The 288,358-nt window shown below is 40.8% G+C and overlaps 1 protein-coding gene and 3 long non-coding RNA genes across 12 annotated transcripts; 3 read left to right on the top strand and 1 right to left on the bottom strand.

Annotated features, from left to right (window-relative positions):
* The first annotated feature begins 18,662 nt into the window (after positions 1 to 18,662).
* LOC307030038 lies at positions 18,663 to 24,466 on the top strand. Of its 3 annotated transcripts, none has more exons than XR_013805494.1 (3): positions 18,663 to 19,747; positions 23,632 to 23,738; positions 24,205 to 24,466. It is a non-coding gene; the product is annotated as an uncharacterized lncRNA (long non-coding RNA). The 3 variants fall into 3 exon arrangements; XR_013805495.1 differs by having other exon boundaries at positions 18,663 to 20,290; XR_013805496.1 differs by having other exon boundaries at positions 18,663 to 20,883.
* A 14,143-nt stretch (positions 24,467 to 38,609) lies between these two features.
* On the bottom strand, positions 38,610 to 43,850 carry LOC307030323. Its single transcript, XR_013805617.1, has 3 exons — positions 43,669 to 43,850; positions 43,098 to 43,575; positions 38,610 to 38,732 (listed from the first exon to the last, which is right to left on the bottom strand). It is a non-coding gene; the product is annotated as an uncharacterized lncRNA (long non-coding RNA).
* A 102,246-nt stretch (positions 43,851 to 146,096) lies between these two features.
* gulp1a (GULP PTB domain containing engulfment adaptor 1a) lies at positions 146,097 to 284,340 on the top strand. Of its 7 annotated transcripts, XM_079666527.1 has the most exons (14): positions 146,097 to 146,280; positions 214,452 to 214,537; positions 246,849 to 246,929; positions 264,102 to 264,163; positions 272,671 to 272,742; positions 276,359 to 276,457; positions 276,594 to 276,731; positions 276,906 to 277,022; positions 277,609 to 277,695; positions 278,653 to 278,874; positions 279,712 to 279,853; positions 281,382 to 281,476; positions 282,950 to 282,960; positions 283,576 to 284,340. In XM_079666527.1, exons 3-14 carry the CDS (start codon positions 246,902 to 246,904, stop codon positions 283,595 to 283,597), a joined length of 1,095 nt encoding a protein of 364 aa, XP_079522653.1. In that variant the 5' UTR covers positions 146,097 to 146,280; positions 214,452 to 214,537; positions 246,849 to 246,901; the 3' UTR covers positions 283,598 to 284,340. The 7 variants fall into 7 exon arrangements, with proteins under 7 accessions (XP_079522653.1, XP_079522649.1, XP_079522650.1 ...); XM_079666523.1 differs by lacking the exon at positions 282,950 to 282,960 and having other exon boundaries at positions 146,100 to 146,280; XM_079666528.1 differs by lacking the exon at positions 282,950 to 282,960 and having other exon boundaries at positions 146,102 to 146,280; positions 278,653 to 278,748.
* LOC307029855 lies at positions 185,811 to 187,844 on the top strand. The gene is made up of 3 exons (XR_013805428.1): positions 185,811 to 185,922; positions 186,649 to 186,728; positions 187,279 to 187,844. It is a non-coding gene; the product is annotated as an uncharacterized lncRNA (long non-coding RNA).
* Positions 284,341 to 288,358: the final 4,018 nt, after the last annotated feature.

Here is a 288,358-nt window from a genome sequence, read left to right as displayed (position 1 = left end):
ACGTAATCAAAACGCGGCGACAAACACGGCGCGCGACCATGCTCGCGGCTGGCTCACAGCCAACATGTCTGGCGCTTGGAGATATTTAAAAATATCAGAGAAAGAGGCGCGGATTGCGATTTGTAAAACGTGTTCAGCTGACATTTCTCGAGGGGGTGTAACTGCAAAGACTTTCACCACTTCGGGATTACTCCACCACTTGAAATCAAAACACCCGGACAAATATGCGGAGTAAGATCAAATCACAAGCACTGACAGCGGGAGACTGTTCAGCGCTGCCTCTCATGTGCTTGATGAGAAGAGGAACAGACTTATGGCTGATAAAGCAGAGAAGCTACTGTTCATTAAAAATAACCTCCCACTTTTCCTTAATAAGTAGACAAGGCTGGCTTATCATAAGCTTATCTAGTTCTACATGTCTACTCTATATACCCACTTTCCTGAACAATTTTCATTGTGAGTTATAATTCACCATCTCAGATTATCATTAGGGGGAAATGACAGCAGCACAGTGTTCAATATATTGTACTTTTGGTATCTAAATGATACAATGTTGTTTACATTGCTCATGAGGACAGACCACCTTATTTGAAGATTCTTGAAATTGTAATTTAATTTATAATTGATTGTGGATTTTGTATCCAGTTTTCACTTTATGTATCTTTATACAATGTTTACTACTTTGCTTATGAGGACAGCCAGCCTTATTTACAGATTCTTGAAATTCAATTGTAATTTCATTTGTAAATAGTTAAATTCATGTGGATTTATCCAGTTTGCACATTTGTATGCATGCACTTATAGGTGCATTTGTTGTTGTTGAAGGCCTGGCTGTTACAGTCTTTATTTACACTATTTTGTTGTAGGCCTACTTGCATAGATGTTTATGCTGTTTTAGAGCACCTTGGCTTTGTTCTGAATGCTCTCTGTTGTAGTTATCCTACAGAGAAAAGAAAATGCACTTGACTTGGAATTAATGTACTGTATGCATTCAAAAGTGCTGAATAAATGTTTCATGGACCCATAATAGTGATGATTATTTCTCCTATTTTCGGTATCGGTTTCGGCCAAGAATTTCCCATTCGGTGCACCCCTAGTATGAAGCCCTCTGTATCGCGAATGTTAACGGGGGGGGGGTGCTAGTGGAGTGCACGCGTCTCAAACAAGCCTAGTTTGTTTACAAAATTGCGGCGCAACTTGGTGGGTGGTACCCTGGAAAGAAATCTCTGCGTGAAAAATACAAGGTGTGGCGTGTGAGCGTGTGAGACTTGAGAGCTCTGTTTCCATTGAAAATGCTAACTGCTAGCCGCAAAGCTAGCATCGCAGCCACTGCTCCGTTTTCGGAGACTTTGCACATGTTATTCACAAACATTTTCACATGCTAGGAGTATGGGAGTAGTAGTGGAAACATAATTATGTAAATAACCCAATTTGTGTTCTGTGAAACGGAAAAGGATTCTATGGAAACAACATCACGGAGAAAAAAGTAATATCTTCTACATAATAACGGAAAAAGTAAAGAATGAAGTGTAGGCTATGTTTAAATGTTCGGAATTTGACCGTGTATGATGGTCCTCTTGAGTTGCCGTACAGCCAATGGCGTACAGCCATTGCTCCGTTTTTCACAAACATTTTCACACGCTAGGAGTAAAGGAATACTTCAATTCGGTTCGTCATGATCTGTAGATGTGATTTTCCCCCGAGCACCTCTGGGTAAACTACAGTACAGCCAATCACAATGCGTACAATGCGTGACGTCATTGGTAAGAGACGGCCCCCGAACACATCTGGTACCCCGAACACATCTGGTACCGACACCGGCTCTTCCCCAGAGTTTGCCGCTTGGTAAGGAAGCAGGAATTGCAGGACCCAGAGCGCACGGAGCACAGAGCGGACAGCAGTTAACGGAATTGCAGTTTTATTGCTTATGGATTATCAGAACATTTCAAAGGGGACACAGCCACATTGGATATTAACCTATGGATTAACTACATCATCGTTGTTATCGTTTTAATGCCATTGAAGACCAGTTTAGACCAGACAAATACAAAGGTAAGCCATGTTAGCATTGTGTAGCTACCTAGCGCCACTTGTTGTGATGTACGTTTTTGTTGATAACCTTGTGAGTTTATATCTTTCAGTGTTGAGGTGGGCACCGTTAGATTCTGTGTCTTTACGATCATAAACGATGTGTTGGATGTGCACCTAGGATAAGTAATAAGGGAGCTAGGAGTGATTTTAGCATTTTTCGCTCAGGGCTAATCCAGAGGCTCACTGTTAGCATTGTGGGGAGGATAACAGAGTATGTTTATTTTTTTTTATTTTTTTTTACAACAGTTGTATTTGGATGGAATGAATACCTATAGTGATAATTCCAAGTAATAAAATGATTTTTACAGTGAAAAAGGTCAAATGGAACTGATGGTTCCCAAATTACCCAGAGGTGAGTCCGCCTGGACTTTACTTTCTAAACCTATTTCTAAACCTCTCTAAAAAGGTCAAATTCAGTGGCGAGACGTCAGGGCCCTCTAGGCCCTCTGTGAGTACCTAAGATATTATAAAAAATAATATTTGAAAACATAAAAAAAACCAATTTTTAAAAAAATATTATTTTTTATATTTTTTTGTTGTTACATTTTTCATTAGTTTTACCAAAATAACTTGATTTAATTGTATTTAGAATATCCTTCAAATCTGCCTGTTCAGTTTATGTTGGAATGTGAAGGGTTAAATGCAGTCTCTGCGAGTTACTGTGAAGACGGGAGGGCTTGTTGGTCCCTCTCTACATTCACAGAGGGCCCGCTATAGTAACTCAATGAGAGAGTAATGTCAAATGACAGTACAATTGACCAATCATATCTTCCCTCTAAATGGGCGGGCTTTATTTTCGCGGACTTTATGACAAGTTCCGCCCGCTATGAGGTCTATGCATAGGGCCTATGCAAGTGGTGCAGTGACGCGTCCTTAAACCCGGAAGTAAGCTGCGCTCGGATTCCCTCGACAGAAAGCAACGGGATTTCTCCATAGGATTTTGGAAAATAGCTCGAAATAAGCTCTGTGGAAAACAAAACTGTTAGATAAATGCACGTTTTGTTCAGCCGGATAATATCCACATGTCTACCCTACTTTTATTATTTTCAAATCATAAATCTAATCGATAGATTTATGATCGATAGATTTATGATTAGCATAAGTTCGTTCATGATGGATCACTTCAGTGATAGTGATGACATCGTTGCGAAATTATTAACCGAGTCATTTTCAAGATTGAGTTACAATGATAAACTGGAGTGGCAAAGGATCAGCTGAATGACCAGCAGCTTCATCCAAAAGGACAGGAGGATGGACTTTGTGTTTAAGTGATTTGATCATCAAAGGTAGGCCTAAGTCATTTTCAATGTCGGCCGCCTTGCCGACTTAATTCATTTGTAATTGTTACTTGGCTGTGGGTGCCCTGTCATGATCCTCGGAGGTACATCATCGGACATCATCGTCATTCCCAAGATGGCCGCGTCGTGAGTGACACGTCTGAAGCTTGAGTCTGCCAAACTGCTTCCATAGTAGCTTACTGATTGCTGATCGCCTCTCTAACTCATCCAAACTATCCTACAAGTTAGCCGTCGCCTAACAGGACATTTATTTACTTTATTTGATACAATGGCTGGAGCTGGAGGCGAAATGTCGCTACAAACATTGCTGACCGCCATTCATCAGGTGAGAGCTGATATGCTGTCTCACCTGGACACAAAGATCGACCCTATACAAACCTCTCTGGATACAATTCAGAGCTCACTATCCATCCTGTCTGAGCAAGTCGATCTGCTTGAGCAACGTGTTTCAGCTAACGAGGACAACATAACTGATCTCACGACCCGCATTGAACGAATGGAGTCGGTCAATACTACACTTAAAAACAAAGTTGAGGATCTAGAAAGCCGCAGCCGACGTAACAACCTTCGCTTTGTTGGAGTACCTGAGTCTGCAGAATCAGGAGACATGGTCCGCTTTATGACCCAGCTGATCCACCAAGTCCTGGGGCAGGAGAACTTCCCATCGCCGCTGAAGATTGAGAGGGCTCACCGGACTCCCACCACTCTCCCGAGGCGGCCAGATCCCCGCGATAAACCAAGGAGCATCCTGATTAAACTTCTGGATTTTCAGGACAAGAAGACGATCCTCCGTGTCGCCAGGGAGAAAGGGACACTTAAATTCCATGACTCGATCATTTCCATCTACCCTGATTTCAGTGTCGAGGTGATGAACAAGCGCCGTCTCTTTGACCCAGTCAAACGCAACCTCCGTGGCCGGATGAAATACTTCATGAAGTATCCTGCTACACTGTGTGTCACCGTGGATGGCAAAATGCAGAGTTTCACCTGTCATAAGCGCGCTGAAGCGGCTTTCATGTCCGAACCGAACTCACCAGCTGCTGGTATGTCATATTAGTCCATGCTTGTCTTTGTTTACTTCCTTGTTTCTATCTGACGTCAGAATAATGTGGTCTTGCCGTTGGCTAAACTGCCTCACGTGACTTGTGCTGTCAGTAGTGGCAGGTGATACTCCTCTCTAAGCTACACATTTATTTAACTGAATGCAGACTCGAGTTTCGAGTTTCTCCTAAGTTTGTTTGTTTATTTACTTTATCTGTTTTTATTGTATTTCTTTTGTAAACTTTATCTCTGGCTAGTTTGTTCACTCATGGGACTGCCTGGGGATCAGCCCCTGGGCCTGATGGGCCTCTTGTGGGGAATGTTTGTTTGTTTTTGTTGTTGTTGTTGTTTTTGTTGCGGCTGTGTGTGCTTGTATGATCGGGATTTTGATTTCTGCCTATTAATTAATTCGAAAATAGACTTCAGCCTTGCATCTAGTTTGACCTTAGCCTACAAATGCTGTACTCACAAAACACTGCTATTTCCTATGTTACTGAAACCTTATGAATGAGGCAAAAGGATTAAAAATTATTCATCTTAATATCAGGAGTTTGGTGTCAAAAATTAACCAGCTTCGTGTATGGGTCATTATGCATAAGCCACACATTATCACACTTTCGGAGACCTGGCTAGGTAGTCATATATCAAATAATGAAATTAATTTGACAAATTACAATTTATACAGATCTGACAGAGTCTCATTGGGTGGAGGTGTGGCCATTTTTGTGTTAGCAGAGCTCGCTTCTGAATTGATTACTCCCCCTGTTGAAGCTTATCTTTTTGAATGTATTTTTGTTAAAATCACACTGCATGAAAACAAGCGACTGATCATTGGAAGTGTATATAGACCACCATCATCCCCTGCTGATTCCTTTAATAATATAATCTCCACCATCAATTCCATCAATTCTATTTCTCAGAAAGGCGAACTAATAATACTTGGTGACTTTAACAAAAATTGGCTTGATAAATCATGCTCTAAAGAAAAAAATCTACTAAATAATCTAAACCTAACTCAACTTATTAAAGAGCCTACTCGTATTACACCCCGGTCTCAAACTCTTCTTGACTGGATACTGGCTTCTCATCCTGACAGATTTTCCAAGTCTGGTATCATGTCAGACTGTTTTAGTGACCATTGTGTTGTTTACTGTGTGTGGAAAATTAAAATTCCGAAAGTGCCCCCTAAGTTGATTAGTATCAGACAATATAAAAAACTGAATCTTGACTTATTTTTGAATGATTTACTTGCTATTAACTGGGACAGATTTCAGTTAATACCTTATGTTCAAGATGCATGGGATTTTTTTCTCTCCGAGTTCACAAAAGTAGTAGATAAACATGCACCATGGAAAACTATTAAGGTAAAGGGTAGACATCTCCCCTGGATCAGTCCTGAACTTATTGACCTCTTTAGGAAAAGGGACAAAGCATGGACAACATACCATCTGACAAGAGACAATGCTGACTGGGAAATATATAGAAAACTGAGAAATCTAAGCAAAACTAAAACTTCTAATGCCAAAGCTATTTACTACAGAGAATGCCTGACTGGTGACTTTAAAAATCCCAAAGAATTCTGGAGAAAAATTAAAACAATTACTAACATCTCAAAACATTCAATTAATCAAATTAATCAAATTAAGCTTGATGGCAATATTCTACATGATCCACTATCTATTTCCCAGGTCTTCAACAATCATTTCTCGTCTGTCTGCTCCTCGCTTCTCCCTGACAGTCAACCGACTACCAGTTCTCCTGGTAATATGCCACCTTGTACCAGTTCTTTTTCCTTTCGGAAAATACGACCAACTGAAGTGCAGAAAGTAATTTGTGAATTAAAGGTAAGCAGTGGTGCTGGACTTGATGGGGTTGAAAATCGTTTTCTCAAGCTAGCCGCCAATATTATTATGTACCCTCTTACTGATTTATTCAACCTGTCACTTGTCTCCAGCGAACTACCACTTATCTGGAAATATGCACGTATTATTCCTCTTCATAAAAGTGGTGATCAGCTTGATTGCAATAATTACAGGCCTATCTCCATCCTATGCTCTGTTGCCAAAATATTTGAAAAAATCATCTTTAACCAACTTTCACTATACCTTAGTATTAACAACATTCTCACACCCCTTCAATCTGGTTTTAGATCAAATCATTCTACAGCTACTGCCCTACTTAAATTCACAAATGATGTGTTCTCTGCAGCTGATAGAGGGGAGTTAACTGGTGCCATCTTTATTGATCTTACCAAAGCTTTTGATGTTGTTGATCGCTATTTACTACTTGATAAATTATATGCTATTGGACTTTCTAGAAGTGCATTACTTTGGTTTAGCTCATATTTACATAATCGAAAACAGTGTGTTATTTTGAATGGGAAAAGTTCTGATCTCCTTATACAGCATAGTGGAGTACCTCAGGGCTCTACACTTGGACCACTACTTTTCACCATTTATATAAACAATTTGCCCTCCATTTTTCAAAACTGTAATGTTCATCTATATGCAGATGATACCGTTATTTACACATCAAAACCAAATCTCTCTCAAATTCAAGTTTCACTCCAGTCAGATTTCACCCTCCTGCAAGACTGGCTATTCCAGAACAAGTTACTTTTGAACAAAACTAAATCCTTCTCTATGATCTTTGGTACCCGACACAAACTCAAATCTTTGACTGGCTCATGTGATATTTCTTGCAATGATGGTACAATTCTGCATAGAGTTGACAGTTTTAAATATTTAGGGGTATGGCTTGACTCTAACCTTTCATTCAAACCTCATATTGATCATATACTGCATAAAGTAAACTTTGGTCTCGGTACTCTTTACCGCTCTCGGCACTGTTTTACCTTAAAAGTTAGGAAAAAACTTGCTACCCAACTGCTATTTCCCTTATTAGACTATTGTGACGTTGTTTATCTCAATGCTCCGAAATCTGTTCTAGCCCCGCTAAACATTGCTTACAATAGAATGTGTAGATTTATTCTCGGTTGTGATTTCCATACACACCACTGTGCACTGTACCTAAACCTCAATCTCCCTTCTCCTGATTTGAGAAGACATTTGCACTGGCTTGAGTTCATTTATAAAAGTTTCAACTTTAATTATCCCCCATATTTGAAACAGTATCTCTTTCGTTTTACATCAACCCACCAAGTTAGACATACCTCTCAGCTCTTCTTCACCGTTCCTCTAGTTAAAAAGGAAGTTGGCAAAAGAGCCTTCAAATTTAAAGCTCCTGCTGATTGGAATAACTTACCTGCTACCATCAGATCTCTCCCTACTCTGACTTTGTTCAAGCGTGCATTGTCGTCTCACCTCAAGGTTGAATGTTTTTGTATGACCTGAAGTACTTTATTTATTGTTTAAGGGTTGTTGAGGCTCCATCTTATTTCACCATCTCCTCATGAGATGACCCACCTATTGCCCATTTCTAAGTCTTTATTTCTAAGTCTTTATTGTTATGATTTTGTATATATAGTAAAGCTACTCTACTTTACTCTACCCAATGATATGCATTCAATGTAACCGCCTATAATGTATTACCATGTGCTGTATGCTTAGGCTGAATGTTTGTAATTTCTTGGTTATTTCTTCCGATGTATGTGTGTGAATGTTGTTTGTATGTTGTACTTGTTTGTTATTTGTTTTCTTGGGACCCCCTTGAAAACGAGGTGATTCACCTCAAGGGGTTTATCCTAATAAAGAAATTTGAATATATGATAGGTGTTTATATAAATGGTGTTGTTTTGTGTGGTAGAGCAGGGGTTCCCAAAGTGGGGGTCGCGACGGGTCGCGAGACCCCGAGTGGGGGTCGCGAGTTGATTACAAAATGAAAATGGAAAATAAAAAAAATAAAAATTATAAAAAAAAATAGATGTGTGTGATTGCAGCAATCTTTGATTCAAGTTTACTTTTCAATACTAAACAAAAATTAAATTATACCTCCTTTGAAAGCCTCATTTTCAGTCTTACGCATCCGACCTGGAAAACTTTGCAGCCAATCTTATTTGTTACAGTGTACCGTGCACCAGGTCCTTATTCAGAATTCTTATCAGAATTCTCTGAGTTTTTATCAGCTTTGGTACTTAAAACAGATAAAGTAATTATCGTAGGTGACTTTAATATTCATGTTGACGATGATAAAAATAGCCTTACTGTTGCATTTAACTCTATATTAGATTCTGTTGGTTTCTGTCAGAGTGTAAATAAACCAACCCACTGCTATAATCACACTCTTGACCTTGTTCTGACTTATGGTATTGAAATTGAGCAACTATTAGTCGAACCGCATAATCCTGCTTTATCTTAGTAACTTTTGAAGTACTGTTACTAGACTACAAAGCATTAGCCAAAAGCTCCTGCAGCAGAAACCTATCTGTTAGTGCTATAGCCAAATTTAAGGAAGAGATTCCACCAATACTTAACTCGATAGCATATCTGCATGTAGGGGAGGAAACTTATACAAAATGTACACCACCCCAAATTGATCATGTTGTTGATAGTGCTACAGATGCGCTGCGAATAAAATTAGACTCTGTTGCTCCTTTGAAAAAGAAGAAAATAAAACAACATAGATTAGCTCCATGGCATAATGCCGAAACCCGCAAAATAAAGCAAAAGTCGAGACAACTTCAAAGGATATGGCGTTCCACTAAACTTGAAGAATCTCGTTTAATTTGGCATATTACACTCAATGAATATAAGAAAGCACTGCGTAAAGCGAGAGCAGCATACTACTCTTCATTAATAGATGAGAATAAGAATAATGCAAGATTTCTTTTCAGCACTGTAGCCAGGCTGACAGAGAGCCACAGCTCGACTGAGCCTTCTATTCCCATAGCACTCAGTAGTAATGATTTTATGTGCTTTTTTAACGATAAAATTGTTACTCTTAGAAACAAAATCAATGACCTCTTGCCTTTAACCAGTATAGTGTTATCAACAGCTCCCGGAAACGTAAGTTCTAATATTACACTAGATAGTAAACTAGAATGCTTTTCAGCCATAAACCTTGAACAATTAAATTCAATGATTCTCTCTTCTAAACCATCAACGTGTATCTTAGACCCGATTCCAACTAAGCTGTTAAAAGAAGTTTTTCCATTAATTAGCACTTCTTTATTAAATATTATGAATATGTCTTTATTATCAGGCTATGTTCCACAATCTTTCAAAGTAGCAGTGATAAAACCGCTTCTTAAAAAGCACAACCTCGATCCAGAGGTTTTAGCCAACTATAGACCTATTTCTAATCTTCCGTTCCTCTCAAAGATTCTTGAGAAAGCAGTCGCAAAACAGCTGTGTGATTACTTAAAAAACTATGATTTATTTGAAGATTTTCAGTCTGGCTTTAGAACACAACATAACACAGAGACAGCTCTGGTTAAAGTCACAAATGACATTCTAATAGCCTCTGACAAGGGACTTGTCTCTATTCTTGTCTTGCTCGATCTTAGTGCTGCATTTGATACTATCGACCATGATATCCTATTGCAAAGACTAGAGCACTTAGTTGGCATACAGGGAACTGCATTAGGCTGGTTTATCTATCTGAACGCTCTCAGTTTGTACGTGTCAACGATGAATCTTCCATGCAAACCAAAGTTAGCCATGGAGTGCCACAGGGCTCAGTGCTTGGACCTATTTTGTTCACCCTATATATGCTTCCGTTAGGCAATATTATAAGGAATCATTCTGTAAACTTTCATTGTTATGCGGATGATACTCAACTATATTTATCAATCAAGCCTGATGAAATTAATCATCTAAATAAAATTCAAGACTGCCTCAAGGACTTAAAAACGTGGATGACCTTAAATTTTTTGATGTTAAACACGACCAAAACTGAAGTTATTGTACTTGGCCCGAAGAATCTACGAAACAAATTCTCTAAAGATATATTAACTATGGATGGCATTAATTTGGCCTCCAGTGAGACTGTAAGGAATCTTGGTGTTATATTTGATCAGGATTTATCCTTTAACGCCCACATAAAATCAATTTCAAGGACCGCCTACTTCCATCTACGTAACATTGCAAAAATCAGGCATATCTTGCCTCAAAACGATGCAGAGAAACTAGTCCATGCATTTGTTACTTCAAGGCTGGATTATTGTAACTCCTTATTATCAGGGTGTACCAAGAAGTCAGTCAAGTCGCTTCAGCTGATTCAAAATGCTGCAGCTCGTGTACTAACCAGAGTTAGGAAAAGGGACCACATTACTCCTGTTCTGGCTGCCTTACACTGGCTCCCTATAGAACACAGGATATAATTTAAAATTCTTCTTCTCGCCTACAAAGCCCTTAATGGGCAGGCGCCATCTTACCTTAAAGAACTCATTATACCCTATTGTCCTACTAGGGCATTGCGTTCCAAGAATGCAGGGTTGTTGGTTGTTCCTAGAGTCTCTAAAAGTACAATGGGAGCCAGAGCCTTTTCTTATCAAGCTCCACTTTTGTGGAATCAGCTTCCAGTTTGTGTTCGGACGGCAGACACCCTATCCGTTTTTAAGAGTGCGCTTAAGACCTTCCTTTTTGATAAAGCTTATAGTTAGGGCTGATTAGATTCAGCCCCTAGTTTTGCTGATATAGGCTTAGTTTGTATAATATCTTACTTCTTCCTTCTCTCTGTCTATACCTGTGTACTCTCATGTTCCGATTAACCCAGCTTCCCCAAATTTCTTTCTTTTTGGTGTCTATATACGCCGGGATCCGGAGTCATGGATGATCCTGCGGTCCTGTGTCATGGATTGCGAGTCCTGGATCTTGAGTCGTGGCTGTGGTCCTGGATCATAAGTCCTGGATGGATATACTCATGGATTCATCTTCCTATTATACACACATGCATTTCCAAACATTTGGACTACCTATGTTGCAAATGTATTATCTTTTCAATTTACACACGGCATCTATTGCACGTCTGTCCGTCCTGGGAGAGGGATCCCTCCTCTGTTGCTTTCCCTGAGGTTTCTCCCATTTTTCCCTTTAAACTGTGGGTTTTCTCTGGAAGTTTTTCCTTGTACGATGTGAGGGTCTAAGGACAGAGGGTGTCGTATTGTCATACTGATATTCTGTACAAACTGTGAAGTCCACTGAGACAAATGTAACATTTGTGATATTGGGCTATATAAATAAACATTGATTGATTGATTGATTGATGTTTGAACGGAGTTTCTGCAATGTTCAATGCGGGAGGAGAAGACTGGCAAAATAACGAGGAATAAAATTAAAGAATTTCATGCATAGAAGAACAGATAGTTGGAATGCTGTTAACAGCATTCCCACTAAACAATTGTTGTTTCTTTCAACAACATCACCAAGAATAAGGGGAGCATTTCGCAAGAGACACCATGACTGAATTGCATTAAATACAAGATTTTAGCTACTGTCATCCATGTATAAACCACTTGGCCTGTTCCGTCTCTCAGTACTGTATATCCGTAGTTGAAACTTTGGATCCTCATTGACAGTGTTTCCAGAGATAGACACTTCTTATTGACAAGGTACTGAAATACAAGTTTCAGTTCGTACTGCACTACACCTTCAAGCAAATTGTGCATGATGTCCACCGAGCCAGTGTATTGAGCAAGCATGTCTTCTTGACACCAAATGTTGACCCTAAAATTGGATTTTCTGTAGAGCTGCACAATGTTCAGCGAAGACAGACTGTACATCTTCTTTAGTAGTTAAACAAAATCTACAACAATATGTTGCACTCAACAAAACCAAACAGCCCGTGTAAACCCAGATTATCACCCGTTACTTGAATAACAGATCCTAGAAATGGTGAGTCAGAGAAAGGCACCTCTATCCCTTGCATTTCCAATATTTTAAGATCATCAGTGAGAGGCTTTAGTATTACATCAAATCCATATGTTTCCAGGTCTTGTGCATGAAAAAGTGCCACGACATGAATATTCATCAGCGCAGAATTACATTTTGGGGGTAGGTTCCTCATAAAGTAAATACAACCAAGCGTGTGAGTAGTAATATTCATCCCGCTTTCGTCTCATTAGTATGCATAAAAACGTGACAGGTCACACCTCCCCCAATTATGCAAATGAGCTAAGTCCCGCCTCCCCTTTGATCGAGGTGTGAGATCTCAAGTAGGTGTGATATCCCAAGTAGGTGTGAGATCCGTCAGGCCATTAAAAAGAAACCGAATTGCTGCTAAGAAATAAGTTCAGAAAGCTATGACTCCAGTGGAACACTGTTAGAGTCAAAAGTAACTCTCAATGTATTCAGACATAGTATGCAGATTGGGGCTGATCAGAACAAAGAAAGCACCTTTTGCCTTCCTAGTGAAAAGTGTTGATTAAGTTAGTCTGCACACAATCCCTTACTGTCACCCTTACCTCTTCCTATGGCTGTCAGGCCTCTTGGTGTTTGTGTGTGTGTGTGTGTGTGTGTGTGTGTGTGTGTGTGTGTGTGTGTGTGTGTGTGTGTGTGTGTGTGTGTGTGTGTGTGTGTGTGTTTGTGTGTGCCTGGCCCTGCCCCCTCCTCCCCCCTTCCTGCCATCTTTTCACTAGACAGAGGGGGGAGGGATTTTAAAAACACTTACCTGACACTTGTATTTGTTCTCTCTAAAACACAGTGTCTGTAAAGGTGGGGGAGACTGTCTCCCCCCTTCCTGCCATCTTTCTCTGTTTCTGCTGATGTGTAAAATATACAAAATAACGTTTTATATACTTACTCTCTTGTTAAAAGGTGATGAAGTTTGCAGCGTAAGCCATCCATCAGGGTTCTAGTTTTAAGGTTTTGCATACCTCAAAGTGTGTCTAAAAGTATCCTGGTAAGAGAAAAAAGCCAAAATCCGCCTAGGCCATTAAAAAGAAACCGAATTCCACGTTTTACAAATGAACAGACACAAATGCAGACTTGACTACTTGGCAGTTGATTAAAGCAGATTTGTCCGTTTTCATCTCTCAAAGGTTTGGGTCCTGTTCAACACTGGGTACAGAAATATATTCAATATACAGTCATTTGTACGTAAAGATTTTTTAAGTTGTAAGCACTTAGAAATATACATTTGATTGCATTTAAAGTGGCTGTAGACAACTTATCATAATGAAGTAGTTGATTGCACAAATTTGTAATGGATGTAGAATAAAGATGACATTAGCATTTAATTTGGCTCCCTATAAGACTCGTTTTCTCTATGAAATTATGTCTGGCTCTGAGTAGTGTTCTCCCTTTCACAATAAAAGCCCAAACACAATACTTTCTGAATCACTGCAGGAAGTAATGTGCTAAAATGCAAATAAAAATAGCTTACAGTAGCTCCCATTTAGTTGAACAATTGGAAAACCGCAAGGACTATGGAAACACCTACTGGCAAAGGATTATGGATGCAAATTATGCAAAGAGGAAGAAAAAACATTATATCTAAAGCTATATAACACAATCTGCATATTGACAGTATGAGTACAACAAAAACAGTATGCATGTTGATGCAAACGACGATGTTCAGTAAACGATCAATCAAAATCGAAGGATCCAATGTATTTTTAAATGGAGCAGAAATAGAACTAGTCTCCCAGTTCAAGTATCTTGAACAGGGAGTGTCATATTGGACTCGCACTTGACTTTTAAGAAACATATCCAGAAAGTATCCAATACCATTAAATTCAACTTGCAACATTTTAAACAAATTAGACCTTTTCTTAACTGTCAATGCTGCAAAGTCATATCTCCACTGTATGATTCTATCCCACATTGAATACTGTTTTACAAACTGGTCGTTTGCTTGTGCCACACACCTGAAACCCATAGAACAGCTGTTCAAGAGAGCTATCCAGGTGTTTGACAGAAAGCCACAGTCATACCACCACTGTACCATCCTTAAAAATCACAATTTCTTGAGTTTTTGACAATTTTAAGTCTTTTAAAAGTATGTGTTTTTTTAAATAATATTTACATGGGCTGGCCCCCCTCCCCTTGGGGGAATTCATCCACAGAAAACACACTGGACGCAGCACTAGGTCAGAAACCAGAGGAGACTGTGAAGTCCACCACAGACGGACCATCTTTGGACAAAATGTCCTCTCCATTAAAGGCAGCTCATTGTGGAATAGCCCCCCAACTGAGATACGGGATTGTCCCACTCTCAATAGTTTTAAAGGTCAACTTAAAGAATGGTTGAGAAACAAACAGACGTGTAATCACCGCTAAATAAATGCACTTTAACACAGGGGCATCTCCTCTTGCACTTTTATGTAGCGCTTTTTATCTTATCTTGCACTTTATATATCATAGCTGCTACATTGTACTGCCATGTGGTAAATGCTTGTATGCTGCTCATGCTCTTTCTGCATATCATGTATTTATTTTTGCTGTATATGTATAAATGTCATGTTCTTATATGCTGTATGTGACGGGACTACAGATGGAAATTAGCTCAAAGCTAAAATCCGGCTCATTTACACTTGTAAGCATTATTTTTGTTTTAAAGTGTTCATCAATGTGCACTACGGTGGTCCTGAAGAAAATTAAACATTAAAATATGTTATCGATGTCCCCATTCCCAGTTTGTTTTGGGAATAATTACGATGTTTACTATGTTTTGGTAGCTCTTAACAAAATAGAACTTTTGTAAAAGACTGCGACTCTAAAAGGCAAGTTTGTGATTTTAACAGTGTTTCGATGAAACAATACATTATACAATATTACGACTTTTTGCCATATTTTTAACACAATATAGTTGTACCTTTTTTTTTTTTGTGGTTGTAGGGCTTCAAGATATTTTGCATGACATGCATAAACACGGTGTCATCTTTTCTTGAAACTGACGTGCTGTCCGTTTTACAAACAAGTTCAAGCTGTCTTTAAGATGTGACATCGCGCTCTGACTATTCCCCGTAAAATTGTGACAAACTATTACTTATTCTTAAATTTGACCTCTTGCTGCTTGGTTGAAAATGATAGATGAAAAATAACTTTTTAAAAAGAGTCAAACAGAGAGGGACCTTATACTGGTGAAAAAAACTCTCAATTCCACAGATGACTCCCCCCACTCAACGCAATAAGTCCCACCCCACTCAGCAAATCATCTAAAACGAAGGACCCCACAAAGACGACCGTTGAAAACTAGCCACGGATCTGAGAAAAACCAAGTCTGATGTAGCCTACCCTTATTATCACCAGGATAAGGGATATGGGCTTAATGAATGGATGTTACAAAGTAGGGGAGAGGATGTCTCCTCTATATCATATCCATGTAAGGTCTTGAGGACAAAAGAGGACTATGATAACATGACATATGAAGAATATCTTTCTTTAAAAGATGGTATTATAGATAAACTCTATAGAAACAATATATCTCATACCACTCGCGAAGATCGCAAACGACATTTAGCAGATAAGAAAAGAAAAAGTAAAGAAAACCGAAGAAAAAGAAAAAGAAAAATGAAAAGGAGAAGAAAAATGAAAAGCAAATGCAGAATGTGAATGAAAAGAAAAGGGACCATAGGACGGAAAACAAAAAAGACAAAAAGAAGGAAGGTGAAAAGAAAAAGGAACAAAGTGAAGAAATGTCAACTAACAATAGAGGAAGGTGTTGTAGACCCATTACCGGATCATAATAATCTTATAGATCAGCTACCGCTAACTGACTGCTGCGAATGTGTTGAACAAATACCAAAAGCAATGTATATATATTAACCACAAGTGCATTAAACACAAGGTCAAAATAAAATGAATTTTCCTTTTGATTCCAGGTTGCCAACACTGCTACAGAGACACAACATCCTTCATCAAATTGTGTTTCCCCATTAGGAACAAAACACAGTTATGTGTACACCTGTGTCAGCTTTAGAGGTTTATTTAAAGACACAAATTGTGTTGGATAAAAGAAAACAGCCGGCACAGCAAAATCAAAAGTGTTATATTTTCAGTTTTGGAGTTGGGAATTTAAATATAGAGTTGTTTCAACTAATTTTAAGTGTAATTTAACTCCAAGATAGTTATTATTCAAAACGAGTTGGTGTTGAACAGTGTTGCTGTTATATTTGTCAGTAACTAGTACTCTAACGCGTTATTTTTTAAATTCAGTAACTCAGTTACCGTTACTACATGGTGCGTTACTCCGTTATTTTTTTTATATAGTCTCGGCTCCCAGACGTTGGTGAGCGGCGCCAACAGCAAGGCGGACAGAGATGAGAACTGTACTTAAGTACAGTACTTGAGTAAATGTACTTAGATACTTCCTGTGTCACATGCCCACAGACGCGCTGTGGGCGTGGTTGTGTGTTTACTAACAAGACTATCATGGCGGCTGCGGAGCTCAAGTCGAGTTTCTCCGCCTGGAGATATTCTCACTATTTCACTTTTGTCGAGCACAAAGAAAAGAACGTTTTAGTTAAATGTAAGTTGTGTCTTGGCGGGTCAAAGATCCTATCTACTGCCCAAAACAGCAATTCAAATATGTTGAAACATCTGCAGAAACAACATGCTGGGACGAAGCTAGTAGCCTAGCTAAGACCACAGACCCTGACTCATCCGACGCCACTCCACCTCCACCTAAGCAACAGCGGCTGGATTTTAACCGAGGGACTGCTAGCCAGGAAAAAGTTGATAAAGCCATTGCACGGTATGTTGTAGAACACATGCAGGCTATTTCTATTGCTATTTCTTGATCAACAGATTTTATTATTCTCCATTCCAATAACAGTACTGAAATGAAGGCTATAAGGGCATTAATGGGAGCCCTTTTTTTAAGTAACTAATGCGTTACTGTTCACAGTAACGCGTTACCTTTGGGTGTAAGTAATCGGTAAAGTAACTGAGTTACTTTTCAAATGAAGTAACTAGTAATGGTAACTAGTTACTGGTTTTCAGTAACTAGCACAACACTGGTGTTGAAACAGGAGGTCAATTATTGAATTCTCCAAACAACTCTAGAGTGTTGCCAGTGTTACAATCTCTCTTTCTGTGGATCACTCACTGGCTGTTGCTCAGTTGGATGTGGCTTTGACTGCGCGCAATCGAGGCGGGAGACCAAGTCGGAGGAGCATACCACCACATTCTATTTGGATACTACTTCTACTTCAGCTACATACATACTAATGCTTTTACGGCTGCTGTATTCGCTCCACGTGCTGGGTAATATTTGCTGCTATTATTAGCCAGGGTTGTTTAACCTAACCTCTTTGTAATATCATTACAAAGTCTGTCATTGGGGCGTTTAGCTCCATGTGTTAGTAATATTAGCTGCTATTGTTAGCCGCGGGTGTTAAGCTTCAAGTGTTAGTACGTTTCAGTGCTTCCCACATAATTTGATTCTATTTGTGGGGGCACCGCACGCCCCTCAATCACATGCGTGTTCATGGCTACTGTAGATAACGTTCTTGTTGCTCTGTGTTGCGTTGTTAATGAGTGAGATACACCGGAGTTGAGGATCTGTGGGGTTTATTCTCCCAAAAATATAATTTAGGCATTTAGCAGACACCTTATTCCAAAGCGACTTACAATGAGCAATTATAGGGACATTCTCCATGGAGTAACTGAGGGCTAAGTGCCTTACTGAAGGGCACACTAGTAGTGGTGTTCCAGGCGGGATTTGATCTCGCAACCTTACGATCATCAGCGCACCTCACTATCCATTAGACCAGCAGTATTCAAAGTGTGAAGCGCGCCTCCCCTGGCTGGAGCCACAGAGCTTCAGGGGAGGCGCAGCGTGAGAAAAAACAGAAAGAGAAAAAGATGAGTAAAGTGACACTTGCACACGTTTTGGCCGTCTGTAGAGACCGAGTTCCCTCACCTCGCCAAAAAGGCTGTACAAGTTTTCATTCCCTTCATCTCCACCTACCTGTGTGAGTGCGGGTTTTTCGCATTGACTTTTATCAAAAGCAAGTGCCGGTGTTGTGTCAAATTATGCACCCCCGTCGTGAAATGCACCCCTTGACACGGGAGCGCGCATTTTAACCTATAGTCCGCGATTCTATGTTGTCTTTTTGATGGTTGGGTCGTCGAATCCTGGATTTTGCATTCATTCGTCACATATTTTTGTGAGGATCTGCAGTACTTCCTCCTTCTTTTTCCCCCTGTCTGTGTTTGTTTTGTCTGTTTGTCTGTGTGTCTGTATCCCTGACTGGGCGTGGCTACCTACATTCCGATTCCCGCCAACTCACCTCCTCAGCTGCTGCTCATCTCACTGATTGCCACTACTCACCTGCACCTGCTTAAAACCCTGTTTCCTATCCTCAGACTTCGCCAGTTCTTCGTTTAATCTTCAGTGGTAAACTATCGTCCAGGCCTACTAGTGCTTTTTCCTAGTGACTTTTTGATGCTCCTTGTAAAAGGAAATTATTTCCTAATCCTGCTTGTTTTTCCTGTTCCAGATCCACATACTCCAATCTCTCTGCCTGCCACGTCCAGCCTCCCCTCCTGATCAGCCCAGCTCCACGTCTTCCCTCTACGTGTGCTTCGTCAACTCCTTGTCAGTGTCGTGGACAAAATAAAGCCTTTTTTGACACTTCACCACTGTCTCTGAAGAACTGGCCAAGAAAGAACCCCGCAGGAACTGGAGCGGATCCCGCCACAGTGGATCATGCCCTGTCTAGTCAGGGCTCCCTCCTGGGTCAACACTACCAGCTCATTCGGGCATTAGTAGAGAGCAATCAGTCCATGGCTCATCATGTCTCTGAGTTAGCATGCCAGATCTCAGCTCTAACTACCTCGGCTGCAGCTTCTCATGCCACTCCCAATCCAGCTATTTTTCCTACTCCACGCCAGGATTTCCCCATCACCGACCCTGAGCCATTCCACAGAGAGGTAGAGAAATGCAGAGGATTTCGCTTTCAGTGCAACAAGGTTTTTCACCAGCGTCCTGTTTCGTTTGCCGCTGATGTTACCAGGATTAATTACGTCCTGAGTTTGCTCCATGGCAAGGCTTTAACCTGGGCAGAGGCTTTGAGCTCTTCAGTGGATTATGACTCTCTGCGTTTTGAAAGCTTCTCACATCGTTTTTCTGCTGTTTTTGATCATCCCAATTATCTGGCTCCGCCGAGAGTCAGCTGCTCAGTTTACAACAAGGAGACCGGACTGTAGCTGAGTATTCCATCGAGTTTTACACACTCGCTGCAGAGGCTCGATGGGACGAGGCGGCTCGATGGGACGAAGCGGCTCGATGGGACGAGGCGGCTCTCAAGGCGGTGTTTTTGAGAGGATTAAAGGATCAGCTCCGGGATGAATTGGCAGCACGAGACGTTCCAGCGGATCTCCCAGATCTGATTTCCTTGGTGTCCCGTCTGGACTGTCGTTTGTGGGAGCGCCGAGCTGAGCGGACACAGCGGAATCCACCATTCTCACAAAGTAAGCCCAGTTTTTCCACCTACCCTGTCCCCTCAGAGTTTAAGTCTCCCTCCGTTTTCTCGCCGCACAGCGTGCGCACCTCTTCTCACGAGGAGGCTATGCAGCTGGGGCGTGCTAGACTCTCTCTCCGGAGGAGCGTCAGCGCCGGGTGTGTGCTGGCCAATGCATGTATTGTCGCAACGCCTGGCATGTCATTGCCAACTGTCCAGTACGCCCAAACGTGGGAGCTCGTCGGTGAGATTGGGGGTCCTGACGAGTCCACAGCCATCATCTTTACCCCCTTCCTTGAGTCGTTTTCTAATAACCGCCAAGATCTATGTTAACACTATGACTTTGCCTCTCCAAGCCCTCATTGATTCTGGTGCTGAGGATAGTTTTTTGGACTGTGACTTAGCTGAACAGCTGGGACTCTGTCTGGAGCCTTTAGATGAACCTCTAACAGCCTATGCACTTAATGGGCAAATAATTTCCTCAGCAACAGCACAGTCAGCTCCTTTGACATTAATCACCTCCGGCAATCACAGAGAGCTCATCCAGTTAAAGGTAATCTCTGCACCTTCTACACCTCTGGTATTGGGTTATCCATGGCTTCGCACCCACAACCCACACATTGATTGGGCTAAGGCAAGGGTCGGCAACCCGCGGCCCTTTAAGCCCTCTGCTCTGGCTCCCTTGAGCTTAGACAAAAAATAAGAAGGAAATAAAATAAAAGTATTTGTAGGACTATTTATATTTTGTTGCATGGTTGAAAATGTTTCGTATCTTGTATTTTGAGGTGATACTGTGACACAAAAATAAAAAACAAAACGGTTTTAATTAGGTCAACTAAAATATGCGTCACATCCTGCTACGGTCCCGCGCGAGCGCCTTTTCCTACGGGTGAATAACCTGACCTCCGGCTCGATGAGCGAACTATGGATAAATCAAAGAAAAGTACCGAAGGAACACAGGATTTAATTCTGTCTGGATAGAGTTATATGCTTTCACAGCAAACAATGCTGGTTTACCGTTATGTTTGATATGTAGAGAGAAGTTGTCAAAGGTGCTGCACTGCAGCCTTTACGTATCGAGAAACAACGGGAACAACACGGAGAGGAAGACAGACAGCTGGCGATCTTCAGTCATAATTCAATGGGGTATGTAATTTATTTCAGAAAACACTTTTTGTTATATTCCATGGAATGCTCTTAACATCCCGATAGCAATGAATATATTAAATGCTTTGACAATAAATACATACAAAAATTAATCTCTGGAAGCCGTAGCGCTGTAAAAAGCACGACCAATCATCTGAGCCGGCCCGGCTAAAATAACTGGATGGCCTACCTGCCTGTCAGCCTGTCAGCCTTCCATCTGTGCACACATTTATCTCGTGCCCTCATTGGTCATGTGCGCGTTCGTGTGTGTTGGAGGAGGGGCTCTGTGAGGAAGTCTGAAGGAAGAGGCATATTTTTTCCGGTTGTGTATTTTCAAATTCTAGCGCACTCGAGCTGGTTTCTCCATTCTTACCTACTCTACCTTTAACTATTTTTAGGGTGCAGCTATATGTTTTATTTATTTCAAAGTGGGCCCATTTTAATATTTTTTTCCCTTCAAATGTGCAGAGGAATCCCCAAGTGCTGTGTTTAATTTATTTTAAAGTAGGCCTGTGTATTATTTTTTTATTCTCCTTATAGGAGTTCTTTGTTTCTTATTAGAGGTTAACAGTTTTATATAATGTAATAAATAGCCTAATAAATGCAAAAAAACTGTAGTTTTTGTCTGATATAACAATAAATACAACTTTATTAGCTATCAAGCTATGAAATATGTTTTGCGGCTCCAGACAAAAAAACTGTTTGGGAAAAAGGAACAAAATGGCTCTTTTGGTCAAAAAGGTTGCAGACCCCTGGCTTAAGGTAATGAAAGGCCCAAATGATTTGAATAGGCTAGTAGTACAAATACCTAAATGTTAAAATTGAGAACTTAAAGTAATGGATAAACTTCAACATCTCTGATAAACAGCTAGCTAGCTAAAGATAATGGATAGACGTTAACAACCTGAAAGTAATTGGTAAACATACAGTAGCTGGCCAAAAGTAATAGGTAGGCTAAACATGGCTAGCTTGGATGAAAAGTTGAAATATAAATATTCTGGATTAATAATACTTCAGGTATTGCATGTCTAGTAGCATGACTGTAAACGTAATCAGACCAGCTCAAACATTGACAAATTCAAGAGACATATATATCACTGTTGTAGCATTACTTGGACTTTATTTCACTATAGCTCAATACAGTTTCACTTGTGTTGTCTATTGAAGGTGCAAGTGATATGGAAGTATAACCGACAAAGTTTTTTTGGAGAACATTTAGAGTTGTAGCTTTTTGTTTTCAAGCACAAATTGATAACCTTGATACTACAGATTATCTTTTGTTTCTGGGTTTTGAATTACTTATATCAATAAGCCTTAGCAAACAATTTTTCATTAATTGTCTTTCACATCATTTTAGTGGCATAACTGTGATACTTGATGTTAGTAGGGATGTTCAACTAAAGATATTGGATTTTCCTTGTTTTCCCATGCATAATCTAAATGCTAACTGCATGGAGGGAAGATTATACAATTTAAATGAACTAATCAATCAATGTAGTTGAATCTGTTTCGGTCTTAACTTGTGACATTAACATTTCCTGTATACACGCAGGACTGTAAAGTATAGTATTAGACTGTCTTTCTCCTAATGTTAAATGACTCATCAGAGAGATGCAATGAAATCGCAACTACTTAATGCAACCTGGGTTCAGACAGTGCCAAGGGAACGACTGTAAAAAGTAATGTATGGTGTAGTGTTATTTCCTCTTGATAACTAGGCAACAATCGCTTGCATTTTAGCCTTAGGTGAGAGAGCTTTTGCACACCCCCTTCTGTTGTTCACAACCAATTCTAAGTTTCAAACATATCAGTGGGGCTGCCTGCAGTAAAATAATGGACTGTTTGGACTTTTTGTTTTTTTCTGGAAGATATATATATATTGTTTAGACGGTAACCGCGGCACCATTTACAATCAAACAGGCTGCTTGTTCATCGACCCCTGAGGAGTTACAATAATTATATTTTGACAGACAATGATGTGCACCAGGTGGTTAAAGAGTCCTGCAGGTGTTGTGGCTGTGAATCATGCTCTGTACCTTGTTAATGTTAAAGTGTGTCCACACATTTCAACCCACACTGCGAGCCTTTACTAAATCTCTGGCCTCGTCCTTTGTCCATTTCTACTGAGTCATTAAATTAATTATTGATCTGAAGGTCAGCTCACTATGGAGTGTTATGTAAATTGTTGGCTGCTTTGTCTAACTTTATAAAGAAGAACCAGTTTGAAGTTAATAAATGGGATGTGTTATTTGGAAAATAGTAACACAATAAAAGGCCATAGGCTCAAAACAAAAAACGTAATTACCTACATTGCTAACTAAATCATTCATATTTGAGTTTTTCTACCTACTTTTAAACTTATTTTAGCTGAAGACATGTTTGGCTACAGCATTGGGTTTTTAATGGAGCTGAGGCACCGCCAGTGTTATCTGAGCCAAGTACCGTTTGACAGAGCGAAGAGGTCTTCAGCAGGGCTTAATCTGAGTCTTTCGGGGAGAGCTGTAAGAGGACAGAGAATGATGGCTTTGAAGACATTCACCCTTCAAAACATACAGACACTCAGTAACTGGGTGTCCTTGTGTTCGTAGAGTTACGTGTACTGTATGGGATGAGACAATAAGCTGTACTTATTTTTTACGTCAAACAACTTTTCAAAAGGCTTCTCACCCTTTCACAAGCTCATACCAGCGCCGTATAGACTGAGAGTTATGTCATCTCCGTTCACTCCAATGGACCACTTTTTTACAGCAATGGCGGATCGTGGAGCCTCTCAATCGATCCCCGGAAGTTAGCGCCAAGGCTAGCAGAGCTGTAGAGTTGCAGCATAATAGACCGTTCGTGACGGACTTTTAAAGGTAAGAAGAAGTTTAAAGATTTATATTGCAGATATTATCAGTACATCTGATTCAAATTAACATGTGTATTAAAGGATGTCAGTGGATTTTCCCAAAATTAGTAGATTTAGTGAACGTTTACAGATAACAGATTAAGCTAGGATACCATACCATAGTACCATACACTATACCATAGTGGTTGAATACACAGTATTAGGAAACACTTTATACTTACTGGACATGTTATACTCATTATATACTGTATATAAAATATGACCAAGAATGTGAGACAACTTTATAGAAATTCATATCACATCTGTTACTGATGCCATTTGTCATACTTTGTTAAACTCACAAATAATAAAGTTCCATAACTTCAGTTGGGAACAAAGACCACACCTTATCGCCCCAAGGCAATTTCCCATCCAATAGGTGTGCTATATAGGTGTGTATAACCCTTTCTCCTGTCTGTTACTCCCTCTTTCAGCACAAGAACCAGAGGGGGATTCAATGGAGCCTGAATACCTGCACTGAGACCCTCACCCTGAGCCCTGAGTCTCAACTCTCAGTGTTTTTCAAGCCTTTCCCTGTTTTTTTGTATTAAACAAAACATTAAGCTTTCCCAATGGTGTGGTTTTCGTTTTGTGAAAAAGTGCAAATGCAGTGTTTGTATACAATAACCTAACCTCACATATTTTTTTTGCTGTTGGTCATGAAATTGCTCCTGCTGACTTGTGCCAGCCATTTTTTCCTCCGCTCTGTGTCAGTGGGGAAGCCGTACATTCGTACTCCTTCCTCAGAGTGATTTGAGCATCCCCAGGCAGCACAGCAAACCATGGTGGCGACTAGGAGGCAGCACAGCAAACCAGGACAACACGGAGGAAAAGGCACAGACAAACTGCATGATATGCTATTCAATGTTTATTGAATTCCATGTATTTGCAATGGATGTTCCTAAAACAACACATTTAACATCATCATGCTGCTGCTGCTGCTGCTGCTGCTGCTGCTGCTGCTGCTGCTAGTCCTTTGATAGTCACCTGTCGGTCTCCTGTCCTTTCTGAAAGCCATAAAGATGACATTAGTCATTTAGATAACTTGTGTCCTCAATTACCATGGGATTACTGAAATTACCATGAATTTAAGAAAATGGTAGAAATTAATCTAATCTGAATTTTGAAGCATTCCTTTAGATCCCCTCCCTCTAAATATATCAATAAACATTAGAAAGTGATGCTCCTGACTACTATACAAGTTTAAGAAGATAATATTGGTTTGAAAGAATTCAAAGCTATAAATAAACAGCAACAGGCTCTTTAACCAAGGCACTGTTAGCCTAACATGTAAAGTAGTTGTTCACACTAATCCTAATATTATCACTTAATATTAGCAAATTCTATTTTATTTTTTAAAACATATTGATGTAAATACATACACATATCGATTTGTTGTATAAATATTGCAAATCAAAACCTTTATTCACTAATAATTACCAAAAGTCGAAGTTCTATCTCCTGTTATCAATGCATTCACATTGCCCGCCATGAACTTCCGGGGAACGATCCTCGTCTGCATGAACCACGTGACGATAACCGTTTTTGGACTTCCGCTGTCGTAACTCTTCTATCTATACGGCGCTGGCTCATACTAAGTTTCAGCAGCCTCCTGAATCTCCACAAGAGGGAGAATTTTTTGGTTCTAAATGAATCAGAAATGTATGTTAAGAAATTCCAGTAGGAAAATGTTTGACAGCAGACAAAATGAATTGAGATTGAAGAATCCCCCTAAACTCCTGATTTCCCAAAGGATTCTCTTAATGTTTAAATATCACCTCTCTGGACATCTCTAAAGTTCAAACCAGTGATGTTTGGGGAAATACAATTGATACATTGTTAACCCCGTGACGTTTCACTCAGAGGTGAAGATGTCACGATTTCGTCCATTCAAACGTGAGAGTTACACGGTATTGTTAACCCACGTTAACCAGTGGAGAAATAACCGGAAATGCCAATCAAATGCTACCCCGACGTAATTATTTATTTTTTAATAGTCACACTCGATTACGCCAATTTTCTTGTTTCCCCAACTGGTCGACACCTCTTTTAGCAGAAACAAAGGCTACATTAATGTATTAAATAGATGTTAATCCATGCGTGTGGATCATAGGTGTGGATGTGGAATTAACGGACGTGACGTTGTTTGATTGAGATGCCAGCATTGGTTTCCAGGCAACAGCTTCGGTTCATGTTAATTTACAAACTCTTCAACTACAACCGTAGTTATATTTAAAAACATGTTAGAAGGCCTCACAAAATACTTTAATGCAAATTAAAATGTAAATGTGAAGGAATGTGTGTATAACAAAATACATTGGTGATAAACGAAACCGGAAACAGACGTAGGCAAGATCCTCAGCTCGATGATTGGATGGTTTAGCCGCAATGCATGCTGGGATTTGGTGTTTATGTGATGTGAAATCTGAAAACGTTTTTTTTTAAATAAAATAATACTTTATTCTGAGTGTGCTTGCTTTTCTCTTTGAAAGTCATCACATAACGGCATTGTAATACACGGTTCGGCTGCATTAAGTATTGCATATCTGCCGTAATTCTCTATTTATAGAGCCCTGCTGAGAAGACTTCTAGACAAACAGGACGCCAAAACTGAAAACGTGACGTGGATCATAAATATATAAGCAATTAAAGAAGATCTTACATTTCTTTTCCCACAATACGTCTCCTTGCAGTATCAACACTAATTCAGCTGACTTTTATATTTGATCCAACTGGTAGATAGGCTGTATTTACACCATAACGGTGCAGAGCTGATAGAAAGGGACACCTGGTTGTTGAAGAACGTTATTGCATTTTATTGTTTTAGAACCAGCTGGAGAATTAGCCCCAACAGCTGTTCATCTTAACACACTCCTAATATTCACAAAGTAGTTTGCATTTTCTTTTGCTGATTTTCTTGAAATGTTGTTCAATCTTTCAACTTGTTTTCCATCACCACCACCTCCTGTTTCAAATCTTCATGCTGTTAAGATCTCAGACACTTAGGGTGTAGGACCCATGCAAGACCCGGGAGACAGAGGTAAAGTATTTGTTGGATACTTTATTTTCCAAAACAGCATTGAATAACAAAAAAGGTAACTATCAAATCTCTAGCCGAGATGACAAAAATAGAGAACGAAAAATGAAAGTGCTCACGTAGTGAGGAATCACACTTTTCAAAAGCACAAGGAGCATAGACCATAGCAAGAGACAATAGCACACAGACCTGGGGCCTCATTTATAAAGGGATATACGCACCAAAAATGGCGTACTGCAGTTTCTACGCAATGTTTGCGATTTATAAAATACTAACTTGACGGGAAAACGTGCGGTCCTCCACGCAAACTCTAACCCATGCGTACGCACTAAGCACAAAAACGGGAGAGACGAGAAACTGCGACACCGTTGGCAGAAGGAAGAATGGAGAGAAATATGTGGAAATAATACCATAAATAAAATGTTACCTCTCATTTATCATATATGAAGGATTCATTTTCAAACATTCATTAAAGCCAATCTTAAAATGATTTAACAAACGCCTGTTTGAGACTTCTCAGTGCACACAAAAACATAACTGGGAGAAATAAATAAATACGGATATGTTATTTAAAACCACCTCGAATATGTTGTGTTAATGTTATGAAATATTTTCTCATAAATGATGCGGTAAGCAGGAGGACAGAATTACGTCTAAACTGACGCCGTTTTGCATTTCTATAGGTTGTAGATACCCTACCATCATGTTTAATCGTGTTTTATGCCGTTTTGCGTGTTTTAAGTCGCTCGTAAAACAGAGGAGGTATGGAAACTAAGAGCGCCATATGTGGTAAATTGTACAGCTAATACAACACAACACATTAGTTGTATTTCCTTTAACTGGTGGATATAGAGTTGCTGCGGGGGGGGGGGGGTTGAGATGCACAGGGTGCAGTGGAGACGCTGCGCTCAGCTGATCGACAGCTGGGACACAAACCACCAAATACGAAAACATAATTCAGATCCAGTCGTCATGACTCCACTCCGGAGGGATTCCCCGATCATTTCTTACAGTTTCTCATCAAGGGGGGTCTCCTGTCCCTGGTACAAACACAATGCCTGAGGAAGGCTATGTGTATTTTTTTTGTCATTAACCTTTTTCGGACCACTTATTTATTTATTTTGGTGACGATCCGACCTCCATGCTGCTACTCTGGTTCAAACTGCATCCACCAAACAATATGATTTATCTCGACCTCCCCAAAATAACAAAAATCTGACACGGTGTGAGATGTTTTTTTTAGCTGTTCTGTCGTCATTTCCTGCGATCTTCTGCATGCAGTCAGTCAAAATGAATGAATGAAAGGGAGTTTCTTTGACTATTTATGGGCAAATATGGGCGTTACGTGAAGCCCGCAAAAGCTGTACCGCATATCGAGTCGGTTGTGATTTATAAAAGGGAAACCGGCGTAGGAAGTGCCATACGCACTTTCCTCGCCGGTACGCAATGTTTGGTGAATCGGAAAGTGGCGGAAAATGTAGGGATCTATTTTTCGGATTTCTACGACGTAAGCCACATAAATCATACGCACGCCGTTATATATGAGGCCCCTGAACATGACAAGACACGAAAACAAACTGACACTGAACACTGGGAGACAGGGGAATTTAAACACAGGGTAACAAGACACAGGTAGGAATAATCAGGGGCGGGACTGGCGCTGATTAGCACAGGAGACACCGAAGGGGTGACAGGTGAAAATAATCAGGAAATTAGACACACCAGGGAAAACTAACGACAGACAGGAAAACACAGGGAAAAAAAGACCAGACAATATACAGGGAGGAAAACATGACAATGAGAACAGAAAAAGACCCACGACCAGACACACAAACTTAAAAACGTGACAGAACCCCCCCCCTCAAGGGACATATTCTAGACCTCCCTAAACACCAGAACAAAAATCCAACAATGTCCAGCAGGGTGGGTTGTGGGGGTCCGGAGGACGGGCCTTGGCTGACAGCCCAGGGCAAGGCAGAGTTCGAAGAGGGGGTCCCGGGCGGACGGCCCGGGGGCAAGGCAGAGTTCTAGGAGGGGCGAAGACCACAGTGGGCGAACTCAGGGGGCTGGGCTCGAGGGCGAAGACCGGTCAGCTCCGGAGGTCAGGCAAGAGCCGGTGTCGACCGGACAGGATCCGGAGCCGGTGGGATAGGTGTCGGCAAGATCACCCCCGGAAGAGGACACAGGGCCGGCAAGACCCCCGGCAGGAGATCAGTCTGCGGAACCTCCAACGGCACAGGACATAGGGTTGGCAGGACCCCCGGCAGAAGAGTAGTCTGCGGGACCTCCAACGGCACAGGACATAGGGTTGGCAGGACCTCTGGCACAAGAGTAGTCCGGGGACCTCCAACGGCACAGGACATAGGGTTGGCAGGACCCCCGGCAGAAGAGTAGTCGGCGGGGCCTCCAACGACACCGGACACAGGGTTGGCAGGACCCCCGGCAGAAGAGTAGTCGGCGGGGCCTCCAACGGCACAGGACACAGGGTTGGCAGGACCCCCGGGGGAAGAGTAGTCGGCTGGACCCCAACGGGACAAGACATGGAGTTGGCAGAACCCCCGGCAGGAGAGCAGTCGGCGGGATCCCCAACGGGACAGGACATGGAGCTGGCAGGAACCCCTGCGGAACCTCCAACGGCACAGGAAATAGGGTTGGCAGGACCCTCGGCAGAAGAGTAGTTGGCGGGACCCCCAACGGGACAGGACATGGAGTTGACAGGACCCCCAGCGGAACCTCCAACGGCACTTGAGTAGGGACTTCAGAGGGAACTCGAGAGGTGACTTGAGAAGGGACTCGATAGGGAACTCGAGAGGAGACTTGAGAAGTGACTTGAGAGTGGACTCGAGAGGTTCCCTGAGAGGGAACTCGAGAGGAGACTCGAGAGGTGACTTGAGAGGGAACTCGAGAGGGGACTTGAGAAGTGTCTTGAAAGGAGACTCGAGAGGGTACTCGAGAGGGAACTCGAGAGGAGACTTGAGAGGGAACTCGAGAGGTGACTTGAAAGGGAACTCGAGAGGGGACTTTAGAAGTGTCTTGAAAGGGGACTCGAGAGGGGACTTGAGAGGTAACTCGAGAAGAGACTTGAGAGGGAACTGGAGAGGAGACTTAAGAGATGACTCGAGAGGGAACTCGAGAGGGGACTCGAGAGGAGACTTGAGAGGGAACTGGAGAAGTGACTTGAGACGGTCGGTACGCCGACAGGACACGGGGAGCTGGCGTCGGCTGGAGAGCCAACAGGAGACGAGGTGCTGGAGACGGCCGGTACATTGACAGGACACGGGGAGCTGGCGTCGGCCGAAGAGTCAACAGGTGACAAGGAGCCAGAGTCGGGACCATGGCTGCTGGGCCCGGTACTTGAGCCGGAACCATGGCTGGAACTAGGGCCGGAACCATGGCTGCTGGGCCCGGCACTTGAGCCGGAATCATGGCTGGAAGTGGAGCCGGAACCACGGCTGTATGGGCCGGTTCTGGAGCAGGGAACATGGCTGCTCGGGCCGGCACTGGAGCCGCAACCATGGCTGCTGGGCAAGGAACATAAGCCTGGACCCTGGCTGTGTAAGCCAGGTAATGGAGCAAGGAAGCAAAGCTGCATGGGCCGGTACTGGTGCACGGATCCATGGCCTTGTGGGCCGGTTCTGGAGCCGGAACCATGGCTGCTGGGGCCACGGCTGGAATCCTGGCCTTGCCTCTCATAGAGACCTTTTGGAGGCTCCGTGGACCTCCTAAGGCAAGGCGGGATCCCAAGAAGGGGTTTGAGGCTTGAGGCTGGCACTCAGGGCTACTTGTAAAATCCTTGAGCCTCTCGGGCAACAAGTTCCAGAGCCAAGGCTTGCGAGCAACCTCCTGACGTGCCTCCTTCAACGCAGCCTCTCTACCCCGCCTAGATGAGGCGTCATTCCACGTATAAAAAAGGGACTCCAGAGAGTACTCAAGACGTTCCGCCTGTAGCATCAAAAGGTCTGCTGGGTCCATAATGGTCAGTTCGTTCTGTTAAGATCTCAGACACTTAGGATGTAGGACCCAATTGCAAGACCCGGGAGACAGAGGTAAAGTATTAGTTGGATACTTTATTTTCCAAAACAGCATTGAATAACAAAAAAGGTAACTATCAAATCTCTAGCCGAGATGACAAAAATGGAGAACAAAAAATGAAAGCGCTCACGTAGTGAGGAATCACACTTTTCAAAAGCACAAGGAGCATAGACCTGACCATAGCAAGAGACAATAGCACACAGACCTGAACATGACAAGAGACGAAAACAAACTGACACGGAACACTGGGAGACAGGGGAATTTAAACACAGGGTACCAAGACACAGGTGGGAATAATCAGGGGCGGGACTGACGCTGATTAGCATAGGAGACACCGAAGGGGTGACAGGTGAAAATAATCAGGAAATTAGACACACCACGGAAAACTAACGACAGACAGGAAAACACAGGGAAAAAAAGACCAGACAATATACAGGGAGGAAAACATGACAAGGAGCAGTGGCGGTTCTACGGGGTGGCAGTTGCCACCTCAGAAAAATGCCTTGCCACCCCAGTTGGCAGCTTTGTTTTGAAAGAAAAGTTGTGGCTCATCGGGCATTTATGAGAGAAAATCTCTAATGTCCGAGTGCAAGTGAATGCAGCACAAGACGCGCCTTGTAACCCCTCCCCCGGCCCTGGCGCGAGCCTGGAAATATGATTGGCGGCGATTTCCTTTGAACGGGGGACAGCGCAAAACGAGAAGCATTTCGGATCCAAGTAGACGGAAGGAATGAGGTATTTGCGGTCTGGAATGACAGAGAAGAGACTGTCAAGTTTGGCTGTAAGGCAAGGCAAGTTTATTTATATAGCACTTTTCTGTACGCAACAATTCAAAGTGCTTTACAAAACAAATTAAAATACTTTGTAGGAATACATACAGTAAAAACACATATATAATGGCATTTTACAACAGACATTACAAAGCAAATATAATACAAATAATTAAAATAAACACCACAGGTATACAATACATGTTTAAAAGGCATGCTGTAGTGCGAATATGAGCAGCTCAATTAAAAGCAGCCAAAGAGATATGTTTTTAGTCTCGATTTAAAAATAGTAAGCGTTTCTGCGGACGTGCATGATTTGGGTAGTTTGTTCCAGATTGTCGGGGCATAATAGCTAAATGCTGCCTCTCCATGTTTTGTTTTTTCTCTCGGAACCGATAGCAGACCCGTCCCAGAAGACCTGAGGCACCTTGATGGCTTGTAATTATGTAGGAGTTCAACAATATACTTTGGTCCTAAACCATGTAATGATTTAAAAACTAGCAATAGTACTTTAAAATCAATTCTTTGGCCGACTGGAAGCCAGTGTAAACTTTTCAGAACCGGACTGATGTGATCCACTCTTTTAATGTTAGTGAGGACACGTGCAGCAGCGTTCTGGATCAGCTGCAGCTTACTGATGGATTTTTTTGTCAGCCCTGTGAATACACTATTGCAGTAGTCGAGTCTACTAAAGATAAAAGCATGGACAAGCTTTTCTAAGTCCTGTTGTGACATTAGTTTTTAAATCCTCGATATGTTCTTCAGGCTGTACTCAGCATTGAATCAAAATGCACCATAGCTTTAAATCTTAATAAGTTTGTGAGGCGTTTTGCTGAACAAGATGGTAATCGCCACATTCAGCTGTTATAGGCATGCCAACTTGATGCTCTGCTCACGGATGACTCGATGAGCATAATAAACTGTTAAGATGATGACCTTACGTTTGTAAATATAATTTTTTTCTGTTTTAAGTCCTGAGAAAGTCAAATAAGACGGTGTGTAAAACTTCACTGCCCAGCCAAAAAAAAGTAACCACTTTGATTTAACTAGGCCAGTAGGTAAGGACTTTCCACTGGAAAATAACTTACTGCAGCGATGTATATGTTTGAGCTGAATACACGTTTTTTAACCCTAACTGATGCAGTTAGTCACTTCTTTAATGTTTGTTCTTTCTAATGTAAAGTCAAGGTTGTAACTGTTTGCAATGAAGTTGTGCGGAGATGAACTGTTCTTTTGATTATATTGATATATGATAGTAATTACTTGTCTTTCAAATTTGAAGGAGGGTGAGCAAGCATCTTGTGGAACATTCATCTTTAACTCCTCCAAAAAATATAGTTTTTTTTAATAATAACACTGAATATGTGAATCATAACAGTGATTGACAGCTAATATAATATTAATTTAGACAAACATCGACGAGACAGTTAATTAATATACTTATTGCAGCAGTCTGCATAGATTTGGTACCCCTGCTGGTCTAAGAGTGAGACAAACTCATTCAGTTATTGTTCAGTTAAAATTAATTAAAACCCTCTATGGTACGCACTATGATAAAGATGTTTGGAGTGTTTTTTTGTCATATAATAGACCAAATAAACATAATCTAAAGACATTTCAAATAAATAATGATTTGGGGGTACTTTTTGGGGTGTTTTGCCTTGAAGCAACACTGTACCATAATAGTAAGTTATGAAAAAAGAGAGTTATTGTTTCAAATTTGAACAAAATGTATTTAAAAACACATAGAAAATACTAAATAGCCTCAACAGGTTAAATTGCATGCCAATTAAAATGTGAAAATCGTTATTTTTTATATTTTAACAAGATTACATGTCTGAATGTTGCCTGCAGGCAACATTGTACCTTTGTGAAACAACCTTTAGGAATAAATACGCAAAGAGCCTAGGCATCTTTCATCAAACTTTATTGAGCCATTTGACAAAATAGACTCACTATTGTGGAAGTTCATGAAGCAGTTATTGTTAGCAGTGAAGCACAGGTATGTGACACACTTTGATCACTGCACTTTCACCCTTACAGCCAGGGTATTTGCACCGGCCCTTTTTCTCCACCCACACAGGCCAATGGTCAGTGTGGTCATGATGCACATGTTTTCATGGCACTGATGAGGAAGAACCTCTGTGCTTCTTCTCAGCCAGGTCTCTGTCAACATTATGAGATGGTCTCCCCCTCTTCTTCAAAACTTTCCTCTCGTTGCAAAGGCAACGTGCAACTTCAGCTTTGAATTTAAGCGGGCTGTACACTTCTTTCTTGGGGATGCCACAGTCCTTGCAGTCCCTGGGGTACAAGAGCCACGCATTCAGTAGAGTGAAATCTATCATGTGCAACACGATCTTGTGATGCCACTTCCTTGACCTGATCTTTGTTCTGTAGAGAGCAATCAGCGAGTCTAGAAGATCCACTCCTCCCATACTTTTATTGTATGCAAAGAACCTGCAATGTTTCTTTCTTTTTCTTATCCCATCTTTGCACAGATCGTTGGGTTGGCTTTAACATCAAATGTATCTTGGTTAAATTGTAGAGATCTATGATGAATGGTATGCTTTTGAACAGTTTATACCTAAACACACAATACCACAATATCATGGTAAATCCATAATGGTACGATGTTGCCTCAAGGCAACATTTACAATTGACCATAATGGTACGATGTTGTCTCCAGGCAACATTTGCATTTTAACAAGTTTCCATTACCTAATTAGCAAATTAAGTATATTAAACTATTAGAAATTAAGGTTTACTCACCTATTATTGTGAATAAAAAAATTTACAGACAAGAAATGCGCAGGAAATTACGTTTTTAGACACATTTCTTGGAGAGAAATGGCTGAGCTGATCCTTGTGGGAAAGGCAGCAAACAGGGTCTTCAAATTGGCCGCCAGAGAGTCATGGGACAAATTCAAACAATACTATTGGTTCCGACGGCCTCTTTTTTTAAAGTATTGCATTATAATTTGAGATGTATTGTGTGAATGTAAAAGGCAAAAAATGGGTATGTTGCCTGGAGGCAACATCATACCATAGAGGGTTAAATTAATTCTGCCACCTTACATACAGTATTTATATTTAAGGCTTTACTGATGTGCCACAATAATGTCACCAAATGTTATTGAGTTAAAATAAATATTGTGGCTTTCCAAGTTAACATTACAGTAATTGATATGACTGCGATTAAATCAGCATATACTTCTGCCAGGGGATGCCACCCCGGAAATTCTCCTGCCACCCTCTTGCCACCCCAGGAATACTTGTCTAGATCCGCCCCTGACAAGGAGAATAGAAAAACACCCACTACCAGACACACAAACTTAAAACCGTGACACATGCACCAGATGCAGATGCTGCATATTATTGGACTCCAATTGCTAAAGTGTTCTCCCCCTTCTTACCATCAGAAAGATGTTGCAACGCCACATGACAATGTATAAATAAAATAAAGCCCCTTTTTGTGTCACACTGAGTGTTGGATTTGGCAGGCGGATGCAGGACTGTTTCACATCTGTGTCCAATAATGTACTTCCTTTGAATAATAATAATACCCGCTCGCTTCCCGCCACACATGTGATTGTTGATGGCAACTGTTGAAAGGGCTTTCTCTTAATTATGTAAATCTCCTGGGTCACGGCATATTTGCGCCGTCCTTTGGAACTGATGCCAAGCCGCACTAACATCTGATGTTTCTTAAATCATCACTGAGGAAAAGGCATTAGAGCATAGTGCAAATAAAGAGAAATATGTGCAATCACTTGACCTTCTTCAAACAGGGGAAATGGATGCAAGTTAGTCTGGCAATTGCTCAAACAAAAATTGTTTACAAAACAAACAACATTGGTGATATTTATTAATTGACAGAAATACTAAATGACATTGTTTAGTTATTAAGAATACAATGAAAATCAGAGACAAGGTGCACATCAGAAGCTGTATACAGCTTTATTCAGTTTGTAAATGAAGACCTTTCTAAAGCATGAAGCAATATCTTACTCATATCGATTTCCTATAATTTTACAGCTCCACTCTGAACTCTTGTCCCCTGAGGAAAGATAAATGGCAGCTTGAAGCTGCATGTAGAAATTAGAGTTTTAGTGGATGGATATTAAGAAGCCTTACTACTGTTATTTCCGAGGATTTAGCAAGTTCCCACTCAATTGTCAATAATGGTCCCTCCTGGCTCCCTAACAATCAACATACTGTAACTGCAAATTATATAAATAATGGAGATTTGTTCATATTTTATTGTGCCTGAGAATTAGACAAATATGCATTTGCTTCAATTTGCTAGTGGAGCACATGCATGATCTGCGTGTATGGGCCGGGCCTGCAGTGCATTCCAATGCGAAGTATATAAAAATGCACAATGACTACCTGGATGCTGCATATTCGCAAAGTTAAGCATTAAATGCTGGACATATCTTACACTCAACAACCACCCTCTGCGCTACGTAACAGGTTCAATTCAATAACGTGCTTTAACCACTAGGCGGTGCGGGTTAAAAAGCTGTCAGGTTAAACCTACACCTGCAACACTCAAAGACAGGCAACTGTTGAGGAGTTGGAAAGGTAGTTTCTAAAGATTTTACAAAATAGGGTACACACAGCATTCAATGCCATAATAACTTTTTATTATTAGTGTAGGACACTTATGTATGTATAACATCTGAAGATGTGTAGTTTTATTCATGTTTTCCCATAATTTTACAGGATATTGCTATAAGATTTCACATGTTTTACTTCTACACATTAATATCTGATTTGTAAAACATCACAGACAGAAAGGTATATCCGTCATTCAATGGTAAGCTATTGAAATTGTGATTCCATAGATGTGTCTCCGATCACCCAAAACCCCTGACTATTCTCTCAACTCAGTATTTACATTCTTATATTCAAAGAAAATCAGTAATATCTTTAAAAACTTTAAACTTTAAAGTCCCTTTCTATCAGATGTGCACCGTTATGGGGTAAATATAACCTATCTACCAATTGGATCAAATATAAAAGTCAGCCGAATTAATGTTGATACTGCAAGGAGACGTATTGTGTGAAGAGAAATTGAAGATGTTGTTTAATTGTTGATATATTTATGATTAGGGATGTCCCGATCCGATCACGTGATCGGGGATCGGGGCCGATCCCGTGATTTTCCAAAGATCAGAATCGATCGGAATCGGGAGCAAGGAGATCGGGGATCGGGAAAAGAAAAAGTTTTTTATAAATTATTTTTATAATTTTATTTAATGTTACAAAACAAAAATGACCATGTTCACATCTTAAAGTCATCCTGAGCCCTTAGTTTTGGTTTAAAATTACACAACATCATGTATGTGTTGCTAATTCTTTTGGGCTTGTTTTCATATACCTGGTTGCTTATTTCTCTCAAGTCTGGCAACCGAGTGGGCAGGGCGCAGTGTCTAATAGTAGCAGTAAGCTCACGAGAGGCTACGTTCAGCTGGTGACTCGGGACACAGAAAATGTTGGGAGTTTGGAACTATTTTAAAATTGAAAGCGAAGGCAGTGTAACAGCCAGATGCAATGTTTGCGAGGCGGAGGTTCCGCATGGTGGAAAGAACAGAGCCTCGTTCAACACGACCAATCTTATACGCCACCTGAGAAACAAACACCAAGAGGAACACGAGGACACATCGACCACTCGGGCAAAGGCACTAAAACAACCGACACTTTCTGAGACTTTGAAAAGGAAAGAGAAACTGTCCCAGAACAGTGACAAGGCCAAACAAATAACAGCCAAGATAGCTGAATTCATCGCGTTGGATGACCAGCCGTTATCTGTGGTGGAGAACGTGGGGTTTCGCCGTCTCATGGAGCACTTGGAGCCACGTTACGAGTTGCCTTCTTGTCATTTCTTTACAGAGAAAGCTCTGCCTGCCCTTCCTAACAAGCTTCATGGCCACCTGCAAGTCCTGTTAACAGACGTGCCTGCTTTCGGGTTTACCACAGACATATGGAGTTCTTCTGTGTGTCCAATGTCACTCCTTAGCTTCACTGCACAGTTGATCGACTCGCAGTTTAATTTACGACATGCGACCTTGCACGCTCAGAACTTTCGTGGATCTCACACAGCAGATCGTGTGAGAGAGGCCATCGAGGGGATGCTTAACAGTTGGGGAATAGATAAGCCTCGGGTCCATGTCACTTTGCGGGATAACGCGCGAAATATGGTGAAAGCCATGGATGATATGGAAATAATGAGTGTGGGCTGTGTTGCACACACGCTCCAACTTGCTGTGCTTTGCTGTGTCTGCTATCTCAGCGCAGCGTCATAGACGCACTGGCCACCGCAAGGAAAATTATTGGCCATTTCAAACCTTCCCCGTTGGCCTATTCCCGGCTGGAAGATATCCAGAAGGATCTGAAGATGGACGTCAAGCGTCTACAGCAGAACATGCAAGTGAGATGGAACAGCAGCCTCTACATGCTGCAGAGCATCCTGGAGCAAAAGCGGGCTCTCTCTGTGTATGATGCTGACTACAGCCTGCCAGCCACACTGACAGCCAACCAGTGGACCCTGATGGAGAAGACAGCTGAGGTGTAAGCTCCATTTGAGGAACTCACCAGGGATGTGAGCAATCCCACTGCATCTGCAGCTGATGTAATCCCTGCAATAACAGCCCTCAAACGTGTACTCTCTCGGGAGAAGACCACTGACCAGGGGGTCAGAACAATGAAGAGCACGCTCCTAGAGGCAGTGGAGACCCGCTTTGCTGAGGTAGAGGAGAAGCCACTGTAAAGCATCGCCACTCTAGTGGATCCAAGATACAAAGACAGGCAAGTACAGTAAATTAATGTACCATTTGAATGCTATTATAATCGTATCTGTTACGTTATGAATTATGTATATAAAACCAACCAGTATTCATTATTCAAGCCAATTTCAATTTTTCTTTCCTTTTTAAATGTAGGTATTGTTAAGGCTGGGTCCAAAGTTCAGGACCTACAATGGCAGCGACCAGATGGATTCAGTCTTTTAACAAAGTTTAATAAAGGAAAAAAGGAGCAACTAAAAAACAATCCACAAAATGAAGGTGGATCTAGTTCACGCTGGTGGCGGCAGCAGGACTCAGGCTGGCTCGAGCAGACACTGGAAAAACAGAGGAAAAAACAAGGTTACTCTTCAACAAAAACAGCAAGAGAAAATCACACTAAGATAGGCTACTACGACATTCAGCTCTACCGAGTGAGACGGAATTATCTGGCACTGGAGTGTGAACATGACCAGGGTTTTATGGAGGAGTTGATTAGATGAGTACAGGTACTCCTCATTGTGAACCAGCTGAGCCTTCTAACGATCACCACACTGCACAGGAGAGAGAGAGAAGACAGAGGGGAGGAGGAGAAAGCAAAACACCTAAACCATAACAGTACTCCCCCCCTAACGGACGCCTCCTGGCGGCCTTCCTGGCTTGTCAGGGAATTCCCTATAGAAATCTTCCAGGAGGGTGTGATCCAGGATAAGGGCCTTTGAGATCCAGGACCGTTCTTCAGGACCATATCCCTCCCAGTCCACAAGGTATTGGAAACCCCGACCACGCCGGCGAATGTCCAGCAGCCGGCATACTGTAAATGCAGGGTGATTATCAATGATCCGGGAGGGTGGGGGGGGGGGGGGGTCAGCCGGAGGAGAGTGTGGACTAGAGACATAGGGCTTGAGCAGAGACACGTGGAATGAGGGATGTATCTTGAGAGCAGGAGGAAGGCTAAGGCGGACGACACTGGGATTTATGACATGTTCGATTGCATATGGACCAATATATCTTGGGGACAACTTGCGCGACTCAGTCTGGAGTGACAGGTCACGAGCAGATAACCAGACCCTCTGGCCGACCTGGTAGTCTGGAGCGTGGGTACGGTGGCGATTTGCCAGCTTCTGGTTGCGGGCAGCAGTTCGGGTGAGGGCTGCTCGGGCTTCCCGCCAGACTCGGCGGGCACGACGGAGATGGGCCTGGACTGAGGGAACAGTCACTTCCTTCTCCTGGCTGGGGAACAATGGGGGCTGGAAGCCGTTAGAGACCATAAAAGGGGACATACCTGTGGCGGAACTGACCAGGGAGTTATGGGCGTATTCCACCCATGCCAAGCGCGAAGACCAGGAGGCGGGGAGACGGGCAGCGACACAACGTAAGGCTGCCTCCAGGTTCTGGTTTGCCCGCTCTGCCTGACCGTTAGTCTGTGGATGGTAACCCGAGGAGAGACTTGCAGTGGCCCACAGTGCCTGACAGAATGCCTTCCAAACCCGGGAAGCAAACTGGGGACCCCGATCTGAGACAATGTCCTGGGGAATGCCGTGAAGCCTAAAAACATGGGACACTAGGAGGTCTGCCGTCTCCAGAGCAGAGGGCAGCTTGGGCAGGGGGACATAATGGACAGACTTGGAGAAACGATCCACAATGGTGAGGATGGTTGTATTACCTTCTGACGGAGGAAGTCCTGTAACGAAATCCACAGCAATGTGCGACCAAGGGCGGTTAGGTATGGGTAAAGGGCGTAGGAGGCCAGCTGGAGCACGGTGAGAGGATTTACTGCGGGCACAGACAGAGCAGGCAGAGACAAAAGCCCTGGTGTCAGCATACATGGTCGGCCACCAACACTTCTGCTGGATTAGGGTCAAAGTTCTGTGAAAACCTGGGTGACAGGCAACTTTAGAAGAGTGCCCCCACTGGAGCACTGGAGATCTCACGGAGGAAGATACGAACAGCCGATCGGGAGGACAGGCTGCTGGAGCAGGATGTTCCTGGAGGGCCTCCTGAACGGTCTGCTCGATCTCCCACCTGGCCGCTCCAACCACACAGGAGGTAGGGATGATGGTCTCAACGGAGCTCCCTTCCACAGGGGGTGAAAACTGACGGGAGAGAGCATCTGGCTTGGTGTTCTTTAATCCAGGGCGGTAAGTCAGAGTGAAATTGAACCTTCCAAGGAACAGTTTCCACCGAGCCTGACGGGAGTTCAACCTGTGAGCAGAACGTAAATAGGACAGGTTCTTGTGATCGGTCCAAATGATAAACGGACATACAGAACCCTCCAACCAGTGTCGCCACTCCTGCAGGGCTAGCACAACGGCTAGAAGTTCCCGATTCCCCACATCATAGTTCTTCTCTGCAGGTGTGAGGCGTCGAGAGAAGTAGGCGCAGGGGTGGAGTCTATGATCCTGGGACGAGCGCTGGGAAAGGATTGCCCCGACACCTAGATCTGAGGCATCAACCTCCACCACAAATTGGAGTTCTGGATCTGGGAGAATGAGGACAGGAGCGCTGGAAAACAAATCTTTTAGTTTACTAAAAGAGGACTCGGCCGCAGGGGACCAGGCAAAAGGCAGTTGATAGAGGTTAACTGGGTTAGAGGAGCAGCAATATGACTGTAGTTGTTAATGAAACGTCTTGAGAAATTTGCAAATCCGAGGAACCTCTGCAGTTGTTTCCTGGTTGAAGGAACTGGCCAGTCCCGAACTGCTTTCAGTTTAGCTGGGTCAGGTTTTAACTGCCCCTTTTCAACGATGAAACCCAGGAATTGAACAGATGACACATGAAATTCACATTTCTCAGCTTTAACAAACAGTCTGTTCTTGAGGAGTCTCTGGAGCACACATTTGACATGAGAAACATGATCATCTAAAGACTTTGAAAAAAATCAGGATATCATCTAGATAAACAAAGACAAAGTGGTTTAGCATGTCCCTCAAAACATCATTTATAAGGGCCTGGAAGACAGCTGGAGCGTTTGTTAACCCAAAAGGCATGACTAAATACTCAAAATGGCCCAGGTGAGTATTAAATGCTGTTTTCCAATCGTCACCCTCTCTGATGCGAACTAAGTAGTATGCATTTCTAAGGTCAAGTTTAGTAAAGACAACAGCGTCATGCAATGGGCCGAAAGCAGAGTCAATGAGCGGGAGAGGATACTTGTTTTTGACGGTAATGTCATTTAGACCTTTAAAGTCAATACAAGGGCGCAGGGACTTGTCTTTTTTGTCCACAAAGAAAAAACCCGCTCCCACAGGTGAGGAAGAAGGACGAATTATGCCAGTGGACAAGGATTCCCCAATATACTTCTCCATGGCCTCTTTCTCTGGCCTGGAGAGGTTGTACAGTCTTTTTGTGGGTAAGGGGGCACCAGGGAGCAACTCAATAGCGCAGTCATAGGGCCTATGTGGTGGCAGAGAGAGGGCACGATCCTTGCTAAACACAAGTTTAAGGTCATGGTACTCGCTAGGAACAGATGAGATATCAACCTCCTCAGCTGGACTAGGGGAAGAAATTGAGTTTTAGCTGATCCTAGGCAATGTGAGTGGCAGTGATTACTCCAACCAGTAATGGAAACAATTGCCCAATCTATCTGGGGATTATGAACCTTTAGCCAGGGTAAACCGAGGACAACAGGTGACAGCGGAGAGGAGATAACAAAAAGTTCTACAGTCTCTTGATGATTACCGGACATGGTCAGCGTAATGGGAGCTGTGCGGTGCGTGACCTCAGCTAATAGTCTGCCATCTAATGCTAACACTTCTTTGGAATTAGCCAGTTCAATAGTGGCAATGGACAACTTAGAGATGATGCCAGAGTCAATGAAATTGTCATCAGCACCAGAATCAATGAGGATCTGGAGGGAATATGTGTCCTGTAGCATACCTGGGATTTGAATTCGACGACCAGGGGATGAGGAAATGGAAGAATGGCTCACCAGCGTTCCCCTTATGGCTGATGAGCCCGCTCTTTTGGCATCTCGGGACACCCCGCAATGTAATGACCCCCTTGTCCGCAGTAGTTGCACAACCTCAGACGGAACCTGCGTTGGCGCTCTTCTTCAGTCAACTTCATCCGACCGATCTGCATGGGCTCCTCCTGGTGAGGCGTGGGTTGAGATGCTGGCGAGAACGGCAAACGAACACTGGCGGGCTCCGGAGGTGGGCGAGGAACAGCTGGTGACACACAGGAAAGGGGGGAAGGGAAGAAGGCCCTCTGCCTGACTGACCTCTCCCTACGTCTCTCCCTCAACCGGTTATCTAGACGAATAGCCAGACTAATTAACTCCTCTAAGTCGGAAGTCTCGTCTCTAGCGGCTAATTCGTCCTTGATTTCGTCCGCCAAGCCTCCTAAAAACACACTCTGTAAAGCCGCTTGGTCCCAAGTACACTCTGCAGCTAAAATACGGAAATCCAGGGCATATTGGGAAACTGAGTCTCTTCCCTGACGGAGAGAGAGAAGCTGGCTGCCTGCCTCCTTACCCCTAACAGGGTGGTCAAAAACCTTACGCAGCTCTCCGGAGAAAGCATTATAATCTGAACACAGGTAAGGCTTGTTAGAAGAAACTGCCAGCGACCAAGCGGAGGCTCTCTCAGAAAGAAGGCTCATAACAAAAGCTACTCTAGACTGATCAGAGGCATATGTAACTGGCTGCTGACTGAAAACTAACGAGCACTGATGAAGGAATTGGCTGCATGTCCCTGGATTACCTGAATACCTAGCGGGGATGGGAATATGTGGCTCCCGGAGACCTGGACTCAGTGTTGCTGGATGAGCAGACGGTGAAACGGGAGAGGGAGCTGGAGGGAATGGAACAGGATCTTGGGTAAGCCGGGTCGCCACGTCTTCCATGCGGCCGCTCAGCTGAATCATACCCGTCGTGAGTTGGTCAAGCTTTTCATTCAAGCTTCTCAGGACGGACTCGTGCTGACCCACGAGCGCCCCCTGTGAGGACAGGGCCTGCCTAAAAAAATCAGTCTCTGCCGGGTCCATGTTTTTTGGCCAGATAATTCTGTTAAGGCTGGGTCCAAAGTTCAGGACCTACAATGGCAGCGACCAGATGGATTCAGTCTTTTAACAAAGTTTAATAAAGGAAAAAAGGAGCAACTAAAAAACAATCCACAAAATGAAGGTGGATCTAGTTCACGCTGGTGGCGGCAGCAGGACTCAGGCTGGCTCGAGCAGACACTGGAAAAACAGAGGAAAAAACAAGGTTACTCTTCAACAAAAACAGCAAGAGAAAATCACACTAAGATAGGCTACTACGACATTCAGCTCTACCGAGTGAGACGGAATTATCTGGCACTGGAGTGTGAACATGACCAGGGTTTTATGGAGGAGTTGATTAGATGAGTACAGGTGCTCCTCATTGTGAACCAGCTGAGCCTTCTAACGATCACCACACTGCACAGGAGAGAGAGAGAAGACAGAGGGGAGGGGGAGAAAGCAACACACCTAAACCATAACAGGAATGTTGATGATTAGATTTGTATGGAAGTAAGGCAGTTGCCTGACTTAACTGTTGGGCTGTGTGGTGTCGTCTTATGTTTTTCTTTGTTGTGGGTAATTGTTACATTTATCTATTTTCAGATTCTTCACAAAGTCAGACAATCTGAGGCTTGCCACGGATAACCTCATCCTGGAGGTGGCAAAGATAGAGAGGGCTGCCAGTGAAGAGCCAGAGGCAGCAGAGCCTATGCGCAAGACACCACGCCAAGAAGCAAGCAGCAGCCTGGGCAGCGTCTTGGACGAGATCTTGGAAGAGAATCAGCTAGAGGCCCGGTCCGTGAGTACATCAGCTGATGTCCAGGTACAGACCTAGCTCTCAGAGCAAACCAGCCCTAGGAAAAGCAATCCTCTACACTACTGGAAAGATAATGCTTCACGGTTCCCCTCACAGGCTACTGTTGCAACCAGGTTTCTCTGTTCCCCCTGCACCTCTGTGGACAGTGAGAGACTCTTTAGTGCAGTGTCCAACGTCCTTGATGAGAAAAGGAACCGGCTCTCACCTGACAGGGTACAGATGCTGATTTTCCTTAAGAAAAACCTCCACTTAATTGTGAAGCCTGAGAGTGAGTAAGAAGTAAGAGTGCAGCTTACATTCAAGAGCTGACCGTCCCTTGATTTAAAAAAAAAAAACGGTGCCTTGCAATTAGGCTTGGGCGGTATGACGGTATTCCGGTATACCAGGGTATTTCGAAATACCGTCGGTAGGATTTTCAATACCGTGACATCACAGACTGTGCGCCAAATCACAGATGCGTTTCATTCTATTACACTGACACGGAGTTTTGACAGGGACGACATTGGTTGTAATGCACAGCACGCGCCAGCAGAGGGCAGGGGAGGGCAGTCCGTCTTTCCCGCTCTCAGAGGTCAGCAAAGAGCTGAGCTGAGCAAGATGGAGGCAGCATTTGCCGGCCCCGAACTCGGACAACTAGTAAAAAAGAAAAATGCCTCTGCGCCTGTTTGGGACTATTTTGGGTTTACTCGTCGCCAGTGACTTCATCCAGCACAACGAGAGACAGAGGCACTTCTTTGGGAATGTTTAAGACGGGGTGAGTGAGTGTTGACATTTTTTAATCCTATGCAACTGGTTGATGGTTTTGTAGTCGAGGTCGGACGGTTTTAAAAACGAAAGCATTTACGTGCTAAACATTCACGCGAGTAATCCAATGAATCAAATGGAAATAAGGTTTTTTCAACACATGCACGGAATAATATTGCCAAACTAGTTAGTGAATATAGCAAACATTATTCAATAAGTCAAGTATTTACTCCCGGAAAATGTTTATGTATGATGATATATTGTTAACTTAGCTCACTATGGAAACAACGTCGGACATCTACAAACGCGTCCTGTATCCGATCTCAAAATGTGCCATTTGCACAATGTGTCATGTATGCAGCCCTTGTTTTGCACTTGCGCGCAGGTCGCGGCACTTTGCGAGCGTCTACCGGCTCAGGCTGCATTTTACACCGAACATATAATATACCGTTCGAAACATCTATTTGCCGCCGAACGCCACCTCACTCAAGTCGACCCAAGTCATACCGTCAGTGGCGGCTGGTGGAAAATATTTTTGGTTGGGCTGTTGATATAGTGAGTAAAAAAAATAGTTTGGGGAGAAATTACCCCTTAAATTGGGACTGATACCGTCATATACCGTATACCACGGTATGATGTCAGCAAGGTATGACGGTATGAAAAAAATGATACCGCCCATGCCTACTTGCAATTTTATATCCATTTTTGTTTACATTTTATATTTGAATTGTGTTACTCCAGTAAGATGGACATATAATACTTTGTTTATTCATGTTATGTTAAGCTGCTATTGTTCATTGCACTAATACTAGACTAGTTAGTCTTAAGGCTAGAATTTTGCACTAAGTCACATTTTTATTTTATTTTATTATTTATTTGTGACTGAATGTGAACTTGTGAAGCTAGTCAAGCTACCTCTTTCCAGTAGAGTTATTTTAGTTTTGTTACTGCACTATCTGCACTCAATTTGTTTACATTGTTATTTTGTGGTGGACCACTGATAAGCATTATCCAATGCTGCTGTGAAAAAAGAATATCCTATATCCATGTTGGATTGAATGGGTAGTTGGGTACTGTCATTTAAATAAAAAAATACCTTAAGGGACAACTTGAATGCTTTTTTTTTTTTTATGCATCGGATCGGGAAAAATCGGTATCGTCAGATTGTCAAAATCAAAGATCGGATCGGGAAAATTGGTATCGGCAGATTGTCAAAATGAAATGATCGGAATCGGATCGGGACCAAAAAAAGGTGATCGGGACATCCCTATTTATGATCCACGTCACGTATTCAGTTTTGGTGGCAGTTCTCCTGTTTGTCCAGAAGTCTTCTCATCAGGGCTCTATAAATAGAGAACTACGGCAGATGTGTAATATTTAATGCAGCCGAACCGTGTATTACAATGCCGTTATGTGATGACTTTCAAAGAGAAAAGCAAGCACACTCGGAATAAAGTATTATTTTTTTTTTATTGTTTTTCGGATTTCATATTGCATTAACACCATATCCCAATGCATTGTGGCTAAAACATCCAATCATCGAGCTTCAACCATAGCTGAGGATCTTATAAATCAGTTCAGTGGGTGTCTATCGCAATGACGCTCGGAATGTCCCATATATAGAATTTAAATTTGAATATTTGAAATTCAGTTCCTGACGGACGGCAAAAAAGCCAGAGATTATAGAATTAAACAAATAAATAAAAACAAGGATAATTGTGTGTTTTTGTTGAGTAAAGAACAACTGTGAGTGTGTTATTTAGAAAAGAATAACAAATTAGAAGGAAAAAAAGATTTAAAAAAATACAGATTTCAGTATTCTGAGCCCCATTTATTTTCCTCACGGACGGCAAAAAAAGTCAGACATTATAGAAATGAAAATAAAAGCAATAATTGTGGCTTGATATTGAGTAAGCACATGTTTTTATGAACCACACAGCTTCCGTTCTTCCAAGACCCGACCCGACAAAAAGACGTAGTGCAGGCACGAAACTTACTACCAATAGAAATACATTGCTTTTCAAATCGTTCTGTGTGACACTAAAACGAGGGGGAAATCGTGTTGGTGAACACGAATCAATAGATTACATGTCGTGACTATAACACGAAATGCCGTGAGACTGGGTTGACAATTATACACAAGCACAGAAAAATGATCAGGTAGAGGCTGGTTGTGTGGAAGATAAGCTGAGGAAAGACAGACAGACAAACAGACAACCAGCCAAAACAAATCACCTGCCTAACACCTGGCAGAGAACTAATAACGTTAATGTGTGCACTATAGATGAAGAGTTCCAGTGTCAGTGCCCCGCTGTGCTGACTCACCGTCACTGCTTATTGCCACACCAATTTCCAGCAGAGCCATAGTTAATGTGATTAGTTATACCCGTGTTTCTCCTGAGAGAAAATAAATGGGAGAATTAAACAAACTGTTTTTATTCAGCACTTTAAGAAGCATGTGTTGCAAGACAATAAGGCAATACAAACAAGATCAATACGAAAAAAAATATAGATAATGAAAAATATAGAAAATACAGTTTTCTTTTGGGGTTAGAGGTTACGTGCTTTATGAAAATAACAAAAAATAAAACGAAACACCTAATAACAGATATGAAAATATTTGTACTATGAAAAAACAATTCAGCAAAGAAATACTTCAATATAATAGGCCGGTTATATAAAGTAGAACTCTAACTAAAGCGATAAAAAAAATATGATTACCCACATAACTGACATTTTGAAAAATTAGTCAGATGTTTAAAATGTCAATTTCATTTCCACAAAAACTAAAATGTCTTTATTCAGAAGAATGTTAGAATATAAGTGTTGATGTTAAACAACAACCTTTGTAACCTTGTGGATGGAGCACAACAGGATCAAAATGTAACTATTTGAAACATGAAAAAAAGGAGAGAGTTAGCACAGGTCCTTTCTTCCTGCACGGTCAGACTGGACAACCAATACGGCCCCTGGTAGACCCCCCCCCCCCCCCCACACACACACACACACAACAGACTATAACATCACTGGTGTGCAATATAAAGTATTTTACAATGCAATTACTGGCTGCTACTTCTTTCTTTTGCACTATTTATTACTGTAAAACAATGTTGTACAATAACAGAATTACTAACTTTATCTGGCAGCTACTTTATTACTTGTTCCACGATTCTATATAATGCTACTCTCTTTTTATCTTGACTGTGTACTTTGTACATGCAAAAAACTTCCTTCACTTGAATTTGGCGCACCTGCAATGATCAAATCTGTGCAAAAACCACCAGAATGTCCATCCAACACATGGTTCTGCAGAATAGAATAGTCTTAATATAAACTTTATGCAGAGCCATTTCAGTGTGTTTTGGCCTCAGTGTGTTTCTTTTGCTTTTGACATAGCTCACCCTGAAACACAATTCTAAGATGAGAAACAAACACATTAGCTTTGAGCTTGAACTTTGATTTAATTGGTACTTCTTCTGGGCAGGAAAGATGGGATGTTCAGGATCCATAACACAACTTATTCTCAGCCTCTTCTCTCCTCTTTTTTCCCCTAGAATGTTGTCGCATCAGCTAAAGTAAATTTGTGAGTATTTGGTTTAGTTTGATGGTGTTTCTTTTCCCTTTGGGACTTTCAGAATGTTTATTGTTAGGCAGGAAATAACAAAGGTTGAATAACATAAAATCTAAATCTAAGTATGCTGTATTTTAAAGAGGCCCTATTATACTTTTGGGGGTTTTCCCTTTCCTGTAGTGTGTTCAATACGTTTTTCTGCATGTACAGTGGGGCAAAAAAGTATTTAGTCAGCCACCAATTTTTGTCTGATTTTTAAAGAATTTATTTGCAAATTATGGTGGAAAATAAGTATTTGGTCACCTACAAACAAACAAGATTTCTGGCTCTCACAGACCTGTAACTTCTTCTTTAAGAGCCTCCTCTGTCCTCCACTTGTTAACTGTATTAATGGCACCTGTTTCAACTCGTTATCAGTATAAAAGACACCTGTCCACAACCTCAAACAGTCACACTCCAAACTCCACTATGGCCAAGACCAAAGAGCTGTCAAAGGACACCAGAAACAAAATTGTAGACATGCACCAGGCTGGGAAGACTGAATCTGCAATAGGTAAGCAGCTTGGTGTGAAGAAATCAACTGTGGGAGCAATTATTAGAAAATGGAAGACATACAAGACCACTGATAATCTCCCTCGATCTGGGGCTCCACGCAAGATCTCACCCCGTGGGGTCAAAATGATCACAAGAACGGTGAGCAAAAACCCCAGAACCACACGGGGGGACCTAGTCAATGACCTGCAGAGAGTTGGGACCAAAGTAACAAAGGCTACCATCAGTAACACACTACGCTGACAGGGACTCAAATCATGCAGTGCCAGACGTGTCCCCCTGCTTAAGCCAGTACATGTCCAGGCCCGTCTGAAGTTTGCTAGAGAGCACTTAGATGATCCAGAAGAGGATTGGGAGAATGTCATATGGTCAGATGAAAATAAAATAGAACTTTTTGGTAAAAACTCAACTAGACGTGTTTGGAGGAGAAAGAAAGCTGAGTTGCATCCAAAGAACACCATACCTACTGTGAAACATGGGGGTGGAAACATCATGCTTTGGGGCTGTTTTTCTGCAAAGGGACCAGGAAGACTGCTCCGTTTAAAGGAAAGAATGAATGGGGCCATGTATCGTGAGACTTTGAGTGACAACCTCCTTCCATCAGCAAGGGCATTGAAGATGAAACGTGGTTGGGTCTTTCAGCATGACAATGATCCCAAACACACCGCCCGGGCAACAAAGGAGAGGCTTCGTAAGAAGCATTTCAAGGTCCTAGAGTGGCCTAGCCAGTCTCCAGATCTCAACCCCATAGAAAATATTTGTGTTGCCCAGCGACAGCCCCAAAACATCACTGCTCTAGAGGAGATCTGCATGGAAGAATGGGCCAAAATACCAGCAAGAGTGTGTGAAAACCTTGTGAAGACTTACAGAAAACGTTTGACCTCTGTCATTGCCAACAAAGGGTATAACAAAGTATTGAGATGAACTTGTGTTATTGACCAAATACTTATTTTCCACCATAATTTGTAAATAAAGTCTTTAAAAATCAGACAATGTGATTTTCTGGATTTTTTTTTTCTCATTTTGTCTCTCATAGTTGAGGTATACCTAGGATGAAAATTACAGGCCTCTCATCTTTTTAAGTGGGAGAACTTGCACAATTGGTGGCTGACTAAATACTTTTTTGCTCCACTGTAAATGGTCTGCAATGGCTACAATCCCTGTGTTCCCTCCAGAGGGAGTTTCTCTGCCCTGCTCCAACACATTTTAAGTGATTTGCTATAGGGCGGGTTGACATCTCAAGCCAGTTGACCAATCACAACAGAGCCGGCCAGCTAACCAATCAGACAGAGGGTGAAAAGAGGTGCTGCAGCACAGACAGTATGAGAAAAATAAAGAGCTTTTTGAACATTAAAGCATGGAGACATGTCCCAGTAGAGGCACAAAATACAAATATGAACCTGAACATGAGAAGAATAGCGTAGTAAATGTCCTTTTTTACCCGCAATATGTCTTCCAGGGTCTTCCTCTGTTGTCTTCTAGGATAACTGCACCACCAACAGCGAGCAGTCATTAACTACTTTTTCTATATTGATATTTTAAAATCAATCTGGACAAAGCAGATCTCCGGTCTAAGTTGATGAGCAGTTGGAGCCGACAAAGCCAGATTCCTTCAGCACTCAGTGACATCAACATTATTGCCGCTGACACTGCCAAGCCTCAACTCTTTGATTACATTTCTACACCTCCGCCATGCGCTTCCAAAGTAATTGAGTGTACATGTCAGTATGCTACTGAAATATCAGAAAAAATTGCATTTGATTTGCGAGGTTGCATCCACATACAGTATTGCATTTAATTGGAGAGCCAAGCTTATGATGAAACTATGGTTAAACACAGACATTTAGAACACTTTTTTTTTTCCAGTGCCTTCTCATTACATTTTTAAACATGCAATCTCCAACTTGCTTTTTTTAGATATTTGAAAAAAATTGCCAAAATTACTACTGGTGACCTGGAAAATCATGCTGATGAGATGTCTTGCTACTTTAAGCACTTGTTGCAATCCCTCTTTCCTTAATATTCTCATACTTAAAACACAGTGGACTATCAGAAATAAGCCCTCCATTTGATGCAAAAGTTTCTTCACTGTGTCAACACAGAGAAAATAAAAAGTGTTTTGGACAGCTCTAAATAATGATCAGATGCAGAACATTCATTTTTCACAATTCCTCAAAAATCCCTCAAAGTGCAGAATTGTTTATATCCAATGTTTATATCCAATGTTATGTCCATTTAGCACACCTGTACATTTTCAAAAGTGTGATTTAATTTAGCAGTTCAGCTCTGAAAATATTTCATGATGTAGTAAATGCATTCAACACAATTATTGAGCTCAGATATACCATCAATGTGTTTTGGTGAGATAATACTGAATGTAACTTTTGTTCGATTACAAGAATAATTCTTAAGGCATTTCATTAGGCTATAAAGAAAGCACTTCCAATGATCCATGTCACTGAAATGCAGCTTTTTTAAAAGCTAATTTTCTCAGCTCTGTTGCCAGATACATCCAGCCCTTATCTCTCAGCTCCATTATCACAGCTTTTACAGGGTTGCGAGGGGTCTTAAGCTGAGGCTATCTACGTCAGCGAGAGGCTGGGTACACCGTGGACAGGTCACCAGATAATCACAGGGCTGACGGAGAAAGTCCACCATTCACACTCACATTGACACCTATGGGCAATTTTTAGTGTCAATAATTAACCAACAGTATCCTGTATGTGGGAGGAAGTTGGACCCACCAGGGAAAACCCAGGCTAACACATGCAAATGCAGAGAAAGGTACAATGTCAGATACACTGGAAAGTACATTTTTGACTCTTATGTTCTGGGGCATGCTTGCCTCATGGCTATACAGATGGTTATGTTGGTTGTTCTGTGAGTCCACCACGTTGGCCAGAAAAGTAGTGATCTCTTAACATTTTCTTTAGTGTACCAGCAAGTTACAGTTATCACGTATCGTATCCAGTGAAATACTCAAGATGGATGTGCACATTAATAAATGCACAATGTGACACTTTTCAGCTATGTGGTCTTTTTATCAAAACAAATAACATGACACAGAGTTTGGTAAAGTAGTGTGGGATCATTGGAGTTGTTGTTTTCACCCGTTTACCTTAATTGCCATCTCCAGGTTGAATTCAGGGAACAGAATTATAGGAATGGGTCTCCTATACTTCGGAACTAATGGAATTGGTGATGAATGTTTGCTGAGCTTGTTTCACCTTTGACTTAACCATCCCCATGCTCAGAAGTTTTCCCCAAGGAGCCCAATTATTTCTTACCTTCAAAATAAACTCAAAGTAAAGCCGGTATAAACACTGAATAAAGCAGTTTCACATTGAAATTCCAACATGCTTAGCTTGTTTATCTGATCACTTAAGAACCAAACGTTCAAACCATTAAAATGATTAATCCGGTTCAATTAAGTAGTTATCAATTATCAAAAAGTCAGTCACAAAATTGTTATTGTAATTTAAATGAATTCATGACAATATCCCGGTCCCCAATTTCGAAGGGGATATGAAGCTAATACAGGCGACCAAATGGAACAGACTTTTCCCTTCATTAAAAATATATATCTGGGATTAATAATTGCTGGTAAACATTTGGAATAGTATGTGTACCCAATCCAACAACAAACAGTATGTAACAATGGTATTCATTTTAGGACATCGTAATAAGGGAAAATCATTTTACCTTTAAAGTCAAGTCATTATATGGGACTGAGTTGAAATCTCCATAGGCACAAATATGGATCTGTAGCAACTACATCAGCACATCTTCAGGCCAATTCAGTCTGTGAAGCTACCATCCATGAGTTTGAATCATGTGGCAACTTGATGATTCAGCATCAACAGAAATAAGTGCTTGTCAGATTACATTTGAAAAAGTGTTTTTTTTGCTTTCTACATTTTCCATGTCCATATACTTCCAACAAGACAAATGATTTGTTATTGAGAAAACCGTTAACGGATGTGGGCATAAATCCACGGCGGCCAATCTCCACAGAGCACACTCTTTAATTTCCAGCCTGAACACTCGGCCTTGAGCTGCTAGTTCACTATGTCTAAGTTTTTCCAATTACTCTGTGCACTCCACATGCTATGCCACACTGAGCTTTACAGGGTCTGCTGAGTGTTAAACCTTGGGTCAGGTCCTAATGCACGCTGATGCTAACAATCTTTCACATTAAGCGAAGCTGCTGCCACACACCTGCTACCACTCCACGCTCATCTGCCAATTTCCAAGTTTCTATCCAGCGCTTTAAAATCCAGAGGTAATTTGGAGCAGGTTGGGGTTGGACCTATCATGCAAATGCACTTTTTTATGTGTTTTATACATAAATATGTGTCCCCGGTGTGTCGGGGGACTCACGCAGCATCTGAAAACAAAACCCTATCTCTTTTCCTCCGTACCCAAATCTCTAAAAAGGGGGGAACAACGGAGCTGACCCAGATTTGCGTCTGGCTTTACACCCACGGCCCAATCAATCAATCAATCAATCAATCAATGTTTATTTATATAGCCCAATATCACAAATGTTACATTTGTCTCAGTGGTCTTCACAGTTTGTACAGAATATCAGTATGACAATACGACACCCTCTGTCCTTAGACCCTCACATCGTACAAGGAGAAACTTCCAGAGAAAACCCACAGTTTAAAGGGAAAAATGGGAGAAACCTCAGGGAGAGCAACAGAGGAGGGATCCCTCTCCCAGGACGGACAGACGTGCAATAGATGCTGTGTGTAAATTGAGATAACACATTTGCAACATAGGTAGTCCAGATGTTTGGAAATACATGTGTGTATAATAGGAAGATGAATCCACGAGGATATCCATCCAGGACTTATGATCCAGGACCACAGCCACGACTCAAGATCCAGGGCTCGCGATCCAGGACACAGGACCGCAGCAACAGGATCATCCATGACTCCGGATCCCGGCGTATATAGACACCAAAAAGAAAGACATTTGGGGAAGCTGGGTAAATCGGAGCAAGAGAGTACACAGGTATAGACAGAGAGAAGGAAGAAGTAAGATGTCCCCCGACAAACTAAGCCTATATCAGCAAAACTAGGGGCTGAATCTAATCAGCCATAACTATAAGCTTTATCAAAAAGGAAGGTCTTAAGCGCAATGCCCTAGTAGGACAGTAGGGTATAATGAGTTCTTTAAGGTAAGATGGTGCCTGCCCATTAAGGGCTTTGTAGGCGAGAAGAAGCATTTTAAATTATATCCTGTGTTCTATAGGGAGCCAGTGTAAGGCAGCCAGAACAGGAGTAATGTGGTCCCTTTTCCTAACTCTGGTTAGTACACAAGCTGCAGCATTTTGAATCAGCTGAAGCGACTTAACTGACTTCTTGGTACACCCTGATGATAAAGAGTTACAATAATCCAGCCTTGAAGTAACAAATGCATGGACTAGTTTCTCTGCATCGTTTTGAGGCAAGATATGCCTGATTTTTGCAATGTTACGTAGACGGAAGTAGGTGGTCCTTGAAATTGATTTTATGTGGGCGTTAAAGGATAAATCCTGTTTGTGTAATTTTGCGTTTGTGTGTATTGTGTTTGTTTCCCGGGGAAAACACTCACGAGAAACACCGGCTGTTGTTATACCTGCTGTGACAGCAAGTTACTCCGTTCTCCGCTTGTAATTATGCCGTTACAAGCTTCAAAGTTGTATTTATGATCTGAATTTGCCGAAACGTTTAATATTTTGAAAGCCAAGACTTTGTTTATTTGAAATCAGATGAAAACAAACTGTAACGGAACCTGCCGTGTTATCTATGATCACTATACGCCTTGCATTCATAATGTCAGCCGGAGGGCGGGGGGGCGGCGCTGCGGAACAACAGAGTGGCGAGTGAGAGCTGTCATCTTCCCCTTACAAGCTTCGACATGTATTTATCGTGTGATTTTGGAAATAAAAGTGTAACATTCTGAAAGCCAAGACTTTGTTTGTTTAAAATCAAACAAAACACCCGAACCCCGAAAAACTATTTTTTTACGCAAATCGACGTTTATTTTGAAATGAGCCGTTGCGACTTCCGACTGATTTCGATAGAGCGGGTCACATATGGTCGGTGCCTTTTTACATTAGCATTGCTAACACTCAGAGCTAACCTGTACGGCACAGAGCATGTGTGTGAAGAAGCAGGAAATAAAAAGGAACTCACCTCATAATCCATGATATGGTGTTTCATCACCCCAATATTTGCCGGTATAATCTCCCGCATGAGCTCAGCCCCCTCCTTTTTTTTAATCAATTTATTTTCTTTTTTTTAAAGCTTTACACCCAAAATCAGCACTTTTGAAACAGGAAGTGAAATAGAGGCACATGAGGCATGGCTAGAATGGGTGATCTGTTTAGTATTTTGAACAAAACACTTCATAGACATGTTTTTTATATATATTTATATATCTGAGACCAATGCTATTGCCTACAAATAGCATGATAGGTGCACTTTAAACTCCTTAACAATGGGAATGTTTGGCGTCAAGTACTTTAGCCTTGGGAAACCTTAACTTTGCACCCACAAAAGATTTGATAGTGATTGAATGTAGGACGCTTTAGCTGTAGTTAAACAGTGATGATGCCTCGAAAAGTAGTCAACACATTCTCTATTCCACTTTCACTGAAGAAACGCTGGATAGATTTCCCTCTTGCAACTGACTGAAAGACCCAATTTAGGCTTGCAACTGACTGAAAGACTCAATTTAGGCTTGATCCAAAAAATCACAGAAAAAATGTACGAAGGAACTTCTTTCTTGTCTTCTCTTAAACACTAGCTTATTTACTGCTAGTCTCACACAAATGCATTGATTAGTGCCTAAACCTTCTTCCTAATCCTGACTGCTATGTGTTTTGTGGCTTTATAGGATAAGGCAAATCCCTTACAGCAAACGGACAATGCCTTACTTGTCTCAAAACTTTCCGACTTCCTTACCCTGTTTGTGACACCAAGCCTATTTATCCAGACATTTGTATTTGAAATGATTCAGAAATACTACATAAATGTCCTTAAGCAGCTGGACCTTGCAGTAATCAGCCAACATTCCCCAAACAGTTATAAATCCTGCATTGGTTGGTCGCCATTTTCAGCAGTGGATTTTCATACTGCTATTCTTCTAGTACTCACAGTGGCAGGGTTTTTGTGGAATTGATTCAAAATAAATTGGATCAGGCTTGTAATACAAAGGCAATGCATGTTAATAGAATGAATCCATTGTTTCCTTAAGTATTTTCAAGGGAATTGCTGAAAACTATTTAAATAATGACAAGCCTTATTCTTTAACGGTTGTGGGATACAATGGATTTTTTTTGCATTTCATTTGAAACTGTAATTTTGAAACTCTGAAAAGGTATATGATGTCAATGATAAAACAAAGGATGCCACAACATCTGGTGCCATGGAAAGCAAAACTTTAAAATTGAAGTTATATTAAAAAACCTGGTTTATTTAGCCAATTGTATTACATTCCCTTATAAAATCTATAAAATTAATTCCTCATTAGGTAAATCATTTACTCCAACTATTGCTTTATTTTTTGCTTACATGAGCACCACATACTAACTGGAACAGATATGTTGAAAAGGAGCTACTTGAGTACACTTGTGTTCCATATACTGTAGTACTCACCACCTCTTGCCCTGTACTTGTCTGTGCCCCTGGTGAACGTACACCCGCTCAGCTGTCTGTCCCTCCTCATCATGAAAGGCTGAAGCTGCACATCTCGTCCATCTGCACTCAGACCCGCACCCTCAACAATCACTTCATTACTCTGCTGGACTTCTAACGCACACACTTGTAGTTTACTTATGCTGCTGATCATGCTCGCAGTAGCAGCGCTTCTGCCAAAAAGGTTTGTCAATTTCATTTTGAAGCATGTGGTTTTAGTCATTTTTCACCTTTCTTTCTTGCCATCCTTTTCTTTTGGATTTTTGACAGATTAAAGAGAACTGGATACAGCATTGGATGCGGGACCCAGTTCATTGCTATTGAAGTTGCTCATTACTTCATGGAGCCAAAGTACCCGTATCAGCACAGCATGCACACTTTTGTTTTGTTTATGTCCTCCAATCCACTGCGCCCTGGCCAGCTTTGGCTCAGTCAAATCAATAGAGGGAAAATAACTCTGGAGACGGCTTTTAGCGCATTTGTCAACTTTTAGACTCTAATGATTTAATTAAGGGCTTCAAACACATTTCGTACCTGGTAGTTGATTTTTATTTATTTTTAAATATCCGCTGTACACAGTCGTTAATTTGAGCCGGATCCTGCCGGAACAGGATCCGGCACCTCTTCATTTTGGCCACCCTGTGTTCCGGCACCTATTTGGGCAGATCCGGTACCTCTCACAAAAAAAAATTTTTTAAATGGTTAAAATGAAATAAAATATGCAGATATTAATTTACAGAAAAAATCCCAAGAATTTCATGTCGTTTATTAAGATTAAGATTTGAAAGAGTCGGAGATCTGTGTTGACGCACTGAAAAGCTGGACCAACGGACAAACGTCTTTCACTTTTGAAATTCGCCACATGAGGAGCACGTCGCAGAGAGGAAGAAACGGTGATTCAATGCAAGCATGTCAAAAAGACAGTTAAATGTACTGTCTTTCTTCAAAAAGAAGGAAGAGGTAATAGACACTTCAAAACGAGTCAGAAAAGCCTCCACAAGCAGCGACGAGGGCAGCTGCAGCGGTCATGTTGATGGTCAAAACCAGGAGGAGGTTAGCGCCGCAACAGCTAGCCAGCTAGCTAACCGACAGCTAGCCAAGCCCGGGCAGCGGGTCAGGTTCACCGCCAGCCGGAACAGGAGCCAGCTACCGTCAGCCAGGTGGACCACCAACAGCAACGGGTGGGTACCCTGGCATCAACTAGCCCGGTACAACAGCCGGAGCAAGAGGCGAGCGGAACCGCGACATCAGCTGGCTTACAGCAGGAAGATTCAGTAGGAGAGGAGAGCGCATTGAGCGTAGAAGAGTGTGGGACGTCCAGCGACAGGTCAGTTTTTTCTAACTGTGGCCAAGAACTTGGAGGACCGTATGTTATCTCAAGGAGGCCGGATGCCAGATAAAACTGGATATAACAAGTTCATTGAGGAGTTGAAGGTGCTTTACGCACAATACTGGCCCGAGGACGCAGGTGCGCTGTATGGAGAGACTGAGGTCGAGTCACTGTGTCAGCGCTTCAACATTGCCAACCCGCGCGCAGTCATACTGGCCTACAGAACGTACAGAGACTCAGATGGTAAAGACACCCCCAATGAGCTGATGGAGTTACTTGTTGCTGTCAACAGCATTCCCATTGCAAGTGCTGAATGTGAGCGCGGATTTTCTCAAATGAACTTGATTTGCACTCCCAACCGTAGCTCTTTGCTCACATCCACCATGTCATCTTTACTCTTCCTAAATCTTGTTGGACCCCCCCTGGCTAAATTCAATCCAGTCCCGTACGTGAGGTCCTGGGTGGCCAAAGGACACAGAACTGCCACAGACACACGCAGTAAAAGCAGAAAAAAAGAGATAGAGGACAATCCGGACATGCTCGTGATGTGGGGTGTTTTAAACAACTAAATATGGTGAGCAAACATACTGTCTATTAATAGGCCGCCGTGCCAATCTTTGAATAGGCCTAATAAATATTTTTTTTACACGTTAAACCTGTTGAGAAATTAATTGCTGGCTGTATACTGAAGTCCCACCTGTGGTGATGTGGGCATTTGCCTATGTTGTGCGTACTAGCCTAAACAATTATAAATTATCGTCATAACATTTATACCATGGATACTATTTGAAATTGAGGCTTGTAAGTCCCACAGCGTTGCAAGTGGACATTTTCATGTTGTTTTCAGCACCTTTTCTGTATACGTTCCGGGACCTGTACGCGTCTCGTCATCCCTGAGCTGTCATATGTACTTTGCGTTCCGGCACCTTATGATTTACAAATTAAGCACTGGCTGTACATACCTCTTTTCCCCAACGTTTTACTTTTTGGGCCCAATGACGTCACCGACTGTTGTGTAAGTTGTAGTTCTACCATTTGGCCATCACGGAAATGTGCTTCAATGGCAGGAGCACTTCCTGGGGGCTTGGTCCACCCTGGCCCCTTCCTTATTTCCTACACCCCTTATGTTGACCCACTTGCCTGGGCCACACCCCACCCTATCTACAAACTCAGTTTTTATTTCCATCTCAATTGCAGACCTGTAAAGTTATAAGGTGCCGTATTGAACCAATGGCGTGAAGGGGGGGCAATGGTGCCTTGGCTCCCTTTAGCTTGAACAATGCAAATCATCAAATTGGAACTTATTTTGATCTCCACTACACATTTGATTCGTTTGGACGGCTTTTTGCAAAGTTGCAATGATAACGCAGTGCTAAAATGCGTGCTAAAACAGACAGACAGGTAAAACACTATTTTGTGGTAGTCCTGCCTACTTCACATTTCGCCATGGTGAAGCACAAGAGCAGACTCCCGAGAAAAAACTACCAGCATTATTATCGTCGCTGTATTTGAAAGACAGACGTTGTGTAAATCACCACAGCTCTGTCTCCCCCTGGAAGCTTGGAGATGAATAACAATTGTACATGTTTGATGTCCCAGACCAATCAGATGAGGGGACAGTGCACGCTCCTCAAGAGTTCACTGCTCCTCTTTGATCGATTATCTCATTACTTTTACTTTATGAAACAAGTCTCTCTCTCTCTCTCTCTCTCTCTCTCTCTCTCTTTCTCTCTCTCTCTCTCTCTCTCTCTCTCTCAATTTGACCTTCACAAATGCCAAACTTGATTACAGATTAAGGTAAGGATAAAGGACATTAATTGTCTATTTACTCAATTACAGTGCACATAAAAAAAGTCACGTTGTTACTTCAATGTGTTATTGTCACTGATGAATTGTGCTGATGTTTAAACTGGCAACTGAGTGTCCCTTGCAGCGACATTTAACAATGAGGGATACAATATGTGATTTCAACCGGTCATTTAACGGTCAAGGGAGGAGCAGTAATAATTAGTTCCAACACAGACCGTTTTTCACAATGATAAAGATGTAGCAACAAAAGCTCAAGAGGGGATGACTCATGAGGGAGAAGGTTCCCTTATTTTCAGTCACATGGAAGACAACTATGGTAGCCTGCTATACATGAAAAGGACAATTAGAAGCGTCCTTATATGTAGCATTTGAGGAGACATATTGTTGAACTTTTTAAGAAATACACTTCTGCCAAGGGTTTAATCGGTACAGTTTCTGTGCCTGATTTGTATGAAACTTGGTAGAAAAGTGAGGCACTGGCCAAGGTAGGATTACATGTTGGAGCGGATTCAATTTACAGGATGGAAACACACATTTTTCCCTGTTCTCAGAGGTCGGCACGCTGAGTGCCCTTCAAGTTCCCCTCTGCTTTGTCTCAATTTGTGTTCTTCCTCACTTTATCCTGCTATTTTGAGACCATACAGGGAGTGCGTTCTTTCTGAAAAGCATGTCAAAATGCAGTGCACTTTGAGTACCTTGGTGTCTTACAAATAAAAATAAAAAGGTTTGGTGGGAAACGCTGGACACACCTCACACTCAATAGTCCCATCCTTGAAACCCGGAGTCGGGAAGGGGCCACAAAAGTTGGAAACATGGGGGACATGGCACCATATCTTCAGCTACTCAGAAACATTAGGCACACAAGCAAGTGCAAATTAAATTAAACAGTTTTTCTTTAATTATTAGTAACATTTTCAAGTTAGAAAACATCCAGAAGATTTATTGCAGATGCACAAGATGTTCAACTTCAGCCTTTCATGAATATGAGGGACAGAGAAGTACAAGGCAAGAGGTGGTGAGTAATATATGAAAGACAAGTGTATTTAAGTGGTTCTCAGTTTGTTTTCCTTCCAATGCAAATGTTTCCTATAAAATAAGAATTTGTCAAATATTGTGATCATGATTTCTCGTAAGTGCAAAACCACCCTTTTAAAATTGATGCAGTGTTTTCAGGGAGATTCAGTGTGTGTGCTGTGGCTCAGCTGGAAAGCAGTTGACTCATAACCGCAGGGTCCCTGGTTCAACAACTGGTCAATAAGTCTTTCTTTGTTGTTTATAAAAGCTACAGCTAAATTAGATAATGTAGTTAATAAATGTATTCTTTGATATGGTTTAGCCTTTCTCAAGCTACAACATGGTTAAGTTTACGAATATTATTAAGGAATACAAATCCCTCTTTGCAATGTTTACCAGCCTCCTTAGGCTTTTCAATCACAATCATTAAACTGGAATAAATACAATATTGTTAAAATGAAAATATGATTTAATGTTCGTTGTTTAGAGTTATTCTATGGCTTTATTCATTGGGAACTTGGTATGAGATAGAGCACACTGTTGAGATGTCCAATATGCCTGTTTTACACGCTTTGACCAACAGGGGGTTTGTGTTCAAATGAAGCCCATGATGAAGCCTCATGAGATGAACCCTTTTGCGAACCAATTGGCTGGAAAGCTTCAAAGCTTCATAAGGCTTCATCTCGCCATCACTAGTGTCATGCTCTTGGTGTATTTGTTTTTCCTGTTTTATTTTGTAGATCACTCTCCTTGTGTCATGCCTGTTTTTACTTCCTGTCTTTGTGTGTTTTCCTACCTGTTCCCCTGTTCCCTATCAGCCCTGACACCACCTGACAACCTGCACACCTACTTTGCATCCCCCTCATTAGTTCAGATTCTATATAGTCCTGCTTTTCCCTTAATTCTTTGTCAAGGTCTCGTTGTATATCGTTCAACATGTTGTGAAGTTCTGTTCTGACTTGCTTTGCGATGCCTTGATTACCAGAAAAGTATTATTATTAAGTATTCTCTGTTAAATCTTCCCAACTTCTACATTTGGATCTAACATGGTCGGCTCCCTGTGACAAAAATCAAATTCATCAATCATTTATTTTAAGAAATCATATTTGAAAGAGCAGTAATGATTAATGTAAGAAACTACTTGTTCTGTTCAGTGTCATTACTATTTTAACTTTTTTTAAATAAGCTATTGTTCACAACTATCCCAAAAGACATAAAATGAAAGCGGTGTTGAAATTCTTATCGATCTACTCTTGTTGGCTGACAATCTTCTTTTACTGTCTTGATTGTATTCTCTGCAGATGAAACCTTGTCAACAGGTTAAATAGTGGGAGATATTAATTTTCAAAACTTATTTTTAGTAGTTTCACTGAGTTCAGCCCAAGCTCTCCTGTCCTTGTGGCTCCTGCAGGAAGTTTGGCTGAAATCATAACTCAACAACTCTCCCACTGGCAGCTCCTCACACTGACTATAAAAGTAACAGCAGCCATTGAGACTGTGACAGATACAGGTCATTAAAACTCTGATGAGTCCTTACTTTAATGCATGTCATTAAGTATAACTATTTAGCACTAACAACTCCATAAATCAAAAACGGGGCAACAGTTTAGAGAGAAGCATTAATAACATTGTAAAATAAATGTCTTTATAGTATATGCATGATGTCTTCAAATACAAAGGACATGGTCAGAGATGCATTAGGTCCAGGTTTAACATGGTGGACATTAAGGGTGTGAAGGTCAGCGAGGGTAATCTGCATTTACAGCATTCCATTGATCAAATTACATTTTTAATATTTAATACATCATTTACATTTTAAATGGTATTTTCTTAATACTTGCAACACCTCTGCTACCACCACACATCCTTATTTATTTCAAAACGATGATTATTTAATCAGCTTCCTGCTTTAAGCTTGTTAACTATTGACTAATATTATAGTTGACTTTTCATTCAGGAAGTATGACGCTGCGCTGCCAGTACGCTTCTCCGTGTTTGTGATAGGTCGAATGCTCCAGATACCATCCATTTTATGTGAACTAGATAGGACATGGCTGGCTTGAGCGATCGAGTTGATAGCCAGCGTCGTAGGACAGTTTAGCGAGAGCGGGTTTGTTTTGGATTAAGTCAACCGGATAACTCAAAACATATCCAGGATATGTTGAGCTAGATTCGATGTATAGGCCCCAGGCTAGCAGTTCAGCATAAGTTACCATGGAGATAGCCCACTGAGAAGTGAACCAGCGTCGTAGGACCGGAAACACAGAGTTTTCCCTGAAGTTACCTAGCTAAGCGAAAATCCCGCTTCGTAGTACAGGCCTCTGGAGGATTGAGAAAATATTGCTTTAGAAATGTTTACTATGTGTTTACTGATTCAAAACTACTCCAAGCTTTAATTTGCATGTCCCCCACCCCCCATTGTTAATTTTCTTTGTAAATCTAGAATAGCAAATCCTGCCAATTTTCTACCAGTCCACCAATTTTTTTGTATAACAACATAATGTTGTGAACTGAGACACAGGACAGGACCCAAAAGCAGGACTCGGAGACAGTTGTCCAAAAATAGAATGTAGTTTAATAACAAAAATAAAGTCGTACTTCCAAAAATAGAAAGTAGTTAAATAACAAAACTAAGTCGTAGGCTACTTCAAAACAAAACTCACTTGACAAAAAGGTATATTTCTCAAAGTAAAGTTTCAGGAGTCAAAAGGCAGAGGTTCTTACGACATGAAACATAACGAACTGACATGGGACAAAGAAACACAAGGGCTATTTATAGGTGAGGAGGATGGGCACAGGTGAAAACTATCAGGGCAGGGCCAAGGAAATGTGGGATCTGGAATGAGAGGAAAGGATTACTTTCAAAATAAAAACAGGAAGTGACAAGATCAAAACACAAGACTGGAGTAAAAAACATAACTTAACCTAACATAACTGTCGAGTCACAACATATACACCTCTGGGCTAAAGCCTCGGGGTGGATGTTGTTGTGTTTTGGGCTTGGTGCTGTTGGGTCGGTATATGAAAAGAGGAATGATGGCATCATCACTCACTGGATGCCACCAAGAGAGTCTCTTAGTTCAATTATTAAATCCTGGTGTGTGCAGCCAGCCCTCACACTGAGCCCAGCTTCTCTGCAACTCACTGATTGCTGTATATCAATATGAAACCCAAATCTGAGTTTTTGAAACAAACAAAATCATGTTTTTGCCTTTGCATGACAAGGGATCATACAGTAACATAGAAGCATTTCTTCAAACATATTGATTTCTTTTTTTCCTTATTTCATCATGCGTCAAGTAAAAACACCGCACTGTCTATGCTGTCTGGGCTTGGTGGTAAAAAGTAGACTTTTTCCGCCAGAAGAATCTGTTTGGAACCAGGGTGTGCCCCAAGTGGTTCCTGAGAACAATTCCAATGCCCCCCCGTCATCTCAGGATAATGCACTGTCACACAGACAAACAATGGGAGCTGTCGCAGTGAACATTGGCTGTGTTTAGTGCAGCACGCCAACATACCTGCTGCCCAAGTCAAGATACACACAACGTTGAGGGGGGGGCCTTGGCGTGAAATCTTACCAGATGCTCAGGCAATGTTTGTAAGCGTCAGTCATCTCTGCATGCAAGCTGCAGGAAGGTATTGTTATATATATATATATAAATATATATAGCTCTGTATAGTTATTTATACACAGGTGTATTACTGCACTAAAGCTTAAACTATTACCCATGGGTTTACATTTTGTTACAGCACAATAATTCCCCATTGAAATAGCAGAATACATAAAAGGATTCATATTTCATAATGCATCTTGAAACTGCACTCAATATTATAGAAGCCCTGAGAGAAAAACAATACCAGTAATCCTTTTTCTAAATCTTATCTAAATCGTTTTTGTCCCTGTTTTTATGAATTAAGAAAAAGGATATGGCAGGATAATCTTTCAAAGTAGTTTATTATTCATCTGTGAAAACAGAGGCCTGTACTACGAAGCTGGATTTTCCTAACTTTAAACATCCATGACTTAAACACTTTATCCAGGATAAAAGTTACATAGCTGCACCTGCAAGGTGAATACAGCTGGTAAATGAAAAAGTGTTTGAATGTGTACATTAACAGGTTTATGATATCACTGCCCCGTCTAAGACACGAGTGGATCTGACTTTAATTACATTTGTCTCGAGTGTTTCGTCAACTGAATGTGTTGCTTAAAATAATACTTCTGCATACAGTATGTGACACTGTGAGTGTTGCACGGCCAGATACAGATCAGCTGACTCAGATAAGAAAATATATGATACATTATGATGTGATATGCCGCGGACTGTACATAATGTCACTTTGATCCGGTTACTTATGTTGTGGCAGATATTTAAGTAAGCTTTCTTAACGCTAATGTTATAATAGTCAGATTGCTCTGAAGATGGGAGGTGATATTCTATTAATGTTCACGTTCACACAGTCGGTGATTTTTGCCGGCCGTCTTTCCTGCAACGGCAGCTTTTCTGTATTTCCTTTCTCCTGTAATATGACTTGATCGCTTTAAACTCCGCACACTGAGCTCTGATTGGTCAGCAGGCAGTGCTTTCACTGAGTTGAGCTCTTAGCCTGCAACCTGCTCCGGGGCAGGTTAGCCGCACAGCATAAGTTACCATGGAAATCTAGCCTGCTAAAAAGAGAACCAGCGTCGTAGGACCGGAAAGCCCAAGCTTTCCCTGAAGTTAGCCGGCTAAGCGAAAATCCAGCCACAAGAGGCTTAAGTCCACCATTACCTCTAAACAGTTGCTAGTTAGCAGCTTCTGTTAACACATCAAAACAAATTCTTGAGTTTAGAGTGCAAAGAGAAATTACATCTGGCCTAGAAGAAAACATGATGCTTTTTACTCCTTGCACTTCAGCCTCCTGTGGCCAAAATGAGTATTGCAACAACATACACTTCTGTATCCTTTATCGCTTTTGATGGCTTCACAGGGTCTCTGAAACATTGTTGATTTAAAAAAGTGTATTCTGAACTGTTTAACATCATGGAGATAAGTCATATAAATAAAGATAAAGGTTACTGTTTGACATGACATGACCACCATATTTATAAATAAATATATGATGCTGACAAAAAAATATTCACCTACATCACAGAGTTAGAACTTGTGTCCCCACTTATTGAGTCATAGACCCAGAAGAAAAACATTTTCAGAACAGAAAATGAATCACCAGATTTGTATTTTTCTCACTTTTATCTCAGGTCTTCCGTAGAGTTTAGCAAAGATTTGGGACATTTCCATTATTATTCTCGTAATAATTATCCACTCTTCTCAATTACAGAGGATAAGTTTATTGTTTACTCAATTAAATGTAACAATCAATTACCCATAAAAACACTATCAAAAATTCTTCCAAATGAAAACAGTAAATGTGGTGTAATAAGACAACAAATACAAAAATAAATGAAAATAAAGTTGATTAATGTTACTATGATAGAATAAACAATCAACAAGAGCGATGACTAACAATCAAACTTTGAAAAAACAAGTTTAAGTGGGATCCAAAAAACACACCTTCACACAAAGAAATGGAGATCTTCAAGATTGTAACATAAACTATTTTCCAAATGTAATTATAAAATAACTCACATCAATTCCTACATTATTTGATGGAGCTGAAGAGCAATCCTTGTTTGAATAAATCAGCGTGATTAGACATGAATGTTGGAATGTGCATTTTAAATCGCATCAATCATGTCCTGCAAAGCATCTTGTTGCGTCTCATTTCCACATAACTTCTAATGAGTAGCCCGCCGCCGCTGAGAATGATCGCTCGTGTTGCTAAACACCCTGAATACCTTGTTGGCCTCAAAACTGGGCCTGCACTGGACCGGTTGGCTTTGGAGAGGAGGAAACGGACAAATCAGCACTCTTTTGTCTCCTTAGTACAGGGCTCGGCAACCGCATGCGGCCCTTTAAGCCCTCTGCTCTGGCTCCCTTGAGCTTAGACAAAAATAAGAAGGAAATAAAATAAAAGTATTTGTAGGACTATTTATATTTTATTGCATGGTTGAAAATGTTATCTTGTATTTTGAGGTGATATTGTGACACATAAATAAAAAACAAAACTGTTTTAATTTGGTCAACTAAAATATACGTAACATCCTGCTACGGTCCCGCGCGATTGCCTTTTCCTGCGGGTGAATAACCTGACCCCCGGCTCGATGAGCGAACTATGGATAAATCAAAGAAAAGTACCGGAGGAACACAGGATTTAATTCTGCGTGGACAGAGTTATATGCAGGGGTGCACATAACTTTTTTTGTGAGTTACTCAGATGAGTACCAGGAGACAGCGTTTGGTACTCACCCCATACGAAGCATGGTCCTCCTCAGTGTCTCCTTCACTGTCCTCTATTGACACTTATTGCATGCTAGATGATGAAGATGCACCTCCCTGTCTCTTTTTAAGCCTCCGATTTGCTTTCTCCAAAACTTCTTGCCAAAACTGTGAAGTCCTAGCATTTCCTGATGCCAAGTGGAAGGATCAAATACTAAGAAATGATCACATGACTTGAAGTCATATCTGATTTCAGATGTGGGAAGTTACTAAGTACACTTCTTCAAGTACTCTACTTAAGTACAATTTTGAGATATTTTTACTTTACTTGACTTTGATCTAATTTAACCAGCTTTGAGAACACTTTAATGATCAATCATTACAACACATATCATATATATTATTCTGAAATCGACCAATCTGCACATTGACTACTTTTACTTTTGGTACTTTGGGAACTATATTTTGATGATAATACTTTTCTAATTTTACTTGAGTAACATTTTGAATGCAGGACTTCTATTGTAACAGAGTAACACTCTACTTTTACTCAAGTACAATATCTGAGCACTTCTTACACCTCTGTCTGATTTAAAACTCTTCCATAACACCCTGAGTAAGTTTGCAACTGTGTGTTTTACTCCACTTTGTTGGAAATAAAATTGCAGCAGCTTGACCACAGAGCGTGAACGTTGTGATCAGCTGATTTTGCGCAGTTCTCCAGTGTGCACTGCGCGGGGCACAGAATGTGCACAGAGGAGTCTCCCACTGCAGCCAGTTGGCGGAGTTTTGGCACAATTCTGTTGTTCATACCGACGTTAACCCTTTCTGTCACACGGCGACCAACTCTGTAGTCCGGTGATCTAAGCCTCTGCCTCCTGTAAGCTTCACAGGTCCGTCGGTTATGTCCTGCGCGGCTCGGCCAGCACCCAGTTCAGTCAGCCACAGAAAGTCCGAAGATTTTTTGCAGGGAGCGAAACGGCAACGTAGCTGCTTAATGTCTTTGTTTTTTTTAACATGTCTCGTAGTTTACTCCATTGACTGTTGACAAGAAACTCGTGTAGACGAAATATGTGTTTTGTTTCGATGTTTTGAGGTACGCAAAGGCGCGTAGTGACACAAGTGACGTTACGCAATTCAGATTTTTGCCGCGCATGCGTACCTGCGTACCAGTTATGTGCACCCCTGGTTATATGCTTTCACAGCAAACGATGCTGGTTTACCGGTATGTTTGATATGTAGAGAGAAGTTGTCAACGGTGCTGCAGCCTTTACGTATCGAGGAACAATAACGGAGAGGAAGACAGCTGACAATCTTCAGTCATAATTCAATGGGGTATGTAATTTATTTCTGAAAACACTTTTTGTTATATTCCATGGAATGCTCTTAACGTCCCGATAGCAATATTAAATGCTTTGACAATAAATACATACAAAAATGTATCTCTGGAAGCCGTAGCGCTTTAAAAAGCACGGCCAATCATCTGAGCCCGAGCGGCCCGGCTAAAATAACTGGATGGCCTTCCATCTGTGCACAAATTTATCTCGTGGCCTCATTGATGATGCGCGTTCGTGTGCGTTGGAGGAGGGACTCTGTAAGAAAGTCTGAAGGAAGAGGCATATTTTTTCCGGTTGTGTATTTTCAAATTCTAGCGCACTCGAGCTGGTTTCTCCATTCTTACCTACTCTACCTTTAACTCTTTTTAGGGTGCAGCTATATGTTTTATTTATTTCAAAGTGGGCCCATTTGAATAATATTTGTTTCCCCTTCAAATGTGCAGAGGATTCCCCAAGTGCTGTGTTTAATTTATTTTAAAGTAGGCCTGTGTATTATTTTTAATTCTCCTTATTGGAGTTCTTTGTTTCTTATTAGAGGTTAACAGTTTTATATAATGTAATAAATAGCCTAATAAATGCAAAAAAAACTGTAGTTTTTGTCTGATCCAACAATAAATACAACTTTATTAGCTATCAAGCTATGAAATATGTTTTGCGGCTCCAGACAAAAAAAATGTTTGGCAAAAGGAGCAAAATGGCTCTTTTGGTCAAAAAGGTTGCAGACCCCTGCCTTAGTAGCTCGTTCCACCGGGGACATGCTCGGGTGGGTTGACAAGATTCATTAAAACCCAGATCCACATTCTTGCGCATTCTTTTGGACACTAGCAGCTTTTTTTGTCGCGTCACATTTGTTTTGTTTTCTCTTTTATCTGGCTTTTTCTTCTCCATCTCTCTTTGCAGCTACAGCTGTGAGACCTAGGCTGGAGGATATGTGGGTGGGGGGGGGGAGCTGGAAATTGCCCTTGTTGGTCCCTAAAGTGCAGGCTGGGAAATTAGGTAGCCATGGTGATATACCTCCATTGCTGCCACAGGGGCTCCATTTAGCAGCTCACCACACTGGGCAGGTATCGACTATTCCCCTCTCTCTGCCAGACAAGCATCACCCGGTGCCTCCTGATAAAAAAAAAATCAAAATGCATTAAGACTCAGGGCATGTGAAAGGGGTAAAGAGCCAAATCCAGCAGAAGTAAAATAATGAATGACAGCTATGTGCCTTTTTCACTTATTTATTTTTGTTCTCCACTTTTGTCTTATTTTTTGGGCAAGCAGAGCTGTATGGGTGAACAAACCTCAGTGAAAAAAATATCACTGAGATGCAATCCTAATCCACTCTATTGTGATTTCATTCAATAAAGACATGCATGACAAAATGGTAAGATAAATTAGAGTGCTTTTACTTTATTATAACATTATTTCTGAATTATTGGCATTAAGTCTGACTATTTTTCGACACTGGAGCTGTGATTGCCCTCTGTATAATGTGTGACACACAGGGCATTTGCTCGTATGGTAGTTTTCTCTCTCAGTTGCCTTTGCCTTCCTGATAAAAAAAAAGACAAAATGCAATATTTATCAGGTATATCAGGTCATATGAGGTGGGTGGAGCGTAATCCATAAAACTCTACAAGAATGAATGACAGCTGTAATATGTGGCTTTTTTTTGGTTGTTTGTTCACAGCTTTTACATTTGTGGCTGGCATAGCCGTAGGGTTAACAAACCCTAGTGAGGAAGTACGTATGCTGAAAAATATCAATAAATACATTCCTCACCCACTGTATTCTCATTTCATTCCTCCAAAGTCGCTGGTCAATCCGAAACATTTGTAATAACAATAATAATCTGTGATTATTCACGATTTATCACAAGTTTAAGTTGCTTGTATTTACCCTTATTCTTGCGTGGAAAAGGCTAAACATGTGGGGTATTGTAATTTAAAAAATGCATGACAAACTGGTAAGCACATTTTTGTATCAGTTTATTATAATATGACTCCTGAATTTTTGCCATGAAGTCCAACCATTTTCTGACCCTGAATCATCGACAAAGCTGATGTCTCGGTGAGCCGCTGTGATTGCCCTCTGTATAATGTGTGCTACACAGGACATATGCTCAAACTGTATACTCTGTTACAAAGAAATGCATGAAAAACAGAGCGTTTTTTACTTTATTAGAACATGATTTCTGAAGTATTAGCCAAGTCCAACAATTTCCCCACACTTTGCCTAAGCATTGACAAAAGCCACTGTCATGGAGAGCTGCTGTGATTGCCCTGTGTATAATGTGCGATACACGGGACACACTGTATGTGGTACATTACATTGCATTTAGCTGACGCTTTTATCCAAAGCGACTTACAATAAGTGCATTCGACCAGGAAGATACAACCTTGAAGAAAACAGAATCATATAAGTAAATCAGGTTTCATAGAGCCAAACATTTCAAGTGCTACTCAACTGGCTTTAGATAAGCCAGGCCTTTATTAGTATATAAGTGCTTTGTTAGTAATTCTATCGCTCGAAGTGGAGTCGAAAGAGATGAGTTTTCAGTCTGCGCCGGAAGATGTGCAAGCTTTCTGCTGTCCTGATTTCAATGGGGAGCTCATTCCATCATTTTGGAGCCAGGATAGCAAACCCACAAGTTTTTGCTGATGGGAACTTGGGTCCCCCTCGCAGTGCGGGTGCAGCGAGCTGTTTGGCCAATACAGAGCGGAGTGCACGTGCTGGGGTGTACGGTTTAACCATGTCCTGGATGTAGGAAGGGCCAGATCCATTCGCAGCATGGTACGCAAGTACCAGTATCTTGAAGTGGATTCTAGCAGTTACCGGAAGCCAATGAAGGGAGCCGAGGAGCGGCGTGGTGTGGGAGAATTTTGGAAGGTTGAAGACCAGACGAGCCGCTGCATTCTGGATGAGCTGCAGAGGTCGGATGGCACATGCAGGTAGACCAGCCAGGAGGGAGTTGCAGTAGTCTAGGCGTGAGATGACGAGAGCCTGGACCAGAACCTGCGCTGATTTCTGGGTCAGCTGGGGACGTATCCTCCTGATGTTGTAAAGCGTGTATCTGCAGCAGCGGGTTGTAGCTGCGATGTTTGCAGTGAAGGACAGTTCGTTATCTAGGGTCACACCCAGATTCCTTGCAGTCTGAGTCGGGGAAACAACAGAGGTGCCGATGTTGATTGTTAGGTCAAGAGTGGGACAATCTTTTCCCGGAAGGAAAAGCAGTTCAGTCTTGTCAAGGTTGAGCTTGAGGTGATGAGCAGACATCCACTGAGAGATGTCTGCTAGGCAAGCAGAGATGCGTGCGACGACCTGGGTCTCTGAGCGGGGAAAGGACAGAATTAATTGGGTGTCGTCAGCGTAGCAGTGGTATGAAAAACCATGCGGGCTAATGACAGACCCGAGCGAGTTTGTGTACAAGGAGAATAGGAGGGGACCAAGAACAGAGCCCTGAGGGACCCCTGTAGTTAATTGACAAGGGTCGGACTCGGACCCTCTCCAAGTTACCCTGTCGGTGCGGTCTTTGAGGTATGAGGTGAGGAGGGAAAGTGCAGAGCCTGAAACTCCAAATTCTTGGAGAGTGCGAAGGAGGATCTGATGGTTCACCGTGTCGAATGCAGCAGACAGGTCCAGAAGGATGATGACAGAGGAGAGGGATGCTGCTTTAGCAGTGTGCAGTTCCTCTGAGACAGCAAGGAGAGCAGTTTCTGTTGAGTGACCTGCCTTTAAACCAGACTGGTGCGGATCCAGAAGGTTGTTCTGATGGAGATAACAGGAGAGTTGTTTAAAGACAGTAGTAGTATTCTCTCTCTGCTGCCTTTCCTTTACGATAAAATACAAACAAAATGCATTATTACTCAGGACACACAAGGGGGGAAAGCAGGAGCCAAAAGAATGAATGACATCGTGATATGTGGATTTTTCCTTTGTTTGGTTGTTTGTTCACAGCTTTTTCCATTTGTGGCTGGCATAGCCGTTGGGTTAACAAACCTTAGTGAGGAAATATGCTGAAAAATATCTATAGATGTATTCCTCATCCACTGCATTGTTATTTAATTCCCCCCAAAGATGCTGGCCAGTGTGATATTGCTGCAGGCCATTCCCACACAATAAAGAACAGCTCGTGCTGGCTGATGAGCTGTCATGGAGTTGTCACTGTAATGGAGCTTACCAGCATGTTGGCCAACAAAGCGCTTATTCTTTATCCACTTTGCAAATCACTTCAACATTTGATAAAGGAAGTAAACTCCCAACTGGAATCTTCCTCTCTCTGCTGACAGTGCTGAAGTAAATTACACACACACACACACACACACACACACACACACACACACACACACACACACACACACACACACACACACACACACACACACACACACACACACACACACACACACACACACACACACACACACACACACACACACACACACACACACACACACACACACACACACCACTCATTGACCTGAATTAATATGCATCAAATAAACATTTTGGCTGCTTCATCACACTTCATAAACTGGGTGACAGGTGGGAAATATAATGTGATTTTATTATGCTGATTTCATTTTTCTGTCAAGCATGTCTAACACGTACACATCTGACTGTAAACAATGTTTGTTGGTTTTCTGCATTTGAGCTTTCCGCCTCAGAGGGAATCTTAATGGTCCGGTGCAAATTTATTTTTGATGGAGTCTTATATGGAGTGATTACTCTTAATGAGCCAACCTGCTGCCCCCCTGCTGTAAAGGCTTGCTCATGATAGCGTTAATGCCTATTAATGTGCACCCGCTGCCTCTCACCTAGTTAGAGATAACACTAGAGGAGCCTTCATGTGATATGACTGATGATATGACTCTGACTGCTGTATGGTTTTTGATTGATTAAGCTGTAATCTACTTTGGGATTTCACAGCTATGAATGTATCTCGATAGATTCTCAAAGAGAACTATTGCAAACTATTAATGAGCTTTTGTTATTTAAAGGAATCCAATCATATTTGTCACATTTTTGCTTTCATATTTTTGAAATATACAACCTTTTGAAGCATGTTAAAGCCAACAGTGCTTGAGAGAGCCAACTCTATGTGCCTCCGAGCACAGTATTGTCATTATAAAATGTCCTTCAAGTTCCCTCTGAGTGCTGGCAATTTATCTTGAAAGCTGTTCATATTTTCTCTGGCACATCCTTCCAAGCAGGAGGAAAATCAATGGCTAAGCTAAGTAATGAATTCCTATTGGCCTGCAGCAGCATGTGCACTGGCACTGCCACTGTGCAGTGGCAATGAGGGAGTCCAAATAATGTGGTGGAAAACTATTTCACCTCTCAGGGATGAACCATATTTCACACTTTGAAGACCACTCTCCCCATGACATCCTTATCAATACAGCATGCTCCCCCTGGCTACCACTTCCTGATTTGGCGCTGGACAAATAGTTTTTTCTTACAGCTCTATTTGTCATTTCCTTTTCAGTTGAGTGGAAAAAAGTTTCATAACTGACAAGAGGAACATATTCTTTCCTCAGCTAGATTCTCCATTGAAGCCTTGTTTGACTGAACATTTTCCAAGGGAATGTGGAAACAAAGGAAGTGTTGGGCAAGGAGTTTTTTTTTTGCATAACTGTTTGTCGGATTGTGTGGATTTTAAAAGCCCATTCAGCAAGCAGCCTTACGGCACCTACACACGGTGGCGTTCATTGAAGCTTCAACGCTTCTGCCCATTCACTTTGAATGGGGTGACGTCACGCTTTGCCGAACTGCATTGTGGGAGCGTCGTCCGCTTCAAAGTAGAGCAATGTTCTACTTTTGAAGCTTCGATGGAAGCGTCAGCCAATCAAATCCCGTTTATGCAAATCTGCCAGTACAAGCGCTAGCCAATCAAACCGCGTGTATGCTGGGAGAGCCATACGCAGGTAATTTCCTCATGTTCCAAAAAATGGAAGACAAAATCATTGTAGCGGTAGGAAATCAACTGCTATTGTATGACCAGTCCCTGTTCACCTACCGGGATACAAACCGGAGATTTGATGGAGATGATCACTACGTGACAGAAGTTTTCAAAACTGTTTATGGTCTCCGGTACTTTCAGTCCATCGCCTACTGCATGCACAGCGTTAGAAAATCGGGCCTTCAAAATAACACATCCGAAAGTGGGTCGGGACCCACCAGTTGAGAACCAGTGCTCTAGATCAGTGATTCCCAACCTGGGGGGCGGCTAAAGATCGCAGGGGGTGCGCCAGGCCTCAGATGATTTGAGGCCAAATATCATATTTCAAATTTTGTTTTTACATATAATTGTAACGCAATACATGATTGTCGCTAAAAGCCTTGTCCCTACATTACAATCAAATATAAAAAAATGTGATTAATTAATTTGAATAACAATTCAAGTTAGTAGCTAATAAAGGCATAAAAAGACAGAAATGTATAATTTTTTCTTTAATAGAAATGTTTCTTCTGCATGTCCAAAGTGTCCAAACCAGGCTTGTCTGGATAAGCGCATTTTTAAAACATAGTCATTGTCCATGCCGGTTTCAGTTGGATTATTTGTCACAGTTGCTCCGATCAAATCGGTCTCCTCCATTTTGTAGATTATTTACAACTTTTGAATTCACATAAACACATCGGCAAAATCCGGCTTACTTTGAGCATGTGTTTTAAACAGTTTAATCCCTTTGTGAATTGTTTCCACTTTAATTTCTTCAGCGGGAATCCAAATGAATGAATCCTGAGTCCAATAACCATCAAAGTCACTCCAATAGTGCTCCTTAATTACGCTTTCATCCTCCTTTAACAAAATACTTCACATTCATCCAGTTTGTGACAGTAGTTGTAGCATTTTTGAGACTTTGAAACTTTCATTCCCGCTGTTGCGGGGGGGGGCGCAACTTCCAACAGGAGTCATTTGGGGGGGCTCTTGGGAAAAAAGGTTGGGAACCACTGCTCTAGATGAATGCTAATGTCGCTTTGTGTCTGCTAGTATAAAACAAGCAAATGATAACATCTTTAAGCTGCTGTCACATGATATGCAATTTGCGCACCGCAAGGCTGACTCTACCAACAGGCTTTCATGATACTGTTTAGATATGCAAGTATAAGCCATTATAGCTTATTTTATTAACACGCTCATGGGCGCGGGAAGGGGGGTGCTGAGGGCGCTGCAGCACCCCCTAGCGGCAGGCAGGGGGTGCGGAGTTCCCCTGTCTGAATTATTATTTGACGTTATTGCTGCTCCCGCTGTGCATAATCTGTGTAATATGTAGCCAATAAATTCCACATTGTTGGAAAAATAATATTTTGGCCTGCCCCGAATGTTTTTTCTGTAGCCCCGGACAATTCTACCTCAATAATATAATACATTAACCGTGCTTTACGTGAACCTCATCAAGACACTAGAAAGGACGGCAGGACTGTAATTTCCCGTGTTCAGTGAATGCAACAGAGGCAAGACACCAGACCAATCAGAGAGTTGCATGGAAATAAAAGTATGCTTGTGTCATTCAAGCTCGCGGCTCTGTGTGTGTGTGTGGAAATAGCGCATTTAGTGTGTGTGAGAGAGGGGGAGAGAGAGAGGGACCGGTGCCAGCAGCAGGGACCGTGTTGTTAGCATCTGGTTAGCTAGCTGCACCAACGGACATACGGAGCTGTTTTTTCCACAACAAGCTGGAGGGGAGCTCTCCTCTCAGACTGAGAGGCTCAGGTGAGCTAAAGGACTCTCTGAGTGTTTAGATAGTTCACTTTAGTCTAAGTTATCTCAGTGGGTCTCAAACGGTTTGGTCAAAAATTATTCAAAAGATTATTTCCGCGGCACACCTTCATATGATCATTATAGTTATAAAAAAAATAAGAGAATAAAGGAAAAACAGTTATGAAATACTATATGGCAGTAAAACAAGAATACAGTTTGAAAGGGGAGTGATTTGTAAAATATCCATAAAGAAAAAGAACATCTGCTTACAGTTGTGTTTCATCTGGGTGTTGAGAGATGTATCCATAGATCTCTTCATGTTGCTCTCAAAGTGCACCAGATTGATGCTTTTAACTTCAATATTTAAAAAAAATCTTCCCGGGGGAGCATCCCCCCGGACCCCCCTAGAGGAGGTGAGGTCCGCTCCCCACTCGTAAAAAAATAGCACTTTACCCCTGCCTATATGCCGTGAGCTGATTATCGAGCCTTCATTGTAACAGTCGCGGGTTTACTGTGTGTTTGCGTGTGGGGAGTTTTTTTGTGCGTGCTCTATAGTGCCCGTAATAGTGTTCACTGGAGTCGAGCACCTCAGCACCCCCACTCAAAATACATTCCCGCGCCTCTGAACACGCTGATTTGATATTACATTACATTACATGTCATTTATTAGACGCTTTTATCCAAAGCGACTTACATACATTCAGTACTGTGGACAATCCCTACAGGAGCAATTTGGGGTGAAGTGTCTCAGGGACACAACGACATGCTGACTGCAGTGGGACTCGAACTTGCCTGATTCGAAGTCCAGCACATTATCCACTGAGCTACAGCCTCCCCTGATATGAAAATCAATGGAGGCTGAGTTTACTACTTCTCTTTGTAGGAAAACCTACCGTCCACGACTGCCCCAGAGCTGTGTTTTATTTGTTAACTTCATATTTTTCATTTCCTAAAACATTTATTTTCCTCTCATATTAACAGTGTGGATCATTGAGACAACGTGGCGTCCAGAGTTTTATCCCATTTCCCCACTTCCTCTGAGGGGACAGCACGGAGGGGGGGCATAAAGAAAGAACTGCACCAGCTTCATCCACGCTGGCGTTACTGTTATCACTTGCATAGTGTCATTTCATTTGACCAAATGTCTTTACACAATACATTTAAAGGTCACATGTCATGGCCATTTCCACTGATCATAATTCCATTGTTGAGGTATACTAAAATAGAAAAATACTTTACAATTTTCCAAACTCACATTGGTTTCGCATACAGCATCTCTGTGAAGTATGTGTATTCAGCAGTATTCACTTTCTCCACTAAACGGCTCGCTGCAGCTCCTCCCCCTTTCGTGATTTCCTTGTTTAGCGATACACAGCCAAACACAGCCAAACTCAACCTGAACACACACAAAGTCACAGCCGAAATAAAAAACAATAAGTGTGGCTTGATATTGAGTAAGAAAAGGTTTATAGGTTGATAAACGCTGTGAGAATGGGTCTGCAGAGAGAATTTTGCGCGATCCCAACTGTCTGTTAGCAGCCTGCAGCCAGGGAGGAGAGATCAGCAGGGCTGCCTGCACTGAGTGTGTGTGTGTGGATTGGTCAATTTGGACCAACCAGCGGGGGCTTAACGTAACGGCTCCGCGGACGTAACGTAACGACTCCACGGATTGGCCCATTTAGTGCCGGGTACGTGCTTTCGTAAGCACGTACCCGGAAGAATCAAATGGATGATGACGTCATGATGACGTTTCACCAACGAGGCGTTTTGGGGAGGTATTTTCTGTTTTAGAGTTTTACTCGCTACAGGGTGTACTTTGAGGGTTTTGACTCTGCACACCGTTTACATGCAGAAAAACCTTCATTACACACAAGGGGACGGGTAATAACCGGAAAAGCATGACATTTGACCTTTAATAGATTTTATTATTATGCACCTTTTTGTTTTATGTCCTTATATTTAAAACATTCTTTGAGACTTCATCTTCTGGTTCAAATTTCAATAAATGTAATTTGTATAATCACTCTTTTGTCTTAATTCTACATGAAAATGTTAGTGATTCCATTCAAATCTGTTGATTATTCATATCTTCCTCAGGCTAGGAATAGTATGTCGAATTTTTTATGCTAAATGTACATAATTTTCTCACAGGATATATAACGAGACAACACAGTTTGTATCCATTGTGTATGAATAAATGTTTCAGCTCTTCTGACCAACATAGTAAGATGTGCTATGCAATCTAGGTCTGGTCTGTTTAATAAAGCAAATCTGCCACTTTTATATTGTAGAATTTGTTAAATGGCCTGAACAAGTTAGATGCCGCCTATCACAGCGCACTGAGATTTGTCACTAATTCTAAAGCACTTACTCATCACTGTACCCTGTATGCCAAGGCAGGTTTGCCATCACTTACTGTAAAGAGGCTCAGTCATTGGTACACGTTTATTTATAAAGCTTTGTTGGGTAAACTCCCGTATTACATCTGCTCTCTGATAACACAGAGAGTTACAAGCAGCTACTGTCTGAGATCGCATGATGTAGTCTTGTTAGATGTGCCAAGAGCAAGGACTGTCTGAGGTAAGACAGCTTTTATGTGCGCAGCTCCACTTGCTTAGAACAATCTTCAGCAAGAATTGAAACTGAGCAATCTCATTCCTCTGCATGTTTTTAAAGCTAGGCTAAATGAAATGCTCGTTGATAATATGGACACTTGTAAATGTCTATAACTATGTAAATGTATCCTGTAAATATAATGTATGATGTCCTTTATTGTTTTATGTTTCATGTGGCACCTGACACATATGCTATGCATATGATATGCTGCAGGTCTCCCTTGAAAAAGAGATCTATGATCTCAATGGGACCAACCTGGTTAAATAAAGGCTTGAAATGAAATTAAAGCAGTCTTTAATTGTTTGTCCTAAACATAGCAATATATGCTTTTGAAATGTAACATGTCTTTGAAAAAATAATAGTATACAGTTTATATTTTGTATCACCTTTAGCTTGAAAATACATAGATGTGTTTTTTGTATCTATAAAATAAATAGACAGACAGACACTTTATCAATCCGAAATTGGTAAATTATTTAACAGCAGCAGTGTGTTCAGGTATTAAAATATTTAAAGTTGGAATAAAGTATAAACTACACAACACAAGTATAATGCACAGCAATCCATAAGATAAGTCCGATATGTTCATGAAACTCCCCAGGAGACACCGACGCTAACGTGGCTGAGTGGACTCCGGAGCTTGCTGCATGAGTCACACTGTATGATCTGTGGTGTAGTGGGTTGTCACTAAAAAACTGAGTAGCCAATGGGGATGCACCCCTGAAAGTTCCGCCCACCTGGGAGGTTTATGTCAGAATCGAAAAAATGAAGGAGCGCAAACGAGAGAGCTTGTCACGATTCTTCTGTTGTGTCAGGGTTTTAGTTTTGTGTGTCTGGTAGTGGGTGTTTTGCTGTTCTCCTTGTCATGTTTTCCTCCTATTGTCTGGTCTTTCTCCCTGTGTTTTCCTCTCTGTCGTTAGTTTCCCTGGTGTGTCTACTTTCCTGATTTTTTTTTCACCTGTTTCCCTTGTGTGTCTCCTGTGCTCATCAGCATCAGCCCCGCCCCTGATTGTTCCCACCTGTGTCTTATTATCATGTGCTTAAATTCCCCTGTCGGTCAGTGTTCAGTGTCAGTTCGTCTTGTCTATTGCCATGGTCAGGTCTTTGCTCTTTTGTGCACTTGATAGTTTTGTTCCTCACTACATGAGCGCTTTCCTTTTGTTCTCCATTTTTTTCATCTCAAACTTGAGGTTTGATAGTGACCTTTTTTTGTTGTTCATATTTTTGTATTTTGGAAAAATGAAGTACCTTACAAATACTTTGTGTCTCCTGGGTCGTGCAATTGGGTCCTACATCCTAAGTGTCTGAGTTTGTAACAGAGCTGCAGCGAGAGCAAAAGTCTTATCATTGAGAAAGAAGCAAAGAGAATTGCAAACAAAAAGATATGTTAAAACAAAGAAAAAAGAATTATAGTTTACATGATTACACAAATGATTTGTTTGCAATTTATAGTTTTATTTTTGAAATACAATTTATTTTGCTTGACTCAGTTTTTTTTCCTCTTGAACTCTTAGTTTTGCTTGATTCTGAGAAAGTGTTGCTTTATCTTAATGACACAAAACTAATCCCATACATTTCAATTTTGAGGGGTAGGCGACGCTCAAGGTTTCACTTCCACACAGTTAGGTGGCACCGCTCTACATACAGTAGGAAATCATGAGTCGTTTTACTGTTGGTTATGTTTAGACAGCTAAAGAAGGCTGTGTCCTGTGAATGTGGTTTTCAGCATGTTGTGAAGTCTTGCCCCTAAAAGGCCAAATAAATCTAATAAATTGTGTTTTTTAAACTTAATGTTGTTGCTTTATTGCCTTTTAATGATGACGGATTTCATGTAATATAAGGTTTTGAATGAACATGCGAGGACTGCAAAGCTTAGAAAATGAAGAGGACAAATATCACTGACATTTTTGAATCAGGAGAATGAAATACCAAATTATCATCCCCATTCAAGTCAGAGATAATACAGCACACGTCTGTAGGACAATAGCTTACCAGCAGGCAGGCTCACCGACAGCAGCACAAGTGATGTATGGCTCCAGGGGAGAGACTTGGCTATGATCCTGTAGTCGGAACAGTGTGTTGAGAACAATGATGATGGAGGAACAAACCTCGTGCTATCAGCTCCAACTCTGCACATTCTGGACCTTGAAACAGAAGCCAGGAGTTAGGAGGGAGAATCTGGACAATATTTTATTTTGTTGAGATATTTTTGCAGCCATCTGCAGAGTTTAGACACACAGTTTGTTTTCATACTGAATAGGATTTGATGTATTGCATATGCAGTTCTCTTTCCAACTGCACACGATCCTCGCCCTGAAAGGAAAGAAATGTTGAGGTGTGAAATTGGGAATCACTTGGAGCGCTATGCACTCATCTCTTTTATCAGCTGGAGCATTTTAATGGGATTTCCTATTCCATGTGTTCTGTGCATGGGTTCCATCTTGTGTGGGGAACTCATTCGGTCATCTCCCACAGAGAGAGGTTTAGGGCTCAAAACAGCCTCCCTTTCACACATCATGTTCAGTATGCAACCAGAGAAAACACACAGACACCTACTCACATAAGCATATTTATAAATCTGCTTTATACATTTGTATTATCTTCCTAAGATTGATGAGTACATTCATCAGTATTTTCAAATTATACACATGCATACACACACATACACTTAATTATCTAATCCACCTCTAATATAAATGCATTACATTTTGAATGCATACTTTCATAATTTGAATATCATTAATCCACTAGGTTTGTAATTTATATTTATTTTTCATTATAAGAACAAATTCCATTATCCAACTGTAGCATATTTTATCATTACAATACAAATTGCCAGCTTCTAGCACTCATTATAGTTTCTTGTTTACATTTGGCGCATAACTAAATGATTGTATTCCATCATAATATTTTGTTGATTTCCATATTATTTTGAAAATCCCACTCAAACTTGCATCCATGTGTCTTATGTGTATAGTGGATTTTTTCATTTATAAAATGAAAAGTATAAAGTTCAAGAAACTACAATTTAAATAGTTTAAAGCAGTGGTCGCCAACCAGTCGATCGCGGACCGTTAAAAAAAAAAGAAGTAACAAAAGAAAGAAATTAAATTAAAAGAATAATGTTTGAAAAATACGTTTTTAGATGTAAACCTATCATCCACCACCCCGTTAGCAGGTGCCACTTTATTGACGTATATTTGAGACACCTCAATAATATAATACATTAACCGTGCTTTACAGATGAAGCACTGAATTTCGGACTCCAGCTTACAGCTTCCTGCCTACGGCCTGCCAAAGAACAGTATAGAGCAGGGGTGTCCAAACTTTTTTCACTGAGGGCCACATACAGAAAAATATGCGAAAGGTTGGGCCACTCACTAAAGTTAAGGTATATCGCCTCACCTCTAGTGTATTAACAGTAATACAAATCAATCAATCAAATGTAGGTAAATCATTCTTGATAATTTATTATACTTAAAGAAAAAACTTTATACATCACATCTTTCTATGTATGGGTATTCATTTATCTATTTTCAAATAAAATCAATCAAATGTAGGTAAATTATTCTTGATAATTTATTATACTTAAAGAAAAAACTTTATACATCACATCTTTCTATGTATGGGTTTTAATTTTTTTTACAAAAAGGGTTGGCAGCTCATTCTCAAAACTGCAGCCTCAGATTGCTTCTTTGTCAGGATGGGGACCCCCTTCACAGCCCTGTATAAAGAGGGAAAAATAACAGGACAAGGGAAAGGGTAGGCTTTATTTAACCTAGTTATGCAAATAATTTATTGCGGTTGTTAACACATCAGCTAACGTTTTTTAGAAAAATTTTATCAACTTTAATTGACTGAATTTATTAAGTAATTGGGCTTTTGAACACATGAATACTGTGTAATATATTTTAACTCACCTACAATGGGAACAGCGTTGCACTTAATGGGAGCAGTGATGCTGCGCTCTGGACTGAAGGATGGCTGAAAGGTCAGGAGTAAGTTTGGTGATTGAGATGCGAAGGACATCACAGAGATGGCTGTCGGTCATTTTGGTTCTCAATCTGCTTTTGTTCAGAGTTAACAGAGAAAATGTTTGCTCGCATATGTATGTTGTGCCAAACAGACTCGTCATTCTTTTTGCGTGGCGTCGCATCAGAGGAAACTTGGCCTTTTCCAAGCTCTGGTAGAAGTCGGGTAGGGAGAGGAGCTGATGTTGATTCTTCAGAGAATCATCACACTGCATTTCGATGAGTTCTAATTGCAGACTCTCTTCCACTTCTTCTGCATCTATCAGGAAGGGAGTTGAGAACAGCTTGATTTATTTCTCAATGACAGAAAAATCTTGGAAGCGCTGATTGAATTCTGTCATAAGAGTTGTGATCACAGACACATATTTCCCCTTTTTAGCAGAGAGGTCGGCCTTTGGATGAGCACATTTGATTTCGGACAGCGTAGGGAAGTGCGCAAGGTTGAAGTTGCGTAGTTGTGTCTCAAAAAGACGAAGCTTCGCACAGAATGCTTTCATGTGTGCATAAAGTTGTGGTACAAGCTGGTCTTTGCCTTGTAGGCTCTTGTTCAGTGAGTTAAGATGACCAGTAAGATCAACTAGAAAGGCCAGGTCTGCCAACCATAGAGGATCACTCAGTTCATGAAGAGGTCGGTCCTTCTCTTTCAAAAACTGGTCAATTTCTGATCTCAGGGAATAAAACCGCTTCAGCACGGAGCCGCGACTAAGCCAGCGCACATCACAATGATAGAGTACGTCCCCGTATTCAGCATCGACATCAGATAGGAAAGCTTGAAATTCTCTGTGGTAGAGCTCTCGTGCTCGAATTATGTTGACAGTTTTCACAACTGTGGTCATCACATCGCCAAGCTCGAATGTCTTGGCACAGAGAGCTTCTTGGTGGATGATACAGTGCAATTTTACAGCCTCGCCTCCACTCTCTCGCACCTTGGCGCACACCATAGATGCCATTCCTTTGCGCTCGCCTGTCATAGCGGAAGCCCCGTCCGTTGCAACTCCACACAGCTTGTCCCATTTAAGTTGCATCTTGTTAATTGCACCTGACACGGCTTCAAAAATGTCCTTACCCGTTGTTGTGCCCTTTAGACTCCGAAGATCAAGCAGCTCCTCCGTAATGCAAAAGTTATCGTCAACTCCCCGCAAAAAAAAATTAACAGTTGTGCGGTGTCTGTGGCATCTGTGCTTTCATCACATGCAATCGAGTAAAAATCAAAAGCACAAGCTTTATGTGACACTTGATTTTGTATGTTAGCTGACAAGTCTTCGATTCGCCGCACAATTGTGTTTCTGGACATGCTCACGTTGTTGAATTCCTGCATCTTTTCCGGGCACATTATTCCAGCGACTTTAATGAGGCACTGTTTAACGAAGTCACCATCTGAGAAAGCTTTCCCGTGGCGCGCTATGAGTTGAGCTACCTCATAGCTAGCTATTGTAGCATTTTCTTGTGTTTTGTTAGCACGGTAAAAGTACTGTTGTTGAGCCTGCAGGTTAGCTACCATTTGCTTGACTTTCTCCTCTCGCTCAGCAGCAGTGTAGGACGTGAAGGTCGGATGCTTGGTTTCGTAGTGTCGTTGTACATTGTACTCTTTCATCACTGCAACCGTTTCATTGCAAATCAAACAGACACATTTCCCCCTGACTTCTTTGAAGAAATATTAATTTTCCCACTGTGTTTGAAATTTTCTGCATTCACTTGCTATCTTGCGTTTCTTTGGTTCTGCCATTTTGTCGTCGCGGATTTTTTTTTATTTGAAACTTTTTTTTGTGGAGAAGCTGCATTAGGACTGCAGCTAGTGAGTAGCTCCACCTACTGGTCAAACTAAGAACTACAATACAGTCAAGTGCAAGTTTCATGTGTGGGCCACATTCTATTCTATTTTTATAATTTGCTGCGGGCCAATAAAAAATGGATCCCGGGCCGCAGTCGGCCCGCGGGCCGTACTTTGGACACCCCTGGTATAGAGGAATGTTAAGCCCTCCCACTATTTTCCAAGAGGGCGTTGCCAGATTTTCAATTTCAGGTTTTAACCAGGAGATGGCGCTTCATTCACAAATACAGAAAGACAAGTTTCATGGACTTTCAGTTGTGTTTTGAAGAGCATTTGAACACATCAATATTTTAGATCAACTAAAGTATATCTAATCTTGTAATTCAATAATATATAGTCTTTATATATTAAATAATCATAATTATAATGTAAATGTTTACATTACACTTCTTTATTTGTTATGCTCATACTTTAACCTTTACAATCGTTTGCTTTAATATGCAGTATATTTTTGTGTTTGCTTCCTCCTGCTCCCTTTCGGACACATACTGTATGATTTATTATTATTATTAATATGAAGATATTATTAAGATAAGATGTTACTTTATTGATTGAACATTTTAGTTTAGAATGTGCTGTCCCACGGTAACTCAGAAGGCTCACAGGTCACATTCCGACCATTATTTAAAACAATAGGTGCTTTCACACCGTCTACAGTTTGATTTGTATAGAGGGAGCTCTGTCAGTTTCCGAATTACCCATTTGCTTTCGGGGAGCCCTATTTTTCAGAGCACATCCTGCTACTAAATATGTCACACGCACGTTCTGTTGACTGGCGCAGCAGCGCGGATGCGATCAATTGCTATAAAAACACTCTTCTACTAATACAGACGGTGTCACTATGCCGGCGGATGTGGCCGTTGTTGAAGCCTCTTCAGGCTCCGCATCGGCAGGCCTCTCCCTCGGTGTGGAGCTGTCAAACTCGACCCTAACGCCGCTTACAGCCGGCCAACTAAAAGTTGTTTTCCGTTCACGTTGTCATTTTTAGACTCCTTCGCTTCTTTGCTTGTGAATCCAAAAGCTGTGACGCTTGGCTGTTTTCGTTTTGCCATATTTTTTCATTACACAGCCAGAGTTAAAAAAATATCAATATGAACATTTCAAATACCGCGCCGGCTTCACCGACATAACCATAGCAACGTAAGTAAGAATGCAACGCCGCCACATACAGATGGCAAGACCTAGACATATTCACAAATATAAAACAAATATTCAGAAACTGTAATGAACAATAACTATTATTTATTTCAAGAACTGTTATTTACAGAAACTCAACATTTCTAATCTGTGTGACAAAAATATGCACGATTGTTTTGGGCTCCCCCTATTTATCTCAAAGTCAGCCGTCATGGGAGCTCCCTCCCTCTTCGGGGGAGCCAAGCTCCCCCTAGCTCCCCCCCATTTCGAACAGTGTCTGTGGCTGAATGGCCAGGGATTAGGTGCGGCGCATTTATCATAGGTGATCAGAGCTAACTGCCTGCCGTCAGATTTCATTTAAAAAACAGATCTGATTTTAAGACTATTTCTGCGCTCATAAAGAATGATAAGAATAAGAATAATGCGTATTGAACTGGTTTCCTTAATTAGTGAGTTTATTTAACACTAGAACCGCCAATCGGGTCAATTTGTGTGATGTGTGTTGTGTGTGTGCAATGTAACTTTTTTTCAATAAAATATTAAAGTCTTCCAGTCCGTGACTTTTCCTGAAAGTGTGTTATGTATCACCCTATGTTGTTAAAAATTGCATTCTAATAGCGGGATTTGACGGGTTTAGGTAGGCCTGATACAAAAACCTCTGGCGGTTCTAGTGTTAAGGTAATTAGGTACAGTAGAAGCCCTTTTTTATCAGTAACGAATTTAGCAGTTGAACATAAAAGTAAACTAACTGAGGGTCACTTGCAATGACAGTGTTGTGTCTAACTGTAAGCTTGTCACTCAGAGTAACCTACCGTTAATTTAGCTGCTGGAGAAGAAAGATCAAGGGGGGAGGGGGGGAGAGAGAGCTGTGGTTGATGGGCCATTAGTTGTGTAAATACACAGCTGAGAGCTGCCGTTTCATTCAGACTGTTTAAAAAACTGTAACAACGGACTATTTTTCTTAGCGGATGCATGTCAATTTAAATCAATACATACAACTATTTTTTAAATCAATACATACAACTATTTTTTAAATCAATAAAAACATTTTCATATTTCATATGCAGTAACAATGTGACATATGGATATGACATATTTTCCCTTGACCGAGGGCAGATCACGTACCAATCACGGCCCTCGCGTTTGAAACTGTCTGAAATGAATCGCTACATCTGTACGTGAACCTCATCATGACACAAGAGACGACGGCAGGACTGTAATTTCCCGTGTTCAGTGAACGCAACAGAGGCAAGACACCAGACCAATCAGAGAGTTGCATGGAAATACACGTGTGCTTGTGTCATTCAAGCTCGGCTCTGTGTGTGTGTGGGCACGCGCACACACATGCACATTTAGTGTGAGGGAGTGGGGGAGAGAGAGGGAGAGAGGGGGACCGGTGCTAGCAGGGACCGTGATGTTAGCATCTGGTTAGCTAGCTGCACTAACGGACATAAGGAGCTGTTTCCACAACAAGCTGCGGAGAGTCCTCTCAGACTGAGGGGCTTAGGTGAGCTAAAGGACTGAGTGTTTAGAACGGTTTTGTCACAAATTATTCAAAAGATTATTTCCGCGGCACACCTTCATACGATCATTATAGTTAAACAAACAATAACAGAATAAATGAAAAACAGGTATGAAATAGCCTACTATATGGCAGTAAAACAAGAATACAGTTTAAAAGGGGAATGATTTGTAAAATATCCATAAAGAAAAAGAAAATCTGTTTACAGTTCTGTTTCATATGGGTGCTGAGAGAGGTATCCATAGATCTCTTCATGTTGCTCTCAAAGTGCACCAGGTTGATGCTTTCAACTTCAATATTTTAAAAAAAATCTTCCCGGGGGGGCATCCCCCCGGAACCCCCTAGAGGGGCATCCCCCCGGACCCCCCTAGAGGAGGTGAGGTCCGCCCCCCAATAGCACTTTACCCCTGCCTATATGCCGTGAGCTGATTATGGAGCCTTCATTGTAACAGTAATTCAGATGCAATTAGCCTATATAAAAGGCCTCAAATTGGAAGCATTGTCTGGGCCGTCTTTTTCACTCAATTCTGCAATAGGTAGATCTCGCCTTTCACCTAGGCCGAGGTCGGTGATCTTGGGATTAAAAAGGTTGCTGACCACTGTTTCAAAGCTTTCTCATTCATTTGTTTTAGACACTAGGGGGCACCAAATAAGACGGTAAACACAACACTAACATATTCTTATTCTTTAAAGCTGTAATGGCTAACACGCAAATATTTGTCATTAACACATCCAGCTGGCTCAGAGCCACATTACCATTCATCAACTGATGAATAAAAGTCCCATATTTACTAAAACAAAGGTAATATCCGGATTATTTAAGTTTATGAAAAATACTACACCCGCGAGATGTCAGCTGTTCTTTGGCAGGTACTGTGCCGTGAAGTTTATCAGAGCTTCTGGGTTGAAAACAGCGATCTGCTGCTGCAAACTATCTGAGATTAAATCACACAGTAAAGCTGCAAGCTGTAAAACCCCTAAATGACCCTTAAAAAGTCTTTATGGAGCTAAAGAAAACTGCTTAGTTGGGTGATAATTCTCTGTTGGTTGGTTCCTTTGAAAAACCATTTTTACATTGCATTGCACATAGTTACTTGATCATTCTCAATTGTAGAAATGTAAATTAGTTTAGTTTAAATCCAGGAACACCCGACATGAACTGACTTTTTCCTCCAACGTTCACATATGTTTTGCAGTGAGGTTTGTTTCACCTATTGAAGAATTTAAGAAACACAGCGGACAACTCATTGGATTACCTCTATACAAGACCCTAAGATTATATGACAACAGAATATAGTATGTGTTAAGTCACTAAAACAAAGCATAAACAAAACCATCAAAACCAGCAGAAGTAATAAGATAGCCAACAATTGCAACAGAAGGTTGCAGACATGGTGGTTGATGGGTAGACATTTGCCATTCAATTCTGGCTGATTCACTGATTTCCGTGCAAAACATGCCGGAAACATCTACAACACAAGGACTTCCTTGGTGTGGGCGGGTACAGTGAGTCATTTAATACAATCCAGAAAGTCCAGTTGCAGTAACAATGTCAAATACAGTAGACTGCATTAGATGCAAAAAAACTGCACCAAGGTTTGTATTATTCCACACAGTTATCCAGTGGAGAAAACGTGATGGAGTGCTGTATCGGTGCCCTTTAAGCAGAGACAATATTATAAAGTAACATAAAAAAAATAGTGAAGACCCCCTCGTAGGTGCCCATTCCATTGATTCATATGATAAAGTAGCCTTGAGGGTGTCCGTCAAGCAGATAAAGCCTGATAAGGTGCCTTTGAGGGTGGATTCTTAGTCGAGAACATTTTATAAAGTGACCCTCAAGGGTGGCCTTCCAGCGGAGAGATTTTATAAAGTCTCCTCTACGCAAATAAAATGTGATAAAGTGTCTTTGAGGGTGCCCTCTTAGTGAAAATAACTCTTCCAGTGGAGAAAAACTTTACCCAGAGAGGGCCCTGTGAGAAGAAATAATGTGATAAAGTGGCTTCAAGACTGTCCTTCTAAGGGAGAACATTTGTCCCTCAAAGTGTCCCTTGGATTCGCCCTTCCAGTGGAGAAAACATGTTAAAGTACCTTGAGGGTGTCCTTGCAGTGGCGAGACGTAATGAAGTCCACTCTCAGCAAATACAACTTGATCAAGTGTCCTTAAGGGTGCCTTTTTATTATATAAAAACTGATCAAATGTACCTACTGGTTTATCTTCTGGAAGAAAATATGTGTGAAAGTGCCCTAAATCGTTATGCCAAAAGAAAAAGTTCCCAATAGAGTGCCCTGCCAGTGGAGATGTGATACAGTGCCAAATAAGCTGCTAGAAAGTTCATTTTTTACCTGAGTCATATATGAGTTATATAAATATCGAAATCATATCTGGGGTTTAGACCTGTTTATTGAACACAGTCATTAGTTAATGTATCATTTGCTAATGGTAAAGTCCTACTAAATTAAAGAACGTTGTATGGAATACAGACATGCAGTAGACACATTGATACACATGTAAACCTCTCCTCTCTGATGTGACCTTAGTACTAAGATCTAAATGCTGCATCTTAAATAATTGATTCTACGTTTGCCTACCAGTGTAAACTACCATTCTCTTATATTTTATTCAAGGCTTTCCTGAGCAAAAAATGAATCACATAGGAGTCTGGAGCTCACTCACACGGACATTGAATCAGCTTCTCGCCATTAGTCATGTCGTTGTGGCGTTTGATCTTCTGTTTCTCTACATCCTGTAGCTGGATAATGAATCAGCGACCACGCTTCTGTATAATATTTCCCTGCATGGATTCCATAATTTTATTTCAAAGCAAGTCCTCAGCTGAGACAAGTCCGACTCAACGGTCTTACTGATGGATCTGTGACTGCATGTGTGAATAAATCATCTCCAAGGTCTCAACATGTGACCTTGTTAGCGGAATTAAGCCATGCATTTGATACATCACGGTTGAGGTGATTCCGTTAACATCATGGTCACTGTAGTGTTAAAATAGCTGCATGTATCAGATAGTGATGCCATTAAGTGGACATTTAAAGACTGAGCAGTACTGTGGAAACTCATCGGCTTTCGTAAGGCAACGGACCATGATGCCCTTCAGGGTGGTCCCAGTCGAGTTCTCTATTCTCCAGAATCCAATCCAACTTTATTTATATAGCACTTTAAAACCTCCAGACCAAAGTGCTGTACAGAGAGATATATAACATATAAAATCACACAGCTCAGCTCACAAAACATAAAATAAATACATTTAAAATAAAAGATACAAACACAAAATAAACATAACAATTAAAAAATAAATAAAAAACAGCCATATAATAAAAACAATAGACCATTGAAAGCAAATAAAAGCAGCAATCTATTTGTTTACGAATGCTAAGGAGAAGAGGTGGGTTTTAAGACGGGATTTAAAAACAGACTGTGGGAGCCTGATGTCTGATTAACAAGGGCAGGTCGTTCCATATTTTAGGGGCGGCAGCAGAGAAAGCACGGTCCCCTCTGCGCTTAGACTTTGTTCTTGGCACCCTCAGCAGCAACTGATCAGCTGTCCTGAGAGTGCGAGTTGGCGTGTAGCTGTGTAACAGCTCAGAGAGGTAGGGCGGGGTCAGGCCATTGAGGGCTTTCAAAGTAAATAAAAGAATTTTAAAGGTCTCATGTCATGCTTTTCCGGTTATTACCCGTCCCCCTGTGTGTTATGAAGGTTTTTATTCAGAGTCAAAAACCCTCAAAGTACACCCTGTAGGGAGTAAAACTCTAAAACAGAAAAGACCTCCCCAAAACGCCTCGTTGGAGATTTCTCATTTTCCATTGTTTACTTCCTGGGTATCGCTACGTAGGGATACCCAGTAGCCACACCCTCTGCCAGCCTTTCACGAAACAAAGCTTCCCAAATCTTTCAGCGATTCATGCCGGATATGTACAGCGTAGGGCACTGAAGAACGATGCTGTTCCTACTTTTTTTGGACCAGCGGGAGATTCGGGTACACAACCTGTAAGTATTCATTGTTGTTTGTGTATTTATGATGTTTAAAAAAAACAAGGTATCTAGCAAGACTGTTTACATGGGTAAACGTTTTTCGGACTACTACGTTGAAATGCTCTCCGCAGACCCATGCTCACAGCGTTGGGTGCCCATAACTTGTTTGCCCTGGTTCTCAAAGGAGCACCTGGAGATGTTGCTTGGTGCGCATCCTAAAATGAAATAAACCGGACCTTTTGAGGGGTACTTAACTTTATGAAAGGGGGGGGGGGGGGGGTGCGCTAGTGAGCACACTCATGAAGTGTTCGCTGTTCACTGTATGCCTCGCAGCAGGGTTACTGTGCGGAGCGCATAAAGCAGACCCTTTACGCGATAGCGAGGGGTAGAGTGAGGGATCGCAGATGCCGTGCGGGCAGATAAAAAAAATTAAACCTAAATGGCTCACGAATTATACTCTCTCTCTTCTCTCTCTCTCTCTCTCTCTCTCTCTCTCTCTCTCTCTCTCTCTCTCTCTCTCTCTCTCTCTCTCTCAATGTTGGTGCTCAGATGCGCTTTTTTCAAATGATCCGGTGCTCCTTTTTTGCCGGAGGGCGCGCTTGCGCACCTGCGCACCAGTTATGTGCAGCCCTGGTTATAAACCTTTTTTCTTACTCAATATCAAGCCACACTTATTGTTTTTACTTCGGCTGTGAGTGTTTGTGTGTGCTCAGGATGAGTTTAGCTTTTTCTAGCTGTATCGCCAAGTCTGTCTGCTCCTCCAGCAGTGTGTGCGAGCAGTTCTAACTGGGCTAACTAAGTTATAGCGTTTCTTCCATATATCAACTCCAATGTTAGCAGATGTTACATGTATCTCATAGCTGGAGAATGTCTGCAATCACACACAAAATACTCATGGACAGTATACTCCGGGTGATTTACCGTACAGTCAGTACATTACAACCCAGTCTCACGGCATTTCGTGTTATAGTCACGACATTTAATCTATTGATTCGTGTTCACCAACACGATTTTCCCCTTTTTTTCGTGTCACACAGAACGATTTTCTTGGAAGACCGGAAGCTGTGAGGTTCATAAAAATATCTTCTTACTCAATATCAAGCCACGATTATTATTTTTATTTTAGATCGTATAATGTCTAACTTTTTTTGTCGTTTGTGAGGAAAAGAAATGGGGCTCAGAGCCTCAGAATACTGAAATCTGTATTTTTAAAAATCTTTTTTTTCTTCTAATTTGTTATTCTTTTCTAAATAACACACTGTTATTTACTCAACAATAACACGCAATTATCCTTATTTATTTTGTATCTGTTTAATTCCATAATCTCTGGCTTTTTTGGAATCGGTCAAGAACTGAAATTCAAAATAAAAATAACCGGAAACAGACGTAGGCCTATAAGGGACATTTCGGGCATCATTGCGATACACAGCCACTGAACTGATTACCCAAGATCCTCAGCTATGGTTTTGATTGGATGTTTTAGCCGCAACGTTGGGATATGGTGTTAATGCGATATGAAATCCGAAAAACATTTTTTTTAAAAGAAAGAAAATAATACTTTATTCCGAGTGTTCTTGCTTTACTCTTTAAAAGTCATCACATAACGGCATTGTAATACACGGTTCGGCTGCATTACATATTACAGATCTGCCGTAGTTCTTTATTTATAGAGCCCTGATGAGAAGACCTTTGGACAAACTGGAAGAAATGCCGCCGAAACTGAATACTTGACGTGGATCATAAATATATCAGCAATTAAACAACATCTTCAACTTCTCTTCACACAATACGTCTCCTCGCAGTATCAATACTAATTCGGCTGACTTTTACATTTGATCTAATTCGTAGATAGGTTATATTTACACCATAACGGTGCAAAGCTGATATAAAAGGACTTGTAGTTTTTAAAGATACTACTGATTTTTCTTTGAATATAAGAATGTAAATACTGAGTCTGAAATAATATAGCAATATGCTGTAAAATTATGTGAAAACATGAATAAAACTACACATCTTCAGATTTTATACATACATAAGTGTCCTACACTAATAATAAAAGTTATTATGGCTGTGATATAATATATAACTGATAGCAATATTGTAACCATTAAGAAAAGCCAACTGCATTAAAAAAACAGTTAACAAACACTAGGTAAAGTATTTTTCCTTCAGTAATGAAGATGTAATTCCAATGTAGACACACCTGGGCTCGCTGTTCTGTCTGTTACGCTGAGCCATGCATTGTCTGGAATGTAAAAGGGACGAAGAAGAAGTGAAATGACGTACTTCAACATGAAAACATTCCCAGTTAAACATGCAAAAACAAATAGCTAAATAAAAAGATAAAACACTGGCATGTCATTTACATTAGAATAAATAGAATGGTTTTGAATAAGAGATGAGAGTAAAATCTACATCACTTTACAGTCCCGCCCGCTTTTGGGGAAATCAACGCTGTCATTTGAGCGGCGATCAAGCCTGAAGCCACATAGCTCTTCTTTTACTGTCCTTTGTTCTTAGAGGAAGTACAGAAAAATGTAACTCTGGATTTGTTTTAATGTTTGAGGCGCAATAAACGACACAGCAGCTTTTTGGCATGTTAAAACTATTATTTTCTGCCTCGCTCATGAGAGTAACAGCTGGCGAAATTACAGCCTCGCCTACCTAATTTTAATTTAACCATATATCGAGCCCGATTCTTGATTTCAAATGTGTGCTCTAAAATGATATTTATTATAAATGATTATTATCATTATTATAAGCAAGACAATAAATGGCAAAGATATGTAAAAAATAAACGTATTTAAGACACGTTCATAACAAACGTAACGTGGGAGTATCTATGCCCGCAAAACTCGGCCTCAGTTCTCAATGGGAATGGTTAGCGTATCTATTGCACGCATTTCTAATGTGTAAAGTCGTGTCATTTGTAGGCTACGCAGACTGAAGAGAGTGGGTTGCATAAAAAAGTAGCATAGTACATTAACATTTAGAAAGTGCTAAAAAGGCTTTTCACCCTATAGGCTACCTTTTTCCGCATTAGAGCCACAAAAGTCAAACTGGAAATGCTCCCAACCCCCTTATAAGGCATTTTGAGAATGTGGCCGGAACATTTAGACTGAGAACTGATTTATTCCCGTTTTACATAATGTGTTCTCAAAGGTATTTTGTCTCTGTACCTAAGCAGAGACTCTGTTGTTGTTGTTGTTGAACCAAGGTTCTGAGCAAGGTTTGGTAAACTTTTGATGCCTCTGACAGTGACAGCCACATAATTACATATCCAGCAGCCATGAATCCTGAGTTTAACAGCCACACTGCGAATCAAAGGAAGTTCACTGCAGAAAGTCAGTGATAGAGACAGGTTGCAGCGAGAAAAGCAACCACTGACTTCTGACAGGAAACTCAAGACTTATGGCAATACATACAACCCACACAAACATAAATGTTTGTTACCTATACACCTTTATGTCACAGAGGAAGATTTAACTCTTATGATTAGCGAGCTGTAAACGTAGTTTCCACAACCACATTTTCCTACCATGCTTATGCATCTGCGTTTAACATTACTTTTCAGTCAGTAACGGGGGGTTACGTATTGTAACCCTAGTTCTACAAGCACAGGCGGAGCCCTCTATTAGACTCTATGGGTACTACTCTCAGTTGTATAAACGTAGCCAGCCAATCAGGGCGAGCCTACCTGAATGCGCGGGCAGGCTCAAAGTTTGCAGCTACACCTAGGTATGGGTACCGAGCCCCGGTATTAAACGGGCCCCGGGGCTGAATTATTAAAGACCGTGGTACTGTTAGGCTCCTCTTTTTATCAGTACTGGAGACATGTAAAAAATATATGTATATGTATTATTGCTACACAAACATTATATTGCAGTTTTAGTGTTGCCAACTCCGTTTCTAATATGTAAAAAGCATGCAAAATGTGTCTTTCTGGTATTTTCGATCTTTCCAACCCAGGCGAGAGATCTCTCTCCCCCGCCTGCTTGCGAGGGGGCGGGGCAATTTACACACACGCAGCTGCTACATGCAGCAACACACACACACGGAGGAGATGGCGGAGAGAACGCGCTCCGAGGTGTGGTTAAACTTTACCCGTCTCGATGTGGACAATGCTCGTTACCAAAGGTGCAATAGGAGTATAGCATGTAAGGGCGCACGAGCAATTTGTCTAAACATTTAGCAAAAGTGCACCACATTCAGACGGAGAAATGCACCGGGTTCGACTGTCTTTCTAGCAGCTCTGTAGCCCCATCCACGAGTAACGTTTCCACGTCAGGTATTATGTATGCTAGCAGCAACACACAGAGTTAACTCAATTATACAAACATGGGTTAATGATTAGAGGTAACTGAGTTATTTATTTTTGTTAAAGTTTCAGCTCTTCTGTTTACACTTCTGTCATCAGATCATTTAATACGATTTGTTAAAACATTGTTGTTTCTTTTGATGTGAAATATTATGTATTTAATTTAAATAAAAAGCAATGTTAGTTTTGTTAACAATTTGTTTAGTTAGTTTACCTTGTTTTTTTCTCCAAAATAACCGATAAGAGTACCGATAAGAGTACCGTTAAAAGACCGGACCGATAAGCGGTATCGATAAAAGTAGTAGTACCGTTAAAACCTTAACGATACCCATCCCTAATTACACCTCCTGACTGTCATCCTACACCCTTTTCAGTGAGCGACATAGGGAAGACAGGGCCTCTAGGTAGAGGGCTCCGTCTGTGCTTATAGAACTAGGGTTAAAATACCTAACACACCGCGTGTAGAGTGTGCATTGTCCCCAGTATGGGGTGGAAGAATAAAGCCGTCTAGCTGTATAACCTTTCAGGGAGAAGAGCTCCAGAGGCTCAAACGGTTCTGTAACCAAAGCCTCGAGCACCAATGGCAGTTCTTATTGCGGGGTGGAGACATGCACCATGAGCGGTTGGCTAAAGACTGGTCTGCCGCCAAATCCATCATGACAGGACGAGATGGCTGCTGCATACACCTTGACTGTCGCATGAGCAAGCAAGCCCCTTTTCCACCATTAGCAGTAGATAGGATAGAATAGAGCCCAATGTACCGGACAGAGGCTCTAGACCAGTCCTTCTCAAAGTGTGGTTCGTGAGCGCCCCCTAGTGGTCCGTGAGTATATTGGTAACATTTCACATTTGAAATTAATTAATTAATTAGAGTTTTACGCTCTCTCGCGGGAATATCTACGCAATGGAGCGAGCTTAAGTTTTGATTGCGTGATATAGCCCAGCGTAACACCTTCAACACACATGTTGCAACTTGTTTGTACCATTTTCAGGCGATTCGTAATCTGTTCTAGAAAAACAATGTGATTTTGGATATTTGTGGAGTTAGGTGGTCCGCAAGTGTTTTTTTATTGGTTAAGTGGTCCTTGGTATGAAAACGTTTGAGAAACACTCTCCTCCTCGGACCAAAGTTGGAATCCCAACCACTTTGTCCTGTAACAGGCTGTGGTGGATCCCACTCTTGCTGCCTAGATAGTCTATATAACATTGTCAGACAGTCCACCCCCTCTCAGTTTGTCCCTCTCAGGAGCCAAGCCTGGAGAGGTTGGCCCAGAGTGGGTAACGCCCCTATTGCACTTGCTTCCTGAAACAGCACCCCCCAGAACTGAGGGACGGTCCAGGGCTGGCCCACCATCATTTGTGTCACTTCTGCGTACCACGGAGACGAGCGGCGATCTGGGGCCACCAGAATGACCTACAACTGTACTCGTTTCACCCTCTCCAGGAGTGGGGGAATGAGACGCAGCAGCGGACGGCTGGGTTGGCAAACGTTGGTGGCGTCGCCGCGGCCATATCCTGGTCTCCCACTTCCACCACCTCGAGCTCGTCTTCGGCGTGGTCTGGTCCCAGGCAACCACCTGAGCTGGTGGGGATTGACGCCCGCTATTAAGCCGGGCATGAGATACAGGCCTGGGTTTCCTGCAGTGGCGCAGTGTTAATTTCGTCAACGACCTTTTTTACATGACTAAGACGAGACGATGATGAGCTAAAAATAGATTCTTGATAACGAAAACGTTGACGAAATGTATATTTAGTTTTTGTTGACGAGACGAGACGGGACTAAGGTGTTAATAGTGGACTAACGAACATTCAAAATTCAGGGTATTTTCCCCCAATTGTCCGTCTTGTCTGTCAAAATGCATCTTACGTTTCTAACGTGCAATATCATTATTTCCACTCTCTTCACTCCAGAAGAGCGATCTCCCTGTGTCTCTCTGTGTGCAGGGGGCGGGGCCTAACAGACATGCTGCAGCAGCACACAGAGATCTGCCGGGGACGGAGCGTTCAGAAGGCGGTGGGACACATCCTTCAAGTTTGAATGACTTTGTATACTGCAGGGTAGCTTGTGAATTTACTCCAGGTGGAAAATCAAAAACAGCTGCCAAAATTAACACTGGTATGGAGAGTTATTGCCACTCACACATGCACAGTTCGTAAGTGCTACTTGGCCGTTGGCTGAAGTCTTTGCGGTGTGTTCCAGTGCGACTGTTGGCCAAGACACAGGAGACGTGAGGCGACACAACAGTTGTGTTCCGTCGGGACGTGTTCTTTAGTGTCAGCTTGGTCTGTCTGGGCCTTGAGAGGTTCCATCCATCCATCTTCTACCACTTATCCGAGTCGGGTCGTAAAGGTAGCAGTTTCTTTTTTGTTGAATTTTACAAATACAGACATATAAAATACATGTTGGGATTATACTGTTCTATCTCACACAGGCTCCGCCCTCTACTGGACTCTATGGGTACTACTCTCATCAATGATACACGAGCGTTCACACACTGAAGTTGTATAAAGGTGGCGTTTATCCAGGTGCCAGCACATCCATCTGTGCCGGCCCCCAGGTCAAGATCTACCGTGGCTCAAGGGCCTTCACCAGAGCCATCACCACCAAGGACCAGCAGACCAGCATCACTACAGCTGCCTCCACCTCCATCTGCGGCTGCCACAAGGTCAAGATACGCCTCAGCACAAAGGCTCCACCACAGCCATCATCTTCAACCCAGCCAGCAAGGAGGACTCGTGGAGGTCTCGTATAGCACTTGTACACCTCACCTACACAGCAGCCCATGCACCATCACCCCCATCTTCACAGCAGCCAGACCCACTGTTTTGGAAGACAGAAAAAGACCTTGACACTGTCTTGACATTTATAATGAAGAGTTGGTTGAAAGTTCTGATGTTCAATATTGTAAATAGTGAGATTTTCCAGTTTCTTATAGTTATATAAATAGTTGGTTGAAAAAAACATATTTATAATAAATTGTTGGTTGAATAAAAAGTTGGAATGCTCAATTTGTATTTGTACACATGACATGAACCTTGGTATGTAATATGAAGTCATTAGTCAGTCCTAATGTATCTCAGTCCCTGCTGTTGTGAAAGTAGAGTGATAAACACCTGTTTTACTCAAAATTCTAATTTATTTATTTTCATTTTAGACATGAATTACACATTTGTATACAGTGTAATTCAAATATTTCACTACTTTTGTGATCCTAAGACTTTGGTAACCAAATCTAAAACACCAAAACAATTCGATCACATGAGTAAATTTGTGTTTTCACAAGAGTTTTGACGATTTTCCGAAAATCGGATGTCACATTTTAAGCTTTTGAGCTACTTATCTCATCACACAGTGCTCTAAGGTGGGTAATTTGCATATATAGCAATACCAGAGATTGTCCTGAACATTTTGATATTCAACACATGGGGTGCCATGTTAGAAGAAATACATTTAAAAGGTGATTTAAGAAAACATCCAAAAATCGAGAAAATACCCTCAGACTCCAGAGGGTTAACACCTTAGTCCCGTCTCGTCTCGTCAACGAAAACTAAATATACATTTCGTCAACGTTTTCGTTATCAAGAATCTATTTTTAGCTCGTCATCGTCTCGTCTTAGTCATGTAAAAAAGGTCGTTGACGAAGATTTTTCGTCATAGTTTTCGTTGACGAAATTAACACTGCTCCATACCAGCAGGCGGCAGTGGTTTGTATACGTCATTCAAAAGAGGCAACCGGAAGACAGACTGTGTGATATAAACAAACAACAAATAGCGTGTGCGTTCCATTTTCACTCTCGTCCATCGAAAACATGTTTAGTGCGGTACTGGCGGTATCGGCCCTTGGAATGTTGCTTGTGGAAGCAGATAGATGAAAATGAAAAATAATAGTCGTCTGTGTGTGCCTTCTTAATTGTTTGTTTGCGTACCTCGATTCTCATGCACTGATTCGCTAAGCTGAACAGCCAATCAGATTGATTTACTTTGCAGACAGCCTTTTGCCGACAGCTCAACAAGTTGAATCGGGGGCGGAAGGTGTCGGCATGGCCGAAAAGACATAACGGTGCGGGACACACCAATCTGAGTAGGACGACAGGACGCTCATCGACGGCCAGACATCTATCGATGGCCGAAATCGGCTTGATGTGTCTGGGCCTTAAGCTGATTCTCTAACCATGGCTGAATACATTACCTGTTTATCGTCAACTCTAGTCGGAGGCATCATTCCACAGTAGGGGTGTCACGGTTCGGTTCGTACGTCACGGTTCGGTACGGATTCGGTACAATTAGAAAAAGCAAAAAAAAGTCCCAAATGCATAATTCCAGGTTTGTTGTTATTTATTTTTGAACGGTAGTGCAAGTTTCAGTTTAAAAATAAGGAACTCTAACATTTTGAATAATTAACTGTTTTACACTGTTAAAAACAAACCACAAACAGTACCACGCACACTCAGATGGCCATATTATCAATAATGGCTGATGTCAAACTAAAATGTTCAATAAGCTGTAAAACTAAAAAGAATGTCTTGAAAATATTACATCATAAATAATAAGTGTTTTCAAGAGCGCATAGTCGTTGAAAAACAGATGCCAAAAGCTTCCGTTATTTATTTTGGTCTCTCGGCTCTCATGTCTATTGGCTTCTTAAAAACAGCGGGGATAAGCTGTTGAACTGCTGCTGTCTTTTGCCGGGCTCCGGTGATTGACAAATCTGGGTGATGCCTTCTGATATGATTTAGCATGTTTGGTTTGTGTTACCATTAGCATACCGCACCGCTATCGAACAACGCCGACACACCATCGTCGTCCAATCCACCACTCGCACACTTCATCGTTATTGTAGTCCACAGGGAACCCGAAATGTTCCCACAGCTGATTTAAAAGAAGCAGGTTGTCATGGTTCTGGATTTTTGTTTTCATTTTCCACCTTTTTGTTTTGAAATGTTTTCCTCCTTGTGTCTTCTGATTACCCCTCCCTGTATTTAGTCTGGTCTCTTCCTGTGTTCGGTGTCGGTTCATTGTTTGTCTTACCTTTCCTGTCACCCTCCATGTTTGACTGTCGGTTTTGTTTGGAAGCTCATGCTACGGATTTCTCAACGTTAAGTTCTTTCTTGTTTGCTTATCGTCTACAGCTTTTTGGTAAATAAAGCTTGCCTTTTGTTATTTTAGCTTTTTTTGTCTTTTTAAAACTGTATTTGAGTCCTAAAATTCCCGGATCCTGACACAGGTGGGTTCTAGCTCCTGTGTTTTATCTGAAATCGCCATACTAACTTTTGTTCTTCTTACTTTGTCCGTTTTGTTGTTGAGTTTCTTTTTCTTCTTCATTTGTTGTTTAAGGGCGGCTGGCAAACAGCTTTTTGGCGCAATACCGCCCCCTGGATTATAAATAGTGTAATGGATACTGCCCTGAATGACAGACTTTTTTCCCACTCGTATGAAAGAATAATAATAGTAATGTCATGAGCAGCCACAGTCAGCTATTAGATAGAGCTGTGGGCTCTTATTGCCTGCTTTCTTTATTAGAACAATAGTTAGTTTTTTCTAAACCCAAGTTCTCTCGGAAAATCAAGACAAATCAAATTAGTTCATCAACCCTAATCTTAAAAACTATTTTTCACTAACGCAATGCGAAAAAAGCTGTCCGCATTCCTTTCCACACGACAAAAAACGTTCTAGAGAGAAAATGTCCAAGGGGCCAACTACACAATATATAAAGTAATCAGACTTCAATTTGTTATGCTAACGCTAGCTGTGGCTATCTCCATTCTGCAATCATCTGAACGTCAATGTCATTTTTTACGAGGTAGTTATCGCAATGCTTGTAATTCTTCTGAAAACCTCAGAAAAGTCTGAAAAATGTCTAGAACAACGTTTTAAAATGACAGGTATTCGAAGAAAGTATTTTATTTGTCAAATACATATTTTCAAACTGCTAAAAATTCCCCTGCACGAATGGTCGGTGTGCAAGCATCAATCAAAACATACTAAATGTTTTTTTCTGAATGTCCATGCACAGTTTTTGGCTAAAGTGTGAATCTGCTGTAAGAATTTCCACTTTAACGTTAGAACTGATAGGGACATTGATCTTAGCATCAACTCATGGCAAGAATGTAAAAAAAAGCATCTTCAATATGATGGGAATAACCATTTTTACTCAATGTATTTTCCCGCATCTTACATCCATACAGATGTAGCGATTCATTTCAGACAGTTTGAAACGTGAGGGCCGTGATTGGTACGTTATCTGCCCTCGCTCAAGGGAAAATCTCCAGCTTGATTTGAGACCGCCCCCGTGATAAATAAATGTAATTATAATGAAGCCAGCTGCAATGGATCATTGATCCACCAGGGGGTGCAGTGGGGTTCCACACTGGAGCTCATGTGAAATAAAGTGAGATACAGTATGCTGGATGTACAGCGGAACTTTGTTAAGATCCATACGTCACGGATATCATACTACTGTGCTAAATAAGAGACATGTAATCATTTACAAAACATCACCATGTTGTTATTTAACAAAATAATTTTGTTATTCGAAAAAAACGAACGGGAGGAAATGTAGCCCGGCTCTCGATTTGTAATCCTAATTTAATCATCATCTTCACCACGATCATTTATGTTTATGTTCGCCGAATTGACATGAAATCACTGACACATATGAATATACTGTATTCAACTTCAGTAAAACGTTATTAACGTGCCTAAACTCAGTAATTCACCAAAAATATGTATATTTTAATGGAGTTTCGTCGGTCGATCAGGATCCCAAAGTGTAGCGGAGGGATCCTCATCTGGATGAAGGGTGTTATTTTCCCCATAAAGAACAAGTCGCTGCAAATTATCCCGCTTATTACATGGCCACATTCTCAACAAAGTAACGACATGACTCCCAATATTAATTGAAATGCTTTTATGGATTTAGAAAATGTTTTTATTGATTTAAAAAATAGTTGTATGTATTGATTTAAATTCACATGCATCCGCTAAGAAAAATAGTCCGTTGTTACAGTTTTTTAAACAGTCTGAATGAAACGGCAGCTCTCAGCTGTGTATTTACACAACTAATGGCCCATCAACCACAGCTCTCTCCCCCCCTCCCCCCCTGATCTTTCTTCTCCAGCAGCTAAATTAACAGTAGGTTACTCTGAGTGACCATAGACTGTATGTGACAAGCTTACAGTTAGTGACGTAACAACACCATAAAAGCTGGTGGGTTGAAAGCAATACGGGAGGTAAAAATAACTACAATAATTGTGACTTATTTATTGTGGCTTTTATGTTTTTAGGTATAAAATGTTATGTAATTCAGGCTCATAGTTCACCCTTCTCTAAAAGCCTTCAACAATGACAATATTCATTGTAATTTAATAAATCCTTCCAACACACATTGTAAAAAATAGCCTACTGTAAGTTAAGAAATCATTTCAATATGTACATCTTCTGATGTAACAACAATAACATTATAAATAGTAACATAGCTGAACATGGTATTGCACATTTAGCTTTGAGTGTTACTGACCTGAGATGTTTTTATTACATGAATTAAGGTGACTGAGGCTTTTTAACATACAGGGATGCAAACTCATCAGGTATGAAAAAGGTGACAAGGATCCGAGCCCCCGGCTCCCCCACCCCACGGAATGGGGGTGTGAGGATTTTAGCAGTCAGAACAACTAAAGCAGCAGTGTTCATAATAACAGAAACGCCAAAGAGTCACATAATAGAAATATATAAAAGCATTTATTTCAAATTGTGGAGCAGTCAGTTTATAATTTTGGCAGCACTGTTGAGCATTTTGAAAATGTATTTTCAGGCCTCTGTGCAAGGCTTAAGTCTTTTTATCTTTATAGCCACATGGTGTAAAGTAACTAAGTTGATAAACTCAACAAGTACTATACTTGGGCACAATTTTGAGATACTTGTACTTTATTTAAGTATTTCAATGTTTTGCTACTTTGTTCTTCTACTCCACTACAGTTCAGAGGTACATGGTGTACTTTGACTCCACTACATGTATTTAATACCTTTAGTTACTTCACAGATCTGGATTAATTAAGTGAAATATAATCAAGTGTTAAATCAGACTTTAGTTCCACCTGGAGTAAATCCACAAGCTACCCTGCAGTATACAAAGTCATTCAAACTAGCTGCACCTTTAGCAGCTTTGAGAACACTTTCATGATCAATCATTATAAAACATATCATATATATTATTCTGAAATGGACCAATCTGCACAATGACTACTTTTACTGTCGCTACTTTCACTGTATTTTGATGATAATACTTTTCTACTTTTACTTGAGGAACATTTTGAATGCAGGACTTTTACTGTAACAGAGTATTCCTACACTCTGGGACTATTACTTTTAGTCAAGTACAAGATCTGAGTACTTCTACTTTTACTCAAGTACAAGACCTGAGTACTTCGACTTTTACTCAAGTACAAGACCTGAGTGCTTCTACTTTTACTCAAGTACAAGATTTGAGTACTTCTACTTTTACTCTAGTACAAGATCTGTGTGCTTCTACTTTTACTCAAGTACAAGATTTGAGTACTTCTACTTTTACTCTAGTACAAGATCTGTGTGCTTCTACTTTTACTCAAGTACAAGATCTGAGTACTTCTACTTTTACTCAAGTACAAGACCTGAGTACTTCTACTTTTACTCAAGTACAAGATCTGAGTACTTCTACTTTTACTCAAGTACAATATATATACTTATACAACCTCTGTTTATAGCCTATTAGAAATAGAAGGCTAAAGCTAACGTTAGCAGATAGTGACAATGTATGCTAGCTAGCTAGCTCAACGATTCCTTAAATAATATTGCCACAGAAAAACTTTTCAGTTCACATCACGCTCTGCCGCTCCGACAGTGAGCTCTGCTCTGAACACCTGAACAGCCCGTTCTAACAGCTGTTCACCAGCGGTCCAGTCTGTGCCACAGTGACTCCGGACGCACAGTTAATATTAACGAACGCACCCGTAGGTAATGTAGCTGCTGAAGCTAGACCATCATCTCGGAGCAGCAGAGCCTTATTATACATCCATGAGCAGAGCCGACAGGCAGGAAGACTCGAGCACATAGCTCGTACTTCATTATAATATATAAAAAAATAACACCATGCGTGTCATGATGGCACATAACAGCTCACGGCCGCAGATTACTCCGGGTCCCAGCCTCCCCCATACCCCAAAAATATTTGTATTGCAGATCTAAATGAATCACACAAACGACTTATTTTGGATTCAAAACGGCGAATTTCGCCGAAAGGTGACAAGTTTGCATCACTGAACATAGACAGAGCACAACTGAAACATAACATCTGAAACGATGTAACAACATAATACACTTGTGATGCTTGGGATGTGAGGAGTGAGGGACACGGCTTAGAACGGGCGTGTCGCCTGGCAGGACAGGAGAGTGTGTGCACCAGTCTGCCTTGATCTATGAATTCATGTCCGTGACACTCACTACTGCCCACAGCTGTTTTATAGAAGGAAATTCCTTCACTTCATGAAAGTGTTTTAACCACACACACCTCTACACACACATGACGGGTGTTATTTTCCCCATAAGGAACAAGTCGCTGCAAATTATCCCGCTTATTACACGGCCAAATTCTCAACAAAGTAACGACATGACTCCCAATATTAATTGAAATGCTTTTATGGATTTAGAAAATGTCTTTTATTGATTTAAAAAATAGTTGTATGTATTGATTTAAATTGACATGCATCCGCTAAGAAAAATAGTCCGTTGTTACAGTTTTTTAAACAGTCTGAATGAAACGGCAGCTCTCAGCTGTGTATTTACACAACTAATGGCCCAGCAACCACAGCTCTCTCCCCCCCTCCCCCCTTGATCTTTCTTCTCCAGCAGCTAAATTAACGGTAGGTTACTCTGAGTGACAAGCTTACAGAATGAAACCAGTTCAATATGCATTATTCTTATTCTTATCATTCTTTATGAGCGCAGAAATAGTCTTAAAATCAGATCTGTTTTTTAAATGAAATCTGACGGCAGGCAGTTAGCTCTGATCACCTATGACAAATGCACCGCACCTAATCGCTGGCCATTCAGCCACAGACACTGTTCGAAATGGGGGGGAGCTAGGAGGAGCTTGGCTCTCCCGAAGAGGGAGGGAGCTCCCATGAAGGCTGACTTTGAGATAAATAGGGGGAGCCCAAAACAATCGTTTATATTTGTGTCACACAGATTAGAAATGTTGAGTTTCTGTAAATAACAGTTCTTGAAATAAATAATAGTTATTGTTCATTACAGCTTCTGAATATTTGTTTTATATTTGTGAATATGTCTGGGTGTTGCCATCTGTATGTGGCGGCGTTGCATTCTTACTTACGTTGCTATGATTATGGCGGTGATGCCGGCGCGGTATTTGAAATGTTCATATTGATATTTTTGTAACTCTGGCTGTGTAATAAAAAATATGGCAAAACGAAAACAGCCAAGCGTCACAGCTTTTGGATTCACAAGCAAAGAAGCGAAGGAGTCTAAAAATGACAACGTGAACGGAAAAAAACTTTTAGTTGGCCGGCTGTAAGCGGCGTTAGGGTCGAGTTTGACAGCTCCACACCGAGGGAGAGGCCTGCCGATGCGGAGCCTGAAGAGGCTTCAACAACGGCCACATCCGCCGGCATAGTGACACCGTCTGTATTAGTAGAAGAGTGTTTTTATAGCAATTGATCGCATCCGCGCTGCTGCGCCAGTCAACAGAGCGTGCGTGTGACATATTTAGTAACAGGATGTGCTCTGAAAAATAGGGCTCCCCGAAAGCAAATGGGTAATTCGAAAACTGACAGAGCTCCCTCTATACAAATCAAACTGTAGAAGGTGTGAAAGCACCTATTGTTTTAAATAATGGTCGGAATGTGACCTGTGAGCCTTCTGAATTACCGTGGGACAGCACATTCTAAACTAAAATGTTCAATCAATAAAGTAACATCTTCATATTAATAATAATAATAAATCATACAGTATGTGTCCGAAAGGGAGCAGGAGGAAGCAAACACAAAAATATACTGCATATTAAAGCAAACGATTGTAAAGGTTAAAGTATGAGCATAACAAATAAAGAAGTGTAATGTAAACATTTACATTATAATTATGATTATTTAATATATAAAGACTATATATTATTGAATTACAAGATTAGATATACTTTAGTTGATCTAAAATATTGATGTGTTCAAATGCTCTTCAAAACACAACTGAAAGTCCATGAAACTTGTCTTTCTGTATTTGTGAATGTGGCGCCATCTCCTGGTTAAAACCTGAAATTGAAAATCTGGCAACGCCCTCTTGGAAAATAGTGGGAGGGCTTAACATTCCTCTATACTGGTCTTTGGCAGGCCGTAGGCAGGAAGCTGTAAGCTGGAGTCCGAAATTCAGTGCTCCATCTGTACAGTACATTGTTCAAGCTGTCCTCGAAACAAGCTTAAATGAACAGAAAATCACGTGGGGTTATTAGTAACGCTGAATTAATTTGATCTGACAATAGTAAAAGCATGTCAGATATAGAAAGATCAAGAGAAGCGGCATCAAATTGGGGACTCTATCAGGATTTATTTGACAATACTTCTTCTATGTTCTTAATTCCAAACCCCAGCATTTAGCCCTTTCCTTTTAATGCTCCAGAGAATAGCTTATGTTTACAGGTTTCCCCAAACAAAGTGTTTTAGATTGCGGACACAGCAATATCCTTTATTTCTTCAATAGATGTGCAATAGATGGTGACACACAGAACAACATCTCAAAGTGGTTGCAGTTGGGATAAGGAACAGAATCTGGTACCTGCTCTGAGACAATATGACAGTGATCTCCTTTAACCAGTTAAGCCCCATGCCCCCGGTACTGGCGGCAAAATGCAACATCTTGCAAGAAACAGCGTCTGAGGGCTTCTTAACAAACTATGAATGTGTCATACCCACTTAACGGGAAGAAACTCAGCTATCAGACAATATTAACCATTTTTAGCTAAACAAAACACAAGGGTCATACCAAGCCTCTGGATTAGCCCTGAGCCAAAAAATGCTAACGCACTTAGCACAGAACTCACGGTAGAGATCGGATCTGCAGTATCATCACTGAGCGACCAAAACTCGCGTCAGGGGAAGCAAACCCAGACAACACACAACGTAGCTTTGCGGGACCAAAACGGAAAATAAGTCTTACCTTTGCTGTTTTCTGATCAAAAGTTGTGTTCAATGGCATTAAAACGCATAAAACGCTGCTGAAGGTTAATCCAATGTGTCTGTGTCACTTTGAAATTATTACTGATAATCCATCTTCATGTTTATGTCAATAACAGAGATTTCATATTAGCTGCTACGAGACTGTATGACAGCTTCCGGTTTTCATCACTCATTCACCAATGGGTAATGTTTAGATGGATTTTAGGAACCTCCCCTCGATTCTATTGGCTCTAACGGTTAAAAAGGTGTCAATCATCAAAATTGACCGAGGGGGGCCAGAGATATGGAAAATGCACCCAAATGACCCCAGAAGTGTGTTTTTTTCTTTTCTAAGGCCCAATCCCAAACCACTCCCTCGACCCTACCCCTCCGTGACGGAGTGAACTCCGTCTGTAGCCACACTCGCAGCTCAACGAGGCTCCCTCCTGTCAGATGGAGGGAGTAAATACAGCAGCAAGCTTTGGGACGGCCTCCCCTCTCTCCAGCAAAAACAGGAAATGCCGTAACTAACAACGGTTTCAAATCAGCATCTCTTAGAAAAAAAGTTTAAATGAACAACTCAAATAAAACTCCAAACATCTTTCATTGTGTTTCAAAGCTCTTTTAGTTTTAAACCTGATGTTTATAAGCTTCTTAGTTTTTGCAACGGACTGAAAATATAGGCTACACAACTTTATAATAAAATGCACATATTTACCTTTTTCTAGACTAAACACAGGTATGATCCTAAGTTAAAAACATATGAGGTTATCATGAGGTTGTTAACATCGCAATTTATCAGTGGATGTTTGCTGGAACTACTTGTAAACAGCGTGTTTCCTGACGGACACACTAGGGGTTTCACCAACTAATCGACTAGTCGACTAGTCGACTACCTTTACCACTAGTCGGCGCTGTAGGCCCTAGTCGACTAGTCGTGGAAAAAAATGGAGGTAAACTAGGTGCTGCAAAATGCTACAAAACACGTCCGACATTCTTATGTATGGCAGTACTTTAACGAAGATGTAACCAACTCCACAGTGAAGTGTCAGTTGTGTACAGCTGTACTGAAGTACAATACAAATGCATCTGCTATGCGCAACCATCTGAAGATGAAGCACCCGCTGCCGACAGCTAGCACTAGCAGTAATGCTAGCACCAGTGAGCAACGGACCGGCGTCAGCACTGAACAGAGGCAAACGAACAGCAAGAAAACACGGGTCAACAGTGATGCGGATGATGAGCTACGGGATTACTGCCAGCGGACACCGCATATCCCCACAATGGATAATCCACTGGAGTGGTGGGCAGAAAACGTGCACCGCTTCCCCCGCTTTCGAGGAGCTACCTGGCTATTCCAGCCACAAGCACCCCGAGTGAGAGGGTTTTTTCCCTGGCAGGCAACACTGTCACCCGAAAGCGGTCAAGCCTCCTTCCCTCACATGTCGATGCATTGGTGTTCAAACCAAAAATATGGAAAGGTGGACGTTATCGTGGAGGACAGCGAAGTGTTGCGCAATGCGCTGTTGCGCACTGGATTTACGTGGCATTTATGTAAACAAGAGTTTTTTGCTGTCGATTTTGGTGAGTCCAGTGTTTGTTATTTACTCAGCCATGTAACACAAATTAAAATGCAGTGTTTAATGTTACTGTATGAGTTCCAATAGAAAATACAGTTGTAAACCTCTCTTTGTGTGTCTCTATTATGACGTAACGACTAGTCGACTACCATTTTGAAAAACTAGTCGACTAGTAAATATTGGTAGTTGTGAAACCCCTAGGACACACACAGCGTGACTCCGGTCAGGTAGAGACCGGTCTCGGGTCAGCACCGCTGCAGACTCGCTGTTTGAGGGCTTGATAGCCCACTCCCCCTCCACACCGCTCCACAGTCGTTGCTTTGGAACAGCCCTCAATATGGCGGACCCTCCGTGTGAACGCGCAAACGGAGGGGTAGGGTGTAGGGGGAGTTTTGGGAATGGGCCTTAATCTCTCTAAAAAGGTAAAATGTCACTTGTTTTGCATCAATATTAATACAGGGTACTTATATGTTATAGTTTGGATTCCTAAAGCTTTTAGTCTCCGATCCCATCATTCAAGGGTGGTTTTGACTATAAGTAATGGTTTCTTTTGGACGAACACTATAATTTAATTGTTTTACTATGTTCAGAATCAGAATACCTTTATTAGTCCCACAGATGCATCGTTACAGAAGGAAAGAGCCACAGACAGCTTAATGTTACGATATAATACAAAATATAATAACAAAATACTTTTCAAAATACAAATCCTGAAACAGTTCTTAGGATTTAGCAGCCAGGTGTATATTACACAGTAATTAATGGCATATGTATATATTGCACACTTAGCACATATTGCACATAGTTTGATGGTATATAACAGCAGCAAGTTACAGAATTTACAAAATGCAAAAAACACACCTTATAACGATTCTAAGGATTTAGCAGCCAGTTATAAATTACACAGTTATTAATGGCATATATATATTGCACATATAGCACGTAGTGTACATAGTTGATTGGTATTTAGTAGCAAGGGGTGATATAGTCTGTGTTGTGGTGTGCATAGGGGAGACAGCAGGGGTGCAGCAGCCTGTCGCTGAAGGAGCTGCACTGTGAGGACAGGGTGTGCTGAAGGGGGTGGGACATATTGTCCAGCAGGGAGGACAGCTTGGCTGCCATTCTCCTGTCTCCCACCACCTCCACAGTGTCCAGAGGACTCCCCAGGATAGAGTTGTCCTTCCTTACCATTCTGTTCAGTCTCTTCCCGTCAGCAGCAGAGATGCTGCTGCCCCAGCAGGCCAGACCATAGAAAATGGCTGATGCCACAACAGAGTCAAAGAAGGTCTGAAAGAGTGCCCCCTGCACCCCGAAAGAGATCTCAGTCTCCTCAGCAGAAAGAGTCTGTCCCTTCTTGTACAGAGCAGCAGAATTATCAGTCCAGTCCAGTTTAGTGTTCAGATGAACACCCAGGTATTTGTAAGATGTCACAATCTCAATGTCCGCTCCCTGGATGTTCACTGGTGTCGGGGGGGAGTGTTGGCGCCGTCTGAAATCCACCACCAGCTCCTTCATCTTTGCTGCGTTCAGCTGAAGGTGGTTCCTCTGGCACCAGAAGGTGAAGTCCTGCGTCAGCTCCCTGAACTCCCTGTCGTCCTTGTTGGAGATGAGGCCAACGATGGCGGAGTCGTCAGAGAACTTCTGCAGGTGACAGGTTGCGGTGTTGTGGGTGAAGTCTGCAGTGTGGAGGGTGAAGAGAAACTGTGCCAGCACCGTCCCCTGGGGGACCCCCGTACTGCTGATGATGGTGTCTGATTGACACTCCCTGGTCCTCACGTACTGTGGGCGGTTGGTGAGGTAGTCCAGGATCCAGGAGGAGAGGTGGTGATCCACCCCCGAGAGCTGCAGCTTGTCCCCCAGGAGCGGGGGCTGGATGGTGTTGAAGGCACTGGAGAAATCAAAGAACATGATCCTCACAGCGCCCCCAGCATTCTCCAGGTTCTCCAGGTGGGAGAGAGACCTCTGCAGCAGGTAGATGACGGCGTCGCCTACCAGCCTGCCATCGGGAACTGCAGCGGGTCCATTGATGGTCCCACAAGGGGCCGGAGGTGTCCAAGGACCAGCCTCTCCAGGGTCTTCATCAGCTGTGATGTCAGCGCCACCGGCCGGTAGCTGTTGAATTCCTTGGGGTGAGGGGTCTTTGGCACAGGTACCACACAGGACGTCTTCCACAGTTGTGGTAACCTCCCTTGCTTCAGGCTCAGGTTGAATAGAAGCTCCACAATCCCACACAGCTGATCCGCACAGGATTTGAGGAGCCTCGAGCTGATGCCATCTGGACCCGCCGCTTTCCTCGCCTTACACTTCTGCAGCTCCCTCCTCACCTGGTTGGTTGTGAAGGACAAGGTGTCGTCAACGGATGGAGAAGAACCAGGGGCTGATGTGAGAGGTGTCTGTGAGCTGAATTTACTTTAAAATAAAAAAATTATATATTGATTCTGACTTTTCTACATCCAACTCACAGGTTTATCATTGCTTTGAGAAAAAAAATTATTAATGTACCCCTTTTAGAAGTGAAGTTATAGTCATTTGTTCTGGGAATGTCATTTTCGAGCCTGAGACCTGAAAAACAGGCTCGGGGCTTAACTGGTTAATCCTCTGCTCTAATCCACCTCTACTAAAGGCAACTTGCCCATTTTCGTAGAGGTACTTCACTCGCAAAAAAAACTAATTCAGTATGCGCAGTAGCCAAATGGCAGAAATCTATGGAAAACAACTTGAAGAACATCCTATTATCATAATTTCATAATAAAGGAGGAATCTGCAGACAGCTGTATTCAGCAACAGCTTTGTGAGCCAATTTTAGCGGCATTCAATATTTCAGTTTTTTCTCTGTAGTGGGGAATAAACAAAATAAAAGTCTTCACTAGAATGATAGAAAGGTGTTATGAAATCCTATACAGGTCCCAAAATACATCATCTTATGTCTTTATTTGAATGAACAAGCTAATAAAAATATATGAATCTCATAGCCAAAGCAATTTTTTAGCTGTCTTCCCATTAGACATGACAACGTCGTCACAGGTGGGTTGCAAATGTGTTTTTCATTCAGCACATAATCTCTTCTCTGAATGTATTGCATGTTTGGGAGGATCTTAACTTTGCTTGTTACGTGCAGGCTTTTATTCCCAGGATTATCACGCTGAGTGACGGCCAACGGTTTTTCTTTGCGATGGGAATTCTCGGGCCTGCGGGCCTCCGATAACAAGAACTCAAATTGGCAGTGTCTTTAAAGAGAGTCGATTAAAATGAAAAGGATGGGAGTTCTAAATTAGCCTCTAGGAGAGGTGACTCGTAGTTTGACTAATGGCTTTTGTTGAATGTGTAATGATGAGTCATTTGTGTTGACCTGATCTGTCATCCAAAGTGCAAAAAAGCATATCGAGAAGCTATGATAGGAAGGACATTTCTTTAGAAATGACGAATAAAAGCCCAAAATAATTATGAAAGATAAACACAAACCTGTGTGATATTGTCTTAAACAAACGCTCAAGACGTTAAATTATAACGTTGAAGGTGTGAAACTTTGTTTAGGATTTTAAATGGATGTTAATTAATTGTTTTCCTTCGTTGGTTCCGACTGCTGATCACAATTTTTCTGTTTCCTATTACTGTTATATTCATGGAGTTATTACGATAAATCTTTATTTGTAAAGCAATTTGTATACACAGGATGCACCTCAAAGTGCTTTGCCATACAACACAATACAAGAGAAACAAAAACAAGACATTGAATTTAGGTCAAAGGTTAAAACCAACACATCCTCACTCCCAGGTCGGTCTATGTTGACGTTATGTCAAGTCCCCTGTGTCGGCTTTTTCCAACGCAAGGGGGCGGCCCTTAGCGTACATTTTCAACTTTCCGGGATGTCCATAGGCTTCTATATAGCTCCCTAAACGTATGTTGTAGACGACTTGAGATCAACCTTTTTCTAACTCAATATCAAGCCACACTTATTGTTTTTACTTCTTTATTTTAATTGAATAATGTAGGACTTTTGTTCCTGTCAGTTATGGGGAGAGTAAAGGCTCAGAATACTGAAATCTGTATTGTTTCTGCGTTTTTTCCTTCTAATTTTGTATTAGTTTCTAAACCACACACTGTTATTTACTCAACAATAACACATCATTATCCTTGTGTTTATTAATTTTTTTGATTAATAAACACAAGTTGGAGTCCGTCAGGACCGAGGGTCGGAGCAGCTCATAGTAGCCTAGTTGTTTTAGAGAATTTTACACCCGGAAGTAAGTATTCTCTCCGCTTCGCTTAACAAACCCCCTGATAGTCCTCAAGCTCTGTGATTGGAGAGTGTGTGCCGAGGGTTACGCCGAGCGTCGAACAATACTTTGAAATGGGATGGAACCACGGCAGACTGTCCAAAACTGGATTTGAACGGGTCCACCCCGTCGCCCCCTCCCCCACCCGTCCCCAGAACTACACATGCTGGCTATTGTGTGTTTCGCAACATGTTTAACTTCTATGGCACGTCTCTACTGGGAGTTGTAGTTTTAAAAGACGTTTTCATATTTCCCATCATAAGAAGTTGCCAGTATTAAACTGTGTACATCCCTGGAGGTTTAGGGGATAGGAACACTCACATTTAAAACATATAATTAATACATGGGTGAAAATTGCTTGTGCCCATAATGGGCAGCATTAATATATACCCACATGCCAGCTAAGGTCAGAAGAGCTTTATTTAACAGCTGGTCTTATGTCTGTGACCCCTCCTGTTGTTAATTGATAAGCCTGAAACATGCACTTGTCAAGGTTCAGAGGCAAATCTGGCAGTAGCCATCGATCATCTTAAGATAAGATATATTTTATTGATCCCAAGTTGGAAACATTTGCATTACATCAGCATGTGTAACAGTTGTAAATATGCAGTGGTGTTTATTTGTAAATCATTTAGTATAATCACACAAATTCTGTGTTTTATTTAATAATTCTGTTTTCTTTATTTATTGATTGTTCAATACCTGACAAGGCCGGAGATTAAAAACTTGGGTCGCAGGTTCCTCAACAGTGCATTACAAGATATCTATCAATATGTGTGTATACCTCCACCATTAAACTGTCGTATTCTGCACATTTCTTATACTATCTACATACATCTTATAAGAGTATACTACGTGTAATATCAGTTAAAGTAAGGGCTTAAACATACAGTGGTTAACATTGCAGGAAATCAATATATTAGTACTTTGTCAGGCTTAATATGTATACCCCCAAAGCTTTTTTCTTATTCAAAATAAGACCTTAACCTAAAGTATTCTTTAATGTTTAAATAAAGCCTTATTAGTTTTTCTGTCTGTGTCTCCTATTAATAACTAATAATAAAAATAATACATTTCAATAACATGCTTTAACCACCAGGTGTCCCTTTCTATCAGCTGTGCACCGTTATGGTGTAAATATACCAATATACTGATTGGATCAAATATAAAAGTCAGCCGAATTAGTATTGATACTGCAAGGACACTTATATCGTGAAGAGAAATTGAAGATTTTGTTTAATTGCTGATATATTTATGATCCACGTCACATATTCAGTTTTGGCGGCAGTTGTTCATGTTTGTCTAGAAGTCTTCTCATCAGGGCTCTATAAATAGCGAACTACGGCAGATATGTAATATTTAATGCGGCCGAACCGTGTATTACAATGCCGTTATGTGATGACCTCCAAAGAGAAAATCAAGCAAACTCGGAATAAAGTATCATTTTATTTAAAAAAAAATGTTTTCCTATTTCACATAAATAGGAAGTCCGGTTAACTAAAATGTCCGTGCGGAACAATACCCCAACCCATAGATCCGTGGGTGAATAATGTAATCACCACATTACACACATCCCTTCACATTTACATTTTAATTTACATTAAAGTATTTTGTGAGGCCTTCTAAAATGTTTTAAAATATAATTAGGGTTGTAGTTGAAGAGTTTGTAAATGATTGCGTTGCCTGGCATTATTCAATTAAAATAAAGAAGTAAAAAAAATAAGTGTGGCTTGATATTGAGTAAGAAAAAGGTTGTTAAACGCTGTGAGAATGGATCTGCGGGTAGCATTCGCTCGCGATCTCAAGTCGTCTACATCTACAACATACGTTTAGGGAGCTATATAGAAGCCTATGGACATCCCGGAAAGTTGAAAATGTACGCTAAGGGCCGCCCCCTTGCGTTGGAAAAAGCCGAGACAGGGGACTTGACATAACGTCAACATAGGCCGACCTGGGAGTGAGGATGTGTTGTTAAAACATATAAGCACCCATGCAGAATGTACATGATACTTACACAATTCCAAGAAGGTAAAAAAATCAAAAAGGGAAAACAATAAAAGTCTTCAAGTTTACTTCTTATCAGAATTCTCTGAGTTTTTATCAGCTTTGGTACATAAAACAGATAATAAGTAATAAGTAGTGATAAGTAATTATCGTAGGTGACTTTAATATTCCTGTTGATGATGATAAGAATAGCCTTACTGTTGCATTTAACTCTATATTAGATTCTGTTGGTTTCTGTCAGAGTGTAAATAAACCAACCCACTGCTATAATCACACTCTCGACCTTGTTCTGACTTATGGTATTGAAATTGAGCCACTATTAGTCGAACCGCATAATCCTGCTTTATCCGACCATTTCTTAGTAACTTTTGAAGTACTGTTACTAGACTACAAAGCATTAGTCAAAAGCTCCTGCAGCAGAAACCTATCTTTTAGTGCTATAGCCAAATTTAAGGAAGAGATTCCACCAATACTTAAGTCAATAGCATGTCTGCATGTAAGGGAGGAAACTTATACAAAATGTACACCACCACAAATTGATCATGTTGTTGATAGTGCTACAGATGCGCAGCGAATAAAATTAGACTCTGTTGCTCCTTTAAAAAAGAAGAAAATAAAACAACATAGATTAGCTCCATGGCATAATGCCGAAACCCGCAAAATAAAGCAAAAGTCGAGACAACTTGAAAGGATATGGCGTTCCACTAAACTTGAAGAATCTCGTTTAATTTGGCATATTACTCTCAATGAATATAAGAAAGCACTGCGTAAAGCGAGAGCAGCCTACTACTCTTCATTAATAGATGAGAATAAGAAGAATGCAAGATTTCTTTTCAGCACTGTAGCCAGGCTGACAGAGAGCCACAGCTCAATTGAGCCTTCTATTCCCAGTAGTAATGATTTTATGTGCTTTTTGACGATAAAATTGTTACTCTTAGAGACAAAATTAATGACCTCTTGCCTTTGACCAGTATAGTATTATCAACAGCTCCCGGAAACGTAAGTTCTAATATTACGCTAGATAGTAAACTAGAATGCATTTCAGCCATAAACCTTGAACAATTAAATTCAATGATTCTCTCTTCTAAACCATCAACGTGTATCTTAGACCCGATTCCAACTAAGCTGTTAAAATAAGTTTTTCCATTAATTGGCACTTCTTTATTAAATATTATGAATATGTCTTTATTATCAGGCTATGTTCCACAATCATTCAAAGTAGCAGTGATAAAACCGCTTCTTAAAAAGCACAACCTCGATCCAGAGGTTTTAGCCAACTATAGACCTATTTCTAATCTTCCGTTCCTCTCAAAAATTCTTGAGAAAGCAGTCGCAAAACAGCTGTGTGATTACTTAAAAAACTATGATTTATTTGAAGATTTTCAGTCTGGCTTTAGAACACAACATAGCACAGAGACAGCTCTGGTTAAAGTCACAAATGACATTCTAATAGCCTCAGACAAGGGACTTGTCTCTATTCTTGTTTTGCTCGATCTCAGTGCTGCATTTGATACTATCGACCATGATATCCTATTGCAAAGACTAGAGCACTTAGTTGGCATACAGGGAACTGCTTTAGGCTGGTTTAGGTCCTATCTATCTGAACGCTCTCAGTTTGTACGTGTCAACGATGAATCTTCCACGCAAACCAAAGTTAGCCTTGGAGTGCCACAGGGCTCAGTGCTCGGACCTATATTGTTCACATTATATATGCTTCCGTTAGGCAATATTATAAGGAATCATTCTGTAAACTTTCATTGTTATGCGGATGATACTCAACTATATTTATCAATCAAGCCTGATGAAATTAATCATCTAAATAAAATTCAAGACTGCCTCAAGGACTTAAAAACGTGGGTGACCTTACATTTTTTTATGTTAAACACGACCAAAACTGAAGTTATTGTACTTGGCCCGAAGAATCTACGAAACAAATTATCTAAAGATATACTAACTATGGATGGCATTCATTTGGCCTCCAGTGAGACTGTAAGGAATCTTGGTGTTATATTTGATCAGGATTTATCCTTTAACACCCACATAAAATCAATTTAAAGGACCGCCTACTTCCATCTACGTAACATTACAAAAATCAGGCATATCTTGCCTCAAAACGATGCAGAGAAACTAGTCCATGTATTTGTTACTTCAAGGCTGGATTATTGTAACTCCTTATTATCAGGGTGTACTAAGAAGTCAGTCAAGTCGCTTCAGCTGATTCAAAATGCTGCAGCTCGTGTACTAACCAGAGTTAGGAAAAGGGACCACATTACTCCTGTTCTGGCTGCCTTACACTGGCTCCGTATAGAACACAGGATAGAATTTAAAATTCTTCTTCTCACCTACAAAGCCCTTAATGGGCAGGCGCCATCTTACCTTAAAGAACACATTATACCCTACTGTCCTACTAGGGCATTGCGTTCCAAGAATGCAGGGTTGTTGGTTGTTCCTAGAGTCTCTAAAAGTACAATGGGAGCCAGAGCATTTTCTTATCAAGCTCCACTTTTGTGGAATCAGCTTCCAGTTTGTGTTCGGGCGGCAGACACCCTATCCGTTTTTAAGAGTGCGCTTAAGACCTTCCTTTTTGATAAAGCTTATAGTTAGGGCTGATTAGATTCAGCCGCTAGTTTTGCTGATATAGGCTTAGTTTGTCGGGGGACATCTTACTTCTTCCTTCTCTCTGTCTATACCTGTGTACTCTCATTTTCCGATTAACCCAGCTTCCCCAAATTTCTTTCTTTTTGGTGTCTACATACGCCGGGATCCGGAGTCATGGATGATCCTGCGGTCCTGTGTCATGGATCGCGAGTCCTGGATCTGAGTCGTGGCTGTGGTCCTGGATCATAAGTCCTGGATGGATATCCTCGTGGATTCATCTTCCTATTATACACACATGCATTTCCAAACATTTGGACTACCTATGTTGCAAATGTATTATCTTTTCAATTTACACACGGCATCTATTGCACGTCTGTCCGTCCTGGGAGAGGGATCCCTCCTCTGTTGCTCTCCCTGAGGTTTCTCCCATTTTTCCCTTTAAACTGTGGGTTTTCTCCGGAAGTTTTTCCTTGTACGATGTGAGGGTCTAAGGCAGGGGTCTGCAACCTTTTTGACCAAAAGAGCCATTTTGCTCCTTTTTCCAAAACATTTTTTTGTCTGGAGCCGCAAAACATATTTCATAGCTTGATAGCTAATAAAGTTGTATTTATTGTTATATCAGACAAAAACTACAGTTTTTTTGCATTTATTAGGTTATTTATTACATTATATAAAACTGTTAACCTCTAATAAGAAACAAAGAACTCCTATAAGGAGAATTAAAAATAATACACAGGCCTACTTTAAAATAAATTAAACACAGCACTTGGAGAGTCCTCTGCACATTTGAAGGAAAAAATAATATTATTCAAATGGGCCCACTTTGAAATAAATAAAACATATAGCTGCACCCTAAAAAGAGTTAACGGTAGTGTAGGTAAGAATGGAGAAACCAGCTCGAGTGCGCTAGAATTTGAAAATACACAACCGGAAAAAATATGCCTCTTCCTTCAGACTTTCTTACAGAGTCCCTCCTCCAACACACACGAACACGCATCATCAATGAAGCCACGAGATAAGTCTGTGCACAGATGGAAGGCTGACAGGCAGGTAGGCCATCCAGTTATTTTAGCCGGGCCGGCTCAGATGATTGGTCGTGTTTTTTACAGCGCTACGGCTTCCAGAGGTTAATTTTTGTATGGGTTTATTGTCAAAGCATTTAATATATTCATTGCTATCGGGACGTTAAGAGCATTCCTTGGAATATAACAAAAAGTGTTTTCTGAAATAAATTACATACCCCATTGAATTATGACTGAAGATTGTCAGCCGTCTTCCTCTCCTTTGTTGTTCCTCGATACGTAAAGGCTGCAGCACCGTTGACAACTTCTCTCTACATATCAAACATACCGGTAAACCAGCATCGTTTTCTGTGAAAGCATATAACTCTTTCCACACAGAATTAAATCCTGTGTTCCTCCGGTACTTTTCTTTGATTTATCCATAGTTCGCTCATCGAGCCGGGGATCAGGTTATTCACCCGCAGGAAAAGGCGCTCGCGCGGGACCGTAGCAGGATGTGACGCATATTTTAGTTGACCTAATTAAAACCGTTGTTTTTTATTTATGTGTCACAGTATCACCTCAAAATACAAGATATGAAACATTTTCAACCATGCAACGAAATATAAATAGTCCTCCAAATACTTTTATTTTCTTCTTATTTTTGTCTAAACTCAAGGGAGCCAGAGCAGAGGGCTTAAAGGGCCGCATGCGGCCCGTGGGCCGCGGCTTGCCGACCCCTGGTCTAAGGACAGAGGGTGTCGTATTGTCATACTGATATTCTGTACAAACTGTGAAGTCCACTGAGACAAATGTAACATTTGTGATATTGGGCTATATAAATAAACATTGATTGATTGATTGAATAAAATAATCAAAAAGTAAGCAACAGATAACCAACTCATTAAAAGTATGACAGAAATAAGAAACTATTAATAATTACAATAATGTAATAATTAAAAAAATACATAAACACATACTGTATAAATAAACAAAAAAATAACATAAAAGATCAATTATAAGTGGCGCAGGAATGCATCCTAAATCTTGAAAATTAGTTAGCATTTCACCACTTCTGGTCCGTCGTCTCAAAGTCAATGGGTTTTTTTGTGAGTTTTTGGTTGGATACCTAAATGACCATCTGTGATTAACACAAGCTTAAAATATGTTATCATACAAATTAAAACACGTCGGTAAATACCCCACTCGTGATTGTCTGAAGCTACTTTGTGTCATACAATTGGTTTCTAACAAGGGGCCAAATTAGTCAAGTAAATACCATCACCCAAAACATTAGCCGCCTTGAGCTCAGTGACTAAGATGCGCATCCATGGGTTCGTGGTGTAGTTAGTTTATAGCCAAATGTTAGCTCTTCCAGCGAATGCATTTTCACTTCCAAAATCTAAAAAGTGGGAAAAATATGTGGAGAGTATCCTGTATCTTAAACATGTGTCTTCCACGGATATTTGGTTTGTTATATTCCAATATCCAATGAAAAATCACATTGTTTTTTGTTGAGGGAGCCCTTGCAATGCTAATTTCCTGGTTGGCGTTCAAAATGACATCCTCAGTGCACAACTCTTTAGCCAATCAAAAGCTTGATTAAAAATGTATTTCAGCTGTTGTTTAAAAATGTCCACTGCGTTTGCCTCTCTGATTTATCTTGGTAGGGTGTTCCACAGTTCGAGGTAAACAGGTTTACCATGTAATACATTGTCCTTGGCTATTACTTTAGACAGAAATGAGGCTCACAGGCACCAGCTCATTCTCTTTTGTGTTCCACAAAGGAGCACCATAATGAGGGTAGTTACATCGGCAATACATGGACTCTTCCACACGGTAATGGAGGTTTGATTTACTCGTATCTCCCCTCAGGGTCTGAGTCGCCTGTGGCTGCAATCACACTCAACGCTTTCATGTCTCAAATGGATTCTCATATCTCTTTTTGTTTTTCCCTGTTTTCTGTTGGCTGTACAATTCTGTTGCATGCATCGTATACATAAACTATGAGCCTTTTTATACACGCGACTGCACAAGTGGAGCATATTGACTAATTATTTACGAGCTGTGTCATTAAGAGTAAGGAAAAACTAGTTCACTTTTAAGGTATTGCAAATTTGATGAGATGCGCACTGCAAATACATGACTGCTCAGACTGATAATATAGTAATATCTGTGGTTATGTTTTGAGGTAAAAACTTCCAAGTGAAGGGGTTAGAGTGAGTGTGATCCTTGTTTTTGAAAAAGGAAATCTATAAACTTCAGAGCACCATGACGCTATTATACCTAAGAAAAAGGAACACAAATAGGGACATCACTATGTAACACATTCACGCTTCTATTGGCTATCACTCCAACACATTGCACGTCATGCAGCACATCTCTAAGCGGTTGACAAATCACAACAGAGCCGGCCAGCTAACCAATCAGAGCTGAATGGGCTCTGGTTTCCGACAGAGGGTGAAAAGAGGTTCTGCAGCACGAGAAAAATAGAGAGCTTTTTGAACATTAAAGCATGGAGACATATCACAGTAGAGGCACGAAATAAAGAATATGAATCTGAAAATGAGTTTAATATGTCCTAGTTAAACTTTATTGACTGCAGCCTTACTTTCTTGCTTATTATTTTCTTCATTTTTCTAGATGGAAATCTTTCATGAGGGTTCTGACAATGATAAGAGATGAAGAATAATTGGAGGAAACCAAGCATCTCTTCTTTGGTTTTGATTCAGGGACCCTTGAAAGCTTTTTCCAAAAAACACCTTAATTTGATGGTGTATTACAGAATAGTCACAACCAGGAAAACAACTGTCTCTTCATCAAAGAAAATCATGAATAATCAAAAGTCCTACATTTTCTCAACACTTACATTTGTATTATGCCTGAAGTTCTGCCTTGTCTTAAGCAGTCTTATGCCGGAAAATGACATAGAGTATGTTAAAGTTTAAATTTCAAAGTCCTTAAGGGCATGGACATGATTAACCTCAGTGCGTTTAGCAAATAAGGATGTGTATGACATGCTTATGGGGTCACAAAGTCAGCAGGGGAGTGAGGTTGATTTTTGGATACAGTTGGAGACGGTTTATTTCCGGTTTCCTGTAGGCCTACTTATCATGATGTTTTTTTTTTTTTTAACTACAGTTATTTTAACCCAAATCAGATCCAACATGAATCAACTCTTTGTCTTACCAAACCTTAACCATTGGAACAATGGTGAATTGTGTTTGCTCAAATACATGTATTGTCTTTTGTATTTTTAAAGATTTGTGGTACTACAGGGACTTCAAAAACGTAATTGCCCCCTGAATTAAATTGTTTGTTTAAAGGCAATGTTTGTGTAAGTAGATTAAGGGCTAGAACACTGGATATTCACAGAGGAAAATACTGTGTGTGTTATGTGTATTTGTTTATTTGTGACTTAACTTGCATACTTAAAGGTGGGGTAGGTAATTTTGGAGAAACCAGCTCGATTGCGCTAGAATTTGAAAATACACAACCGGAAAAAATCTGCCACTTCCTTACAGAGCCCCTCCTCCCACACACACGAACGCGCAAATGACCAATGAGGGCACAAAATAAGTTTGTGCACAGATGGAAGGCTGACAGGCAGGCAGGCCATCCAGTTATTTTAGCCGGGCCGGCTAAAATGATTGGTCATGCTTTTTGAAGTACTACGGCTTCCACAGATGACATTTCTTTATGGATTTGTTGTCAAAGCATTTAAGATTAATTTCTATCGGGATGTTAAGAGCATTCCATGGAATATAACAAAAAGTGTATCTCAAGCCGGTTTCTCAAACTTACCTACCCCACCTTTAAGGGATGCTATTTTTTCTAAACCTAACCAAGTAGTTTATTATATAATTCCAATACCTACTAGTTGGGGGGAAACAAAATGAAACAAACATTTAGTATCAATATTTTGAAGATAAATGAAATAATTTGGTCTGAAACATTTCCTTATTTTTCAAAAAATAAATGGAATCCAATCTGAATTACCAAAACCATGTTTCTGTTGCAAATTAGTTGCTAAAGGATAAATGAAACTTCCATAAGAGAGGGTGTGGTGCTAAACTTCCCTTATTTTTAACAGTTTTAACATGGCTGCTCGTCATTTTGCCAGAACAAGCTTCAGGTTTGGTTGTCTCTTGAAAAACAATATCCATTTCAGTTAGAATCAGTTAAACCAATGTAGAAAAACAGAACTGAAAGTAGCTGATAATGATAATGACCTAAACACGAGATAGCATTGCGTCACAAAGCTGAAGTCAGTGCAATAAGACTGATATTGACACACATTCTTAAGAAGCCTTCTGGCTGAAAACAGGGATTTATGATGTTGTTTATCCTGATGTAGTGCTTGCTCCCATCATATCTCTTCAGTATTCTATTTAGTTGCTGCCACTGTGTTGTAACTCTCCTTCCTTCAATCATTCATGAGAGACATTTCTTGTAGCTATTAGGATCTTGCCAAAAGCCTGGGCATGTCGCTGTGCTTTTGTCTTGCTGTACAATATGCAAAGAAAATTACATTACCAGGTCTAAATTTAATGATAACTCCAATTAGCAAATGTACTTCCTGCAGCTGAGGAATCTTTTGAAGACAGTGCAAAAATCCGATGCATTTATCTTGATGGATTATCACAGACTGGTCAATGGTTTACATAACAGAAAGGAATGTTTGTGTTGGCATTGCTGAGGCCAGGTCAGCTGTAACAGGCATTCACTGTGGGGTTACCCATATCAGTGCTGGCTGGGTCCATTCATGTTTTCGATATTTTGCTCCCTCTTTGCCACCTCATATGAAACAATTACATCGGATTTAGTTTTTATGAAGACGATTCCCCGCTCTACTTAAGCTGTGACCCTGCAGATAACTTTCAGAAGACTGTCAACCTATCAAACTGTCTTCAGGACCTTCCTAAACGTCACAAAATGGTTAATTTCTAGTTTATTTAAAAAAAAAATATTTTATTTTATTTGTGAAAGCACTTTGTAACTGTTTTAAAGTTGCTATAAATCAAAAATAAATATTTATTTGTATTATTATTATTATTTTTATTATTATTATGTTAAAGTTTAGTCTGAATTCAGTTTTAAAACTATTTCAGATTTGTTTTGGCAGCATATAATGACAACTGATTCTATAAAAACAATTAATTAATTAAAAACTGTTCAAATTAGACCCATGGACAACAGTTGGGTTATTAGTTAAATATATAATTATACTGCATATTTTATTTAATAAACGCTACTTGTCATGCAGTACATTATTCAAAAACAAAAATCATAATACCAGGTCTAAATTGAACTCCAATCAGCAAATGTACACCCTGCTGTGACTATTCAACAATGCAGAGCCTTAATTGAGTTCACTTATATATACTTATAAACACATATCAGGTTTGCTCTCAGGCTCACCTTTCTGCCTGGATCCTGAACACCTTGTGAGAGAACAGAGAGGAAGGAGAAATGTATGTGAGTGAGACATGACAATGAAAGCAATCATGGTGACATTTGTTAAGCCAATAAAATCACACAAAGACTGCTGAAGCGCCGCTGCCTAATGGCTGCAATATGCAACATCAATACTCTCATTTTCTCATGATATTGGATGTACAGGGAATAATGCTGTATTTTTGAAACAACCCAGAGCTCATTATGGAGCTGCATGGATTTCTATTCCAATTATTGTAGCAGCAGATCACAGGACAGCTTTATTTGGAAAACCGTGTGCATGAAATGTAGATTTGACTTGGTGTACAACAGTGTATATATTTTAATAAACATGTATTATATTCAACCGAAGATAAAGTGGTCTCAAGATCTTAGGTGCCCCAAGGGGCGGTAACCTCCTGGTGGACACCGGTGGTCAGGGAAGCCGTCAGACTGAAGAAGGAGGCCTTCCAGGACATGCTATCCTGGGGGACTACCAAGGGAGTTGCAAGATACCGACAGGCCTGAAAGACAGCAGCTTCAGCCGTGGCCGAGGAGAAGCAACGGGTTTGGGAGAAGTCCTGGAGAAGGACTTTCGGTTGGCACCAAAGTTGTTCTGGAAAACCGACCGACACCTCAGGAGGGGGAAGCAGGGAACCATCCAAGCTGTATAGAAATCATGAGACGTTGTTCACCTCAACTGATAGGGTGTTAGGGCGATGGGAGGAACACTTTGAGGAACTCCTGAACCCGACAAATCCGCCCTCTATGGTAGACGCAGAGCTGGAGGATGGGGGATCAACACTTATCTCCTGGTTACTGAGGTAGTCCAACAACTCCACAGTGGCAAAGCCCCGGAGATTGATGAGATCCGCCCAGAAATGCTGAAGGCTCTGGGTGTTGAGGGACTGTCATGGTTGACACATCTCATCAACATTGCGTGGAAGTCGGGAACATTACCGGAGTGGAGTGGCAGACCGGGGTGGTGGTTCCCCTTTCCAAAAAGGGGCATCAGAGTGTGAGTGCCAATTATAGAAGCGTCCCACTACTCAGCCTAACTGGGAAAGTTCACTTTCAGGTGCTGGAAAGAAGGGTCCGGCTGACAGTCGAATTTCAGATTGAGGAGGAACAATGCGGAGTTCGTCCCGGTCGTGGAATGACGGATTAGCTTTTCACTCTAGCAAGGACCCTGGAGGGGGCATGGGAGTACACTTATCAGGTCTACAGGTGTTTTGTAGATTTGGAGAGGGCTTTTGACTGGGTTCCCAGGGAGATACTGTGGGAGGTGCTGCGGGAGTATGGGGTGAGGGGGTCTCTACTCAGGACCATCCAATCTCTGTACTCCCAAAGCAAGAGCTGTTTCCAGGTCCTCTGCAGCATGTCAGACTTGTTTCCGGTAAGGGTTGGACTCCGCCAGGGCTGCGCTTTGTCACCAATCCTGTTGGTGATATTCATGGGCAGGATTTCAAGGCATAGTCGTAGGGAAGGGGGGCTGCAGTTTCTTGGGCTAAGGATTGCATCACTGCTATTTGCAAATGATGTGGATCTGAAGGCTTCAGCGGTCTGCGACCTTCAGCACTGGATCAATGTGAAGCGGCTGGGATGAGGATCAGCACCTCCAAATCAGAGGCCATGGTTCTCAGCAGGAAACGGATGAACTTCCACTCCGAATAGGAAAGGAATCCTTACCCCAAATGAAGAAGTTCAAGTATCTTGGGATCTTGTTCTCGAGTGAGGGAACAGTGGAGAGAGAGAATCGGCGCAGCGGGTGCAGTATTGCAGTCTCTTTACCAGACCGTTGTGACGAAAAGAGAGCTGAGCTTCGTTCCTACCCTCACCTACAGTCATGGGAGATGGGTCATGACCAAAAAAAACAAGATACAAGCGGCCAAAATTGGTTTTCTCTGGAGGTGAGAAGTTCAGTCATCTGGGAAGGACTCAGAGTAGAACCGCTCCTCCTTCGCATTGTAAGGAGGCAGTTGAGTGGGTTCGGGCACCTTGTAAGGATGCCACCTGGGAGCCTCCCGAGGGAGGTGTTCCAGGCACGTCCAGCTGGGAGGAGCCCGAGGGGCAGACCCAGGACCAGGAGGAGGGATTATATGTCTACACTGGCCTTGGAGCGCCCTGGAATCACCCAGTCAGAGCTGGTTGATGTGGGAAAGGGAAGTTTGGGGACTGGAACTGCTACCTCCGCAACCCGGCTTCGGATGGTGGTGGTAGAGTGCTAGAAGATGGATGGATGGATGGATGTTTAATATTGTAGTACAGTATGCACAACTTTAATTGTGTATGGTCTTGTTTTTTATTCAGTTTTCTTTTCTTTTATCTTTTGTTAGACATTGTAGTTACTAATGTATTTATGTCATGTTAAGTTATTTGATTAGGTTCATGTTATATGTTTCATGTTTAGTTATATGTTCAGTCTTGTCTCATTGTTCATTTGTTAAATTACTGTCACTCATGTCTAGTCTTGTCAAGCACTTTCTGTCATTGCACTTTATTTTGTACTTACCTTTCCCTCTCATTTCAGAGTCCTTCCTGCCTTTGTGTGTTTTCCCGCCTGTGAGATTGTCAGGCCCTCCATTGATTGTTGCCACCTGTGTCCCATTACCTCTTGTGTATAGTCCTTGTCTCCCTTTGTCCTGTGCCAGTTTGTCTTGTGTCGTCAACAGAGTGTTTAGACCAAGGATCTTTGTAGTGATATTCCACAGCAGAGTTTAGTAAGTTCCATGGTTTTCCCAGTTTGCTTTTCTACATTTTGCATCTTTATAAGACGGCCCGTTTGCCCTTTTTGGCTGACCTGCCCCTCTGTTGTGGCCGAATAAACAAGATAAGCCCACAATTATTGTAGCATCTCGCTGCGATAAAACACATCTTGTCAGCGCTGTCATCTGCCCCCAGTCACGTGACAGATTGTTTACAATCTGACAGCTGAAAGCAAAGGAAAGCCCTCCGAGTCCGGCCTCATATGGCTATGGTGATCATACCAAATGCCTGCCTGTGTCACAATCTTATGAAGGACCCAAATGCAGCACTCGAGAAACCACGGAGTATTGGTAATGTACTTTATTGGTAATAATACCAGAGCAGAGGGATACCGGATGATGTACAGCCAAACGAACCAGAAGACAGCGGGCAGAAGGTGAGTCAGGGCCGGGCAGAGGGTCAGGGAGCAGGGGAGGCGGTCAGCGTAGGTAAAGGCAGGGTCAGACAGCAGGCAAGGCAGGATAGTCCAAGGACAGACAAGATCAGGGATCCGGCAGAGCAGGCAGGTCGGGGACATGCAGAGTCGGAACCGGGTAGACAATTTGATGACAAACGCGTGAAAGACTAGCATAAGGCAAAGTACGATCTGGTAACGGGTGTGTGTCTGGTGAGGGTTTAAATACTGGCAGTGAAGCTAATGGGTGCAGAAGAGAAAGAGAGTGAGCAAAAACGTGGGTGTGGTTATTAGGTGAGACAGGTGAATGGAAAACTACTGGTGAAAGATGGAGCAGACTGTGACAGCCTGGCTTTGGTGGCCAATCCCGGGTCAATCTGTCCCCGGAAATGTCTCCGTTTTTAAATATGCTTTAAAAACACATAGCAAGGTGAAATCAGCAATATAATTATTGTAACCTTAGCGTTAGCATTTAGCATTAATAGCTTCATTCTTCTTCTACTACTTAATTTACTTTTAATTTTGAATGAAGAACTCGTTTCAGTGTGAACTCATTCTACAGTATGACTACAAAAGTGTTTTAAACAAAGTACGTATTTATTATTTATGTTCTATATTGCTAAGTGTGTGATTACACATTTTACGTATTATATATTGTATTGGTGCCAGTACGTTAAGATCACCTCTACTGTCGGATTTTGGAAAATTGATTTTTAGTTTTCTCATGGCAATTTGAGTATACAGTAGGGACAAACCAGGGGACTCATCTTCCTCTTGACACCGTCGATTATTTACAAAAAAACACCCACATATACTTGTTATTGTGCTTCTGTCTTTCTGTGTCTTTTCATCTGCTCCGTAAACTCCGCTTGCTCTCTTTTCTTGATCGCCCTCTCACGGGAGAACACTTCACTGTCCCGCTTCATTGTAGGATTTCTGCCATGTCTCCCATTTAGTTTGACCATCTCTGTTATTAAGTTAGGGAATACTAAATAAATAAGTCATTAGATACCTTACCGTTACTGCGCTCATAAAGAATGATAAGAATAATGCGTATTAAACTGGTTTAATTAATTAATGAGTTTATTTAAGTTAAATAGTTAGAAGCCCTATTTTATCCAACCCGGTATCACGGCAAGATGTGAACATGTGATGATTTACCATGCTGGGAGACGTGAAGATGTCACAATTTCGTCCCTTAAAACGTGACAGTTACACAGTATTGTTAACCCATGTTAACCAGTGGAGAAATACCCGGAAATGCCAAGCAAATGCTACCCCGACGGTCGGTTGTTATTGTCAATATTAATATAATAATGATTTATTTTTGTAATAGTCACACTCGATAACTGCAATTTGAAGCAAACAAAATAGTCATATTTTAAGAGCACACATTTATATATTGTATTGTGTGTGTCTTTTATTGCAGTTATATTGTGTATGGAATTCCACTTCTCACTGTATTATAACGGAATAATTTAAACACTTTCAATTACTTAAAGGTCCCATGCAGGCCCGGCTCCAGGATTAAATGAATGAGGGGGTTGTTAAAAAAATAAGATGGGGCATTTTTCTTATACAACAACGAAAAATACTGGCAATGTAATTAATTGACTCACCAAGCTTTTTTCCTTCTCACTACTCTACAATCTCTTTGCTTCTTTATTTGTATTCCAGATTTACCCCTCTTATTCTGTTATTCTCCTCTGATCTTTAACGATAGTACATTATTAGATGGCTGCACTTTGGTTAACTAACATTGATGTATAAATTGACAGGCTCTGTAATTATACCAGAACCTTTTCTCCTCTATCCCTTAACTCGTCTTCCTATACAGATTTACTTACTATCTACTCTATCAGGATTAAAGAAAAATTAATCTGGTTGATTTTTTATTTCCAGGATTGAATGTTCAAACCAAGGCCTATAAGTAATTACATGTTAGACGCTTTTATCCAAAGCGATTTACATACTCAATACGGTGGGCAATCCCCACAGTAGCAATTTGGGGGGAAGTGTCTTGCCCAGGGACACAACGACATGCTGACTGCAGTGGGGTTTGAACCTGTGACCCTGTAACGACGAGACGTCGTTACTAGAGCTCACATGGACATGTTTATATAGGCTAATCATTGTTTTAATAGGTATATTGACGACAACTTCCCCTTTCCCCATGTCTGTTGCTGATTGTGTGCACCTGGTGCCCTGTGTTGTCTCCTCCCCCCTCACCTGTGTCTAATTGCTGCCCCCTCACCTATGTCTTTTTAGTCTGTGTGTATTTAGGTGCTGTGTCTCGAGAGAGTGGGAAGGGTGTGTGAGATCCTTGTGGCTGCAGGATATGAGGAAGGAGAACAGCATGATTGAGGCTTCGAACTTTGTACACATATTTGAATAAATGCCCACGTCGGGTTATATTTTTGGATGTGCTGCCTCTGCCTCCTTGCTTGTTCGGGCCGCTAAACGGTCAGTCTCACAATTGATGTCAGAAGTGGGATTCGACCAAGTGAGGAGGTAAAATTGACGAGAGGAAAGAAGAGGGACCAAAGAGAGGAACCGCGGCTGGGGGTGGCTATGCCTGGAACTGACCAGGGGGCCACGGCTGCTGAAGCGGCAGGAGACGAGAGACAAGCGGCAGGAGACGGGAGACGAGCGGGCCATTGGAGCGGTGTTTGCAGGCCGAGGAGGCGCACCCGGACCCCCGGGGAGTCTGCAAGACCTGGGTCGTGCTGGAGGCGGGCCAGCGTCTTGCAGCGGCCCGGGGCAGCTTCCAGATGGGTGGCAGCACGACATGTTTGACGATGTTTGAGGGTGTATCCATAGCCTCAGGGGAGGGATCTATTCTGTCCATAGCCTCAGGGGAGGGATCTATATTGTCCGTTCTAGACACTCAAGGACTTGAAGAAAGCCAACTTGGTGGCAGACTGTCTATCCCGGTACATGAGAATTGAGGTACTGTGCGCTTTAGGAGAAGAGGGGGGGAATGTAACGACGAGACGCCGTTACTAGAGCTCACATGGGCATGTTTATATAGGCTAATCATTGTTTTAATAGGTATATTGACGACAACTTCCCCTTTCCCCATGTCTGTTGCTGATTGTGTGCACCTGGTGCCCTGTGTTGTCTCCTCCCCCCTCATCTGTGTCTAATTGCTCCCCCCTCACCTGTGTCTAATTGCTCCCCCCTCACCTGTGTCTTGTTAGTCTGTGTGTATCTAGGTGCTGTGTCTTGAGAGAGTGGGAGGGGTGTGTGAGATCCTTGTGGCTGCAGGATATGAAGAAGGAGAACAGCATGATTGAGGCTGTGAACTTTGTACACATATTTGAATAATGCCCACGTCGGGTTATATTTTTGGACGATCTGCCTCTGTCTCCTTGCTTGGTCGGGCCGCTCAACGGTCAGTCTCACAGACCCCCTGATCCCAACACCAAGGCCGTTTCTCAATCGCGAGGGTGCTGGCTTGGTGCGTACTTCCAAGTCACTTCCTTCAGAAACGAAGCAAGTATACTTCCACGCCACGGCTTCGGAAAATGAAGAACAATGGAACAGGCTAACAAGTGTGCCACTCTCTCCAACGGTTTCAACATAAACTGTACATAACTCACGATGTCCATCTAATTATGAACTTGCTTTACTTTCACGGAACACATTTTTGGTGATAACAAACAAAGGTAACAAAGTAACATATTTACCAACACATGTTCGACGCCACTACATACTTACATTTAAAGGTGACATGTCATGCTTTTCCGGTTATTACCCGTCCCCTTGTGTGTTAAGAAGGTTTTTCTGCATGTAAACGGTGTGCAGAGACGAAACCCTTAAAGTACACCCTGTCGCGAGTAAAACTAACCCCCAGTTTCCACTGGGTCCGGCTGCGCCGCGATTTTGGTCTAGCGCCATAACCCACCGGACGCGTCCCAGAAGCGTTTCAGAAGCGTAGCGTCGTGCGTGCAGGCTCGCAGTTTTGTTATTGATTCAGGTTTAATTCGGGTATTAATTAACTTTAAAACATTAATATTACATTACATTACTTTTCATTTAGCTGACGCTTTTATCCAAAGCGACTTACAATAAGTACATTCGACCAGGAAGATACAACCTTGAAGAAAACAGAATCATATAAGTACATCAGGTTTCATAGAGCCAAACATTTCAAGTGCTACTCAACTGGCTTTAAATAAGCCAGCCCTTTATTAGTATATAAGTGCTTTGTTAGTAATTCTATCGCTCGAAGTGGAGTCGAAAGAGATGAGTTTTCAGTCTGCGCCGGAAGATGTCATATCAATATGTAGTTGTTACCTTCCACTCCACAAACTGCAGCGACTAAACACCAGGCCTTGTCCTTTCTGATGTTGTCCTTGTAGTAAGCATTGGTTACATCATATAAAATAGTGTGTTTTTCCACTTCCATGATGAAAACCTCATCATCCATTGTGCGTATCGTAGTGGAGGTGTTGTGATGACGGAGGGGGGTCTGCTAAATTAGTATATGTGGGGGATGGGCCTGGCCCGGATGCTCACCTTTCCACTTCCTGCGAGGGGGGGCTGCCTGACCGACCTTAAGTTACGGCTGCGCCGCGGCAAAAATAGGATTCATCCTCATTTTAGAGAAGCGCTGCGCCGAGCCGCTTCTGGGACGCGTCTGAGCCGTAACGCGGCGCGTGTGGTGGAATAGCACACATTGAATAGAGTGGCGCAACCGCAGCGCGGCGCAGACGGACCCGGTGGAAACTGGGGGTGACACAGAAAATACCTCCCCAAAACGTCTCGTTGGTGAAACGTCATCATCCATTTGATTCTTCCGGGTACGTGCTTACGAAAGCAAGTACTCAGAACTAAATGGGCCAATCCGTGGAGCCGTTACGTTACGTCCGCGGAGCCGTTACGTTAAGCCCCCGCTGATTGGTCCAAATTGACCAATCGACACACACACTCAGTGCAGGCAGCTCTGCTGATTTCTGCTCCCTGCTGCAGGCTGATAACAGACAGTTGAGATCGCGGCGAAATTCTCTCTGCAGACCCATTCTCACAGCCTTTATCAACCTATAAACTTTTTTCTTACTCAATATCAAGCCACACTTATTGTTTTTATTTCGGCTGTGACTTTGTCTGTGTTCAGATTGAGTTTAGCTGTGTATCGCTAAACAAGGAAATCACACTTCCACGGAGCTCAGCGCGATTCACAACGTACCGACCAATCAGAGCACACTGGGCTCACAGGGAGGGGGGGGGGGGGGGGGGGGTGGAGCTGCAGCGAGCCGTTTAGTGGAGAAAGTGAATACTGCTGAATACACATACTTTACAGAGATGCTGTATGCGAAACCAATGTGAGTTTGGAAAATTGCACAGTATTTTTCTATTTTAGTATACCTCAACAATGGAATTATGATCAGTGGAAATGGCCATGAAACCTCTCCTTTAAATGTAGGCTGCGTCGGTTCAGCCATTCTCCGCAAGGGTTTTTGAAATTGGTCCGTGCGCAAAGCATTGCGGGGATTTTAAGGACGTGAAGTCTACCCATGTGCAGCCTCGAAATTTCCCCCAAACCAAGGACGTGGCCTAGGTGGAATTCCAAGTATGCTGGAGATTGGAACAGTCCTTCGGCGGCACTCGATGACGTAGCATCTTTGAAATATTGGCTTGGAAGCCAGTATCCTCGAGATTGAGAAACGGCCCAAGGCTCTATCCACTGCGCCACACACCCCTGTGTAAAACCTGGCATTTCATAACAAAGTGACTAATATATAAACCAAATGTGATATTGGATAAAATACTACACCAAATGGACATACCAAGATTAAACATAAAGTCCACTGGTTTGTCTCTAGAGTCTAACTGTCATGAGAAAAATCCAATCAACGTTCCAAAATCCGTCGTTAGATGTCGCTAATTTTACCAACACGGTCAGAGCCGGCCCGACCCATTAAGCGACATAAGCGGCCGCTTAGGGCCACGCAGCCACTAAGGGCCCCTTACTTAAAAAAATTAAAATAATAATAATCTCAGTACACCGTCGCCATGATAAGTATGTTTAATTAATTGTGTTAATATGCCTAGATTGCCTACTCTCAAAGTCATGTATTCTATTATTGAGTCAATAATATAATACATTAACCGTGCTTTACCTGTACCTCATCATGACACTAGAGAGGACGGCAGGATTATAATTTCCTGTGTTCAGTGAATGCAACAGAGGCAAGACACCAGACCAACCAGAGAGTTGAATGGAAATAAACATTGTTCTTATTGGCTGACAGGTACCTATCCTGTGACAATGTTTAAAATAAACTGTCAGTCGGACTCAGAGTTTTTGAAGATGGACATAAGAAAAACATTTCTAAAAAAAGACGACAATTCTCAAGTGGTGGCTCACACAACAACCCCAGAGCCAGGTAAACAAGTTATGTAAATGTCAGTAAACTTCCAAGTTATGCAAACATGTAAGGAAAGCATAAACAAGTAACTATCATGTGTGGTGCTATCAGATGTCTGTCTTATTTTTTGTCGATTTCATATAGTTTTCACAGTGCTGTGAGAATGAATTTCCCCCTGGGGACAATCAATCTAATCCAAACTAATGTAATATTCAATCCCGTACTTTGCGATTGAGAACATACATTCGGAATTTACCTCGTTTAAAGCACTTTTGTTGTAATACAATGGATTTAGTTGACACTACTAGCCGACTTTCTTTTGTCCAATATTTTTGCGGGAAGGTAGATTGAATTAGAAGTAAAACAAGAAGAAAATAGAGAAGAATAACTATTTTCCATCTTCTCCACCCTCATGGACCCTCCCAAAGCCCATTCCCCCTCCTCCCTTCTGTCAAGCGACTTTGTTAACCACTTTGAAAAAAGGTTGATGATATTCGCTGTTCTTTTTCTGACTCACCTTTACTCACCGCTGGGTCACCAGACCCACCGTTCACCCACACACTGACCTCCTTTTCCCCTCTCTCTCCAAGTGAGGTTCTTACCCTCATTACCTCTGCCCGCCCTACCACCTGTCTTCTGGACCCTATCCCCTCAAACCTCCTTCAGACTATCGCTCCTGATATTATACCGTTTCTCACCCATTTCATCAACACTTCTCTAACTTCTGGTCACTTTCCAAACAGTCTCAAGGAGGCAAGAGTAAACCCTCTCCTAAAGAAACCCACTCTCAACCCGTCCGATGTTATAAACTACAGGCCTGTCTCTCTCCTCCCATTCCTGTCTAAAACACTTGAACGCGCTGTCTTTAAACAACTCTCCTGTTATCTCCATCAGAACAACCTTCTGGATCCGCACCAGTCTGGTTTCAAGGCAGGTCACTCAACAGAAACTGCCCTCCTTGCTGTCTCTGAGTAACTGCACACGGCTAAAGTAGCCTCCCTCTCCTCTGTCATCATCCTTCTGGAACCTGTCTGCTGCGTTCAACATGGTGAATCATCAGATCTTCCTTCGCACTCTCCAAGAACTTGGAGTTTCAGGTTCTGCACTTTCCCTCCTCACCTCATACCTCAAAGACCGTACCTAAAGGGTAACTTGGAGAGGGTCCGAGTCCGACCCTTGTCAATTAACTACAGGGGTCCCTCAGGGCTCTGTTCTTGGTCCCCTCCTCTTCTCCTTGTACACAAACTCGCTCGGAGCTGTCATTAGCACGCTGGTTTTTCATACCACTGCTACGCTGACGACACCCAATTAATTCTGTCCGTTCCCCGCTCAGAGACCCAGGTCGTCGAACGCACCTCTGCTTGTCATGTCTCAGTGGATGTATGCTCACCACCTCAAGCTCAACCTTGACAAGACTGAAAGATTGTCCCACTCTTGAACTAACAATCAACACTGGCACCTCTGTTGTTTCCCCGACTCAGACTGCAAGGGATCTGGGTGTGATCCTAGATAACAAACTGTCCTTCCCTGCAAACATCGCTGGTACAACCCGCTGCTGCAGATACACACTTTACAACATCAGGAGGATACGTCCCCAGCTGACCCAGAAAGCGACGCAGGTTCTTGTCCAGGGTCTCGTCATCTCACGCCTAGACCAGTAGCGTAGGCAGAAATATACTTTAGGGTGGGCCTGTAAAAAATAGGGTGGGACAGATTTTTCTTCTGCGCATCAGAAGCTAACAACAATCCCTGCCGGTACCGGTGGCAGATTACTTTTAGAATACTTTTGGAATACTTTCTTTTTCCATAACAGATGGGTATGTTTTGGTGAACAGGAGACACTTATTTTACTGTTTTAATGGCTTATCAAGAACTCAAACACAACATCTTGGTGTCATTCTAGACAGCTCCCTGTCATCTGCACCACACATAAAAAACATCACCCGGACTGCATTCTTTTTACTGTCTTAAAACCTTTCCTTGGAATATGTTATGAATTGTAAGGTGTCTTTGGGTGCTTTGAAAGGCGCCCCTAAATAGAATGAATTATCATTATTATTTATTATCTGAAACATTGTAATAACTTTTAAAACTTTTTTCCAGTCCCTTGCCCCATGCATTCAGCAGCAGCAGGCCATTCACTTTGATTTTATCCCGTTATAAATGTCATCATTTCGACAATAAATAAATGCTACATAAACGTTATCTTGCACATTTTATCTAACCATCTCCGTTTCTAACTTTCAATATATTTTAAAAGAGATCTCTCTCTCTCATCTGCGTGCGGGGGCGGGGCCTCACAGACACGCTGCATCTCTCTCTCGCTCTCAGACATGCTGCAGCGCTGTGCAGTGTGCACACAGTTCTGCCGGTAATGAATATTACATTCTGTGAGGAAACTTTTCCACCAATAATTCCAATAAGTATTCCAAAATGTATTCACTTCAGGTTTACGAAAGTAACTGTAATCAGATTACTCATTTTTCAAATGTAACGCCAGCTGAATACACTTGATTTGTGTATTCTGATTACGTAACGCCGTTACATGTATTCCGTTACAACCCAACCCTGTGTATATCTCTCCATAGTCCACCAGCAGATGAAAAACACCCACCTATCCGCCCCTTCCAAGGGACGAGGGAACCGTGGAGCAGTTTCCGTTAACATTTTTTTTCTTCTGACAGCCCACTAGCAGGAGAGGTGGGGAGAGGGAGGTGGGGCTATTTCATCGTTATCAGAAAATGATCGTATAATCGCTGCTAGATGAGGGCAGTGGGGGCTCTTCTTGGAGTCTGGCTTTTTTAAAAAAAAAACAAAGTTAATTCGTGAACTTTGAGCCATCATTTATTTTTGCAGGCCGAGCTCTGCCTCTCACGTTATTATGGCGCGCGCCGGAACCAACAATCAGTTTTACCGTAAATGAGTTTGGTTCAGAGGACAAAACACATACAATATTAATTAAACTCGATATTTGTTCCCTCGAATTTCACTTTGAATGCTTTGATATTCTCAATGGGTGAATACATTTTTTTAATAATAATAATAAAATAATTTTTAAAAATCGAAGCAAAGCTTTCTCAGGGTGGGCCAATCAGTAAACTGGGTGGGCCTAGGCCCACCCTGGCCCTATGGTGACTATGGCACTGGCCTAGACTACTGCAACTCCCTCCTGGCTGGTCTACCTGCATGTGCCATCCGACCTCTGCAGCTCATCCAGAATGCAGCTGCTCGTATGGTCTTCAACCTTCCTAAATTCTCCCACCCCACGACGCTCCTCCGCTCCCTTCACTGGCTTCCGGAAACTGCTAGAATCCACTTCAAGACAATGGTACTTGCGTACCCAGTGGCGGCGCCAGGGTATGGCTGGGGTAGGCTACAGCCATACCAAGAAATAGCTTAGCCCTACCTTAGCCCGACCATGAAAAATGATGTTAAAGTATGCATGTTGAGAACACGGATTGCGAAAATCTACCGGTCGTGTCCACAACACACAAACGGATCCTGCTGTAACAACAAGTGCACGTTACTGACGCAATATGGTGAGACCATTCGGGCTTATGCTAGAGGGGTGCAAGGAATAGTATAAGTAGTGGGGGAGTTTTAGTCTAAAGGTGTGGAAATTCTCTCGCGTTATAATATCAGCGCGGCCGCGGTCAGATGAGAATGCCTCCGAATGCAATTTGAATAGACCTACAGCCAATCAGAGCAACGAAACGTTGGGTCTGCTGCGTCATGCATTACGATACGTCACGTTCACAGTGAAAAGTCCCCAAACTCGTGCAGACTAAATTGCAGACAGACAGTAGAACGTCAAGGCTTAATTGTATATTTTGGATGGATAGATTTGTTCTTAAACGCCCTCACATTGAGGTACACGTCGAACAGGTGCCAGAGTCACACGACCCACCTGAAGAGTGAATAGTGAGTTTTGAATATATTTTGTAATAATGGGTCATTTGAAAAAGTGTTTTTTATGACAATAGAGACACAGGCCACCTGTTGTGTGCTGTCTCTGTCTCTCTCTGTTTACCTGTGTATGTCTCTCTCTCTCTCTCTGTCTCTCTCTCTGTCTATCTCCCTCACTCTCTCCCTCTCCGTGTCAATTCTATATGCCAACTTTTTTTGTTTCTGCCGCTGCGTAGCATGTTGTAACAACGTGGAATTAGCAGAATAGGCTATTGTATTGTTTAACTCACACCTGTTGCTCTCGATGTAATTTAGCTGATAAAAGGAGACTAATAAAAGCTAAAGCCTCACGCGTGGCGTTTCACTGTCAAGGGGTTTCGATATAGCGTGTATGTAATTACATTACAAATACTGACTTGAGCCCCACCACTGTATGGGTTAGCCCTACCATAGATTACCCAACAAAAATACTCTGGCGCCGCCACTGTGCGTACCATGCTGCGAATGGATCTGGCCCTTCCTACATCCAGGACATGGTTAAACTGTACACCCCAGCACGTGCACTCCGCTCTGCATCAGCCAAACAGCTTGCTGCACCCGCACTGCGAGTGGGACCCAAGTTCCCATCAGCAAAAAAACGTGGGTTTGCTATCCTGGCTCCAAAATGATGGAATGAGCTCCCCATTGAAATCAGGACAGCAGATAGCTTGCACATCTTCCGGGGGAGACTGAAAACTCACCTCTTTCGACTCCACTTCGATCGATAGAATTACTAACGAAGAATTGCTAACAAAGCACTTATATACTAATAAAGGGCTGGCTTACAGTATCTAAAACCAGTTGAGTAGCACTTGAAATGTTTTAGCTCTGTGAAACCTGATTTACTTATATGATTCTTCAAGTTTGTATCTTGTTGGTTGAACGCACTTATTGTAAGTCGCTTTAGATAAAAGCGTCAGCTAAATGCAATGTAATGTAATGTAATAAAAGAAGTCAGACCCGGTGCCGTGCCAGGCCCTCCCATTTGACATTCCTTTTCCCCAATAAACACATTTTATTTTATTTATAAAAATGTAAAAAAAAAAAAGAAGTATTTTTAAATTATAAATAAACTGTGAACTTTAAAGGTGGGGTAGGTAAGTTTGAGAAACTGGCTCGAGATACACTTTTTGTTATATTCCATGGAATGCTCTTAACATCCCAATAGCAATGAATATCTGAAGTGCTTTGACAAAAAAAACCATTAAATGTCATCTGTGGAAGCCGTAGCACTGTAAAAAGCACGACCAATCATCTGAGCCAGCCCGGCTAAAATAACTGGATGGCCTACCTGCCTGTCAGCCTTCCATCTGTGCACAAACTTATCTCGTGCCCTCATTGGTCATGTGCGCGTTCGTGTGTGTTGGAGGAGGGGCTCTGTAAGGAAGTGGCAGATTTGTTCCGGCTGTGTATTTTCAAATTCTAGCGCACTCGAGCTGGTTTCTCCAAAATTACCTACCCCACCTTTAAGGCTACGATGTATGTGATGTCAGATAGTAAAACAAGAGAATAAATGAAAAACAGGTATGAAATACTATATGACAGTAAAACAAGAATAGAGTTTGAAAGGGGAGTGATTTGTAAAATATCCATAAAGAAAAAGAAAATTGGCTTACGGTTCCGTTTCATATGTTGAGAGATGTATCCATAGATCTCTTAATTTTGCTCTCAAAGTGCACCAGATTGATGCTTTTAACTTCAATATCAAAACAAAAATCTTCCCTAAAGGAGGTTAGGTCCCCCCCACACAAAAATAGCACTTTACCCCTGCTTACTTATATTTGATCTAGACATAGTAACTTGTGTTGGGGAAAATAATTATTTAAAGTTATTTAATAATTGTGACATTTATTTTACTTTTCAATGGATGAATGATGCTCAAAGTGAGGGGGCAAATAAGACAACTGAGGGGGTAATGCCCCCTTTTGCCCCCTCGTGGCGCCGGGCCCGGTCCCATGTCATGCTTTTCCGGTTATTACCCGTCCCCTTGTATGTTATGAAGGTTTTTATGGATGTAAAATCACAAACCCTAAAAGTACATCCTGTAGCGAGTAAAACTCTAACACAGAAAATACCTGTATATGCTGCCCTTGAATGCCTCATAGGAGATTTCTCTTTGTCCATTTCATTTTCTTTCTGGGCACAATGACGTGCCCATACCCAAATGGACCCATAGGTCCAAATGGACATACGGACCAATCCGTGGAGCTCCTCACACACACACCCTGGCCCCGTCTCAGGTCGACTATTTTCATTTCCTCGCTCCTCGGTCTCACCGGAAGTTGATTTGTCTGCGCCATCTTGAGTAGGCTACCGTCCCATGGCTCTTATTTCTGCCGGAGTAGAGAGGATCGAGGAGCGATAATGGAGGAGCGATAACCGAGGAACCACCAGACCATCCTCCGTGAAAATCCTCAGATACTCGCCCCGCCCCTTTACTATATATTGCTCACTGATTGGACGATGCAGCACATGCACTGATCTGATGCTTCTTGACATGAGAGCCGTTTCCCAGCGGAGTGAAGAAAATACATGAACCTCACGGGAGTCACTCCTCAGTTTATACCGTCTTTTGTTTCAATTCATGTATCATTTAGTTATAAATATGTGATATATCTGAACAACAAAGTGGTCAAAAATAATTTAATTCATTTTTTGGAAACATTTTCATGATCACTTTTTTCGTTTTATATTTTCATTTATTGGCATTTCCATTCAGTCAGTCATTAAGTGCTATTAAAATGTTAATGTGCTACATATCCAAACAAACAAACAAAATGTGCAATCCAATGAATGTTAATCTAACTGGGTTTTGATAGATATAACATCTCTTTTTCTTCTCTCAATTATTTTATTTCTATTGTGCACTCTAATCAATATTAATCCAACTAATGTTCGTTTATACATTTTAAGAATGGCGTTTATTTTTTTTGAGAATGAGTTCTTATTTTATTTATTGGGGTCTACAACAGATGATACAAATGTTGGGGGGGGGGGGGGAGCAGGAGCTCCAAAAAGTCGTTTAGGATAGAGAGGGAATACACATACTATACAGAGATGCTGTATGAGAAACCAATGTGAGTTGGAAAATTGCGCAAAAATAAATCTATTCTAGACCTCAACAATGGAATTATGATCAGTAGAAATGGCCATGACATGGGGCCTTTAAAAAGAGCTTTGAAGCCATGAGAGTCTCTCAAAAACCACAAGAGATGTCAGAAATATAGAAACATGGTAAATAAAGAATACTTATTGTACAAAGAGACAGGAATAGAACCTGCATTCTGGAGATCGGTCTTTAGCTCCACTTTAATGTGCATCCTCATCTCACCTCATGGATACAGATGGATTTTTATAACGATGAATATTTCCTGAAAATAGACCCCAGTTATGCACAGAGAAGGGGAATGCAAATACAAATATGAAATAGAGGTGGCTGGAAAAAGCTGCTGTTGCAAAAAGGAAGAACTTCAGAGGAAGTGGAAAATCTAATTTGGATATAAGGATTCATCTGCAGGGTGGAGACGGTGTGAATCTTTAATATTTGCTTTAAAATAACTGTGGTGCTGACTATACACTAAAACATGTCAAAAAAACACACAAGCAGGGTTTGGCGTGCAGTTAAAATCAGCCGGCTTTGACTTTATTTGGGGCAGACAGCATCTCTAATGCAGGGATTCCTTTTGAAAAAATATGTTTTCTGATGCTTGCTCTGAGAAACAGGGAAGCTGAGGGAACAACGGTAAATTGGGAGAAAGTGGATGAGGCTGTTTGCAGCTCTGCCAGCAAATCAGCAGCACAGGGTTTTATTCGACTGCAATATATATCAAGGCCACAAACAGCCTTTAACAATTAAATAAACAAACTGCATATTTAATTCACAGAACAAACATAGTGTCCTGTTCTGCTCCTACCCAAGGGTTGGTTCCAGCACTATTGAGAAAGGAGGTTTGAGTTTTTCATCTTATAGTCAGATACTTTGACCATGAAACGGTTTTAAAAGTAACAACATTAAAAACAATCTTGTGCTGCTGTTTTTGTGACTCTGTAACAATCTTCAAAGAACAAATATTTTCTTCATCTTTATCAAAGACGAAGTAAAGCTTGTTATCTCACGGTAAAAATAAATATACCACTAATTTGCAACACCAAATGCATTGCAATCAATAGCTAAATGTTCTTGCTCAAGTATCCATGTCCATGTTTTTTAATCGAATTTCATCCAGGGTATGTCTTGCAATACATCTGCTCATGGAAATGTGTTATGGTCATGTTAAGAAGCTCAAAGCACTTGTGTTAGCAAACGGTTGTGGTTTGCTTCTTTAGCTATTGATAAAGACGGCAGGGATTTAAAGAAATATTCTGCCCCAGACTCCCCCCATGTACCCATGTCTGGGCCACTGAAGAGCTCTGTGAACCCTTTTTCAAATGTACTCATTTCAACACATGCTCTCTGTCTCTCCTACTAAACACATGAATGCTAACTACGACTCTAATGAGGCATTTCGTAGAAAAAAATTCCCTCCTTCATTAGCTAATCGTTCGTTTCGATCAGTGAATTCCTCCGGTCACATGGCCATCCATGCCAAAACCAATTTTCTCCTTTAATAACTTAAAAAAATTAGACTGGCAATACTCTTATGATAATATTCTATCTTGTTTTTTCAAAAAATCGATTTGAAGACTAAAATTAAGAAGATAACTATTCCCTATGTTTTACTTACCGTATTTATTTTTAAAATATTCTTAATAAATCCATCCATGTTCCGATCCTCCAGCCCATTTCACACTCCACTGTGCCATCAATCGTGAACAAAACCCCAAAATCCTTCAGTTGGGTTAAGGACTCATTCCCTACTCAGAGTGGACAAAATGTTACTCAAATAGAGGTAAATAAACATTTGGTGGGGACTATTTTCAGGAGTGGATTAATACATGTTTGGTGCTTTACTAAGCATTTAAAACAGTGGGATATTTGCAATTGACTCAACCGTAATATAATAAACTATATTTCCCATCCTAATTAATGTAGATTAAAAGTATTTATTTGACACAAATTGAACACAGAACATTAAGTTACTAGACTTTGTCAATTAATATTTCTTATTGCCACCATGATTGCCACTGACTGATATCCAAGCAGCAATTAAGTTTTAATATTTGACAAAACAAATTAGAATATAAATGCAATGTCTAAAAGATTACTTTGTGTTATCACTGGGGATTAAATCCAGACTGTGCGGCTGGAGGAAGGCCTTTTTAACAGGGGAATAAAACCAGATATGAATACTAATTAAACGAGGAAGGTTATCTATAAAATATAATTAAGAAAATTCATAGTATTCATCCTCATGGACAGTTTAATCCATCATTTCCAGGAAAAAAAGTGTTGCCCCTAACCTGCTATCTGGAAGCCGAGACACTACTGTATCTGCAATGTCATCAGCAGAGTCCTCTGGGATCAGCTCTGTAATCCTCTGTGAAAATATAGAAGCTAGACATGGACTGCCATTCATTTCCCTGTAAACGCCTTAATCAAGAGCCGCTAATCTCTGCCATCGTGGATACACACACTGTTTGGAAATTTTTTTAAGAAGATTTTCTGTTTGAGTGCTTAAGACATGGATTTATATTTTTCTATATCTTTTCTGAATCTTAATTTAAGGGCATTGCATTTTCTATAACCTCAAGGCCAAGAATTATTATAATTAATATCATTATTATAATTATAATTGTATATATTATATTTGATTGAAGCTTTCTGTTTATCTTAATGCTCACCTATTTATTATTATTATCAGGTATTTTAGCTATTTTCCTCACATTAATCAAGTAATAAAACAGCCTATTTCTATATTCTGTGTGCACAGGTATTTATTTAAATATAATTTATATAAAATCTCAGTAAATAATATGTTTAAACTTGGATTTGTTATTGTCTTTTTACTTCCCTGACAGCAGTGATCGGGACATTTCCGACACATCTTCAAACGGTTGACCAATCACAACAGAGCCGACCAGTTAACCAATCAAAGCAGAATGGGCTCTGGTTTCAGACAGAGGGTGAAGAGAGATGCTGCAGCACAGGCAGTATGAGAAAAATAAAGTCCTTTTTGAACATTAAAGCAGGGAAACATGATACAGTGGAGGAACTAACTACTAATAGGAACCTGAAAATTACCATAATATGTCATCTTTAAACGTGTTTCACCAATAAAATGTGCCTGCATGGCTGTGGTAAAAAAATAAATGCTATGTATCTTTTTTGGTGGCAGCGTAATTCTCTTGCCTATTGTTTTCTAATCTTTTCTGGATGGAACTCTGCTCTTTCTTAAGGGCTCCGTCTGACATGAAATAATTGGTGGAAACCAATCATCTCTTCTTTGTTTTTTTATGATTCAGGGACACTTGAAAACTGTTTTGGAACACTTCAATTTTGCGGTGCACAATAGAATAATCACAACCAGGAAATAAACTGTCTCTTCGACAATTTAAATCATGACTAACACATTTTGAAAATAAAGGAAATTAAAAACAAAGTACCTTTTCCCAAATACTTATATGTCCGATTTAACAACAGCAAACAAGCTGAGATAGCATAGCCACTCGAATCACTGCTTCCTTGGGACGTCTTCATGACAGCATTGTAGAAACATCAATTTTAATGTGAAATGTCTTTATTTAGTGTTTCACTTACCGGGTCCATTTGTTTTGAATGCTTTTAATTTGACTGCAGGAAAACTATCAATGAACACTGAATACATCCTTACCCAGAACTGATTGATAGATCAGTCATGAATAAAAAAATGTCTAAAATCCAACTCTTTCTTCATACCGCTACTGAACTATGTCTTCTGTAATTGTTTTGATTGAATAACCCCTAGTGGCAGCAAATTATATATTTTGAATTTAGGTTCCAAGTTCGATACAGCAGTTAGAGACAGACTATTTTTATAAACATTTATAAACCCTCACATATCAAATATATATGATCCTTTGGAGTTTTGTTGACCTGTTTAATGTAAGTGTGTTCTGATTGACCTTGAATATGACCATGTCAACAAAATATCGTAATATAATAGCTGAAATCTTCAACAAAGTCCTATCCAGATTCACCTTAACTATAAACTAAATGCAGTTTAAAGGAAGGCTAAGGTTTTTTTGTTTGTTGACATATTGTGATGATACATTTGGCTAACTGTCACTGAAAACGTACCTAAAATGTACGTTTAATTGTTTTGTGTTTTTAAAAAAAAGCATGTTTCTCAAAATTTACATTTTCTTGGCTGTAATGCGTTTGCACCTGTTGGCCACCGTAGGTACCATACTCAAAATACACAACTGAGTCCTCATGGTAAATTACAATATCACATCTACAGTAGTTTTTTCTATCTCAGTCCATACTAAACTGAAAAGTTTACAGCCCTGCTCCTTTATTGAATTAAATTCAGCTGATGTGATTTATGTAACATTTTTGTATCTTTGGGGTGAATATTTTGTGGACATTTTGATACCCTGATACAGAAACCCCAAACACCAAGGTGCCTCCTCACAGAAAAAAGGCTGCTTCATAACTTTCTTTAACCAACAAATATGTTGTTATATCTTCAAATGTTAATTCAAACGCAGTCATTTTGTCCACTCCCTTTATTCACCTGTTCATAGCCAAGCAGCTTATTTTCTGTTTCTTTTAATTCATATTATGGCCATTGTCGTGAAAGGGTAGCCTCCCTAGCGTGGAGCCAGCCTCCCCGATTCTTTCCGGTCGCGTCTCCCCTCCTTACCATGTATTATTCAATTTACGACCAAAGAGCTCCGCCGGCAGACACCGAGTGCTCGGTGACGTCAGCAAAGTTATCCGGCAGCAGCAGCTGTAGAGGAGCCGAGGACTGAGGAGAGGAGGAGGAGAGGGAAGGACGCTGCTGGATGTGGAGCTCTGACTGTGGAGCACCGAGGAGGACCGGGGCTTTTTTTTTCTTTCTACGGGACTTCAATACTCGGACTTCTTCTTCTTTTTTGGTAAGTAAACGCGGTTTCCTGTGTATAGCAAAGATTCCCTGACTGCTGGGCGGAGTGAGCTGTCGAGTTTCTTGTGTGTTGGTGCACACATTAGCTTCGCGCTTGGTTTACAACTCGAAGTTGACATTGTTGTTAGCTTTATATTGGACGCTGTTCTTTCCCTAGTTAATACATTCCTAACCTAACGGGAAACTTTGTTGCGCAAGTCCGTGTAAGGTGTACTCTGAGCTAACGTCGAGTTTGTGTATCTTTGTTGCTTGCAAATCTTTGACTAACTTTGATGTGAAAACACTGTGAATGTCCGCGTGCAGTCTCCTCGTTCTGACGCTATTTGACAGGTCGTCGCTAAAAAAGCTGTCGCTGTCATTGTAGCGGTGACATCAAGAGATATTGTGTCAGTGTTGTTAGTGATGGAAGTGGGACATGAAAATAAATGTCTTCTTCTTTCTCCTGTTTCCAAACCCTTAATCCCTTTTTATTCTTAGCAGTGGTGGTTCTAGACCAATTTTAATTGGGGGGCCAGTTATTTTATTAGAGGGGCATGTAACAAAACACCACAAAGACCGTGTGCAAGATATTCACATTTATAATTTAGTATAAAGTCATAGCCCTAAAACCCCCATACAGTACAATTATTGGTATTAGTTTGTTTTAGTAACATCCTTTTAGTTGATAGTTGATTTTATTATATTATTGATCAATTATTCCTGTTATTTTTGATCCAAGTTAGAAAGACAGTCTTTGCTGCAACACTATCAGAAATGGTTTTTCATGTCTTTTTTTGGAGAGGGGCCACAGGGGGGTCCACGTTCTGGCCCCTGTTGCCCCCCACACCCTACAACCACCCATTATTCTTGGGCAGTGACAAATATGGAATACTGAGGCACTATTTCAGACTTATTCTCATAATTGCTGCGAGTGTATAGCCTCTAACGTCCATGTTGAGAATGCATATGTGTGTAGTTTATGTGTGATAGCACTTCATTTCATTATTTCCGAGGCATATTGAGACGAGTGACACTCATAAATGAACAAGCATCTATTAAATGGCATCTACCTTTCATCTTCAGATGTCAGATATTCTGCCAACATGATTGTTTTCAACAGGTAATAATAACCATGACAACATCTGTGTAAATTGTCTGCCACTGTGCAAGATATTAATACATTTATATATATTTTGGGTGATGGATAAGCATCTGACAGTGGAGCATTTCGAGTTTCTGTTCCACACAGTTTTCATTTCACGGCTGAGGAGTCACCGTCTTTCTGTGGTTGTGAAATTGAGTTTTTTGAGAGACTTGTTGAAGTCAGCAATAACTATTATTACCTATCTCCGCTGTGCCTTTTAACAGGTGGATGGTGTAACGTGTATTGAACCTGCTCTGGATGTTTGGCAGCCACTGGTTTATTGAAAAGCAGCTGATCTCCAAGTTTATGCTGTTAAAATAAGCAAGAATTAGCCCTGAAGATTTGTGCTAATTGAAGTCTTGTTCCTAGTTGTCCTTTATGAGTAAAACTGGCTTGTCATGGATTTTAAGGCAGCAGGATATGAGGAATGTGTACAATAACGGTTTTGCAATAATTGGTTGCGACACAAAAAATACAGCAAATGTCTTTCTTATATCATACAAATTGAACTGAACACTCAAATCACCAATAGAAACAATTATGATATTAGTTATATTTTTGAAAGAATGTAGAAGCCATGTATGTTTGTTATGGTATTTATTTTGGACACTTGTTGTTTATTAGATGCAGAGGATGTATATATGGGGCCATAGTTGACAGGAAAATGAGAGCATTTGTTGAAGGAGCGCACACAGTTCTTACAGACTTGACTAAAGACCAAACAACACTCACTTGCAGATTCTTAAAACGTAGTAATGCACAACCATTTAAAAATACTACAAACTAAACTGCAATGACACGAAAATCTTCTGTTTGTGACTGCGTATGATCCCTACCACATACCTGTGTGTCAATGGCAAAGGGAAAAGAGTGAATATGAATATTAAAAATGACCATTAAGGGGACGTTTCCTACTGATATTCTCTTTTAACTACCAAATTAATCCCATTGTGTGCAATAATGCATTCTCTTGCAATGTGTCAATATAACAACATTTGCATAACAAATGACATGTTCCCTTTTGGATCTAAGGTTATGTCAATGTAACAACATTGTTTTACTCAGCTGAGTCTGAACAATTTTAGCATCAGAATTGCAATAAGTGCGTGCGCAATAGTCACATTAGATGATGTCAAGTAACACAATTAACTTAAATACATCATGCTTCAACTTTTCAGGCATAATATAAAAGAAAAAAGCTTGAATACATCTCTTATCATGACTAATTTACAAGAAGAATCTGTACGGTAGAACGGATTTCCGCCTTCTTGGAAACGCCCTGATAGTTGTCAAACCTAACCTGAAAATGAGTTAGTATTAGGAGGTGAACAGTTGTTGTATGCATGTATTACAGCTACAGTAAAGGAAGATATTGGCCAAAAACTGCTACTTGGTTTGTTTTGATCCAGAAAAACAATATTGCAATGTTTTTTCCACTATTGTCTAGTTCAAGCTTCAAAAGCCTTGCCTGCCACCTTGTGTTATTATGTGTTGGATGAGATAAGAGATCCACATTATGAGTATGATGGTAACATATAATATAGCTGAATAGTGTCCAAAATCCTAAACATTTGAATTGTTGTGAAGCTGGGATCGCTCAATAAGCTGTATTACCAAAGCAGACATGCCTATAATTCAATGCTATTTATAATAGAGAATATTATAAACACAAACAATATACAGTTAGGTTTCATGGGACATATTCAGAGGTCAAGTAAAATGATTATTTACTCTATTTTTAATCACAGGCTTTTGGGGTATTCAAAATGTGTCAACGACACTATACATGTTCTAGGACAGTGACCACCAACTGGCGGCCCGCGGGCTACGTACGGCCCCCCAGATATTCTCATCCGGCCCACGCGACTTGGGTGACTGTGGCGTTGGCGGAGTGGTTACTGCGTTCGCCCACCGCCCATTTTTTTTTTTTTACAAGGTCTCGTGAGTAAGGTGCAGTACCTGAGTCCAACAGAGAGGCAGCAGCTGCGGGACAGTAGACTGCCTACTGCGAAACCTTCCCTGCCTTGAAGAAGAAGTGATCCTTCGTTGTGAACAGTCTTCTTTCTGCGCTCCACAGCAGCAGCCCCGCTGCGACAGAGTCCAACAGAGAGGCAGGAGCTGCGGGACAGTAGCCTAGAAGCGGGGTTGGGTTGTAACGGAATATACGTAACGGAGTTACGTAATCAGAATACAAAATTCAAGTAGGCTAACTGTATTCAGCTGGCGTTACATTTGAAAAACGAGTAATCTGATTACAGTTACTTTCGTAAACCTGAAGTGAATACATTTTGGAATACTTATTGGAATTATTGGTGGAAAAGTTTCCTCACAAAATGTAATATTCATTACCGGCAGAACTGTGTGCACACTGCACAGCGCTGCAGCATGTCTGTGAGCGAGAGAGATGCAGTGTGTCTGTGAGGCCCCGCCCCCGTACGCAGATGAGAGAGAGATCTCTTTTAAAATATATTGAAAGTTAGAAACGGAGATGGTTAGATAAAATGTGCAAGATAACGTTTATGTAGCATTTATTTATTGTCGAAATGATGACATTTCATAACGGGATCAAATCAAAGTGAATGGCCTGCTGCTGCTGAATGCATCGGGCAAGTGACTGGAAAAAGTTTTAAAAGCACCCAAGGACACCTTACAATTCATAACATATTCCAAGGAAATGTTTTAAGACAGTACAAAGAATGCAGTCCGGGTGATGTTTTTTATGTGGGGTGCTGATGAGAGGGAGCGGTCCAGAATAACACCAAGATGTTGTGTTTGTGCTCTTGATAAGCCATTAAAACAGTCAAATAAGTGTCTCCTGTTCACCAAAACATACCCATCTTTTATGGAAAAATAAAGTATTCTAAAAGTAATCTGAATACGTAACTAACTGTATTCTGATTACTTTCAGAGCATGTATTCAGTAACTGATTACATTTACAAAGTAACCCTCCCAACCCTGCCTAGAAGTGATCGTTCCTTAGCGTGAAGAGTCTGCTAAGCGTTATGCGGTCCGCAGTACCTGAGCGTGTTTGTGGACTATATAAAAATCGCTGGCCCGCGATAGTGTCTATTGGATACATTTTGGCCCTTGGACAAATGTAGTTGGTGATCCCTGTTCTAGGAAGTAGTCTATGAAAATTAACTATCTAAAATGCGATCATAACTTTCATAATAAAATGTCAAAAAGGTTTCAACACATGGTAAAAGGTCTGACTACATAGATTGTCAGTGCTCAGGAAATTTAAGAGAAATTGTAAGACATTCTTTTCAGCAGAAATCATAAAACTGTATATTGATAGTGAACAAACAAACACATTGTGAGACTGACCGTTGAGCGGCCCGACTAAGCAAGGAGGCAGAGGCAGAACGTCCAAAAATATAACCCGACGTGGGCATTTATTAAAAAAATGTGCACAAAGTTCACAGCCTCAATCCTGCTGTTCTCCTTGCACACATCCTGCAGCCACAAAGATCTCACACCCACTACTCTACCAGCCTCTAGAAAACAGCACCTAAATACACACACTGACTAACAAGACACAGGTGAGGGGGAGCAATTAGACACAGGTGAGGGGGGAGGAGACAACACAGGGCACCAGGTGAACACAATTGGGTAATCAGTAGGAGGGAACACAGAGACGACCGGAAGCAACAGACAAGATGGGGATGAACACTTATACCATTAAATAAATACCACATCAATAAATTATATAAACATGTTCACGAGAGCTCTAGTAACGGCGTCTCGTCGTTACACACATCCACACACAAAGCTTATATTTCTTTTTGTTGCTGCTATTTCCTTGCTTTTTCTTTAAAATGAATTCATTGTTGGTTAATATAAACAAGAAGCCAAAGCTTGTCATGGATATACCCATTTACATTTTGGTCACGCAGCACACTGAATCATGCTGATACTGTTTTGCATTATAGCTATAAATTCATGAATGTACATCAGATGGCTTTATTTTTGATTCTCATTGTTATTGTATCTTTCTCAGCAGAGTTAACACATGTTTCCTCAATGGACCCTGGTGCTAGTAATGCATAAGAATAAGAGTGATTTGTTTTATGTGAGACTTGTTATCCAGAGACTGACAGAGGCGCCCCACTGTGAAAGAATGCCTGTTTAGCTAACACACCTGTGTGTTTCTACATGGCGGTGACTTGTTCTATGCTCAATGTGCATGATGATTGATTTGTAATGTTGGCAAGATTCTGAACAGTTTGTTGTTGACATTAGTGATGTCATGATATACGCAACTTTTCGTTTTATGTTGAGGCCTAAATTCTGTGAAACTAGACCGTACTCTGCGTGTACCGTTGTATCATCATCATGTGGTCCTGAGGAATATAGAACAATGTATTTAGGGTAAACATAGAGGAGCGTTTATTTCCACCTGATAATGCTACATTGTGCACAAGTAATCCATATTAGAATTAAAAAGGGAGGTGAGCTAGTTAGCGTTAGCTGTTAGCTGCTGGGCAACACAATCATGTTCTGGCTATATAACAGCTAACAATTTAACTGGTATAGAGAGGCAAAGTCCCTCATCTTGGAAAAATTATTTATTGAAGTCAATGGAGAGAGAAAGATTATCTTTCGATCCCGTTTGAATTGTGCCACGAATTACACATATGATGTTTGTCAATCTTAAAAAATAATTTCCATGTAAAAAAAGTCACAGTTTGTCGTAAAACTGTTGAAATATAAGACTGGTGATTTTCACCTCTTTTAATACTTTTCGCCTCATTCTGAAAGAAAGAAGTGAAATGTGCCAACGTGACGGCCGTCGGGAGATGTAGTTCATTGAGCGGTTTCACACACAAAAAAGTGTTACTTCACAGTTTTTTTGACCTGACAAACATCAAATGTGTAATTTGTGGCACAATTCAAACGGGATCGAAAGATAATCTTTCTCTCTCCATTGACTTCAATCCATACTTTTTCCGAAATAAGGTCCCATGGAGGTCCACCAGAAAGGGAGGGACTTCGCCTCTCTTTTGGTATTCACTACTAAATTCCAATAGTTGACATGGAATTTGAATCATCTTATAACTAAACTACTTTCAGCAAATACTATTGGTTTGTTATGTAAAGCACTTTAAACATGTGGTATAGTGATTGTGATTACAGTAATGGCGTTCACATATTGATTAAAGAAATCTCAGCAGATGAGGGCTACTATAATGTTGACAACACTCATGTTTATCACTCACTTCCTGCCTTCAGAAGGTTCAGCGGACACTTGAGCCATCAGTGCAAGATCACTCAGTGACTGATAATATCACTACTATCAGCCCATGCTCCCCATTTCTCACTGTCATACAAAAAACTCTATTAAAAAGAGGTTCATTTATCCACCTAGAGCTGTTTGCTGTCAGAAGCCTCATCCTCGGTTGGAAACATCAAACAGCTTTCTATTCACTGTGACTATAGGAGCTGGTAGATCTGGAATCAAATTTGAGCAGGAAGATTACACATGCGCTTATCACTGGCTCTATTTTCTTATTGTCATGTCAAAAGAAAGTCCTTTTTATAGTCTGAAACTATACCAAGGACTTAAGATAATTGATATTTTTCTCATGCTGGGTTAAGGTGTTGACACCAACAAATGTCAAAGCCCTCTTTCTCACCATCTTTGTGATTGAATTAACCCTCTCAACATTTATTATACACCTCAATTAATCATGGGCTTTTGCAAATGAGACAGCTGAGGGCACGCTGGGTCTACTGCCTGTTTTATATCGGAGTCTTGTTTTTTTTTTGTCCCGCTCTTAGTCGTATGAGTCTACTATTGATTGTTGAATGGAGGCTCCTTTGCAGCACTAATGGACCTACTTTATCGTACATATGATGAGTCATTCTAGAATAATATTGAGTTGCACAAGGAGAAAATGAAATGACTAAAGATGAAGTCCCAGGCACTTTAAAGGTATTTTATAGACTCAGTGCTTTAATGTTTGAGCTGGAAATACAACTTTTTGTGCAACTTCCTTCAGCATAAATCATTGCAAGAGACAGACATAGCTAGCTCAAAATGTAGTGTTTGTAATGTATACGGTTAACAAAGTGTCTAAGAAATGTTACTGGACAAACCGCTACAGCAAACCTGGTGAGTTTGTGTGACCATAAAATAAATGTGCAATTACATCATTTTTACATTCCCCCTTCCCCGACTTTTCAACCCTGGCAAGATTTTGGCGTAAGATCTCAATGGTCTTTAAATTCCATTTAAGTAAAACATGCAACAACATTTGCATTTTTAGCTGTATAAGCTTAAGTAAATACTTTAAACACATGTAGTTTCACTTATGATACTTGAAGTACCAATCTGATACGAGTGCTGTATTTTTTGCCAAATGTAAAATACTTTATATCTCCCTGCGTGGAACTCTTTGTCATCACTTTGATATAGGGTAACGCTGAAGGCAACAAAGCTTGCTGCCCAGTATAACTGAATTCATATTCAGTAACTGATAGCACAAACAGAGACTTTTCTAATAACACTGACAACATAACACATGACCAAAATGTATTTGGTCATTATGTATCAGGTCTAGTCTATAAGATATAAGATTTGGATTTTTCGACACAAGATTTCAAGCATGCACCAAAACAAGCTTCTAAATTATGCTGCTTTTCTTTATTCATGAAACAGTTACTTATTTTCTTTGGACCATGGGTTGATGAAACAAACTATTTAAAGCAAAACTGAAATCACAATTTTCTAGAATTTCTTTTGACCAAGTATAGTGAAATGTTTGTGTAGAACTCATATATTTATATATATATAATTTGGTATAATATTAAGTTAGTGTAGTCTTTTAAATGGGTACATCACTGACCTAGGGAGGTGTTCCAGGCACGTCCAGCTGGGAAGAGACCAAGGGGTAGACCTAGGACTAGGTGGAGGGATTATATATCTTCGATGGCCTGGGAGCGCCTTGGGATTCCCCAGTCAGAGCTGGTGGATGTGGCCAGGGAAAGGAACGTTTGGGGCTCTCTGCTGGAACTGCTACCTCCGCAACCGGACCACGGAGAAGCGGGAGAAGATGGATGGATGGATGGATGGACACCACTGACCAATTCTAATATCATGTGTGTATGCATATGTCCCTTGTATTGGAAAAAGAGCTGGAGACATTACCTCTGTAGCCAGAAAACTGGTTCTGGAAACATACCACTGCCTTTTGACTCGATAAGAGGTTTGTAGAGGATTGTGTAATACAATCATGTGCACTCACAGAAAATAGGACTCGATAAAATGTACCAAAAATCAAAGACAAGCCTGTTCATTTGAAATGTTCTTGTCTGGACTCTGTTTGCAGCAGTTGGACTTGCTCCATTAAAAATCCAAATGAGTCAAGGGTATATACAAGTCAATGCAACAGGGTGCCGGCTCTAATGAATACTTCAGCGTGATAAATGAACCAAATGATTGGTTTCGCTCTTTCGGATGCCATACCACAAACCAGAATGGAAATTGCTTTTCTGTAAGATACTTCCTGTAGTTTTGCCTTAAGGTGTGTTTACAGAAACAGCGTTTACTGCCTCGGCATCTGCAGCAAACAATTTGTCATGGAATACTTCCTCTCCCAAGGTAAAATGTGTTTTTGGTGTTATCAACTCATAATGCAATACGCTGTATAAGTATATTGCTTTATTCACAGTGGCTGCTTGTGCGATGTAGAGCTTTCGCCTCATTGGTCGTACTTTGAAAGGTCAGCTGTGAATAAAGTCAGAGTTGAAATATGCTGGGTGGCGAAGTATGGTGCTGACACCAAGGTAGGCAACTCAACGATTGATTATGTGTCCAAGGGAGGGACTCATTTCTGTCCATAGCTTTTCACAAAGCTATGGACAGCTCAAACTATCAATGTGGTCTTGATATGTTATACCTATCTAAATTTGAGAGGTAATCAATTATTTAACTCACTGCTTGTATTTATATCTTTAAGGTAGGACTACACTATTTTGAAGAAGGCTAATGGGGATTTTTTTGGACTGATTTCGTTGCTTTATGACTGGCAATACTAGAGAGAATGATAATTTTTGAGACACTATTCACATTATCATTGAAAGATATGTTAATGTTATCATTATGCAATTTTTTTCTAAACAGGATTTGTACCAAACTGATTTTTTTATTAAGTCAATATAATAGCATTCATACTCTATAAAACTTCATTCATATATTTTACAAAATATAGCACTTACTGCAATTTGAATATTGCAGTAGCCCATATTTTCAATAAATCTTTTTGATGAATTGTGCTGTCCTACATTAAGTTATTTCTGGGTCTAACAAAAGAAAACGTTTATTCGTAAGCTGCCGGCCTCTGTGTGAAGTGACTTAGGCCAAATCACGCTGAATTTGACTGAAATAAAAATTATTATAAACAATGATCAGTGACACAAGAAGAGTGATCACTCCACATAGATTCTGTAGTTTTTTGCAAGTAGAGGAACAATTCTGACAGGCAAGTTCAAAACATGTATATCAAATATACAGCAAGGTCATCCCAACAGAACAGCACTCGTGCTTACATTATTCATTTAAATGCACTGTACATAGTGCTAGTGCTTAGTGGACGTTACAGTGTAACGCCCACTAAGCAGCAGGCTAATATTAGCTCATTGCTGGTAAAGTATATCCGTATTGGCTTATTCTTTCCATTTGAAAAAAGTCTTATATAGCAGTATAGTAGTAAGTCAGGCACTCTTCTGATTACTTTATTATATTCTATGTGCTGGTAATAGTAGATTTACAGTTGAGCTTGAATGTTCTATATTGCACTTTTAAATATGTTTTTGACTAGTCTGTCCTTGATCCCCTGTTTGAAGATGTCCTCAACTTTGAGCTACATTGTTAACAACCAAATAATCTCCATGGTAACTGAGCAAACTCAATGCGCTCACGAAGGCCATGAGACATAGCTCCTTCAAGTTCACAGTAAGTGTTCACAATCATTTTTATTTAGGATAAATCCATCAATTGTTTTACTTTTCATCAATAAATCAATATACAGTGTGTATATATATATATATATATATATATATATATATACACTGTATACTAGTAATTTATTTTTCTTTTGCCAGAAGATCTCAGTGAACAAAAAAAATAACTATCATAATGGTCAACTGACTGGTTTCCGCATTTTCTTGATTCAATATTAGAAAATAACATATGATTATATTCATTTTGAGTAATTTCTTTATTTTCTTCATTAATACCAAAAATGTCACTTCGAGATCATTTGCAGCAATATTTTATTATTGAGTGCATGACTCAGAATCTAAAACCTCTTACAAGCACCCTTCAAACATCTTTCCGATAAGGTGAAGGAATGTGGAAGGTGCTTTAGTATTCCTAAGCATCTGTTGCCCGTTGACATTTGTCGCAAGTGTCTTTCACTGTCCCCGGGACGCGTCAGATTGATTGTAAATACATCACAACAGAGACGAGGGAGGCCGATAACTGAGGGAAATGAGCAGGCGAGCTGATTATGGGAAAGCTCTCATCAGCCTCATTACATTATTGCTTTCACACTGTGACTCTGGACTTCCTCTGATCTGAGTCAAATCACAAGCGCTGATCTGATTAAATGTGGTCGACATCTTTGGCTCTGTGTGCGGCACTGCATGCTGGGTGTTGTTTCTGTCTCAAGCTGTTTCACTTCCTTGCCCTTTGTGTCCAAATTAAGTCTACTGCATTTAGAAAGCCCTGAAAAACTAAAATTAGTCATACATTTGCAGACGTGTATCTATTTTTGTACTTTTTTGCCAGTGTTATTTTTACATTTAGCAAGAGGAACCTTTGACCTGTTTTCTTGTTTTTGTGTCATTGAAGGCGGGGGAATTGACATTCAGCTTTGTTAACTTCCTTTGACACAGCTGAATGTCAATGGATGTTGCTATACATTGTGATTAATGGAAATCTCTCCATGTAATTTCCTGATGAATGTGGCTTCTGCCTTTTGTTAGAGATAAGCTAATGGGATGAGAAACATGGCTTCTCACAATCAACGCTCAAGGCTATCAAAATGTGATAGTGATTGGTAACTTGCTATACACAGCGGGCATGGACTGAAGGCTGGTTTTATTCTTCACATCTTCTAGACATCAGAAGAGATTACTTTACTGTCATTTGTTGTGGAAATACAAGCTGGTAAACATCTCCATTTCTATACATTTGTGGTCAAAACATTTTCAAAGTCCACATCCACAGGGCATGCATGCTGTTCAGAGGGTATTTGTATTCCTACGGCTCTGTGCAAGATCAAGTCCCTGTGGCAGCGTGTTTGACTCATGGCTAACCCGGACTGTAGTGCGGGATAAGCTATCCACTCAGGCAAGAAAACCTTATTAAAGTCTTTACTCAACATTCAATGGAAACACTTGCTGCTAGCTAGAACACTGCAAAGGAAGCTATTCTAAAGAAAGAGCTGCCTAAAGACACACAATGAGAACATTTGACCTTCCTCGTTAAATAAAGTCAGGACAGGTTACTCACTCAGCGATCTAAAAGGCAATTCATACTTCCTGCGTCCACGTCTCCGTAGGGTTCCACTATGGCCCTTGTGAAGGAATGTACCGTTAGCAAACGTTGGGACTTTTAACTTGGGTTAAAAAATAAATATCAGCAGCTTTTTTGCTCAGGCCATATTGAAACTAAAACACATTACTGACAAACCTCTGTAAGGTCTTCAGGTAACTCTACCAACAGTATTAGTAAGTTGTACTGAGGAAAATGACATACTCTCTGCTAGACTCATTTCCTCCTTCCAGCCGGTGTTGGAAATATGTATTCATATATTTCCTCCACACTTGTAAATCTGGCCCCTCGTCATCGTAAATGATCTCCAAAATATGCGTACATATTGTACACTTGTTTTGTCAGTGGACCACATTTACATAAGATAGCAATGCGTTCTAGATAACGAGGTATAGGTGACTGGCTCATAATGTATTTGATGTAAACATTATACTTTGACATTTTGTTTTATGGAAAAGCCTTCAGGCCTGGGTATCACCACCATAAAGACATTTGTCACAACATCCTCTTCTCTTGTTTAGTCCCAACCGTGAAAAGCAGATGAAGGCTTCAGGTATCCGCACTTCATCACGCCATCGCAGATTGTGTACAGCGTTTATGGAGCTGACAAACAGCATTCTGGGCTGATGGCTGCTGGCACATCAGACAGGCACTGTCTGCATTGGTGTTCCAATTTGGCTGAGGCTTTATAACACATGTCTTCACGATCCAACACCTCCGAAGAAATCAGCGGCATACGCCCGTCCAATGCGTCCCCCGTTAATTCGAGAAGTTGCCCCGTTGTGAGCGAAGACAGACCACTTTTTATGGCTCTTTTATTTCTTGAGTACCATTAATTTGAAGGGGCAGGCCTCTGTGCTTTGCGCCGGGCTTTCCCTTATCCGCCTTAGACACCATGACTGCATTATCCTTCCTTCTTGTAATGAATTGGCAGGAGTTACGGGTGTTTTATTGGTATTGTTTAGCACTTTTTGCTGGGAGGCTGATTTCTCTGTTAACTCTCTGAGTATGCTGCATATCTCATCCTCGCAGGCCTCAGTGGCTATTGATGTCTTCTGGATGTTCTGCCAAAGCTGCAGTCTGGATAAATACTCGTGCTTCTCAAGCGCATTTATTTATCTTCCTTTGCACTATTATCTTCCTCCATAAAGATCATTCACATTCAAACTAATTAGATTTATTTGGGCTTGTTACACACAGTCAGGCTCCCAGTGTTGTTCTGTTGCTGTTGTTGTTGACTACAACCTTCTTTATCTCTTTGACATATACTTGGCTGTCCTAGTGAAGCCTCATTTCTCCATTATTGGTGTTTATTCAAAGAAACGGTGATGCCGTCGTAAAAACCACAGAACTTTTTTATGATTTCATCATTCCTATTTGTAGTTTTCCTTGGTGCACGGTTAAGTCATTCTCTAAAACTTTGTATATGTTTAGTCTTGAGTTATTTTCCCGCTATCTTCAGATATTTCAGTCGGCTTTGTTTTAAATAACGACAAATGGAAGCAAAATAAAAAGAAATATATATATATGCATTATGCGCTTCAAAAACCAAATACCAATTTTTTATATTATAATTAGCGTATTGTTGTTTTATTTTTGTAATTGTTTTGTCTATTATCTTTACCACATGCGTACACAAATTTATTTGAGGTGATGTCTTGTCAGTCGATTTCTTTTGTACTTAATTATTTCTTTTAGAATTATTTTTATTTACATTTGAGTTTTTGTCTTTTATGTGTCCTTGTTGTTGGTTTTTGACCTGTCTTTTAATGTGGACAATTCAAAAAGACAGTGGTATATATATAATATATTATAATTCATTATTCATCACAGAAGTTGGGAGAGTTACTTCTTTTAACTTGTTCTTTGTGATTGGAGTTGAGAAATCTTCCAGTTAGTAGCTTGTGTTTCAGCAGCGCTACTTTGAAAAAGATTTATATATATATCCTAGAATTGCTATTTCTTTCTAGCTGTAGCACAGTAATTGCCCACTGCTTGGGAAAAAAAATCTGCTGCACCTTGAGACGTTCTGATATATGGCGACAGCCGGCTGAGGCTCTATATCAGATTTGCAGAATTCAGTCCTGGCATTCATTTTGTTTGTCTCGGCCTGATACATCCAAGTATAAAACATTTAGTCTCTTCCAATAGCTCTGTGTTGGTCCGCTAACTTTGTTGTGTAGCTCTTTTGCTGCTTAATGTTCCACTTTGTGAACCAGCTAGTCCATAACTGTATATGTCTGCTGCTCAGTGCTGAGCAGTTAAGGTACAGTGGGTTTTTAGAACTTTTTTACTGCAAACGGAATCCTGTTGATGGGAGCAGTGAGTAAGCAACCTCTATAAAGCTGGTGAGTGAAACTATTCAATGACAAATACATACTTTAATAGTCCCTCAGGGCAAAAACAATATCCACTTGGTTTGGCGTAGTTAGCCAGTTTGGGAGCAGTTAGCCAGCTAACCAATCAGAGCGGACTGGGCTCTGGTTTCACACATAGGGTGAAAAGAGGTGCTGCAGCACAGGCAGTATGATAAATATAAAGAGCTTTTTGAACATTAATGTCCCAGTAGAGACACTACATACTGATATACAGGACTGTCTCAGAAAATTAGAATATTGTGATAAAGTTCTTTATTTTCTGTAATGCAATTAAAAAAACAAAAATGTCATACATTCTGGATTCATTACAAATCAACTGAAATATTGCAAGCCTTTTATTATTTTAATATTGCTGATTATGGCATACAGCTTAAGAAAACTCAAAAATCCTATCTCAAAAAATTAGAATAGTTCCTCAGACCAAGTAAAAAAAAAGATTTATAACAGCAAAACACAATCAAACATTTGAAAATGTCCATTATTGCACTCAGTACTTGGTTGGGAATCCTTTTGCACGGATTACTGCATCAATGCGGCGTGACATGGAGGCAATCAGCCTGTGGCATTGCTGAGGTGTTATGGATGCCCAGGATGCTTCAATAGCGGCCTTTAGCTCATTAGCATTGTTGGGTTCTGGTGTCTTTCAGCTTCTTCTTCACAATACCCCACATATTCTCTATGGGGTTCAGGTCAGGGGAATTTGCAGGCCAATCGAGGACAGTAATGCCATGGTCAGTACACCAGTTACTGGTGGTTTTGGCACTGTGGGCAGGTGCCAGATCATGCTGGAAAATGAATTCCTCATCTCCATAGAGCTTTTCAGCAGACGGAAGCATGTAGTGCTCTAAAATCTCTTGGTACACAGCTGCATTTACTCTGGGCTTGATGAAACACAGTGGACCAACACCAGCAGCTGACATGGCTCCCCAAACCATCGCTGACTGTGGGAACTTCACACTGGATTTCAAGCAACTTGGATTTTGCTCCTCTCCAGCCTTTCTCCAGACTCTGGCGCCTTGACTTCCAAATGAAATACAAAACTTGCTTTCGTCTGAAAAGAGGACTTTGGACCACTGTGCAACTGTCCAGTGCTTCTTTTCCTTAGCCCAAGTCAGACGCCTCTTCCGTTGTCTTGAGTTCAGAAGTGGCTTGACCATGGGAATACGGCTATTGTAGCCCATTTCCCGGACACGTCTGTGAACAGTGACTTTTGATACCTGGACTCCAGCTTCAGTCCACTGTCTTTGAAGCTCCCCCAAATTCTGGAAGCGACTCTTCTTCACAATGCTGTTAAGGCTGCGGTCATCTCTCTTGGTTGTGCAGCGTTTCCTGCCACATTTCCCCCTTCCAACAGACTTTTTGTGGATGTGCTTTGAAACTGCACTCTGTGAACAGCTTGCTCTTTGAGAAATTTCTTTTTGTGTCTTACCCTCCTGATGGAGGGTGTCAATGACGGTCCTCTGGACAGCAGTCAGATCAGCAGTCTTCCCCATACTTGTGATTTAGTTTACTGAACCAAGCTGAGTGTTTTTCAAGGCTCAGGAAACCCTTGCAGGTGTTTCGAGTTAATTAGACGATTCAAGTGATTCGTTGAACACCCTACTAGTATACTTTTTCATGATATTCTAATATTTAGAGATAGGATATTTGAGTTTTCTTAAGCTGTATGCCATAATCAGCAATATTAAAATAATAAAAGGCTTGCAATATTTCAGTTGATTTGTAATGAATCCAGAATGTATGACATTTTTGTTTTTTTAATTGCATTACAGAAAATAAAGAACTTTATCACAATATTCTAATTTTCTGAGACAGTCCTGTACACCTGAACATCAGCAGGAGAGGACTCTTTAAAGTAGAGACACTAAATACTGATATGATCCTGAAAATGAGCAGAACATTTTACATTATTTTGACTTTTAAAAGTGTAATCAAGCCCAATGTCAATACCAGGGCCAAACTCAAAAGCCCCCTCAACCGGTTTCAGTTGAATAAGTACAATGAATCTAGGGTTATGAAACTAAATAATAATGCAATGTTTGTTATGTACTCTTTAGGAACATGGACATGAAAACGTGTTGTTCATGCATAGGCACATTTCAGAGAATGATGTGATTAAAAAAAAAAAATGTCCGAGTTGGTTTAACAGAGATTCAGTTGTTTCTTTTTCAGCAGCTTGGTTGGCGGTTGCTTTGAAAGCTGCTCTGGCACTGTGGGCAGAAATGAGGCCAGGGAGGAAATCCAGTGTGTAATTGCAGCGCTAACAGCAGCAGGGTTAGCTCTGTGTGCAGGAGCACAGATAGTTGGGGGGGGGGGACTCTGACTGCTGATACAAGCTCGGCTGGATAGTCAAGTCAAGATGATTTTCTTTTTTAGATCAAATAACACAAATTACAAACTTACCACACAGCCTCTGGCACCCTCTGTCCTTCGACACACGATAAGGAAATAAAAAACCCAAGATCGTAAAATGACAGTATAGGCAATCAGAACAATACATTTATAGAACGATATTAAAGAATATTTTATGAAAAATGGTGGTCATCAGATAATATTTATTCCCCACTTAAACAATTTATATTTGTATTGTTATTATTACTATAATTATTATTCATATTATTGTTATTACTATTACAATTATTACTAAAAGTATTATTATTGTCATAATGGTCTATATATATTTTTTATATTTTTAGGTTTTATTATTTGTATTTATTAAGTTATCTTTTAAACAAACATACATTAGATACATTGATCTTCAGCAGAGAAAATCTGATGTATGCCATATTTATTAACAGCTAATTACCAAACACACAAAATGTCTGTCTAGGAGTAAATAGCAAATGTGCTGCCAAAAGACTGCACTCATGTCAGTAATAGAAAAGACGCAAGGTACAGACTTTATTAGGTTCCATTAGAGACAGACTTTGAAAGCTGATGAAAAGCTTCAAAAAGATAACGCTTAAATACAGAATGTTGGCCAATAGACAGTCATTATTCCTCTGGGTTAACACGGGATTTCTTGAGTAAATGTCTAACCACAGTCGTTTTAAAGCTAGGGGGACAGGCGCAGTCTGAAGTCACACATTAACAATACTCAGCAGGATTCAGAAAGGGCCTGAGCTCTTGGGGTAAAGCAGACAATCTGGTTTTCAATTAATATTGTAATACCAATTCTGCAGAAAAAGCTGCAGTTAAATGAACTAATCCTGTGTCTAATCTCATTTTATGCGGAACACAGTTTGCCTTGAGACGAGGTTAGACGTCTATGAACTAGCCTTTAAATAAAGTATGCATTGATCTGATACTGAAGCAAGGCTGGATCAGGTATAAGGGCTGCATCATTTGGAAGAAATAACTAATTCTGCTTACTTTCAGTTATTTTGCAAGTATGTTATTAGTCGCAATATGAGAGGGAATTATTATTGTTATTGAAAAATAAGTCAAATACATCCTTATGTACATTTGTAAGGGAATCTGTACCAAACAAAGATTTTCTACTCAGTCTGTGTACCTTGTACACAATTCGTTATTTTATTAAGTAACACTGTCAATCTATGTATTTATTTCTCACGTTTAGTTTGACAAAGTTATGAAAGCAAGGTATAAGGCAAGCCTCATCTTTCCTTAAATGATCCTGGTCACTTCCACACAGTGAAGCATAAAACTAATAATGAAACACTGCTATCAGGTCAGTTCTTCCCTTGGCATTGGCCCACACTTAAAACCCAGTGCTCAGTATCTGTTTGGGGACTAAAGAGATTGGGGCATCTCTATTTTAAAGTGTGGTGTGTGCAGTTCACTGATAGGATTTCATTCTTTGATTGGAGGCAATATGAATGCACCTTAGGCCAGATGGGGGACGAGGACAAGTCAGTAAGCAGACAGAGCTTGAGCATACAGAACTCTGTCTCATATTAAAGAGTGAATACACATGCTGAAATAGAACTGAAATGAATCTTGCGTAAAATAACAGCAGGCAAAGTATGATTGATAATATTTGATTACATAGTGACAGGGGATTCTGTGTCGGGGAGGAAACAATGCCAACACTAACAAAAGGAGCTCCTGCGGCTTTGTCTTTGTATAATAGACTCATTAAACCCAAAACACTGCTTTGAAATTCCTCTTGTCATGAGGGAAATTAGAAGTCACAACATTTCAGACACTCCTTTAGTCAACCAGTGTTACTAAAGGGGTGTCACTCCTCGAGGGGAATGAAATATTAGGGAATGGCAACGCTCTGCTGCCCTGCTCTAAGTGCTGGTATCTTACATTTGCATTGAGTTATGTTTTTTGTGTAATGGAATTGTGGTATTAAAGAAGTAGTGTAATCCTTGAGAGATAGATGTTTCAAGTGGTGCTTCCAATCGATTCAAAATGTAAACGAGTTAATCATAATAATATCATTGTGTTTGTTTTATTTTGGGCGAAGATAACACAAATACACGTTGGTGTTGTCATAAAGAAATGCATGACAAACTGCTAAAGTCAGGATTCTTACCGTCATTAAAAACCTGGAAAAGTCATGGAAATTCAAAATGCTAATTCCAGGCCCTGGAAAAGTCATGGAAAACAATATTTTTCTCAAAGTTTTGGAAAACTCATGGAAATGTAACCAAAGTTGCATCAAATATAATTTATATTTTATCAAATCGCCAAAATAGTAATACTATAATGATAATAAATACTGTATCGTATAGTAATGAAACTTACCGGTATGGTACCGCTGAGAAAGAGTTATTTTTTTGGTCATGGAAAATGAAGTAAAGGTCATAGAGAAGTCATTGAAAATCATTGGTGAAAAAGTGTATGAACCCTGTAAAGTTCAGTTTGGGTTGAATTTAATATTGTGATTATGTGTGCTTAATTTATCCATTACATTTTGCAGATTAAAAGCGAACAATAACGCTTTCAACGTTAATAGTCCTACTTTTAAGGTGTATGATGCAGTGTCTTATAACATTGCAATATCAGGATGCATGACAAACTGGTAAGATAAATCCTAGATTTGTATTCTATATTTGAACGTGACTACTGAATGATTGGCATGAAGGCCAACCATTTTCCGACACTTCATCAACAAGCATCTACCAAGCTGCTGTCCGTTAATCTGCTGTGATTGCCCTCTGTGTAAAGTGTGCTACACTAGGCATATGCTTGTATGGTACTATTCTTGCTGTCGCTATCATATTGTGAGCCCCATCTGTTCCTACATTATTGACCCCTGTCCGCTATCTTCCACACGTGCAACTTCAATAAACTGGCGCGTGCTTTAGCAATGCATGGCTCTGCATTGATGTTCTAGCTTTCTTTGCCATTTCACTGCCATGTCATTCATGGTAAACAGGAATAATGGGAAGACAATGTGTTTGCGATTTATGTTGACAGCCCTAATCTATAGGTAAAGGTTTAAGTATTTTACAACGTTGCAAGAGCAGGGTCTGTGAAAAGAGAAACAAACTGAACTTGGTTTATTAGGTCAACCTTTAGCAGATGATAGCCTAACTCTGTAGAAAGCTGTACTGTATGACACACACTATTGGTGATCAGTCAGAAGGAGGATTCCATGCTTGCAAACATTAGAACATCTTTGGAGGACAAATATGCGGATATTGTGTTTTGTGCATTTGTTTCATCGCTCTCCAGACAGCAACAGATTTGAAGTTGCAATGAAAGATATCTATGCAGACCATGCTGTTGTTCCTCTGTCAGTGTAAGATGCCTTGTAGCATGTGTTAGGAATTGACAATGCTCTGATGTTTGTCCCGAATGACAGTACCCTATAATAGGCGTATTTTAAAATTCCACCTGTAGCGTGCAGGTTTTTACCAATGCACCTTCTCAAGCTTCCCCACACACAAATGGCTACTCAGACTTCTGTCATCTCCACAAAGCACACGTTGTCCCTCCTTATCCTGACCTTTTGAAGCAGAGCTCATCCTCTTCCTCCCGGGCTTCCATGCTGTGCTGTTCCCCCCCTGATTGTTCCTCCTTCATCAGTCACAGCCCTCACACTGTCTGAGAGGAGCAGACAGTGACGGATGCTGATCGCTTTGCCTATGTGGCGACCCCCCCCACCCCAAGCCTCACTGCCAGTCAACAGGCTCAGACCAGGCTTCCCTTTTCCATGAGGTAATGAGCTGCTCTCCTCATTTACAGCACCACATTGATCCAGGAATGAGCATAAATACCAGAAATTAGTTAGTGTTTAGCACTTCCTGGTTCCCTCGTCTCAAAGTAAAGAAATGTAATCTCTGAATGAGGTTGAGGTTTTTGGTTGAGTGCCTGAAATAAGGTCTGTGGTAAATATAAGGAATGTCTGAAGCTTTTTCATATCTTAAAAGTGGCTGTATTCATAAGACTACTAGACACCATCACTCTGAACATTAGCTGCATTAGCAGCATTAGCTAACGCACAGTATTCAGAACATCATGTTCTTTAAAGCATTGCCTAAGCTATTTACTTCTGCCGACAGCCTCAACTATTATAAAAGGGGTGTATACTGTATAGTATTTAGTTTTGAATTGTTTTGCACAATGTAAAAACACAACAGAGAACAAATTATAAACGGAGCAGGAAGAGGCGATTAACCCAGTGGGCTTATGAAGAGCCTCCACCTCATTAATGTTCAAAATCACAATTTTATAAAAACCACAATATCAATATACAATCATTAGCATACATTTGATAATAACTTTTGATAACTCACTTTAAGAACAACACATACTAAAACATCAATAAAATTAGACGCATGTAAAAGTAGAAGAGAACATGTGAATATGAAACAGGTATTACAAAGTTGTCAAATGATTTTTCAGGCAGTTTTTTAACCAATCCATACAGTATTTTGTATGACAAGCCTTTCCACCATTACTGACGAAAGTATAGTATCATAATCTGTCTTTTCCACAGCTCTTATTTTCTACAATTTTCCAAAAAGCGATGGAAAAATTCCATCGCTTTTTGTTGCCAGTCTTTCCGACGCTAACACATGGATCGGCCATGAAACCATATGTCCTCCCTGCACCACTCTATACTGTTACTGTCTAACTCAGACAAATTCATTGTTCATCACATAAAGAATTATGCCCAGACAAATGGAGAACACATTCTCTTAATCATAACAGCATCTCAAATTAAAAATACTTGTTTTCTTAAGCTTTCTCTTTGATGTTAAATACAAAGAGTGCTTCCTCTTGACTATTCATAACAAGTTTATAAAGTGCTGGGAAATAAAACGATTTACTGACTCCGAGACTGTAAAAAAAAATCCAATATGATCTTTTTGTAGCCCAAAAGCATTTATTTTCATAGCGGAAAGACTGAGTGTTGGTGAGTAAATGTCTCTGGGAGAAGCTACCTGAAAAGAACCACTTTGATCTCAGCTGGTCTCGTGTCATGACTGCAGATAGCTTTGTTCTCTTGATTTATTTCCGCGGTTTGTTGCTCACAATAATCGTTTGAAATATTTCTGGGTGGCTGTTTCAAATTCATGTCACACAAACTATTAGAACCCCCAATACAAAGAAGCTTTTGTAGCATTTTCTTTGGATTATACGGATGAAATAGATGAATTTTGATGTGGCATGTGTTTATAACATGTTGTACAGTATGTGGTTCTGCTTCTCTGCACGTCTTCTTTTGATATTCAGAAATCCACTGTCAGAAACAAACTGCTAAATTCCCTTTTCAGAAGTTTCAATCTATTAAATATTATAAATGTGTCATCCTTTTATAGATATTTTGCATGCTGTGTCAAAACAATAATAATTCCAAGGCCACTGGGTTTGTGTTCTTAGTCTTGAAAAACAATGGTGAGTTTCCAGCTTTTAACCATTTTTGGTTTGGGTTTTCAATCTAACATTTTTCTTATCATCAGATATTCTGATATTTTTTCTCGATTCACAGAGCTAATATAAAAATACTAATAAGCTTTAATTTCCTTTTTAATGTGACAGAGCAAAAAAAGCAGCAAATCCTCACATTTAGGAAAGCAGAGTTTGTTTGTTTTTCTGGAGAAAAAAAAATGGATTAGCAGTTGAGCTGTAGTCTTGTGTCCGCTATAAAAATAGCCATAATGCATATAAATAAGATCAATCGATCAATCAATGACTAAATGGTAAATATTAGGGATGCTCCGACGCCGATCGTTATCGGCCGATATTCACTCTCGGCCGACCGCTCTCTATAAAGGCCGATCAGGAGAGCCGATCACATGACGTAAAATACATGGTACTTTTCTCTGTGCGCAGAAAAACAAGCTCGCCAAAATGTCGGGTCACTCATTACTGGATCAGTGAGCTGCATGAGACTTTCTTTTTTTTTTTCAAATATTTTTTTTTTTCTTCTCCATGTCCCATAGGGGGCTCCGTACCATACCTATATAAAGTATATAAATATAGTTTTTTTTTCAAAATACCAAACAGATCCAGCATTTTAGCCATGCCTCATTTGCTCTTTACAGCGCTGTTTTTGCAGGGGGCTGATTCTGTGAGCTGCAGCTGACCACACTCAGGAGAGGGGAGCGTGCTCTGAGATCAGCTGCTGGGCTGTCAGAAGAGGGGGAGAAAAAGAGATCTCCATCCTCCGTGTTTTATTCTTATGTGATTATAGAGTCATTATTCATTTGTTTAAAAGCTCAATAAATAACAAAGAAGAACTTTGACCGGCACTTTTATGGAGCTATTTCAGGGTCATAAGTTTTGATCAATCAAAAAAATACAATTTATTTGAAAGTTCAAGTTTTTATCCTGAACTTTGAAAAATACAACGATGTATTCAAAATAAAAATACAATTTTAAATCATTTTACAGGTCGAATATTATTTTGACTCAGTTCAGCAATTTTTTGGAATAAAATATTTATTTTCAGATTTCCCTTTTATACATATTTTGATATTTGAATACTTATTTTTTTCAGTTGCAGATTTTTCGTTTTCAGATTCAAAACAATTATTTTTTCAGTTTCAAATCTTGTTTATTCAGGTTTCACCTTCAGATCGTTTTTCATTTTCAGATCTTTTTTTTTCGCTTCCAAACTTTTGGCCCTGATGTTGTTTGGGGTGCGGGGCTTAGCAAAGAGTAGTTTGGCATCCTGAGTGGCAGGCCTCCCTCTGTCATGTTGACTTTGTGGATGTTAGGTAGCCCGACAAATATAACTCAACACTTTCTATACACAATACTCCTGTGATTGGCGAGAAACAAAACTGATACCAGCGTCAAAGTTCCGTTAAGTGAGCTGTTGAGCACCGTAGTTGGCAACAATCAAGGTATAAGAGCATTAAACTGTGCTAGAATGTGAAATTCCGCCTGCAAGGACCCAGGTTCGATTCTGGCCTGAGGTCTAATAAAAAATTTTTTTTTTAAAATCTCCCGTTCATCGCGTCCATTCGTGACCCACCGATCACATCTCTGCACCCCCCACACTTTGAGAAACGCTGCTTTAAATGGAAGATCCCCATAGCCCCCACCCACCAGATCAGATCGGCGATCGGTATCGGCCGATCTGATCTTTAGCTAGAAACGCTAATGAAAAACTGTTAGAAATTGAATTTTTTTAAAGAGAAAATATTCTCCAAAACCGAGTCTATTGAAAAATAGTCTTGGCTTAATATTCCCCTAAACAATTTACAAACCCAAAATGGGTTATGGGATGTTGAGGACAGTAGACATATATCAAATACAAATGATCAAAGTGCGATTTAAAAAAAGCACCAACCCATATTCTAATTTTGACTAATTGCGCATGGCCTACCAGATACCTCGATATAGATATTGTAACGATATTTTAGGGTTGACCCTAAAATATCGTTGATGCTTTCAAGTTTAATAAATAATCATTAGTAGTGTGGATATAATAATTAAGTGGGTAAAGTAATATGATTGAGCAGCTATAACAGTCTGGTAAATTCAGAAAAATACATCCTTATACATTATTGCAGCCTTTAAAACCAGGAAATGACAACACTTCTGAAATTACCATTTCTAAAATATAAGATGATATCTAGTCTCGAATCACAATACCAAACCTTACACTCCTTAGTTGAACACTGTATTCTGATTGGTCAACTTGGGCACTTCAGAGTGTGTTAATGCTCCCTAATACACTGCTGCTAAGGATAACATGACCGTTGCTAAGGAGTATCAAGGGACTATATTCAGTCATACAATCCACTGTCGATTTGACGTCAGCTGTGGACAACAGATATACATTTTCACCTCTGTCGGGTGTTTACATTAATGACCGCCTCGCTGCACGTTATCTCTTACATAACACTCTATCATACCATCATTTATATATTCTGCCCAGCCCTAGATCCAGTCTATGAACTGTGACACAGTTATCTTGTGTTTCTTCAGAAGCAGCGAGCTGGCAAATCTGGAGCTTATTGAGTCTGATGGCTACCACGTTTAAAAGGCACTGAAGTGTATTGACCTGAAACGTATTCCTCACCAGAGCTTTGCTTTAATTCAGTAGGCACCGTCCTTCCGGAAACCGTCACCGTTATTTGTCCTTTTTGATTCCTGATGACCGATTCATCTTGGTCTCTGCATGACGAGTGATGAATATAAATTGTAGTAACACAGTCAGGGAGCGCAGCACTGCACTAGAATAACAAAGATACAGGTTTGACTTTGACATCTTTATTTAAAGAGAGTCTAAAGTGACTATGCAGTTGATTATTCTCAGTCATGCTGTTTAAATGTCTCACTCAAATTAGTTATGAGATAAGGTAAGGTGATGTGTTATAAATTATCTTTCTCACTATATCATGACTTTTTCAGCAGTCTGTTGTCAAGTGTTTGGCAATGACTGTGATTTATAAGCACATTTAAGTAGCTGCTCACCTGAATACCCAACAGAGAGGTTACATTTCATGCAAGTTTATTTTTCATCTCACTGATCACAGCTACTGTACACTGCAAGTGGGAGTGGGACAGTTGTTCTTTACGGACTGTGGCAAGGTTATCTGGAGTGTGATAAATACTGTATATCATCATGAATTATACAGTTGGTCCACCTAGAATAGCCGTAATGCTTGTTTCCCCCGATGTACATGCAAGAGATAACACTTTGTTGGAGCCTAATGGCATTAGATTATTTTTCTGCGTGCTCTTTCGCCCCTCCCTAAAAGCCCTCTCGGCCAGGTTGTGAGTGAAAATAGTTGTGTGAGTTCAGCGCGAGCGAAGATGGCAGAACAAGAGCAACTCGTGAACAAGAAAGGTAAAACTAGTTCCGCTGTTTGGAAATACTTTGGGTTTAAGGAGTCCGACAATGAACAAAAAACAGTAGGCCTACAGTGCAACAGGGGCGGACTGGCCATCTGTGTGTTCTGGAGAATCACAGACGTCATCATTTCAGTTGCGCTGACAGGCGACGGAGGTCAACAGTTTCCCCGCAGCGAGGCTCCCTCCTCCCCCCGTTGACCGTAAACAAGATTGCCCCCTCGACTTTTTTAAATTTTATTTAACCTTTATTTAACCAGATAAAAGCATTGAGATAAAATCTCACTTCTTCCACCACATCACAGTCATCAATTATGGACGCGCTTTACAGTGCAACGGCCTACTCAACCGGCTCGCAAAGACACAAAGATATAATACATGCCATCACATTCTAAAGACATGTGCCCAATTAGCACGGTTAGCAACCAGGGGTTTAAGCAACTGGTTAACACTATGTACAAGCGTTACGTGATGCCATCTCAGCATAATTTCACCAGATCTGCACTGCCTGCCCTATATGACAAATGCCATGGGGAAGTTGAAAAATATGTGGCTTCACAAATGATTAGTGAGTTATTTTCACATTAGGTTCTATTGGTCCTAGACATTAAATACGTTGCACCCATCGTGGATGTCTGAAGCTTATGTGTAATAAAAACAGCATTTACTAACAAGTGATTAAAAAGAATTCTAAACATAATCACGTTGAACATTAGTCACCTTTAGCTTAGTGTTGGTGATGCGCAGCCATGCTATCCTGATGTTGTTTTGTTTTTAGCATTAGCTTTTTACTTCTGGAAAAAGATTTACGCGTCCAAAGTAAAAACCCTGCAAGTATCATAGACGTGTGTTTGCCAAAGATCTTGTTTTCTGCAGTTGTCTGAAATCCAATGGAAAAACCCATTGCTCTTTTGTCCCGGGACCCATTGCAGTGCTAACTTCCGGGTCGGCCTAAAAAAATACTTAATCACTGCACCTCTCTGTTACCACTTCCTGTCACAGCTACTCTACACTCACAGAGAAGGATGGCCCCCTGGCAGATTGTTTTGGCCCGCATATGGATTGAACTTTAAAGTTGGCATGAGGTCCGCCTTCCTTTGTGTTACTGGAATCTACTCCAGTAAAGTTCAGTCCGCAAGTCTTTAATGTAGGGCTGCTGAAAATATTCTGAAGCAGGGAAAATGAACGACTCAACAGCATGATTTAAATAATATCAGTTAATGCTCTTCAACATATATTTATACCCCTTTCATGCACGGCAGTGAGTCATATTAAACCCAAAGCGCAAAGTTTTACCTCTGCCAGTCATGCTTGCTTCTCTAGAGAAAAAACAAGTTCAATGTTAAAGAGGCTGCAGATGAGGAAGAGCTGGTACAGGAAAACAGTTGCCATCTCACAGGCACATTTTTGACTTCCTGAAAACAAGATACAGAAAATAATTGAGGTAAAATAAAGAGGCAATTTGTTTCATATCACAAAACCAAATCATTATAAAGAATGCATTGCCAAGAGAAAAAAAGGCAGTTTACTAGAATATAACTTTGTCTTTATAGTTTGTTAATGACACTTCATATCCTAAAAGCTCCCTGTGATGAGATAATACAAGTTGTGAACTACTGATTTTATCCCCAGTTATGATGATTTGTCTTTTATGCAATGAGTTCCCGGGACCCTCATTCAAATGGATAAAACGAAATATGTTTCTTTTTTGACAAATTGTACTGATAAACCTGTGGATTATTTCCATCTTTCTGTAAGAATACTTGTATTCATTGTATTCTAATCAATCTAATATATATATATTCACAATGTAAACAGAACATTTAAAAGTTGTCAAGGGGAGAACACTGAGGCATGAACTCAATTGCACGACTCAAAACTCAGACTCAGATAGCGTTTCAAAATAAAGACTTTACTGGAATTTGCACAGTAATAAAACAAGGAAAACAAAACCACTCTTTCGAGGAAAACTATAATGCGATCTATAGCATAGGTCCGTGAAAGGTCCGTGAAAAGGTCCGTGAGGTAAGCCGATACGTGGTCTTCGAGAGACAACGAACTGACAATTAACAGGAGGGAGCTAACACAATATATACACAGGTAAAGGGGACACAGTTGGAAACAATCAGGGCGGGGAAAATAATCAAGGACGCAGGAGACAGAAAAGGGGCGGGGAGCGTGGAGGCCTGAAATGAGAGGAAGAAATAATTAAGGGTATAGACATAAAGCACAAGACAAAGGGACATGACAACTCTAACATAAAGAATAAACTTTCACAATAAGTTTCTTGGACATGACAGTACCCCCCCTTCTAGGGACGGCTCCTGACGGCCCAGGCTCCTCTGAGTTGAGGCGGTCAAAATCCTCAATGAGGCTTTTGTCCACGATGAAGCGGGAAGGAATCCATTGCCGCTCCTCAGGACCATAACCCTTCCAGTCAACCAGTAACTGTCGCCCTCTACCCCTTTTCCGACTAGCCAATAGTGACTTGACCGTGTAAACCGGACCTCCATCGATCATCCGGGGGGGCGGGGGGGGTTTGACGGTGGGAACCATAGCGCTCTCCTTCAATGGTTTTAATTTCCCTACATGGAAGGTGGGATGTACCTTCATGGCCCTGGGAAGCCGTAGTCTCACTGAGACTGGGTTTATGACCTTGGTGATGGGAAAAGGACCCACAAACCGGGGAGCCAGTTTTCGGGAGAGTACGTGGAGGGGAAGGTCTCGTGTAGAGAGCCAGACTTTTTGGCCTGGCTGGTATACAGGGGCTGGTCGGCGTTTTCGGTCTGCTGCTCTTTTAACCATTTGTGAATTCCTGCAGAGTATCTTCCTAGCCGCAGCCCACACGCGCCGACAACGCCTGACCAGAGCGTGGGCAGACGGGACCGTGACCTCCCTCTCCGTGGCTGGGAACAGTGGCGGCTGGTAGCCATAAACACAGTGAAACGGGGACAGGCCCGTGGCAGAAGTAGGGAGGATGTTGTGTGCATACTCAACCCAGGTGAGGTGCTCGCTCCAGGAGGATGGATTCTGGGACACCAGGCAGCGCAGGCAGGTCTCCAGTTCTTGATTTAGGCGCTCTGTCTGGCCGTTAGACTCCGGATGATATCCAGACGAGAGACTGACCGTGGCACCGATGAGGCTGCAGAACTCCTTCCAGAAGCGTGACACAAACTGGGGGCCCCGGTCGGAGACAATATCCTTAGGGAAACCATGAAGCCGAAACACATTCTGCATCATGACCTCCGCCGTTTCCTTAGCTGAGGGCATCTTTGGCAGAGCAATGAAATGTGTCATTTTGGAAAATCTGTCCACTACCGTGAGAACTGTGGTTTTACCTCTAGAGAGGGGCAGGCCAGTGACGAAGTCCATGGAGATCTCTGACCAGGGCCTGTTGGGAATAGGGAGTGGTTGTAATAACCCTATTCGCGATCTGGAAGAGGTCTTGTTTCGAGCGCAGATAGGGCACGCCTCCACATACTCCTTCACCTCCTTCTCCATGGATGTCCACCAGAAACGTTGTTTAACAATGAACATAGTTCTCTTGACTCCGGGGTGACAGGTGAGCAGCGAAGTGTGAGCCCAGTGGATCACCTGTGGTCGCTCGGCCTCCTGAACAAAAATCCGGTTAGGCGGGCAACCCCTTGGTGCAGGAGCTCCAGCATTGGCACGTATTACCTCCTTCTCTACTGGCCAAGTCAGCGCTCCTACCACCCGGTTCAATGGGATGATGGGTTCCGGCTCCTTGGCTGCAGGCACAGGGTCAAACAGACGGGACAGAGCGTCAGGCTTGACATTCTGAGACCCCGGCCTGTAGGAAAGAACAAAGTCAAAACGGTTGAAAAACAAGGTCCACCTAGCCTGGCGGGAGTTCAGTCTTTTGGCCTTTCTGATGTACTCCAGGTTCTTGTGATCGGTCCAGACCACAAAAGGATGCTCGGCTCCCTCCAACCAATGCCTCCACTCTTCCAACGCTAACTTCACGGCCAGCAACTCACGGTTTCCCACGTCATAATTTCTCTCTGCCGGGGAGAGCTTCCTGGACAGGAAGGCGCAGGGGTGAAGTTTGTTGTCCTTCTGTTGTTGCTGGGAGAGGACCGCTCCCACCCCCTCGTTGGAGGCATCCACTTCCACCACGAACTGGCGAGTGGGATCCGGCATGGTAAGTATGGGGGCAGTGGTGAACATCTTTTTCAGCCGAGAAAAAGCCTCCTCAGCCTGAGGAGACCACACAAAAGGCACCTGAGGGGACGTGAGGACATGAAGATGGGCTGCAATAGCGCTGAAGCTCCGCACAAAACGTCTGTAAAAATTAGCAAAGCCTAAAAACTGCTGCACTTTTTTGCGAGAGTCAGGGGTAGGCCAACAGGCTACTGCGCTAACCTTCTCTGGGTCCATCATAACCTGACCTGGGGAAATGATGAAGCCCAAAAAAGTGACTGTTTCCACATGAAATTCACACTTTTCAGCTTTGACAAACAACTTATTTTGGAGCAGTTTCTGTAGAACCAGGCGGACATGTTGTTTGTGGGTGTGAAGGTCAGGGGAGTAGATCAGAATGTCGTCCAGATAAACAAAAACGAAACGGTTCAGAAACTCCCTCAACACGTCGTTGATCATAGCCTGGAAGACTGCAGGAGCGTTTGACAATCCAAACGGCATGACCAGGTATTCATAATGTCCTGAAGGGGTGTTAAAACCCGTCTTCCATTCATCGCCCTCCCTGATCCTGACCAAATGATAGGCGTTCCGCAGGTCTAATTTGGTGAAAACCTTGGCTTCCTGAAGCTGCTCGAAAGCGGACGAGATGAGAGGGAGGGGGTACCGGTTTTTAACCGTAATGTCATTGAGAGGTGAGTAGTCGATACAGGGCCTAAGAGACCCATCCTTTTTGCCCACGAAAAAAAAACCTGCCCCTGCTGGGGATGAGGAATGACGAATAAGCCCTGTCTTGAGGGAGGCATCAATATAGTCCTTCATGGCCTCTTTCTCAGGTCCTGAAATTGCATAAAGTCGACCCTTAGGAATGGGAGACCCGGCAATTAAGTCAATAGCACAGTCATAGGAGCGGTGAGGAGGAAGAGCCAGAGCTTTGGACTTACTAAAAACTTCACTAAGGTCGTGGTAGCAGGAAGGAACTGAAAGTACATCCGGAAGATATATTTTTGGGACTGTATCCTGCCTAACACTCCCAGTGTTACATCCCCTGTCAATCTCTGCTACCTGCTTAAAACAGAGATCAATGCAATTTTTTCCCCACCCCTCCACCCTCCCAGATTGCCAATCTATGTGAGGGTTATGAAGTTTCAACCAGGGAAACCCCAAAATGAGTGGATGTTGGGCTGAGTTAAATAAGTGAAAAGACATTGTCTCATGGTGGTTATCATTACATCTTACTTCTAAAGGCTCCGTTTGGTGAGTCACTTTAAACAACAGCCGCCCATCGAGAGCACTCGCTTCAAGAGGCTGGGGTAGAGGTTTAGTTTTTATGTCCCATTTTTTAACTAAACCCCAATCCATAAGACTTTCGTCCGCCCCTGAGTCAATGAGAACACCATGAGTAACTACATTGTCTCTGATTTTTACCTGGATCCGGGTCAGGGTGCGAGGAGGAAAGTCAGAGGAAGAGATGCGGCTCACCAACGTACTCCTCTTCATTGGTGAGCCTCCTCTTTTACCGGACAAGCCGCTTGTGGGTGTCCGCGCTGCCCGCAGTAGAAACACAGACCTTCCTTGAATCGACGCTGACGTTCTGCCAGCGACAGCTTGGCGCGACCCAACTGCATTGGCTCCTCCACGGAGCCAGGGGGCGCTGTTGTCCGGAACGCAGGTGGTGAGGGGTGACGGGGCCTCCAAGAAGAAGTAATATCCAGCGGCGAGCGTCTCCTCTGGAGAGGTGGATCAACCGCATCCTTGGATTTATTCCTTCTCCTCTCCGTCAAACGATTGTCTATACGTAAAGCCATGGATATGACAGAGTCCAAATCAGCGGGCAGATCGAGAGGCGCCAGCTGGTCTTGTAAAGAATCCGAGAGACCGCTGACGAAAGCGTCAAACAATGCAGCGGAGTTCCAGCCGCTGTCGGCTGCCTTAGTCCGGAACTCGATGGCGTAGTCAGCCACACTCCGCTGATGTTGTCGCAGCTTGATCAGAGCCCGAGCTGCTTCCCTGCCCGGCGTGGTTTGATCGAAGGTCTTCCTCATAGTGTCTATGAAGTTTTCCAGAGACCCGCAGATAGGCGAGCCTCGGGACCATTCTGCCGTGGCCCACGCTGCTGCTCGGCCGGAGAGATGAGAGATCATAAAAGCCACTTTGGAAATGTCCGTGGGAAAAGCAGCCGGTTGGTGGTGATAGTGTAACTCACACTGCACGATGAACGGCCGGCAGCCTTCTGAGTCCCCGGAGTACCTTTCGGGTGGAGCCAGACGCATGGAAGCACTGTGCGGCTCAGTAACCCGGTTGGGATCGAATCCGGTCACCGCTGGAACCGGAGGAGTCGTAGGAGGAGAAACAGCCTGCAGGTGAGTGAGCACACGCTGAACCTCTGCTGCCAGTAGATTAACTTGGGTCGTCAACGATGTTTGTAGTTCCCCCTGGCTGCTGGTTAGATCCTGCACTCCCTGCTGCATGGTGGCCATACGCTCCTCTTGTTGCCCAAGACGTTGGCCCTGAGTTCATTTTGATGGTCAGTTCGTACTGTCAAGGGGAGAACACTGAGGCATGAACTCAATTGCACGACTCAAAACTCAGACTCAGATAGCGTTTCAAAATAAAGACTTTACTGGAATTTGCACAGTAATAAAACAAGGAAAACAAAACCACTCTTTCGAGGAAAACTATAATGCGATCTATAGCATAGGTCCGTGAAAGGTCCGTGAAAAGGTCCGTGAGGTAAGCCGATACGTGGTCTTCGAGAGACAACGAACTGACAATTAACAGGAGGGAGCTAACACAATATATACACAGGTAAAGGGGACACAGTTGGAAACAATCAGGGCGGGGAAAATAATCAAGGACGCAGGAGACAGAAAAGGGGCGGGGAGCGTGGAGGCCTGAAATGAGAGGAAGAAATAATTAAGGGTATAGACATAAAGCACAAGACAAAGGGACATGACAACTCTAACATAAAGAATAAACTTTCACAATAAGTTTCTTGGACATGACAAAAGTGTGATTCAATCCATACAATGTTTTTTATGCTAGTAGTTAGTTTAACATTTTAATTATAAAACGGACAAGTCAAATCAAGCAATCTGATTGGTTCTTAGCCGTGATATACTGAGCGTATACCACGGGTAGAATTGTAAGTTACTTTTAACAACAAGTCAGTATCCCTCCGCGTCTGAGAAAAACAGTATACCGTTGGGCTGAAAAGCAAACTGCCTGCAGTTTGGTTTTCATACTGGAACAAGAAAGCAGCGGAGAAGTAACGGGGCAGATATTCCTCCTTTTTACGCAGCGGTCCAGACATAGACATCAAACGGCAAAACATACAGTATTCAGTGTGCAGTTCCTTTGGCATTAGGGCAGGGATATCTAGATACTTTCCAAGGTTTGACATAATGAATTGTGCTACTTTTAAAGCAAGCAACGATGTTTTCAAATCTGTAATCAAAGAGGTCCGCAAAAACCCTATCGACCAACCAGATTGCTTGATTTGACTTGTCAGTTTTATAAATATATTTACATTTCTTCCGTTACGAAACAAACTTACAAAGCATAAGATTTTAAGACAACATTTAAAGGAAGGCTCCAGTCATTAGATAGTTAATAAAAACAGTATTTAGTGAAACATTATGTTTCAACCATACCCTGAAGAAATCAGCAATATTCCCCGGTAAATAATGATTTTATAGCTCTTTTTGATCAAAACCTGTATATTCCGTCAGGCAGCTGCCATTTTGGCCATTTTCAGGAGTCACATGATCCGAAAAACTAGGTCGTGACGTCATCTATTCGTTCACTTTGTAAACACGACAGCTCATTCGACGAAAACATGGCGGAGTATTTGAGTTTGGACTCGTCAGCCAAGGAAGAAGTTTTGAGCAATGTGGAGAGATTGGATGGGGGAATTCAGCCATACAGGTTCGAGCCAAGTGGCCAGAACCGTCAGGAATCCAGGGACAGTGACGATGAGGATGAACAGCACGGTGATCTTGCTGGAGACGATCCCTTTACTCGTGCAATTGATTTCGGGGGGCGAGTAGGGACACCTGTACATGAATGGTGTACTTGCGATCGGTGTGTAGCCATGGACAATCCTCTTATGAACATATGTTGTCATGAGCTTGAAGAGCTTGAAAATAAACTGTTCACAGACGACTTGGATTGCATATGTTTACACAGGGAATTTGACACTGTGGTGATAGAAAAAGCTGTATTGAGAACAGCACTGGTTGCCATGAAGGATGTGAAACGCACCACGTTTGGTTGAACCAATAAATGAAAGGTGGGTAAATTTGACGGGTACAGCCCTTTCTTCTTAGAATTATATATACTTTACAATTATTATAATTATTATTATTATTATTATTATTAATGGACATATCAACTAAAGACATTTTATTTGGTTAGGAAGTTCTGGATTACAGATTGAATTGACTTTATCAAAAGTTTTATAATGACGTTTACATTCTAGGAAGAAATGATTTTCATCCTCAATCTCATGGCAATGTTTGCACAACCTGTCATTTACAGGAGTATTTGTGTATCGACCATATTCAATAAGAAGTTTATGGTTGTTAATTCTAAAGCGTGTCAAATGGATTCTGTCTACAATTGCATGGCAAGGATATGAAGGACAATGACAGATAATTTTAAAAACCAAAACTTTACTAATTATAGCCATGATAAAAGAAATCAAAAAGCATATCTACAGAATGCAGTCTTTATAGAACAATGTAGGCTATGAGTCCTAACACAGGGCTGCCAACCTTTGAGTTCAGCTTGGAGTGAGATTTTTTTTGGTGAACCGAAAAAAGAAACGTTCATGTGTACAGTATTACAAATGTATTGAACATGTACAAGGTTTCCCATTAATGTACCGGGCGCTACAGTGGAATACGCACATACACAGTGTACCCGCAACTCTTACAATCAAGTGCTATTTTATAAGTGGGGGGGGTCCTCATCTCCTCTAGGGGGTCCGGGGGCATGCTCCCCCGGGAAGATTTTTTTTTAAATATTGAAGTTAAATGCATCAACCTGGTGCATTTTGAGAGCAAAATGAATTTATGGTAAACAGATTTTCTTTTTCTTTATGGATATTTTACAAATCACTCACCTTTTAAACTGTATTCTTGTTTCACTGTCATATAGTATTTCAAAACTGTTTTTCATTTATTCTCATAAATGGTGACCAAAACGTATGACACCCACTGAGATAACTAGACTAAAGTATCTAAACAGAGTCCCTTACCTCACTGAGCTGTAGTTATCTCTCAGTCTGAAAGGACAGAGCTCTCCCTCTCATTGTTTTAGAAACAGCTTTTAATATCCATTAAGCTAACTAGATACTAACAACAACAATGCAAATAGTGAGTTTGGTAGAAATATACTGTATAATAGTAAAGTTATTTAAGATGATGCCATATTTATTGAAGATTTTACATTATAAATATTCCCCACAATTATTCAAAAGCATATTCTTCCAAACTCTCTGCTGTAGTATGACCACCAGGAGACTATTGATGTGTGTGGTGAGTTTGGTAGTAATAAGCTGTATAATAGTGATTGAATATTATTGTATTCTCTTTTTTCGGAGTTGCACTTTGCAGACGGTCCCTGAGCAGAGCACTCGTTTTTTTCTCCGGCTACGGATAGAGACCAATGTAATGTGCCCAGCTCGGAGGACGGCGCGTATTGGCTTTTTTCTTATCAAAATGTGATTGTAGTTCGTTGTCAACCTTACCACGGTACTTAGGAGATGTCATTTGTGTCTGAATAACGTTTTCGTGAGTTATTGTTCCGTGAAATCAGAATCTTCCAATATCGTTCCAACTTTACTGAACTAAGTAACATGCTCACATTAACTTCTACAGCTGCCCTAAAACACAGGTGCAGGAATGATTCCTCAAACCTTGAAATGACTTTCCTCATCTAAATGTCAACAGTTTTTTGTCAGAAGCCTGAAATATGGTCTGTCGTTAATAAAAGCTAAAGATGTTCTCATTTTATTCTACAACATAATATAGTCAGTAATAATCCCACTTGTCAATCTCCAAAGCTTTTATATGTCCTAAAAATGGCGGTTCTAAATGAGACAACAAAACGTAATCTCTTTGACACAAGTCCCCCTTTAGCTTATTGGTTGTGATGCTTAGCCATGTGACTGTGATATAGTTTGATTATAGGCTAACGTGGGCTTTTTACTTCTGGTGGTTGCATTTACGTGTGTTAATATATGGAGATTATCCCATTGCTTTCGAGGAAGCCCTTGTGAAGCTAACTTCCAAATCCATCTACAAACATACTTCATCACTGCACCAGTTTATGTGAAGAAAACGTGTGTATTAAATGTTACTTGGAGGTAAAGTCAATGATATTCTGATCAGTATGATGTATAATTTATACACAAGAGTTGAGATTGTAGAGCACAGAATACTATAAAAATAACTAGTTTCTAAATGTAACAATGGATGTTCCTATGTATTTCAGGTCATACCCAACGACCCTCACTTCCATGCTTTGTTATCCATCATATACTGTATTTTCAGGAAGCAGTTCCAGAAACAGAAACAAGTGTATTGTAATCCAGTATAGCGTCTCTCTTTGTCCTACTTTTAGTTTCCAAACACCGGAATTTGCCTCAGAGTTTAAAGCATTCATGCTTCTCAGCAAGTCTCACATTCTCATTTATCTTTAGTGGAACACTTAACGTCAGCAATAAAGGTAATGAAAACTGATGACTCCCCATCACAGCGGGTAAGACCTACCGTCTAACACGTTTCTTTCAAATTCAGAATCACAAGTGAAGTCGGCTATCAACACATCACAGCTGCAGGGAAGCTTCCAAAGGTCAACAGGTTCTGAATCCACTTCAAGACACTCGAACTTGCGTACCATGCTGCGATTGGATCTGGCCCTTCCTACTAGGGTTGCCAGAAACTGACCATGATCGAAATCGATTATTCGGCAGGCCTGGCGAATAATAATCGATTATTTGACCAACCCCCACCCCCCCCCCCCCCCCCCCCCCCCCCCCGCGGGAGAGAAAAAAAAAAAACTCAGACAAAAGGAATTCCGTTGTTTTCTTTACTGGAACATGTTTAACAGTACAAACAAAGTAAACGACAAATAAACCAAAGTCAACATGATGTTTGTTATTTTCTAAAGTGTCTGCCATTGCCTTTATTTGGAGTTGCGCTCTGCGCAGCAGTGCTGCGTCTTTCTCTGTAACCTCTTTGGCGTGCTTCGCACTCAAATGCGAACGCATTGTTGAGGTTGAGCTGTGATAGACCAACGTCTTTTCGCAGAGCTCGCATTTAACTTCCTTTGGACTTGTAAGTTCGAAGTAGTTCCACGAGGAGGAACTCTTTTTACCTGCCGCTTTGTTCATCTTTAGTCGCACGTGTGAGGGAGAGGGAGGGTGGGGGCGGGGTCGGTGTGTAGCGTGCTGCAGCAGCAGTCTGCTCTGCATGCAGGCTTCCTCCAAGTTTACAGTAAAACAAACTGGTGGTGTGACCAATGGCCATTTACAATTATTAATACTATTACTATTATTAGCATTAGTCTACATTTTGGTTGAAACTAAGCCAGAAAAAAAAAAAAAACATAAATAATAATTAAAATATATATAAATAAAATCGATTTTTTTAAATAATATTCGATTATGGAGACTGTAACGAATATTCGAATAATCGAATAATCACTGGCATCCCTACTTCCTACATCCAGGACATGGTTAAACCGTACACCCCAGCGCGTGCACTCCGCTCTGCATCAGCCAAACAGCTTGCTGCACCCGCACTGCGAGGGGGACCCAAGTTCCCATCAGCAAAAACACGTGGGTTTGCTATCCTGGCTCCAAAATGGTGGAATGAGCTCCCCATCTTACGGCGCAGACTGAAAACTCATCTCTTTCGACTCCACTTTGAGCGATAGAATTACTAACAAAGCACTTATATACTAATAAAGGGCTGGCTTATCTAAAGCCAGTTGAGTAGCACTTGAAATGTTTTAGCTCTATGAAACCAAATGTACTTATGATTCTGTTTTCTTCAAGTTTGTATCTTGTTGGTCGAATGCACTTATCGTAAGTCACTTTGGATAAAAGCGTCAGGCAAATGCAATGTGGTAATGTAATGTCAACAGATTTCCCACAATAGATGCTGAACAGTCAGTGCAAAAAGCACCGCTGACTTTAAACCAGTAAGTGTCAAAGCACGTCTTCAGAGTGAAAAATTATATTTTTAGAAATGCAGTTTACCCTCTCTGTGACACCCTGCTTATTCCACTCACTGAAGTGTGTTTGTTACTTCTCTGACATGTTTATAGCTTTGAATTGGGTCAAAAGAACTAGAGCTATTGGCTAGCCCTCCAACACATTGTAAGTGATTTGCTAAGGGGCGGGGCATCTCAAGGCAGTTGACAAATCACAACAGAGCCGGCCAGCTAACCAATCAGAGCAGACTGGGCTCTGGTTTCAGACAGAGGGTGAAATTAGGTACAGGCATTATGAGAAAAAACAAAACCTTTTTGAACATTAACTCACAGTCAAGGCTCAAAATACAATTATGAAACCTGAAAATGAGCAGAATAGGGCCTATTGAATTTGTACCATATTTAAATGCAGACATTAGCTATTCAAGCAGCTTAAATTTCTTGGTTCCTTTGGCCCATTTAATGCTTTTCAGTTACAGTTTGCTGTTAAAATACTTATTCAACAAACCTTTTTCTGAAGCGAGTCTTAAATCACAAGTGTAAAGCAGTGAGATTGTTGCATGAGAGTGTTTCAAGAGGAGTGCTCTGAGTGGAGATGAGAGTATTTTCACAGTCAGGAAGCAGGGATGGTCAGAGTGGAACCCCTGTGGCGCTGGATTGGCATCGGGCCGCAGGAGACAAAATGAGAGGATTTTACTTCAAGACAGTCGAAGTCTAGCAACAGCGTACTTTCCAAAATGTGAATATAAAGGCTTAACTTACATTGGGTTTCAAAGGAACAACTTATTTACAGAAGGCAAAGATACGACTGGCTATGCTAATGTGTTTGCACCAATTAAATGTGCCATATTAAATAAAAAACACTTCTCTCCCTCTGGAAAACAATGTTGATCAAAAGTGTTGAAGAAAAAACTAAGTCCAAAGTTTAGTTTAGTTTTTCTTTGCTATAATACCATTGGTCTTATAAACATTTCAATATTTTTTACGACATCTTATTTAGACGTATAGCGACAAATAGGATAATACCAATGTAAAGCTTCACAGATGGAAAAACAGTCGGAAAACTTTATTTAACCTCAGGCGAAATTGGGTTTCATGACAATTTCAGAATCTTTGAAGAAAAAAACTAATAAAAATAGATACACATTTTAATATATACAAATAGAATCATAATAATAATGTACAATTGTGCAACAAAAAAGATACATATATATTTTCATCTAGACATGAGTTAAAATAAAATATCCCAAAAATGATACAATTAATATATTAACATAAGTTAAAATAAAATGACCAATAAATATAAAATAAAAACTAAAAGTATTTAGTAAAAATATCAAATTAGCTAATTCAACAAGAACATAAACCATTATATTGTAATTCCTACAGTGGTGTATTAACACAGGGTAAGGAACTATGAAGGTAGATATGGTGCAAAATGCGAGAGCGTGTAAAACCTGATGGGAGCACTTGCAGAAAAAAAATCTGAGTTTGTGTGCATACATTTACACTTGTATAACATATCCACGTAACTGTGAACCAAATTTACACTTATAAAATATCCACGTAACTGTGAACCAAATTTGAAGTCACAGAAGAAGAAAAAATGAACTTAGTGATGAAATGTTCACTTGTAGAAAAATACATATTTTTAAAATATATTTTCCATTACAACTGCAACTTGGTTTTTACAACCTCTCAAATCAGTCATTACAACTTGACAAATCTGCTCTGTGGCAGTATAAATCAACGAATCTGTGGTCTTGACTTTTGCTACACTTCTTGCGATAAATGTGTTGCAAAATTAATTTTCACCTGTAGATGTGGGGGGAGGGAGGGGGGTTGGAGCGAAGGGGCGGAGCTATCAGAACGACGAGTGACCTGACTGGAGACTGTGGGGCTACGGTTCGTGTCGCTACGATGGTCGCTACCAGTCCGCTGACATGGCGCGTCAACCAACGGTAAGTTTTTCCCATTACTTGCCCAGTATTACTTTGAATAGTATTATTGTGATTGAGGATTAAATCCGCTTTGAAGACCACCATTTTATATCGTGCAGTTTAGCGGCAAAATAACGTCAGTTAGCCAGCTAATGCTAGCTTTGTTAAGTTTATGCTAGCTAAACAAGTAGTGGTTGTAGTTTACAGCAGTAATTAATATATTATAGCCTACTGCTTTGGCACTAACGGTTGATAACCGTTTATGAAAATAAAACCAATTGAACTGTACTGAAATAATGACAAGTGTTGTAATTGTCTTGGGCTCCTGCTGTGTTTTTAAAGCCTTTGTAAATTATCCATGCTATTTTCTATTTAGCTAACGTCGAAGTAGTGTATGTGAAATCAACCTCAGAAAAAGATGTGTTTATATTACAATTATTAATGTCATATTTCAAGATGATTACTTAGATATTACAATATGGTTGGTTGAGCTGGAGTTCATTATTGAGCTTACACGTTAACGTCATTCATATCTGAAGAAGGAACCCAAACCGTGTTGTTTTTATTAATTGTATTACCAAATTGATATCAAATAAACAGTAAGCATTGGTAACACAACTTCCAAAGTTACAGTAAAATAAAAAGGACCCTGACTCGGACAATACACAATCCAACATGTTCAACAGAAGATCAGTTATATTGTTTGTACACATGGTCATACTTCACATATATATCTGTTTGTTTAAGGTGTCCAGGTGATGCTGGCAGGCTGGACCAGAGAGTGAGAGACAGAACTGGACTCCTCACAGCAGTGAACTTAAGCACAGGTATAAATACTATTTTTTCATACTGTACAATTAAAGAATCAAGAAAGATATTGGTTTAAATAAATGAAGTATTGACTTGAATACACTGATATACATTCCATTAAACAATACTAAATACTAGATCACCTACACATCAGTGAAGTTGAGGGTTTTTTCCATGCAAAAGGTTACATTTAGATGTTAACAAGCAATGTCACTTAATCAGCTTTCTAATTTAATGTATTGAAGGCAAATCTATTTAACACATAGAGAATGAGAACTGCTACTATTTATTTCTCAATATTGTCTGTAAAAAACGTGGTAAAAGTTATTATTTCAGTGAGACAACAGAGCAAGCTTCTACAGTTGCACTACGTTTTGATAACAGTTAAATATTATTTTGATAATAAAATATATTTCAATGTTGATGAATTTCATACTGTTCATTCATAATCTGATTACAATTACAAAATAATTATATCTACAGCCCCTAAACACACAAACACACCGCTTTCATAAATAACACACTTGTTCGGCAATAATGTTTTATGTTTCCTGTCATTTTTGTTAGGAAAGGACATGCCTGAAAGACACGACTCAACATGTTCTCCTTCTCTGAGGGTCAAGAAGAACATCCAAGAGGAAAATTAAAAGCTGATGTTATGAGATTTTAAGACCAGTACAGGACATTCACTAAGAAACTACTTTTATTGTGAAAACAAAGATCTGCACAACAAATATTTTTGTAGTCTATCAGGAGTCAGGACCATCATTTGTTTGTGACGCTGCCTGCACCTCAGAGAAGGGGTGGTTATAGTCAGGCTTATAAAGTGTGGCGAAAAACACAGTCAGCTGATGGGATGCATCTATTTCCACATTTACACTCCATCAACTGATTATTTCTATTTGCCTCGCTTTATGAGCTTCACATCACCTGTACCTTGTACCGCAGAGTTTGCAACGTCACAAAGAAATGGGGCCAATCTTCAGTCAGATGTGAATGTGTAATCTAACATTTTCAGTAAGAATAATGGACAAAAGGAGTGCAAATACAAATTCAATTTATTGAAATGTGAACCCAAAATGTTTTAAATAAAAAGCACATGTGGACATTACATTACATTGCATTTAGCTGACGCTTTTATCCAAAGCGACTTACAATAATTGCGTTCGAGCAACAAAGTACAAACTTGAAGAAAACAGAATCATATAAGTACATCAGGTTTCAAAGAGCTAAAACATTTCAAGTGCTACTCAACTGGCTTTAGATAAGCCAGTCCTTTATTAGTATACAAGTGCTTTGTTAATAGTTCTATCGCTCGAAGTCGAGTCGAAATAGATGAGTTTTCAGTCTGCGCCGGAAGATGTGTAAGCTTTCTGCTGTCCTGATGTCAATGGGGAGCTCATTCCACCATTTTGGAGCTAGGATAGCAAACCCACGTGTTTTTGCTGATGGGAACTTGGGTCCCCCTCGCAGTGCGGGTGCAGCGAGCTGTTTGGCTGATGCAGAGCGGAGTGCACGTGCTGGGGTGTAAGGTTTAACCATGTCCTGGATGTAGGAAGGGCCAGATCCATTCGTAGCATGGTACGCAAGTACCATTGTCTTGAAGTGGATTCTAGCAGTTACCGGAAGCCAGTGAAGGGAGCGGAGGAGCGGCGTGGTGTGGGAGAATTTAGGAAGGTTGAAGACCAAACGAGCCGCTGCATTCTGGATGAGCTGCAGAAGTCGGATGGCACATGCAGGTAGACCAGCCAGGAGGGAGTTGCAGTAGTCTAGGCGTGAGATGACAACAGTCTGGACCAGAACCTGATTCGCCTCCTGGGTCAGCTGGGGACGTATCCTCCTGATGTTGTAAGGAGTGTATCTGCAGCAGCGGGTTGCAGCTATATTTGCAGTGAAGGACATTTTGTTATCTAGGGTCACACCTAGATTCCTTGCAGTCTGAGTCGGGGAAACAATCGAGGTGCCGATGTTGATTGTTAGGTCAAGAGTGGGACAATCTTTTCCCGGAAGGAAAAGCAGTTCAGTCTTGTCAAGGCTGAGCTTGAGGTGGTGAGCAGACATCCACTGAGAGATGTCAGCTAGACAAGCAGAGATGCGTGCGACGACCTGGGTCTCAGAGCGGGGAAAGGACAGAATTAATTGGGTGTCGTCAGCGTAGCAGTGGTATGAAAAACCATGCGGGCTAATGACAGATCCGAGCGAGTTTGTGTACAAGGAGAAGAGGAGGGGACCAAGAACAGAGCCCTGAGGGACCCCTGTAGTTAATTGACAAGGGTCGGACTCGGACCCTCTCCAAGTTACCCTGTAGGTGCGGTCTTTGAGGTATGAGGTGAGGAGGGAAAGTGCAGAGCCTGAAACTCCAAGTTCTTGGAGAGTGCGGAGAAGGATCTGATGATTCACCGTGTCGAATGCAGCAGACAGGTCCAAAAGGATGATGACAGAGGAGAGGGAGGCTGCTTTAGCCGTGTGCAGTTCCTCAGTGACAGCAAGGAGGACATTTTCTGTTGAGTGACCTGCCTTGAAACCAGACTGCTGCAGATCCAGAAGGTTGTTCTGATGGAGATAACAGGAGAGTTTTTTTATAGACAGCGCGTTCAAGTGTTTTGGACAGGAACGGGAGGAGAGAGACAGGCCTGTAGTTTATAACATCAGATGGGTTGAGAGTTGGTTTCTTTAGGAGAGGGTTTACTCTTGCCTCCTTGAGACTGTTTGGAAAGTGACCAGAAGTTAGAGAAGTGTTGATGAAATGGGTGAGAAACTGTAGAATATCAGGAGCGATAGTCTAAAGGAGGTTTGATGGGATAGGGTCCAGAGGACAGGTGGTAGGACGTGCAGAGGTAACGAGGATAAGAACCTCACTTGGAGAGAGAGGGGAGAAGGAGGTCAGTGTGTGAGTGAAAGGTGGGTCTGGTGACCCAGCGGTGAGTAAAGGTGAGTCAGAAAAAGAAGAGCGAATATCATCAACCTTTTTTTCAAAGTGGTTAACAAAGTCGCTTGGCAGAAGGGAGGAGGGGCAAGGGGCTTTGAGGGTGGAGAAAATGGGAAATAGTTTTTTGGGATTGGAATAGAAAGATTGGATCTTATCTTGAAAGAAAGTGCTTTTTGCCTGAGAGATGGAAGCAGAGAAACAGGAGAGGAGAGCTTGATAGGTTAGGAGGTCGTCATGGTGTTTGGATTTCCGCCTTTTCCGCTCTGCTGCCCGAAGAATGGTTCTTTTAGCACGCAGTGCGTCATTTAGCCAGGGAGCCGGAGGGGACTGACGAGCCTGCCGAGATGTGAGAGGACAGAGAGAGTCCAGAGAGCATGAGAGAGTAGAGAGGAGGGTTTCTGCAGCAGAGTTTGGAGGCAGGAGTTGGAACGAGTCAGAGGAAGGGAGGGCTGAGAGCACCGATGAGGCAAAGGTAGAGGGGGAGAGGGAACGAAGGTTACGGCGGACAGGTGCAGAGTTAGAAGAGATTAGTTTGTTATGTTTGGAAAGGGGTAGAGAGAATGAAATGAAGAAGTGATCGGATGTGTGAAGCGGGTTTACAGTGAGGTTAGAATTAGTGCAGTTCCTTGAGAATATGAGATTAAGGACTTTGCCAGCGTTATGAGTTGGTGGGGATGGAGACAGTGAGAAAGCAAAGGCGGTTAAAAGAGATGTTAGTTCAGCTATCTTCCCTGTCTGGAGGTTGAAGTCTCCGAGAAGTACAGCGGGAGGGCCAGTTTCTGGGATGTGTGAGAGGAGATTATCTAATTCCTCCAAGAAGTCCCCCAAGGCGCCTGGTGGACGGTAGAGAACAACAATGGTTAATTGTATAGGATGGGTTACTGTGACGGCATGGAATTCAAAAGTGGAAGGAGTGAAGTTAGGTAGCTTGAAGAGGGAAAAGCTCCATTTGGGAGAGAGCAGGAGACCAGTGCCACCTCCTCTGCCAGAGGGTATGGGTGTGTGGGAGAAGGAATATGCTGCGGAGAGAGCTGCTGGGGTGGATGTGTTGGATGGAGTAATCCAGGTCTCAGTGAGAGCAAGGAAATCCAGAGACTGCAGGTAAGCGTAGCCAGAAAGGAAGTTAGCCTTAGGAACAGCTGACTGGCAGTTCCACAGGCCACCTGAAACTAGATGTTGGATCTCAGTGGAGCATGTGGGATAGACGAGAGCAGGCCGGTTATATCGATTAGGAGATACACAGGGTCAGTGATAATTGCGGGAAGACACATAAACAGGAATTGAGAAAATACACATGATTATAGCATGAGGGGCTAGAAAACTAAATGAAATAAAATAAAATACTAGAGATACTTAGCTCAATCAAAGTAGGATTTGCCTCCTCTTTGCCTCCCTCGTGACTCCCACAGGACTCTAATGTCTTTGTCAGTCTTAGAGACTCCCACAGGACTCTAATGTCTTTGTCAGTCTTCGTCTGTCTGACGCTCCAGGAAAGTGCTACCTAAAATGGACACCTGATTGCTAAGTTCTCACAGCTGTGGGGCCATGCCCCTTTAATTAGTTAACTCTCTGCAGCTGGTGGCCCTCAAAAGGAAATTGAGACTGGCTCCCTCCTGAGTTGTTATTGTATTTTCAGTGTCACAATGGTTTTCGAATTACATTCAACCCTAAGTTATAAAGTTATGAGTTTAACCCTTAATACAGTTACACCTACTCAATAAAGCTCTTAGTATTGTTTAAATCAAAGTTTAACCCTAGAAGTCAGTTAGTTCAGTTTGAAGGTTTCAGTCAAATTACTTATCCCAAGTTTCTGCCTGACAGATACTGTAGCGGTTTTGAGATTTAAAATCATAATTTCAGTCAGATCAACTAAAGAGCATTTATACAGAGTACACACACTGAAACAGAGAAGTCTAAAAACAGAATGTTACTCACACAATTCTAGAAGTCACCAGTTGTTATTCTGTCAAAATCGAGTTGCACACAGAAGGTGTAAACCTATTACATTTATAAGTAAACACATTTAGTCAAATAAAGTGGTATGGGCTCCTCCATCAGGCCTGGTCCTCCTCGCTGAGGAAAGACCCTCAGTCCTCTCCGGGCCAACAGACAGGACGTCCATCACACGGAGGTTTCTCCCTGAAGTCTCAGCAGCTCTCTGGACACCACGCTGTCTCAATCCGTCCACACTGAATACAAGAGGGGGAAAATGTAAATAATAAATGCTTTAGACAATAAGAAACATAAAGTTGACTGTTGAGTTGCTCAGTTTTTTTAGATTGTCAATACTATTACTGTATAACTAATATATCAGGTTAAGAGGCACATTCAAATAAAGATTGGTCTTTAAATACATTTTGTCTTTTGAATTGTTTGTCTAAAGTCAAGGATCTAGAACTGGTACTTAGTTTTAATGGTACAGTCTGGTTATTATGCTGTTTGGAGGAGGCCTCACAGGCATACTTGTCAACCCTCCCGATTTTCACGGGAGACTCCCGATTTCATTGCCCTCTCCCGGTTTCCTCCCGTGGTCATATTTCTCCCTCATTTCTCCCAATTTCTGACAAAATCAGATTTACACACAACTGTTTCCACTCGGACTTTAATACAGCTACACCATTGTTTGGTTTCCATGGTAACACGTCTCTTTAGTAGTGCGCGCAACTCAAAGTCTGAAAGGGTGAGGCAGATAGTGACAGAAAACAGAACAAGAATCGACAACTAATCTACTCTCTGCTCACTCCTTTCCTGTAAAATACAGGTCCAGCCCACACATATGCTCCATCAAGGACGGTGCCACAGGCCGCAAGGCAGTGCACTTACAACTACAATAAGCATGTTAATGTTAATCTAACAGCTCCGGCGACCCACGAACACCCCATGACCCCCCCCCCCCCCCCCCCATTTAGCATTTTGCATTTTGCAACGCTCCCGATTTCTGAGGTCTAAAGGTTGGCAAGTATGCTCACAGGTAAGAGCACTAACTAGCTACCATCACATGTACCTTAGCTTGACTTAAATGTATCAAACGTATAATTAAGTGATGGCAAAATATAAATAACTAATGTCATGCAAACATATTAATATTTGCTTGATTCCAGAGTTGAATTTAGCACAATTGCATACAAACGTCAAGGGATTTTAAGATTCTGAAGTATTCGTTCAAAATAGAAAATAGCATGGATAATTTACAAAGGCTTTAAAATCACAGCAGGAGTCCAAGCCAATTATAAAACTTGTAATTATTTCAGTACAGTTCAATTGGTTTTATTTTCATAAACGGTTATCAACCGTTGGTGCCAAAGCAGTATAGGCTATTATATATTAATTACTGCTGTAGACTACAACAACTACTTGTTTAGCTAGCATAAACTCAACAAAGCTAGCGTTAGCTGACTAACTGACGTTATTTTGCCGCTAAACTGCACGATATAAAACGGTGGTCTTCAAAGCGGATTTAATCCTCAATCACAATAATAATATTCAAAGTAATACTGGTCAAGTAACGGGCAAAATGTACCGTTGGTTGACGCGCCATGTCAGCGGACTGGTAGCGACACGAACCGTAGCCCCGCAGTCTCCAGTCAGGTGACTCGTCGTTCTGATAGCTCCGCCCCTTCGCTCCAACCCCCCTCCCTCCCCCCACATCTACAGGTGAAAATTATTTTTGCCACACATTTATCGCAAGAAGTGTAGAAAAAGTCAAGACCGCAGATTCGTCGATTTATACTGCCACAGAGCAGATTCGTCAAGTTGTAATGACTGAATTGAGAGGTTGTAATCACCAAGTTGCAGTTGAAATGGAAAATATATTTAAAAAATATGTATTTTTCTGCAAGTGAACATTTCATCAATAACTTCATTTTTTTCTACAAACTACAAAACTTTTTTTTTTCTTCTGTGACTTCAAATTTGGTTCACAGTTACGTGGATATTTTATACAAGTGTAAATTTGGTTCCCAGTTACGTGGATATTTTATACAAGTGTAAATTTGGTTCACAGTTACGTGGATATTTTATTCAAGTGTAAATGTATGCACACAAGCTCAGATTTTTTTTCTGCAAGTACTCACATCAGGTTTTACACGCTCTCGCATTTTGCACCATATCTACTTTCATAGGAACCTCCGGCCCCCCGGCTGTATCCGGCCCTCGAGACAATTTTTATACGGACCTCGAGGTAATTTAAAAAAATTTAAAAAGTAAAGAAATCTAGACCGCAAAAGAATTAAACAAGCGAGTGCCTGTTTTTCCTGGCCAAAGGTCAGGGTCCTTGAACACAATACGAGCCTAATGTTTCATCACGTGGTATATGTCTCGTCTGACGGGTGCAGTTCTGCCGGAGAGCACCAGAACGCCGCTCCAACACTTCACAAAGTGCAGTCCCCATAAGGAGCCGTACACATGCCGCAATTTTAGTGTGGCTGTGTCTTTAGTTGTAAGCCCAGTGGCGATCTGTTCATCTGACATACAGTGAATAACTTTGTTGTTATTAGCATCTGGTTAGCTAGCTATGCTAACGAACATAAGAAGCTTTTTCTACAACCAGTGAGTTAAAGGCACATCTTTATAGGATCATTATAGTTATAAAAAAACAAGAGAATAAAGTTAACAGGTATAAAATACTATATGACAGTAAAAGAAAGTTGTTATTAATAAACAAGAATACAGTTTGAAAGGGGAGTGATTTCTAAAATATCCATAAATGAAAATAAAATCTGCTTGTTAAGAGATGTATCCATACTGTAGATCTCTTAATGTTGCTCTCAAAGTGCACCAGATTGATGCTTTTAACTTCAACATTTAAAAACAAATCTTCCTGGGGGAGCATGCCCCCTGGACCCCCCTGGAGGAGGTGAGGACCCCCCTAGAGGAGGTTAGGTCCCCCCCCACTTACATTATGTTCACATGAATAGGAAACTAAATACATTAGCACACATCTTGTGTCCATATCTTTCTGTTTTGGTGGTCATGCCACAACCGTGCACGTGCATGCATACGCGAGTCATGGTAAGATATCTGGATTAAGAGGTTGCTTTTTCTTCGCACAGAATAAAAGAAAGACAAAATGAATGGGCTGTGATTTTAGTATTTTTAAGCAGAGGTCAATCATTTGTACGGCCCTCGGAGGATGTTGAAAAAATGTAAATGGCCCTTGAGAGTAAAAATGTTCTCCACCCCTGCACTATATGAATGCTGAATCTGGCACCAGAAGATCTAAGCGTGCTGTGTTTAAAGAGGTGGATGGCTAGGCCCAACTTTTTGGACAATAAGTCCAATTTTGTAATCAAACCTACGATTGTGTGGCAGCCGGTGCAGTGAGGCCAGGTCTGAAATCCTGTGATGTGTAATTTCCCTTTTTGTTAAAACTCTCACTGCGGCATTCTAAATGAACTCACCGCCAACCTTCTTAGAGAGAGAGAGAGCAGCGGGGAGGACCTAGCAGAAATGTAATCTCCTGGAGATGAATGCATGTTCACGTTTTTTCTGAAATGAGAGCTGAACTTCTCACTGCCAGTCCTCTGAATAAGAATTGAGCTCAAGATAAACAAAATAAATGTTCTGGGCTCAAACACCTCAGCTGGAGTCTGAAAGTCCTGAAGCTCTGTGGACAGCCTGAGCCTTCACTGGTTAGCACCTGCATGGACAATCACATTACAGGCTGTTGGGTGGATAGACATATCCGTAATCAATCAGCAATCTTCTCGATGTTGTTTTTACTTAATATAAGCGGTTAGCGGTAGTGTCAGCTTGAAGCACTCTGTTTCTTGTGTTGTTGATTGAAGAAGGAATGACGTTTCCCATGTTCTAAAAAGGGAAATTACACCTCATTATAGCCAGAAACAAATCACTTTTCTTCGTCAGTCTTGGAATTAGAACTGCCACCATTAGCCCATTGACAAATAATTAATGGCCAACTGTTTAGATAATTGCATAGTCGTTAAAGGATTTCTTTGATAAACAGTTGTCAGAAAATGCTGCCTTCAGACTCTCAAATGCTAAGATGACCTCTCTTTATGACATATTAAATTGTTTTTCTTTAGGTTTTAGATTGACAAAACAAGACATTTAATGAGACCATCTTGGAATTTTTCGGAAATTGGGTTGGATATTTTCGCAGTTTTACCGCAATTTCTAGACCAGACAATACATCTAGAAAAATAATCAGCACAATATAAAGAAGTAGTAATTATTTGCAGCTCTACCCGGCATTCACTTGCAGTATCTGCAAGTTATATCATTTTCTGATTGTATTTCTTAGAAATAATGTTGTTTCCCATGTTCTACAAGTTGATTCATCTAGTCAACTGATACTTTAGTCAAATGCCAAATAATTGCCAATCGTCAATTATTTAAAAAATGCCTAATTAATACATATTTTTTCATCTAAATATGCCATATGCAATTGTCGGCCTCTTACAGAGATTTCCAGATTTTCTCTTCAAAAAAAAAAATCTAATTCAAATGAATATCTTTTGGTTTATGACATTTAAGGACATTAACTTGGACTTTGATGAACTGGAGTTTTTGGGCTATTTTGTCATGATCTTTAGACCAAACAATTATTAAAATCTGGGTGTGGTCCTAGATAACAAATTGTCCTTCACTGCAAACATCGCTGCTACAACCCGCTGCTGCAGATACACGCTTTACAACATCAGGAGGATACGTCCCCAGCTGACCCAGACATCAGCGCAGATTCTGGTCCAGGCTCTCGTCATCTCACGCCTAGACTACTGCAACTCCCTCCTGGCTGGTCTACCTGCATGTGCCATCCGACCTCTGCAGCTCATCCAGAATGCAGCGGCTCGTCTGGTCTTCAACCTTCCCAAATTCTCCCACACCACACCGCTCCTCCGCTCCCTTCACTGGCTTCCAGTAACTGCTAGAATCCACTTCAAGACACTGGTACTTGCGTACCATGCTGTGAATGGATCTGGCCCTTCCTACATCCAGGACATGGTTAAACCGTACACCCCAGCACGTGCACTCCGCTCTGCGTCAGCCAAACAGCTCGCTGCACCCGCACTGCGAGGGGGACCCAAGTTCCCGTCAGCAAAAACACGTGGGTTTGCTATCCTGGCTCCAAAATGGTGGAATGAGCTCCCCATTGAAATCAGGACAGCAGATAGCTTACACATCTTCCGACGCAAACTGAAAACTCATCTCTTTAGACTCCACTTCGAGCGATAGAATTACTAACAAAGCACTTATATACTAATAAAGGGCTGGCTTTCTAAATGCCAGTTGAGTAGCACTTGAAATGTTTGGCTCTATGAAACCTGATGTACTTATATGATTCTGTTTTCTTAAAGGTTGTATCTTCCTGGTCGAATGCACTTATTGTAAGTCGCTTTGGATAAAAGCGTCAGCTAAATGCAATGTAATGTAAAACAAATAATTAGCATATTAATCCACAATGACAAGTGGTGAGTCGTTTCTTTTAGATCTACATTGCATTGAGTAGCAATATTTAACAGTTCGAACATTTACACACTTTTTTTACACCAGCAATTATGTGACATAAAGCCTGGCCTGTTGTTTGAAATGCTCAGGTAGCTGCTTTTAACATCAACACTATGACAACGGGAGAAAAGCTCTCAACTGCTTTGAGAGTTACGCTCAGCAGGGGACTTTTTTGTTGTCTTTCGGAAACCTCTAAACCACATGAGACAACAGTAGAATTCACTTACACGCTCTGAAGTAAAAAGGTTTACTGCACATGCTAAGCCTTGCTCAGCAGAGGCCGAGATGAGGAGCGCTTTGATGTTTACCCCAAATCAAGGCGGTGTGCGTTAAGTAATGTTTTATCAATAATACAAATCCCCTTGTTGCATTTTTGCCCGTCAGCCAGCGATCTTGCTCTGTGTGCACACGGGGGGGGGGGGGATTAATTCAGCTTGGCTCGCACGGTGACACAGTTCAACGTAGCTTGGCTGAGGTTGACATGGAATATCAGTTAGTGTTGAACTGGGTCAGGTGGTACATTAAATCCCTTTTCTTCTGAAGCAAAGGAGAACAGTGCCGCAGCAGAATTATAATCTTCTCAGATGTGGTATATGACATAAGCACAAAGAATGTCTGCACCTCACATTTCTCAGACTGCAATATGCTTTTCAGACCTTTTTTTTATTCATTACATGTCCAACTCAATTTTCTCCTCCCGATGAGCTCTAGAGGACGCCTGCCTCGCAGCTCCAACCGAGGTGATGGAAATATAGTTTTTCACCTCCTGGGTCTTTTTTGTATGTTTCAATCTTTCTAGGAACATTTTACTCAACAACTCTAATAACAACAACAGTCAACACAGTAAGAAAACGTACTGATAAAAAAGAGCTTATCAACATATATAGTATGTTTAAATAGGGATGCACCGAATATTCGGCCGCCGAAAATTATCGGCCGAAAATGGTTAAAAAGGCCCTTTCGGCTTTCGAAATATCACCGAATGTCAGGGAACAGGGTTACGTTGGTAAGCTAATGTGTTGTTGTGATGACGTAATCAAAACGTGGCGACAAGCACGGCGCGCGACCATGCTCGCGGCTGGCTCACAGCCAACATGTCTGGCGCTTGGAGATATTTAAAAATATCAGAGCAAGAGGCGCGGATTGCGATTTGTAAAACGTGTTCATTCTTCCAAACTCTCTGCTGTAGTCTGACCACCAGAAGACTATTGATGTGTGTAGTGAGTTAGGTAGAAATATACTGTATAATAGTAACGTTATTGAAGATGATGCCATGTTTATTGAAGATTTTACATTATAAATCTTCCCCAAAATTATTCAAAAGCACATTCTTTCAAACTCTCTGCTGTAGTCTGACCAACAGGAGACTATTGATGTGTGTAGTGAGTTTGGTAGTAATACTGTATAATAGTGATTGAATATTATTGTATTCTCTTTTTTTGGTGTTGCACTTTGCAGACGGTCCCTTCTTCGGCTGCAGATAGAGACCAATTTAATGTGTCCAGCTCGGAGGACGGCGCATATTGCCTTTTTTTTTTATCAACATGTGATTGTAGTTGTCAACCTTACCACGGTACTTAGGAGACGTCATTTGTGTCTGAATAACGTTTTGTTCATCAGTTATTGATCCGTGAAATCCGAATCTGCCAATATCGTTCTAACTTTACTCAACTCGCAGCAGCGCGGATTCGATCAATTGCTATAAAATCACTCTGATACTACTACAGACGGTGTCACTACGCCGGCGGCTGTGGCCGTTGTTGAAGCGTCTTCAGGCTCCGCATCGGCAGGCCTCTCCCTCGGTGTGGAGCTGTCAATCTCGACCCTAACGCCGCTTACAGCCGGCCAACTAAAAGTTGTTTTCCGTTCACGTTGTCATTTTTAGACTCCTTTGCTTCTTTGCTTGTGAATCCAAAAGCTGTGACACTTGGATGTTTTCGTTTTGCCATATTTTTTATTACAAAGCCAGAGTTAACAAAATATCAATATGAACATTTCAAATACCTCGCCGGCATCACCGCCGTAACCATAGCAACGTAAGTAAGAATGCAGCGCCGCCACGTACAGATGGCAACACCCAGACATATTCACAAATATAAAACAAATATTCAGAAACTGTAATGAACAATAACTATTATTTATTTCAAGAACTGTTATTTACAGAAACTCAACATTTCTAATCTGTGTGACACAAATATAAACGATTGTTTTGGGCTGCCCCTATTTATCTCAAAGTCAGCCTTCAGGGGAGCTCCCTCCCTCTTCGGGGGAGCCAAGCTCCCCCTGGCTCCCCCCAATTTCGAACAGTGTCTGTGGCTGAATGGCCAGCGATTAGGTGTGGCGCATTTATCATAGGTGATCAGAGCTAACTGCCTGCCGTCAGATTTCATTTAAAAAACAGATCTGATTTTAAGACTATTTCTGCGCTCATAAAGAATGATAAGAATAAGAATAATGCGTATTGAACTGGTTTCATTAATTAGTGAGTTTATTTAACACTAGAACCGCCAATCGGGTCAATTTGTGTGATGTGTGTTGTGTGTGTGCAATGTAACTTTTTTTCAATAAAATATTAAAGTCTCCCAGTCCGTGACTTTTCCTGAAAGTGTGTTATGTAGCACCCTATGTTGTTAAAAATTGCATTCTAATAGCGGGATTTGACGGGTTTAGGTAGGCCTATACAAAAACCTCTGGCGGTTCTAGTGTTAAGGTAATGAGGTACAGTAGAAGCCCTTTTTTATCAGTAACGAATTTAGCAGTTGAACATAAAAGTCAACTAACTGAGGGTCACTTGTAATGACAGTGTTGTGTCTAACTGTAAGCTTGTCACTCAGAGTAACCTACAGTTAATTTAGCTGCTGGAGAAGAAAGATCAGGGGGGAGGGGGAGAGAGAGCTGTGGTTGATGGGCCATTAATTGTGTAAATACACAGCTGGGAGCTGTCGTTTCATTCAGACTGTTTAAAAAATGGTAACAACGGACAATTTTTCTTAGCGGATGCATGTCAATTTAAATCAATACATACAATTATTTTTTAAATCAATACATACAACTATTTTTTAAATCAATAAAAACATTTTCAAAATCCATAAAAGCATTTAAATTAATATTGGGAGTCATCTCGTTACTTTGTTGAGAATGTGGCCGTGTAATAAGTGGGATAATTTGCAGCGAGTTGTTCCTTATGGGGAAAATAACACCCGTCATGTGTGTGTAGAGGTGTGTGTGGATAAAACACTTTCATGAAGTGAAGGAATTTCCTTCTATAAAACAGCTGTGGGCAGCAGTGAGTGTCACGGACATGAATTCATAGATCAAGGCAGACTGGTGCACACACTCTCCTGTCCTGCCAGGCGACACGCCCGTTCTAAGCCGTGTCCCTCACTCCTCACATCCCAAGCATCCCCACAAGTGTATTATGTTGTTACATCTCAGATGTTATGTTTCAGTTGTGCTCTGTCTATGTTCAGTGATGCAAACTTGTCACCTTTCGGCGAAATTTGCCGTTTTGAATCCAAAATAGGTCGTTTGTGTTATTCATGTAGATCTGCAATAAAAATATTTTTGGGGTATGGGGCGGTCTGGGACCCGGAATAATCTGCAACCGTGAGCTGTTATGTGCCATCATGACACGCATGGTGTTCTTGTTTTATATATTATAATGAAGTGCGAGCTGTGTGCTCGAGTCTTCCTGCCTGTCGGCTCTACTCATGGATGTATAATAAGGCTCTGCTGCTCCGAGATGATGGTCTAGCTTCAGCAGCTACATTACCTACGGGTGCGTTCGTTAATATTAACTGTGCGTCCGAAGTCACTGTGGCACAGACTGGACCGCTGGTGAACAGCTGTTAGAACGGGCTGTTCAGGTGTTCAGAGCAGAGCTCCCTGTCGGAGCGGCAGAACGTGATGTGAACTGAAAAGTTTTTCTGTGGCAATATTATTTAAGGAATCGTTGAGCTAGCTAGCTAGCATACATTGTCACTATCTGCTAACGTTAGCTTTAGCCTTCTATTTCTAATAGTTTTTGTTATAGGCTATAAACAGAGGTGGTATAAGTATATATATTGTACTTGAGTAAAAGTAGAAGTAATCAGATCTTGTACTTGAGTAAAAGTAGAAGTACTCAGATCTTGTACTTGAGTACAAGTAGAAGCACACCGATCTTGTACTTGAGTAAAAGTAGAAGCACACAGATCTTGTACTTGAGTAAAAGTAGAAGTACTCAGGTCTTGTACTTGAGTAAAAGTAGAATTACTCAGATCTTGTACTTGAGTAAAAGTAATAGTCCCAGAGTGTAGGAATACTCTGTTACAGTAAAAGTCCTGCATTCAAAATGTTCCTCAAGTAAAAGTAGAAAAGCATTCTCATCAAAATATAGTGAAAGTAGCGACAGTAAAAGTAGTCGTTGTGCAGATTGGTCCATTTCGGAATAATAGATATGATATGTTTTATAATGATTGATCATGAAAGTGTTCTCAAAGCTGGTAAAGGTGCAGCTAGTTCGAATTACTTTGTATGCTAAAGGGTAGCTTGTGGATTTACTCCAGGTGGAACTAAAGTCTGATTTAACACTTGATTATATTTCACATCATTCATCCACATCTGTAAAGTAACTAAAGGTATTAAATACATTTAGGGGAGTAGAAGTACACCATGTACCTCTGAATTGTAGTGGAGTAGAAGAACAAAGTAGCAAAACATTGATATACTTAAATAAAGTACAAGTATCTCAAAATTGTGCCCAAGTATAGAACGGGTACTTGTTGAGTTTATGAACTTAGTTACTTTACACCATGTGGCTATAAAGATAGAAAGACTTAAGCCTTGCACAGAGGCATGCAAATACATTTACATACATACATCAAAATGCTCAACAGTGCTGCCAAAATTATAAACTGACTGCTACACAATTTAAAATAAATGCTTTTATATATTTCTATTAGATGTGACTCTTTGGCGTTTCTGTTATTATTAACACTGCTGCTTTAGTTGTTCTGACTGCTAAAATCCTCTGTTATTCCTCATTTTAAAGCCGATATTCCGTGGGGTGGGGGAGCCGGGGGCTCGGATCCTTTTTCATACCTGATGAGTTTGCATCCCTGTATGTTAAAAAGCCTCAGTCACCTTAATTCATGTAATAAAAACATCTCAGGTCAGTAACACTCAAAGCTAAATGTGCAATACCATGTTCAGCTATGTTACTATTTATAATGGTATTGTTGTTACATCAGAAGATGTACATATTGGAATGATTTCTTAACTTACGGTAGGCTATTTTTTACAATGTGTGTTGGAAGGATTTATTAAATTACTATGAATATTGTCATTGTTGATGGCTTTTGGAGAGGGGTGAACTATAAGCCTGAATTACATAACATTTTATACCTAAAAACATAAAACCCACAATACTTGAATCACAATTATTCTAGTTATTTTTACCTCCCGTATTGCTTTCAACCCACCAGCTTTTATGGTGTTGTTACGTCACTAACTGTAAGCTTGTCACATACAGTCTATGGTCACTCAGAGTAACCTACAGTTAATTTAGCTGCTGGAGAAGAAAGATCAGGGGGGGAGAGAGCTGTGGTTGATGGGCCATTAGTTGTGTAAATACACAGCTGAGAGCTGCCGTTTCATTCAGACTGTTTAAAAACGGTAACAACGGACTATTTTTCTTAGCGGATAAATGTCAATTTAAATCAATACATACAACCTATTTTTTAAATCAATAAAAACATTTTCTAAATCCATAAAAGCATTTAAATTAATATTGGGAGTCATGTCGTTACTTTGTTGAGAATGTGGCCATGTAATAAGCGGAATAATTTGCAGCGACTTGTTCTTTATGGGGAAAATAACACCCTTCATCCAGATGAGGATCCCTCCGCTACGCTTTGGGATCCTGATCAACCGACGAAGATCCACTAAAATGTAAATATTTTGGGTGAATTACTGAGTTTAGGCACGTTAATAACGTTGTAATGAAGTTGAATACAGTATATTCATATGTGTCAGTGATTTCATGTCAATTCGGCGAACATAAACATAAATGATCGTGGTGAAGATGATGATTAAATTAGGATTCAAAATCGAGGGCCGGGCTGCATTTCCTCCCGTTCGTTTTTTTAAACATATTTTGTTAAATAACAACATGGTGATGTTTTGTAAATGATTACATGTCTCTTATTTAGCAAAGAGTATGATATCCGTGACATATGGATCTTAACAAAGTTCATCTGTACATCCAGCGTACTGTATCTGACTTTATTTCACATGAGCTCCAGTGTGGAACCCCACTGCACCCCCTGGTGGATCAACGATCCATTGCAGCTGGCTTCATTATAATTACATGTATCTATCACGGGGGCTTTCTCAAATCAAGCTGGAGGTTTTCCCTTGAGCAAGGGCAGATCACGTACCAATCACAGCCCTCGCGTTTCAAACTGTCTGAAATGAATCGCTACATCTGTACTTAGTGACATCACTAGCGCTTCTATTGGCTAGTGCTCCAACACATTGTAAGTGATTTGCTAAGGGGCGGGATATCTCAAGGCAGTTGACAAATCACAACAGAGCCGGCCAGCTAACCAATCAGAGCAGACTGAGCTCTGGTTTCAGACAGAGGGTGAAAAGAGGTGCTGCAGCACAGGCAGTGTGAAAAACATAAAGAGCTTTTTTAACATTAAAGCATGGGGACATGACCCAGGAGAGACACAAAATACAAATGTGAACCTGGAAATTAGCATTTTAGGGCCCATTTAAGCTTCCACTGATATTGCATAATCTATAACAGCAGTTGGAGATTTCTGTTTATTTATTATTTTTGAGCACTTCTTATCCTTGTTGTACATGGTTGAAATCTCAAGAGCAGCTAATGGACTTGTTTGTTCATATGAATTCAGAAAAAATGGCATTCATTGATAAAACCTTGACCTTCTGCACTCAGAACAGTTGTTATGCATCATCTGAGGTATTTTCATCCTTATCCAACATTTCAACTGAATGGCACGGTTTTTAAAGGTTTTGAATGAGCGGATAATAGAACACAGAGTTACAACACCTCAGACCTCTGATTGGTCGTAGAGAATTGTCACTTGGGGTACACAAGACGTATGGCACAATCTAGCCATTTTCAAATAGTGTTACGACTGAATAAACGGGTTTGAACTCAATTGCACGACTCACACAGGTTTTTACAAAAAAGGTTTTATTCAAACCAAAACTCAACGACAGTGGGAAACAAAAACAAAATCACTCTTAACGAGGAAAAACAGTATCAAAACAAAATCGCTCTTGATGAAGAAAAAACACTAACAAAACAAAATCACTTCAATGAGGAAAAACACTAGGAGCATGAATATAAGAATACTTAGACAAGACGTGGCTCAAAGCTCTGCTTGGGATTCTTTCTGGCATGATACGCTGGTAGACTGTCACAAGAAACGAAACGAACTGGCACAGGACAGAGGGAGACGAGGACAATAAATACCCCAGGTAATGGGGAACAGGTGGAAACAATCAGGGGCGTGGTCGACAATCACAGGAGTGGGAGACACACAAGGAAGTGAGGTCAGAGTATCTGAAACGAGAGGAAAGATTACTATTCAAAATTAAAGGGGAAAATCACTAGAGAAAGATGAAAAAAAACACTTAACTAAACTAATATAATTTGCGAGAGATGACAAATAACAAAGCTAGCGTCATTTGCCACTGCAATTATGTTTTGGCAAAGCCATGTTGTAGACCCTGAGTAAAATTGACTAAGTCCAGCCTTTTTTGTCTTTGTTTGGTTGCCGAAGAAAGGATTAAGTGAGGGGCACTTTGATATGATGTCATGAAAGCTGAGAATTCCTGCAGTCACTTTAGTCCGGTTGAGCAGAGCCATATCATGCAGTGGAAATAGCATTTTTAACCATCCGCTTCTGTCGTTTCTTTATAAAGATGCACTTAAAAGTGCATCCAGAGAGTCCCTGGGTCCCAAAATGCCACCCATATAACCCTTGAATAAAATGTTGGCATAGAGAAAAAGAGTCTTGGCCCAATTAAAAAAAACTCACACAAAAAAACACTTTTCCATTCAAAGGATAATCAGTGATCTGTAAGTTGAAGTACATTACATTAATACTATTAATAAAAGCTCTTCACAGTGGTGTATTTAAAGGCCCTTTAATATTTTCCCGTCGCCATTGCAATGCTATAAGAGCATTCATGTACTGTGAAAGATGAGCTATTTAGAAGCCAAGAGTCACCAAATCTGTGCTCGTTATTTTGAGCAACCTATTTTCTCCGATGACTCATAGCCGATGCAGTTTGACTCTGTAGTTCCTCTCTCAGGATTCTGCAGACTTTAAGTGGCCAGCTCGTACCCTCTGCACACACAGAACCTGCAGAACATCTGCCAGGTCCGGACCCCCAGGATGTGTGATGGGTCAGAGTCAGTCTGCTGCTATCTCTGGGTCCCATGTGTCTTATCTATCACTGCCAGCATGTTACACACTGGATCTGTGCGGCTGCCCCATGATGCTTTTCCCTTATCGCTAGACTTTTAGAGCTGAGGGGAGAAAAAGGTTATTTCGGAAACTTTGTTTTTAATGAGGACTGTTTAATGGGAGTGTACGATCGAATGTGCTGCATGGCTTGAACTCAGCCATTAACCCTTTGCACTCTAAAGAAACGGTCCGCAGTCTACATTAGTATTTTTTCTTATTGTAAAGTAATCACTTGAAGTGTTCTTAAAAGCTCAAAGTCTGTACAAACTGAGCTCAAAGGCTTTGCAAGTCATGGAACCAAACTTATTTGTAAAAGTAGAACAATTAACACAAAAACACAATGTTCCAAAAGATTTCTAAATGTAGTCAAATTAGCCAAATATTTCTCAACCCTCCAAAAGTTATTTGAACTATGCGCATTTGTTACAAATATGCCCATCTTTACTCGAAGCCTCGGGCAAACCGCACGTTGTCATGCAGTGTCGCACCGCACATTATCTGCGAAATGACATTATCACATTAGATCGAGGTCTAAGCTTTACACTGGATAAAAAAGGACAATGTTTTATCTATGGTGGTGTTGATTTCGGTTCTATAAACATAATATGAAGAGAATCCTACAAAGAGCAATATCCGGGAGGTCCATTGACATGGGATAGTACGTTTTTCACAATATAGTAGTGCATTGATTACTTTTTTTGTAAGCAGATTCAAAAGTTAGCATTGAGTTGGCACCCTCGACAAAAAGCCAATGGGATAAAAAAAATGATATGTCTGATGCAAACAAACTTTTATGTTATTAACATGTTTGTCAGCACGACTGCAATCAATGCTAGATAGCTCATGTGAAAAAAAATGTATCACATGATGGTTGCATGACTTTTCGTGACCGCTGCTAAGCTCAAGGCAGCTACTGTAGGTCATGACAACATTTAATAGTCACGGAGCCAAGAAGTGCTAACATGCTAACTCATTTCTAGGTTTACGATTTATTCCTGCACTACTGTATTGGTTAATCCAGTAATATGTCTCCGCGCCTCCTCTGACCTGCATTAGAAACAATAGGAATAACTGATTCCAGCATGTGATTGGACTTATTAAGTTATCCCTCCTTTCCTGGATATATTTCTCAGGTTAAATTGGATGTCTAATCCAACAGTATTATTAGACCTGTTATAATCCTCTTGTTGGCTCTTAATCCAATTACACGTTCGCTCCTTGGTCTGCAGCCCTGGCCCTCTGAGGAGTAGGATTTGAGTATTTTGGGAGCTCTTTTGTTGAGACCTTGAGCGGGGTTCATATTCTGGGCTTGTAAATCCCCTCCGAGTCATATTTCATATCGGACCATACAAATAAAGTTGACTTGACTTGGAATACGATATGAAGGCCCACTTCTTTGAGTTTGTTTTGGACTCAAATTTGTGCCGAGCTGTCAAAACTTGTCTAAGAAGATTAATCCAGCAGACCTCCCTCTTTCATAACAGGAACCCGCCCCTGTCCTCGGGACTTCCAGCTTCTCATTGCCAGCAGATCGTAATTATGATTTTTGGGTGATTGGCTTCCACTAATGAGGAGGAACAGGGTGAATTAATTTCAGCTGAGCGGGTCTGTGATCCTCTGCCATTTTCCTTCACATGACTCTCCAACGTGCCGTTATTAGAGGGAAGGGAAAACGCAGCAAACTGAAGCCTTTTTGACTACTTGCCTTTGAGCTATAGAAATCAAACTATATTTATGACTTAACCATGTAATGAATTGATGTGTGAGCGGCATCCTAAACACCTGTTTTCTTGTTGAGATTTATTTTGTGAAACCACATTTCCGGAACTCATTGCTTGAGGGGAAATCTAAAATGTATCTATTCTGCTTCATTATTCAGTGCTATATTTACCACAATATGTGACTTCAGCACACTGAGAGAATTCCTCAGCTGCAGACAGATGGGCGACAAATGATTATGTTAGCTTTTGTTTTCACTCAGATGGAAATTACATTATGATTTGAGTTATGGAGTATATTTATTCTCATGAAACAATGCAAACAGGCTCTGTCGTTAAGACTTGAATGAATTTGTTACTCCATAAACATGGGGTGGGTGATATTGCAATCATTTTACAACACAGTAGGGCTGCTCAATTAATTGTAATTTAATCGCAATTACGATTTTGGCTTGCAACGATTATGAAAACAACATAATCGAAATAAAACATTTTTTTTTTTAAATTAAAAATATATATTTTTTATATTGGTTTTCAGTTGAATTATACTTAAAGTTCAGGGTAATCAACTGTTAAAAACATACTGTTCACATTTTTTTTTCAATAAATGGATGTTATCAAAGTAATTAATTGTAAAGTTAATCGTTTTGAATAATCGTGATATCAATTATTAACCCAATAATCGAGATTATGATTTTTGCCATAATCGAGCAGCCCTACAACACAGTATTAGTTTATATTAAGATGAGGAAATGTTTCTGTACATACAGTTCATACATGGTTTAATAACCATATAGTACTGCAATGCATATGATTATGTTCTGCATCACTTGAGAATACAAAACAATTTCACAATAATAACATTTCAAAGTTTTACAGGTGCTAATAAATAATTAAGCCATTAAAATGCCAGCCTGACATCTGTCATAATAATATAAAGCAATCAAAACATCACAAATATTTACTTTTGGGTACACGGTACCTAAAGGGAAGAAGCAAAAAAAGCATTGAGTTTTCCGGCAGCTATTGCTCTGCTTTTATTTCAAAAAGCTGACAAGATAATGTTGAAATGGCTGGAGATCAAAACACCAGATTCAGATTTTCCAAAAGCAGCTAGATACTTTGAGATCGCTATAAGCCGATTTCAAATTAAACGTTTATTTCTATAGCGCAATATCACAAAACACCTTTGCCTCAGTGGGCTTTACAGAATAATTAACAAAGGTGACATTGGAAAATATAGTTAAAATGACAAAACAATTATAAAAAACATGATAGAACATGAAATACAAATAAAATAGTTAAAGGTGGGGTATGTCAGTTATTTCAGAAACACTTTTTGTTATATTCCATGGAATGCTCTTAACATCCCGATAGCAATGAATATCTTAAGTGCTTTGACAAAAAATACATAAAAAAATGTCATCTGCGGAAGCCGTAGCGCTGTAAAAAGCACGACCGATCATCTGAGCCGGCCCGGCTAAAATAACTGTGTCCATCTGTGCACAAATTTATCTGGTGCCCTCATTGGTCATGTGCATGTTCGTGTGTGTTGGAGGAGGGGCTCTGTAAGTGTAACGACGAGACGCCGTTACTAGAGCTCTCGTGAACATGTTTATATAATTTATTGATGTAGTATTTATTTAATGGTATAAGTGTTCACCCCCATCTTGTCTGTTGCTTCTGGTCGTCTCTGTGTTCCCTCCTACTGATTACCCAATTGTGTTCACCTGGTGCCCTGTGTTGTCCCCTTCCCCCTCACCTGTGTCTAATTGCTCCCCCTCACCTGTGTCTTGTTAGTCAGTGTGTGTATTTAGGTGCGGTTTTCTAGAGAGTGGTAGGGTGTGTGAGATCCTGGTGGCTGCAGGCTGGGCTCACGTGAACAGCAGCAGGATTGAGGCTGTGTGAACTTTGTGCACATTGTTTTAATAAATGCCCACGTCGGGTTATATTTTTGAATGTTCTGCCTCCGCCTCCTTGCTTGGTCGGGCCTCTCAATTGTCAGCGTCACAATTGGTGTCAGAAGTGGGATTTGACCAAGTAAGGAGGTGAAAATTACGAGAGGAAAGAAGAGGGACAAAAGAGAGGAACCGCGGCTGGGGGTGGCTATGCCTGGAACCGACCAGGGGGCCACGGCTGCTCAAGCAGCAGGAGACGAGAGACAAGGAGTGGAAAGACGAGCGGGAGGAGCGGCGTTTGCAGGCCGAGTCTGCGGAGCCTGGGTCGTGCTGGAGGCGGACCAGCGCCTTGCAACAGGCGAGGACAGCTTCACGGGTGGTTTCGGAGGTAGAGGCCTGGCAAACACTTTGAGGAGGAGTAGGGAGGCCAGCGCAGCGGGTGGAGCCAGATGGCGGTGCACCGGCTGGACAGCAGGGGGCGACGGCAGACGGGGCTCCTGAGCGACGGGAGGAGTTGACAAACATGTTGAAGACGCTTGTCTGTTTCGGTGCATCCGGAGATCAGCGATTGGAGGAGGAGCACTTTGTGACAATGTTTGGGGGTGTGTCCATAGCCTCAGGGGAGGGATATATTAGGTCCATAGCCTCAAGGGAGGGATCTGGTGTGTCCATAGCCTCAAGGGAGGGATATATTAGGTCCATAGCCTCGGGGAGGGATCTATTCTGTCCGTAGCCTCAGGGGAGGGATCTATTCTGTCCGTTTTAGAAAGCCAAGACTGTCTATCCCGGGCACTGTGCGCTTTAGGAGAAAAGGGGGGGAATGTAACGACGAGACGCCGTTACTAGAGCTCTCGTAAACATGTTTATATAATTTATTGATGTAGTATTTATTTGGTATAAGGGTTCACCCCCATCTTGTCTGTTGCTTCCGGTCGTCTCTGTGTTCCCTTCTACTGATTACCCAATTGTGTTCACCTGGTGCCCTGTGTTGTCTCCTTCCCCCTCACCTGTGTCTAATTGCTCCCCCTCAACTGTGTCTTGTTAGTCAGTGTGTGTATTTAGGTGCTTTTTTTCTAGAGAGTGGTAGGGTGTGTGAGGTCCTGGTGGCTAGAGGCTGGGCTCACGTGAACAGCAGCAGGATTGAGGCTGTGTGAACTTTGTGCACATTGTTTTAATAAATGCCCACGTCGGGTTATATTTTTGGACGTTCTGCCTCTGCCTCCTTCTTTGGTCGGGCCGCTCAACGGTCAGTCTCACAGTAAGGAAGTGGCAGATTTTTTCCGGCTGTGTATTTTCAAATTCTAGCGCACTCCAGCTGGTTTCTCCAAAATTACCTAACCCACCTTTTAAGAATGAAACAAGATAAAATCAAACAAAACGACAGTAAAAACAATAAAATACAATTCCATCAAATGTAGGACTCAGGAGGACAAGCATAGCGAAATCTAAAACCAATTCTAAGGAAAGACTTTATAACAAAGGAAAGTATTCAACAGGCTCTTAACATCTTGGACACTGTCTGCCTCCCTAATGCAATGCATTATATATTTGTTGCATTCCCTTTTCCTTGGACTTATGCCAGTGAACTGCATCCTTCGCTCGTTAGATTTTTGCTGCTGTAATGAATTGAGGTATAATATTACCATCTTTAGCAACATGAACTCACGGAGCAAAGCAAAAGTTATTATGAACTCAAAAAATGATGCTCGCATTTTAATATTTCAAAATGTGTGTGCATGGATGATCTGCAGCAGTATCACTCAGCACTTATTAATGCAGGATCTTCCACATTTATGCTCTCTCGTTGCCCTTTACATCTATCCCCGAATGTCGTTTCCCACAAATCCCTCCGGCACTTTCATGATAGCTTGTCAACACTACAGGGTAGCACTTAATAGAAAATTCTGGCCCTCATTTATCAAGTGAAGTAACCTACAACCACTTTCATCTGGAAAGGATTGTGCCCTTTTTTTAAATAGTAATTACCAACCCTAAAATGTTAAAGAAAAATCTCAAGGAAAGAAACTCAAGGGATTGCAAGTCTAAAAAAGACAAAGGACACATTGCATTCGAGTAGAGGGGACCGGCCATCTTATTGTTTTTGATCTGAGTTCTGAGAAGCTTTTCATTGATCTTTGTTCCTCAACATTGCATTTTTGAGAATGATTGATCAATGTGTTTGTTTGCTTTTTTTCAAACCATTAATAAACACTGACAGCTCACAAATATCCCCGGCTGACACTGCGCTGTAAATTCAATAGCCTATATGAGCAGAAAATGCTTTATAGTATTGAACAGAAGGCTCTGCTTATGGTGCTTGAATTGTGTGCTGTGAAAAGAGCTGAGTCAGCACCTCAGTCATCAAGCACACTGTAACGTAATAACTCTGGTGGAATTAAGTTTATATGATTGTTTTGTTTTTAACCCTAAGTCTCACTGTTTTTTGAACACAAACCTGCCCAGTGTGTTCCAAGTTCTCATTTGTACTTTGGATGGTCTGATCTATACACTTTTGCAATCTTTAAAAGGTGTACACCTGTGGCGAACCGTGTCTATCACAACTGGACCTTCTGTACACACACACACCCCCCGCCCCCCTCCGCCATTATAATGTCTGTCTTTTCGCTGAATTGTCGTCTTGAAAAGGGTACTCACAACAATTCCGCAACATTTTTTTCACCTGTTGCACTTGCCATTTCAACGTTAACAACAATAAAACGGCAAATGAATTGCTTCGTCGCATTCATTCTAGATCCTCTGTCTCGAGCCAGTTAACTACCGGGCCTTCTAGAGTACCCTGGAACAGAGGGAAACTCTGAAAGACTACGCCCATTGGCTACAAATCAATTGCTCAAACTGTCAGTCCAAATGTACGCTCTCATTCAGTGCATAGGGCCAGGGAATTCTATCAAGGATATAGAATATCTTGGTTGAAGGATATTCTACAGAGTCCCAGAAAAATATCTGGTTGCATTTATTTTCTAACACAAAACCACTGAAATGCGTAGTGCATGGACCGAGAAAGACAAACAAATCAAGGTAACACTGTAATATTACAGATCAACAACACAGACGATTCTCATTTAATCATTTTCTATAGATTTTATAAAATATTATTCATATAATTTAATCGATTTATAATAGAGTGTTTCAGGGTATTCTCTGAATACCTTGAAGGCCCTGACGGTTCACCACTGGTGTCTTCTCGTATTTATGGTGAACGAGGACAGGTGACGTAGTAAAAAAATCCACACAAAGTTTTGGTTGGAAAAGAGCGTTTAATAGCAAACAAACGCTTTTAACCTCGGAAAATGTTGTGTATCTCCCCGGTCAACATTGATTGAGTTGTTATGTCACTCCCTTACTTAAATATCGCTTCTCATAGTTGTTTTAATTCAAACCGCAATATTTTTTCTAAACATAACCAGGTAGTTTTGTTGCTGGTATAAGCTCCCCTATTTGAGTTTGCAAAGCTGCGCAGTTGCTAATTTTTCTGGATATTTGTAGGAAATCGCAAATAAAATTGCAAAATACAATTTCTCAAGATATAAAACGAACTGTTTGAGGATACATTTTGAGAGGATGTATACTGGATTGTAAATTAACTTCAAAGTTTACGCTTCTTCCACTTGGCAATCTGGTCCACCATACGCTGGTCTTTCAAGCGTGGGTTTGATACATTCCAATTAGATACTATCAGTGTGTTTTTGTATGAAGTGTTCTTTGTGTATATTGAGAACAAATCGCTTGAAAATGTTTCAACCAGATTGATAATGTAAAGGGCAGAACAAGACAAAAATACCTCTGAGCAAAAGATCAATAAGAGTAGGATGAAAAACACCCGTCATTGAAGCTTAGCACCAAAATCTGTGCAGGTTCAAAAGGAACGTATTTCTGTTTCATTATCAAGTGCACAATATTGCCTCTAACAACCTCTGATTAATAGGCAACATGTTGCTTTTGCAAAGACTGAAATGCATTCAGTGATTAGACTATGGTGAGTTCTATAGGAACTGGATCCATGTATATCATCTGAATTTACTATGGACTGAAAAATCCCAGTTAAAGATCCTGATCCTAACACTGAGTAGACTGCAGAGAGCCCAAAGGAAATAGTCTTCACAAAATTTTTAGAGACCAAATTCACAGTGGTTCAATCAAGGGTTACTTACGCTTTTCATGATCCTAAAACACAATTAGAAATAAAGGTCATTCATGGGGAAAAAGGTTCTAACAGTATGGTTCGCCGTCTTGCAATACTGTGGGGACATTTAGCTTCAGGGGGTAAATGGGTGGATACCAATTGGAGGGTCAGTTGTCCCTCTACTGCTGTCAACATGTTGACATTTCTTTGGGCAAGATACTTAAAGATACCCTCTTATGCTTATTGGGGTTTTCCCTTTCCTGTAGTGTTAAAAACGTTGTTGTGCATAAATGGTCTGCAAAAGCTTGAATCCCAAAGTTCACGCCAAGCTGTTCTTCTTTGTTAACTTTCGTAACATAATGACATCACAATATAACAGCCTTGTTTCCATAGGCTAGCGCTCCAGCACATTGTACTTGATAGGCTAAGCAGGCCAGCTAACCAATCAGAGCAGACTGGGCTCTGGTTTCAGACAGAGGGTGAAAAGAGGTGCTGCAGTACAGGCAGTATGAGAAAAATAAAGAGCTTTTTGAACATTAAAGCATGTAAACATGTCCTATTAGAGGAACTAATTACTAATCTGAACTTGAAATTAGCTTAATAGGATAATTTTAACTCGACATTTCTCCTGTAGACCTGTCTATGGTATTAAAGTGTTTTTAAGGTGCTTTGGATAAAAGCATCAGATAATGTGATTACATTTTTCTTTTTGGACAAAGAATATTCTTAATGTGTCTGAATTATTCTGTTTTTGAAGTTTGGTTAAAAAAGCTGTAAATGAAGGAAAAGAAGAAAAACATCAACATCCTAGGTGGACTTGTGAAAGCTACTACAGTTAGGTAGAAAAACAATCTTTGACGGTGTAAACAGAAAAACTAAAATCAGCTCAGCATTATGCATCTGTCACAGCCTTAATTGCGACTCAAACACGCGGCAATTTCTTTCAATGTTCTCCCGCTAAATGGGAATAGTAAATAAAATTCAGACAAATAAATAACTGTATTAAATGGCTTAATGTAATCAGCACAGGGTCGACTTGCAGCATCAGCTCTCTGAAAGCTTGATTCTGAAGTGTGTTTTTTTCTCGTCTCGCAGAAGATGCAGCACTAATGAGCTCCCACCAGCCTTTAGATGAGTGAAGCACAACAAAGAAACCTGAACATCAACAGCGCCCAGTAACAGTAAGCAACCTTATCTGTCTCACTGCATTTATCAATATACACCACCATTGTATATTATTATAACCCCCTCAAATTAAAATCCCCATCCGCCTACATCCTCCCACTACACATGCACCTGTTTATTGTTCAGTGATTTTCTGTGTGATTATACAAAAAAGAGTGGCTGTGGCATATGCTTACACTCAGCTCTGACACAGCGCTGTGTATATTCCTGTCAGGCTCTCTTTGCTCTGTGATATAACATAAACAGGAACGAGGTGACATTTTGATGCCATCCTTCTTATCTTCTTCCTACATACATGCTTGGCAGTTATTTTTCTGCTCTCTACTTTAAATAGCAGTATGTAAATTCCTACACTGCCGGTACAAATCACATCATAGGATAGACACTTTAAAGGGGCCCTATTTAGCTTTTTGGGGGGTTGTCCCTTCTTGTAGTGTTATATAGGTTTTACTTCCGTAACATAGGGACATCACCATTTAACACTCACGCTTGGATTGGCTACCACTCCAACGCATTGTACATGATGGGGCGGGACATCTCTAAGCGGTTGACCAATCACAACAGAGCTGGTTAACTAACCATTCATAGCAGACTGGGCTCTGGTTTCAGACAGAGGGTGAAAAGAGGTGCTGCAGCTTTTTGAACGCTAAAGCATGGAGACATGTCACAGTAGAGGCACATAGTACTAACATGAAGCTGAAAAAGATAAGAATATGTCCTATTTTTAAAACAGAATTATGTCCATTACTGCAGTGTCATGTTCTTCACATTGGTGCCACAAATACTTATCGTTATTTGCAGCATTAATGTTTATCGAACAAGTTATTTGCACTACTAATATTAATCAGATATCAAAGAAGATATAAAATGTCATGCATCTTTCCATTAGTAATGGTTAAATGTATGGACATGTAAAAGCATTATTTTGCTCATGTGAGTGCAACAAAATCAAGCTGTATGTTTGTTTAGGAATTCACTAAAGATCAATGACTATATGTATGATTAAATAAGTGAGGAAAAAGAAAACATTACACATTATAATACTCTCTGTGTCACAGTTCATTGTGACAGGCTTCTGTCAGATACGGAGTGTGTGAAGTGCTGAAAGAAATATTCAGAAAATACTTCACTATAAATGTAAGTCCTGCATTCAAACCCTTTATTAATTTAATATGTAACTTGTATCGAAATATATTTAAATATCCGTAGCATTTGCCAAAGGTTAAAGGTGGGGTATGTAATTTTGGAGAAACCAGCTCGAGTGCGCTAGAATTTGAAAGTACTCTACCGGAAAAAATATGCCTCTTCCTTCAGACTTCCTTACAGAGCCCCTCCTCCAACACACACGGACACGCACATGACCAATGAGGGCACGAGATAAGTTTGTGCACAGATGGAAGGCTGGCAGGCAGGTAGGCCATCCAGTTACTTTAGCCGGGCCTGCTCAGATGATTGGTCGTGCTTTTTACAACGCTACGGCTTCCACAGATGAAATTCTTTTATGTGTTTTTTGTCAAAGCATTTAATATATCCATTGCTATCGGGATGTTAAGAGCATTCCATGCAATATAACAAAAAGTGTTTCTGAAATAAATTACATACCCCACCTTTAAGGTACTAATTTTGCTGTAAAATGTTCAGTGAAGATGTGTTTATTAATATTACTGCTGCAAATGTTCTTTATTATATATAAATATATATATATATATATCTTTCTTATACACTGTTGGGTAGTTTATTCTACAGCAATGTATACAATTCTATAAGATCATCATACTGTAATTGTTTTTAACTCAACACGTTGGGGACGGAAATGTGTAACTATGAACTAAAGCTGATATAGTGGACTGTATAGTAGTATAAAGTACCATAATTAGAATTACTCAAGTAAATCACATGTACCTCAAATGTATACCTAGGTACTGTTCTTGAGTAGATGTACTTTGGTACACGCTATAACTGACCGTCTTTCAATAAAAGGCATTATTTCAGAGGCAGTGATAAAGAGGCAGACTAAAGGAGTGCAGTGGAGTTGAAGCTTTCATGTTTTATTGCATTAAGAATGAGAAAGTGGTATGAAATGTGATCAACTTTTTTTGTTTACTGGTGTGCTCTATAGCAGCTTTTCGCTTTCCAACTCCAGAGGGACCGTATGCATGGTGGCAGAGGTGCTTTATCCTATCTGTGACTGGCTCCTCTACTTCTTATTATATTTTCATTTAAAGTAAACATGATCCAAACCGTTGTTCCTTATCGAGCCTCCCAGTTTAGTCACGACATGTAAAACAGTCAGACATTAAAATATTGCTCGGTATAAATCATTTTTTTCAGATTTTATGTTGAAGCTCAGAAATGCCTTATCACGCAGAAACAGAAGTGTAGATTACAAGTGAATTATCGAGGGAGGATTGGGTCATAAATGGGCCATTGAATTCCCTCTTTAAGATTTATGAGTGTGTTCCATCAGCTAAAAGAGGCATTTTTATTCCCTGTGAAACATGCTGGCAATCCTGAGGCAATCGCACATGTATTTGCTACCTGCAGTGTATTACACAGAATTGCTTTCTGCCTCACTGGTACTAAGATTTTCCTTTATTTCTCAGTAGAATTGGCCTTGTTGACACTTTGAAAACTTATTTACATCTCAGAATCTGAAAGGGTTTGAAAGGGTATATTCTAGATAGGAGATCAAAGAGAAATGTTTTTCGTGTTGGACTTTAAAAAGGCAGTGAACACCCTTGTTGCCGTCTGTAATAAACTATTAGAATCCATTCATTATGGATAATGCCTACCTGAGGCCGAAAGGGACGGACGTGCTACAACTTCCAAAAACACTTACATTGGGAGAAACATGCTGCACTTTCAAAAACGATGCAAATATAAAAACCCAAATGTGCCAAAACACATGCAAATAAAGAAACATCTTCACCAACTTGACCAAACATGCATAAACCAAAAGCTGTAAATACAAATCGCTGCAGAAGCTCAAAACCAAATGGAAAAGGGGACACTAGAAAGGAACACATTATTTTTTAAAGTGCTGTTCGTGTTTCCCGATGTAAGTGTTTTGGGCAGTTGGAGGGCGTTTGTAACTGTTGGCCACTCAAGATGGCCCTTAACAGATCTTTGAAATCTATATCTATCTCTGACACAATGATGTGTCTTTTACTCTTGACAGTGAATAACACTCATGTTTACTGCCAACATAAAAGTAACACCGTGGGCTGTTGCTGATGTTGCTAGACCCTATTTGCTTTAAAGATTGTTTCCAGAGTAGAATCTTGTACATTTGCTTGATTGTCAGTTAATATGTCATTATTGAAAATTAAACCATTCAGATATTATCGCCATACTCACTGCTACATACCAGTGAAATATATATATTTTTGAAATGCTTATTTGCTTTGAGTGAAATATAGAGACTAGGGGTGTAATGGTTCACAAACATTTCGGTTAGGTACGTACCTCGGTTTTTAGGTCGAGGTTCGGTTTGTTTTCGGTACAGCAGAAAAGATTATCACAAAACATAAAATACGTTTTTTTTTTTTTTTAAATAATTATTAAACTGTGAATAATGTATTCACTCAAATAAATACAAAATATAATAAAATAAACATTAAGGTGCAGCATTTCGATGAACTGAAATAATCTTTATTTGAACTGTACTGTACTAGTACCTAAGCAGCCAGTTTGACATTATGACTTGCTTGTCATTGTATTTTCATGTGTTTTTTAGAAAAATTAACTCGTCCACATTGCTTGCCAAAAGGGCAGATCTGCTAGCACTAACAATGTCTCCTGCTGTGGAGAACACCCTCTCGCTAGGGACAGAGGTAGCAGATACAGCCAGGTAGCGCTTTGCTAACATGGCAACATAAGGATATTTGGCGTTTGTAATAGCTTTGGCTCGGTCTGAACGTTGTGTGAGTGGTGGAGGCTTAAATGCTAGTGGGAGTTGGGTTTGCATTTCAGTCTTTTTTCTTTTGGTACCGGTGATATTCATGTTCGGTGATGCCTTTTCAAATGAGTGTGCAAGTTTGATGCATTGCCAGCCGCGTAACCAATTTTAGTTGAACAATGCCGACAAACAGCTTTGGGTTGGTCCACCTGTCTTTGTCCGTCATCCTTGTACGTAACTGCGAAACCAAAAGTTCCCAGACCGGAGACTTCAATGATGCTGGAGGATTTTCGTGCTCAACTTTATCTGCGTTCGCCATTTCGACAGTTCCTCAAATGACTGACTAAACTTGAATGCATTCCTGTGACCAGCTCTCATAGTGTGCCTCTCGTCCAATGAAATGACTTGGTCGCTCTATGACGCGTTGAACCCAATGTGAGCAAATTACTCTGAATGCTGCGACGCAGCACCTGAGATTACGGTACAAATACCGTTACACCCCTAGTTGAGACCCATTTCAAACTCATGACAGTACAATAAATTGGTTAATTTAGAAGAAATATCCCGTCATGACCGAAAGAACGAGATCGTGGATACAAGTGGCCGAGATGGGTTTTCTCCGCAGGGTGGCTGGTGTCTCCCTTAGGGATAAGGTGAGAAGTTCAGTCATCCGGGACGGACTTTGAGTTGAACCGCTCCTCCTTCGCGTCGAAAGGAGCCAGTTGAGGTGGTTCGGGCCCCTAGTAAGGATGCCACCTGGGTGCCTCCCTAGGGAGGTGTTCCAGCTGAGAAGAGACCAAGGGGTAGACCTAGGACCAGGTGGAGGGATTATATCTCTTCGCTGGCCTGGGAGCGCCTTGGGATCCCCCAGTCAGAGCTGGTTGATGTGGCCAGGGAAAGGAACGTTTGGGGCTCTCTGCTGGAACTGCCACCTCCGCGACCCAACCACGGCTAAGCGGGAGAAGATGGATGGATGGATAGGAGAAATATGCAGACGTTTTAATGATTTGTTTTCACTTGTCAGAAGGAAATCATTCTCCTTTATTTCTTTGTAGAAATGGCCTGGTTTACACCTTAAATTCGTATTTGAGTGTCCAAGAGAGTTTGAAACTGTGTAACATAGTTTTGGATTTAAAAAAGGCTGTTGCACTTGTTCCTGTCTGTAATCAAACACAAGAATCCATTTATTATAGATGATGGCCCTTGACAGATCCATGTGATCTATGTCTAAAACTGATGATGTGTCTCGTACCCATCAGTGATACACTACTTTTAAAAAAGGCACTCTATTCAGCAAATATGGAACTTGCTACTTCAGCAACAGCCCACATAGTTAGTTATATGCCTATATAATTTGTCTTGCACATTATATGACATTTCCAAATAAATATCTTTAAAGGCTGTTTTCTCTAAATTCGTTATCTCTAAATTCGTGTTTTCATATTCTGAGTGAGCAATCTCCCAACCCAGTCTCACGGCATTTCGTGTTATAGTCACGACATTTAATCTATTGATTCGTGTTCACCAACACGATTTTCCCCTTTGTTTCGTGTAAAAAGCTATGTATTTAGATTGATAGTATGTTTCGTGCCTGCACCACGTCTTTTTGTCCGGTCGGGTCTTGAAAGACCGGAAGCTGTGTGGTTCATAAAAACATGTCTTTACTCAATATCAAGCCACGATTATTGTTTTGATTTTAAATCGTATAATGTCTGACTTTTTTTGCCGTCCACAAGGAAAATAAATGGGGTTCAGAGCCTCAGAATACTGAAATCTGTATTTTTTTAAATATTGTTTTCCTTCTAATTTGTTATTATTTACATTGCTTTTAAAATCGTTCTGGGTGACACAGATTTTTTTTTAAATCGTGTTGGTAAACAAGAATCAATAAATTAATTACTATAACACAAAATGCCGTGAGACTGGGTTGAATCTCCACTTACTAACACTTACACAAACCACTCTTTACCCTCTGTTTCCATTCCTATCTATATTCTGAAGGATTTTACAAGAGGTTTTTTTTAATGTATTATTCATAGAAAGTGTTATTCCTACAGACAGCTACATCTGTCGACAGTATTACTATTTACTGATTTATGTAGTGAAACAAAAACATATCCACAATTCCATCTTGTTGAGCTCATAGGTCTTGAATGTACAATCCCTCATTTAAAACGGCTCCTTCTTAATTTCTTAAGTGGATGAAGGGTTAATAACTTCATTGGGTTCATCAGGTGGGCATCGTCGTCCTTCCTCAGTGTTTCATTGATGACAGGCCCACGACTCCTCCAGAGGGCTCAAGGTGCTGGTTACCTTGCAGCCCAGTTGGAATCCCTCCTTTTCAGCCACAGCCAGGTGCTACCTAGGTCAGCAGCTTCTGCCAGCGACTTGACGGCCTGTCAGAGTTTCTGCCCTCGTACACCCGTGCCTTTCAGAAGCCTGGTGGTCGATGCAGCCGACCTCCACTCTGTGTTTTCCAGCCTGGTTGTACTGCTTTGGCCTCTATGTCTGAGGATTTTAACCGTTTTCAATCATAGGCTTCATCAACTGCAGTCTCCTATGGTACTGTTAATTCAACAATGCACAGGGATTTTTGTGAGCTTAACTACATGATCAAATCTGGTCTGAGATTATTTAAGTTCTGAGATGTGTCCAGCTGGTTCAATTCCCTTCTTACAGAAGGCCGCTTTGGAAAGTGTCCTGCTGGAACAAATGCAATGTTAGCATCCGGATGTTGGAGGTAGGGCCTTGGTGGTAGTTCTCCTTACTTCCACGTTAATAGTAAGAACCTTGTTGTGCCTCCAGGTATAGAGGCCTTGGGACAGACTTGTTTTGCAGCCAGTGAGGATGTAAAGAAGAAACTTTAACTCTACAAAACCAACAAAAAACAAGAATTTCTGTTCTTTAAATATATAACAAGTTTTACATACATGCAACTTGCACAGAATTAAACCTCCCCAGTTGATTACTTACACTAAGAAAATGATATTTCATATTCAAAGTTTTCCCTAATGTTATGATTAAATACGTAAATGAGGCATTATCTTATCTTATCTGTGCTCATTTGCATCAAGTAGATTTGCCACAAATTGAATCCATAATGACCACCATCAAGAAATATATAATGAGTTCAGAGATTGCAGCTCATACATTTTAGTGGCCATTGCCCTGTCAGTCCCAAATTGGACTATTTTTAGCCTTGGTAGAAACTTTCATCAGAGTTACTTTTGATGATTTTGCTAAACCTCCCAAGTATTGAACCTACAAGAATATTATATATATTCTATGGTTGCCTACAAGTGCAAATGCACTATAATAACTTCAAATGAACATCAGTTTAATGCAAGAAGCTCCAAAAACAGCGGAAAGCAGAGGCTGCTAAAAAAGTGACGCACACAGCTGGGACCGGAACGCTCATTGACGTTCTGGGATTATAAAGTTGGCCAACTGTCACTGTTTGACATGTTTCCTTTTTGAGCTTCTTGCAGCGTTTCTTTATTTGCAGTGTTTTGTATTTGCAGTGTTTTATTTATGCTGGCTTTTTAGTAAAGGCTGTGCATGTTTCTTCAAGTTGGTGAATGTTTTCTAAATGCTGCATGCAGTTCTCCTAATGGAAGTGTTTTTGGCAGTTGTAGCACGTTTGCACTTATTGGCCCCTGTACTATAGGTAATATACCATAAAAGACTAAATAATTGTCTTAAGTAATAAAGGTGAATAGAGGGTTGCTTTTTTTTCCTTTTTTTTTGCTAATGGAAGTACGTTGCACCACTTTTTCTTGCTGGTTAACTACCATAAAGAGTGAAAACTATTCTACCTTCAGATCTTACAAAGACATCCCGCATGGATAAATACATACGAGTCAGAACAGCCTGAAACATATTTCCTTCACACCACTGAAAGGATATTTGTACTCCTTCGGATCCTTCGCATCTAAAGGATACACTAAAGATCGATGAAATGTTTGAACTTGCACATCGTATATCCCAAAGAGATGTATCGTTTACCTGGGAATATCAGTGATCTGAAGTCAAAAAGATTTGAGGCAAGAGTGTGATTCTTTCAAAGGTTGGAGTTTTTAAACTGACTTACCACCTCTGCAATCCACAACTTTTCTCTGTGGAATATGACGCGCTGTCGTGCATTATGTTCTGACATTTGTATCTTAATCTCAAAGGGAATTGGTTTTTCGCTTTACCGCACCATTGTGACGAAAAGAGAGCTGAGCCAGAAGGCAAAGCTCTCTGTCTACCGCGCCATTTTCGTTCCTAACCTCACCTATGGTCATGAAGGATGGGTCATGACCGAAAGAATGAGATCGAGGGTACAAGCGGCCGAGATGGGTTTTCTCCGCAGGGTGGCTGGTGTCTCCCTTAGGGATAAGGTGAGAAGTTCGGTCATCCGGGAGGGACTCGGAGTTGAACCGTTCCTCCTTCGCTTCGAAAGGAGCCAGTTGAGGTGGTTCGGGCACCTAGTTAGGATGCCACCTGGGCGCCTCCCTAGGGAGGTGTTCCAGGCACATCCAGCTGGGAAGAGACCAAGGGGTAGACCTAGGACCAGGTGGAGGGATTATATCTCTTCGCTGGCCTGGGAGCGCCTTGGGATCTCCCAGTCAGAGCTGGTTGATGTGGCCGGGGAAAAGAAAGTTTGGGGCTCTATGCTGGAACTGCTACCTCCGCGACCCGACCACGGATAAGCGGGAGAAGATGGATGGATGGAATTGGTTTTGTCGAATGCTTTACCTAAGACTTGACTTGTGTGCACTGTGTGTGGATATTACTGCTGAACCACTGCAATTTGTTTCCCTACAAGTCTGTTTCCTCTCTCTATTACTTTCAATCCTCATGAAGCATATCAACATTGGACTTTTTCTAAATGATGTGGTAGAAGGTTTTCCTTTAGCTCTTATGAAACATCTGGTTTGTGCATACATTTTTTACAAGGGTGTGCAATTGTGCACATTGTGTCCTAGACCTGCCTAACAGGAATAATATACCAAGTTGTTGTTGGTGATGTTCAACTTAAACTGAAGGTTAACTTCACCCCCTGTAAACATTTCGTCAAAACTAGGTTAATCCGAAAGCAAACAAACAACTTCCTTTGTTTCAAGTGCAAAGATCAAATTCCAAAGAAAGGTTAGTTACCGAACATAATTATCACCTCTGCAATGATTGAGTCACAAGGAACTTTCCCAAGAAATATAAACAATCAGTCCTAACCCAAATATGCAAACTGAATATACACCAGAAAACATTTTCCAAATACTTGTTTGTTAGGAACTGGTACATCAACTTCCGAACAGCTTAAAGAAATGGAACACGAAAAAGCACTCAGCATGACTTTTGCATGATTTCATTGTGGAGGACGACATGAAGGTTAGCGTCACAACTGGTCCCTTTACAAAAAGCAATGGGATTTTTCCATTGGATTTTGGAATTTTACAAAAAGGAAGATATTTTGGGATAAATGTACATGTGACAGGGTTCGTACGGGTGCTTGAAATCCTTGAAAATGCTTGAAATTTGACGTGGTGTTTTCAAGGTTGGGAAAGTGCTTGAATTTTGGGAATGGTGCTTGAAATTGAGATAAAGTGCTTGAAAATCTAAATGCTTTACTTTTACAATAAATTCCTGTCTGACTGAATAGTTCGCTTTTTAGATTAAAATAAAATAATTGCTTCGCTTTTACATAAAACAGCTTCGCTCAGGCCTTCCCGCGCTATGCGCGCGACCTGCAAGTGTTTGTGTTACGTGTGACCTGGGCATTCTGATGAGAGTGATAGATGACAGTATTCCAGGAGGTTGCAGTTTCAACAAGCGTTGGCTAGCAGAAGACAAATACAAGCCATGGCTAAGACGAGGGTCAAGCCCACGAGTAGCCTCCTGCAAAGTTTTCAAAAATAACGATGCGAGAGTCTGCGCTGATGAGCCACATGAAAGGTACGCCGTAGTAGAGCATTTTAGATTAGGCTAACGTTGCATGTTACGTTTATTTAAGCTAACGTTAGCGAGCTGAATAGCTAACTCAATTGAGGGATAATAATAATTGCAGGGGACAATCATTTCAGAGGAGCGTACATATGTTATGTGCGTTACAGTCGCCATTCTGTGGTGTTCAGAGGATGAAGCACTCACTTGTAATTCAACCCAGTCTCACAGCATTTCGTGTTATAGTCACGAAATATAATCTATTGATTCGACACAGAGCAATTTTGAAAGCAATGTATTTCTACTGGTAGTATGTTTCGTGCCTAAACCAAATGTGATTTGCTCTATCGAAATCTGTCACATTGACCCGAAGACACATTTTCGTTTGTATTACTGGTCTGGGGGAAGCTCGCGAGTGTGTGTATTTTTGCGTTTGTGTACCGGGGAAACACTCACAAGGAACACCGGCTGTTGTTATGCTTGCTGTGATGTTACATTAGTCCGTTCTCTGCTTGTAATTATGCCGTCACAAGCTTCAAAGTTGTATTTATCATCTGAATTTGCTGAAACAAGTTTAATATTCTGAAAGCCAATACTTTGTTTATTTGAAAACAGATGAAAGCAAACTGTCTTTTATATAAAATTGAAGTATTATACAAGTAAAACTACATTTTGCTTTAATCCCATGTAATTGTAGAATGAACATAGTCTTCCTTTGAATATGTATTTGTTAGGTGTCTTGAGTAGTCGAAATTACCTACAAATCATTGTACACATTTGTAAATATTATTTTCCACTTGTTACCATTGTGAGTCTATTTTTATGCAGCTCTGCGTGATTTTGTGGCTACAATTCACTACCAGAGGTGGAATAAGTACTCCGATAGTGTACTTCAGTAAAAGTACAAGTACTCAGATCTTGTAGTGAAAGTAGAAGTACTCAGATCTTGTACTTAGTAAAAGTAGAAGTACCAGAGTTTAGGAATACTCTGTCACAGTAAAAGTTCTGCATTCAAAATGTTCCTCAAGTAAAAGTAGAAAAGTATTCTCATCAAAATATAGTTAAAGTAGTGACAGTAAAAGTAGTCATTGTGCAGATTGGTCCATTTCAGAATAATATATATGATATGTTTTATAATGATTGATCATGAAAGTGTTCTCAAAGCTGGTGAAGGTGCAGCTGGTTTGAATGAATTTGTATACTGCAGGGTAGCTTGTGGATTTACTCCAGGTGGAACTAAAGTCTGATTTAACACTTGATTAGATTTCACATCAATCTTCCACATCTGTGAAGTAACTAAAGGTATTCAATACATGTAGTGGAGTAGAAGTACACCATTTACCTCTGACTTATGTTTACTGCCAACCTAAAAGTACCTCAAAAATAGTAATCAATAATGTATTGAAAGGTTATTTGGCTGATTGTTTTATATTGGCTCAGCCAGGTAATATGGGAGGCCCAGTCTACGTACAGATCACTAATTTTGAAATATTAAACTTAAGTTTTATTTTCTTTATTTGTTCATCCTTGTGTAGAAGACTATCACGAAACACACATTTGGTTGTTTATAGCATAAAGAACATCTGATTTAATGTGAGGTAGGGAAATAATCATTTGAGTATGTGTATATAAATATGTAATTTACAACATCTGTAAGATGCTTGAAAAGCTGGAAAATGCACCTTGAAAATTGCTTGAATTTGACTTTGGAAAAGGTGTAAGAACCCTGATGTGATGGTCAACAGAATATCTACCACATATTAACAATACTTTTATGATTTTTGAAACATAATTTGACTTGCAAGAAATAAATAGCTAATGCTATGAACAAAAAGTTGCATGACTTCACGTCAACTCCACTAAGGCGGACTCATATGTTAGGCATCCACAAGAGAACTGGAAGTGGTAAAATGCTTTCTCATTTTGGGGTTTTAAGACTCATTCCTGCACCACTCCATTGTGACGATGACATTGTTTTAGCTTCAGATTATTTACTGTGGAACAGAACCACACATTACATGACTCATTACATTTCATATACAGAGTCTCAATATAGTACTCACTTCCAGTTTAGCCTAGACTTAGAGGAAACATATGTTACCCTAAGGATATATTTAAATCTGTGCCTGTCAGGTTTGGGGAAAATAGGACCCAAGTGCAGTTAAAAAATACAAAAAAAGGTTTGTTAACAAAAAGCGAGCTTTATTATAAAAAGCCAAAGGCATGAAAAAAACAAGAAACTAATTAACAGAAACAAAACCGGGGTGCACGACAGACAGGAACAAACTTACATACGGGAACAGGCAGGAGACACGGACAAGCATGGGTGACAGGGACATGAAATGACGAACAGACATGGAGCACAGGGACTAACGACTAAATACACAGATGGGTAATCACAGGACAAGACACAGCTGGCAGGGGAGGCAGAAACACAAGGGCAACAGGGGAACACAATGAGGCACAATAAGACAAAGGAGGGAAACTAATAAAAGGAAGGCAAACAAAGGGAGTAGGATCAGACAAGACACAAGGAGGAAAACATTTCAAAACAAAGGTGGAAAACATACATCCGAAACCATGACAGAACCCCCCCCCTCAAGGGACGGATTCCAGACGTCCCAAAAAACCCTAAAAAGTCCAAAACCTCGAGAAGGGTGGATAGAGGGGGTCCGGAGGAGGGACTCGGACGGACATCCCGGGGAAAAGCATAATCCATGGAGGGGATCTCGGGCGGACGGCACGGGGGCAAGGCAGAGTTCGAGGAAGGCGTCTCGGGCAGACGGCCCGGGGGCAAGGCAGAGTCCATGGAGGGGGTCTCGGGTGGACGGCCCGGGGCAAGGCAGAGTTCGAGGAGTCAGGGGGGAGGGCTCGAGGGCGAAGACCACGGCTGGGGAACTCAGGAGGCCAGGCTTGAGGGCGAAGGCAGCGGCTGGAAGAGTCAGGAGGCCGGGCTCGAGGGCGAAGACCGCGGCACTCAGGGGACCGGGCTCGAGGGAGAAGGCCACGGCTGGGGAACTCAGGGGGCCTGGCACAAGGACGGGTAGGAGCTGGTGGAACCCCTGGCGGGACAGGCGTAGATGGGACCCTGGACGGAACATGGGCTGGTGTTAGTGGGACCCAAGACGGAGCAAGGGCTGGTGTCGATGGGACCCCAAACAGGACAGGACATGGTGTTGGCAGGAAACCCGGTGGAGCAGGTGTCGGCTGGACCCTCAACGAAACAGGTGTTGTCGAGACCCCGTCGGGACAGGTGTCGGCGGGACCCCCAACAGGTCAGGGTACGGAGTTGGCAGGACTCCCAACGGAACCCCAAACGGAACAGGACATGGGGTTGGCAGGACCCCAACAAAAGAGGTGTCGGCTGCACTTCCAACAGCACAGGACATAGGGTTGGCAGGACAGTAGTCGGCGGGGCCTCCAACGGCACAGGACATAGGGTTGGCAGGACCCCCGGCAGAAGAGTAGTCGGCGGGACCTCCAACGGCACAGGACACAGGGTTGGCAGGACCCCCAGCAGGAGTGTAGTCGGTGGGGCCCCCAACGGGACAGGACACAGGGTTGGCAGGACCCCCTGCAGGAGAGTAGTCGGCGGGGCCTCCAACGGCACAGGACCTAGGGTTGGCAGGACCCCCGGCAGAAGAGTAGTCGGCGGGACCCCCAACAGGACAGGACATGGAGTTTGGCAGGACCCCCAGCGGAACCTCCAATGGCACTTGAGGAGGGACTTGAGTAGGGATTGGAGAGGGGACTTGAGATGCAACTCGAGAGGAAACTCGAGAGGTGACTCGAAAGGAGACTTGAGAGGGAACTCGAGAGGTGACTTGAGAGGAGACTCGAGAGGACACTCGAGAGGAGACTTGAAAGGAGGCTTGAGAGGGAACTCGAGAGGGAACTCGAGAGGGAACTCGAGAGGAGACTCGAGAGGTTAATTGAGAGGGGACTCGAGAGGGGACCTGAGAAGGAACTTGAGAGGGGACTCGAGAGGAGACTTGAGAGGGGACTCGAGAGGAGACTTGAGAGGGGACTCGAGAAGAGACTCGAGAGGAGACTTGAGAGGGGACTCGAGAAGAGACTCGAGGGTGGACCTGAGAAGGAACTTGAGAGGAGACTCGAGAGGGGACTCGAGAGGGGATTCAAGAGGTGACTCGAGAGGGGACTCAAGAAGGAACTCGAGAGGGGACTCGAGAAGGAACTCGAGAGGGGACTTGAGAGGGGACTCGATAGGAGACTTGAGAGGGAACTGGAGAGGTGACTTGAGACGGTCGGTACGCCGACAGGACACGGGGAGCTGGCGTCGGCCGGTTTGCCGACAGGACTCGGAGAGCTGGCGTCGGCCGGAGAGCCAACAGGTAACGAGGAGCCGGAGTCGGGACCATGGCTGCTGGGCCCGGTACTTGAGCCGGAACCATGGCTGGAACTGGGGCCGGAACCATGGCTGTATGGGCCGGTTCTGGAGCAGGGACCATGGCTGCTGGGGCCGGCACTGGAGCCGGAACCATGGCTGCTGGGGCCAGGACTGAGGCTGGAACCATGGCTGCTGGGGCCAGGACTGAGGCTGGAACCATGGCTGCTGGGGCCAGAACTGGGGCTGGAACCATGGCTGCTGGGGCCAGAACTGGGGCTGGAACCATGGCCGCTGGGGCCACGGCTGGAATCCTGGCCTTGCCTCTCCTAGAGACCTTTTTGGAGGCTCCGTGGACCTCCTAAGGCAAGGCGGGATCCCAAGAAGGGGTTTGAGGCTTGAGGCTGGCATTCAGGGCTGCTAGTAAAAATGCTTAGCTTCTCAGGCAACAAGCCCCTAAGCCAGGGCCTGCTGTCAACCTCCCTGCGTGCCTTGTTAAGGGCAGCCTCTTTGGTCTCTCTGGATGAGGCCCTCCTCCAGTCATTGAAAATCCACTCCAGATTGTATTTAAGCTCATAAAGCTCTTGGCTAAATGAAAAAACTGCTGGGTCCATACTGATCTGTTCGTACTGTCAGGTTTGGGGAAAATAGGACCCAAGTGCAGTTAAAAAAATGTATGTTAACAAAAAGCAAGCTTTATTATAAAAAGCCGAAGGCATGAAAAAACAAGAAACTAATTAACAGAAACAAAACCGGGGAGCACGACAGACAGGAACAAACTTACATACGGGAACAGGAAGGAGACACGGACAAGCATGGGTGACAGGGACATGAAATGACGAACAGACATGGAGCACAGGGGAAGACAGGACTAAATACACAGAAGGGTAATCACAGGACAAGACACAGCTGGCAGGGGAGGCAGAAACACAAGGGCAACAGGTGAACACAATGAGGCGCAATCAGACAAAGGAGGGAAACTAATAAAAGGAAGGCAAACACAGGGAGTAGGATCAGACAAGACACAAGGAGGAAAACATTTCAAAACAAAGGTGGAAAACATACATCCGAAACCATGACAGTACCTGTATGTATGCATGTAGTCAACACTGAAAGAATACATTTGGACCTTGGCTGTGGTTGTCCATCTTTCTAACTTTGCTTTTGAGTAGAATCTAACTCAACACTGGTCTAATTTCCCCAAAACCTGGAGGGATGAAGCATCTTTGAACTTCCACCGTTCAAAACGTAATGTGCTTAAGAAGAGGATCTTTGAGAAAAACGTAAAATTTTTTTAACTCCGACATAGTGTAATCATAACATGTTATATGGACAGATGAAATCAATTGCTGTCCTCTGTTGGTTTTTAGAATATTACAACAATTAACTCAAAGGGATCGGTAGTTCATAAGTGAAACGTTTGTTAGCATACAATCCATATTTGGTCTGGAACTAGAACCTACTTCATGCAAACCTTTTCACCCCTTTGCCGTCCCTGCTAGGGAGGTGGTACTTTTCTGGGGAGGAAAAGGTTCCAATTTCTGATTGGCTGGGCGAATTGCAAACCACGCCCCGTAAAACTCCGAAAGGTTTTGTGAAGCCGCCATTTTATTTGCTCACATTAGCATTATTAGCATTAGCCCAGCGCACTAACGGAGAGAGACTAACTTATGGCAGCACAAAATAAAACGTGGGAGCGGTGGAGATGAGGAGGTGTCGGCGCTTCTGGCGAATTACCCGGGACTTCGAGGGGCGATTTTTGGGTGGCAGTATACGCCGTGAAGTTGTTTGCGGCCTGCCAGTAAACCCAAAGCAGAAGAAGAAGAAGTGACGTCAGCGGCTTCATTTGCGTAATCCTCCCTCAGGGACTTATTCCGGTGTGAATGCAATCTACTAGATAGTTCCAGGAGCTAAAGAGTTCCGGGAACTCTTCCTGGGAAAAGTACTCGGTGTGAAAGCGCCTCTCGTCAGAGTAGAGAACTCACTATACTGTCGAACTATTGGCACTTATAGTGAAGCTGTATTGATAAAGCGTTATTATATAAATGTCCAAAGTACAGTTTTGCTTTTCACACCATAGCTGAAGCTTGTGTATCTTTGATTTACTGAGGGATAACTCTTATACATCCACACAGGATTTTATTGAAATACAAAATAATCTGTTCCTCCCTGACTTGTTTGCAAATACCTAATACAAAATGTGTGTCTCTCACATTCAGCCCTCCAATTTAAGCTGATCACCCTCAATGATGTCCTCTGAAAGACTTCTGTTTTCTGCGAAATTGTTCAGTAGCTTTTGTAGCTAAATAATGTTAATCCTGTGAATTTGCCAGACTACAACATGAAACTATCTTTGCTAAAAGCACTAAGAGTGTGTGTGTGTGTGTGTGTGTGTGTGTGTGTGTGTGTGTGTGTGTGTGTGTGTGTGTGTGTGTGTGTGTGTGTGTGTGTGTGTGTGTGTGTGTGTGTGTGTGTGTGTGTGTGTGTGTGTGTGTGTGTGTGTGTGTGTGTGTGTGTGTGTGTGTGTGTGTGTGTGTGTGTGACAAAGCAAGCATTTAAACTAACTATAATTTAAGATGAGCAACTACTAATAAACTCTTCTTAATTTAACATTTGGTCACACAAAGAGTGTCAAAACTCAAAGAAAAATACTGCATAGCATTTTTCTGTGAAACACATTAGTATACCTCCTTGCACATTACTAAAAAAAATGCCAAGAGAAACCTGTTGAAGTTATTCCGAAGGCTTTTGATACTTTACAGTTAGAAAAAGACTGTTTGTCTTGATGTACTTGCAATATATTTTTGTGTACAGATGTCTAATACTCTATATATTAGAATATGTTATTATCACAACAGGGATTGCATTTGTATCATTCTATGGAAAAGGTATGCAAATGCTTTTCAGAGAGAGTCTTGTTTCTGACCACCTGATAAATAAAAGTAAAATACTCTTTTAGCTCTGTTTTGATCAACCTCATCATGCTACAAATGCTGCCATTTGAAAACCACCGTGGATAACCCAACCAAATAGTATTTTGCAATCAGATTTAGCCATTGCAGTGATTGGGTCTTATCACATGTAAACAACACTCTGATTTGGATGAGGTGATCTGAAACTACAACGCCATGGACAAATGAAGGATATCGCCCTGTTTCACACTCAACGAGTGTGTGCATGTGGCATTCTGTTTACTGCTGTTTAGTGATGAGGTTGATCCAACCTGAGTCAATATTGTGGTGCCTTTCAAAAGAAACACATTTTAAAGAGGTTTTTCTCTTGTAACTTTAATCTAAGATAAATTCAGATTGATTTCTTGCAAATCTATTATTTCGTTGTATCAGAATATTTTAGTTTTTCTCTTGGAATATTACCCACCTCCCTAAATGTATGTAATACATAGTTGTAGAAGCGTCTACATCAACGTCTGAAGGAAAAGGGGTTAGAGAACTAAAACGTTGAGTTGCACTCTAAAAAAGTGCAATAAGATGCTAAAAGAGGCTAAATACACACAAAAGAAACGATTACAAAGTGAAAAAGATTAAAATAGTCTAAAATAAGGAAAAATAGACTATTTTTTTAATTGTTAACTTAAAGAAATTGTTTATTTATTTCAGTTTTCACCGCTCTTGAGCTGGTTAAAGCAACCAGATCAGGTCATAACCAAATAACTAGCTATTCTTCAGCTTTCACTAATGCTGCTGTTGGGTCCTTCTACTCCTTCTGTCACTGTGGAATAAGTTGGCGTTTTCAGGATCCCTGTTGATGAAAAACTGAAGTTTATACCAATAGTACAACATGACAGATATTATATGACCTTTTGGGCTGTCTAGAGCGAGTGTGTTTCTCTGCAGTGACAACACGAACACCCGGTGTCTCATAATATTGCTTAGCTTGTCTCTTTTAATTAGCTTCCTAGTGTAGATTCAGCTAAAAAAGGGCAGTTCATGACCTATTGAGTTTTCATGTTCTACAGTTTGGAGGCAAATTGATCTGTGTGACGTGTTTCTATTTTAAATGAGAGTCAATGCACTTTGCCTACCAACAACTCACTGCTTTTTTACAATGAGAACATTCTATAGATTGCTCTCCAGGTGACATGATGTTTTACTTGTAAACATGAGCTGAGTATACTAGTATGGCACTTAATTTTTCCGCCATTACAGTACATCAGTGGTTCTCAAATGGGGGTACACGCACCCCTAGGGGTACGTGAGAGAAAAAAACATAATTATGCATTTAAACAAACTACTTATAGTAGATTAACTACTTTATTCAAAAGTTTACAGTAATTCTGGATAATAAAATGGGATAAATAAACAGGGTTCTCTCTTTTCCTCTCTCCTGACAGCCCGTCAGTCTCGTGCAGCTCGCTGAACCTGTAATAATTGACCCGACAGTAAAGAATAAATATATGTATAACTAGTTTAGCTAGTTCCAGAATATATAGATCAGTTCAATGCAACTAATGTCGTCTTGTGGCACATGTCCACTGCAACGGGGTAGCCCCGTTTAAGCACCCCTAAGCATCCTTGCTCAGGCCTCGGGCTGCCTCGCTGGCCGTCCGAGACCGTGGCGCATTTCCATTACAGTTTAGGACCTGGGGCAGCAACGCAGTGTAGGCGGGGCGATCGGCTTTTTGGCTGGCTTTTTGGGCGGAGCGACTCTGAGTAAAACAGCAGTGGCGTCATCTTCAATGCGACACAACTCACAAAACACACACAACAATGGAGGATGTTGTAGCTCCTCCGTTTACAAAAATGCTGTGTATAAAAATGCTGCAAGCTTGCTTATAGATATATACTGTATGCGACGTTAGGGATGATCTCGCGCGCGATCTTGTGACGATTCTCTCTGACCAATCAGCAGTCGAGAGTGTTGACGTCACTAGTTCAGCCCTGGCCTGATAGAACCACGATTTTATGGGGCCGGAAAAAGTACCCGCTAGCCGGTGCTACGCTATATGGAAAGGCCCCCAAAAACTGGCCTGACCGCTTGAGGACGATTAAGGACGCTTAAACGGAGCTACCCGCTGCGGTGGAAATGCGCCATTAGTGTTATTGCATGATGTTAAAATTGGTTTTCCATGAATTTAGTGATGGATTGTATACATTTGAAATGTAGCATTTAAGTGTTTCTCAGTTACAATGTTGTTGTTTTAATAAATCAGACACTGATGGTGCAGTGCTGTACTGTACCTCTTTATATAGGCATTTGTTCCCTAACAAATTGTTTTGCGCTGATCAGGGGGTACTTGGCGGAATTATTTTCAAAGGGGGTACATCATTGAAAAAAGTTTGAGAACCACTGCAGAACATGATATAGCCCATACAAATCTCATCTGTTTGGCAGCTGTACTATCTGTTATATAATATAATACCCTATACATGAAAAGCTTCTGGGCCTCTAAATATTTAAGATCTAGCTTTTTAGAATATTCTGATTGTTGAAGTAGCAAATTAGAGCCTCATGTCTTCCTGTAGAAAATGTTTAATGTCTAAAGACTTTTCCCAATCACTTCAACAAAATTCTTGAAGCAGTCTAACGGCTGCTTGAGGCACTACACTTCCTGAGAACAACTTTAGCTTTGGTGGTTTCCCCTTTGCACTTCTCTAGGTATTATGTTCCAAATGGCCTTTTTCTACTTTGAGTACGTACTGCAGCTCTCCTTAAAAAAAGTGGGTATGCTGCATGCCATGTGCATACAATTGGGACGCACTACTTAGTCATGACTTTGCGCCTTTGACCTTCTGGCTCATATATCTGTCGCAATCTTTAGCGCGAAATTACGATGAACTGTCATTAGGCTGTCTGCTCTCTAGGCGGCTCGTTCAATGTGAACTTTCTTCGGCTGTGCAGAGGATGGTGGTTAAGAATAGCAAGAAAAGATTCCTGGTTGCATATTTTTAAATACAACAGGAGACAGAACGATATCCAGGCATTTTTTAACATCCGTTGGGAAATACTCAATCATTTGTATGGCTTTATAAATGGTATGGCAGTATAATAATTGGAATGCATACATGGGTTATGAACAAATATAATTAAGTCAATACTTCCAATATTTGGTTGAGGCAACCAATTTAGTCCTGCATATTGGATTGAGATCAAGAATTGAGTAATATTGTTTATTAGTACTCATTTAAACGCTTCCCTGACATGAACATTTTTGCTATTTTTGAGCAACCTGCTAGCATCATGCAAGCTAAATCAGCCTTTTAATAATTTAGATGTTTAGTTATGGGGCTCGACAAATATTGAATGGTTTGATTTTAGATTTGGTAAAGGATGGATGCATAGATTTTCTCTTTAAGCGTCATCATAAGATCAACATTTAAATGCATGAATTACTTTCAAAACTAATGACACTCCAATCAGCCTTGGTTGTGCTTTTTGCTCAGTGCTTATTAGCAAGTATTGGCATGCACGCTCAATTAAAAAGGTGTCCATATTAAACATTACGTCTACTGAACATAAGCATGTCAACCATTATTATATACAGCTTCACAGTAGGGATGCATATCGTTGACTTTTTTACGATACCGATACCGATACCACTGAACGATACCGATACTCAACCGATACATATCGTGATACTTTGAAAATGTATCATCCCACAATTACTCCCATGAAGCGCTTTACGATATAGTCAAATGTGATATTACATTAAATTGTGGGACTTCTTGGACCTTTTAGTAATGAACAAACAATGAAAAATACATTAAAAATATGAAGAAAACCGATTATGGAATATCTTTTATAACACCCGCCATCAGGTGTGCCGCGTGAATAGCACATCTTGTCAATGGGAACAGACCGTTATAGCACCGTTATAATTAATGTTAAACCCAAGATTCGACTAGAGAACAAATAAATAATAGAATAATGGTCATGAGATCTCGGCATTGCACAAACAAACAAATCTCATCTTTAAAATCAACATTTTCCTTCACTGGTGAGAGAAAACAAATCCCATCACAGTTCATTTGTGGGACTTACCTTTCTAGTATTGAACAAACAATGAAAAATACATAAAATATGAAGAAAAACGATTATGCAATCTATTTTATAACACCTCACGGACCACGGACTCACTTTTAAAATAATATATATATTTTTTTACATTTATTTATTTATTTGTAAGTATCGAAACCGGATCTGATTTCGTTACGGTATACCGTAGCCACCAGTAACCGGTATTTCGGTAATACCGGATACCGGTATGCATCCCTACTTCACAGACCATATAGTTAGATCATATTTTCAATACACTTTTCTGTGTTTATGTTGCACGTGATTGGCAGTTGAACAAATCCTGCCTTTTATGATTGAAGTTTAAAAAATCTGAGTTTCAGGGAATGATTTGATAACAAGCTTTGTGAGACCACTTGCAGGGATGACTGTGCTTGTTCTTCCTACTCGGTCTTGTTACAAAGATGAACAGACTACATTGACAATGATAAAAGGACAAAACAGTGCTTCTAAAGTCCGGTCTCAAAATCTAGAGTTCAAATAATTACCTTTTTTATTACGCAGTATAACCAGAAATGTAAACCCATTTCATTCCTGCTACTTGAGGCTTTGATTCAAGAACCGGTAAATCCTTTTATAACAACGTTTGCCTGTGGTAATGTAGTTAAGTGTGTTCAAAGCAATAGTGTTGGATAGGAATTATAGCTTTTACGCTACAGTCACAATAACTATTGGTGCAGTGAGTGGTGCAGGGATGTTCACTATCGCCATGCCAACTGGAAATACACAGTCTGTACCACCGCTACTGTGCATTACTGCTTAGATGGAACACAAATCATGTGGAGGCTGCAAATCTCAATGAAAATGCACTGAGACGCTTCTCATTGAGATGCACATTCCTGCTTCTCCACCCCCTCCCCACACAAACATCCAAGCCAGGAGTGAAATAATTGGATTCTTCTGAAGTTGTGTAAACGTGTAAACTATAAGGACAGTAAACATGGGTGCGGAAAGAAGATAAAGATTTATATTTTATTTCTGTGTAGTTATTTATCCTATTGTTCACTATAACACTATTAAAGGGGACCTATCATGCAAAATCCACTTTGTCATGTCTTTTATACATAAACATGTGTCCCCTCTGTGTAAAGATATACTGAAAGTTTCAGGAAAAAATATGGGCTGAAACAGAGGGGATTATGGGATGCTACAATGATCTGTTTGGTATTTCTGCCAAACACTTCAGAGACATGTTTTGTATATATCTGAGAACTATAATATATTGATGAAAAACAGTATAATAGGGGACCTTTAAAGCTGACTTTTTTTCCTTGTATATTTTGCTTACCATAAACAATGAAAAAATATGATGCCGTTGCCTAGTTACCAAACAAAGTCTGGAAAGATGACTCATTGAAATTGTTTTCAACAGTTGACCTATATGCGTTGCAGTTGTTGTGTCTGTCATGCTACTTTAGCTGCAATCTTGAACTTGTTTCTATTGTTTGCACTCATAAGACCGCATCAAATTCAGATGATGAACGAATAAGAAACGTGTCAGGAAGGGTCGGTAAACCATTGTCTCATACTTGAAGTGCACTGTGGTTCATCCAACCAAACTTTGCTGTATTGTCACCGTTTGGAGAGATACTGATAATGTATACTAATAATGTATTCTGTTACAACTACTAGTTACATGTGAAATCAGTAACCTTATCTAAGGATCACAATATACAAGTATAAACTTATTTATACTTATTACTTTCAGTTGATTACCTCAATATAAAACAATGCCAATAAATATCAATAAGATATATTTTACTTAAAGAGGCGCTATTTGCTTTTAGGGTTAGCCCTTTCCTGTCAAGTGTTAAATAGGTTTGTGTGCGCAGGTAAATGGTCTGCCAAGGCTAAAATCCCTGTGTTCCCTTGTACAATTTCTCCACTTCATCTGTATATGGAGCACATTTTTTCCTTTTTTCTACCCCCCAGTTCTGTCCGCGGCCCCACTTTCCCGGAAATTGTCTTGGCCAGCCACTTCCCTTATCCCACCGCAGTTGTTAATACAAGATGCAAAACATGAAATGATACAGGGCAGTGCAAAAAAAACAACGTAGAAAAATAAAGCGTGAACAGAACAGCCCAAAAAATCCAGAGACCCTCCCTGCTCTAAATGCTCTCTCATGCAAAGCCCAACCAAAGTTCTGCCCCCTGGCCAGGAAAAACACAACGCCACCCAATGCCCTGACCAAGCTAAGTCTCCAGACCGCAGACCATTTAAGGAACAGGAAGTGCCTTCCACTCTTTCCAATAACTTTTATGAAGTGATTGGCAATTGTGTGTGACAAGATAATTTTGCAAGTCAAAAAAATAAAAATGTGTTGTAAAACTGTGAAGTAACACTTTTTTTTGTGTGAAACCGCTCAATGAACTACATCTCCTGTCTAGCACCACACACCAAGACGGCAGTCACGTTGGCACGTGGTGAAAATCACTACAAGTCTGGGCATGTTGAGAGCTGTACATACACACAAGGGTAGTTAGTCGGTTCCGTAAGAGCCAGCATGCTGGACCGGGATTCTGAGATTTGTAGTCTTTCTAGTTGCATATTTTTCATAGTCTTATATTTCAACAGTTTTACGACAAACTGTGACTTTTTTGACATGGAAATTATTTTTTAAGATTGACAAACATCATATGTGTAATTTGTGGCACAATTCAAACGGGATCGAGAGATAATCTTTCTCTCCCCATTGACTTCAATACATACTTTTTCCGAAATAAGGTCCCATGGAGGTCCCCGGAAGGGGAGGGACTGCGCCTCTCTATTACAATCTTTAAAAGATTGTTTTAAACCCTTCAAAAATTGCCCCTCCTTACAGTGGCAAGCATTCAGTCTAGATTTATAAATTATTATATCCTTTTTTAACTTAGTATTCATTTCAGTTTTATTTCAAAAACATAATCACACTTTTGTCATTATATATTTGTTTCCATTTTCATCCAACTCTATATACAAAGCCATTACAAAGGAAACAAACACGAAAGAAAAGAATACAAATGGAAATTAATAAATAAATAAGTGGAAAATGATTTAGAAATGATTGTTGATTGAAAACAATGTAATTGTGCTTCTTGTTTACTAGTCTCAAATGTTTTGGTTGATAGACGAGTATGGAATTTTCAGAATTGTTTGCATAGCTAAAGTTTTTTTTGGTGTTAACATTTTCCTGGGAATGTCGCCACAGAAAACCAGTTTTTAATACTGCAAATGTTATGCCCTGAGAAATGGGAAGAAACATTTACAAGAGTGAAATATTTAGAGAGTGAAAGTGGAGTTGCGTCAGTGAAAACTTTCTGTATTCAATTGCATTCATAAAAAAACAGCAATTTACAAAATACAACAACATCAAAAGCTTATTATAGTACAAACCCTTTTTTAATTACACAGTAATTATCTAAGACTTCTCACAAACTCGTTTATTACTGTTGCAATTAAATACTTTAAACATCAGTAACCTTTCACAAAAGCCACTTACTGTAGGTGCATTAAACATAGTATAAAAAGATAACATAATACGTAATAATGTGTATACTGTTGTAGGTTCACAGTTGAGTCGGCACTCAGCCAAGTTTCTCTCCTCTGATTGGTTGTTGCCAGCACATAATCCTTTTGCATATCATGTCAACGCAACTTTAGACTATCTAATAGATCAGTGTCCACTGTCCAACAGTTTTACCTTGTTATAAATACTAAAACCACGACCATTGTATGTTTAATGTACTTTATTATCTTTTAGACCTCATTACATATTTGGAACATCATTACAATGAATGCGTTATTCCTTGCCAACAGCAGGCTATTAGTGTATCATATTTGAACTTTTTCCACAAATGAATAAATATTGCAATACATCCATGAGAGGGCCATGGGCTCCATCACTATTGTGTTACCTCTTTCGACGATAATAGTGACCTTTATTTCAATTAAAATTGCCATTTAAATTAATCAATTCAATTGACACACCTAAGAGCCTGTGAGGATGCAGTGTCAGGCATAATAATTGGACCCAAAGGACACAACATTTGCATAAAAAAGCTCTTCATTGTGCCCTCCATGAGCAAAGTAATTGGACTTCACTTTTAGCTGTTTTTTTAGCTCCATCAGTGTGGGTTATTTTTACTTTGAGGCTTCCCAGACTCTTGTGATAAAACGGCAATCTAGCGTCACATTTGAAAGTTGTATAACACCAATACAGGTGGCCGGGCTGCAGCCTTTTGATCCTTGAATGTGTTTCGAGTGCAGTGGGAGAGGAAAGGGTGTTATTAGGTTGTCATTCACTCTCATGTTGGGGAGGTTTCGTGACTTCTACTTCATAATGTTTTGGCCGTAACGCTGTTTTGATAGATGCCAAGGTGCTGACCTAAGGTCGTAGCCGGCGTGCATAGTGTGATGATGAATCACACTCTGTAGCTAAAGGGTCAGACGTTAACCTCCCGGCTCTGCCTCGTTGCGTCTCGGTGCAACTCTTCCTGTCCAAAGGGGTCTCTTTTTTATTTTGCACAACTCCAAAAAAGAATCCTTATGGACTGACTGTGGGCGGAGGAAGTTGGGGTTTGAAGTCAAGTATCATGTGTCGAGGCAAAAACATCTTGTTGAGTTTGCAAAGCCCATCATCTCTCCTTGCTGCAGTGCTCAGTGTAGCACCATCTGGCCCACAGCTGAAAACTATTAAGATCCGCTGGAACTTCCTCCTCACTATTCCTCTCCGGTTTGACGGCAAGTAAGTAGCTTTTTATCTCAGCTCTGTTGTTGTTTGCACGTTTTTCTCCATCGATCTTGTCTGTCTCCTTCCTGTAAAGGGGAGCGGGGAGATAAACCATGTCATGGTGCTGTATTTGATCTGCAGAAGTTTAAGGCTTATGAGAGAGAGAGCCTGGCTTTTGGATTAGACACTACGGTCGTGTCAACTGAGGAATTCTGACTGGGACTAAATTCATAAACAGATGGCAATGTCAAATGCTTAGCCAGCAAGATTCCAGAGCCTTAGTGAAAGCGAAGTGAAGAAAACAAAGGATCTTTGTCTATTTTCTTCTTTCTCTGAGGCTTTATGTTGGGACCACAGTGAATGCTCTGCTTCTATTCCATGGTGAAAGCCCACTGCCTTTTACTGCATATGGGTCAGATTAGTGAGTGGCTAAGAGGCGTTTAGAAATGGGACGTTAACTTTTAGCTTTTTTCTTTTTCCGTTCATTCATTTTTAAAATGAGTCTTTTTAAACTTTGATTATTTAGAACTTGTGTATTCAGATTGAAACTAAACTTGTTGTTTAGGCTTCGGGGAGTTGACTCAACAGGGTCATTGTAGGTCGCGTTCATTACCAGAAAAAGTATTTCCCAAGCTAAATTCCTAATGTTTGAGTCACTGAAGGTAAACTGTTAGACATGGATTTCGCTTTGCATTTAAGAGGATAATATTGAAAGTGAGTGAAGTTTTGGCACATATTTTCCATTATTTTGAAAACAAAAGTTCAGAAACACAGTTCAGAACAAATATTATATATATCTTTAGTTGTTTTCATACCTAAATAATGCGTGTTAAAGTTATTTTCTAAGCTTTTTTGAGTTTTTTTGTCTTCTTTTTTTGCCTGACTCTGTTCTGCTTCCTGTGTTATCCCATTCTGTGATTTTAAGTAGCATTCAATCGTGGCATAAATCTTAAAATTACTCATGTGGAGAGCCAGGTATGGACTGTTGACAGACTTTAAACCCATTTTTACGTGTGCTTCTATATACAATATTTTCTAGTGAAGAGCTGAGCAGACTTAACCTGGTGCTCCCACTGCAGCTGGCAAACATCGCAAGGAGACTGAGGAAGTTTGCAGCTCAGTGTTAAGTCTGGGTGTGTGTTTGTGTGCCTGTATGTGTGTGCCGGGGTCGACAGCCCTCCGAAGGGGGTGCTGTTGATTCACCAAACAGGAAGCTATTAAAACAGGCCAAACAGTGCTTATCGTGACGGCCGTCTTGGTGTGTGGTGCGAGACAGGAGATGTAGTTCATTGAGTGGTTTCACACAAAAAAAAAGTGTTACTTCACAGTTTTATGACACATTTGTATTTTTTTGACTTGCAAAATTATCTTATCACACACAATTGCCAATCACTTGATAAAGGTCATTGGAAAGAGTGGAAGGCACTTCCTGTTCCTTAAATGGTCTGCGGTCTGGAGACTTAGCTTGGTCAGGGCCTTGGGTGGCGCTGTGTTCTTCCTGGCCAGGGGGCAGACTTTTGGTTGGGCTTTGCATGAGAGAGCGGCTGCCAATCAAATGAGTGACATCAGAGTCAGGTGTCAGGTGAGGCAATGCATTACACCACAGTGTGTCACACACAAACAGGAAGGTAGCCAGGCTGTGTCCGTGGCTAGACCAGCTTTAACTTTAAGAACGATAAGCTCTTAATGGTGACTTTAAGGGACGTTGTAAGCCAATCCACAGGATCAGGATTGGGGCCAATAAAGGAAGTATTTTTTGTAATTCCGTATTGGAAATAAAAGCCTGATCAATTTCCAATCCTTTGTTAGTTGCCACCAGTTTAACTTGTTGAATGCAAGCTGTCAAACATGCCTTATGCCATTTATTTTTTATATTCTGGAACGCAGCCCCTGTGGGAATGTATTTAAAGGCTTATTTAAGCTACATTCAAGGTGTACCACACCTCTAAAGTGCTGCACTTGGTTAAACATATTTTTTTTATGTTCCTCATGGGAATGAAGTGAGGCAGTCTAAATCCCCTCCATACTTCCTGCCACAAAAAACTTTCTTTTGGTATTTTTGCCCAGGTTTTAATAAAAAAGATTAATCATTATGCCACCAGAACCCGTTGCTGAAAAGCTGTATTTTCTTAATACGATTCTACATTTTCAGCCAATGATAGCTATTTTTGCTCTGAAGTGGAACGCAGCAGTGCACTTAAATCCAAAAAGCTGGTTCTCTAAAATACTAAGGCCACCACTGCCAAGGTCTTAATTTGTCAGTCCAGATACAGAATAGTAGTTTGGTGCTCAGATGTGCAGAATTCCACCCTCGATAGCTTTGGTGAAATGTAAACAATAGCAGTGTCCTTGTTCATCGGCCCATGCAATGTCAGCAGCATGTTAAACCTGTAAATAAGAACCACAAGTTGTCTTTTTGAGCAGCAGAGATATTCTGTTTTGGCAGACTGAGGAATGTCCCAGTCTCCACCCTGAAGCTTGTTCCATTTAACTTTTTCTCCAGCCCTTTGCAGGGCCTCTGTTGCATTAAAATACCCCCTTACTGTGAGAAACCACATACATTGTATCTGCAAACTATGTTCCTCAATCATATGTTGTATCATTTATTTTGTGTGTTATTATGTACAGTATGCAGCTAAGATGTTTTTCCTTCCCCTTTTAAGAAGTTTGAAAAGGCTGTTCAATGCAAAATCTGAAATAATTGGAGCAGTGTCACCAAAGTCTCTATTTTTAAAGGATGGATTGTCACCATCCTCTCCTAACAGATATACAGTTAGTTTATTCGCTTGATAGCATAGCTCCATAATTTTTCAGTGGCACTTTGCTGCTATTCAGTCGAAGCTAATGACCCATTACCTCCCATTTTACAGTGATCGATTTGTTTCCACATACTTTAGTTTTTATCGCTTATTTTTCAGCCCCAACGACTGCTGATGGAAAATTGCCGTTAAAAAATAGCTCATTTTTTAAATTGCACTCTCATAATTGCAGTTGAGCATCACAAAAGGCACTACGAAGAATATAATCCCTTAGCGTTTGTTGAGAGGAAGGATACACAATAAATCATTAGAAATGTAGTCTCATTCCATACAATTAAATGTTCCAATGGGCCCAATACATTACACAAAAAATGTTTTTTCTGATGCAAGATGGAGAGCCGACCAGCTTACTGTTGTTGTTTATATGGAGGGCAGGGGCGGACTGGCCATTGGGAATACCGGGAGTGTTTCACTAGCACCCCCCCCCCCCCGCCTGTTGACAGCGGTACCGAGTTGGGCCGGCCGGCCGGTCGAGTTTCCCGGGCTAATTTTTTGTCCCAGTCCGCCCCTGATGGAGGGTAGACAATGTACTGGCAAGTGGGCCTTCTGCTTTGGCACTTCCGACTGCTCAAATAAACCCCTTTAAACATTCATTTATGTCTTAACTTCTGCATCCGGATTTATTTCAATTTTGTTTGTGCCTGAGGGAGTTGACAGGGTCAAAGTAGGTCGAGCTCAGTTCCAATTGGTCCATTTGCTTTAAATTGGGATGTAGGGAGTGGTGAAACAACTGCCCCCTGTGCTTTTAGAAAACACGCCTGAGCAAACCCAAGTATAATTGGTGATTATTAAGCCTATGGTTGGAAGCCTACCAATGGTTTATACTACCCCTAACTCCGGACCCAACCCTCGTTTAAATCCCTCTGGACGATGCCTTTTTAGCCTATTGGTTTGTTTTTCCGAAGTTGTCCATCCATGCATCAATCTTCTCCCGCTCATCCGTGGTCGGGTCACGTAGGTAGCAGTTCCAGCAGAGAGCCCCAAACTTCCCTTTCCCTGACCACATCAACCAGCTCTGACTGGGGGATTCACACAAGTTTTAATACAATTAATCTAAAACTTTGAACTTTTTAAAATGACTTCCCTTCAAGTTTAAAAACATGTTGAAGGTTAGTATGATCCTGGTTTAATTTGAGTGTAAGGCAGAAATATGGACTCTGTTATCTTATTTCTAAATGTAATGTATTTTCTAGAATATAAGCTACCACCGTTTTCATAAATCATATCTTGTTTCAAAATGTGGAGCCGTTTATCTTGGGATGCACGTTGTCAGTTGTTTCCAAGGCAGGATTTGTCATTCAATTTACAAAAATCTTGTAATCTCTCAGGCTTCCCTTGATAAATGGAAAATGCCAAAGATGGAAGAATTCAATTCATTTTCAAAATTGGCATCATGGGGCAAGTTAATTCATTTGCAAAGGCAAAGATTGAAATATCTGGTATGCGGTAATCTTTGCATATTCGTGCACGGTAACAGAGTAAAGGATGTTGATTGTGGAGCCCGCTGACAGCAGCCTTGTTCACTAGACACTTGGTCCTTGCAGTCCTCTAACTTGCTGAACTCTCATTGGGAATATGCGTGAAAGTGTCTCATTTTGGAGAAGCTGTTGAGGCAGAAGTTTTATATTTATTAAAGAAATGGCTTATTTTTTGGTAATGCAGTATCAATCAATCAATCAATCAATGTTTATTTGTATAGCCCAATATCACAAATGTTACATTTGTCTCAGTGGACTTCACAGTTTGTACAGAATATCAGTATGACAATACGACACCCTCTGTCCTTAGACCCTCACATCGTACAAGGAAAAACTTCCAGAGAAAACCCACAGTTTAAAGGGGAAAATGGGAGAAACCTCAGGGAGAGCAACAGAGGAGGGATCCCTCTCCCAGGACGGACAGACGTGCAATAGATGCCGTGTATAAATTATTGATGTAATGTACCCGTTTATGTTTAAAGGCAAAAACACTGCTATGAATACAGTTCATTTTACATAAAGAAGTAAAACTGAACATGAACACAGCCCACATTCATCTTTTACTTTATCTGTACTCTGTAAGTACAGGTAGAATAATAGTGTAATAAATGCCAATGTTGCTTATAAAGGTTACCCTTAAGGTGAAACATCACATTGACGGAAAGATATACCCTACTGCTGATGAAATAATAATAAAATAATTAGGGCCGGGACTCGATTAAAAAAATTAATCGAAATTAATCGCATTTTTAATCACATATAAATGTTTGACCTGAGAACAGTGAGAAGCAAGTTTTTTCACATGGATTTTAGTAGACCATTGAATAATGACTGAATACATAAGCTTAAGCAACAAAACATTGTTTATTTTTTTCAAGGTGGTACTTAACAAAGACCAACAGAAAAGTGCAATTTTTGCCATAAAGTGTAGTAATAGCATATTTAGGAATATAGTACATTTCAGAGATTCAGGTAGCCTATAGGTAGGTAGACCTTCTGTAAACTATAACACTTTGTTTTTTAAGTAAAACACAATACTTTCAAGTACATTCAGAACATTGGAAACCCTGACTATTAGAAAACATCTCTCTGTTGCTTCAGAGGCCATAACAGACTTTGTTGATTTAAAAATAAATCTAATACATTTCAGTCCAACTCTCTCCATAACCTTGGCCAAAACAATAAACAGTTCAACATAAAGTGCCAGTTGCACCAACAACGTAATAAATAGTTCAACATAAAGTGTACCATTTAAAATAAAATAAAAAAGTGCCAGTGATCGACCTCAATCCCTCCTATTCTTCCAATATCCTGATGAAAAATAAAATCTCTCTGTTGCATAGGCCACTGTTTGATCAACGCGAATTGGGTGTGGGTCCTTGCACTCCGAGTCGGGCTAACGTCCACGCTAGCTTCCACGCTAGCTGCTATATGTTTTGCATTGAGGTGATACTTGAGGCTTGATGTGCTGCGGTGATATGCGAATTCCTTTTTGCATAATTTGCAAACAACCGTGCTCTTATTGACGCTTCCATCCGTCCGTTTTTTAAAACAAAATGTCCCATCCACGGGGCCAACCAAAGCGGTCTCATCAGCTTCTTCGTTCATGTTTGACAATTGTTCACTGTGGTTTGTTGTTGTCTGAAGTCATAAACGTTAGTTGGTGCTCCAGTATAATCGGTACCCCTGAAACTCATCCAGTGAGAAATGTTCCGCGGTGCAAAAATAAGTGCGATTAAAATGCGTTAATTTTTGTGTAATTAATTCATCTTAATTAACGCGTTAAAGTCCCGGCCCTAAAAATAATGTTACATTTTACAGTGCAAAACATATGACTTGCCTATATCCCCATTCTAAGACATATCACCATATTTGAAATACATTCTTCACAGATGATTAGTGTGATGTTGTCCAGTGGTAAACAGCCGTAATGTAAATGGTTTTGGAGTTAAATGGGAACATATTCTGACAAGCTAAACATTGCCTCACTATTTTTTCCGCAAAACACTTCAGACTGTATGTGTTCAGACTTTCGGTCTTTTTAGTGAAGGCCTGAGGTCAAAGCCATATTTAACTCATTTTCTCCCTGCTGCTTTTCCAGGTGGAATATAGGCAGACACTCCGGAGGCACCTCGGAGACGCACATTTTCCACTATGAACCGCGCCTTCAACAGGAAAAAAGGTGAGCAGAAATGACCAAATGCCCATCGAGTTAATGGTGTTTTGCATCGCCTGTTTTATATACAACGACTGACTTTTTAGACATCTCAGAGAGGAAAACTATGGGGTATGACAAACTCAGATCTATCTTTGATATGGGACCATTTTTCAGCAAGAAAACAATTATATGAAGTTATTTTAACATTGACTTTTAAGGGGGCCTGGACAAAAATGAACAATCCTTCAGTATTTTTCGTTTAAATGTAATTAGACATTAAACGCACCACCAATTGACACAATTAAGATAATTGTAATCTTGACAAGGAGCACTGCTTAGCATTTGAAAACAGTTGTATATAGCCTGGCTCTGGAAATAATTCCCAGACATTAACAGGGTTATCTCAGCCTGGGAAAAGAAAGTCTGCAATAGGGAAGTGTTGGGTTCTAAAGAAACAAGTTCTATGCTGTATAGGGTGTCTAATATGAGTTCTACCATGTTGTGTTGTCAGAAAGTAGAATCCAATATGTGCTGACCCACACTAGATAATAAAAGTTAGGCTCAGTTTTCTAATCTGTCTCTATTGTGTCTACCAATCTTTTGGAAGGTCATTCAAAGTTCCTTTTCACAAACTTTCTTAAACTTGAAATGATATTTCTCTATCTTCAACACGAAAGAGATGAAAGCAACAATACTAAAGAAATGAACATAAATGTCCTGCTGTACTTTTCAAAAATGTGAATCATGTATCCCTGACACTGTTTAATGAATCTACCATCTATGAGCTGAGGTCAAAATTACCTTCGTATTTTTTCTTATTTCCTTTTGTTTATTTTAAACCAGAACTGTGAACAAAAAGCTGATGCCTGTGCCACAAAGCCAGTTCCACAAACCCAGGGTATATTTTTGTTATCTGGCTTCACTAACCCAAACAAGCCTGACTTCTGCCAAGCTTTTACACAATGGTTGTTTTCAACTAAGTCGACCCTGGGTTACCTAATCTAGCCGTTAGAACGCTCACAGAACGCATCACAAACTATAATATAAGACAAATACAAAGACGTTAAACACATAGAAATGTATCCTATCACAAAAGGCATCAGTAACATACCCTTAGCAATGTGATGCAAGGCAATGCATACCTTTCCAATGTGTCGCCTGGCAACATACGGCACTAGAAGCTGCCACAGATCAGTCAGTCAAGTCAAGGCTGTGCATCTAGTTGTCATCCCGATGTATGGCAGCCAATAAAGGCCTTCCAGGTCGTGTCATGGGATTTATTGGGGTCTGTAAGTGAAAACGTGATTTAGGATTCTCCTTGAGCCAACTATTATGTGAGGGGGGGCGGGAGAGTGTGCTCCCACTTAAATAAAAATGAGACGCCCAGCTAATAGAGTTGTAAAGTTCCGGGATGACCTTGTTAATTTGAAGCCCCATGCAATTCATTAATTTGGCAGGACAATAATCTCTTCACACTTGAAAGCTCCAAATGAAATAAATGGTGTGATGTTTGTGTTTATTATTCTTGCTGATTAAATGATTTTATTATTTGGATTAATATCACATACTGGGTGACTTCAAAGGCTGTATCACCGACACTGGATCGCAATAAAAACAGCCCAAAGGGAAATGATTATTTCCCATAAAATATGCGCAGATCTGTCAAAACAACAGAAAAACCTGCCACACGTTCACATGTTGAACATTTAAGGTGGTTGTGCAACGCTGCAGAGTGTTGAGGTGACCCTGCCAGACTGCAGCAGAAAGGATATTTGGGAGTGCAGTTTGCAGAACAGCTTGAAGTGTTTACCACCATCTGTCCTGCTCCCTCTGGTGCTGATCAACAGACCTGGAGGAGCCCTGGACGGTCCTGGGGAAAGTGTCCGGGCCCAGGTGCTGCTACTGGCCTGACGATGTTTGGGTGTTATAATTCACTTTTACCCAATCAACTCCATAGAAAAAAGCTAAAGATGGTAATCATGGAGGGCGCATAGTCCCTTCACACCTCATATACCATTTCCACTTGATTGCGCATGATGGAAATGGCCCTAGTCCATCTTTTTCTCTGTGAATTCTAGTTGATACCCATGCTGTACATCTGCCTGTGCCTATATTGAGAGGGCATTTTGAAAAAAGGTAATTGTGGCTTAAACTAGGCCAAATCTTAAAGTTGGCTCTGGAAGCAGACAGATAATAAGAGCCCCTGCAGCAACGAAGTAGAGTTAACTATATTATGATTTTTATGCCAATAAACTCAAATAATCTTTTTTTCATATTTGACTGAAGGACACCAGGAAGGTTAATAAATATTTAATTGAGTTAATTAGGCAATATGTATTTATTTGTTTCCCCAACCAAACATGTCTTAAATGCAGTGGCGAGCCGTGACTTTTATACCTAGACCCTCTGACTCCCACCCTTTATCTCGAGAAAAAAAAGAGTTATTACGTCACAGCGTATACTTCAGCGGAATATCAAAACAACGGACCGGGGTGCAAAACGTATCAATGAAAGCGACCTTCTACAACACAAAACAACAGCTGTAAATAACCCAATTTGTGCTCTTTGAAATTGAAAATGATATTGCATTGTGTTTGTTACTTTCATTGCAGTTAAGTGTAATTTAGCATACTTTTATTTTGAAGGCGAGTTTACGCTGTTGACAGGAAGTTGTTGTTGCTATGGAAACAAGACAAGCTTCAAAGTGGGCGGAACTTGTCATAAAGTCCGCGATAATAAAACCCACCCATTTAGAGGGAAGATATGATTGGTCAATTGTACTGTCATTTGGCATTACTCTCTCGTTCAGTTACTATAGTGGGCCCTCTGTGAATTTACAGCAGTACCACCAATCAGCTCCTATCTTCACATAACTCTCAGAGATGGCTAAAGGAGCTTCTTTCATTTAACCCTTCACATTCAAACAGAAACTGAATAGGCAAATTCGAAGGATTCATTTATTTGGAAATGTTATTTTAAATACAATTTAAATCAAGTTATTTTGGTAAAACTAATGAAAAATAGAACTAAAGATATATATAAAAAAAAAAAAATGTTTTAATTACATTACATGTTACGTGTTAGACGCTTTTATCCAAAGCGACTTACATTCTCAATACTGTGGACAATCCCCGCAGGAGCAATTTGGCGTGAAGTGTCTTGCCCAGGGACACAACGACATGCTGACTGCAGTGGGGTTTGAACCTGTGACCCCCTGATCCCAACACCAAGGCTCTATCCACTGCGCCACACGCCTCCCACATTTAATGTTTTTAAATATTATTTTGTAGAATATCTTAGGCCAGGCCTATTCAACTGGCGGCCCGCGGGCCAGATGCGGCCCAGAACCAACTCCCGAGTGGCCCAGCCTCCCGTAGCCAAATTCCTACACTAGTACAGACCATGAACGCAACACTCCGCGTTGCATAGAAACCACCAAACCACAACGCAGCACGTTTTTTGAAAGTGCATCTAGTGGTGCTAGTAACGGTGGTCCTATGATAGCAACTCTAAAACATGTCTCTCTCAACTCTGAAGCGTAAACAGAGACAAAACAGTCATTGATCTTGTGGAGCAGATCCAAGTCAAGCTGGACCTTTTCGCGACCGACTTGAGCACGGGTCGGATGCTGCATTTTCCGACGCTCCCCAAACACATCACATCTCCGGCACAAATCACGGATGTGATTACAGATTTCATTGCGAGGTTGAAAGAGAACTTTTCCGGTCGATTGGATGGACTTGCTCTGCCCACAGAGGTGATGGGCTTTGCCAGAGACCCCTTCACTGTTGCAGAAGAGGGGGACGCATCAACCAGAGCAAAGGAAGTGGTCCCCTGCATCGACAAGGGGAAATATACACTGGAACTTATTGACATGCAGCGCACTAACGGGCCAGCGAAGTTTTGGAGTGATGTCAAAAAACGGCAGTTCCCTAACGTTCAGAAAGTAGCGATCTGTGTGCTCAGTATGTTTGGATCAACATGATACACATGTGAATCAAGCTTTTCACACATGAACTCAATCAAAAGTAGCACTCGCTGCTCCCTGACTGACAGCACTTTTCACCAATGTCTTAGGATTGCATTGATATCCTATGAGCCAAAAATCACTGCTCTTGTTCAAAACAAAAAATGTCCCTTCTCCCATTGAGAAAGTCAGCGATGACAAATCACAAATGAGGTGACAGTAAGCACCTAGTTTACTATAGTAGACGTGTAGTGTAGTATTCATTCATATAGTTACCCGTATCCCTTGTTATGGGTTTGTGCACTGAAGGGTAACTTGACAGTTCTTTCTGTATTCATTTAAATGCACTTTGTAATGTGACCAAAACGTATGATTTTTTTGTTATTACTTGAAAAGTGAAAAAATAGCTACAGTACTACCTCTTTGTGTTGCATTGCTCTTTAGCTGTTTTTTTTGTATGTCAGGAAATGTATTAAGACTGCTATTATTGTATTCAGTAAATGCACTTTGTGATGTGCTTGGTTCAAAAAAAATAACCTGAATATTTGACTTCTAAAGCAAACAAATGTAATGCTACAACTGTGCACTTTTTTTTCAGATTCTGTTAAATTAATGCTAATTTGTTGTGTTTTTATGCACTTTTTGACCTACCTTTGTTAGATGAACAATGAATAAAAATTGCATGTTTTTCATCGCAGTAATATGTGTTTGTTTAAAATGTGTCACTACCCGCTTTTTACAGGCCGCTGAATGTCTGGCCCAGCTGAATTTTGTAGTTATAAAATCTGGCCCAACTGAATGTGTAGTTGAATAGCCCTGTCTTAGGCCCTCAGAGAGGGCCTAGAGGGCCCTGACGGCTCGGCACTGCTTAAATGGAATTTAGATTAACTTCCTGTTTTATTGAGATGCTTTTATTTTTGAAGGCGAGTTTACGCTGTTGACAGGAAGTTGTTGTGGAAACAACATGACGGTGATAAGTAATATCTGTTATCTACATATAAAGATGGAGAAAGTAAAGAATAAAGTGTATGTTTAAATGTTAGCACCCCCCAAAGAGGCACAAGCTCTTACGTTGAGTCTGGATACATTCTAAATCATCAGTAAAGTCTCCGACCATATTTTCGTGTGTGGTTCGGTGCCATCGTGTGGCCTTCTGTAGGCATTGTACTTGCTTCGGCTGTTGCTCGGCTGTTGACCAACTTTGGGACCAACTTTGGGACCATCTTCGTGCGAAATTCACAATTCCATATTCGTGTGTCCATCTGGTGTCCATTTCGGGACAGTGTCACACTGTCCCGAAATTGACACCAGATGGACACACGATTAAGGAAATGTTGAGTTTCTCAGGCTCCGGCAGCAACTTTGGGAGCGGTGGCAACATCTTTGGCATCACAAAGCATTGCCGAAGGACCTTGTGAAGGTTCATTTTCGTGTTGACTTCGTGTGTCCATTTTGCCCTTCGTAAGGCATTTGTGAGGGCATCTTAAGCCATCGTATGACCGCCGGTGGAATTTATCAGGCTCCGGCAGCAACTTCGGGAGCGGTGGAAAAATCTTTGGCATGCCAAAGATGGCTTAAGATGCCCTCACGAATGGCCCGTTGTTGCTACGATCAGAGCCGAATTTGAACATTTCCTTTATCGTTTGTCCATCTGGTTGTTTTATTGCACAACAAAATCATGTAAACATATTATGTAAATAAAGCCCTGAGCCTGTTTTTCAGGTTTCAGGCTCGGAAATGACATGCCCAGAACAAATGACTATATCTTCACTTCTAAGAGGGTTAAATTAATAAAAAATGTTCTCAAAGCAATGATACACCTGTGAGATTAATGTAGAGAAGTCAGTATCATTATAGATATTTTTATTTTAAAGTAAATTCAAATTGAACATAGTAAGAAAGTGTAATTATAGTTTCCGTCCAAAAATTAAAATTACTTATAGTGAAAACCACCCTTGAATTATGGGAAAGTAGACTAAAAGCTTTAGGAATCCAAACTATAACATATAATAACTACCCTTTATCAAGATTGATGCAAAACAAGTGACATTTGACCTTTTTAGGGAGGTTTAGAAAAAGAAACCACCTCTGGGGTCATTTGGGTGTATTTGCCATATCTCTGGAACCCATTGGTTGATTTTGGTGATTGACACCTCTTTTGAACTTTTAGAGCCAATAGAATCGAGGGGAAGTTCCTAAATCCATCTAAACATTATCATTGGTGAATGAGAGTGATGCGCAGCCAGCATACCCAAAACCGGAAGCTGGGTTACAGCTCTCATACACTCTATATGAAAACTACTCTTATTGACTAAATGTTATGATGGATTATCAGCCCTGAGACACAGTTTCGTGAGTATTGTTGTTTTTAGCCCCCGCCCCCGGGGGTACCGGGCTTACCAGGTTAACGGGAAGAAACTCAGCTATCTGACGATATGAACAATTTTTACCGAAACGAAACACAAGTCTCTAACGCCAAGCCTTTGAATTAGCACTAAGCAAAAGAGTGCTAACGCACTTAACTAATGGTAGAAATATTTTATACTTCATCGGATCTGAACAAACTAGATATCATATGGAAGCTGGGATTCCACAGGTTGCAATGGTATAAGTATTATCACTGTGCAACCAAAACTCACGGCAGCGAAAGCAAGCAAAGACAACACACAACTTCACTTTACGGGGCCAAAACGGCAAATACGTCTTACCTTTGCTGTTTTCTGATCAAAAGTTGTGTTCTATGGCATTAAAACGCATACAAACGCTGCTGAAGGTTAATCCAATGTGTCTGTGTCACTTTGAAATGATTACTGATAATCCATCATCATATGTATGGATGCAACGGTCAACATAGAGTTCAACATGTGTGAAAAAGGTGTTTGTCTTCTTTATGCTTTGCACCTGTCACGCGGGCCTCTGCTCCTCTGGCTGTGAGAGTGAATCCTGTCTCTGGCAGCAGGCCCACCCCCCTGATTTACCTCGCTCTTTATCTTTGTAGCTGGCTGTGTTCTGTGGGCCTGATCACACTGAGCAGGTAATGCCAATAGGGATTTTGATCATTTGTATCTCCAGTATTTATTGCTCCGTGCTCTTAGACGTGACTTGCACTGAATAGTTGGCCAGAGTTCTGGTGAGCCACAGAGCAACAGTTTAGAGATTCAGAAATCAGGCTGAGAAAGTGCACTTATTGGACTTATTGGACTGCAGATCTCCCCCGGCTAATGTTCTTTCTCCATCATAACATTCTGCATGTGGTATTTATCTGCAGATGCTCAACTTCAAAATGAGACCAAACTTTTCTATTGATGACTGATAATTAGCCACATTGAAGACCAAACATTTTCCATCAACAGACTAGCTAAGGCTTGTTTTTATCCTAGCCCAGTATGGAAATGAACATTGTTAAAGAAAAGGGGACAGTGCAGATAAAGACTAAATAAAACAGTAGACTAACATATTTATTAAAAAGGCAAGAACAGGTTAATAAAAAATGTATTAAATAAGTACACATCCAGAGTAGAAAAGATAAGTAGCAGCATTATCAGAAGTAAATGAAGATATAAAAGTAATGAAGTAGCAGCCAGTAAAAACAGTAGTAAAAAGTATATATTGCACAGTGTTATTTTAAATTAGTTGATCCTATAAAGGCCCTACCAGGGGTCAACAGGATAGAAGAGTCCGCAGTCATTGATGGTATAATACAGTCCAGAAAATAGTTTTTTTTAATATAATGAAACACATCATCAGCATACTGTCAACAATTAGCACAATAAATATCAGGTGCATGGTTCCATGTGAATATAATAGCATGTGCCTATAAGTGAAGCCACCATAGGGGCAAGTGGAGGGCTTCTCCAGGGCCCACTCTTGAGAGGGCCAACTACTGAGCCTGATATTTGGACCTCACTATTGGATAGAACGATAAACCAGCACAAAAAATACAATGTTCTAAACCGACACATACTGTACACAAACTAAAAAAAAAAGGAAGACAAATATCAAACTTAAAAAATGATTCAGAAGAGCACTAGGCATTATGGTAAATGTGGCCTGTCACTACAATATGTAAGTTTGAAGCATTATATTGAACTTTGCCCCTTTGCGGGTGGTTTTTTTAATCTAGCTAGGCTGGGAAATGGAGAAAAGAGTAGCCTACAAATCGGGTGCATTAAAAAGCAATGAGCAGGAGAGTAAGATAAGTTTAATTGCATCCTGTGCTCCTCTTACATTAGAGTTCATGAAGTCTGAGGCTTAAACATTTACAAGTGGTTTTCACCATGAAGTAGAGCCGGATGTTTTAAAGAAGTGAATGTTGTGGAGGTTATCTACAAATTATCAACAGTCCTGAGTTGGAAAGTCTTGGTTCGCGCAATTAAGGTGTTAAGGATGGTGAAGTCCAAAGGCATTTGTTTTTTTTCATTCTCATCGATGTGATATCTAAAGAAAACCTTGATGATTCTTTTTTTTTTTTTCATATTTGGCACATAGTGTACGCACTTATACTTGGATAAACCGGTTAGAATTTTTTGGACAAAAGTCAAGGTCTTTTTGGGGCATAATAATATGAAAATTTCCCCAAAAAGTTTAGTAGGCTAAAAAAATGAAGTGATGACATTTCAGGGATACATGGAAGTATAATAAACAACTTATAAAACGGTCAAATCAAGCAATCTGATTGGTTCTTAGCCGTGATATAATGAGCGTATATCACGGGTAGATTTGCAGTTACTTTTCACAACAAGTCAGTATTCGTCCGCGTCTGAGAAAAGCCACAACCGTTACAACTGTTACATTACGTCCGTTACGAAACTAACTAACTAACAAAGCTTAAGATGGAAACATGTAAGGGATAATGTGCAGCAAGGACTTATTGACCGTTGTTAAGGATGCTCACATCTGCAGAAAGAAGTCTGGTCGATTTAACTGTATACAGTTGGGCTGTATAGTAAGCTGCATCCAGTTTGTTTTTCAAACTGGGACAAGAAAACAGCGGAGAAGTAACAGGGCAGAAACCCTCCTTTTTACACAACGGTCGCAAGCTATTGCTTAATTGACCAATTAGCTGAGGCATACCGCCAAAACATGGTAAACCTGACAAACAATATTCTGTGAAATTTTAAATGACATGGAATTGTCAAAATAAATATAATGGCATCCAAAAGACAAAACCCCCAACCATATTTGTATTATGTTATTTTACCTATTACATATATCTGTAAATATACAACAGTGGATGAATGTTGGTTTGCTGATTGTTGGTTAAGTTGCCATCTAGGGTGTTTGCCGCAACATTTTAGGGATAATTTGCAGACCCTGACGCAAACTCGTACGAAGTAAATCAATCATTTGACACATAATATTGATATTAACATGTTTGTACTGATTGAAGAACTTTCATTACGAAAGAAAATAGAACATCCCACTGAATAGCATCAGTTGGAACTGTGTTCCCGTTGGTATACTTCTATCTCTGTTGTCGAGCTCTTTGTGTCTTTAACGTCTTTCCTCCCTTTGCACTGCTTTCTTGTCCTTGTATGAAAAATGAAAACTCAAAAAATATTCTATAATGTTTTCTGAAGGGAAGGAAAAAAAGTGTTTTGTTCAGCCAAAGCTGATTTTACATTGAAAGGACTTGCTGAATGTCCATATTGACCAATCAGAATTGAGTGTTCAACTAAGCCTTCAAAAAAGAATCCTAATTAAATCCCACATAGTCCCTCGACCTCAAAGAAGGAGAATCTTTGTGGAGTAACAATAAGAACAAATAAAATGTTGGATGAAGGTGGCAATAAAACATTTATATAATAAAATGTAAAGTTTGTTGCAGTGCTATTACATACAAAGGGTTAGCGACTAGTTGTAACAGTTAAGATAATGAGAAATTGCTACATGTCCAGTTACAATGTCCCGGTGATGTATTAAAGAGACTCCCAGACTTATTAATTCTATTAATGATTGGAAGCACACACACAAACTGAAGCCACAGTGTGGGTTTTTCTGAGCTGGAGAAATCCGGTTTAATTTCATCGAGGTCAGTGCAGTGTGCTGCATCATATCGGAGCTAATTGACTGCAGTAATACATGTTTCACAATCCTGTCACAGCAACAGATGGAGGCTGGTGATAAAGCATGGTAGAGCAGAAGAATATCCCAGAAATGACAATCCAATTTGCTGTGATTAGACACAAGACGGGGACAGTGCACCTGTCTACATTCTATAACAGCTGATATTCTCTTTTTTCATATCTCTCTCCTATGCTCTCCTTCCTCTACCAATAACAGAACAAACTCAATGTATAGTGTTTCCGTATTGAATATAGGGTTAGGGTTTAACCTGCTTTGTTCCCCCCTGATATATTGTAATTTGTGCTTGTCTTACTTTTTAAATGTTATATATTAATATATATATTTTTCATATTTAACATAGTCATTGTGAATCTATCATTATTTTGTGTTTCAACTACACCAAATAATACTACAAAATAGATGTCCTACTTTGTTTCCTCACTTTTGAACAATGGCCTTATTTCAGAACTCCCAGAATCTCTATGTCAATGATAGCTAGTGAAACGAGACAACTAAAAAGTGATTGGACGGATCATTCGGGTATCGTCATGGACACTTATTCATAAAAATTGTGACATTCATATCATTTTCAAACAATTTTTTATTAAGGTCAAATGTCCTCTATCCATCATTGTGATGGAATCGACAGAACGCGCTCATACAGAAAATAAGATGACTAGAGGATACACAGGCCTTTTAATTTCCTCATGGCCTTGTAAGCTTTGATGCTGGACAATATAAATGTGTCTGAATGATGCTCCAGAAATGTACCCTGCTCAAGAAGTAATTAATGGTTAGCAATATGATTGGAAACCAGATACATTCATAGTGGGTTTTTTCACTAAATGTAATTAAGGCATGCATAATTGGAAGGACACTTTCATGTTAAAGGAGAGTTTGGTGCTTTGTAGTGCATGTCATTGCCTGAATGTCGTTTTGCTGCTTTACAAATCCATGTGTCCACGATCCTTGAGCGTTTCTTTTCTTGCCTCTGTGTAATCCGTATTAGCCTTGAATGGACTAGAAATATTTGTAGCAGTTGATCTCCCCATTAAATGGAGTGAACCCTTTCAATAGCTTCTCAGCATAACGAATAAATGGCTTTATATGAATTTACAGGAGAAATCACATTTGCATTAATCCAGACAGAAACCCTAGCTACCATCCTGGACCTTGTAATATTCACTTTTTACTGTCAGAGAGGTTCAATTCAGTCAGGCTGTATATGCATACTACAGCATTGTTGCTTCATGGTGTGACTACAGTGCAGCCCAGAAGACATTAATAAGACATGAACTCCCGTGAAAACATGCCTCGTCAACATTTGGAGGGGGTTTTAAAACATTGACAATAAGCTTTTTTGCCATTCATTTCAATGTTTTCGGTATCTTTATCAATGTGTATAAAATGAGGCTCTTATTTAGTGACGGTTAACTTTAACAGTTGATGGAAGTTGAGAAGACTTTATCCCATGTAGCCTGCCATGCCCTGCTTTTGATTTAATGCTTAAACATTTCTGAGTGTATACAGTTATTCAAGTCTCATCTTTGCATATTTACTGAAACATATCGTACAATACTATACTGAGCCCTGCTTTGGTTTGATCTTTGGTTTTGTTACCAATGTGCAGGTGTGATTAGATTTGTATTACGTATCAGATTTGCTGACATGATGCAGGTATACAGTATATTTTTTATTGTATTGAATTTCACAAGCAAAACTTTCTTCTGAAAGGCTAGCTGTCGCTGTGCATTTTTTACTGTTTGTCAAAACAGTTGACAAAATAGGAACACTGATTTAGCAAAACTGCTCTTTTTCTGATCAACTGCTTATACATTTGTTTGTTAATTGGCTGTTCTCATTCGTGCAGGTAGAATGAAGAACGAAGTGCCTCACTCTGCAGAGTGTACTGTGCCGTGCTGTAGTTGTGATGTTTGCTTTGATACCTGTGTGGAGGTTTGATGTGGTCATTACCATATATCAAATATGCTGACATAAAGCAAGTACCCCTGCTTTTATTTATTTGCGGCAAGGATTTAAATAGTAGGGAGCTTGTGGTAAATTGCCAGGTTTACTGTAAGTGTAAATGATACAACTTTGTGACCTGGAGTAAACTCAATATTTAGGATTGACCGGTACTTTGGAAGATACAACTTCACCTCCTGTTCCCTGGGTGCTGTATACAAGCTACGCACTGCTTCTAATAATGTTATATGTGGACAATACATTTCGGTGTGCGTGTACATGTATATTTGTGTGACGACTATTTGGCATCACTTGAGTGTGGTCCTGTCCCCTCTGCTCTGAGCCTCTCTAAAGTTGTCTCTGCTGATGGAGAGCTATGCATGCCCAGCACATTCATTGTGTGTCATTGATTGAGCGCTGCAGTGAATGAAGCTATTGCCTGCCCACTTCTGGAGACCCTATAGAAACGATTGTGTACTTATAGGGCAGCACTCAAGCTCTATGGGAGCTGAGCTGGGAGAATATTAAAGAGGGCAGACCACAACACTTATTCATTGAAAAATATATATTGTTTTACATAGGGTTGTTATTGTTGTTTTATCAGTAGTAGTAATAGTTATGTGAACTATTTGTTACCCTTTATCTGTATTTACCAGTTTTTTACAAGAACTGCACAGACGAAAAGACAAGGCAATAAATTAGACTAGAACTAAATAAACGTGTTTTAATGTTGCTGGTTAATTTGGAGTATGCCAAACACTTTTTCTTAGGCAATTGTTTTAAAAAATATAGCTGGTTTGAAAAAATCTTGTTGGCCATTTTTCTTTTTAATTAAATTATTTTCAGTAAGATATTATCTTTGACCTTACAATATTTTAGGTGAAAAGGGATATGCTTGAGAGCATATGAGGAGCAATGTATGGAACAGACAATATGGAGCCTGGGTAGGAGGTAACAAAACTACTTTTTCTGAGATAATAGTCCCCAATAAAGGAACCATATTGCTTTACCTTCCAAGGTTGGATCAACCTCCTCACATACACCGCTGGTTAGCATGTATAATGCATGTAGCCTGCTCGGCACATTTTCTTTTTCACCCACAACGGTCCTTCAGGAGCACATCTTATTGACTGTGAACCCCCTTTATCACCACAGTGCCTAGATCCACAGTAGAATGTGAGATAATGGGCAAAGAACAACTGTTAGCTTGTAGATAAGGAGAGATAGTTAATGGTAAAGGTCTGATAGATCGAAACATCAATACATTCACAAATTACTTGTCTCTTTTCCAAAGAATACCACGATACAATGGCTTGGTAGGCCGTGCAATTTCTACACTATAAAATGTGTTGTTTATTTAAAAAGGAGTAATTTCCAAAATGTTTGGCTTCTGAGTCATAGCTTGGAGAAACTTTATATCTTGTAATATTCCATTGATGAGAACTGCCCAACGCTTCATGTGAATAGAGTGACATATTGCAGCATTCCTTCTCACGGCCCGTCCACACAGCGGCGTGCGTTGAAGCTTGCCGGCGGCCGTGTCTGAAACTCGACCAACAACCAATCACATGAATCTCCCACCCCTGACACACAAGCAGCGGTTTGATTGGCTAGAGCTTGTACTGGCATATGATTCGATTGGCTGACGCTTCTGCCGAGGCTTCAAAAGTTGAACATTGCTCAACTTTTGCAGCGAGCCACGCCAGCAAAGCTCCGCGTCGCTTCCCACAATGCAGTTCGGCGAAAAGTGACGTCACCCCATTCAAAGTGAATGGTTAAGCTTTCAACACATGCCGCTGTGTGGAAGGGCCGTCAGAGCCTCTTTTATTCGACAAAGCAACACAAGTGCTGTTGTTTGTCCTATAAAAAAAACATGTACCTCTGCTCTGTGCAATTAGAGAAATATATCTTTGAGAATCATTGTAGATTCTATTCCACAGACTTGCTAATATATATATATATATATATATATATATATATATATATATATATATATATATATATATATATATATTAGTAAGTCATTTATTTTTCAGAGTTGTAAACCAAATGGGGCCCAGCCCCAGGGGCTCGCAAGACACTGCAAACTTAACAAGCTGGAGCAATAACACAAGCAACAAATAAATAAATTATAATACACCTCCATGCATTTCAAATAAAGTCAAACAATTTCTAAATAATATTAATACAATCCGTCTCCTCAGCTACTGAACATCACATCTGAAGCACAGCAGTGCCTGAAACAAATCAGACACAAAGCGGCCTCCTACGCATTGGGGGGAATTAAAACAACTGAGCCAGATAAAACTCTCTGTCTGTGAACAGGTAATGGAGTCTGCATTCATCAGACAGAACAAAGTTTCTATTTTCCACTGCCGAGGGCAACATACCACATCTCAAATCAAGATACACTTCTGTTTATTGCTCAGGTTAATGGGGACAAAGAGCTCTGGATGGTGAATACACAATATCAAACTATCAAAAGTGATGCAGTTTCAGAAACTTTTTAACTTGCATTATTTCTGCTGGCCAGCAGGGGGTTGCTCCACTGGTTGTAAAAATAAGTCAGATTGTATAGAAGTGTATGAAAAAATTACCCTACTTCACACACTTCATTTGACTGCCTCGGTAACTATTTCCTGATGATCTCATTTGCTATAGTTGAAAGTCCTCGTCCTTACGTTATGATGTTAATTTAGTAAATGATGGTCCAATTTGGAATAAACTAGATCAGGGGTCGCGAGACCCCGAGTGGGGGTCGCAAGATGATTACAAAATAAAAATGGAAAAAAAAAAAAAAAAATTATTACTTTTTTTTATAATCTTTTTTTTAAAATTATTATTAATAATAACGTTTGCATAGATATTTTCAGGGGCGGACTAGCCATCCGTATAATTCCCCCGCAACGAATCTCCCCCTTTGACAATCCACTAGCGCCCCCCCCCCCCCCCCCCCCCCCCCCTCCCCCGTCGACAGGGGGTCGCCAGTCTCTGGCGCTGTTATTTTGGGGGTCGCGGGCTGAAAAGTTTGGGAACCCCTGAACTACATGATAGAGCCGGGTTTAGGACATGGTTTGCCCGTGATTGACAGGTTTCTACACCACAGTATCGCCTCGTTTGTGTTTTCAGTTCTTCAAAGGTAATTGTAACACTGTGGTTGCCTAAAAAGAAATGTTGCCTTTTTCTTCACTTCTGGTTCCAAGGAACATAGTTGGGAAAAACAATTGAATGACAAAATGCATTATGCGTGATATCACAGTAACCACATCCCCCATCCACATCTTCTTAAAAACAATCTATAATTAATCTTACTGATTTTTATTGTCAGGATCAGAAATGTTGAAATGTTCAGAAACTGCAAACATATGAAAGGGGAAAGATGACGTCAGCTAGTTGCTGAAGGGTGACAGCATAAAGGACTGTGACCTTTATGCTGTCACGTCCTTACTGGTCCCGCAGGAAACAAAAATCTGTCAGAAACAATGCCACCATGTCTCCAGAGACCTGCCTGCAGTACGATACAGAGAGGAATCGACACTTCTCAGACTGTCATCCCGTGAATTTGTCCCTCATCTCCATCCAACACCTGACAACTCAACCTCACAGAGTGACCTTCAGCTGCCACCTCATCCTCCTGCCTCAACAGTTACTCTCCAGGTTTTGCAACCCGGACAGCACTTGTACCAATCTTGGTGCGCTCACGTACATGCCATTTTATGCAGCAAAGTGAGAGAAATAAGTTTGCCCGCCCCCACCAACTCTCCTTCTTTTAATCAGTACAGTGTGTGCTGACGCCTTGGAAAAAGTGTCAGCCTACCTGCCATGCCGCTGTGTCAGCCCTCACCACTCTCCACCTTCCTCATTTTGGAATTTACAGTTTATACCCCTCCTTAGCAGTACAAGAGAGGAGGAGATGCATCATCCTTCGATCAACTTTAATTCAAGAGCATATTGATTGCACATTGGAAGAGATGGCTGCAAGGGATAATCTCATTGCACAGATGTTAATTAAATTCAAAATGTGTACAATGTGAGTCGTGGAAAGGATCCGAAGTGTGCTAGTGGTAATGCATTCTTATTTCCTCCCATCAAATGGACTTTGGTGGAATTAAACACGACAAGCATTGGTTTCCTTGTAAATAATATGACGGCTTATCCAAGCATAAGCAATCACAATTAAGCAAATGCAGGGCACTAAATGAACACTAATTAGAAGAGACTTGGAATTCATTAAGCCACTTAGCCAACAACATTAGTGCAAACAAAGGTGTTAGCGTTAGCAGAGGACAAGACCAAGTTGATTCACATTATCAAGGCTTGATTCCGCGACCGACCTACAGGAGCACCCAAGGTCACGGTCATGGGTCTCTGGTCCCAGGATTCATTAGCAGGCCGACAAGTCATTTAGGAAAGGGAAAGGAAGGAGGAAATGGATGCTTAATCAGTGGATCATTAAGAAATGCGGGAAAACATCAATGACCCATAGTGACCTCGGACCCTCTGCTCATTTGGTTTGTGGCTGCCTTTGTGGTAATTATCATAACAATTGTTTCATTATATCATTGCAATTTCATTTTAGATTTAATGACTTTACGTCACAGTTTTTTTTTCTTCTGTTTTCTGAAGAAATACTAATGTATTGGGGTTCTGGTTGGACGATGTGTTCCAACTGGCCATCATCAGACAAACAATATTCACACGTGTGCTAGACTGTGCCCCTCCTCACTTCGCCCCACCATTGCAGAAAATGTGTTGACACATTTAAGAGAGTGAAAGCAGCATTGCCCCTCGCCTAATTGCCACTTTTAATGTGCCCTTGAAAACTTCCTGTAGCAAAGCTACTCAGTGACCAACCAATCAGACTGGGGTTGTAAATGTGTTGGAGAGTGAAGCTGTTCCAGAAAAAAAGCGTTTTTCTCAGTGAAATCAACATTGTTAAACAAAAACTGACTAAAAAGCCAAAGCTTTGATCAGGTCGACTTTTGACATTTCTCTTTGGTTTGGAAAGCTTGTTTTATAATTCAAATTTATGTTCCTAACTTCCTTTTTCGGGGATGTATTTCAGTGTCCTATGATATTAAGTCCTCGCCCCTTTTTCTGGGATTTAAACACCGATACTGATGTTTGTGCCTCTGCCGATGTTGTTAAATGAGACCATTGGTTCTGATTTATTGAGCGAGCTGTTTGTATCTTTTCAGATAAATCATGGATGCACACCCCGGAAGCGCTGGCCAAGCATTACATCCCCTACAATGTCAAGGTATGCTCCAGAACTTTGTGACTGTCAACTATTTCAATACACAAACCCAGGAGAATTCTGCTGTTAAACAACGGTGAGGTTGGTCCCCACATGGAAATATTGAATCCATCCTTTTGTTGCTCCCATCTTTTTGATCCTTAGCCAGCTTTCTGTCAGGCCTATCAAACCCACGCCTCTTTCCAGGTGTCTCATGATGCATTTCTCCTAAGACAACCAGGTCATTTGTTGCAACTCAGGCTGACAAATTAGTTTTTGTATTGGCATGGCACGTGATGAAACCCCGACATTGCCCAACACATTTTACCCCATAACATCGATTTAATTTGTCAAGTTAAATCATTTAAGCATCACTTGATGATTTGGAAATGTAATGGTATGCCATGGAAAATCAGATCTGTAATCTTTTCATAATTTTGAAACAAAGTAGGCTTGTACATTTAATTTACGATGTCACTCTAAAGTATGCAATTTGACAAGTGAGACCTCATGAGTTTGACCAATTATGCAGTAATCAAGTCTGGCCTGCAAAAGAAGGGAAAGACCAGTTTGCTAAATCATAGTGGCAATTTAGTTGTGGTAGATGGTAACTCTTGATTGGCAAAACTCTTAATAGATTTTTCACAAAGTTTGGGAAATCAAAGGTAACCTATAAATGTCCATTTGCTGTTGTGCACCATAAGTAAATTGACAGCAACACTTTTGACATTCATTTTTCTGTCTCGTTCCCATCCTCACTCCGACTGCATGGTTTTCCTTAAGTGAGAACCTTTCTGTCTAGAACAGCGATGGACAACTTGGATGGTGGTGGGGCTCACATCATTTATGTACTGGCCACCAGGGGGCTGCAGATTCACTTGGAACACACACACACACACACACACACACACACACACAAACACACACACACACACACACACACACACACACACACAAATTCCATGTATTGTATGTAATTATTAACAAATGTACTAAATCTGACATCTTCATTGACATTTTACAATCGTTCAGGGAACATCCTCTAATAAGCTCACTAAACAAATATCAGTTCACAGAAATGTTATTTAATTTTTACAAGTGGTATGTTTGTATTGAACAGGTTATTTAACAGTGGAATAAAACAATTTTAAACTATTGGAAAGCACGGAAAGTGCGTGTGCATTGAGATTAACCATTAAGATCACATAAACGTGAAGTCATGAACACTAACCCAGACATTAGTTGTCTAACTTGAACCTAAGACACTTGTAGCCTGTCTCTGCATTCCCCTTATTCCACAATAAGGGGAATGTCAACACAGACACCTGTCAGCCCGCACTCTGCTGTTCCTCAGTGACGCTCCCCCTCCCTCCCGCTGAAATTATGAATGAAAAGCATATAGTAATCAAAGATAACACGGCAGGGTCCGTGACAGTTTGTTTTCATCTTGGTATTTAGAATATTAAACTTGTTTTGCCAAATTCAGATGATAAATACAACGTTTAAGCTTGTAAAAGGCAAGCGGTAACTTAACGTCACAGCGGGCATAACAACAGCCGGTGTTTCTTGTTAGTGTTTGGCCGGGAAACCAACCACAATACACACAAACGCGTCACTGATTATTTTGCGGTATTTGACTGCCGAACGAAATCATGTACGCAGCTCGCGACGTAACTAGGAGTCTAGTGGACGGTGTCAGTAGTACAAGTAAAAAAAATAAAAAATGTTGTTTATAAAATAATCTGAGGGCCGCAAAAAGAGGAGGTGGGGGCCGCCATTTGCCCATCCCTGGTCTAGAAGGTAAAGTTATCATTGGGAATTGAGTAAAGTTACCGTATAAGCCTTACATTACGAATGTATTTGCTTGCTAGTTTGCTTGTTAAGATGTCCTTTAACACTAGAACCGCCAGAGGTCGCTGTATGCCTAAAACCGCCAACGGGTCAAATTTACCCGCTATTGATTTTCAAGGTACAATGTTCTTTTATTTATCATGTAGAATAGTGAGTTTTGATCGCACAGGGATGAAATGTATACCAATATGCTCTGTGGACTCTCAGCTTTTCATATGATATAGTTTGTGCAGATAGCATGAAGTATAAAATATCGCTACCATTGCTGATTTAAACGCTTGGTGTTAGACTTGTGTTTTGTTTAGGTGCAAATCTCTCTATCTCTCTCTATCTATCTATAACTATCTATCAATCTATCTATAACTATCCATCTGTCTATCTGTCTATCCATCTCTCTCTCTCTTCAGTCTGAACTGTTGTAATGTATTTTACTATTTATCTTCTTGAGCAGCTGATTTCTCTGCTGTGATGGGGGAAAGTTGCACTTTTCAAACTTTAATTTGAATGGGTTTCTCTGTGTTTCAGCCATCCTGATTTGTTATTAATGAGTGGGGAGTGTTTATATGAAGTGACTTACGCTTCTGTCAAAGCCTGTCAGAACTGGTCCTGATACGAATAGAACTTGAAGTCAGACGCCGCACTGGAAACATGGCATGTGACAAAACACTTTCAAAGAAGTATTTTTCAAAAATCCAACATTTCTTGGAGGACAGTACTGTATAACTTGGCATCACCTCCCAGTCTGACAGGGTTTTCTGCTTAATTTTGGCAGAGGGCATCTCTCCTGTGAGGCGATGTATCTGTCAGCCTACTTCCTCTTGGTTTCTAGAAATGTTTTGAAGGGAATGTGTTAAAAGAGCTCCAAAATGACTGCCTTATATGCAGCAAAGTAGAAGGAACCACTGGCAGAAGACACGTCTCTAATATCAAAGCATATTGTCAGTTCTTACTGTCTCCAAATTATCGGCTTCCACTGAGATGTTGCCTTTCTCTGTATATTTGCTAAAATCTGAGTATAGCACTCATCACTGAAGGAATTGGAGGGAATGAGTCAGCCAAATTCTCCCTGCTTTAAAGCAGTCAGAATGTCTTAAACAGAGCCTGCTTAGTTATTTGCTGTATCTTGTAGCTGTGGTTAGAAAAGAGAAGGACCCCTGAAGAAAAGACAGAATTCTTAAATTATTCGATCCATTCATTCAATGAGATCATAAAACTTCTCTGTGTCTTGAATCACTTTTGATTTGATGGCACTACTGAACTACCTGCTGTATTTTATCTCTTCTCATGATCCTGAAGGTTTTCCCCCAGGTGTTCCGGAAGTAAACCGAAGATAAAGTGTGATTTGTGGTGCAGAATGGAAAGCTGGGCTGTAGATACTTAAGTGAACTCTAAAGGCCAAGACACGCCGGGCCGATTTCGGCCGTCGATGAGCGTCGTGTCGCCCTACTCAGATTGGTGTGTCCCGCATTGTCGTGTCTTTTCGGCCGTGCAGACACCTTTTTGGCCGAAAGGCTGTCGGTCAAATAAATCACTTTGATTGGCTGTTCAGCTTAGAGAATCAGTGCATGAAAAGCTAAACGGAAGTGAGGGACCCAAACAAACGATTAAGAAGGCACACACAGACGGCTATTCTTTTTCATTTTCATCTCAGCTGGACGCGAGAGTTTATTTTTCATCATAGCGATCTGGAATGAAGAAACCGAAGACCAACACACGCTATTTGTTGTTTGTTTATATCACGCAGTCTGTTCCTCTTCTCTCGGTTTATCACCTAGCCTGTCTTACGGTTGTTGCCTCTTTTGAATGACGAATACACACTACCGCCGCTTGCTGGTAAGGAGAGTTATTGCCACTCACGCATGCGCAGTTCGTACGTGCTACTTGGCCGTCGGCTGAAGTCTTTGCTGTGTGTTCCAGTGCGACTGTTGGCCAAGACGCAGAGACGCGAGGCGACACAACAGTCGTGTTCCGTCGGGACGTGTTCTTTGGTGTCAGTGTGTTGTGTCTGGGCCTTAAGTTTCTCTGTTTCACAGTAGAATACATACATGGGGTGTATGTCTTTTCAGTTCATTTTAGCATGTGTTCATTTGCCTTTGAATACTTTCAGTTCCACAAGAAAACACACCCAGCAAAGGTTTGAGAATTTCCTATAAACAGAATTAATATGGTCAATTGTAATATGCCTTTTAGGACTGCAATTTGTGATTATTTTCATTACCCGTTTAATCTGATTTGTTGTTTTTTTTGTTTTTAATTAGTTTCTGTTATTGTTTAGTCGATAAAAAGTCAGAAAATAGTGGGAAAACTGCCATTTAATTTTTCCAAAGCCCAAGGTCAGATATGGAAATGGTTTGTTTTGTAGTGCAGTCTACAAAGATATTTCATTTTAATTATCTAAAACAAAGAAAAGAAGCTAATCCTCACATTTGATGAGCTGGAACGACTTAAGTCCTGATAACAATTTGCAATAGAGTAATTTCCCGTTCATCTACAACACATTTCCTTTTAATTTCCTAAAAAAAACTTTCTTTCACGGAATGAATAATATATTTTGATAATTATAATTTAGAGATAGAGTTTAGGTTCTTGGACTTTCTTAGAGAGTTATACGCAGTTATCCATTTCCAAATTGCCTTAAAGGAACTGCTCCATTTTAAATCAAACGTGGGGAAACTGTAATTGAACAGCTTTCTGAATAAATCGGATATGGAACATTTTAAAAATAACTTTGACGTGGGATTAAAGGAGCTTCAACAGAACCTCAGCAGGTGTCTTCAGCACAAATCTTTGCTACGCCCTGCTTTGAAGTGTCTCACCAAGAATAGATTATCCATATGCACTGCTGTGTTTCCCTGATGCTACGTCAGCTACAATGTCAAGTCATTGATAAGTCAATGGACGGAATGTTAATCATCAACCAGTTTGATAACTCATTAATCAACTGAAGTTTTTCAAAGAAAGATGGCAAACATTCTCTTGTGTCAGCTTTCCAAACATGACGATTTAATATTATTTTTTGTTGACCGTAAACTGAATATCTGTTGAGTTTTGGACAGTCATAAATAAAACTGGCTGTTTGAAAACATTTCATAGCGCTGTTGGCGAATTGTAACAGACCATCCTATGCTAAATATTTACCCTGTCATCAACAGCAACCATTTGTATCTGTTTTGAATATTACGTTTTATGTGGTAAGATTACATTATAGACTTTCATCTACCTGAGCCAAACTGATTTAATGCTCTGAAATATCTTTGCTCTGACATGCACTTGTATTTGGCTGCTGTACAAAGCTGCCTGTGCTTTTGAAGAGTTTCTCTTGACCTTTGTATGAAGCAAGTGCAACTGACCTCACAACGACAGGAGGAGATGACGTGCTGAGAGGTTTCTGAGCTGGCTGGATGCCTAACATCAATAATCATATCACAATCTGAAACCACTTAAATTGTGAAAAAAATTGTGGCAACCAAATAAAAATATTGCAGTGTCTTAGTTCTATCCTGCATTCCTTGATATCTGTTTGGACCCATAGGGACAGTGCAACAAGCTGTAAACACAAACTTAGTCATGTTATCATGTAATAAAGTTGATATGGCAAGCTCTACTTCTAGCTCCGCTTTTGGTCTCACCAATTTTAGGGTTGGGCCATGTAAATATGTTATGTTTCAATCTGAATTTGACCACTTCAAAGTTAAATTTAGCGCAGTGGCATAGTCCTCATCTTTTCTATTTGCCTGATTTTTTTTCTTCTACTTTTAGCTCCACCACCAATTTGAGGGTTGAGCCGTGTAAACATGTTCCGTTGTCAATCTGAATTTTACCACTTGAGAATAAAAGTTCAATTCAATGCAGTGGCATAGTCCTCATCTTTTCTTTTTGCCTGATGTTTTTGCATTGGAGGGGGGAGAGTCCCCTTGAATCCTCATTGCGGGGGTAGGAGGGTCAGGAGTGGTGTGTTTCTTGGCTGAACGCACCAGGTGATGGATGAGCCTTGAGGCTTGGTCTACGTTCTGGAACCTCCCCAGTCGCCTCCCAGAATGCACTGGTCAGGAACATGGCATTCTATTCCGGGCATCCGTCAGCAGCGCACTCATACGTGTTATGTCCTGAAGTGTGCGGAGTACATTTGTCACAGCAGTGCTGACACTTTGGAGCCTCCATCTGTTTCTGGCTCTTTTGGTAACTGTCATGTTCTCCTGCATCTTTTAAATCTAGACATGGGGATAATGTTATAGATTATATGTAGAGTACTTATTTAAATATTTTAAAAAAATGTTTTACTCTTTCTATTTGTTTGTTTAAGTGTGTTTTGGCATGCATCTTCACAGACTTTCATAATAATGGTAATTATTGTCCACGTTCATTAAATGTCCTAACCAGGAAAATCACTCAAAAAGAATACTAGCATTATTACTTGCAGTAGATGTTTGTTCAACAGGGAACATGCATGATAAACATACATTTCAACATTGGAAATCTGATGAATCTTAGAGAGATATAGATACATGTTTTTCTCAAGCACTGGTCAATTTTAAAAGTCAGGGTTATTATTCTTTCATAACATGAAGAATGAAACATCTCAGCCTGAAAGCTCCTGTCTGTTTACTGCAACTAAAACATCCAAAAAACATATTTAGATTTTTTATTTTACAAACCACGTCTGTTTTCTTTTGGAGATTTGTTAAAAATGTACCAACGCTTTGACTTAATGATGCATGTTTTGCATATTGGAGTTAAGATTTCAGAAATGTGAAACTACAAGACCCCCACGTCACTTGGGGTAGTTGTATACGTAAGTTATAAATATGGATTTTTGTAATGGCTGTTTACAGTATTTTTTGGCATACGGATAGAAATCACCTTTTAAAAACTTTTAATCTAATCTGTAAAGAAAATAAAACAAGACTTTTGAACCTGGTATTATCTAACCTTCATGAAATGTATGCAAATGGGCACATATTTAATAAGATAATGCCTCATTTGCATATTAAACACAACATTTTAGAAAATGAATACCCTTTTCATCTGGGTTGTCTCCTTTAAACTCATGTTTTCAACTCTATTCCCCGGCCATGTAAACAATAACTCAAACTGCTTTTGAATAGTATATTATGTATATTGTTAACAGGATGCAGAAAAATGAACCGTTGATTGCCCTTAAACCACCTTTTATCACCATAGAACAATACTAATATGTCGGGATGTTTTAGAGAGTTCGATGTTTTGTTTGGCTTTTATTGAAAAAGTGGACTGGTCGACTTCAAGAGCATTTCCCCTCCAAACCAAGCTTTGAGATGAAATGGATGTTAGCTATGCCAAGTCACGGAGCGCCTCACAGAGTCGGCTGTGTGGAGAAACAACCCCCGTCTGTCTGGGCTGTTTGCTGAGCTCCAGTGGGAGACATTGTTATTCTGTTTTCCCCAACCTTTAAGGGGCTGACACCAGTGTTTATGAAGTCTGATATTGGAACGGGCTACACACATTAAGCTCAGAGAGGCACTGAAGCAGAGTGTGTGACTGCAACAATTACTGCATCTGCTGCTGCTGCTGCCAGATGGAAAACCCATGTTCAGGCTCAGAGGTTAATGGCTCCATCTGTTGGACGCTGGCAGAACTGCTGCGTGTGTGTGTGTGTGTGTGTGTGTGTGTGTGTGTGTGTGTGTGTGTGTGTGTGTGTGTGTGTGTGTGTGTGTGTGTGTGTGTGTGTGTGTGTGTGTGTGTGTGTGTGTGTGTGTGTGTGTGTGTGTGTGTGTGTGTGTGTGTGTGTGTGTGTGTGTGTGTGTGTGTGTGTGTGAAAATGTATAGAACATGTTTGTATGCCTCTGGAGGTGACACAATAATTTGACACAAATGTGTTGTGTATTAATTATGTGAATTGAACGCAAAAAAAAGGCCAGATGATGTTGAGTTAAAGGTCACCAGTGATTGGTGTGTTAACGAAGACAAGTTCATTCTTTATGCCCGCAAATATCACCTCTGCTACAATTTATGCCTAAATGACTTTTTCACAGTTTTCTCCTACTGGTTTGAAATGTGAAATACATGTTTAATTAAAGGGTGCCTATGAATACCATGTATCTATCTTATTGTTGCAATGTATTCCTTGTGCCATTTAACTACATTTCCTCTTAATCACGACAAAATGTTTATGAATAAAACACAAATGTTTGGTTATTTACTGTGTAATAATTGTTTGTGTTTTTAACACAAACTGGGATATGCTAATGTTTTTAGCAACAACAATAAGTTTAACGGAATTGTTTTTTTTGTGCAAAACATCAGGAAAGAAGCTTGCATTTGCCTCAGTCAGCTAGAAAACTGTCAACATTTCAATTTGCAAGGCAGTACTTTAAGCTGAAAGACTGTACTCAAATGTATGATTGTTATGCTGAAATGGCAGTAAGACCAAAATGATGATTATAATGGGCTTCAATGGGGATATGTTTGTCCTCAACGGTCTGAATGCATTTTGGCTGCACATTTGTAATAGATATATTACAGGAGCTGAGATAAGAAAAACCTGTACCTTTGCCAAAATGTATTTCATTTGCATTTACACAGCCAAAAATGTAAAAAAGCACATAGCCAAAAATATCCCTAGATAGATACAAAGATTAAACTCAGCGTAGGTTTTCATTTATTGCTGACAAATCATAGTTTGCCTTTCTTTCTCTTTTCAGTTTCTTGGAAACACAGAGGTTGAAGCCCCGAAAGGCACAGAGGTCGTAAAGGATGCAGTCAGAAAGCTGAAGGTAAAGCCAGTCCTGACTGTCGCCTGAAGGAGAACAAAACTCCTGTTCCTGAGAGGCCAAACAGATTGACAAATGATTTCCCCCTCATCAGTTACAGCAAGGTGCCCTTGGAGTCTCAGCTCCCAGTGTGGGTGCCTATAGCTGCTGGATAAGCTCAGCACAACCTTCCCCCAAGTAGATGCAGTATTCTAAAAAAAAAGGGATATTTGTATGCCGTCAAACCTGTTGTTTCTCACCTTGGCCTCAATCCCATTAACCTAACATTTTCCCTCAAATGCCAACCTACTGTTTAGGTATAAAATGTCACTTTATAAAAGTGCAGGTACTTCATTACTCACTGACAGGACTCAGTGACACATGGTTAAAACTCTTGTCACTTCAAATTCCCATTGCCACTGGTTATTTCTGTGAGTTATGTGATCTAATTACTAAAGCCAAAATTAGCATAGGGAAACAATTATTTCTTGAAACAATATAATCCTTTGATATTAAAATACACTGTGTTCATACCCCTTATGTGTGTAATTATGATATCATTGGTTAATGAATGCATTGAAAAAAAGTGAAAATGAATCTGAATACGTCAGGTGAAATTATCACTCATGAGCAAATGAATGGTCTGTGTGTGCTTCATATGTATATGGTCAAGTGGCCTCAAAAGAAGATATCTTTTAAGCTACATTTTATTTACTTTTTTGCCCACTTCGGGACAATTGAACAAGCTGTAATCCCAAAACGTTTTAAATTATCACATCATAAAGTCAATTTGGCCTTTCCAATTTCAGCTCTGTTTTAGGTTTCCACCACATTGAAAAAGTTGTGTTTTCTTCAGCTGCTGATTGTTCCACTAGATTCACCAGCTAGTCACCAATCTTAAGGTTGTGCCAGTGTACAAATGTTTAATATTCAATCAGAATGTTGCCACTTGGCAATACAAGTTGGATTTAGCGCAGTGACAGTCTTCAGTTGCGTGCTTGTTCTTAATTTGGTCATGTCATACAGTAATTATAAATGAGAGTTCAACCAGTTTGCAAAAGCTCAAACTGGTTTAAGGTGACATCCAGACCCTACTTTACCTACTTTGTCTTCCAATTGGTGCTCCACAGGTAGGATCCATAACTCATCATCATTACACTGAAGTATATCTTTATTTACAGACGGACCATCATTTTTAAAAACTCAGACTAAATGTGGAAAGTAAACTCAACTTGTTTCATATTTTTGACATTTATTCATTGTAACATTGAAAAAACAGGGCCTAAAAAAAAAAGCATCCAACCTACTGTGAATAAAAAAATATAACAACTAACTTGTATAACCCTATAAACCTCTTGGAGAACATTAGAACGCCTTTTTATTTTAAATCATGTTTGTATTTTGACACCAGTTCATTGTTAAAAAAACAAATAGTTTGAGGAATACAAGAGAGGGGGGTAATTATTTTAACGTATACGGCAGTGTATTTTATAGTCACTTCAGACCAGAGGTGTGTGTTTCAGAGTTCAGGTCATAATGCAGCAGTCTCTCTCTCACAGCTTGTCAGTAATACATCTGCTCTCTCTCTCTCTCTGCTGGCCTGGCCTCTGTCCTCTGCTGCCAACAGTTGAATCTGTGAGGCCACTTGTAAGGGGAGGACTGTTTTCCCAAACCCACATCTCTATTGTTACACTACATTTGATCTTGAAGCCTGTTTTGAGACCGAGGCTCCATGGTTACTCTCCCAGATACAATGCCAACAGGCTTTAAAGATAATGTGAAGAGAATTGAGAGAGCCCTGCAAGACATTTGTCCTCTATGTAGGGCAAATAATTTAATCTCTCATCAGTTAGAATATAAGTGTTTTTCTATTATTACTTAAGATCCACAATAAATAAATAAATAAAACACACATTTGCTGTTCTCTTTCTTAGTCGGTTGTTTATATCAACAGACCAACATTTGTACATTTCTGAAATGATAGAAGCTCACCTCAATGCCTGACAAGGGCTTGGTTACAGTTGAATATATGATTTACTATAAAGCCTTAGAGTGCTGTAGTGTTAGAGGCTATTATCATCAAACACAGACACACTTTTGAAATGAAGTTGCACATTTTAAGTGATGCAGATTTAATCTTCGCTATAGTAGTTGCATTATATTTATTCATATACATTTGAAGTCATTATATGGTTTTATCAGCTTCCTGCAAGTTTCCAAAATGTCTCCTTGACTGACAGTGAGCACGCCCCTTTTACAGACATTTATATTTGTTATTGGCCTTAATTCACCGCCAAGTCCTGTTGGTATTTATGTCCGTTGGCAAGATAACAGGGAAACACATCAATTGTTGTTTGGCAGTGTTTGAAAGAATGACCCACTGAATGAATCACAGATGCTTTTCATTTCCTTAGAGTTTTCTGTTTAACACTTGACCGTGACGATAATATCTGTCTAAACTAATTATAATTGCACCTAAAAGATAACATTTGGCTCATTTCTTCCTAAGTGAGTCAGCTGTTATTCATGAAAATAGCTCTAATAAACAAACAGTACATTAAACGATCATCACCAAACAGCAGATAGACAAGGTTACAAAAATAACAGTTGTTTAGCATAGTTGAGCATTCAGCTACTTAAAATACTGATATGTTGAGACCCAAACAGAGCTAAACTAAGAGTAACAATTCAAATTGCACATGTCTGAAAGCCAAAAACGACTTGATATGCAAAAGCGGCGTTATATATATAAACAGTCAATTGATTGCTAGCACGTTCACAGCACTTACTCAAACTCAAAGACGGGCATAGATCTTTTGCTATTGACTCCTAAATGGATATATATAAGACATTGGTAATGTTGCACAAAGGTAGATTTAGCCACTCGATCATGTTTAATGTTGTGAATTGGTTACATTTTTAGTTAAACGTGTGTATTTGTACATGTTTAGCTGAACTACTTGGTTTCTGTTTAGTCAAATATAGATGTCAGGGCTAAATGAGAGCATTTGTTACATAAGTAAGTATGTAACCTGAGTAGTTAATAATTACATTTGTGCTGCCAGTAACGTACGTGCTGTGGCTCAGTGGGGTAGTGTGCTTCGAATCAGAGGATAGCAAGTTTGAGTCCCACTGCAGTCAACATGTCGTTGTGTCCCTGGGCAAGACACTTCACCCCAAATTGCTCCTGTGGGGATTGCCCACCGTATGTAAGTCGCTTTGGATAAAAGCGTCAAACAAGTAACATGTAATTTAATGTAAGTTAACCCAGTTACATAGTACTGTGTGTAAGTTCAAATAACTCTACAAAATCACCCATCCATCAACACCTACCTCCTTCCTACAAGGACTTTGTCGCTCTTTATTCGACGACATTTAGTTTCCTCTCTTTCTCAAGTCATATTTACTACCACCACTAGAGGTCTTCGCCTTACAATAACCCGAATATGGTTCGCAATCTGCTGCTTGCACAGACGACCTAAACACACCTTTTTTCTTTAAGGTTGGCTGTCGTGTTTGAGGTGAAAATGTGTTTTCATATCGGCTTTATTGTTGCTGTATAACTAGCATGTGTTTTTTGTTTGTGTATATTGTTGCTTGGGTAGAGTGGACACATTTTCAATATTTCTCTTATTGGCAGTTTCAGAGACATATCAAGAAGTCAGAGGGACATAAGACTCCCAAAGTGGAATTACAGATCTCCATTTATGGCGTGAAAATACTCGACCTCAAGACAAAAGTGAGTCTAAAGATTAGAATTGTGTTGATGCAAAGCTGTACATGACAGCTAAAGTTCTACTTACATCCAACACCATGTAGAGAAAGTAGTGTCCGTACATGAAGTAAATAAATAATAAATGTGTGTGTTTTTCCAGGATGTGCTGTATAACTGTCAGTTACACAGGATCTCCTTCTGTGCCGATGACAAAACCGATAAAAGGATATTTACTTTCATCTGCAAAGACTCCGAGTCCAACAAACACCTCTGCTTCGTGTTTGACAGTGAGAAGTGTGTAAGTGCCTTCTGATCCTTCTCTTTCAGTGTATGTTGTACATTTTGATCGTCTGTCTTTTTATTTTTGAGATGTTGAAGTTACAGTTAATGCTCAATTCAACCGTAAACAAGCCATAGGGACATTTACGCAGATTACATAATTATATATAATATTGTTTCTCCACTGCTACAGGCAGAAGAGATAACTCTAACCATCGGTCAGGCCTTCGACTTGGCCTACAAGAAGTTCCTGGAGTCCGGAGGCAAAGATGTGGAGACCAGGAAACAGATCGGGACCCTACAGAAAAGAGTACTTCCCCCCTCTTCAGCTTGTTCATTCAGCTTCACACAGACTTTAATTTACTTTGAAAACTTGCACCGCCATTCTGACACATTGATATTTTAATTAATTCATGCAAGGCTTGTTTCTATTGATTGGTTTGAGTCACGCAGCGTGGATAATTAAACTGTGTTGATGAAGAATGTTGGTAATGAATATGAATGAGCTCTGTTGTTACAAGCTGTAAGTGGATTATTGTAAACCCTGCTGTAGTTATATTTCCAAGTGGTTTTCTTTAAATGATGGCTTATTAAAACATTGATATGGATTAGAAAAATGAGGGACAGTGTGACATGTATATTAATGTAGACTGTCATTGATCAGGTGTTCTCAAAGGGATAAAACATATGAAAGAAATTGCATTTAAATACAGCTCAATGTTTATTAAATATTATGCAATGATGTGCTCCCTAAATGGTCCCATCTCTCAATAGCAGGGTTAATGCTAACTAATAAATAGGTATCACAGTCGATTTAATGATTTTAGACACTACAATACATTTAGTTTAATGTGCTGTGACTTTTTAATGAACTGATTGCTCTTGATTTGATGCAGATTCAAGAACTGGAAACAGAAAACTCTGAGCTAAAGCAGCAGCTGCAAGACCTTGAAGAGCAGCTGATGATCTCTCATGAGCCACCAGTAAGGATACACACACACACACACACACACACACACACACACACACACACACACACACACACACACACACACACATCCCATACATCACACACCTTGTCAGATTAGGGATAAACTAAATGTATATTCTACATATTGAAGCTCTTTAATTGTGTCTATAAAGCTAGTAAAAGTGGTTTATGCTTTTGGTTTAACTAACTTAGCAATATCCACCTAAACATCAGCTAACATTAGCCACCGTAGGCTAACGGTGAGACCAGGTTGAGGGAAGCTGCAGCAGAAAAACCTCTGCTCTGAATTAAAAAAGGGTGTTTTTTGTATAACATGTATTTTTCTCTTCCTTTCCATGTTCATCTTTTTGCCCCTCTACAACACTTTGTTCAATTCTGACCTTTAGACTATATTAAATCGTATTTTTGGAAAATGTTTGAGTTATTTTGCCATGAGTTTTGACTAACAGGAGGACTATCTTTCTATAATCTATGCTATGCCATCACACTTCGACTAACTTTCCTTTTGCCTTGTCTTTTATATATTAATATTGAATTAGTTGAATACAAAAAAAGAAAAATTGGGTTATTTCTTAATGTGAACGTTTATCAAAGTTAAGCTCCCGACTTGCAGATATTTCCTGTGTGATTACATGCCACTAACTCCAGTGTGTGTGTGTGTGTGTGTGTGTGTGTGTGTGTGTGTGTGTGTGTGTGTGTGTGTGTGTGTGTGTGTGTGTGTGTGTGTGTGTGTGTGTGTGTGTGTGTGTGTGTGTGTGTGTGTGTGTGTGTGTGTGAGCTGCTGCCTGAAGCAAAGCAATTACACACCTGAGTGCCCTGATGAGGAACGTGATACATTCAGCATGTAATTGGGCCAATTGCCAGTGACCTAACCCCCCCCCCCCCCCCCCCCCCTCCTCTCTAACACTGTCCCTCTGCTCCTCTCTGTGTGTCTGCGCTGTCTTCTCAGCCGCTGCACATAAACGCCTCTAATGAAGCATACATGCTGCAGAGGCCCTCCTCTCTCTTCTGGTGCCACAGCCTGTCCTGTCTGGAGATCTCCTCGGTAACGCTCACCCCCATGAGCTCTCCGGAGTCCAACCTGTCCAGTGGGCTAATAACTCCTCCGCCTGCCAAACCTCCCCTCCTTCCTGCTAAACCTCCCGAGGGGTGCAGCATCCCACGGCCTCGCGTAAACACTCTTTCTGTGTTTCTCTGCTTCCTGAGGGTCTGTGTCCACGTAGCCACCACCTTTTTTGGGCAGAATGGCGCTGGTGAGAGAGCATTCTCCCAGCGTTTCATCCCAAAAAACACTCCCAGCACTATTTTTAATTAGTTTTATTATCTATTGCGCACATTTATAATGGTTTGACACTGTTTTTTCACCTTGAACACCAACCAGAAGATGCTTGCTCTCACACTCTGTATGAAGGAGCTTCACCAGTCAGTCTGACAGCTGTAGAGCGAGGTGGACAACCTGCCTATGCCGATAAGAGTACAAAACTCACCATTGAACGTATACTGGTGAGGGTACGTTGACTGGTGAGGCTTGTTTTTGGTCGTGTTTGATCGAAAAGCCTGTTTAAAGCTTCACCAGTCAACGTAAACTCAGCAGTATACGTTGACTGGTGAGTTTTGTACTTTGAACAGGCTTTTCGACCTTTGTTCCCGAATAAAAGACACAACCAAAAACAAGCTTCTCCATCAAAAGTTGAAATATTTTGAATTTAAAGCTCTTCAAGCAGCCGCATAAAAACATCAGAGCGCTATGAAAAAGATGCCGGGTGCAGCACTTTTCCTCGAAGCGGCCGCATTCGACGGCATGTTCTCACTCTTTGTTGGCAAAAAAGGTGCTGGCGTTCAGAAAAACAGCTGCTCTGTGGACACAGGCCTTCGGTGTCTCCTGCTTTTGTGTTTTTCTGCTTTTTTTCTGCTTCTTCTCTTGCCTTTAAATACAAAACGTAGCTTTGTGGTCTGATCTGATATCAGTCTGACCCTGAACTCACCGTCTCCTCCTCCTGACTCTCAGGCAGGGAGTATGTCCATGAAGCCCCCACTCTCTACAGACGTGTTCGACATGGTCCCCTTCTCTCCCGCCACCCCCCTGGTGCCCACACCCGCCAGCAACGGCTGCCCACCCCCACCCCCCACCACGTTACCACCTGATATAAGTGAGTAGTACCTCCATGATCAGTAGATTTACAGGTTTCAGATGAGTTCTTAGGCTACTGAGAGATTTGTTTTTCACATTGAAGGATTGCAGCCCTAAAAATACCCTAAATGTTTGGTTTAAGGTTTTACAAGGAATAGAAACTTCTGGAAAATTCTTATTTTTGAACTGGTATGTTTTCATTAACTGAAAAAAAATCTACTTTCATCGGAAAATACTTCCTGACATTTTTTAATTGTCTGGACAAGAACAAGAATCTAACAAATGTGAAATAAATTTAAAAAACTCAATAATCACATCAATAATCATGATCAAAAAACACTGTAAATATGAACATAGTTATAAAGCATTTCTATAAACTTTATTTTTCAAAAGTTTGCACTGGACGACACACGTTGAGATGTCTTCTTTTAAACGGGGCCACACCTTTTCGGCCACTCCGGGCCCCTGTACCGTACATAAGGAGAAACGTACACCATGTTTAACTTCATACACACACATCCTAACATCTATCACAGGAAACGTGATGGCACAGACAGGCATGGTTTTTGACACAGTCATCCCAAAGTGTTGCACTGTTGTGTTGATGCACGTCTATTTTCACTTTGAATGGCTTTTTGTGGGCGCTAACCAAAGTCCAAAGTTGATCAGTCTAAACTAAAGATTGGTGAGATATTTGAAAACTCCGATCTATACACTCACAGAGCAGCTGTCTGATGAAGTACTAATGTACATGTGATAAAGAATTCCAGAAGTCAGGATATTTGTGGTTTAGGTACCTTGTAAGTGCTCGATTTTACTCTTTACAATCTTAATTATCCCTGTTCTTATTAATGGTTATATTTATATTTCTAACTTAAAGTGGACCTATCATGCTATATTTGAATAATATAGTGTAGGACCATACCTATATAAGGCATATTTATACTTTTTAATTTTCAAAATACCAAACAGATCATGGATTTTAGCCATTCCTCATTTCGCTCAATTTAACACTGTCTTTGCATGAGCTGATTCTGTGAGAACAGCACCATCTACAGGCCTGGCATATGTACTACGGCGTCTCCAGCGCTTTCGAACGGCAATGTCCGTGGCTGTCTCCTCCTGATTGGTGGAGTTGGCCCAATAGCCGTAGCGCCACTTCTGTGACGTCAGAGAAGTGTTCAAATCTGGATCAGTCTGTATCAGATCCGTTGCAGCCCCTTTTTAAGAGATTTGGGTATGGAGGAAAATAGAGAGGGTTGTGTTTTCTGACACTTGGTGAGTTCCCTGGAACACCGGGGACACAAATTCATGTGTAAAAGACGTACAAAAGTGCATTTTGCATGGTAGGTCCCCTTTAAACATGATTTTAATTCCATACTTTCTGTTGCTTAGCACAGATAAGACATTATTTATCATTGTCTAGAAGCAGTTTTCAGTGTGTGATGTTTCTGTATTTGTATGTTTCTGTGTGTGTGTGTGGGGGGGTATGTGTTTGTGTGTGTCTGTGTGCGTGTGTGGTATGTGATGTTTATGTGTGTGTGCAGGGAAGGATCTGTTTGGTGCAGAGCCGTTTGATCCGTTCACCTGCGGCTCCGCTGACTTCCCTCCAGACATCCAGTCCAAGCTGGACGAGATGCAGGTGAGATTATCACTGTCAGCTTTACTTATAGGAGACAGCCGCTAAGGATCATGGGAGATGCCTCCGTGGTGGGCCGTCTATAGACTTTAAGAAGGCTCCAGCACACTGTGTATTACAGTTAATTGTGTTCAAATAGATCAAGTTTGACCTAATACTGCTCAAAAAGCTATACTATATTTATATTTATCAGGGACTAAACCCAGTCACACGTTGATTTACAAATGCATTCATAAATAGTATTTTATGCATCACTTAATGTGTTATTAGGATCCTTTATGCGTATTAACGCAGTGAAAACAAATGAAGATGTTTTAATATAACAGCGGAACATTTTCATGTGACAGTGTGATGAGGAAATCAATGAGCTGGGTTTTATTCACTGCTCAGAAAAAAAGATCCCACACTTGTCTGGAAGTATGAATTAAAGTCACTGGGCTCTTGAAAAGGGGGGGACTCAGATTGCTTATTAAGCCAAAATAAACTGATTTTAATGAACTGAACATGAAAAAACAAGTTGTTAATTAGCAGCTGTTTAATTACATGAATACTATTTCTACACATATTCATTTTTCAGTTCTACTTCTAAGAATCAACTTCCCCTGACCACACACTGCCTGAATAGTACATGTATGCAGAGATCGGATACTCATCATATTGTTCTGGTTTAAGATGTCTGCTGAGTTTAAATCCTACTCTCTTCGACCCACATTAACTGTTTTTAATTCTGTACTTTCTATCAGTTTTTCTTAATGACATTGTAATTGTTTGCAGTATTATCCAGTTCTCTACATACCCAGAGTTATCGCACTCTCCAGAAAGTGTGTTTGTCACTCAAAAAACACTAAAGTAGGGGTTATTAGACTATAAAACGCAAACAACAAAAATGAAGTGGAAGTATTGATTTTCTTTTTTTTAAAATAGCAATTTCGGGGTACAATTTTGATGTACTTGTTCTTCATTTGAGTATTTCAATGTTTTGTTCCTCTACTCCACTACATGTATTTAATATCTTTAGTTACTTTACAGATGTGGATGAATGATGTGAAATATAATCAAGTGTTAAATCAGACTTTAGTTCAACCTGGAGTAAATCCACAAGCTACCCTGCAGTATACAAAGTCATTCAAACTAGCTGCACCTTTACCAGCTTTGAGAACACTTTCATGATCAATCATTATAAAACATATCATATATATTATTCTGAAATGGACCAATCTGCACAATGACTACTTATAGTATATTTTCACGGTAATACTTTTGTATTTCTACTTGAGTAAAATTTTGAATGCTGGACTTTTACTTTTAACAGAGTATTCCTACACTCTTGTACTTCTACTTTTACTCAAAACCTTTATGAGATACAGCAGGGCTCGGCCACTAGGAGGCAGTGCTGTACTCTTATTTTCATTTTTCCTTCAGTCTTCTTCTTTACTATTAACAAGTGAATGCATCTCTTGTCTTTTCCACCTGCAGCGTCAGAGATGGTCAGTACTCTCTGTGTCTGTGTCTTGCATGCCCTCAGAGAATGTTGCATGCTGGTACATCGTGTGATGAACTCACCTCGTCCTTCTTTGCAGCGCTCAGGCTTCAGTGTGTTTCCTAGCAGTGTTTTTCAGCTCTGTAGTCAATGAGCTGCTGAGGCTTATTAATGAATGAGAGCAAACACATTTAGTATCATGTAGGATGTTGATTTTCAGCCAATAATTGCCTAAAGGTGTGCTATAACTTGTGAAACGAAGTGTAATTAAAAAAATTGAGTGCAGCTTTATTATCGGGCCAAATAAAACCTTTTCTGCCCAATATAAATTAAATAGCTTTTTCATCTGGTATAAATGAGGTCCACAGTGCTCCTCTCATTAGCTGCATGCTCCGTTGTTAAGTTTATGATGTTGCACGTTACGCACGGCCAAGCATGACGGAACAACAGTAAGCTAATTTCTTTGTATTTCATTCTCTATTTCACACGTTTCTATGACTTTCTTCCCCATTGGCTCCATTCCAAATATCACTCCAACTTCCTGTCATTGATCTAAATTGGGTCATGTGATCTGTGAGGTGTTAGTGGTCGCTGAGCCTCACAGCTCTTCTCTGTTTCTCAGGAGGGGTTCAAAATGGGACTGACCCTGGAGGGGGCCGTGTTCTCCCTGGACCCGCTGGACAGCCGCTGCTGATGCCATGAAGATGCTCTTTGTCGCGTACTTTTAACCTGTTTGTATGAAGAAGTGCCAAAATCCACTCCACGGTCGAGTCAAGATGTCACAGTGCTCGTCTTGAGGTTTATATGCATTTGCATTTCGATTGGTTTTTCAATATTTCGAGGTGAACTCAGATCCATTGTAGAAAATAACTATTTTTGTAAGAAGTACTTTTGCTTGCACAGGCAATGAGAGATGTAAATATATGTCCAATGGCACACTCTGTGGCAGGATTTTCATATGAGACGTTTGTGTGTATGCACTGTTGATTCTGTATCGTTAACACATTCCTGTTTCTATGCCAAACACAAGCTGGCCAAGAAAATAAATTGAATCTGTATCTTCACTTTCAGCTAACCCGTAACATCACATGGCTTATTTTACTCCATTAATACACTTTTTGGTTAATTCATTAATACAGTCTAATGTTTTTAGCTTACTCACCTTTTCACCTTTGACAGTCATTGGTTTTTAGATTTTTTTTTTATTGAGTTTCCACGTCAGTATTTACTACTCGTATTTTTACTTTGTCATCATTTAAATCTCCTTTTCTTGCACCGGAAGGCACTTTTTAGGACTCTGTCCATATACAGTACTATTCCATTATTTTACTTTTGGTTGCATTGACTTTGCTGTTACAGATATTAAAGAAAACGTTACTGCAAGAAATCCCTGACTGCTTATTGACTTTTTTTTATCTGTATACTTTTGAGTTTGAAATGTCCTCTCTTCGCTTCAAGGAGTTAAGACTAGCCACGTTGCCAGGATGTTGCTATGGATGGCCAACAGGTCCATCATCGTGCCCTGACCCAAACATCTCAATGGCTTTCACTTTTACATTTTCAGAATCAGAATGCCTTTATTCGTCACACAGAGGGGGAATTGACATTGTTAAAGCAAAAGTGAAGATGGAGACAACAAATATACAACACTATTAGAAATGGCATGCACAAAATATTTTACATTTAAAAAAGTTATTTAAATATACAAGAAACATTCGTAAGACATTTCCGATGTACATATTGCACACAAGTGTTATTGCTCAACGGCGGTGTCGTAGTCTGTGTTTGTTTTTGTGTTTTTACATCATTGCACATTGGTGTAATTTCACAGCAGGGGTGTCATTGTCTCCATTGTCATGTGTGGGGGGTCCACCAGGGGGCCGTGGTGGTAGTATAGTCTGACCACTGCAGGAAGAAAGGAACTGCGGTATCTCTCCGTGAGACAGCGGGGGTGCAGCAGCCTGTCACTGAAGGAGCTGCACAGTGAGGACAGGGTGTCCTGGAGGGGGGTGACACATCGTCCAGCAGGAAGGACAGCTTGGCTCCCATTCTCCTGTCTCCCACCACCTCCACAGTGAGGACTCCTGTCTCCCCCACCTCCAGTGTCCAGAGGACTCCTGTCTCCCACCACCTCAACAGTGAGGACTCCTGTCTCCCACCACCTCCACAGTGTCCAGAGGACTCCTGTCTCCCCCCACCTCAACAGTGAGGACTCCTGTCTCCCCCCACCTCCACAGTGAGGACTCCTGTCTCCCACCACCTCAACAGTGAGGACTCCTGTCTCCCCCCCACCTCCAAAGTGTCCAGAGGACTCCTGTCTCCCACCACCTCCACAGTGAGGATTCTTGTCTCCCAGTACCTCCAGAGTGAGGACTCCTGTCTCCCACCACCTCCACAGTGTCCAGAGGACTCCTGTCTCCCACCACCTCCACAGTGATGACTCCTATCTCCCCCCACCTCTACAGTGTCCAGAGGACTCCCCAGGACAGAGCTGGCCTTCTTTACTAGTCTGTTCAGTCTCTTCCTGTCAGCAACCAAGATGTTCCAGCCCCAGCAGGCCACACCATAGAAAATGGCTGATGCAATAACAGAGTCATAGAAGGTCTGAAGGAGTAACCCTAACCCAAGGCCCCGCCTTAAATTGAGCATGATTTGTTTAAAGACTCATACTTGAGTAACTGTATTTTGTAAAATGATCATGTCTCCAGGACAGAACCACTAATCTAACATAAAACGTTCTCCTTCTGTTTGCTGCCTTGAAAAAGTCCTGGAGGATAAGCAGCCATAAGAAAATCATAACATCACCATCACCAATCAATAATAATATGTGTATTCATATAATCATACAGTGCTTGATGTCTGCAAACCTTTTTTACAAATATTGGTGCACATTGTAGCATAAACCACAAATATCAACAAAAGAGGCAAAGTCAAAACAAGGTTCATTTTAATTATTTATTTAGGTGCAAAATGGTCTCATTCAAACCTAATAGAGAATTGCAGTGACGCATACTAAAACCCGGAAGTAAGTTAGCATTTTTACCAGGTCTGGTTCCTTCGGCAAAAAGCAATGGGATCTCTACATAGGATTTTGGAAAATAGCTCCAAATAAGGTCTGTGTTTGACACAAATTGAAGAGATAGATCACGTTTTGTTGTTGTTTTGCTGGTGATTTTGAAGAGTTTACGTGTCTGAAAAACGATGGTTGTTACCAAGTGGCTGAATAGGACTACAGAAGTTGTCCAGGCCGTTTTACGTCATTACACCGAACACGTAAAACACTCCCGCTAAGTTTGTTTGCCCTGCTTGAAAGCAAGTACCTGCCTTCTGCAAACTGTTCAAACAAACGCTTCAACCTATACCATTTAGAATCTGTATGTTTGAATATGGATCTTAAAGAGCCTGTGACACGAACCCAACAACTGTTGTGCAATGAAATAGTGGGCTACTAGTAATCTCGAACCGTCAGTTTAAAAAAGAAAAAGCGATACCGCTCCGATAAATATCAATCATTTCGAACATCGCGGGAAAATTCCTTCAACTCATTTTGAGGTTTTGGGGGAAGCCGGAAGTGACGTCAATGCGGGAACGCTTCACTGTGCGGCGAGAGAGCCAAACACGGACAAAGTGTGTTGTCATGCGTAGAAATGGTGAATTACTGAGTTTAGGCACGTTAATAACGTTTTAATGAAGTTGACTACAGTATATTCATATTTGTCAGTGCTTTCATGTCAATTCGGCGAACATAAACATAAATGATCGTGGTGAAGATGATGATTAAATTAGGATTAAAAATTGGTAGTGAGAGCTGCTGAATTTCCTCCCGTCGGATGTGATATAAAAATAAATCGATTATTTTTGTAAACTCAAGTGGATGAAACTACATTTATTAGTGCTTTCATGTCAATTCGGCGAACATATGATACATTAAATGATCGTGAGGATGATGATTTAAAAATCTTTTGTTTGAGCCGGTCTGCATTTCCTGATGAGAAAACAAACCTTAGCTATTTGTAGTTGCAGTCAGTGGTGTAGTGAGCGTTGGACGCGGGGGTACGCCGTACCCCCACTTATTTGAAGCATGATTTATTTTTTAAATAGTCTAATACATCTAAAATCATTGCCAGTGTTATCAGTTGCAAGTGTGTGTTAGTTGTAATAATGACGAAAACATAATAGGCAGATTTCACAGTAATTATAATAAAAACGTAGCTCAAGCATTTATGCAACTTGATTTGAAGCGTGTGTGTGTGTGAGGGGCAGAACTGTGTGTGTAGGGTGACCAGGTGTCCCGCACTGTGCGGGACTGCACACACAGCATTTTTATTATTTGTCCCGCGTCCCACACATTGAGACTATGTCCCGCATTTGAGTGATAGTCGCGAAGAAAGGCCGGATCGGTTCGCTGACAGCCGGCACCGCCCTTTATTATTATATTGTCTAAACGGCATCATGTAAGTTGCGCTGACAGGCGACACAGAGGTCCCCAAATGGACGGATCCCGATGGGCCGGTACCGAAGTGGGCCGGTCGGATAAGTCACTAGCACATCCCCCACTCCCCCCGTTGACAATTTACTAGTTGTACCGAAGTGGGCCGGTCGAGAGTCCCGGGCTGATTTTTAGTCCCAGTCCACCACTGGCTACATGACCGTATGATCGCCCATATTGACGCACCTAATTCCTAAACTTCTAACAGATACAAAATAAACCGATCCTTCAGCCTCTTATGAGCTCTCAGACACGTTCAAAATTAAACTGTCATCGCTGTCTGAGCTTGCTGCTGTGTGCGCCATCGTGCGTTTACATGCAGATGCTGGGATCCTGAACGGTGCAGCTGGAGCGCTGTGCCCGCATTGACGTCACCCATAATTTGGCGGGACTTGAAGAATCCCCGAGAAGATCCAGGAAATGGTCAACATTGAAGGGCAGATTAATGGTTATCAAAGTACAAATATCCAAATTCAGTTCAGTAACGGTTTTCAAGGGGACAATATTTACTCAAATTGATGGGTTTGGATGATGGGGGAAAATCGTGTCACAGGCTCTTTAAGTCGGCGTGACGTTGAAGCAGCGACCCTGCTGTAGTTTGTTTATAGCATAACGTTAGCATTTTGCTTCTGGCGACTAGATTTATGATTCGAAAATTATAAAAGTAGGGTAGATAATGTGGATATTATCTGGCTGAACCAAACGTGATCCGTCTCTTAAATGTGTGTCAACCACAGACCTTATTTCGAGCTATTTTCGAAAATCCTATGGAGAAATTGCATTGCATTTTTGACGAAGGAACGGGAAGGAGTTTACTTCTGGGTTTTAGGAGTGGCGAAGTCACGCCCATCTACTTCCGGTCCATGGGACCTTATTTTCGGAAAAGTTATGCATTGAAGTCAATGAAGAGAGAAAA

The sequence above is a fragment of the Notothenia rossii genome (genome assembly GCF_949606895.1).
Source record: "Notothenia rossii genome assembly, chromosome: 2".
NCBI lineage: Eukaryota > Metazoa > Chordata > Actinopteri > Perciformes > Nototheniidae > Notothenia > Notothenia rossii.
Note: the sequence above shows the minus strand (reverse complement) of the source record. Positions and strands in the feature narration are given on the sequence as shown.

Bases quoted from the DNA above. Each gene is read 5' to 3' on its own strand.
- gulp1a (XM_079666524.1), top strand. From the start codon at position 246,902: ATGAACCGCGCCTTCAACAGGAAAAAAG. The intron at 246,930-264,101 runs GTGAGCAGAAAT...GTATCTTTTCAG, and splicing joins CGCCTTCAACAGGAAAAAAG to ATAAATCATGGATGCACACC. The intron at 276,458-276,593 runs GTGAGTCTAAAG...GTGTTTTTCCAG, and splicing joins TACTCGACCTCAAGACAAAA to GATGTGCTGTATAACTGTCA.